Source organism: Melanerpes formicivorus, unplaced genomic scaffold (genome assembly GCF_026170545.1).
Source record: "Melanerpes formicivorus ecotype bairdi unplaced genomic scaffold, bMelFor1.0.p_v2 SCAF_5, whole genome shotgun sequence".
Lineage (NCBI taxonomy): Eukaryota > Metazoa > Chordata > Aves > Piciformes > Picidae > Melanerpes > Melanerpes formicivorus.
In genome coordinates this window covers 20,565,796-20,809,588 of record NW_027142357.1, presented here as the reverse complement: position 1 = coordinate 20,809,588, position 243,793 = coordinate 20,565,796, and the positions used below count along the sequence as shown (strand labels likewise).

General features: G+C 38.8%; 2 protein-coding genes across 21 annotated transcripts; both read left to right on the top strand.

Moving 5' to 3' along the window:
- The first annotated feature begins 432 nt into the window (after window positions 1-432).
- MYO3B (myosin IIIB) lies at window positions 433-202,622 on the top strand. 20 transcript variants are annotated; one of them, XM_068138617.1, is made up of 38 exons: window positions 673-922; window positions 5,386-5,449; window positions 5,657-5,696; window positions 32,243-32,426; window positions 33,738-33,872; window positions 35,939-36,043; window positions 36,306-36,405; window positions 39,977-40,053; window positions 52,516-52,661; window positions 76,548-76,613; window positions 90,325-90,480; window positions 98,337-98,433; window positions 99,325-99,441; window positions 100,378-100,482; window positions 103,120-103,203; window positions 103,804-104,006; window positions 104,371-104,469; window positions 105,051-105,165; window positions 105,508-105,634; window positions 105,806-106,016; window positions 107,016-107,163; window positions 107,396-107,549; window positions 109,516-109,604; window positions 111,062-111,191; window positions 124,329-124,408; window positions 127,483-127,503; window positions 128,497-128,574; window positions 130,888-131,093; window positions 136,740-136,851; window positions 137,755-137,917; window positions 138,635-138,715; window positions 147,979-148,099; window positions 155,612-155,675; window positions 156,530-156,677; window positions 199,437-199,543; window positions 199,918-199,964; window positions 201,180-201,292; window positions 202,540-202,622. In XM_068138617.1, the coding sequence occupies exons 2-38, from the start codon at window positions 5,443-5,445 to the stop codon at window positions 202,563-202,565; spliced, it is 4,062 nt and encodes a 1,353-aa protein (XP_067994718.1). In that variant the 5' UTR covers window positions 673-922; window positions 5,386-5,442; the 3' UTR covers window positions 202,566-202,622. The 20 variants fall into 20 exon arrangements, with proteins under 20 accessions (XP_067994715.1, XP_067994718.1, XP_067994716.1 ...); XM_068138614.1 differs by lacking the exons at window positions 673-922; window positions 202,540-202,622 and adding an exon at window positions 433-488 and having other exon boundaries at window positions 201,180-202,384; XM_068138615.1 differs by lacking the exon at window positions 202,540-202,622 and having other exon boundaries at window positions 107,019-107,163; window positions 201,180-202,384.
- Window positions 202,623-224,047: 21,425 nt separating this feature from the next.
- SP5 (Sp5 transcription factor) lies at window positions 224,048-226,483 on the top strand. The gene is made up of 2 exons (XM_068137802.1): window positions 224,048-224,317; window positions 224,768-226,483. Exons 1-2 carry the CDS (start codon window positions 224,267-224,269, stop codon window positions 225,818-225,820), a joined length of 1,104 nt encoding a protein of 367 aa, XP_067993903.1. The 5' UTR covers window positions 224,048-224,266; the 3' UTR covers window positions 225,821-226,483.
- The last annotated feature ends 17,310 nt before the right edge of the window (window positions 226,484-243,793 follow it).

The following is a 243,793-nucleotide window of genomic DNA, read 5'->3' as shown; positions in this document are numbered from 1 at the left end:
ATGGAACCGCGTTTGCAATTCCTTGTTCTGGACAAAGGACTGAATAAAAACGAGAAGATTAGTCTCGGCGAAAGCTACTTATTACAGACTACGTGCACACACGCATTTATTTTACTTCTTGTTCCTAACTATTTCTTTAGAAGCTCACTCAATGTGACGCTTCGCCTACCTTCCCACGGCGCCTGCCCCGCCGCCCTCAGGTGACCGCGCGCGCCGCTAGGGCTTGGCGCCTCCCCCACCGCCCGCTAAACGCGGGGTCGCTCACGCGGCGGCGGGGTCGGCCGTGGTAGGTGCTGCGCAGGTTCTCACTGTGCTTCGTAGCACAGCGTCTCGGCCTGCCCCGTAGGGGTAAGGGTCCGCTTCTCACAGGACCCGGGCCGTGCGGGGCTGCTCTGCCGCCGTGTGGGAGTGAGGGTCCTGCCTCATCGAAAAAGGCTTCGAAATGGCGGGCGGCATTTGCGTTGCGGTCCGATGGCGCTCAGAAGCAGGTAGAGGCTGTCACCTCCCTGAGGCGGTCGGTGCTGGCAGGACTCGTCACTATTGTCGGGAGCGTGTCTTTCTCTCGCGACCGTGATAAGTGTTCTCTCAGCGCCAGGAGGTGCGACGGGGCGGGGAAGTGAGGTCTGTCCCGCTGGCGGGCCGCGCTGCCCGCTACGTTGGGGTGACGATGCGGGGCTGCCTGACGCCCGCTTGTAGCGCCCTGCACGTTGTGCTGATGAGGCTGTAGCGGTACCCTGCCTCTGCAGGTGCCCACAGCTGTACCTGTTTTTCCAAAATCTATAGATACGCAATAGTCAAACAGAAAAAAATATAATATCCATGATTAAAAATGGCAGAGGATACTACAAGGCAAGAAGCAAGTAGGCGTGACACAGGATTCAGGCACATCGGGACAAAGCCATAAGTAACTGAAGAAAAGTCTGTAAGTTCCCTAAATACCAAAAATAGACCTATCTTTAGCATATAGTACTTCTTTAAGCAACCTACTAGTAACTAGTAAACCATAATATACGGTGCAAGTGCTATAATACTTCATGACAGTTATGGAGGCGTTCAAGAGGAGATTGGACGTGGCACTTGGTGCCATGGTCTAGTCATGGGGTCTGTGTTGATAGGTTGGGCTCGATGATCCTCGAGGTCCTTTCCAACCTAAGTTAGACTGTGATACTGTGAAGGCGAAGGTACTGATAACTGTAGATGATACTGTGAACAAATCGGGAAAAGGCTAACTAAAAACATCTCTCTAGTAGTTTCCCTGAAGCAATGCATTCAATTCTGTGTAAATGTGTTTTTTAATTTTGGTGTTTAAAAGCTAGGTTTTCCCCTTTCATTCTCCTCTTCAAAACCTGCACTCTGGAATTCCAGCTTCATTGCTCTGTGAAAAACAAGTCAGTGTTTTGAGATATTTGAAATTTAAGTGGGAAACTGTTAATGTACAAACGTTTCTGTTTGTATGAAGATATATAATAATATTGGTTCAACATCAGCAAATCAGTAGTTACTGAGGCGTTTTCTGGCAAAAGCAATTAGTTGATTATATCATCACCTACTCTGTAGTCTTGTGGAATGTGTTCTGAAAACACATTTAATGTCTTTCTTAGATCTTTTTTGCATTCTCAAATTGAAGTTCAGCTCGGTTCTTAATGTGTAATTTCAAGCTATAATGCATTTTTCCCCTAACATTGTAGTCTTATACTAAAGTGTTTATCTAAGTTGGTGTAAATCACTGACACTGTAATACATAAAGTAAAAATAAAAGAGTTCACACAAGTTTTATTCCAAAATTTAAAATGTGACTTAAACCAAACAAAGATGGTTTTCTCCTGGGCTAAGATTTTTGTATGGTAGTGTGGCTAGAAGCCAAGGTGAGTATAGACATCTGAAAGCCATCTCAGACCCTTTTGAATTAGGTAGTCAGATTAAGTGCAGATGGTTCGCTTTGGAAGCAGGAAAAAGAGGAAGTTATGTACATTATCTGCACCAATACTTCTGTGCATATTTGAGTGTGAGGGCCATTGTGTGACTCCCTCAGAATTACCTGCTGCCCTGTTGATGTAGGTGCAGAGTAAGTGATTTATCCAGTACTATCCAAAAAGTGTCATTGGAAGAAATTCTATATCTGTATTACTGACTTCAGAACTTCAGGGAAGAGAGATTTAGTGAGCAGTGCAGTGGCTGTTCAGTTGCTGTAAAAGCGGCCAGGATGGGTTTGCAGTTTTTGCCAAATGCATTCAGAACTAAAAGTTCATTGGACAAAGACAATGATTGTTGCTGTTCTAGTGCCTGGAGAGACTAATTAACAAGGGGCTGCAGTGTGCTGTCTTGTCTGAGGAAGAGAACTATTTTGTGTGGCAAACCCAGGAGATGCAGTTTTTACCAGCCTTCTGCTGCTGAGAAAGTGGAGAAGGGAATGATGAAATGCTGATACATTGTGCAGTACTGTGAGGGTAGTCAAAGGAAGCTTGTGTTTAGGAAAGTGTTTTGAAGTATGGAAAAATATTGGCTTGGTTTTGTTCTGCTTTAAAAATTGGTCAGTGGCTTTTTTCTATTGTATTTTTTCCCTAGCTCTGGTTTTAAATTGCCATCTGAGCAAACTTAGTGTGTCTGTGTCTTGTATTTCATTAATTCTTACAACCTTCCCTTCTGTAGAGGTGAATTTTAGTGATCTAACCCAAGGAAATGCAAGAGAGGAGCAAGGGACATGAAAGCCTGTGGATCAGTAACAGAAAAGAAGTGGGGAGAAAAAGCCTTATACAAGCCCTGAGCCTAACTGGCCAGGTGAGCACTAAACCTTTTACAATCTGTTCTGCAGCTGAACTTCGGTAATGTAGAGCCAGAGAGCAGAAAGATACCTTTGGCTTGTTTTTTCAGGAAAGTTGGGAATGCTCTGCAGCTGCAGGAACACTCAGCACTTCAATCAGTAGGAATTTTTCTGTTGTTACTGTTTGTTTTCATGAGATTGAACTGAGCTGTACTACAGCAGAATAAGCAAGCTCTAATGTGTCTTGCAATCATCCAGGACACAAGTTCAGGATGGATGTTTTTAGTGAAAACTGATGTACTACAGACTAACATATGGAACCACATTCCTCACAGTGCTAACAGGAGGAATAAATACATGGATTATCACTGTGATGTTTGATAGAGCCATATAGTTTCTAAAATGGGAAGAGGCGATAGGAAAAAGGTAAGGGAGCTGCAGCAGGAGAATCTGATGAAGGAAGAAGAGTGTGCAATGATGGCACATGGTGAGGGAAGATGAAGTACGTTCATTCTTTGTAGGGAGCAAAGTGTGTTGTAGCCTCTTGCTGGCTGGTCCTCTTTTTCTCTACTGCTCCTCCAGTTGTTCCTTAGGCACTCCCTGCTCTATGGAAGATATTTGCAGAACTATACCAGTTGAAAAGACTGCACTGAGTTAAATTTTACAGTGCTTCTTAAGTAGATGAGGTTTCAGGAGAATAAATGCATCTCCTAATATAGTATGATATGAATTAATGAAAGGAGTGGGTTTAGCAATAGGGCACATATGAGATACAAATATCTCAGAATAAGGGAAGAGTTGAAACTAGCACATGTCCTTGTGCATCTTTCACTGATCCTCTGACCCTGTAGCCACTATTTCCTTGGGCAGAATATCAGTGGAATGTATAAGGCCGCAAAAGATGGATCTTTGTCTTCTACCCCTGCCTGCATTTTGACTGATGACAATTAAAGTAGCTGGAGTAATTTTTTTTTTCCTTCTTCCTGTGCTGATGGTAGCATATTGACTATGGAGAGAGAAGCATGTGGTACACAGGTGAATGAGTTCAGGCCACTCAGGATAATAACGTAATTACTGCTATCACTATCCAGGCAACTGTCTAGTGTTCTGTATAGACACTGTATTCTTTAGTTTTGCACAGACCTTTCTCACCTTACGCGCGGTTGCCATAATTCACTAGAAAATTCCATCTCCCTCAGTGTCCTGATCAGGTCACTACTGCAGCAGAGAAAACAGAATCATTTACCCCTCCAATTCACAGAGCAATGCTTGTACTAACCCCCCCGAGGTTTCTGTGGTAAGCAACCTGAAACACTTAAAAGGGATGTAACTTCCAGAGGGTCAGTGTTCATGGCTGAAAGCTTCAACAGCAGTATTTAATCTGTGTTAATATTCTCGCATTGTGTACAATGACTGAATGTAATTAATTCAATAGCAAGGTCAACTCTAAATCAGATTGCACCTCTGTTAATAAATACATGCTTACTGCCTTTTGTTTAACTGGGTTTTATTCATAGAACACAGGAACTAATTGTCCATCTAACTTGACTTTTGGCTGCCTTAGATTCAGACCTGGAGGGAGTTCAGAGCAAGGTGTAAGAAAGAAAAGTGAATTCCAGTGGGGAATAAGCAAGTTAAGGCTCTCAGTCCTAGTATCACAGAGCCACCATGCAAAGAGTGATGCCTCTCTCCTGGCCCCATATGTTGGTGCTACTTTCTCATTCTTGTGGGTGTAATTTTAAATGTCCACCTTCCAAGGGGATTTCACATTTGAATACTTAAGATTCTACCCCTAGAATTATGAACCTAACATTTAGATGGAGCGGTGTAAAACATCTGAAGAGATAATGTTGTTTTCTGAGTGCTATCCTAATCATTAGTGTCTGCTGCATGGCATTGCAAGTAATAATAAGAATTCCACAGAACAGAATACAGAGGAACTAGAAAATTATCTCTTTAAGAGGAGAAATTTATGTCAATCTTTCCTTTTCCTGGCAAGTTTTCTTACATTGGTTAGTACTTTCTAATTGCTATCAGTAGAATCAAAAGACACACATATATGTGAAATAAGTACCAGCCTTTGCCCAGAAATCTGGAGGTTTCATTCCTGCTGTGCTACATTCAAAGTTAATTGGATGACCCAGTTTTAAACGTGAAATACTATATGAACTTAGGGACTGTATCAGTGCAATTATAAGTTGCTTGAGGAGCTCATCTATGTTCTTAGGAACAAAAAGCTGGAAGTCCAAAGCATAGTTTTGGAGGCACTTTATCAGTGAATGACTGAAAAGAGAGGTGAACAGTGGAATGGGAATGTATGCAATGGCTATATGATAAAAGCCACACATTTCCATTGTAGTCAAATTCTACTTTGTAAGAGACTGGTATTGACACTGTTTAAAGGACTGTTCATCATTCAGCTGCGTTGCAATAAAGTGTCATCTTGCTCCTTTCCACATGCCATTTGACATTTGAAATAGATCAATTGAGCAAGAGTTCAGGAAACTCTCTAAGTTCCCTTTACAAACTAAATCAGACTAAGTTTTGAATTTCTGTTTCATTCATCATGTGCTTTTGAGACCTCCTCATGTTCTTGTTAATAATTCAGTCTTTACCTATTCTAGGTTTGTTGCTCAGAGACGGTAGCTTTTGCTGAGTCCAGTGTATGGCCAACAGGAGCTATGTCAGGTACGGAATGCAGCCATCATTTTTTCACCTTACTGTCTTTTGTTGTTAATCAGCTTTAGAACAGAACTATAATACATGCAGTCAGGTTTATGTATGTCAACAACTGTTAGCTTGGGTAGCTTGTTACTTTGAAACAACTGGAGAAATGCCAAAGATTTCAAATGTCTTGAAGACTGTCAAGCTTTTGCTTTTTGTTTGTTATTGCAGTAGCTGAGAAAACAGCAAGTCCTGAAGAGAAATGGATTAGGTAAGAAAGGTGTTGTTTTTTTAAACATCATCTTCTATGGAACTCTGGAGAAAAATGAATATATTGTGTTTTCTGACTCCCTTCCCACAAAGTAGATAAGTTCTTGTCTCGTTCTGCTAATGTCATAATGACACCTTGCAGCTGCATTTCTTAACCTTTTTCTTTCTCAAGTCATGAAACTGAAACTATCAAGATAGGCAAAATAGCCGACTGCTGCTTTTATCATAACACCTAGAACATTGTGGAAGAAAGTTATTCACTGAGAACATATTAAAAATAACAGGTATTGACTGGTGTTTGTCAGAGTGGCCTTCATACATTCGTAGTAGCATGGCTGTATTTCATGCACCTTGCACTAGAAGTGTTAATTCCGTTCACAAATATTACCTGAGGGTAGAACTAACTGCCTTTGTGATTGTGGGCTGGTTCAGCCACTTCTCTTTCTGCTGCTGTTCAGAAGCTACTTGCTAGAAAGAGACCTTTGAACTGAGCGGTGTGTGACGTAGTGAAATACAGATGTCCCTGCTGAAATTCTTAGTTATATTTATTAGGGAATTCCTCAGCCTCACCTCTGACAGAAAATGCAGTGCTTAATTTTTACAGGTCTTACCTGTTGGCTTCCTTCAAAAGAGTGATTGTTATAAACCGTACCTTAAAAGCTGCTAGTCTTGAGTTACAAGTTTGTAGTGTTGATGGTTTTGATGATGGTCAGTGTCTATAGTACTGGATGAGAAACATGCTTTTACAATCTTAATGCTATAAGAAGAAATGGATTATGAAGAGCGCAGCCTATACTGCTTTCATTGTAACTCCTGTCTGAAGAATTGACTTGTGGTATGCTTTTTCTGGATGGGGTTCTGTGCAAGTATTAAAAAAAAAAAAGAAAAAGGGGGAGCCCTCTCTCTCATCAGGATTCATGGCCCTGTCAGTGTCAACCTACTGCCAGATGAAACCCAGGGATCTTATCAAAAATTGTAAAACAAAGAATCTGTTCACTGAGAATATCAATGCTGTAAGCGACACCGTTTCCAGCTGAGGGTTTGCATACCTAAGTGTTAGCTCTTTCAAAAAAATAATAATAAAAATCTCTTGGATGGGGTTCTCAGGTATTGGTACAGTAACAGAGAGCGACTCTTTTTCAGTCATTGTGGTAGTGGAGCTAATGACAAGACAGTTGGCACAGTCGCACTAAGGTGGTCTTCATTCTTGCAAGGCAACGTATAGTTAGCTTAGCACAGTTGTGCAGAGATAGGCAGTTATCCATGTGTATGAAACATTTGACCCATATTAGCCAGGTATTGCCTTTGTCCTTGACAATGATGCTTTTTAAGAAGATACCTATGGAAAGCTCAGTGGTCTGTACTATACACCATGGTTTCTTTTCCGAAATGCTTTGTGACTTGCAAATATATGAACGTTTCAGGGACTCTGTGTGTGTATCTTAGAGTGTTGCAATGATACCTACTCTGGTAAGGCCACCCTAAGGCCCAAGTGTATCAGGCTGCCATAGTACCAAGTAAACCCTCCAGTCAGTGCTTGACACAGTTCCAGCTCTACTGTGGGGCTGTACTAAACTCAAGGTCTGCAATTGCACCTGATCTTTGCTGCCATCTCAGCCTTCCCTCTTTGTTGACATTTTTGCAGAAAAAATATTTTGCAGGACTCTGCTACTAATAAGAAGCATACTGTAAAGGCTATGGTAAAGGCTTTATAATAGCCTGCAGTGGAGGAAGTATCCTGCAAAAGGGGGGGGGGGGGGGGGGGGGGCGGCACTCATTTTACCGTGGGCTACTTGAGTCCAGCTGCAAGACTGACACTTAAGTACAGTGTTGGGATTCATAAGGAAATTGAGTGTTGCATACAAAGATAGACTGGGCTCTTATTCAGGTATAAGAAAGTAAAAGTATCTTTGTTGGGGTTTTTTGTTTGTTTGTTTGTTTATAATAAAGCAATTGTTAGAAATCCATAAGGAAAAACTTCTTCCTGGCATGGAAATCTAAAATAACTGGAAGTACTGCTTAAAACTGTTTGTAAGAGTGTTGTCTCTTCTCTTTTTAATTTCCTGGGTAAGCATCAGCTAATCACAAGGGGCATCTTGTCTTTCTATTTGACTACTACTTGGAAAAATAAAAATACCCATCCATTGTTTTGTAAATATTTCCCCACACATGCAGAATTTTACTGAACTCTGCCAGGTGGAGAGTTTCCTTATTGAGTGTTATCTGCCACTTCTTAGCTTAGGGACTGAGCAAATGTCAAGAGAAAAGAGAAATTGTTTCTGATAGTTCTACAAAAGAATAATTTCTTTTGCTATTCTTTGGTGACCAACACTGTTACTGGATCTCATCTCTTCCACAATCTCCTTGTTTCTACTTTTCTGTTATCCAGCCTAGCGTGAACTGAAGGCTAGAAGGGAGCTGTTGATAAACTGAGTCTGAAAGACAGGCAAGGCTAGAGGTTTCAGAAATGCAAATACACCCAAAAATCTCTAATTTGCATTAAGTTTTAACACAAAGAAAGACATACCATGAACAGAAAATGGAAATGGAGAAATAGCTTAATCTGGTGATGATTTCCAGAGAAAGGTTTGCCCTGTAGGATTATGAAGGCCTAAGAGGCAGTCCACTGAACACACCAAAACTGTGGAAAGTGGTTTGCTTTCAAATATTCAGCAGCTTACCCTAGATTTTGCCAGATCTGTCATCAAGGCATTTGTTTTTAAAACCATTTTTAACAGTTGTTCTCCAGTATAGTTGCTGTTTGATATAAAAAAATGAGAAATGTTTGTAGAGTTCCTCATGCCACTTATTGCATACTTTTAAGTATATCACCTTTGAGACTAACCAAAAAAACCTGGAGGTGTGAACAGAGGAGAAGCTATTCTCTTTCAGTCCAGATGCCACCTATATAACCAGTATCCGGTAACTTCACTTTTGCTGTGGGACAATCCTGTTGAGTTTGTAGCATGTCAAAAACAACCCATCCTTCAGCTATTTTTTACATCATTGCATTTGCTCTAAGGAACTGGTATAAAACCTGTTCTAAAAGGAAAAGAAAAAATACCAAAAGCTCCATTTCTCTTATTAAAATGGCAGTTTTCCTTGGTGCATGGGGAGTATGCATGCATTAAGCAGGAAGAGTAGTAAAAAAGCAGACTGTGATGGGAGTTTTGATGTCTTGTATGTTTTTACACTGTATTTTACACTTACTATAGGGTTGAGTGATAGATGTGATTAATTCCATCTCTCTTGTAAGAAGAGGTCATGTTTGGTGCACATCTTGTCTTCACTTGTTCTCTTATCATTTCTGTCAATAGTTACATGGATGATCTTTATACTTTTTGTGTAGCCTGTGAAGTGGATATAAAGACCTATCACACTACCTTTTTTTTAAGACATTTTCTTCTGAGGAAACAAAGCTGATGTAAATGTCACCTGCAGTATGAGCCACTGTAGCAGATGGAGCATTGAATTAATGCCTCTCAGAGTCAAGCCAGAAAAGATTATGTGATGAGATAAATATAGTAGATGAGTTACATGATTAAAAACATTTCCTGTGATTAAAAATTATTTCAAGAAAGAAGAATGTATCTTCAAAAAGTTGCAGAGTATTTAAAAATTACCTATAGTTTGTACTTTTGGAAAAGTGTTAAAAAATAATTTACAATTATGTTTATAGGGGAAATCCCCCACTAATTTATTTTTTCCCCACTGTGGGTCTTCCATTCTTTTGTAACAAATATTTTTGAATATGCAAAAAGGTAAGGAATTTGTTTATAAAATGTATCTGGGATGATACATAATGTTTTCTGGCAAGACCACTGTCTCAATGCAAAGAAATTATAAAACTAAACTAATACCTGTATTGAAAATCATGTATACTGGCATCAAGTGTAGAGGAAGGCCTGAAGTTAATCAAAGAAAGTGATTTGAGGTTATCAGCTGATAATAAATAGGAAGGTTATCATAGAATCATTAAGGCTGGAAAACACCTGTAAGATCATCAAGTCCAACCATCAACCTAACACTGTCATGCCCACTGAACCATGTCTCAAAGTGCCATGTCTTCATGTTTGTTTCTTTTTTTTAACTCCACCACCTGCCTGGGCAAAAAATAATGGGAGCTTTGGAAGTTGGGTGGGGGTTATAGCCTGAGGGTCCTCCGAGGATGAGTGAGGAATGCCTTAGGGCCTGCTGTGTGCTATGCTGGTGCTGCAGGAGGTACCCTGGTGGGCTGGGCAGCAGCATCTGATGAGGCTGCCATCAGTTGTTAGTTCAGTTCCCTTTCTGTTCCTTTCATAGATTCAGGGACAAGAAGCAATTTATATGCTAGTAGCAGGTTTGGAGGGTTTGCAGAAGTCAGTTAACGGTAAACTAAAGGAGTATGTCAGTGAGTCATGTAAGTAGGTTAAATTGCTTCTCACTAGTAGTAGCTTGGCCTCTTTCCAGTTTTAAGACTGAAGGATTAGCATGACTGACTGTAATAATGTATATGTTGTAATACAGAGAAACTAACTGGTTTAATACGTGGGGAAAAAGGTGGTGGCATGGTGATTTATAATGGCATAAGGTTACTCATCTGAGAACTTCACATGTGGAGTTCCAACAACATTACTGAGAAAATGTGCTTAGAGTCACACTCCCTTACAGCAGCAAACTGGCTGCTGTGATATGAACACCTTCTTTTGGCACCTTCTGTGAAAAGGCATTTGGAACAGAAAATTCATCCACTCTGAGCTGCGAGGCAAGTGATCTTTGTGACAGGATGAAAAGGCTAGGTGTGCATCATGTTCAAGTGTAGCAGTTTGGGCTGGGTGCCCTCTGCTGTGTTTACTTCCTGTGTCCAGAAGTCCAGCCCAGAGGGGTGGACACAGGAAATACCTAATTTCCTACCATAATTCTCTGCACCACTATAAGGTCCAGCATGGGGTCTGGCACTTCCTCCACTTCCTCTTTTCTTCCCTCTCTGTCACCCGGTAACTGGGGGAGATGTCTCCCGGCCATGGGCCGGGCTAGGCCCAAGGCCACGGGGGGATGGGCAGTCTCAAATCTGGCCAGTTGAGACTAGCCTAGCAGTGGGGGGTGGGGAGAAGGAGCCCTGGGGGTCTTGGATGTACCCCCAGGTGGGGATGGGATGTTTCTGGGTCTGCTTCGGGATTTTTCGTGTCACTGCGCTTCTGGCTCTGTAAACATTCACTACTTTCCATTTAAACTTTCCATCGCTTTTGCAATCTGTTTGTCTGAGTTGTTATTTCTGCCCGTGGTGGGGAGGGGGTCTGCCTCAACCCATTACATCAAGGAACATCTAAGGACATTTATAGTGTTTGTTAAGTCAGATAATGTAATTTCAGTGATACACAGTTGTGGTGAGTCCACACCCCACTCACTGATTCATAAATTAGGGTGAGCTTTCCATATGTAGAAGGCTGTGTACCCAGGGGCACATCTTTTGCAAACTGATGAGCTTCACAAGAATCAAAATGGGAAAACCATTTTGAAAGCTAAAGCCTTCAGGGCTATACTGTCGACAATGCTTCTGCTTCCTCGCATTATGGTTCTTGGTACAGTTATCATAAGGTTTCCTAATATTTGCCTTCACATGCTGCAGTCATTCCTTGTGATTCCTGGCAAGGTGTTCCTAAGGTGGGAAGTCATGGGGTGGCTGTAGCTGTCAAAATACTACTAGATTCCAGTTTTCAGTGGGGTCTGTGGAGATGCTTAATCTGAGTTTTCTCTCTGCTCACTCTAGCATCTGACTAACCTGTACTTTCTGCTGATAATGCTTGCACATACTCAAGTGTTGCAGCAGTTTCTGTTCAACTCTGCATTTTCATTTTACTGTGAGCTGACTGAAACAGAATAAAGGGAATATTAAGCACTTAGTAAGGAAGGACTAAAACAGATCTTCAGGGAGCAATAGCAGAAGCACTTGAGGCAGGAAACTAGTAGTATTCTTTTAAACCAAAGTTTCTGTAAACCAAACCCTAGGGACCAAGAGACAGCAATCAGCACTGCACAGTAAAGCAACATAAAGGCCACAAATGAGGTGTTTGAAATGGGCAGCGGGAGCTGCAGAAGCAGCTGAAGAGGGACTCAGCAATCAGTACCACAGTGCTGCAAGGGTTCAATACAATTTTATTTTTTAAAATTTTTTTTTAACTTGGGCTCTGATGGAGGTTTTTGTCTTAATTACTGTAGTCCCTCTGATGCACAGAGGAAGACTTGACTCTTCACAATTGTATTTCTGGATCTGTAAAAAGTCATGCTGTGCTTTTCTTCTGAAAGAGATTTATTGCTTCCTCCCTCTCCTCTGCAGTAACAAGCTTACAAAACATGGCTGTTCCTGGGGCTTTCACTATTCTTTTAATCTTCAGTTGGTTATGATCTCCATGCTTGCAAACTTTCACAAGAGTAATCTTGTTCCTTGGTGTGTTGGTGTGTGTGTCCCCCCGTTACCTACATGCTCATTGTACTTTTTAAGTGGGTTGGAGAGCAAGTTTTGTCTTTTCCTCTAAGAACTCAGCTTTTCTGTCTATTTTGAATGCAGTCAGTTACAGATACATAGTCTGCTTGTCCTAAACAAGTAATTAAGGGTCAGAACATTAATGGAAAATTGACAATTGTAGTCTGCAGAGAAGAAGAGAAGGTCATAGTAGTAATGGAAACTTTAATGATTAAAACTTCTCAAAAATGTTGATGATGTAAATACATAAACTTTATTTGTCTACCTGAAATATGGAATCATCTTTCTAAGAAAATTTTAATTAATAGTTGTACAGGAAACTGAAATTATTGGCAGTGTTTCAGGAGGCAAAATTCAAAATTAAATGAAGGAAAGATCTTTGCCAGTTCTTTACTGAAAAAAAGTGAAAAGGCTTCATTCCTACTGATTGAAGTCTTGATGACAAATGGCTATGAATATTTCATCAACCAGAATGCTTTTTTACTGTTCAAACTTAGCCTTATGCTTTCATGAACTCCAGAGACTTGTAAATCAGAATAATTGCATAATCTGTGCCAAAGACTAATTTTGTTAAATATACTAGATTGCCAGAATTTTGCAGGAGCTGTTTATTTAATAGAAGGAAGAAAATAATTAAATTTGAAAATAGGTTTTGGGAGAGAAGATTTTTTAAAAGCAGGTCTTGAAATTTGGTTGTGCTTTACACATTCTTCTTTTGTGCAATTAAATATTGGTTGTCTTAATGATTAGTTAATTAAGAACAGTATGTCTTTATGGTTTCAAATATTTGCTTACTTTGTGTGAAGGAAGAAAATCAAAAGACAGAAAAGAGTTTGTTTACCTTAAAATATTTGCCTTATAGATTTCATACCGCACTCCTTTTGATTTCAATGAGCACTCTCTATGTAAACAGTATGTAACATAAGATATGGACATTAAAGTTTAGTCTAGGAGACTGTAGCTCCTAGAAGTTGTCACCAGGCAATACTGTAGTGTGCATATCTTCAACAAGTGAAAACAGTGACTGTGAGGCATGTATCTGCCTCACCTGTTAAATAGGTCTTCTTGGATCTCACTCATTTTGCCTCTTGATAGGCACTTGATCTATAGATCTACTTTTCAGTTTGAAAAATGTGCAAGTTTGGTTTTGTTCTGAGGGGAGGTAGCATGAAAAAAGGCTTGAGTGAAGTGACAGTAGGCACCGTGTAGCAAGGGCTAGGCTACCCTGTGAGGGCAGATGAGCTGGGAGCTGTAGGTGCTAGTGAGGCAGTAGGGGCAAGTGCCTCACTGACCATGGGGCATCCTGGCAGGACCCCAGCCAGGAAAGAGGGCAAGCCCAGGGATTGCATCCAGTGTTGACTGACATCCAATGACTGCCACGTGAGTGTAGCCACAAGACAGACTCAAGATCTATCTGGGAGATCAAGGCCATGTGTTAGGATTTGGGTCTGGATGAATGGGATATATGCTAAGTCAGAGAGGTCTGGCTGTAGGGTAGCACAGGAAGGGACTGAGGGTAATAGCCTTGGGTTAAATGCAACTCATGAGAGAAACAGATGCCCTGACATTGCAAAGCAAAACTAGATCATCTGTCATGCTGTTTATGTTGCTTTGCATGGTCTGGGCATTATTCCATGCTGGTTGTTGCAGTTGATAAGCAGTATTACATGTGGAGTCAGAGCTCACATGCCTATCTTCTGCAGGTCTGTTTTCTTCTAATACTTTGGATTCCTGAATTGTTATGTTTGCATACAGCCCACTGAAGATAAGAGTCATTCATATATGGATGACTTCAGTTGCTGACACAATCTAATTGCCTTGTCAAGGATTAATTCTGGATTTTGTGGTAGTTTCCTTTTGAGGCATGATAAAATCTTATATCGGACTTATTTAACTCATAAACTTGCAAGATTGTTTCTTCATCTCGACAGCCACATTTTTAAAGTGTTTTCTTTGTACACATAGCAAAACTCAAACCTTTAATAGATTCCATTTTCACATGGAGTACTGTATTCCTTTTGGTTTTGTGACATTGCACTGCACTTCTGTTCTACATAGAAATTAGCAAATACATCAACTGCTTCAGAATCTGACTATCATCTGAAATTTTTTCTTCATTTTTCACTGGCATCCAGCAGCAGAATGTTCAGAATGAACTGTTGGTTTACAGCTCCTTATTTTTCCTTGGTTTATATTCCTGCAGCCCAGGAGGCAAGTGCATAACTTCTGAAATCACTTTAGATCTGAGGTGCTTGAAAGCGAAGAGTTATTGTTCAGAGAACAAGTCCAACAGGACATGTCTGTCTCTTACCTGTCCTTGTCAGATGGGTTTTTCCCTGGAAGCTGAGAGAGATGAGTTTGTAATTTTGAAATCACTAGTCTTTGTACCTTGTGGCATTTTTCTGGGTGACCTTTCTCAGTAGTGATCAGAGGCAAGCAGTGCTCATAGTCTGTAATGTTATTTCCTACTGCTTGCAATAGTACCTCTGCTTTTAGACTTGGGAGTGCCAAGTACCAAGACTTTCAGACTTGAGAGCAGTGTTCTGGACTGAATTAGAGACGGGATTTGTAGCCTTACCTTGGAAATTCTTTGCTACAGCATCCCTCAAAAATAGGATTGCATGCTACACCAGTATCTAATTCCAGAAACATTCATTATTATTACATGCAATCTCTATTTAAAAAGTCAGTTAAATAAGACACATGCCTTGATCACATTTATGTATCTGCATAAAATATTGCTGTTGATTTGTAACGTAACTATATAAAAATCTGTATGTTAACGTGTAGAGAAGCTTTGTCTCTGAGGTTTGACCATTTTCCAGATAATGTTATTCTTCTTGGTGGTCTAACAAATTGTGAAAATTTGAGCCAAATGTGAATAATCACCAGAGTGTGTTGTGGGGCAAGTGAAACACTTCACTTCAAGCCTAAAGACATCAGCCTCTACAGAAAGTGTCAAGCAATAGATGGAGGAACAGATTACTCCCATCTTAGATAAATAGCTAGTTTGTGGTTTGGGGCAGTGAACAAAAGCAAATTACCCTGGAGATGGGAATAGATTATAAAGCAAAAATGTTTGTCAAAGTAGGATTCCCTTCTGTGAGGGATATATGAGCTGGAAGAGAGCTGTGAGTTTAGTAAATGCGAAGACTTTTCAGGGATGATCTGAATCTGGATGGATGTAGACTAGATTGTTTTCATTGCCGTGTGACATTATAAACCTTGGTAAACTGCATTGTCTGTTGTGGATGTAGTAAATAAGAAAATCCTGTTTAAAAGCTTTTTATGTTTATCTGGTTTGAGTAAGAGAGGATATCAGTACAGCCAGCTAACTTCAACATAACATGTGCTTATGGGCTCTTGCAGTCCATGGATGGTATTGGACTATTCTCAGGCAGCCAGCAGCTAAAAACATTTCTGTAAAGGATGTAAAGGATGGTGGAATTGCATAGGCCAATCACAGGCCAATAATTCAGTGCCTAAGAAGACAAGGTATTTCCATTGCTGAGGAGGAAGTCTTTCTGGAAGGCTAGTGAGAAGCTCGAGAATTGCAAAGGAGTATAAGGGTTGAGGCTGTTACTGTGAATTTTATAAATTGGGAAATTTGAGACAGGTAATGTGAGCCAATAGTTCTAGGGTGCACACAAAATTCTTCTGTCCAGGTACTTTATCCAATTCCTATACCACACTTTCAAGATCATGTTTCCTCAGCTCCTTAGTTGTTTCCCATATGGTGGTTGCCATCGATAATGTAAAAGTTGAGAGCACTGTGTTAGGTTAGCATGCCTCTGAGATAACATCCCATTTTTAGAATTAGTTCAGTTTTCATTAGTGAATTAACTCGACATATAAATATTTATAACTATCTCAGATGTCTGATTACAACAAGAAATAAATAATTCATTATAGAAAATTGCCATTGTACAATTGATACCACAAGGATATAAATCAGATATGGCAATTTCCAAAAAGGCAGCACAGTATGCTTTTGCTGGAGCACCCTCAGTTGAGTGTCTTTTTAGTGTTACCATTGCTGTTTTAAGCTGGGTAGCAGTAGTGAATAGTAGTCTTATGAGAGAGGCTGTTTACAGAAATGAGACAATTTAGGGAATCTATATAAAATATATTATTTCTGTTTGATACTGGGAGGTTTCTTCCATACTGGGAGGTATGGAAGAAACATGGATTCAGGAAGGGCAGATCCTGCCTCTCCAACCTGATCTCTTTCTATGATCAGGTGACCCGCCTGGTGGATGTGGGGAGGCCTGTGGATGTGGTCTACCTGGACTTCAGCAAGGCCTTTGACACCGTCCCCCACAGCAAACTGCTGACTAAGCTGTCAGCCTGTGGATTGGACCACTACACTCTGTGCTGGGTTAGGAACTGGCTGGAGGGCCGGGCCCAGAGAGTGGTCGTGAACGGTGCCGCATCCAGCTGGAGGCCAGTCACCAGTGGTGTCCCCCAGGGATCAGTGCTGGGCCCTGTCCTCTTCAACATATTCGTTGATGATCTGGATGAAGGGGTAGAGTCAGTCATCAGCAAGTTTGCAGATGACACAAAGTTAGGGGCAGATGTTAGTCAGTTAGAGGGTAGAAAGGCTCTGCAGAGGGACCTCGACCGACTGGAAAGATGGGCAGAGTCCAATGGGATGGCTTTCAACAAGTCCAAGTGCCAAGTGCTGCACTTTGGCTATGGCAATCCCATGCAGAGGTATAGGCTGGGGTCGGAGTGGCTGGAGAGCTCCCAGACAGAGAGGGACCTGGGTGTGCTGATCGACAGCCACCTGAATATGAGCCAGCAGTGTGCTCAGGTGGCCAGGAGGGCCAATAGCATTCTGGCCTGCATTAGGAATAGTGTGGCCAGCAGGAGCAGGGAGGTCATAGTGCCCCTGTACTCTGCTCTGGTTAGGCCGCACCTTGAGTACTGTGTCCAGTTCTGGGCTCCTCAGTTTAAGAAGGACATTGAGACACTTGAGCGTGTCCAGAGAAGGGCAACAAGGCTGGTGAGAGGCCTTGAACACAAGCCCTATGAGGAGAGGCTGAGGGAGCTGGGATTGTTTAGCCTGGAGAAGAGGAGGCTCAGGGGTGACCTTATTGCCCTCTACAACTACCTGAAGGGTGGTTGCAGCCAGGAGGGAGTTGGCCTCTTCTCCCAGGCAACCAGCACCAGAACAAGGGGACACAGTCTCAAGCTGCGCCAGGGGAGGTTCAGACTCGAGGTGAGGAGGAAGTTCTTCACCGAGCGAGTCATTCGGCATTGGAATGGGTTGCCCGGGGAGGTGGTTGAGTCATCGACCCTGGAGGCGTTCAAGGGGAGATTGGACGTGGCACTTGGTGCCATGGTCTAGTCATGGGGTCTGCGGTGTCAGGTTGGACTCGATGATCCTCGAGGTCCTTTCCAACCTAAGTGATACTGTGATACTGTGATACTGTTTCTGTGTCTATCAGACTACAAGGATTATTTTGTATTGGGGGGGTATTTGGCTCCTCTGTTGTATTTATGCCTCTGTAAGTTGTTTGAAATAAACTCTACCCCTGCCAAAAGCTAGCAAAGAGAAAAGATTAAATTTTGATGAGTGAATGACATTAAATAAAGTATCAAATACTCTGTGTGACAAGCCAGTTATCAAGCTTTAAACTTAGACAGGGACACTAGATTTCAGCAGGAGGTTGTGGTCCCACAGTGAGTTTGAAAAGGAATCGCCTAACAAGGAAGGCCAGAAGATTGAAAGAAAGGGACTCCTACCAGCCATTTTAAGAAAAATCAGCTTCTCTTTACATGAAAAGGGTGCTTGATGCAAAGATCAGGAGAAATGCCTAAGAAAAGAAGAACAACTGTGTTTCAGAGCAAATGGCATAAGCTTGAATAGTGAGATTGAGGACTCCTGGTTATAGTGAGTTAGACGCTGAAAGAGTTTGAGATGTTAGGGGAAGCTGAGACAGTGAGGTCTTGAAACTTTTGACTATTTATGTTTCTTGTATTAGCTAAAGTAAAGGGATTTTCAAAAACCCTGTCCAGTCTGTGCATAGATCTATTTCACCTCACATCTTTGTTGTGAAACTCTGAGAGAGGGTTTCAAGGCACTGGAGAATCAGCTGCCAGCATACCTCTGTGACTAGCTGAGCTGGTCCACAAAGTCGTGTGTGATGAGATTCCAAAATGCATGTGCTCTGAGCCTCAAGGGACACTTAGAAACATAGCTGTCTGTGGGGTTGCCTTTGCACTGACACCTGGGAACAGCTGATGAGACTCATGGGAGTGCTAGAGCAACAGAATATTTCTGTAATGTGTAGAGATGTAGCTTGGAATGCCTGTGTAGGAGACACCTTTCAATATAGAGTAGTGCTATTGAAAGGTAGTCGTTTGTTCAATGTGTAAACAGAGGACTTGAAGCATGTATTTCTGTAGTACAGCAAGTGTCTTACAGTCAGATGTATCTCTTGAGTTCTCCTACATCCTAGGATTGTATTAGAAATATAAACTGTCTTTATAATGCTGTCTAAAAAAAGGAGCATTGTAAAATAAGACAGTAAAATCCTAATGCCACATCACTTACTCCATATGAAGATAGCTTTCTTAAATGGATGATATCAATTGCTGTTTTATTTTACTTCAAGTTTTGTTCATTTAGTAGGTACCCACTGCTTAAACTAAGAGGTAAGAAGTGGAGTTATTTGCAGAGTGTGTCCTCACTGAGGAAAAATGATTGATATATGATTTTGTAGAATATAATGTCTGTAGGTTAAAGCATTGCTAAAAACCTGATGCAAATATAGTGCTGTAGATACTGCTTCACGTGGTGTGTACAATCTAATTTACTTTTACACTGAAAGCCCTAACTGATTTTTCACTTCAGTGCTGCTTGTCGTGACATACAGGTATGTTATCTGTGCTCTTTTTTTTTGGTTTGTTGGATGGTATCACAAAATATTTTCCTCTTTCAAGTTCTGAAAGCCTACAGTATTGAAGACAGAGCTGGTTCATGAACTGGGCAATGTGTAAAAGAAAACTGAATAGCTGCTAATGAACTGCTAAAGGCTGATTATTCCAAGTCATAGTTACTGTACCAGTGCATGCTACAGCATCCTTAACTGTCGTGTTTTCTCTTTGTAAATTAAGCTCAGGTACTCTCTTAACTTTCTTCAGGAGTGTCTGCAGCAGCCCAAGACTGGGCTCTGGGAAAAGAGGCAGAGTTTTTCCAGCCTGGGAAAAGAGACTAGTTTGTTACTTTGTTCTGTGTTTAAATTCTACCCTGAAAGTTCATGGACGATTTTATTGTTGTTACTAAATTGTTCTCTCTGCAAGATCACAGCTATTGGAGGTGTTAATCTCCCACAAATCCCCTGAATCAGTAGGATTGAAATTCATTCGTTCTTCTCAGTGTGAAATACTTGGCAGGAGCAAGCTCTGAGAATTTTTGCTGTGTCCATATTAGTATCTGTTGTTTCTCCTGGGCACTTGTGCTGTTTCCCTCAATGGGATGGCCAAGTACTTTGGTAGCATTCTTGTACATAGTGGACATCAGGCCTAAATGTAGATCGTGCAAACTTTCAGGCATCTTCCTTTGTCCCATAAAGATGAATCAAATCTTTCTTACTGATGACCATATCACAATATACAGTGAAGCATACCAAAGTCTAAATTACACTCTGAAGTCGCAAAGACTTTTTACTGGATGAATATCTGAGAATTCACAGTAGTGCAGCTATGTTGTTTGCTGTACAAGTCACACTATACAAATGCAGAATTCATGAAGATAAGAAAAGTTTAACAGTTACTAGATTATACTGTGGAAAGTTATTTTCAATCTCTTTTTTTCATGAAACTAGCTTCCAGCAGAGTTTGCTAACACATTAATAGTTCTGCTTGCCTTAAATATTAACAAATGATAAGGTCTTTTTGGGGTTCAGATAAGCAAAAAACAAAGTTGTTTTTGTTCTTCTCTGTAGATTATGGCAATATTTAATAAAGTGTGTAGCACCTCTGGGTTGCCTCTATATGTATCACTCTCTGTCTCTGGTTTGGTTTGGTTTTGGGTTTAGGTTTTGGTTTGGTTTTGTTCTCTATTGTTCTGTTTTGTTATAATCTGTACCCCCAGTCCCTGACTGATTTTCAGGTTCAGTAATCAGTTGTGAGCAGCAGTGGGTATTGGTATTGTCCTGACACTTTTTGTCAGTCTTTTCAGCTGGGAAGACGTCAAGCCAATTGCCTGTGGATTTGCCTTGGTCTTTGTAACTGAACTCAACTCAGATGGTTTTAGGCCCAGATAGCATAACCTGAATAATACATTTATAATTTATTAGACTTAATTCTTTAAAGGTTCTTTTGATAACTGCTCCATGAAGATAGCTGCTGAAGGAAGTTTAAAATTAATGGATTCTATCTCATATGCCTATTATTATTTTTGAAGCCTGTTAGAGAAGAGAAATTATGCAAATTGGTGTCACGCTAGGCTACTGCACACATGCTGGTAATGCATAACAACTAGCTCACTGATGAAAATACTTCATCTTAAGCAAGAGTCCTTGTCAGCACTAAGAGATATTCTTTGTAGCATTGTTAACAGTTTATTATTATTTTTCTTATGGATGAAGGAGAGTATTCTTATAGAAAGTCTTCATTAGAATAATGCTGTAGAAATAATACCGGAGAACTATGGTGATGAATTATGATTGATTGCATTATACAATTAAGGTATATTGCAAAACAATAGGAAGATCTGTTCAGAAAAATTAAGCAGTTGCTGCTCACCCTCTGTGAATGACTAAGTGGTTTTAATTCTTCAGCTCCTGCATGTAAAGGGCTTGATAAATAGATCAAGTTCAGGATCAATTAGTGTCACAATGATCTTCAGTATTAATGAAGCAAAGCTACTAGGATTGAACCAGTTTATCTGTACCCTTCATGACAGTGTCTTGGACTGCATTGTCTATCCATTGTGTACCTAGCAGTGGACATAGAAACTGGTATGTAGAACACAGTTCTGTGCAGCACTGGCTGTGAGTGCTCCCTGTGAGGGAAGTTCTTAGTCATGAAGAATTCCAATATCCTTAACAGGAGCAAATCCAATGTAGGATAAGCTGGTTTGAGAAAATAGGTCACTAGTATAAGTTTGCAGTTATTTTCTTCCCAGGTTTATCCTAAATCTGTGTTGATTTCTTTTTCCTCATATGTATACAAAACATACCAGGCTTTTCTGGTTAGCCTACAATGAAGAGCCTGGTTTCAGTGTAAGGATTGTAGCCCTTCATCCTTTCATTTCAACGCTAACACATGCATTTTGTTTGCCCTGTTAAATTGCTGCCAAAGAAGGCAGAGAAAACCTTCTCAGGTATTGATTTTTCACACATGTGGACTGTAGCTCATAGCCACTTAATTTACCACATGCAGTTTATAACTCATGGAATCATAAACTTGGTTTTAGTGCTGAGTTCCTAGACTGAAGGAAAATTGATGTGTTACCTGCTAGTAATTTGTAACTGCTTTAAAGTATTTTGCTTGTTGGATTCTATTTAGGTGGCTAATACATATAGCATTTCTGCAATAGAAATGCCAGTGGTCAGAACTTCCTGTTTGAGCTGCTGATCTCAGCTGGCTTTCAGATACTTTGCTTCACTTTTCGTGGATAATTGTTTCTACTCTATTTTTAGGGTCTTTCTGGTTTTCATTGTTATGTTTATAATATAATAATTACAAAATATAATAATTGTCTAGGTACTTAATTTTATTTAACATTTCATTCTCAGGGTTGCAGATGTGGAACTAATCAATTAGCTGCCAAACAAATGAAATATGTTATAGTTCCTCATGAATGACCAGAGGCTTTATTTTCAGTGATACTCAGAACTTCCCTAAAAATTTCTGTTAGTTTCTGTGTTAGTAGCAAGGTACCTTTTACAGCACAGGGTAAGACAATTCTGCAAAAATACTTCATTTACCATGTGTAGGAAGTGACTTTTTTAATTTTTCTTTTTGGCAATAATTTGAATCCCAGTAAAGCATTCAGTCTTTTATCGTGGAATACAATGTTCTGTTAGCTCCAGTTTCTGTTATAGGTTTTCTGAAATATAAAGTACCTCTCCAAAACCTTGGAAGTGTTATTTTTTCACTCATAATAAATTTTGCTAACTTTGTGCAAAGAAAAATTTATTTCTTGCATGTTAGTGAGAAGAGCAGGTTTGCTTTAATGGTAATCTCTGAGAATTATACAATCTTTATATGCCTCCTCTAGACCATTTATTTTCTTAACTTTCAATATCAACACTGGTCTTGGGATTTTTTTTTTTTTGAGTCTTGAGGTGGGTTGAAGTTTCCTCCCCACCCCCCCCCAGCATCAACTTTGCCAGACCGACTCAGTTAGAAGCAAATGAAGCTGTATTTACAAGCAAAATCTACTCTACAATGGAATGCAATGGATATGTACAAAATATACAGTGTTTACAGTATTTTACAGATATTTGCAATTAGCAAACAACATGAAGACCCCCCTGGTCAAGAGACCAGGGAAGCCATTCCACTGCACCCCCCATTCCCCCTGTCCCAAGGGAGAAAGGAGCAGAGAGGGAAGCAGTGGGTTAGACTCAGCCAAGGCCAGCCAAAGCATGCAGATTCTTTCTCCTGAGTGAAGCAAAACCAGCCAAGATCAGAAGAGAAAAGGGAACCATAGGATTCATTTTGTAGGAAAGGAGATCATCAAGTCCAACCTATCACCCAACACCTCATGACTAACTAAACCATGGCTTCAAGTGCCATATCCAATTTTTCCTGCATCTGGTGCATTAGTAGGGACTGTGGAATATCCACTTGATGCTGTGCTCTTTGGCCCAGTTTTTTACAGGATTATTTTTGAATGAGTTCCATTGTGTGATTGAATTCTCTCTGGAGTTCCGTGTCTCCACAGGAGGACCAAGAATGGTGGTGTGTGCAGTTGCATGTGGAACTGGGTAAGTTTCCAACCATCCAGTATTCACCTCTACCATAGTAAGCACGTATTGCTTACCAGATCAAGAACGAGGTAGAGTGATGTAGTCAATCTGCCAGGCCTCACCATACTTGTACTTGGACCATCGGTCACCTTACCACAAGGGCTTAATTCGCTTTGCCTGCTTAATAGCAGCACAAATGTCACAGTCATGGATGACTTGTGTGATAGCATCCATGGCAATGTCTATGGATCTCTCAAGAGCCCACTGGTAGGTTGCATCTCTGCCTTGATGTCCTGACAAATCGTGAGCCCACCGAGCTAAGAATGTCTCACCTCGGTGTTTCCAGCCAAGATCGAGATCAGAGTTTGTGTTGAGAAACACAACTTGAGAAACTCTTTCAGCTAGATCTGCCTGATGGTTGTGTTGCTGTTCCTCAGTAGCTTTGCTCTTAGGAATGTGAGCATCAATGTGTCTCACTTTCACTGGAATTCTCTCGATTCAAGCAGCAATGTCCTGCCACAGGTCAGCTGCCCAAACAGACTTTCCTTTTCTCTGCCAACCATTCTTTTTCCAGTCCTTTAGCCATCCCCGCAGAGCATTGGCTACCCTTCATGAGTCAGTGTAGAGATAAAGCTTTGGCCATCTTTTGCGTTCAGCTACATCAAGAGCTAGCTGGACAACTTTTACCTCTGCAAATTGACTGGATTCTCCTTTTCCATCCTTTGCCTCTGCAACTTGATGTGTTGGACTTCACACTGCAGACTTCCATCTCTGCTTGTTTCCAACAAGATGGCAAGTACTGTCTGTGAACAAAGCACATTTCTTTTCATCGTCAGAAAGGTCATTGTTAGGAGGAGCTTCCTCAGCATGAGTTACTCTCTCTTCTGGAGGTTTTGTACAGTTAGTGCCTTCAGGCCAGTTTGTGATCACCTCCACCAGACCGGGTCTTTCAAGATTTACCATTCAAGCTCTCTGCATTATCAGAGCCATCCACTTAGACCATGTGGCATCTGTGGTATGATGTGGAGTAGAGCCTTTGCCTTTGAACGTCCAATTTAAAACTGGCAATCTAGGAGCTAGAAGAAGCTGTGACTCGGTTCCAATTGCTTCAGATGCAGCTTTTACTCTTTCATAGGCAGCTAGGATCTCTTTCTCTGTTGGCGTATAATTTGCCTCCGAGCCTCTGTAGCCTCAACTCCAGAAACCAAGAGGATGTCCATGTGTCTCACCTGGAGCTCTCTGCCATAAGCACCAGGTTGGAACCATTGTCATTTGCAGCCATGTACAAAATGTTTTTAATGGCTGGACCAGCTTGGACAGGTCCCAGACCCGTTGCATGGACTACTGCTTGTTTTATCTGGTCAAAGGCTGCTTGTCGGTCAGGACCCCACTGGAAACTGTTTCTCTTTCGAGTTACATCATACAGAAGTTTCACAATCTGTATCCAGGAATGTGCAGTCTCCAGAATCCCACTATACCCATATATACAAAATATACAGTATTTACAGTATTATACAGATATTTGCAATTAGCAAACAGCATGAAAACCCCCCGGTCAAGAGACTCCCTCCCCATTTCCCCTGTCCCAAGGGAGAAAGGAGTGGAGAGGGAAGCAGTGGGTTAGACTCAGCCAAGGCCAGCCAAAGCACGCAGATTTCTCTCTTCTGAGTGAAGCAAAAACAGCCGAGATCAGAAGAGAAGAGAAAAGGGAGGGGTTGTTATGGTACAGCTCCTCTTACTATAGATATTTACCCAAAGAATTTGGTTAGAATAATGTTTTGGTTTCCTTTTTACACCCAATAGTGATTTATTTATATTTTTCTACTTTTCTGCTCAAGACCTGTAACTAAATTTTAAAGGCATAGCCTAAAACCACCACAAGCCTTAATGAAACAATTTTTTAAAGTTTTGTGAGAAAATCCTTTCTCGCAGAAGGCTGCATTCAGATTCAAGAGAGAAGTAGTAATCCCCCAAATAAATAAGTTCTGACAGTCTTCATAAAGATCTGTGTCAGGCTAGAGGAATGAACCATAAACAGCATTCCCTTTGAGGGTGACACAGGTTGAATTTCATTCTTAATGCATTCTGCTTTGGTTGTTCCACCCATGTGCTAACAATTCCAGCTTAGCTACAGCAGATGTTGTTCTTTGGGGGTATCGGCATAAAAAAGAATGGTTATTGTTATGATGGTAGAAAAGTAAAGAGACACGGGTTACCAAATACATTGGTTTCACAGCTCCTGAAATAAGTTACTTCGTGGCTTTCTTGGTTTTGCAAATACCAAATACTAATTCTTTTCATTCTAGCTATGTTTCAGCATGTTCAATTAAAGAATTTCAGCTATGGTAGACCAAACTAAAGTCTGCTGTACCTATGAAAATCAGTGTGATTGGATGATTCTAACACAAAGAACGTGATTACTAGTATAATGCCATTTACATCAATGAAGATTAGGTAGGAAAGCACCTAGAAACTTTCTGAAGTACTAGTGATTTTGTTTTATTAAAAAAGGTGGAGTGGCTTGAGTTCATACTCATGTTTAAGACTTTCCTACTGTAGAAAACCCTAGTGGTTGCTTGTTCCATTCTTGACTATGCAGTAGATTGAGGCAGTATTTAACTTAAAGTCCATGGCTGCATTCTGTGCATGCTAAGCAGGTCTCTTTAAAGCGAATATTACCACGTTTGCAAGTTCCATTCAACTAGGAAGTGGCTTGAGGTGAGTCAAACTGGTACGTTTGTACATCTGAGAGAAGCAGCTTTAGAATGAATTCCTGGGAAGCAAAAGAAACCTCATTTTTGAAGGAGATGCAGTTATGAAGGAACTAGACTCATGTACCTGGAACCCATGGAAAATAGAAGTTTAATGAATATTGTGGCTCTTGCTGGCACTTGCTTGGGAGTTGCAGGGTGAGAGGTGCTAGATACTTCTGAAGTGAAGTAACTTCTTTATGTCCCAGCAACGGAGTCAGCAGTGCCTACTGCTCTGACTCTGGCCTTCAGGAAAGACTGCAAATGTAAACCCAGTAAGAGGAGCATTAGATTGGCAGAGGAGCTGGTCAGGGGCAAGCTGTACTTCAGCTTTGCCTACAGGCATCCTAGATCTGTTTATGAAACTACCGATCATGAGGATGTATTGCCCACCCAGACTAGGCATCTGTTTGATTTATATGAACAGTGCAGAAATGATCAATCATTATCAGACAAAGATTAGTGCTTTACTCATGAAGGTTCAGTAAGAATTTACTTACAAAGCTTAATGAAAATGTGCAACTGGACTGTCTGGACTAGGCACATATATCTTCCCTGCTGTGCATTTTCCAGGATATTAATGGATAGTTTTCTGGTTTAAACTCAAACATTTGATCCAAGAACTTGAATTAAGATTATAATCTTACAAACATTTGTGGTTCAGAACTGTTTTAGGAGTGCTGGTATTAAATTTTCACTATTTGACTAAAGCATTCAGAAATCAAGTGGGTTTTTTTTTTTGGTGGTTTGGTTTGGTTTGGTTTTTTCTCTTTATATCTAGATAAGGTGATATTTAGATTGCTCTGCATGGTGCCAGTAGCTATTTTGTGGGTGGTTTATCCTAGGAATGGGATTGTTTCATGCTGTGGTGAACTGGAAGTGTGGACAAGAAAGAAAACATTCACAAAGCTTTCCTCAGAACTAGCATCCAAACACTATCCTTTGCTACTGGTTATCACTCTATTCTCTCCCTGTGATTGATATTGCAAGCCTAAAAGCTTAAGTTATCTAATCCGTCTACATAAAGGAAGCAGAAGGAAATAAAGTAACAAAGATGTTCCTGAATTTAAAGTACTTTATGTAAAGAAAGAGAGTGTATGTGAGCACAATTAGTAAAAGGTTTTAAGATGAACTACGTGGAAAGGGAAAGTGCTTCTCAGTTACATCCTCTCCATCTCCATTTTGAGCATCCACAGCATCAGTTTCATGGTTTGCAAATTCAAGACGTATGTGTTCTATGAACTGAATTTAGTAGGAGTATTTTCAGGGATCTACCTTTCATCTATAAATAATAGCAACGCTATTCCTCATTGTCCAGTTTTTCCATTATGCTGCCCTAGTGAAACGGTCAGTTAAAGCACATTTCCTTTTGTTTGCAAGTTGTATAGCATCAATAACAGTCTTGGCACATACTTTTGTCTTCTTCCTTCATCTCCTTCTATCACTGGACCTTAATCTCAGAAAGAACTCTGCAGGTTGTATTTTTCAGTATCTCTGAGACCAATTTGGAACAGTTATAGGAGGGTGTGTTGATGGATTCTTTTGTATGCTTTATTTCAAGATATTGACATCCTCTTTGTTTTAACCTGGTCATTGAGAAACAGCAGAGGAGACTAGCAGAGGAAGCTATTCTGACTATTGATTTTTCTTGTGCCTTTTGATGGTTCATTAATTCTTCTATCAATTGCTTCTTGGGTAGCTGTCTGGATGTGACCATTACTAGCCAGAGGAACAGGGGCTGCCATGGCTGGGTGAAGCTGTAGCTGATAATGTCAGATTTACCTTCTGAATTCTTCCATTTACTAGTTATTCATGTAGTTTGGAAGCAATATTCATCCCCCTACAAATAGTGAAATACCTGCATTTTGAATATGACATTCTTCTATTCTTTCTTCCACAGTATGTGTAGATGCCGGAAGACTGTAAGCCTTCTGGTTTCACCAGAGAGACAAGAAGAGTTAGACAAACAAAACATTGCAATAATTAGTCCTGTGCATGGATTGTTCATATAAGAACAGTATGTTCAATTTTGTTTCAGTAGCATCGACTGGTATTGCTGTTATGTTCATGTCAGCTATATTACAACTCAAAACTGTCTGGTAATGTATGCTATGGCTGTTTGAAAGCACTGGGTTCAAGTGAGGCTCCTAGTATGTAAAAACCTCTATGGAAGTCCCATTTTACTGTGACCTAGGAGAAGTTGCATGTTGGAAGACAGTAGGCAAATCACTATTGTGTAGAAGTTGAGTGAGGCAGTACTGAAAATAGAACAGTAATTGTAAACCTACTGTGTTTCTTGCTTACAAGTCACTCTTGTCCCAGTACTTTCTGAGAAGGATAGCTGTGATAATAAATTTGAAAGAAAAAGCTGCTGATTTTATTTCAGAAGTAATTATATCACACAATCTGTGTGTAGTTACTATATGCAAGGTTTAGGGGTTTTTGTTTCATTTTTACTGTGCAGGTTAAGATCACAGTAGAACTGTGACACCACATAATTTTTCAGATGGCTGTTCTGAGGCTGTTTAGAGCCATGGAATGCAATTGGAAACCTGTAGTTCACAGAGAGAAAAATTATTTGTGCCCTGTACATGACCCATATTTCTTTTACACAAAATACATATGTGTACTCTGTCTAAAGGATACTGTTAAGGAGTGATAATATGCAATAATTGATTCTAATATTGATCTTACAGAGATCAATACTTAATCTACTTAATGTAGATAAATGTTATTTGTGTATTTGCCTGACTGCCGTCTAAGTTGGTCTGTTGTGCCTGGTCTTTTGTTCTGACTGTTAAAAGTTTTCTAAATAGAAAAATCCATGTGTTGCAAAGAAACCCATGAAAATCACTTTATTGATGGAGAATATTTCTGTTCATGGATAAATAAAAGAAACCCTGTCAATGCCTGAAGCAATATGACTAGACTCCTGTCAGGATGTCCTTAATTTTGCTCTCAGTTCTGCCTCTTCCCAAGTATGCAAAACAGGGTTTGGTAGAGTGCTATGGTGGCATGTAGTCATTCTTCAAATAGTGTGTGTGCAGTCCTAAATAGCTTTGTGTAAGATGTTCCCCATCCAGTAAAGTTAATTGCTGGAGTGTAATTTTTTAGCATCTGGTATGGGCTATTTTGCTTGCCTGCATGGAACAGATTTAAACACTGGGAAGTTTTCTCCAGCTGGTGGCACAAATAATGAAATCCTTGTAATCAGTAGGTCTCTAATACATTGAGCTTCCCCCTGGGGAGGGCTTTGCTAAGTTTTTCACAGCTAGAAGCCACTCTCTGTACATAATTTCAAAGCCCAGAGAGGTGTGAGGCCTGATGTGGGGGAAGTGAAAGGAGAAATTTTTTCCTAAAGGAATTTCAGCATCAGCATTTTAGTGTTAAGGTCATCTGGAGTTGTAGCAAAAGTGGTTGCATTCACATGTAACTTTTCGCCATAGAAATAGAAAGTAAATGGCAGCCCTTCTTAAAAGAAGAGCAAATAGCAAAGCACAAATTCACTTTACAGTTTCAGCATTTTCCTTTAATGTTTATATTTTGCATTAAAAAAAAAATACCTAGATTTAACAGTGTCAAAGATATGGCAGATACTCTGGGTTTTGTTTTGTTTTCTTGTGTGTTTTTGTTGGTTTGGGTGTGGGGTTTTTGTGGGGTTTTGTTTGTTTTGGTTTTTTTATGGCATTTGATCCATCACAGGAACATCATAAGGGTTACTATGTTGTGTGCAATTAACACTTTCACTGATGGCAGATGTAGAACCTATTTAGATAATATTGTTAGAGGTCAAGAAGGTGCTGGTTTAGTTTAAGCAAAAGAGGTTTATGATATATATATACTTGGCAAATCTGATTCCATGAAATGCATAAACGTGCTGCCTGTCAACATAACCTTATGGTATAAATAAATGTTAATGTATTTTGAAAATTTGGAAATACCATTTTCAGAGTTACTTATGAATCAAAACAAAAGCAGGCAATGACACTGTATTGGTGTGGTGGATTTTGTTTGTGGATTTGGGGGTTTTATTGTTGCTGTTTTAAGAAAAAACATGTTTATTCAGGACAGCTGGCATCATAATAAATTCAGGGAGGCATCATAATAAATACCACATCACTAAAAAGAGTGGCATGCATAATTTTCTGAATCTGTGTGATAGTGTAGTTGTTGAAGTGGCAGTGAAATAAACGTATCAGTGGGGTTTTTTCTAATTTTTTTTTGTTTTTTTTGTTTGCATCAAAGCTATTTGCAATCTATTCTTCTCTGTTTCTTTTAATCTGAAGGTCTGTAGCATTTCTTCTAAAGCATTAATATCACATGTGTTCAATATGGTTGTTTTAGCCTGAGATGCAACTGTTCCAATTCGTGTTTGTATTCACCACCACTCCCCACCCTGCAAGCAAACCTTGTTTTTAAGGTTGACTTATCAGGAGCTACATGTCTGTGGCTGCTGTCTTCAGAGCATGTAGTACAGTCAGCGAAGTCTTTCACCTGACCTGCTTCTCTGTTGAGGTGCTAGTTGTATGTGTTCAGAATACTGTTCTGTATTTGCAGCACACTCTATTGGATCCAAAGAGAGAGAGATGCTGTCCTAGTAACTTTATATGATTGACCCACAACAGATGAATGACATTGATCCTACCTTTTTTTTCTTTTTTCTTCTTTCTTTGTCTTTTTTTTTCTTTCCAGACAAGAGACCAAAGCACCATCTTTGGTGCAAACACAGTTTTAACCAAGGAGGGAAATAGAGGTTTTCTCTAATTGTGCTTGCCATTGGTTAAGAAAAGACCATACTACTTCTAACCTGACTTCGGTAACAGCCCTGGTTTGTGTCTGCTATATGGTAAATTACTTTAACAACATATAAACATTTTGTCTTCAGGTCTATCACAATTTAAAATTTTCTTCTGAAAAGGAACAAGGCATGCAAATGAGTGTGTGTACATGTTTCCATTTTGAGCGTTGCTATACAGGCATGCAGTGCATGAGAATTTGTACACAGATTATTTTCTTTGTTATCACTAACAGAAAGCACAGTTATTTCTTTAACTAGATTGAAGATGTGCTGCTTCGTTCCTTACTAACTTATCATTTTCCCGAGCCAGGCTCACATTTCTTTCTCACTAAATTTCTCATGCCAGATAGTTGTCACTGATCCCAGATACATTAAAGAGATAAGAAGCAAATTTTAAATACTATTTTTTTCAAGCAAATTTGCCTATATCAGGCATGCTTAGAAAGAAGTGGCTCCAGCCTTAAAATTTGAGGGTGTATTTGAAGTATCCAAAATTCAAGAGATTTTTGCAGTCAGTGATGGTGGTGTCTTCAGTTGGTTTTGCAAGATCACTTTCTTATTTTTCTCCTTCTCCAGTTTGTTTTGTGGATCTTCTAGTTAAGTGTATGCATAGCTGAGGTGGTCTACTACCACCAAATGAGCAAATAATGTTTTTTTAGAGAAACCATAAACTAATCAGCTTCCCTAATGATGAGTTATATAAGAAGGTTAAATTAATCTCATCTTAAATTTCATTTATGTTCTCACTACTTCGTATCCTATGATTGTATTGTAATTTTCCTAATCGCCAGAACTTAGCATTTGTGTAATTTCAGGAGTGGGAATGAGCCCTTTGCCTAGGCTGCAGTGATCCCTCCATCACTCAGAAGTGTTTGGGAAAGCAACTCTGCTGACTGGGAGGTCTCCTGAAAGTGGAGGTTCAGTCAGATAGTGTGGCATACCATAGCACACTTTGGCTGAAATACAGAGATAGGGACAAGTGCAATTGTTGACAAACATCTCCAGTGATGAATGTCACCTCAGTGGTGTAGCTGTTTCTTATTATCGTGTTGGTTTGTATTTTATGGTACCAGCCACCCCTGTCTTAACTTTTATTAAACTAGTTATACATAGCATCATTGTAGATATATTAAACATGTGGAGGTGTTATACCTACTGAATGCCTGTCTGGCAAATATCAAGGGAGCATTAGACAAAAATATGTTAAAAGCATTACATTAATTTTTACTGCACAAAAAACAGGGCCTCAGTTAATGACTCATACCAGTTGTGTAAAATGTCCATTAAAAGAGTGTGCAGTAGAAGGAGGGGTCAGATTTTGTTAAAGTGTGTTCAGAATGATGTGGCATGTGTGACAATGTTTGGAGCAAATAATAGCTTCAAAAAAGTAAGTTAAGAGAAGTGGTCCTTAAAATTTCCTTTCTATTCCTTCGTTTAATGATTTTATCTTTCTGTTTGGTTTTAATTTGTGATTCTAACTATATTTCTCCTCAAATTAAGACAATGTTGGCTTTTGGTTGGTTTGTTTCTCATCTCTTCATCATGAGACACCTTCTTTGGTAGTTACTTGGGGTTTTCAACTGTATGTGTGTCTGTTTTGTTTTCCAGGAAGCCGTTGTATGGATTATTTCAATACAATTCCAGTATGATTGGACTAGAATCATTAGCTGACCCCTCAGATACCTGGGAAATTATAGAAACTATTGGAAAAGGCACTTATGGTAAAGTCTATAAGGTTGCAAATAAGAAAGATGGGAGTCTGGCAGCAGTAAAGATTCTGGATCCTATCAGTGTAAGTTAAAAAATATTAAACTAACTTCATTGTTAATTTAAAAGAATTCTCAAACAGAGTTGAAATGTAAATCCAATATGTGAAAGGGGTGAAAGGGTCCTGATGGAAACAATTTTGAACAATGCATTGCCAAAAGGAGTTTGGTACCAGCATGTGAAAGATGCAGTCTACAACTTCAGCATCTTGTATGCTATTTGAAGACATTATTTGCTTAGTTTATCATTTAAGTCTCCATAATTCTTCTGGTACAAATGTAGATATCTGTGCTTGGAGCGTGCAAATGGTAAGAAAGCACAGGGGCATGCCTCTTAGGGGCCTCCTATAGTAGGGAAAACACAAGATACTCTTAATGTTCTTACTTTATTCTGTGTACTACCTGAAACAACTACTTTTGCCCTCACAGAAGTACTGTGAACTCTAGCATATTTTATAGTTGTCTTCTATAAGTGGATAATATTGTGAGGCAGTAGCTAAGATAAAAACAGAAGAAGAGCACAGCTCAAAGTCTCAAAGGTAGTTTTCTGCCAGCTCCAATTTTAGTGGGTATTAAATGCTTAGCTTCCCTTGAGAACCAAGGCCCTGATTTTCAGTGGATGATTTAATTGGTAGCTGCTCAGGTTAGATCAAGTTGGAGATTTGATCATGGCAGCTGCACTGAAAAATTTGCTGAAAAATGTTGCCTTTCTGTCATCAACCACTATGAAACTCATTTTGCTTTTCTCTTGTTTAAACCCGAAGAAGATAATAATTAAGATGATATCCGTTTTTAGAAAAATGTTTTAAAAAGGGAAAGTACATGTAAGAGCTTACCTTTTTTAAATGCAGAAACAAGGAAATAGTGCTTTAGGGCTGTTCTGAGCTGTGGCTGCTGTGCTGATATTAAACAGTATTTTGTGGTTGTCACAGAATTCTTTCATGAGCAGATACGCTTTTTTCATTGATTTTGTTTTGTCTCTCTTTAATTGTTTCCTCATAAGAATGTCTTTGTTTTTATTGATGTCCCGTTTGTGGTTTTTCTGATACTGTTTCCTGTTTTTTCCCATCCGATGACCATAGAAAAAAAGAACGAAACAAAGGTTCATGCATTTACATTTATCTTACGCATTAAAACCATCTGTGTTTCAAAACAGGTTTAAATGCCACCCATACAATTTCAGCATGCATGTGTAAGTTTCTTATTTAGGCAACTGAGTGAAGTTAAGTGTGATTTTTATTTTTCTGGTTTCTTTTAATCCATGAGACTTTATTCTTGGTTTGTACAAACTTACTGTGTTTATATGTACTGTATGTTTGTGTTTTTTTTTAATTTAGGATGTAGATGAAGAAATTGAAGCAGAATACAATATTTTGCAGTTTCTTCCCAATCATCCTAATGTTGTTAGATTTTATGGGATGTTTTACAAAGCAGATCAGTATGTGGGAGGACAGCTCTGGCTAGTACTTGAGGTAAAACCATTTTGATTATATTACATCTTAACTAGCAAATGTTGTTTGGTTTCTGTTTTGGATGGTGGGAAGAATCACAGGCTTTCATGATTTTCTGACTGGGGTCATTAATCAAAGGATTGGTGATAGATGATGTGTGGTATCCTACTGTTGAAGATAACATCCAAACTCAGGGAATGCCCTTGCATTTTATTTCTATTCAAGTTGTTATTTTTATGATTATGCAATTTTAGGATAGGTGTAGCAGAGCCAGCTATATAGCAAGCTTCCCTGCTTTCCCACCATCAGTGTCCTTTTTAAAGTATTACTGTCAGGTGTGAATTGGTCATGAGTTTACAACTTCATTTTGTCCCAGATCTTTCCTGACTGTCAAGAACATTGTGACTGACAGCTGCAGGAGTGTTTGTGGGATGTATTTATTTTCAGACTCAGTCCTTCATTTAACATATGCTACCAAACAGCTGTCAGCCTGTATCATTTTTCAGTCACAGCAGGCTTGCATTGTTTTGAAGTGAGGACATACTTTTTATTACAGTTGCTGGCTAGAGATAAGTTTAGTAGAGCCTGTCTCAATAACACATTTAGTGCAATGAAAGCAAGAAACAAAAAGCTTTTACTTAATGGTTTGTCAGCAAATGGTTAATCATGTATTTTCTCTTCTTAGATGATGATCTCCTGTAAATACATTTAATGACTGATATTGAGCTAAATATAAAATTATCTTCTTATGAATTGAAAGGACAAATTCCTGCAGAACTCACCAGTGTTTCAGATAACTAAATGTTTCTTCAGGAACTTATTTATAGATTCATGGAATTATAGAATGCTTGGAGTTGTAAGGGACCTTAAAGAATTGTTTATTTCTAACTATCCTGCAATGGGTAGAGGCAGCTCCTACTAGACCATGTTGCTATTTATATAAAGTGTGTCTTGTTTATCACATGATCTCACCCCTTCTATGAACTATAACTTGGAGTCTACTGAAATTATCTGATGCAAGGGGGAGTTAGTAATACACAAAGGAAAAGATTAGCCTATTGTAAAAATTAGTGATTGAACCAATATACATTTGAGAGATACAAAACTTGAGTTTGTAGAACTTTTTCTACCATTCTCTTGATCTATGCTGTTGTATTTTAAATTTCATACTGATAATGTGAGATGAACTTGTGTTGAACTGCCTGTGATGTCTGTGTGGCTGAAGCATTGTTAAAGACACTGGCTACAAAACGAGATATAGAGGAGAGAATTCAATGAAAGAAAGGCAATCAATCCTCCCCTATTTTATTTTTTTTTACTGAACAATTATGAATATTAACGTAAGAAAAAGAAGAGAAAGGAAAGAGGTGAATAGCTGCTTAAGAGGGCATGGACAGTAAACTAATGGTGTGAGTTAAAAATATATTTCAAAATACTCTTATTTTACTTTCTCTCCTCTTCTTTTGATGTATGGCAGCACATTAGTGGGAAATGCTTGCAGGAAGATGATTTTCTGGATCAGAATGTTTCATCTCAGTTGTTTGGAGCACATGCCATCAAATCTCAGTATAGAGATATGGCTTCTGTCTACTTTATATCGCCTGCCAGCAGGAGCATTGATGGAGTGAAAGTTTAAAATGACTGTAATTTGTTGCCTTCCAGTTATCAAGAGCATCAATCTTTTCTGTCTGGCCTTTTCTTTGCAGCTTTTCAAAAAGGAAATGCACATATTTTTGTGAAAAACTGAAATAATGTAAATTTTATATAGAATTCCTCTTTTAACAACAAAATAGACTCCTGATAATTCATTTTTTTTAGTTATGTTTTATAAATTACACTTTATAATCTTTGGTTTTCACTTTCCTCCCCCTACCCAGACTGCTGTGATATATTATTAACATTGCTAATAAAATATGTTCTAAGGTGAGGTAACAATGTAAATAACTGCAAGGTAAAAATCTAGCTGGTCCCAGACTTGTCTTGTAGTGCTGTGTTGCATAGTAGGTGTTTACCGCCTAAACAAGTATATTAACTTAGGATATTGTCTTTTTTTTTTAACCCCCACCTCACAACTCCCCCATTCACAGCTGTGCAATGGAGGTTCTGTCACAGAGCTTGTCAAAAGCCTGCTGAAGTGTGGCCAACGGTTGGATGAAGCTATAATTTCATACATCTTATATGGTGCTCTCTTGGTAAGGATGTTCACTGGGCTTGTTATGACAGCAGAGGGTGCAGTTTACTCATCTCATACATACACTTTCCATTTATAAAGTATGGTAATATTGACAAAATTATGTGGGCTATTATAGCAGCAGGGGTTGTATCAGGCATGTAATCTGGTAGACAGATGTTTCTATAGAGTATGTGCAGATTGTCTTCATTACATTCCCTAATAGTAGGGTAATTGTTTTTAAATAAGGAAGTAAACTTATTTTTGTTACTGCTGGTATATAGGGCCTTCAACATTTACACAATAACCGGATCATTCATCGAGATGTGAAAGGGAACAACATTCTCCTGACAACAGAAGGTGGAGTCAAGCTCGTTGACTTTGGTAATGACCACTTCCCATTTATTTTCCTGATACATGCAGTTTAGCCAAAGGCATCTGTTTACTTTCCCCTGGGAAGGCAGAATGCCATAGTGAGAGACTTTTTCAGAAGGGTACTCAGAATTGTATAAGGAAGGAATAGTGGAAAAGAGTCTTGATACAGCAAGAATAAAAATTCTAACCAAAAATCAGTAATAGACTTTTAAGTTAAAAGCTTAAGCATTATAATTTAGTAATTAAAAATAATTCTGAAGGTACCATTTTATTTACAAAGCTCTTTTGCATTTCACAAGGAATGTCAGTTTCAGGGCAGTTGTCCTCCTAATTTAAATTTAGATACTCTGTATTTTGCATATGAAAAGGAAATATTCTCCTCTCTGAAATGGTTTTTCTAGCCTTAAGCATACTTTTTGCCTCTGAGCAGAAGGTAAAACGGTCCCTTGGGTCCAGAACCTAATATCCATTTAATTTGTGATTATTGCTATTAGGTTTGAGCATTGTCAGTCTAGAAACAAATCTTAAGAAATGTGTGGTAGAGAAAGATATATAGATAGAAAGGCAGTAGAATTTGACTCAGTTCAGCAATTAGGATTTTTTTCTCTCTTTAAGCATGAACTTAAAAAAATAAGGAAATGCTTTAGTCCCTCAGATAGGTATGCAATAGTATGGAAAATTTTATCAAAGGTAACAGATTATTACAGAATTTATTAATAAAACCATATAATACAAAAGGTAATTGGTAATCATCATTGAGAATACTCTTGTATGAATAACAGATGTTTGTTTAGCGGTGCATGAAGGTAAAGAAAAAAAACACAAAATGAGATTAGTGTAAAATGGCATGCTAAAAAATTCTGCAAATGGTAGTATTTTTTTTCAAAATATCCAAATTTATTAAATGTATGCAGTGGAAATGAAATTTAATATTGGTATTGTCATGATGTTACAAAGTTAATGTAAAAATCTATTGAAGATGATGAAGTGAGTTGGGAAACAGGAGACTCTTTAGTGTCTTTTAGGGACAGAAATTCATTATGTTGAATGGTAAAGGCAACAATTAAAATAGTGCTGGAAGAAACATGTAGCCTTAGCAAAACATGAAGTCTCTGACCTAGTACAAGGGAAGAACCCCTTCTTGTTTGGGAGAATTTTGGCACTATGATCTTTGTTGGTAACTATCCAATCTGGGAAGAGTTGGCTTTTCTCCCTAGAGCAAAAGGTTTTCATGAGGTATATCAAAGGCCTTAGATGCAGCAGAAGCTCAGCTTGGAGCTTTGACTTCCGAAGGCAGATCAGTGTGCTGCAACTGCAAGTGGCACATTCAAGGAAACTGAGAATCTCACCCTTTCTGTTGTCCTATGGGTGTCTCTGATCTCGTAATTTGGTTTTAATTTTTTGTTTTGGTTTTCCTACTTTTGAAGTTACAACAGTAACTGTAGAAAATTTTGACAAATATGACTACCTCAGGAAAAGACATGACTGAAATCTTGAGTCTTTCCTGACACTTAATAGCAAGAGAATGCCAAGTAATGCCCACCTATCTGTGGGTTTCAGATGGGAAGCATCAAGTACCAAGCTTTCATTAAGTTGCTCATCTAGCCCATTGCCATAGTCACAAAAGGGACTCTGGGAACAAATTGGGACTGACTCACAGGTGATACTGTTTATAGAAATGTCTAACTTGTTACAGAAAGTAGAAACTATGTAATGAAAAATGCATGTTGTTCAGGAAGAGAAAGGACTTGCAGTTCAGACAATTGAGTGGCATAAAATTGGAGCCTGTTCTTGCCTCTGACAGTGTTTCTGTGTGGTGCTGGCAGGTCACTTGCATCAAACTTTGTAGAAGTGACTGTTTTGTTCCTCACTTTCCTGGTAGCCAGTTTGAAACATCTTGTCCTCCTTTGCAGGAGAGCTTAGTGTTCTTGAACTGCAGCTGAGATCTATTACAGGTCTTTTTGAGGCATATGGAGTGCCTGAAAATTGAAAGATCTCAGATTAACTACCCAAAACCAGTGGATGCTTTGCATATTTTTAAGTAATCCCTGGAACTAATAATCCTCTTCCATTTTGCAGGAATGTTAAGGAGATTTATTGTTTGATCAGGAGAGAAGAAAACATGTTAAAAGGAAAATTAATTTTAAATTTAATATAGGATTGGATACCCTAAACGAGTAACTAAAACACAAATCAACAGGGGTAAAAAAAATCAATGACTGCCTATTGAGTGAATGCTACCATTCTGTCCACAGAATGAGACAGAATCTTGGGGAGGGAGGGAAAGTTACTTCCTATTAAAGGCTGTGTATGTGGATATTAGGTCACAGAGACGATTACACAGATAGTCTTAATTAGGACTTTTTTTTTTTCCTTTACTGCATGACTTTGCAGCTTGCTCTTTCAGTGTCACACATTTCTTGCCTTTACTGCTCTACACAGCATGATATATTTGAAATAATAATGTCAACCCAAAATGTCTGCAGCTTACCATTCATTTATGCTCATGCTCACTCACTCTGTCCTGCCTTCTATCTCTCAGCAGTTTGGTATTCTGTGCTGTTTTGGAGTGTCCTGGGCAGCAGCTGCAAATTAACCTAGCTGAAAAGAGAGCAGAGTTAAATGTACAGAGGCTTGCTGTAGGTCGTAGGCATTGTTTCACAGCAGTACTCAGGAAATAACTGAAGACTTGCCATAATACTGAAAAAGAAATACAGAATTAAGTGTTGGAGCCAGCAATCAAATGATTTAATTTATGAGTCTCAATTTCTTACTTTGGCATCAAGCAATCTGTATTGGATGTGGTTTTTATCTGATTTTTGTGTCTGGGTAATGGAGCAGGCATCAGGCTACTGTGTTTTTAGGTAATCTTAAGGTGAAATATGTTTTTAATTGATGCTGGGTTTATGACAATTCATTGGAATGGTTCTGAACTCTCAATTGTATGCTGACCAAGGCACAGAAGATGATTTGCTGTTAATGTTTGTTCTGAGTTGCAAATGTTTTTTGATTTCACTCTGGTTTGTGTTTTTTTCATCTGTGTTTCTGCAGTCCAGCTCCAGTCAGCAAAGCGCTGAAGCACAGTCTTTAAGCATGTGCTTAACTCCTTAAGTACAATCTTTGGTGTGAACTTGGGCTTCTGTACTTTTCTCATTAGGAAAAGATTGAAGCGAGTGCGGAAGCCTCTCCAGATACTCTAGTGAACAATTTTCCTGCCAGCAGTGTTGAGGGAATAAATTTCTGAAACAGAAGTTTTAAAGTCAAATTGTAATTTTAATTGTTCTTGTTTATACTCATAGAAACAGCAGAAAAAAGTCTGTGATATTCAGGTGCCAATTGAATTTTTGAATTTGAATCAAAGTGCTTTAAACTGAGTCATTCAGAAAAAAATCTCTGAGTAATTCTGAATGAAACCAGCAAGCTGAAATTAATCAAAGAATTCAGTTCAAATGGTGCACTTACTTTGGCAAGGCACTCTGCAGCTGTACTCCCAGGCTTGGGGTTTGTTTTCCAGATACTTGAAATAAATTGACTGAAATTACAGAAACTTGAAGCAAGGTTTTGATCTGTTTTCTTGCAGGTGTTTCAGCCCAGCTCACCAGCACACGGCTGCGCAGAAACACTTCAGTGGGAACCCCGTTTTGGATGGCACCTGAGGTAGGCAAAGACTCTATTGGCAAAGTTGTCTCCATTCATTGCAATGCACACTTTCTTGTGAGTACCACATAGCCCTCTGTTCAGTACAATGAGTATACTATTAGAATGTACAAAATGGATCTCTAGTGATCTTTGTTATTTTCTTCTCTGTAACATTTCCCAAAAAATACAGATAACCTGCAAATTACTGAGGGTCTCCTTGAAAATTTTTGTACTTTCCAGGCAACAATCTGTTTTGGTGTGCTTAACTGTGCCTCTAAATACAGACTGGGAGAAGGAGGAATTCTGGTGTTCCTGTCTTGCTATAGGACTCTGCAAAACCTGGACTCAATCATGTGTCCTTTAACCTTAATCTTATTGGCTGAGGATCTACGCATCTAGACACAGGGACTAGCATAGACTGAAAATGGAGAAAAACAATCTACAGGCAGCCTACCCAAATATCATAGACCATATTTTTACATACTACTGCCTAGACATAAGTCTTCCTATTTTACAAAGCTCTAGAAAGCTTTGACACATAGTTGAACAGAAGTGCCCTATATACTTTCCCTAAATTTGTTATGAAAGAAGTTATCCTTTGCCCTCCCCATTTTAAGAAAGAAAAAATCTTTTTGCAAGGTATAGGCTATCAAATTAAAAAATAGGGAATGGAAAAAGAGTGAACTATTTATTTTTAAGTTGTTAAACCTTCATAAACAGTAGTAGCCCTATTTCTGTTAAAGACTACTAGACTTATTTGAATTTTGGGGAATTTGCATGTGTTATAAATGAGAGCACATGCATTATATATGAAAGCACACATCTATTTCTGTATGTCAAACAGTGTAAGCATTGTGCAAACATTCATTTTAAAACATTTTATACTTTGTATACATCTGTTTCAGTTTCTAAGGAAGAGTGATTATAGCTGAGCAGAGAAAAGAAGCTGCTGTAACAGATCCAAAATTGATCTTGCACAGTCTCACAAAGAATGGTTGATATTGTACCATCTCCATAACAACCAGCTTACGTCACAAAAGAGACACAAGATACCTTAGAAACCACTGTGCAAGCATTGTTTATGGAATCACCTTGGTTGGAGACATTCTGAAACCTTTATAAAATAATCCTCCAGTCAATACTGGCCCTATTCTGAAATATTTTATTGCTCCTGGATTATTAGAAGTTATTTTTACAGTACTGTTTTGCTTGAATAATGACCATCAAAGGCAGTAATCATGCCACATACGTTTTCCCATCCTGCTTGAAAATAATAATTCTTGAGATAAAAAGTCAAATAAGCATAAATCTTGATCTGAAAATGTGTGTAACCAAGGTATGTTATGTGCGTAACCAAGGTATGTTATGTGCATAGCACATCAAAACAGGACCAGAAGTAGCTTTGAATGCCTCCTATTTTGAAGATTTGTCAAAAGAACCAGCCCAGTGCCATACACAGAGTAACTTGATTCGCATTTGCATGCCTTTCTTATGCTTTTAAATGACAAGTTGCATTAATACTTGTGCTCAGGTTACTATGGTTGCTTTCTTTGTGTTCATATGAATGATGTGCAAGATGAAGTTTACCTTACTGTTGGGGAGGTCTTTGGTATTTTTAAAATGTGCAGCCAGATATTTATGTGAAAGATGAAATGTTAGGACTGCAATGAACTGAAAACTCTTCTTGGATAACAGCTTCTTAGGAACAGTATTTTCTAGAGACTGTGGTGAGATAAGCTAAATCTAGAAAAGCACTTAAGAGTTGCAAAAATCTTGCTGCCTAGAAGTTTTGACATAGTACATAATATATATCAGTCCCCGAAGTACTATAAAGTAATTGGGCAGGAAGGAAGTGTTACTAATCAGTGAAATAGAAAGCATGAAGACAGAATTAAGTTTTTTGTAATGGGACTTCCACTGTCTGTGAAACATACAAGCCTTAGTCAATGTATAAGGCAGGCATAGGATCTAAACTGGGAGAAAGATGGATTTAGTCTGAAAGGGGAGGAGGGGTGAAAAAGCTTTTCCTTGGAGTAAGAGACTACAGGAGTATTTCAGAAATGTGCAGTGAAGCTGACAGGGAATGTTTTCCAGGGTAAACCCCAGGAAAATAAAACCCAGAGAAAAGTGATGCAAGATTATTCAAGATGGCAGATGGGAATAACTGGATATAGGCAGGGGACCAATATGTTAGGGGCTGGAAGGGACCTTGAGAGATCATCTAGTCCAACACCCCTGCTAAAGCAGGATCATCTATACCAGATCATACAGGAACTAATCCAGGCAGGTAATGAGAAACACTAGATCAGCCTGAATCAGGAACAGTCTGTATAATGAGGAAAACCATCATATTTGAAGAGGAAGCTTGCAAAATATATCAAAGGGCATGGTATTTGCAATAGTAAAAGGTCATAGGCAAATAACAGTCACTGAGGGTATTGTAAGGTGTTCTGTTCAGTATTCTTGCTGGCAATACAAAAAGCAGCTGCTTAACAGTTTGAGTGACTCAAACATCTTAGAGGGCTCTTTTCTTCTGATGATGACTGAGAGGCATGTTTAGCACCAGCAGGACAAATCATGATTTGTCCTTGAGCATTTGTTTAGAGCAGAGCATTTGATTAACAAAAATTTTGCTGAAAAAGGAAAATACAGGGGAAGCAACAGAGAAACTTGGCAAGGATGAGTCAGTTTGGGAGCAGCTTTAAAGGAGACTCACTGAAAATCAGTCATTGCTGTTTAACCTACTTAGGGTTGTCTCACACTTACATAGACATGCAGAAACTGAAACGCTAGATACAGGTATGCCAAGAAAACAAGGCAGGATAGGTTAAGTATGGCAGATTTTTAAAGCTACTTATTGCCAAGCACTTAAATCACAGGAAGACTCTCATTACACTTAAATTGTGTTGAATGCTAGCAGGAAAAATCAGATTTGAAACTTTTCAACTGAACTGCCTTTATGTCTCTTAACATACAACTTAGCATGTCTTGTTTTCAACCTCCACTGCAGAACTGAACAAAATCTAGATCAAACAGAATTGCAGTTTTCCATTTTCACAAACATAATAATCTAATTTTAAGAACAGAAATAGAAAAAGATATCTGAAGCCAGGAAGAACTGGAGAGATGCTGAAGGTGATTCGAGGTCACAAGGAGTATAACTTTTATATTTTACTGGTAACTACTGAAAAATGACAATGAAGCATTCATATTTGTATTTTAAAAGGAACATAATTAAAACATAGTTGATCCTTTGAAGAATTTTGTTTTGAAATGTGGTACATGACACTTGGAAAGGCTGAAACATTAGTAAAGGTATATGAATTCTGTAATAGTAAGTTAACCAGAGGTAAAATCTTGATTCTGTTTTCCTGTTGATTTCAGATGTCACAGTATTATTTTAAGCTGTGATCAACTATGTATTTTGGATATTTGTTACCATTTTGCCAACATAAGGTAATTATCAGTAAGACTGCCTCAAGGCAATAAATTTAACCTTGAAACAATAATATTTGCATAATATTTGCATTGTTTTGATACAAAGATGTGTCTCTGATTGATCTGAAGAAAACTCAACCAAACTGGTAAAAAAAATGAATCCATAAAGTTGTTTTCATTAATCTATTTGAAAAATATATAAAGGAAAAATATAATTTTGCAAAGACTCACAGCAGTTACTCCACTGAAGTCAATATTCATAAGAGCTGTATTCAGCTTTTGAATTTGGTCCATCCCCACCAAAAAAAAAATCATCCTTTTGGTAGATTAGGTCTGATTTCTCTTATTTACCTATTGTAGGAGAAATTAAGAATTTACCCAATAGTCCATTTAAGAGTAAATACATTTTGCATATAGTTGAATACTGCATTGGAAAAGCAGCAGAAACAATGCTAGAAAAATTACCAGAAAAGATAACTCCATCACTAACCTGGGCTTATGTTTTTAATTATCTCTAAACAAGTACAGCGGTACATTTCCCTGAAACTATTGAATGTATTATCATTTTGTCACACTTCAGCCAAGCTTATTTGCTAGCATCGCAGGACTCAGGGTCAGCACCCTGTTAATACCTCTAGATCTCTTCACTTTAATTCCTTATTAGCTAAAATTAGCTCTTTGGTATGCATATATTCACCACACTTTTGAATTCCAACTAAGCATGGGACCTTGTAAATAATATTTATAATGAACTGTAGGAATCCACCGCTTAGGAAAACAGGATATAGATTTCAAGAATATATATACACTTCTCTTTCTGCTTCCACACCATTTGAAAACAGTTTTCCAGTGAAGTGGTATGCATATTTTATGATAAGCATAGGGAACTCCTTCCTGCTCTAAAAAAAGAAAATTTTGAAAATATTTCTGCATAAGATCTTCCATGAAGGTGTAATAACTATTCCTACAGCTAAATGATAAGATAGATCATTGAATTAGCTCTTACTACAGTGTTTGGTTGTGTTGTTCTTTTGTTTGTTTGGGTTTTTTTCTAATGATTTATAGTAAATAAGATTGAAAACATAATTTACAAAAAATTACTGATTGTTCTTAGGAAGAAACTTCTGAAATGGGAATAGGGCAAACTGATGCTGCTACTGCTTTTACAGAACTTGTATTTGCCTGGCATCATGATTAATTAATGGTGAAACACTTGAAAATCTCACATTTAGTAGGTAAAAATAATGAATGTGAGATCTAGTAAAGGTAAAGAATGACAGCATTAACTCATTCATAACATGGGCTTTTGTTACACTGTGATTGGAACAATTACTTGTTGTTTAACTTTACTATATTTGTGATAGACACGTTCAAGTGTCTCGATGTCCTTCTTAAACTGAGGGGCCTAGAACTGGACACAGTACTCAAGTTGTGGCCTAATCAATGCATAGTACAGGGGCACAATGGCTTCCCTGCTCTTGCTGGCCACACTATTCCTAATGCAGGCCAGGATGCCATTGGCCTTCTTGGCCACCTGGGCACACTGCTGGCTCATGTTTAGGCAGCTGTCAATCAGTACCCCCAGGTCCCTCTCTGTTTGGGAGCTCTCCAGCCACTCTGACCCCAGCCTGTAGCTCTGCATGGGGTTGTTGTGGCCAAAGTGCAGCACTCAGCACTTGGACGTGTTCAGTGACATCCCATTGGATTCTGCCCATCTGTCCAGTCAGTCGAGGTCCTTCTGCAGAGCCCTTCTACCCTGTAACTGACCAACATCTGCTCCTAACTTGGTGTCATCTGCAAGTTTGCTGATGACTGACTCAGTCCCCTCATCCAGATCATCAGTGAAAATATTAAAGAGGATGGGGCCCAGTACTGATCCCTGGGGGATGCCACTGGTGACTGGCTGCCAGCTGGATGTCCAGAGAAGGGCAACAAGGCTGGTGAGAGGCCTTGAGCCACAAGCTGTATGAAGAGAGGCTGAGGGAGCTGGGATTGTTTAGCCTGGAAAAGAGGAGGCTCAAGGGTGACCTCATTGCTCTCTACAACTACCTGAAAGGTGGTTGTAGCCAGGAAGGGCTTGGTCTCTTCTCCCAGGCAACCAGCACCAGAACAAGAGGACACAATCTCAAGCTGTGCCAGGGGAAGTTTAGGCTCGAGGTGAGGAGAAAGTTCTTCACCGAGAGAGTGATTCGTCATTGGAGTGTGCTGCCCAGGGAGGTGGTGAAGTCACCGTCCCTGGAGGTATTCAAGAGGGGATTGGACGTGGCACTTGGTGCCATAGTCTAGTCATGAGGTCTGTGGTGACAGGTTGGACTCGATGATCTTTGAGGTCTCTTCCAACCTTTGTGATACTGTGACTTGCTTAAGGACTTGGAGCAGTTTGCTGGCAGAATGAGGGATAGAATCAGGTCTCTAAATGGCCACATATGACTAAAATGCCTCTGTCTCTGAGATGCCACCTTCTGAGGGCTGTCTGGCCTGATTTAAATGAAGTTATCCTTTTGGAAACACAGTTCAGGAATTTAATAAATAAACGTAAGAAACAGTAGTTTCTGCCCTGTTGGTTTTTTCTTCCTGCTTTCTTACAAGATTTTCTGTGGTTCTCAAACCCAAGCTTTAGCAAGCAGCAGTAGTAAGGAGCTGCATTCAAGTTGCGTAAGGTCCAGAAGGAAAGCAGTGGAGTTCAAAAAGATGAATTGGAATAAAGAGGTGCCTGTAAAGGAGGTGGCCTGTTAGAGAGGCAGAGAGCACAACAGGACAGCACCAGCAAGCTCTAGCTGCAAAGCAGAGTCTGGCAGATGCCTTTAGGGGAGCTGACCCTCCTCACAGGCTGCCTGGCAAGAGTGGCTTGAAAAGGATGTGGCAGCTGGAGGAAACTTCAGGGAACCTTTGCCAATAACCTTGATAGCATGGCCATAATCTTGTGAAGAGATGTGAAGACATGCAGATGCTTGTTTTGTTCTAAACAGCAGCTGTGGAGAGGTTATAAAAGTTTCATGTAGAGTGTTTAAAGATTTTTTAAAACCAAACCAATAGAGAAAATAATTCCAGTACCACACTGCCTTGCACATTTCCCTACATGAAATGTGTTTGCTTGTGGGGCTGGAGCTGCCTGAATTCTCCACTTCATTGTAAAATGCCATTTACAAATCTGAGATATGTAGTGTATGTCCTTACTGCTCAGGAATAGATCTGTGGGTCAGTAACAAAATGTCAATGACACTGTTATTAGTAGTGTTGAAGTTGTGATGGTCTTGTGGTAACAAGCAAAACAGATTTGTTTGCTCAGGAACTTGTCTGGTTTTCCTCACGGTATCATTTGATCTAGTAAGTATTATGTTTCCTTGCAAGTGTAGCTTACTGCCAAGTGCAATGTAATGGTCTCAGGAATATTTCATTTGAGTGAGTTAAAAATTGATTACTTGACATACAATTTATTTTCAGTGAATCAACATGAATTGTTAGAATTGCTCTTAAGAATTGCTTAGATTACTATGTTGTTTGTTTGTTTTGGTAACATTTCTAACAACATAATAGTTTTTTGGTATATGATGAAACAATTTCTGTTGTGATAATAAATAAGGAACTGAAATGTAAAGAAGAAAATGAGGGAATATGGAATCAGTTTCCATTACAAATTTGCTCTTTTTTAAATTATATGACTGTGATTGAGGGAAGGAAGCGAGGAAAATAGGAAGCGAGGGAGGGATAGAGCTAGATAAGGGATCACATTGGTCTGGATTACTCAGTATCCCCAGTACTGCTACATGCTGTCATGAAAGAGGTTTTTTCCCACCAGTGTGTAGAAATTGTACTTAATATTGTATTTTCTATGTAGATAAATTGTTAGGTTATGTAGTGTCAGGTGGAGCATAGAAGTCCAGTTGGTTTATTTCATCTGGCTTACATAGCTAGCTGTTCTGCTCTCCTTGCAGCAAGGGTAACAGTTCTGTGCCACATTCATTTTACATACACAGTGCTTTTCAGCATTGTGCTCACACACCTCATAAGCTGCTTAGTTAGCTACGTCAGCTAAGTACAGCACTGCCTTTCTTCAGTATCAACCTTTTTGACTCCAGACTTCTTTCTTCAGGCAGGTCACCAGCACTAATTGGGTAGCAATCATCTCCAGGTAGCAGATCTGCACTGCTATTTTTGGTATTGTGTGTGCTTGCAGCTATACTTTGTACATGCACGGTGTGTACTAAGGAGAAATGAAAGTAAGGCCACAGCTAATAATTTGGGGTGAACTTACAAGGATTTGATACATTTTGCTTCAGCTAAATATGCATATAGCTGTTTCTCTGCCCACAAATCAGTATGACCACTGTACAAGTAACAGCTAGTTCTTTGTATTACCCATTTTCCTTCTTTTAAATCTCCCTGTGATCTCCTTAAGGGATTGCTGAAGTTCAAAGAAATATTTTCATTGATTACAGAACAAGTGGAATTATATCCTTGAATATGAAGTCTTATTGTCAGGGTGTGAATCATCTTGCTTATCTCTGTGAAGTTTTGGGTTTCTGTAGAAGTAATGAATCACAAAGAATGCCTAATCATTGGCTACTCTAGATTCCTTCTACTTAGTGTCCCTGATTTGTTTATGTGCTTTGTTACGGCAGTGAATTCCCCCCCACCTCACTTTGTCCCAGTGTGACCCTCAGCACAATTAGTGTTGACACCTGCCGTCATGTTGTCTGTTTCTCTGTGTAGTGTTTAGGTGCTTTTCATCCTGCAGAAGTATGGCTGGGCATGAAATCACAGCAAGTGTAGAAGGTGGTAGCCTGTCTCCTTAGCAACCTGGGCCACAGTGTGCAGGTAACCAGCCCATGCCTAAGTGAAAGACTTGGTGCTTATTCCCATGGTGTTTAGTGGCAAATCTCAAGATTAGCTACATCACCTCTTGAAGATTGGGCATGAACATGGTGTTTGCAGCAAAGCAAACTACCTCTTTCTATTTGCTTGTGCAAGCAGGGAAGGATTTTGCTCGATATAAAATAGGTGCAGATAGGTACAGAAGCAAGTAGCATTTTCTTCTGGGCTCTCTTCATGCCCCACTAGGCCAGCAGGCATCAGCAGTGCTGATAAGCACTCTTAGTTCCAGAGCTCCAACTGAAAAGGACAGATGTTTGAAACAAACAAGTCAGTGGCATTTTTCCTTTTTGTGTTTGGCTTTTAGAGGTTTTTTGCAGGGAATTGCAATAGTTTTCAAGGCAAAACAGGAATCGGGCATTCCCAAGCACTCATCTTGTGAGCTAGGGCTAAGAGAACTCTTTCTTCCTTCAATTTCAAAGTAGCATGTTGTCTGCTAGCCAGCATATAAACTGCCAGCAGGCATCTTTCATTAAGGAAAAATAAGCAATTTGTGTTTCTCAAGTGGTGCATAAATGGGTAAGATTCTAACAATAACATCCACAGAATTTGAATTTTTTTTTTTTCAAATAAAAATGATCATTAAATTTCTATATATGCTGCATATTCTATGCCAGAAGAGCAATTAATTTTGTGTGTTTTCTGTGAGGCTGATCTCATTATAGTTAAATTAACTGTCTAAAAGATACTGGCTGATATTTTTTTTTGTAAACCAAGAAAATGCAGATTAAGGGGAATATTTTTCTGAAAGAAGCACTGCAGGCTCTGATATTAGAATAGAGGAGAATCTAATAGTGTTTAATTTTCCTTACTTAGAATGTCAGTGTTTTCCCATTGTGTCATTTTACTGCCTTGTACCATATTTACTGGAGCTGTGGAGTAGTAAATGAAGATGCATTATGTATGCCTTTCTCTCGATGATCTCAAAGGTCTTTTCCAACCTGGTTAATTCTAATTCTCTCTTTTTATTGCTTTCTGCAACTGCCTGAAGGGAGGTTGTAGCTAGGTGGGGGTTGGTCTCTTCTCCCAGGCAACCTGTGTCAGAATGAGAGGACACTGTCTCAAGCTGCACCAGGGGAGGTTTGGGCTGGATGATAGGAAGAAGTTCTTCACAGAAGGAGTGATTGGCCATTGGAATGGGTTGCCCAGGGAGGTGGTGGAGTCCCCATCACTGGAAGTGTTTAAGAAGAGAGTGGATGAGGCACTTGGTGCCATGGTTTAATTGGTTAGATGGTATTGGGTGATAGGTTGGACTTGATGATCTCAAAGGTCTTTTCCAACCTGGTCTGTTTTCTATTCTAATACACTGTGAAGCTGAGTAAAGCTCCAGGAGTTTTTTTATTTTTTAAAAACAGCAGTTGCAGTATGCCTTCTTTACCCCATTCATTGTGAGTGCAGAGCCTTCTGATTTTCACAGAATTTCAGTGTTGCTTGTTAAACTTTCTTAAAGTGTGGTACATAGCATGTTTTGCCATTGGTCTCTGGCTAGAAGCAATTGTGGTGCTTATATTGTGGTGTGGTGTCTTTGAATGTGGGAGACCAGCTATGTTTGTGGCACTGCTGATGAAGTCAGATGTGACCTTGAGCAGGTCCTTGTTTTCCTTCCCTTGAAAATGATAATATATTCCTCTGCACCATAAAGTTTGAGAACAAATAGGAAAGTACTTCAAAAGAGCAAGCACACTGATGAGAGCAAGGCAACTTCTGAGGTAGTCACCTCCAGGAGATGGGCTCTAGCAGAATTTTAAATGAGTAGAGAAATATTTTTCACATGTTTAAAATGGAGGGAGACCCCAGTGTGCTTATTTAGGCACATATGGATAAGCTACTGAATTTCTGAGTCATGGCTTTGGAAGTTTGCTTGCATTATTGTTTTTTGGGGTGAGGGGGTGTTTGGAGTGCTGGGGTTTTAGGTTGTGATTTGAGGGGTTTTGTTTGGTTTTGTCTTTTGGAGGAAGTGTCATTGAGTATACAGATGATTTGGGGAACTGCTTCAAGAAGCAAAAATAATCAAGAAATACAAGCTTCCCTTTCAATTTCTGAGCAAAACTGCAATGAAGAAAACTCCAGCCAATACCAAATATGGCCTCTTTATATTATTGAAGTATCTGTGATGTATTTCCCCATTGACATTCTTACAAGTTTTTACATGAAATTTCATTTCTTTTCTCTCTTGTAAAGCATGGTATAAGGAAATGAAATTATCCCGTAGGCCTCTGAAGTAAGGGCGGTGGTTTAAATCTCTCTGCTTGAGTTGCATTGTTATCTACTGCACAGTAAAAAGCATCTTTTTGAAGATACAGAGGGATCTCTGGGATGTGATCAACAAACTCTTTGAAGAGCTAAGAAATATTTCATAGCTTTCACTTAAGACATTCTGTCAAAGAGAAAGTGAGACAGGAAAACAGTCTTCATCGACAACTTTGAAAACCCCCACATTAGCTTACAAAACTGCCTCTTCAAGTTAAAGAAAAGAAAATCCCTGAACCTTCTTTGAAGTGCTTCCTTCCTTTTTTTTTCTTTTTTTTTGTATTCTGTTTATTTGATAGTTGATACATAGGGGAATATGTATGTATGTTTTTTCTCAGATGGTTTGCAGACATTTTGCTGACTACTTATTGTATCTCACAGATCACTGGTGTTCTTCAGACAGTAGCTGAGAAACACTGGTCTAATACTCTGTCCGAAGATTCTTTGACATTACAGCAATAAAGGGGAAGTACCACAGTCAGTAGGGTGTGAGAGGAAATACTGACCTGGAAGAACTGAGGAGGAAGAAAGAGAGATCATCTTGTCAAAACATTGATAGAAAACTCAGGATAGATCTTAAATTTTTGCATTGATTCACTCTAGGAAAAGAACTGATTAGTACATAGCAAAGAAATTAACTAATGGCAATGTTACTGCCAATAAATAAATAAGTAACCCTTTTGGTATTACTTTAGTTAGTATGTTCAGCACCTGATTTCTGGTAAAAATGAATGTTGAGTGCTGTATGATGGTGTCATGAGCCCCTGAGTAAGAGATGGACAGGCCCTATGAGCCTGTTGGATAGAACCTCTGCAGGAGGCCAGAATGCCTCACTCAAGTACAGCTTATTGAGGAAAGTAACCAAGAGGTTAAGATGGCAGCAGCAGCTTCTCCAGGAAAGGTTTCCTTACAGCAGGCTGTGAGTGACTCTCTGCCAGCACCTCCCTGTGCTGCTGACTTGCACATTGACATCTCTGCAAAGCATTGTCCCAAATTGAAGCCCTAGCACAAGAAATCAAAAGTAATAGAGAAGTTAAAAAAAATAATTAAAAATTCTCATCTAGATCATAGATATGGACACCCTTAAGACACGCTGTTGGAAGTCCTGTTTATCTTAAGTACAAACTAGTAACAATATTGTATTGGAAGCTGATGTTACCAGTATGGGGGGAGCTGACATTTTCAAAGGAATTGGTCTAATTGATGAGATTTTGGAAGATAAACATGAGACGGGATTCCTAATAGAATCCTAATAGATTCCTGATAGAATAAAAGGCAGAGAAACTGTGGGGTTTGTCTTAATCCTTTCCAAAGATTATGGGTAAGTACAGTCTTCAGTTTGAATCTCATGTTTATAGATGTAGCATTGTTTCCAGCTTATGTTAACTTCAGTTTTTCTTAGACAAAGTACATGATATGATTTTTTTTAAAACAAATATGTTAGAGACAAACTAAACAAATGAGGGGGAAAAACTGGCAGAAAAGAATGGTGGAATATTCTTATCTAAAAACCAGCTGTGCAAATCAGTCTATCCTCATGAATAGTCATGGAAATTAATAACATCAATGGGGCTCTCTTCTCAGCTCTTGTAATAGGTTTTTGCAAGAAACAGAATGTAATGCTGATGCCCTTTGTAGAGATACTTGAAGCACCTGTGAAGTTAAATGTATAGAAGGGAGAGATTATTTTTAAAGAAAACAAAGCTAAGAGAAGTTCTGATTGACTGGGGGGTGTTTTTTTGTTTGTTTTGCTTGGTTGGTTGGTTGTTTTCCAAATCTGGGGTCTACAGGCGAAGATACTGATTTGAAAGCTATGTAGGATTTTAGACACGGTTCAAAAAAGTACTTTTCATGCCACGCTCAGATAGCATGGATTGTATGTTAGGTTAAAGCGTTGTTTTCTCTGCTTTGTTCTGATAGGTCATTGCTTGTGAACAACAGTACGATTACTCATATGATGCTCGATGTGACGTATGGTCCTTGGGAATAACAGCTATTGAACTGGGGGATGGAGACCCTCCTTTATTTGACATGCATCCGGTGAAAACCCTTTTTAAAATTCCAAGGTATGGCACTAGATGGCTCTCTTCACTCACTGGTTTGTTCACAGGCGATCTAGTCAAAGGAGAACAACATTTGCTAAGCGTTTGTGTTGCAGATCCTAAGAATCTCTCATAGGAAAGGACATTAAAAAGCTGTAGTATTAAAGACTTAATTTTTTCCCCCGCTTGACTAATTAATTAATTTATATTTTGAATGTGTTGAAATGTTAAAGACTTACATTTTTAGTTTATTCTTAGAATATAAAATCATATAATATCAGGTAACCTCCCTTCAAAAGTACTTTTCTTAGCTGCTGTTGATGAAAACGTTTGGTTCAAAAGAGGAAGAAGCCATCATTTATAACTCTTGAATAATATTTTAAAAATTTTAAATGTTATTCCCCTAGAGTTTTTTGCTTGTTTTACTGTGGAAGAAAACCATACCATTTTGACAATGCTATCAAGCAGGCAGTTTCAGCAAACTATGGTTAGAATATGAAGATTTGGATTGTCACACGTGGGTATAAAAAAGGGCTAGAAATTCCCTCTGTGCATAGCAATGTAAATTAGCTGTATCATTTCATGCTATTTTTGTTTCCATTTTGTTTTAATTTCACTGAGTCTTCCTGAATAAGTTAAGATGAGATTGACAGTGTGAAATAGAGTTTAGCAACAAAGCAGTTGTAATAATAGAAGAAATATAGAAATAATTTGTTCATCATTGATTAGGCTGGCATATACTTGTCTTTTCCACATTTTACTCATAAAGAAAGAATTGTCACTGACTGATAACAGTTTTAAACCTTCAGCATTACAAGCGTTTGACCTTTTGTTATCTGCACATTTATCATAGGCTTTTAAAATTTCTTCTGATTGCAATTTGCATTTCTGATTAAGTCTATTTATATGCAGATGCAGTTGTGCTGGGTTCTGCGTCATATAGTTATCTCCTTCTACCCAGCTCAGACGTGAACTGCCACCACTCTTTCAAAATTATTCAGTGCAGTGCTTCACCATGTTGCCTTTGCACAAGTGTAAATCAGGTCCTAGCAATTAAGGCAGCAAAGGAGGTTTCAGATTGCTAAAGCAATATCTATAAATTAATGCTTTAAACAGTTTAAAAGGATAGAAATCATACCAAAAGTAACAGCAAGCAATAGGAAGATATTTAGAATAAGGCATGCAGAGGCCTTGATTTCTATCTGTAGTTTACCTCTTTTCCTGTTCGCTGTTGCCTTTCTGTGTGACTTAACAAAACAGAGGTGAAGAAGTATCTGTCTGATGAATTAAATGAGTGCAGTTACTAAATTGAATGGTAGGAATTTTAAGTTGAAAGATTTCCCTGTGCTTTGCATTTAATGAGGTATAATGCTGCTGGTGGTAGCTAAGCATTCATATTAGATAAAGTGGCCTATAATACGTGCTGAGTGGCATAAGGGTCTGGGGTATAGGAGATAACAGCTTCTCTCCTGGTACTTGTTTGAAGTCCATTCAGAAGGTTAGTAAATATGACCAAAAGATGAATTTCCCTCTTACAGTAGTTTGGCAGTTTGGAGGTAATGTTAGTAAAGTTCCTGATATCTGTGTTGAAATTCACACATTTTTATGTGTGAGTTTATTTTCAACATGAGCATTGAGGGTTATTCTCAGGTTGAAAGTTGTTCTTCAAAACACTGGCTGTTGATTGCTCAAGCAGTGATGTGTGGAAGCATAGTTGGTCATCTTCTAAGCCTGTTCAAAGCAAAATCTTCTGAGCTCAGGGATCTTGCATCTTTACACCTTTTGCTTTCTTGATAATATCCGTCTGAAAGTATTGATGCAACTGTTAAGTCATCTGGTCATTTTTAGGTAGTTGCTATCCTTGAAGAAGTTATCCTTGTCTGAAGTTATCTAGTACAATTTCTCACCTACTGCAACATCTAGTAGCAAAAAACCCAACAGGGTAGCTGTTCTCCTTCTGTGTCCTGCTCATCCAGCTTAATTTGGTAGTCCTTAGCTGCATTGTGAAAAGGCCCTATTTACCCTCTCCACATGACTTCATCTCATTGTAAGTTCCAATCAAAAGAAAAGGAACACTGCTGGGGTTTTTCTTTGCTTTGCTTTTTCTTTCCTTTCTTTTTTTTTTTTTTGGTTACTGCTTCCCAGCTTCTTGTCCCAAGACTTTTTCTGCATCCATTGTCCATTTGAGCCAAAGTTCTCAAACCCAGTTTTCTGGATCGGTGAGACCGCAGTTAGACTTTAAACTCAGCAAGTTTTTTAACTGAGACTAGCATTTGTCACATCTCCAGAGGCATTTATGCTGTGCATGTGGATCTTCATGTCTTAAAATTGCTCTGCTTTTATCCGCAAACACCTTAAGTTACAGGGGCATGGATAAGAGGCAGCATATTCACACACCTCAGACTTTTGTCTCGGCAGAGGCGTGGTAAACACAAGCGCCTGATGTTTCCTGCTTTCTGTAGGAGGCTGCCTTCTTGAGCTTTTTCCCTGCAGGGGGCTCTGCTCCACCCATCGATTAAATCAAGATGTAATCTGTACATCTGGTGAGATGGAGGAAGGGTTCCTGCAGCTGACTGCCCTCAGTTCACAAATGGTAACAGTTCACAAATGCTCTGAAGTGAAATCTGAAGCTTACTGCTCTTGAGGGATATATAGAAAAAGAACTTACTCAGCTAGGTTTTTGCTTTCACCTGCAAAATAACCACTAGCAGGAAGTTAGCATTTTCCAAAATAGTCTCACAACTGTAACTTGTGATTCAAACTGCATTAATATTGGAGTACAATGGAGCTGAATACTAAAGTTCATATTTCTAATTCTGGGATTCTATTGGTAGTTTCAAGACTTGGGCTGGGAAGCACTATAACCTTAGAGATGTTCAGTCATGTGTATGTACTTATACTGTAATTTCTGACAGATACACATAATTGAATTTGTTGATAACAATTCCTCTTTCATCTGTGATTTCTTGTGGTTATGTGTGAAACTGGTAAATCAGGTTTCAACTGTTGTTAAATATGCACTAATGCCGAGTGACACCAAAGCATGTTGCACAGGTATGGGATAACTGTGGTACTCTACAGTGTAAAAGTGGAAGTGTAAAAAGCTACTGCAAATAAGCAATAAGTATAATGGGCTATTGATTTACTGCATATATCTAATTTCTGTATGTGTTCTCACAGGATAATTTTTGTAAGTTGGGCTGATTACACTTTAGTTTGGTGAGAAGATGAAATTGCTTTTCCCAGTATATGATACTTAAATGTCACTTAGGCAAAGAGTTATCAGGAATTATTTCTTTGTTCCTTTGCATTCCTGACTACAGTTCATCCACATTCTTCTATTTACACTGCCTTCGGTATAGTAGAAGGGTCTGGTTTGTGTGGTGCTGATTTCTTTGTTAGCAGAAAACTGCAATAATTTTCGAGTTTCCTTACCAAACACTGAATAATCAGTTTTCATTAATTTTCTTCAACATACTAATAATGGCAAAATTGGCAAAGCTAGATACAGAAACTTCTCTCTATGTGTATGTGTTTACACATAGGCAATAAAGTAGTTAAGTTTCTATGTCAGTGTAGTCATTGGCTTTTGTCCTAGAGACATCTCGTAATTGTGCTGCTACCCTTGACTGTGCTGCCAGTTAGTGAGATGAGGAGCTAGGCCTTATTCTTAAACAAATACTATTGAAATCAGTCAGTGTTTACTTTGACTTTTTAAGGCTTGAATCAACCACTGAATAAATTATTTTGTACTGACAGGCACAGCAGTTGCATATCCCCTAGCTACTTTGTCTTTTTGTGCAGAACTCAAGTCAAGGAGTTGGCTTTTACTGTTTCCGTGTGCTAACTTAAGCAGGAAAATGGGGAAAGCTAACAGGAGCCAAGCATCCTACACTGTTTTCTCTAAACAATAAGTAAATAAGATACTAAATTCAGATGGTATTAGTTGCAAAGCCTAAAGGTTCTTCTAGAAAGAAAGAAATTATACTTCTCTGTACTTTATATAGAACACTTATAGCCATGGAGGGGAAGGTCAGAGTGACACTGCTGTAGAAAAGCATGGTCAGAATTCCACTTCCAGGAAGCTATGGTGGAATGGAAACTTTATTACCAAACTTAAGAGTTCTGTTGGATTTATCATCTCTAGCTGACATAGGCGCATGTCTGCATTATATAACTTGAACCAGGGATAGACTAAGCTCTGGGTTGAATGGCTCAGAGGTCTTAAAATAAGCATATCCATGGATACATATCTGGGTCATATGGCATTGCTGGAAGAGGAGGTCCCTTACGCTCATTTAAATCCAGGTCTGCCTTCTTCATTTCTGTATGAAAAATTTTACATTCTCCTCTTTGGAGGATATTAACAGAAAACAATATATCTCACAATAAAATGTTCCATTTGCCATGAAGATTCTCTATGCCACCCTAGGTATGTATCTCACTGTAAGACTGTTGAAATTAGGATTTTCCCAGTCATACTTCTCTGTGCAGGCTAGTATTTATATAGAGGTGACAGAAATTTTGATAGCCCTGTAAGCTGGTAAATTAAGACCAAAGGCTAGTCCATACACAGAACTTTATAGTATGGAATGTTCCAATGGCACTAAAATCTTTTGCATTTGCCATTAGTTCTCTAATGTTCCTAGCTCTGTGTTTTTAGAACTGTTTTTATTTTACAGTTTTCACATGTCTGTCGTTCCAGCATTGCTGGAAGAAGATTCAAATACTTGTCAGGATCCTGCCTGCTGAAAGTATTTTATTTGAAGGTAGTTCTTAACAGGACATTGTAGATAACAAAGTGTCAGTCATGTCTCTTTGTCTTCTCCATCTCCTCAGCATGAGCAGCAACACTCTCATCTGATTACTGTGCCTTTCTAGATAAAGAACATGAGTTATCTTTTTTGTTTGCACTTCTCTTGCTCCATCTTATTGAGGGCAAGGATTTTACTAGAAAGATTTTAGTGAAAGGCCCATAAATGTTTTGATTAGGTAAATTGTATTAGTTAAAAGACTTCAGACAGATGAGTCCATATTTTTAGTGTGTTTTTAACTCTGCTGGTTTAACACAAGCTACTCTCACATGCAAGCCCCACACAAAGTTTGGGAGGGAAAGTAACACAAAAATTCCTGGGTTGAGATAAAGAGTTTAATAGAAATGATACAATGTACAATAACCATAGCTATTTCACAGAAAAGCACAGCAAAAGCAGTAGCAGAAGCTGGCCATAAAATTACTCCCCCACCCCCAAGCCCACAGCCAGCCCAACCCCCCAAAACTGGAAGCCAGAAGCAGCAATCAGAAAGCAGACAGGAAGTCCCTCAGGAGGCTTTTGGAAACATTGTAGGTTTTAAGGTTTGTAAGTGTTGACTTGGTACTTTTGATAATACAGCCTGAGCTGTGGGCCCAGTGTGTAAGCATCTTCCAGTTGTTAACCTCTTCTCTTGTCCATCAGAAAATGCAGTGTCTACAGCAAATATCTGATAGCAAAAGTGAAGAAGAAAATGCCATTTATACGTTAGGTCAGGTGTTTCATCAGACACTAGCCTTTTGGACCTTTTGCCTGCGTGTTACATAGATTTGAAAGAGGTCAGGATACAAACTCATCGACTAATGCAGATTTCATTCATGAACATTTTATTGTAAGAATGTGCAGTATGATTGTGATATGCATGAGACATGCATGAGACTTGTTCTTAAAATTGCTAATGAGAAGGAAGCATTATCTTAGAGTAAATGTGAATGTTCTGGTTTGCAATGGTGCACAAATTCTCCACCATCAAAATAAATTCCTGGATCTAACTCATAAATCTCCTGAAAAGGGACCTCCAGTGCCTAGAGATAGGGATAAATCATACTGTGAAGACACTGGACCATGAAATGATTCTGTTAACATGTCATCTGTCTAGAATATATTTTCAAATCTCCAACAGAAGGGTCTAAATTATAAAAGGACGGTGGCCTAGCAAACTTGGTAATTTGGCAGCTGATAATTCTAACCTCTTCCATCTGCTGCTGCTACTTAGGTGTGTCTGTTTGGGCACAATATTACAAAGGAAGAGATACTCAGATACCATTACACCTAAGCTTTTAAAAGTAAAATAGATTAATAAATTCTTCAGGGGATATGTGAGAAATATTGCATTGTATCAGCACTGTGTTTTAAGGTAGCAGTGATCTGAAATTTTGAAAAGTAATGGCTATAATAAATAATGTGGGAAAGAAGAGATAAAGACAGTACATTGTAGTCTGGAAAGGATGGTTCTATATGCTGGTGTAAAGTGAGAATTTCAGATCGTGTTGCAAAGATCCCACATTTCAGGATCTGTTTCTTTACAGTCCTGGGAGGTAGTAAATTAAGAGCAATTTTCTAAGTTACACTGATATCTGACACTAGCAGAAACTGAACCAAATTCTTCTGTCATGTCTATATTGGTCAAGGGTTACTCTTCTGAAAGCAGTAGAAGGCACCTGTTTTAAAAATGGTTGGCGATAAGAACTGCTTATTTAATTTTCTAACCCACAAAACCTGAGAATTAAATGAAATGTCATTAAAAATTCTTATGCTTCATTTATTTTTTAAATAACCAGAACTGGGATGGAGTTGAGCATTTGAGTATTTATTTAATGGTGTAGTTCTTCACCTGTGTTGTACTGTGTTGAGACGGCAAGCTCTTGGGAGTGCTTTTTATTTCAAATTAAGTAATGCTTGGCTGCTTCAGAAGCTGACCTCACTCTAGCAGAACCAAACCTGATGTCTCTAACTCCTACCTCATCATGGCTTCAACTTACCGGTATAGGTAAGTCAGTATAATTATCTTTGTATTTTCTGTGCAAGCATACAGTTCATCTTTAATGTTGGTAATGATCTCTGAAGAAGGTCTTTAAGAGTACTCGGTTTGTTATTTTTAAGGTATCGAGAGAGAGTAAACCTTTTTCACGTCAGTAGATAGTGTCACTGTGGGCCAGTCACATGAGGTAGACGAGCCAAAATCTTTGCGCCTTTCACCTTGCAAGATGCCTTCCAGCATATACTGGTACACAACTTTGCACTTAACTTTGCTAAACTTCATGAAGTTCCCATAGGCCCATTTCTTCAGCCTGTTGAGGTTCCATTGCTCTGGGTGGCATCACAACCCTCTGGTGTCTCAGCTGCTCCTCCCAGGTTGGAACATGAGCAGAGTTATGGTGGATGCGCTCTGCTGCATCATCCACATCATTAATGAAGATGTTGAATGGGACTGCACGATTTTGACCCCAGGGTACACTGCTAATGGTGATTTAATGTCCTGGACTTTTGTTTGTATAACAATCTGACATTATACAATATATCTGGAATTAATTCCATGGGGAAGTTTTTTGTGTTTTGAGGACAAGTTATCTTAACATTGTTACTATCACGTTGTTTCAGGGTTTGCAATGGTGTTCAAATATGCTAGGGCAGGGATTCTGCCCTTATAAAAATATATAGGAGTTATTAATTACTAATTAATTTCTGACAGCTATATGAACTGCTAAAAGTCAAGGGTTTCAATATCAGACTTAAATAGATTTGTGCCAGGGCTGGACTGAGTAATGAGTGACTGGTAGTAGTGCTACCTTCATTACATCATCTGTGTCCAAAAATCAGAGAGCTATTTATGTCTACAGCTGTACCATACGTGTAGATAACCACTCTTCTAAGTCTGGCAGTAGATCTAAAAATTGAAGTACATGCAGTTAGCAGCCATATCATTGCAAAATGGGGGCAGTTCCCCATTACCTTACAACATTTTAATATATTTTAGAAAGTGGTAAAATACTATAAATACTATAAATTTTGCTATACTACATAATACAGTAGAGAATCAGCCCTAAAGTCATTTTGGTGCAATTTCCCTCCTCTGCTTCCTTAGCTATTCAGTTATCACATAATTTATGTACAACTATATAACTCTTTCTCATTGATTTGTCTTTCTATTCCTTTTCATAAGTTGTGTGCAGATAGAATTTGATTCTGCAGATGCATTCTTTGTTCAAATATATTAATAACCTAATTTCAGCATGTGATTCCTGCTCTGTGGCTTCTTGTTGAATAGCCTGTTGTAAGCATTTACTATTTCAGATGTGTAGAGAAGACTTTGCCTGCATAGGGTGTTGCTGGTTTCGATCCCTTGAGTGCCTCCCTCAACCGAAAGCATGCAATTACAAATAGAAGGGTATTGTTTTATAGGTATATTCTTCAGCGCTTATTTAAAGTAGCCTGTTTCACTAAACGTTCCTGCCAATATATTTGTTGCTAGAACATTAATGGAAATTTAACATAGAAGAGTTAAAATGTATGCTGCTGAAATTAAATAATTGAGAAACTCAAATGAGTAATCATGAAAATAAACATGCTTATCTCTTGCCCATTTTCTGAGAAAATTAAAAAGAATCACCACTGATATTCTGCTTTATTCTCTGTACTGCACACTAACCCTCCCTGAACTCTAGGTGGTAGCTGAGATGCCTGACAGATGTTTGCCATGATCCATATGCAGTTCTTTTCATGCATTAAACACACACACATTATTTTAGTCAACCAGTTTCTAAAGTAAATTATTACTTCTCAAAATCCGTTGCGTAAGTAATAACAGACTGCTAAGATACAGTAAGTGCCATTTTGTTTTGCTCTAGTGGAAAATTTCCTGCTGACAAGGTCAAGCCCTGCAGTCTGAGAGCAGTCAAGTGATGAAAGGCTCATCCAGCAGGAGGAGAGGTGGTAGACGGACATCTACTAACTTGTCTCCTTCAGAAATGAGGATTTGAAATGTGGCTTAGTTAGATTTAGAGGGCAGGGATGAACTACAAAGTCTTGCTTCCATTATTATACACTAAAAATAGATTATTTTTAGTGTTTTCAGAATTGCTCCCATTTCTTGACACTACAGTAGTTAACAGCACTGTCTATAGTTGTCTTCAGGCAGTAATACTGTAAGGGTAGCAGAGTAATCCTTACATCTGGTAGGCACTGATTTTTTGGGAGATTCTTGCTATGACACATGTTAAACTGTAGATTTTAATGGAGAAGATGTAGCATGGCTGAATTTTTTTTTTAGTGCAGCAATATGCTCTGCATTTAAAATTAGTTGGAAGATGGTGGAAAAATCAGTCAGTTATAAATAGTTAACAGCCAATTTTCCACTATTCAACCAAGAGAACAGCTTCCTTACAGGTGGATAATTCACATGTAATACTGCTTCACGGTGGGACATTTAGTGTTCAGATATTTTTATATGATTGATTAATATACTTTGTTATGGAAGTAGTCTTAAGATAAAAATAATTCAGATAATCCAGGAGTCAAATTGCTCAGGAAAGCACAAGGTAGCTGCATTTTCAGTATATAATTCCACATCATTACTGGGGGTTGCTGAGAGGCTGTTGATGCCTTATTAGATAAGGTTTAGATAGATTACCTGCAGTACTAAACAATTTACTGAGAACAGAAAATAGGCTTCCAATACAGTCTAGAAATGAAACATCACAGTTATTTGAGGTAGTCTGTAACCTTGGAAACAATTGGAAGCAGTGACATCAGCAACAATTATGTGCAATTTTTGTCTTTATCACCAAGGTAACCAGAGCAGGTTTCCCTGTCTGAAGTTCTAAGGATTGTCTTGGTTCAGTATTAAGTGAGTGTGCATGAAGCAGACTATTTGAAGTCTGTTAAAATTATATTCTACTTCCCTTTTAAAATAGTCCTTCAGGATTTAAACTGCAAATTCATAGGGTTGGTTTGGTTGAGGTCTTTTTTCTTTTTCCTTTCTCTCTCTGAAACAGCTGCAGGCAAATGAAGGCTTAGTACTGTGTTAAATTCTCTGAATACTAGAAAGAAGGAAAACTAAATTTCTCATTGAATGAATTTTGCTGTCTCCAAATACAAAATATTGCAACTGCATATAGAAGCTGCAGATTGCACTAGTTGGTTTTTTTGGAGAGATGGGACTTGCCCACTCTTGAGGACACATGATGTTCCCATGTCTGACTTCCTTGAGAGAAGCTTTGCATTGAAGCTAGGTTTGCAAGAGACTCGCAGTCAGTGTTGCCTGAGGAGTACACTGGATGAGTGATTCCCTTGGACTTCCTGGCTATGAAGCATGCTTAGTCAGCCTACCTGACCTTGTGGTTGTGCGAGTCAAGAATGGCCTAGCAGGATATCCATCTTCATGTTTAATCTGTAGAGAGTTGGATTTTTTTCTGTAATGGGTTTTGGGGAAGGTAATGTTTTAATTAAAGCCTTGTTTCATCTAGTCCCCTTCATAATTGCTCTGTACAGATGAGAAGGTTATGTGAGGTTGGACCCATAATGCTGGCAGGAAGGATACACAGTCTCTCATCTATGTGTGACTCAATTTTAGAGAGTGGTATTTGTCTGTGAAGTAGCAATATTGCTTATCTGTCATTCATGGATGTAAACGGTGGGGGCAGGCAGCAAAAAAGTTTTTTTATGTAGGTCTGAAACACCATCTCAAGTTAAAGCCACTCCACTTGGTAACTTGGAAATGCATGTATAAATTTACTTTCCTAAAACCTGCATATTTTATCTGTGATGTCTTCTTTGTCAAACTCTTCCTTTTTTTTTAACATGTGTTTTCACCCGTAGGTGCTGCACGTGCAAAATACATTCTTGTGTTCTGTTGAGTTACTGTGCATTCAGCAGTTGGTGTGCAGGCAGCTTGCCACACATGTGCCTTACAGGTGCAAGTCAAAACTTGCTGTTTAAAGGAAAATAATAAAATTCTGTTCTTGTTTGGAGTGCAGTCCTGGAGAAGGGTAACTGCATTTCAAAACATTAGCCCTGTGGGTTTCCAAAACATGCTTTATAGCCTGTGGTTAATGTTGCAGCTCAGTAGCCCATATAATTTATAATGAATTGAGCTGAGTAAATTAAATTAGATTTTTGCATTGAAAAAGGTAATCCCTTCACATAGTTTGGTATTGCAGAGAGAATAGTGTACCTCAAATATTTCACAGTACCAGAGACTTTTCATGGGATGTAATTGAAAAACAGATACCTTTCTCAGAAATAGTATATTGATGTTCACATTTGTAAAAGAATTAATTCACTGACTGATAGAAGCAGAAGAAAAAGACAAGACAAACCTTTTAGCTGTTAGTCACATTCTTGCAAGATTGTAATGATCCTTAGGACTGCAATGAATGTACCTTGGTTATTTTATTTTTGTAATAAAAAGTAACCAAATGCCTTAGTGCTTTGCCATCTGAAGAAATTTCCAGATATATGCAATAAGAAGTAATCACACTATTGCAAACAGATTTGGTGAAAAGGAGCTGTGCTTTTAAAGGTATTGATTTGCTTGTTATAATTACCAGTTTGATTAATGTTAAAATTCTGTGCAGGATATTTAATCATTAGTCATGATTAGTGCAGTAATAGTGCAGTACATTTATCTATACATTTACTATTAACAATTAGTGTCTTATATTTCTTTCCTAACACAGGTGTAATTCTAAGTTAGAACTCATAAAAATTTTAAAGAAATATTTATTGGAGTAGACATTGGTTATAAATCTTTATAACTACAGTATTCAGAGAGTTAATTTTGGTGAGTTTATTTTATCACAATAAAAGGCCATTTAGATTTCAGTTGTATTACATCTTCTCTCAAGAGTTCCTCCAGGAGGTGCAACTTTTCATCACTATAGTGAGGATAGAGAAAAACTCTTCAAACAAGACACCACACACTTGTATTCTGTGGAGAGAGACCACATTTAACATATGAACAAACTGAAATGTAGATTAAAATACTGTGAGATGCTGGATTCACAAAGGTTACAGCAGTGTTGTTTGAAGAAATAGCAGGGAATGCAAAAGAAAATGAAAGAAAAAGATGAGGACAAAAAGTGGTAAATAGTGATGAAGTGAGATGGTTTGTTAGTCAGTTCCGTGGTAGCATCACTATATGGCACTAAATGGGATGTTAGGCATGTAGGGATGCAAAGCAAAGGCCACATTCAAGGGCTGGGTTTTAAAGTGCTGACTTTGATAACCTAAGAATCCTTGTGAAAATTGACTGAAAATAAATTTGCAGGGTGAAAGTCTGAATGGATAAAGCCCTGAGAAACCTGACCTGAACTCATAGCTGCCCTTGCATTGAGCAGGGGGTTGTAGTAGATACCTCCTGAGGTCCTTTCCAGCCTGCTTTGGTGTGTGCTGTGATAAAAGGTTTCACTTCATCCATGCAGGTGTATAAGCAGGAATTTACACAGTAAACAGGAAAATTCACTTACTTCCCTGAACAAGATAATTGTTGGACTTGTTGTTAGTAAGCCTTCAAAAATAGCACTGAAATCATACAAAAGGTATAAAGCTAGGTTAGAAGACTGAAAAAAGATGCTGGTAAAACTGATCAGATTAATTTTTCAGGAGAGTTATAACTATTTTTAAGTAGAACTATGTTTCTTTTATTGAAAAACTGTAAATTTTTTTATAGTATATCCAATAAAAAGAGGAAACTTGAGCATAACCCTGGTTATCTCTGAAAATATAAGGTCTTTACGACTGGCATTCTAATCTACTTGAGTTGCAAGATCAAATGACTGAAATTTGTATTTAAAAACAATAAAAAAACCCACAAACCCCCAAAACCAAACCAAACCAAAAAGATAGGTCTATGGGAGCAGAGGAAGCAACTCTTGTGCTTTTGGATTAGGGAGAAAAATGGTCCTAACCAGTTCTGGGCCCCTCAGTTTAGGAAGGATGTTGACTTGCTGGAACGTGTCCAGAGAAGGGCAACAAAGCTGCTGAGAGGTCTGGAGCACAAGCCCTATGAGGAGAGGCTGAGGGAGCTGGGGTTGCTTAGCCTGGAGAAGAGGAGGCTCAGAGGAGACCTTATTGCTGTCTACAAGTACCTGAAGGGAGATTGTAGCCAGGTGGGGGTTGGTCTCTTCTCCCAGGCAACCAGCACCAGAACAAGATGACGCAGTCTCCAGCTGCACCAGGGGAGGTTTAGGCTGGATATTAGGAAGAAATTCTTCCCAGAAGTGATTTGCCATTGGAAAGGGCTACCCAGTGTGGTGGTGGAGTCACCATTACTGAAAGTGTTTGAGACTGTATGGGGCACTTAATGCCATGGTTTGGTTGATAAGATGGTGTTGGGTGATAGGTTGGACTTGATGATCTCAAAGGTCTTTTCCAACCTGGTCTGGTCTGGTCTGGTCTGGTCTATTCTATTCTATTCTATTCTATTCTATTCTATTCTATTCTATTCTATTCTATTCTATTCTATTCTATTCTATTCTATTCTATTCTATTCTAGCAGCTTTCATCTTTCTACCTGGATGACTGAAGTGATTTGACTTCGTGCACTTTAATTTGGTTAAATTAGCCAAAATAATTTCTCGGTTTCTTCATTCACGGTGTAGATTATATCACATTCCCTCTTATCAAACTGTTCATATATTAGAACAAGTGCTGGGTAAAGATGTTCTGAATTACAAAAAGATAGCTTTATTAGGCAATTTCATGATACAAGGTCTGTTGCCAGCATGCAAACATGTCAGACTTTCACAGGCAGCATCTGCTTGAACTGTCTGGAGAAACAAAAAGAACAGGAAACATCTTACACTAGAACAAAACAGAGATCTGAGTTGATGAAAGTGTTAATTTTCTTCTGTGTTTAGCCTTTCTACATGTTATTTAAAATTGAGTGCTTGTGTCAACATGTACATAATCACCCCTTAGTGCTTTGTAATGAATTACTGAGAGGAAATTCAAGAAGCAAGGAAGAATTCTCTTCCATATTACATGCATCTTTATCGATGTAAATACATTTTACTTTTCAGCTGATTTTTTTTAAAGTTTTGATTGTATTTTGGGGGGGGGGAGGGGTGTTGTTGGTTGATTGGTTTGGGTTAATTTAATTTGTTTGTTGTATTGGATATTCCATACAGAACCTGTTAGCACTTTTCAGATATTCCACATTTGCACATAGTTCCTACCCAACTCAATATACAGTAAATGCTCTTTGTGAGAGCTCCCTCTGTGGAGAAGTCAACTTTTTGCTCTGTTCAGTTGCAAGGATCTCATTAGAGCTGTGTCAGTTCTGTACTGCAGAAAAAGCAGGGAAGGCACAAATGTATAGTTTTATTGTTGTTAGGAGGCATACATTTTCAGTCTTCACAAAAGAAGATAATGCAGTATTTCCCAGATTGAGGAAACGGATTGCTTTCTCATGTTTTTGGTTTATGATTCAGATTCTCATTCTGTGTCTTTAATATTTACTATAGAAAAATACAACTAAAAGAAATTTGTGTATCCTTGGCACTTATTACCATAGAGTCATAGAATCATTAAGGTTGGAAAAGACCTTTAAGATCAAGTCCAACTGTAACCCAACTACTTTGACCACTATATCCTGAAGTGCCACATCTTCTTGAACACCTCCAGGGATGATGACTGTTCTAGTGCCTCACCACTCTCTCAGTAAGTTAGTTTTTCCTAATGTCCAATCTAAACCTCCCCTGGCACAACTTAAATCCATTTCTTCTCATCTTATTGCTGGTTACTTGACAGAAGAGACCAGTACCAGTCTCACTATAACCTTCTTTCAGGTCATTGTAGAAAGCAATAAGATCTCCGCTCTTCTCCAGAGTAAACAATCCCAGCTTTCTCAGTATGACATGCCCTGCAAACCCCTGACAAGCCTCCTTGCTCTTCTCTGGACATGCTCTAGAACCTCGATGTCTTTCTATTCCGTGGTGCCTGGAACTGAACGCAGTACTCAAGCTGTGGCCACAGCACAAAAAAATGTAAAACTTGTGGGTTGACATAACAGTCTAATAACTACAATTAAAAATACAGTCATAATTGAATATAGGAAAAAGAGAGAAATAAAATCTAAGAAAGACAAATGGTGCATAATGCAGTTGCTCACCACCCTTTGACCAATGCCTGAACAGAGATCCATCGCTCCTGGCTGGCTCCCCTAGTTTATATACTGAGCTTTTGTCATGACCTGGTATCCTGAGCCAATCCTGGGCAGCAGGGGAGGTTGTGCTAAGAGTCAGAAATTTCCTTGAGAGTAAATTAAAGCAAACCATCAGCAAATGGCTGAAGAGTTGGGTTTATTGGAGCCAATGAAAACTCTCTGTAATGAACTGGAGCAGAGGGAAAGTGAGAAGAAAAGGAAGAGGGGAAAAGAGTTAAGGAGTCTGAGAAAAAGAAAGATATCACCACTCCTTAGATCCAGCAGCGTTTTCACAGGCATAGTTTGAGGCCTTCAGTGGTAGGTGTACATTGCATCAGTGTCTTCTGTGGTAAATGCAGTGTGTGGGCCCCAGAAGCTGTGGTCCTTTTATACACTGTCTCTCCAAATCACAAAGAGAGGTGTGCATGAGTGGGGCATGCACAGAGGGGTGTCATTGGCCTTTCAGTGGCACTATTGCAGAGGTTTTAAAGAGGGAATTCCCGGCTCTGCAGAAATTACATCATCCCCCAGCCAGCAGCTCTCCTCCAGATCTATTAAGGCCATCAAAACCACCACATTTGTGTATTCAAACCAGGTAATGTCACACCTTGTTTGAGACAATAGAGTCATTATGGGCTGTCACATGCATTGTTTTGCGACAATAGAGCTATATAATAAGGCTATCACAGCATGGTACAGAATATCCCTTTGGCTAGTTTGGGTCAGCTGTTCTGGCTGTGCTCCCTCCCAGCTTCTTGAGTACCTGCTCACTGCAGAGCATGGGAAATGGAAAAATCCTTGACTTAGCAACAACTAAAACATCAGTGTGTTGTCAACGTTATTCCCACACTAAATCCAAAACACAGTACTGTACCAGCTACGGGGAAGAAAACTAACTCTATCCCAGCCAAACCCAGAACAAAGAGAATAGGAGAGGGAACAAATCAGCTCCATTCCACATACAATCCTAATGCTCAGAAAGCATGTTATCTTAAATAATAGTTCCTTTTTGATAACCTTACATGTCTTGTGCATTTCTTTATGCTTTAGCATTTTTCAGTCTATTTCTTCTTCAATTTTTTTTAAAGATGCCACCATTAACTAATATAGTCCCTCTACAAGTATTCATTTCTAAACCCAACTGCTAGGGCTATCATAATACCGGTTCTTACGGTGCTATGAACCAGACTAAACTGAAAACAGTAAGCAAGGTTTGAGTCATAGAGTAGCAAATGGTGGAAATGCAGAGTTTTAAGTGCTTGCTTTTTTTCAGGCATAATGATTGAATTCCATGTTCGGTACAAGCCATATCAAGCATGTGGTAATAAAATTATTTTATGGGGTGACTGGTATTTATTTGTATTTCTGTAGAGCATTAGCTAAGGAAAGGCTCTCTTCCATGGAATGGAAGAATAAGGTATTTTTGTTTTTGAAGATAAGAGTTAAGCATGTCAGACAACAAAATGAATGTAAAGCACACTGCACAAAACTGCTTCTGTGGTTCTGTGAAGCAATTGGCCCTTTTCATGGGAGTAATGTAGTGAAAACATTTTAGTTGTGATGGAAAGAAGGCTCCTCGAAAGTGTATTTCAGCCAGTTAGAAAGTCACAGGTACCTTGTGGTACCTTGTGTTACCTTGTGCCTTTTAGCAGACTGACCATGGTATGACAGGGCCTTTGCTACCATGCTTGTGTCCTTGGCAGAGACAGCCCCTGGCAGTCTTCCTCCACTTCCTAAAAGAAACTATGGCACCCCTTTAAGTCTTCTTCTGAAGCCAACATTTAGCTTTCCAAAAATGGATCTGCTCTGCTGGGCGATGTCTTCAAGACAGGTGGCCTACTCAGGTCTTTTAAACTGGATGATGTACAGTGGAAGTTTGAAACATAGATGATTTGGGACTTGCCCTTAGACATTTTTCTGTGGGATTTTGACTTTCAGATGCTAGCAAATATTTTTCTTTCCCATATAATTCTGCAAATATTTACTGTAGTCAGAGTACTTTAATATTCCAGCTACAGAAGTTGTCGTGTCTAGAAAACAGCACATGTATTTCCCATTTTTATTTCTTTGGCAACTGACTATCTCCTGCTTTGCAGATTCACAGAGCAATGGTTTCAATAAAAAAGTAAAATACTACATTGCAGTAAAGATGTGAACTGGTTATAAAGGAAAATCTCTATTATTACTTCCTCTATTTCATTGCTGTTAATTTGCTAGTGCCTCTTTAGCTCTCTGAAACTTTAGTGAATAAACGAGATGACAAAGTACAATTGCAATTCAGTTATGCTAGATATTTATTTTGAAGCTTGCCCATTGGAATGGAAAACTGTGTGTTTTCACCTTCGTCCAATAGAATTTTTCTGAAATAAAATATTTGTCTCTGTTTTACTGGAGCCAAAACTGAAAGTGGAAACTGAAAAGTAAATGACAGAAATAAATGATGTCTTGTCAAGTCCTGGAAAAGGCTAATGAAACCTTGCAGCTGCCAAATGTGACCGAAAGCAGTGGCCTGTGAACTGCAGTGTTCAAGGGAAAAAGTCAAAGATAATCCAGATGTTCCCAAGCAGAACACTTTGCAATACTTTTCCATCCATTTTCTTTCTCTTTGTATGAACTAAAAAATAATTATATAACTGAGAATGGTTGTAATACATTTTCTGAAGGTTATTATCTGGCCTTCAAAATAATTTGATGTGCTTAGCAGGTTATTTCTGTCCGTACTCATTACTTTAAAGGTGACTTCTAATTTGTCAGATATGTATGATTTTGAAACACAGGATTGTTCATGTGAAGGAGGTTTCTCAGAAGGTTTCTTTTGACAGCCTCTTTATATTCTTCTTGAAGTGCTCTTCTTTTGGCAATGCATATAGTGAATCTTGAAAATCAAAAGGACATTTGTGCATAATTCTGCAACTGACTACTATTTATTTTTGCTCATTACTATGCTGGCTGATTAAATACTCTAAGCTGGAGACTTGTGAATAAATTTTAAGATTTAAGTGTGTTTTAAAGACGTAGGTGACAGTCTGTTGATTTGTGGATTTGTATTCATTTTGCAGTGGAGCCCATATCTCATTGTTAATCTGTTAAATCACCTACTTAGTGGTGGCAAAATAAATCAATAGTCATGTAAAATCACAGACAAAAGGGTGCAAATATGTGTTTATGTTGTACAAGATATATAGCCATTTTCTGAGAAAGTGAAAACAGATACCAGTTTGTATTTTACTAGATCAGGACCTGGTATTACCAAAAAAAAAAATCTTAAAAAGTGGATTGATACCTTTGACCCTTTCAAGTAATTAGGAACATACAGCCTCTTAGTTATTTGTCTGTTTAACTTTCAATTTAATATGAATTTATCATATGCTGTTACGTTCAGTCCAGACTTCTGTAGCTGTGTGTGACCTATGGAAAAGAAAGAGCATCCATTCCAGTAAAGAGGGCAATATCAGATAACTCTGTGAACATAATCAAATATTTCAGCAAGAAGAATATTTTTGTTTCAGCAGTCAAGCAATAATGTCTTGTGTTCTGCTTCCTCTTAACTGGTTCTTTTCTCTTGATAGGTTTTGAGCAGATCCTTGTTAGAATTAAGGCCCTTACATGTTATTTGAATAGTTATATGCCTTTGATGTTTTAGAACATAAAAAATGGAAGTTGTATGTTAACAATTTTGAATTAGATATTTACACAAGGAAACCAGTAATTTCAGAGGAAAGGGAGGGGGAATAGAAAAGAGAAATTATTTAGAAGTGAAGCAATGACTAGTTAGAAAATAACTGAATTGGACAGAAGCATTCTTTCGCTTCCCTCAAATCTTTTCCGAGGATGTACTGTACCCTTTGTTCTGGCATAATAAGTGTAATTTTGCTGATGTCCCTTAATTGTATAGTTGGAGTACTATGATCTGGCATTAGTCTGTTACCTTGCCTGAGAAAGGTTTATGTAACTGTACTGAGCCCTAAAAAGCTAGAGATTATGAGAGAAGAGGAGCTACTGCCTTTCCCTGCTGTCTCAAATGCTGTGATTAGGTCCATACAGTCTCAACATACAGTTTATGCCTTGGAGGCTGCATAGGCATGGGAATGCCATGCTTACAGATCTGGTTAAGAAGACTTAAGGGAGACTGTTGCTCAGTATGGTTGAGACTTGTACAATTCTGGGCATTTTGAGGAAAGGGTGTTCAGTTGTCTTTGGAGCCCTCTGGATAACTCAGTGGGCGGACAATTGCTGTAGACGTGGAGCTATTTTGTTCTTATTCCATGCTTCTGACATTGCTTGTTCCTGATCTCTTGAGTCAATGTGCTGCTGAGGTTCCCAACTATAGAGGCTTCATGCAGCAGCATTCAGACTGATGACAGCTTTCTACTGACCTAAAATGTGATTTCAAAGGCGTGCCTCCATGTATGCAAAATTTTGTGCTGGTTCTCCACTTCTGTAGGCACCAAAACTCCACAGTTTCTGTCTTAATCTGACAAAGCTGAACATAGTACCTGCTGAGTGGACTTTGGTAAAATGTATTTCTTGAAATTGAATTTGAGTAGCCTTTAGTAGGAGCCATATAAATGGGAGAGTGTTCAGGATCTGAATTTTTTACTCTGATCAGTAGAAGCATCTTATTAATTTGCATCAGCCACAAAACAAATGTGCTAGAAAACCCTCTGAGCCCTGTCAAGAATTGTCTGGGATTTTTTGGGATATTACCCAAGGCAGGGATACTCCATTGTGACAGGATTTGAATTAATGAATTAATGTCAGTTTGAAATACTGTTTGAAAAACTAGACAGGAGAGAGAATCTTCCCCTCAATGGACCTGTGTTAAAGCCATTAGGAGAAGACCCTTACCTACAAGACCATCTAAACAGGAACTGTGAGCAACTTATTGGACCAAGTAGATGGGCCTCAGATCCAAATGTGAATAGGGGAATGAAAACGTAATGCGTGTAGTCTACACAAATCCTGTGAACTATGTAAACCCTGTGAACCAGGTAAACCACAAGAACCTTGGAAACTACACATGCCTAGCTGCCAATGGTGGATGGCAATACCCCTTGCAGGGGCTTTGTTAAGGGTAGGTAAGCTACTTAATGAGTGATAGATACTCTCTACCAGCTAGGGGCTGCCCTCTCTCTTCCCAAAGAGAAGAGAAAAGGATTAAGGGAGAGAGAATTATTGTTTGTAAAACTAGAATTGCTTTAAAGAAAATAATAAAATGAAACATATACAAATACATACAAAACCAAAATCAAACTGAACCTGCCTGATAGCAATTAGTCACCACTGGTGCTCTGGCAGAAGTCCCAGGCTGGACTCAATGGCAGGCGAGAACCAAGTTCAGGAACATGCGGATCAAGATCAAGAGCAGAACAGAGTCCTCCTTGGACACTGGCCACTGAAGAAGAAGAGATCTTGACCTTCCTGATCTCTCAGCTTTGCATTGAATATGCATATGGAATGGAATACCTTGCTTGCCAATTTAGGGTCACCTGTCCTGTCCACTTCTCCACTGGCCTTTTACAGTGCATCTCAAAGCAGTACAGGATTTTGCAGCAACCTTGGCCCACACACGAATCCTTGGTACTGCCTGGAGATACTGAGAGGTATCACTGCTAGAAGTAGACACTGTCTGTGAAAACATGTCACTAGTTTCAGAAAGTACAGTTATTTAGAAGATACTAAGGTGAAAAGTAAAATCACCAAACAGAATTCATTCTGTTCTAACTCAGAGTAGGACAATGTCTTTTAATAGAAGCCATTCGTTTTATATCACCTTTTGTAGAGAAATCTTCTTGTTATGTATGGTTGACTTAGTGCTTTTCCTATGGCTGTTTCACTTAGGTTTTTTTTGAATGGTTTAATTTCATGTAATAACTGTCTATGAATAAACCCAGGCAACTGTCAACAGCTCTGTTGTCTCTTAAATCTCCTAGAAAAATAATTCAGAACTTGCATCTATGACGCTGTGATTGCCACAGCCTGTTCATGGTGACAGGTGTTGGATGTTCCTCTGCTAATGTCTCATTAGAAGCAATGTGGTAGGCTGATGATGCAGTTTGTTCCTTGGAGGCCCTGTCTTGATTTCTGATTGTAAAATGTATGGCTTTGCTTACTGAAATAGTTTTAAAAAATAGTCATAACATTTTCAAATTTCATGAATTTGTCAAAGACTTATTTTAAGATGAAAGTATTTGTTTCCTCGTTGTCAACAAATATTTATTATCTGTGATATGTAATTAGGCTCACAGCTTGATGTAAAGGCCGAGTGGTGGTCACTGAGCTGCATCATTGGTCTTATTGTGGTTAAATGACTGATTTTGTTTTACCAGCTGTGACGTTGGAGGCAGGCTGAATGACAGGGAACACATAAAGCTCAATAGATTAAAATATTTGGAGCACATAACTGTGTTTGTATCATTCAGAATTCAGCAGCACTTCTTCCTTGATAAGGTTGCTGAAGTCTTTGTGTTCTAAGGAGCACTGTGCACCTGTATGGGGTGCCTTGTACTAGCTCGGTCTACAGTCCTCATTGAAGCAAAACTCCCAGTGAAAAGCAGTATCAGTATGACCATGATGGGGCACTGAAGAAAAGGGTAGAAAAATTCCTCACAAGAGCAATGTGTATGCCTAAGGAAATAGAGCATGTAGTTCTGTGACTAATTATGAATTATAGAACAAACTAAAGAAAGAAGACGGAAAGTTAGGAAATTAATGGTTGGTTCCTCATACTGTATCCAAAGAGGACATTTTCAAAAGACAAGCCTAATTATACCCACTTTTTGCAGTAATATATCTACTTGCAATTTTCATCACTTAGAGCAGAAAATAAGGCTGTATTGTCCTTCAGCTTCCTGTATATGTCATGCTGTGGAATGTGGCCCCGATATAAAGGTGATTCGTGATACAATCTGAAGTATCAGTGCTTCTCTTGTAGGATAAGTCTTACTGTGATTTTTTTTTTCCCTCCTGAGTTCAGTAACCCTTTGCATTGAGCCCTCAAATGCAGCAAAAGACAAACCGTTAAGGTTTCATAAAACGCAAACTTAATCTCAAGACTGCTAAATGTATTCCAGTGCTTATCACATCTTAAGTTGTAGAAGAAAACTGTGGAAGAGAATATAGTGTAATATAGTATATTATTAATGAATACTTCCTGCTATAGTTTGCTCCACTTAAATTTGGTCCACTTAAAATTTGGTCCACTTAATATGATCTATAGACCTTACTCTGTATATTAGGATAGGATAGACTAGACTAGACTAGAATAGAGTTAACCAGGTTGAATAAGACCTTCACGATCATTGAGTCCAACCTATCACCCAACACCTTCTAATCAACTAAAGCATGGCACCAAGTGCCCCATCCAGTCTCTTCCTAAACGCCTCCAGTAATGGTGACCTGACCACCTCCCCGGGCAGCCCATTCCAATGGGCAATCACCCTCTCTGTGTAGAACTTCTTCCTAACATCCAGCCTAAATCACCCCTGGTGCAGCTTGAGATGGTGTTCTCTTGTTCTGGTGCTGGTTGCCTGGGAGAAGAGACTAACTCCCACCTGGCTACACCCTCCCTTCAGGTAGCTGTAGACAGGAATAAGGTCTCCTCTGAGCCTCCTCTTCTCCAGGATAAGCAACCCTAGCTCTCTCAGCCTCTCCTCATAGGGCTTGTGCTCCAAACCCCTCACCAGCTTTGTTGCCTTCTCTGGATATGTTCCAGCAGCTCAACATCTTTCCTAAACTGAGGGGCCTAGAACTGGACACAGTACTGAAGGTGTGGCCTAACCAGTGCTGAGTACAGGGGCAGAATGACCTCCCTGCTCCTACTGGCCGCACTATTCCTGATACAGGCCAGGGTGCCATTGTTCTTCTTGGCCACCTGGGCACACTGCTGGCTCATGTTCAGCCTACTATCAACCAGTACGCCCAGGTCCCTTTCTGCCTGGCTGCTCTCCAGCCACTCTGACCCCAGCCTGTAGCACTGCATGGGGTTGTTGTGGCCAATGTGTAGAATTTGGCACTTAGATGTGTTAGATCTTATGCCGTTGGACTGTGCCCATCTGTCCAGCCTGTCAAGGTGCCTCTGCAGAGCTCTCCTGCCCTCTAACAGATCAACTCCTGCCCCCAGTTTGGTGTTATCTGCAGTTCTACTGATGATGGACTCAATTCCCTCATCCAGATCATCAATAAAGATATTGAACAGGATGGGGCCCAGCACTGATCCCTGGGGGACATTACTAGTGACTGGCTGCCAGCTGGATGTGGTGCCATTCACCACCACTCTCTGGGCTCAGCCCTCCAGCCAGTAACAATCAGACAGGAAAGTGATTGTGTGCCAACTAACATAAAATCCAGTAGGTTTTAAAAGAGTTTTTTTTTGGAAGGCCATCTTACTATATAATCAAAAAATACTGTCCACTAAATGCAATATTAAAAACAAAATCTGTTTTTTTTTCAGTTTTAGGGTTTGCAGTGTCATCCAAACTGAATATAGGTTGAAATCTGGACTGAAAATCCTACAGATTGTTGATAGTTTGGTAGTTCTTATGAAGATATCCATGCTGAAAGTTTTATTCAGAGTCAGTGATCTGGGGTAAAGGTCTAAAGTGGTGTGATGCTAGGTTAATATTCCAGTTTCAGTTGATCCTTCCTGAGTCAGGCTGAATTGAAAGGGAAGTGTTGGGAAGCACACTGTGATCTGTACTGACTACCAACTTCAAAGGTATTGACATAAAAGGAGAAGGACATGAAAAGAGAACTACTGTCAGTGAATAAGCAGCAGCAAGGAAAACTCAGCAGGCAGGGGACACATTTTGAGCATATTTTCAGGTACACAATTTGAGCATTACTTCCTTGATCATGATTTTCTCCTTTGTGGAACTAGTACATCTTCGTTGACTATCTATGCAATAATTCCAGTGAGCATTAAAATTTTAAATGACAAACTTTGTATTTTTTCAGAAATCCTCCTCCTACTTTGCTACATCCTGAAAAATGGTGCAGAGGCTTCAACCATTTCATTTCACAGTGAGTTTTACTTTCTTATAAAAAACAACTTATTCAGTGAGGCCTGTTGTGGCTTTTGCAGGTTTTTACCTTCTCTTTTTGAAAGCTATACGGTACAATTTGATCTTCTTGTAATTTGCTTCACATCTTCTCTAAATTCTTCGGTTGATTTGTTTCTTGACTCTTACGAGCATAGGGCAGGTTTATAAGTACACCTGATTTCCTTGATGATTTTGCAGTGCAATACTGTGTCAAGGAGAAAAAAAGGATTAGTGCAAATGACTGCTGGTCAATTTAAAATAATTTAAAAGACAAGAAAGAAAACAGGTGCCTTTTTCCACTTTACTAGTGTTCAGTAGTACCCAATATGTATAATTGAGCACCAGTTAACACCAAGAGTGTTGTAACCCGTTGTAGCCAACATTACCTAGATGGTACCAACTTTTTGAATATGGCTGTCACTGAACTAAAATGTGCTCTTGCTTTACTTTTTTTCTTTTTACAGTGAAACTAAGAAATCACAGGTTAGTAGTTGCTAGCATTATACTAAAACTGTACATCCACTGTAGTGAGTGAATTTTAAGGTTCTTCAGGATTTTATTGTGACATATTACAGCCTAAACTGTGTTACATGCAGGATAGTATTATCAAATCAAAGTTTACACTGATCAAATAACCAAATACCTGGAACACTGTTCCCCAGTACTAGCTTTTCAAAATAGGTTTGAAGGTATGCACATCTACATTTAAATCTGTTCTGTTCCTTAATGTGTCTAGTTACTTCTGGAGGCGTACAATATCCCTTTGTAATACCTTTTACAGTCAGTAGTGTCATAGTGTCTTCCCATTTTATGAGAAGTTAAAAGTAGAAAGACTAATGCAAATTTTATTAATAATCCATGAAAAAAATATTTACTACACTGATCCTTAATCAGGCAGGAAGATGAGGTACTCTGTAATGATAGCCTGCAGAGGAAGGACATTACTGTCATTACTGCAGAAGAAGGTACATTCCTCCAGAGCAGACTTACTCAGGTTCTATTTCTCCATAATGCATTTCCTTGTTTACATAGCAGTGTACATTGTAATCTATGGTGGAATCAGTGTTTAATTATAAAAGTTAATAGATGGTGGATGAATTCCATTCTCTTATAGAGAAACATTGTTTTTACTGTTTTATCACAGAACTGTCAGGGTTGGAAGGGACCACAAAGATCATCCAGTTCCAACCCCCCTGCCAGGGGCAGGGACAGCTCACATTAGATCAGGTTGCTCAGAGCCCCATACAGCCTGGCCTTGAAAACTTCAGGGATGGGGCTTCTACGACCTCCCTGGGCAACCTGTTCCAGTGTCCCACACTCTCATGGTCAGATGTTTATGTACATTTGCTTTTGATCTTGTCCCTTGGGTTTTTGGTATCTTCAAGCTTGTTTTTTTTAAATCACATCAACCTTTAATTACCTTTGCTTAATTACTTTCTCTCACCAGCAATAACTTGGAGCTTAAACTGGCCTCTACTGTGAAGGACAACAAAAAGTCCTTCTATAAATACATTAATAGTAAGAGGAAGGGAAAGGACAACCTCCACTCCTTGGTGGACACGGAGGGGAACATTGTAACAAAGGACGAGGAAAAGGCAGAGATACTTAACACCTTCTTTGCCTCAATTTTTACTAGAAGGACAGAACGTCTTCCTGACAGCTGGCCTGCAGAGCTGGCAGAAGGAGCCAGGGAGCTGCACAGTTTCCCTATGTTCCATGAGGAGGTGGTTGGAACTCTCCTTAGCAGCTTGGATCCCCACAAGTCCATGGGACCAGATGGGATTCATCCTAGGGTGCTGAGAGAGCTGGCAGACGAGCTGGCCAAGCCACTCTCCATAATTTTCCAGCAGTCCTGGCTCACTGGCAAGGTCCCAGAGGACTGGAAGCTGGCCAATGTGGTGCCCATCCATAAGAAGGGCCGGTTGGACGAGCCAGGGAATTATAGGCCTGTCAGCCTGACCTCAGTGCCAGGCAAGATCATGGAACAGGTCATCCTGAGTGCAATAACACAACACTTACAGGATGGCCAAGGGATCAGGCCTAGCCAGCATGGATTTAGGAAGGGCAGGTCCTGCCTGACCAACCAGATCTCCTTCTACGAGCAGGTGACCCGCCTAGTGGATGTGGGGAGGCCTGTGGATGTAGTCTACCTGGACCTTAGCAAGGCCTTTGACACCGTCCCCCATAGCAAACTGCTGGCCAAGCTGTCAGCCCATGGCTTGGACAGCAGCACTCTGTGCTGGGTTAGGAACTGGCTGGAGGGCCAAACCCAGAGAGTGGTGGTGAATGATGCCACATCCAGCTGGCGGCCAGTCACTAGTGGTGTGCCCCAAGGATCAGTGCTGGGCCCTGTGCTCTTTAACATCTTTATTGATGATCTGGATGAGGGCATTGAGTCCATCAGCAGTAAATTTGCTGACGACACCAAGCTGGGCGCAAGAGTTGATCTGCTGGAGGGTAGAGAGGCTCTGCAGAGGGACCTCAACAGGCTGGACAGATGGGCAGAATCCAACGGCATGAGATTTAACACATCCAAGTGCCGGGTTCTGCACATTGGCCACAACAACCCCATGCAGTGCTACAGGCTGGGGTCAGAGTGGCTGGAGAGCAGCCAGGCAGAGAGGGACCTGGGGGTACTGGTCGATGGTAGGATGAACATGAGCCTGCAGTGTGCCCAGGTGGCCAAGAGGGCCAATGGCATCCTGGCCTGCATCAGGAACAGTGTGGCCAGCAGGAGCAGGGAGGTCATTCTGCCCCTGTACACTGCACTTGTTAGGCCACACCTCGAGTACTGTGTCCAGTTCTGGGCCCCTCAGTTTAGGGAGGATGTTGACTTGCTGGAACATATCCAGAGAAGAGCAACAAAGTTGGTGAGGGGTTTGGAACACAAGCCCTATGAGGAGAGGCTGAGGGAGCTGGGGTTGCTCAGCCTGGAGAAGAGGAGACTCAGGGTGACCTTATCACTCTCTACAACTACCTGAAGGGAGGTTGTAGACAGGCGGATGATGGTCTCTTCTCCCAGGCACCCAGTACCAGAACAGGAGGACACAGTCTCAGGCTGCACCAGGGGAGGTTCAGGTTGGATGTTAGGAAGAAGTTCTATACAGAAAGAGTGATTGCGCTATGGAATGGGCTGCCCGGGGAGGTGGTGGAGTCACCGTCATTGAAGGTGTTCAGGAGGAGACTTGATGGGGTGCTTGGTGCCATGGGTTAGCTGTTTGGGTGGGTTGGATTGGTTGATGGGTTGGACACGATGATCTTGAAGGTCTCTTCCAACCTGGTTTGGTTTATTCTAAAGGTTTGTTTTTTTTTTTTTTTTTTTATCTGCATGTTCTCTTCATGTTTTTTTTTTTTTGTAGTAATGCACACAATGAAGTAAGGAAGTATGCTCATATTCAGTCTTAACATGAAGAAATGCAATCGTTGTAATAATTATAGCTACCCTGAAGAGAACACTGAAATGGAATTCTCTGTGACATTGCATGGGCAATGTGTCAGTGAAGTTGTTATAATGCAGAGATTATAAGATGTTCTTATGGAGGCTTGGATTTACATTAGTGAATTTTCTGGGGGGGGTGGGAGAAAAGAAACATTACATCATACAATTGCAAAGCTTTTAGCCATTACTGATAATTGGCTCATTTATATGTGCTAGATAGGCATTTGTCGATGCCCACCTTGTGACAGCTTAGTTATGATAAATTAAAAGCAGTGATTGTATAAATTCCATTCTGTCTTTTATCCATGTGTTAGGACCTTGCCTGATGTTTCTGTCACTCTTGTGATGAGTGGTTAGCCTTTGAATAATTTCATTATCTGCCTCCTTCCTGATAGCTAACTTCATTTGCATAACAAACTTATCTGGGTCATGATGTGGGCCAGACCTGTGTGCTGGCAAAAACCAAGAGAGCAGCTTTGCCTAAGCATACTTTTGACTTCAGTTATGTTTACACAGTAATTTTATATATGCCAAGATTGCCAAACCTGCTCATTGTAGCTTTTTTCCACCCCAAATTCTCATCCCTTGAAATGACACTGTCTCAAGGCATTTTTATTATAAGTGTTCTCTTGCTTATTATAGTGATTTGCAACATGTCTGAGCTGGAAGTTTCAATGTACTTCTGTAGGTAACTCTTTAAACTGTTAAAATAGTAATCACATTTTTCAGAAATGTATTTTTAGTTTTGATTCTGTTGCCCCAGGAGATGTGGTTTTGCAGCAGCATTTTAGAGTCAGATGCATTATTTAAAAGATCTGAATGGAGGGAGGGTCAAAGTTCTTATCTTGGTGAATTTATGTTTCTGTTCCCACCATTACTGACCTTGACTTGAGATGAAGACTGGAATATGTTGTCCTCAAAACAATATTTACAATGAGCTAGATAATCTGAGTTAGATATTTTGTTATAAAAAACACAGACATGACACAATTTCAGCTAAGTCACCTCTGGCATCAGGCTGATTTTGTATTTGGCATCTGCTGAGATATATGGAGCACATATATACTTTTAAAACATCAGTAAAATTCTCTGTAGACCTACATCTGTACTGCTGTGATTGTGCATGAAGAATTTGGCTGCTCATAATGTGAGAGCGAATTAATTAAGTTTATTTTATCTACATGGTAATAAGGTTTACTGTTCCTATAAGGCCATGTAAAATAATCACATCGGTTGAACAGCCCTTTCAAAATAGAAATAAGCATAGGTAAAGTATATTATGTTGAAATAAAATACCTGTTTTGAAGAGTTTATTCAATTCACTGCCCTTGAAATTTTACAGAGTTTGGGGGGGAATTGATAACTATAGGATAAGATGACATTACTCTCTTAAGATAAAAGTTTCTGGCCACCACCATTTTAGACATTCAGTACTTCAGAATTTGTTCATAAAATAGTGCAGGCAATATGTTAAAATGAATTAAACTCTCTTAGTCACTAAAATTATCTCACACGCCACAAATACTTTTCTTGACAGTTTAAACCTTGACCGGTATCTAGGGGTAGAAAGAAGAGTTAATATGTTCTTGGAGCAGAAGGATACAATAACCTTTATGTACATTACATCACAAAATGGTAATTTTAATTAAAATGAGCAATGGTATCTCCAGGGACAGACATTCTCCTTTTAAATTTATTTAACCAATGATTAGTTATTATGGTTCTTTGAATTAATTAGTCATTCTTGAGCTGGAGGGAATTAAAGAATTAAACTGAGGAAGTACTAAAGTAAAAATGTGAAGTTACAAGATATAAACTCACATTTAACATCAGAATATAACTTTTATTTTAGCTATTGCAAATAAAATTTGAATAGAAATTTTAGTCTTGATAAACTCTTAATTTTTGTACTCAATTTAAATGGTTCACAAGCTGCATTTCATATTGATGAATCTACATTAAGAGTCGTTCAATAAATAGATCATATGGATTGTATAGCTTTTAAGTGCCCCATTTAGTTTGAACTTCTCTGAATGCAGAGCAAATGTTTTCACAATCTAAGCAATTGTTTAGTGATATTCTGTCTATATTACATAAAGAATATTTTACTCTTTCTGTCACTGAGAACATGATACATGTCTAACGTAACTCATTAATTTCTATGATTCCTGGTGTCTAAAAAGACAAAAGTTTGGCAGTGTCAGAAAGATACAGATTGCAATGTGTAAGGTTACCACCAAATCTATATGTTTTCACACTTTATTCATTTATGTAGCCTCTGAGAATCAGTCTGCAGATGAACCTGAAGTAGTAAATTGTGGTAATATTTGGTAAAAGACTGACCATAGTAAAAGACTAAGGACAGTAATGCACAAGTGGTGGGCAGAACACTAAGGTGCAGGGTAGGAAGGAAGATGACAGGAGTCAAATGAAATGTCTGTTCTAATTTTGTAGTAGTTTGTTTTTAGGTATGGATTTACTCCAGTCAACTTATTCTACTTGTCAAAGAAAGGACACGTTGTAGACAATCCAGATTTGTTTGGAATGTATTTTTGGTGGTGTGAATGGCAGAAGTACAGGAATAGGGAAACAGTTAAAATTGGAGTTGCAAAAAAATACAAAACTAATAATAATCCACCATTTCTGCCCGATGATGGTATGCTTTCATTGGACTGATGAAGAAACATTAGAACTTTATTCCTGCTTCATTTCCGTCAGTAGATTTTTAAGTGATTTTTAAGAGTTCAATTTCTTCTTTTACAACTGAAAAAGCTTGACACAAAGGTCATCATGCTCAAAGTCACTCTATAATCAACAGCAGAGCTAGGAATGAAGCAGGGCAGCATATTTTTAGATTAAGGGAAGCTCCAGGAAACACAGATGTGCCTGCTGTCCTCTTTGAGCCATGGAGTACAGGTTAGGTCTGGCACAGAGTCATAGGAAGAATGTTACTGCATGTAGACTCCCAACTAGTAGAGCTAACCTGATCTCATCTGCTCAGGTGTCTGTGAATTAGTTCCAAATGAAGGCATCACAGCGTTGATGGATATGGGATTTCACAGCAGAGAGCATCAGGCAGACAGCTTAATAGTATATAAGTGAGAAACTTTTTCCAGCTGTTCTGGGATTATGACATGGTGGATCTACAGTTGGCTTTGTAGTAGGTGTTCTTATTTACTGGAAGATAGAAAAGAATGCACTAAATGCCAGAGGACAGAAAAATGTCCCTGTCCTTAGCTGCCTTTCCAGCTATGACATAAGATGTGAAAGTAAACTGTCAGACTGTGCTTTCCTTTTCCTTATCTCCTGCCTTCTCTATGCTCCAACTGCCTCAAATCCCCTGCATACTGTAGTGTCAAAGGGGGATAGATACATACTGTTTCTAATAAAAAGCTTCAGCTGTAAAAGTTTCTGAAGGTTCTTTATGTCACTAGGTCTTCAAGGGCAGCCCAAAGAAACACAACAGACTCATTCCTGATATGAAAGGCTAGAAATCTCTCCCACAATATAATCATACAATAAATAAATGTATTTGGTCATCTTGAGACACTCTCTAAAACTGGTCTGACTGAATTTCTGTTGTCTCTGGTAAAATTATAAAGGTGAAGCCTGCCCCATTCTAAGTGTTGCAAAAGGTGCTGCTCCTCAGTTTCCATGGTTTGTTTTCTAAACTTTGTGTAAGCCAGAATAAATTGTTGTGTCTACTCAACTTAAAAGAGGCTGGGAAATGTGTTGTAAGTTTCAATACTATTTTACTGTACCTAACTTTACTATTTCAGTGTGAGCAAACCTTAGTTATCTTTCAAGTGTGTGCTCTAACTTACGCTATGGTGCTTCATGTTAAAATTAAACTGAAGGAAGAGTTACGAAGAAAGAGGTGCTGGTGGCACTTCAGTATTTCTCTCATTGTTAGGGAAGTTCAGTAATTTACAGCATTTGCTACCAACAGGCAGATCCATAAAGATATAAATGTGTTCTGACCATCAGAATTTATATTATGCATGTGATGATTGAGTACCGTGTCATAAATTCAGTTTTTCATCCTGATATCTGATTGTAGCAGAAGAAACAGTAAAAATCCTTGTTATTTATCACAGGAGACTGGTTCCAAAGAGGCAACCTGTTTAACCTATATACATACCCTAGTGCTCAGCATTTGCTTTTTCCAAAGGGGCAACTATATATAGTTCTGAAGATAAGGTTATTTGTGTCCCGAATGTCCTCTTGAATTAGGACTGAAAATATAAATGCTCTTGGCAAAGCTGTCACAGTTTTCTAGTTCATTTTTGCAAACGAAGGATTTGCAGTAGTGGGGGATGGGCAGGCCTGGAAATAGGAAGCAGGGAGGCTTCAAGGAAGCAGGCACATTCCTGCATCATCATTACAATTGTAATTCATGAAATGTCTTTTCTTCCCTACCTCTGTTCTGCATGCAGCTAAACAATCTCTGCCACAGATACATGTGGTACAGAAGTAGGAGGAGCAGTCAGGGTGATGTATAGGAACTGAGCATTTTAACCAGTTGAAAACAACTTTAGAAGATTTTTATTTTTCCTTTTATTGATTGGAAAGTTTCTGACCTAATGTACCTGGCCTAGGTGATCTTTGTCAGTGTCTGTCTTCCTATTTCTCTCCCAGCTGGGGTCATACTCTTGATTTCATTGATCTTCCACTGTGAAACAACCTTCTGGTGGAAGTAGCTGGAAAAAAAAGGGAAAGGAAAAAAAAGTTTGAGAACCTAGAGATCTCCTTCTTACTACTTAGGGAGAGGATCAGGAGAATATGATCCTACTCCTTCTCCTCTTCTTCCAGGAAATCTCCATTCTAGATCCCCAGCTGAGTCACCTCTGTCTTTGGGGCAACCTGGTAAATGTTCTTCTGGAATTGTGAGGGAAGGATCTCAGCACTTCAACATTGACCTGAAGTCTTGTTTAAGACCCTGGAAAGCTCTTCTATCTGTGTATATATGAATATTTAAAAAATAGATTATTATATCTGTCTCACCCAAAGGCTGTATTGTGCATTCCCCAGCTCTACTACAGAGTCTGATATACAGTCATAATTTCTTCCAAGTAATAACCTATGCATCTTCTGTGCAAGTAGATGATAAGCAGTGACTAGAGGTCTGGTCCAATATTTGATTTCTAGGCTTCAGCAATTCACTGCCATCAGAAAATGGAGCACTCACAGGATGTAATAATTGAGGAAAACAAAATACTGAAGATAAACATAATGTAACTAAGTTATAAGGGTTGGAGCTGCTTGGTTTCTTTAAGGAAAGTACTTGTGGCCAAATAGGTCATAGTAGATCTGATAAAAGAAATTAAAAAAAAACACAAAAAAACCTGCTGCTGCTCTGCTTAGGTTTGGCTGCAACAGTGAATGACATTAGTAACTGTTTTCTATTTCTGAACACACAGGAGACTGAGAGCAGTCACCATTGCAGTTCTATTTCTTTCCATTTACTGATTAGTAAATATTAGCTCATGAGTGCTGATAAATCTCTCTGCTTTTCAGTCATCTGATTCACTACTTGGAAAATGGCAGATTACATTGTTGAGACACAGCGATTCCAACAATGTTATCATCCAAGTGCAAGCAGACAGTGAATTTTTAGAGGCTGTCTCAGACAGGTCTGTGTGCTCTTATCCCCTGCTAATAAATGCTTCATCTTTGCCTGTAATTGTGGCAGAATGGAAATGGTGCTTAGGAGCCTGGCGGTGAGATTGAGGCAAATCGCTGCAACCTATGTTTAATGTAGTGACACTAATGAATTCTGAGAATTAATTTTCAGCTAAGAAAGCATGATGGAAGATGGAAGATAGAATTTCAAATTAGATAATGGGTTGACTTTCATCAAGGCAAACATGTACAATGTTTATTTCCCTTTCAATCTCTTCTCACTTGGCCTTCCTATTATTTTAGATCAAAACAGTAGCAGACCAAATATTTTCACCATATCTTACAGGAAAACTATTGTCAAGGCTTAGGGCTGGGCCAGCTACTAAATGAGTAATGGATTCTGTCTATTAACCCCATTCCCTTCCCAAAGGGGGAAGAGGGAAGAAATGTGAGAGGGAGGCTAAAACTACTTAAATGAAAATAATAGCAATAAATCAAAATTTATACAAATATGTACAAAACCAATATCAAACCTGACCAACCACCTTGATGGCAGTTACATTGCCATCACCATTGTTGGTGTAGCAGAAATCCTAGGCTGGACTCAGTGGCAGATGAGAACCAGGTTCAGGAACTAGGCTCTGGAACTGGATTAAGGAAGGCAGAACAAGGAGTCCTCCCTGAACATATCTTGGTGCACCCCAGAGCATCATGCAATATTTAGCAGTGGCCCTGGTCTGCACACCAGATCTTGGTACTAACTAGAGACATTGAGTGTTATCACTACTAGAAGCACACAATGTCTGTCAAAACATGCTGTTAATTTCGGAAAGTAAAGTCATTTAGAAGAGACTGAGCTGAAAAGTAAAATCAGCAAAAAGATTTAATTCTGTTCTCACTCAAACCAGGACACCCATCTTGCAGCCAGTTTGCTCACTGCAAGACAAAATGCAAGACAATCTCACTATTAAAATGTAGGTTTTGATTTTTTAAAAGTTATTTCTGTGGGCTAAATAAATCTGCTTAATTTGTAGGTGCAGCATATTTGTTGTTTTAGAATTACTTCTGGCATGGTTGATATTTGACAGTGCCCAAGCTAACTTTCCCAGTGGACCTTAAACAAATGCTCAGATGAGCACTTGAAGATACTTTAGTTTTCTCCTTTCTTCAGAAGAAAATCCTTCAGTGATATGAATATTGTTTTTCACTTGCACAACACACACACTGATTTTTGCTGGCTGAATTGAACAAGAATGTTTTTTGATAAGTGACATTATGAAAGCTGCTTTCTTACTGCACTCTTTCTCTTTCAAATGTTAATGTTGCTGGATTTTTGTGTATTACTTCCTGATTTATTTTTTTCTAGTCTTTACATGGAATACATATCCTGACTAAATGGTGGAACTTTGGACTTGGGCACCCATATGATTAACCTTTTCACACATTATAGTGCTATTTCAGGCTGACAATATTCATCTTCATGCAGGTTTTAGCATCATACAAGCTTATATTCTATATTAAATATTTCTTCTCTGAAGACTAGTTTAATGTCAGTACTGCTCACAGTGTAGGAGATGATACTTACTGAACACCTGCAGTGATACTAGCAATCTAATGCATCATTTTTCACTAGCTCATAGGTGGTGGCCCAAGATCTGTTGTTTTACAGGTAATGTTGACAGAACAGCAGTAGCATGCATTCAGTGTGGCAACACAGTTGAAACTGTGTGTAGATTTAGATCACATAAACACACCTCAGGATATGAATAGGTCTTACCTTCATAGAGGGGAATTAGGACAAAGGCATATGTGCCAAGAGGAGAAATGTAAGGACTATCTTTTCACTGTCTCATCCTGCTCTCCATCCTGCACTCCATCGCAGCAGGCCTGGTGATATACTAAATTGGCACTGAAAATCTAAGTATGCACTGAGCCTACATTATCTACTGTGACTAAGCTGCAATCTAGTTACTGGCACTTGAAACCTAATAAAGAGTAATTTCCAGAAGTGACTGTGTCAACACTTCTGCTGTTTCAGTGCAAAAGGAGGATGTATATGTCATAAATGCTTCAGTTCCCTATGGACTGCCTGTTCTTTCTGATGCTGTGTTCTTAATGGTCTAGGAACTTACCATTTAACTTGATGAATTAAACCAAATTCAGTGGAGATTTGTGTTCTGCTGCAAGACTCTCTTTTCCTTCAGTCTCTTGTTTGGCTTCCTTAATGAATACAATATCCTAGACATTTGGATGTTTCACCCAGGGGCCATCTGTATGGAAAAATGTCTCTTTCATCTTCTGGAATTTGTTTGCAGAGGAGGTGCATAGTTCTGGAGCTCAGAATAGAATTCATATTAATAACAGTGTGTCACCAGCTAAAATATTTGTATGTTCCTCAAGCATTTAGTAAACACAAGGTATTCTGTCAGGAACTGTCATTTCTTGAAGAGAATCCGTTTAAACTCATTATCGAGAAAGCAACTGCCATCACTTCAGCACCTGTAGTGATAGGACAAGAGGTAATGGTTTTAAACTAGAAGAAGGTAGATTCAGACTAGGTATAGGGAAGAAATTTTTACACTGAAAGAGGTTGCCCAGAGGAATTATAGATGCCCCATCTCTAGAAGCATTATAGGTCAGTTGAACAAGGCTCTGAGCAGCCTGCTCTAGTTGAAGATGTCCCTGCTTACTGCAAGGTAGTTGGACTAGATGACCTTTAAAGGTCCCTTCCCACCTATACTAGTCTATGATTCTGTGACATAGTGTCACCCAGACTCAGTAATATTACTGAAAAATTATTTATGTAATCAAATTTATCAAGCAAATTTATGTATTAACAATACAACATAAATACAGATCTGTAATTATAGTTAGAATGGTAAATATCGTGAATGCATGAGCTTTTCAGACTGAAATCTCCACTTTAGATACTTGCCCGTATGTGACTTGGTATACCACGCAGCTTTTTTGTTGGTTTGGGTTTTATAACTCTGCCTTCCTGATTAATGTTACCTTTCTTTTCAAATGCTTTTTTCCTTTTTCTCAGGAAACATATAAATTAACTGGGATTGGCATGGACAGGATTGTCTGTGTGGGTGTATTGACTTTTAAAAGCCATGGATCACAAAAGGGAAAGTGTTGGGGGGGAGACTTGTCAGAACCTGTTGAAGGCTAATGATGGATCTCTTCATGGCAGGGAAGGACTAGTATTTATAGCTGTGCACTCAGAGGGATGGAGCTAAGGCACGTTCTGTTACTTTAGTCTATCAGGAGGCTACAAGAAGAGGTTGGGAAAATGGTTTTCAAGAGCCCAAAGTATTAAAGTTATATTGAAAGATGTTGCAAGATCATTTTAAGATTGGACTTTAAACTTCAGTAAAGTTTTTGAGGTGAGGCTAAGCTTTAATCCCTTTCTAATCTGTTTGGTCGTATTTGAAATTAATAGATGTAATTTAAATTTTTCAAATTGTTACTGATACTGGTACCATATAAATAATTATAAAAATTATGACATTTTCATTTAGCTTTTGGCTAAAAAAGATAATTTTTATTTGTGATACTCAGTTCTGCTTAGTTCTTTAGGTGTATCCCTTAGTACCAGCAAATGTGAGATGTAATTGTGAAATATATAATAAAAATGCATCTCATCAAAACAACTCACCCTGGGCTGTAATTTTCTGAAATGGTATGTGCTAGAAGGGAGAGAGATACTGAACTGCAGCATTTCTTTCTCACTTTCTCAAATAATGTCAATATTATTATTTGAACAACATAAGCAGAATAAAGATTTGAAATGTACTTCAAAGCAATCTAATGCTCTTAGATTATTCGTGTTTGGACTGTATCATTTCAGCTTTATTGTACTGAAAATAATTCAACTTTAATGGTGGCGTCTTCAATTTTGAATCTTGATTACATGAATTAACATGATGCTCTGTTTTATGCTGATGTAATAAGACCTATCTTTTTACTCATGACTAGATCACCTGTTCTTATTACAGACAGAGCCTTAGTACCATGGCTAGCATTTACTTCTGATTCATTCATTTCTTATCTGGTCTGAATTGTGTAGGTTTGCAAAAATTTCTGAGATTCTTACTCTTAACATTAATCATTGGAGTACAGAACATCTACCTGAAATACTCATTCTAAAAACAAAACAAAGCTCTGTATCAAAATTTCTGACTAATGTTGCAATACAGCTTTCACTTGCAGTTTTTAATTGACGCTCTTACAGTTCTTATTCAAACTCTTATTGGAGAAGAGGTAAAATGAAGTAAATGAAGAATTGCCTATACATTTTAATTTATATTTAATATATATTGACTGTAGAGCACTTACAAGTTACAATGTCTTTTTTTCACAATAAACTAGTTACAGATTAAAAGAAAGATTAAATAAGCTCAAAATCATAGCCTTTATACTAGCATACTCCTAGGGTGAATTCACATAGTTAAGTATTTTATGCCAAATTTATTCCAGTGTAGAGGAAGAGGGGTTTTGTATACAGAGGAATTCAAATTTGTGGAGGAAGAAATTACTGTACAATACCAGCCACTCAGTGAGCTGACACAAATCATGGTCTACTGAAATAACATCATTGCCTGAGATGAGTATTTCTCTGTCACAGGTGCCTTATCAAGGATTTTGAAAAGCGTCCTTCAGTCACCCATCTTTTGGAGCATCCATTTATTAAACAAGTACATGGTAAAGATATGTCTCTGCAGAAGCAGCTGGCTGAGCTCATCCAAGAACAACAGCAGCTAGGTTCCATTGCCAAAACAAGGTACTGTACAACATGCATGTTGCAGACCACCTTCCCCACCAATCCTGGAAGCACAAGCTGAAACTTTGAATGACCAGACATTTACTGTTTCAAATGGCCATATTAATCCATTGACTGGCAGTATTATTACCAATAATTGCTACATGCATTGTGAATGCAAGAGAGACACTTCTCATTGATACTTTTTAAAGCTAATTTGACCAGGTCCAATGCAACCTTCTCCTTAACCTTCTTTCTCCCATTGAACTCTGTGTTCATTGTGGCTCAGTCGTACTAACAATTGCAGAACATTCTGATTTGTGGACGTACATATTGGTGTTGTGAAAATTTATGTCATATTTTGTCAGCAAATCTTTACAAATACAGCTGTGAAGAATGAAATGGCTACTAGAAAAGGTTAAGAACAAAACACCTCAAAGTCTGCTGTTTGATTAGATGTTGTTACTAAGGTTATTCAATACATAAAGTAATTGTTTTGTCTGTAGTTTAACAGTAAATGATATTTTTTTCATTCAGCCTAGTAATGAATTATAAAATATACTTTAAAAGCAATGAATATGTATCAGAAGCAGTGGAATTTTTTCCCATGGAGGCCGATTGTAAATGTATCTCAGTTTAGTTGTTGTCCAGAGGGTGGCAGAATTTCACTATTTCAAAAGAGAATTGAATGCAAATAAAAAGACCTTCCCAAGCTTAGCAATCATTCTGTGTAATGAAATTTGTCTAGAGTGAGATAAGCTCTGGCCCATTACTATAAAGAAACCACCTGCTAATGTCATGATTCATAAGTCATAAATGTATATACTTATATGCTTAAACACTAATATCTCATGCAAAACCACAGGAGTTAAAATAAACAAATAGCTTTAAGTACAGTTTCAAGGTGAAGTTGAATTCTGTAGGCTTTGGGGGTTATTTTTGGCTGGTTTGGCTTTTGGTGATTTCCTTTTGTTTTATTGTTGGGGTTTTTCGTTTGGTTTGTTTTGTTACGGAACTGCTTACTGTGGGTGAGGGAGCTATGCCAGTGCTACACTAGAGGTCTCTGTGAGGAATTTCTTCCTAACATCCAGTCTGAACCTCCCCAGCACAGTTTGAGACTGTGTCCTCTTGTTCTGGTGCTGGTTGCCTGGGAGATGATACCAGCCCACACTTGTCTATAAGGTCTCTAAGCCTTCTCTTCCCCAGGCTAAGCAACCCCAGCTCCCTCAGCCTCTCCTCGTAGGGCTTGTGCTCCTATGCAAACAAGTGGTTTCAGTTTCAGAAAACCCAGCCAGGAGAGTCCTCTTTCCACAATAGTAATGAGGAAGAATATTCTTTGTTCAACTGTTTTAGATTGAAATCCTTGGATTTTACCATGGTCATGAGTGAAGCTGAAATTTCACTGTCAGCACTCAACTCCTGCATTGCCTATTTCTTACATTCTCATGCAGAAAAACTTTCTAAGTGCAGTGTCATGGCTGCATAAGGATGAGCTCTGGCTATTGTATTCATCTCCTTCTCCATATGTCTTTTATAAGCTATCAGTTAACTACGTATGTGTTTTGTCAGGTTTCTAACAATAATAGAGCATAACTGCTAATTAACAGCAATATACTTTTCATTAACAGCTATGCCACAGAGCAGGTATGTGAAATTTAATTTCAAGAAATATATTTAGTGTTAAATAGTTTACTAGTTCTATTTTTATAAAAGTTCATTAATTCTTAAAACATAGAGGTTAGTACATCAAAATGTTGTTTCACATATATTCAGTCCAGCAATGCTGAATTTTTCCCCCCATCTATTCTACAGTCTAATACTTCATTACTTTTTTAACACATGGGTACTGATTTATGGTTCATCTTGGAAGCCAGTGCAGTCTTACTTCCATCACTATATAGCTGCCTCTAGGCAGGAAGTATTTCTTAAAATCAGAGAGCATGCTGTCATAGAGTCTCACTCAAGCTTTTTTATTGATTTTTTCGGTGTGCTTTTTTACATTCCTCAATCCTGTACTCACACAAGAACTAAAAAATGCTTTCAGGTTATTCAAATACTGTCCTTGTGTGTAATAACAACACAAGAACAAGAAATGTAATTAATTCCTAAAGACTTGTACTTCATGTAGCATTAAATTGCAGAACTGCAAAAAATTAGGAATCTAAGTTACAGTAAAGCATGGTGATAGAATATGCAAGCATTGATAAGGAATTATAAAAATGCTTTTGGTACAGTAATAACTCAGTGTTTGTGAAGACTTTGTGGCTAATTATGTGTTCTCTAAGAAGGTTACACAAGTCAAGCTGATAGTAATCTTGCCTTATTTCAGGGATAAGTTCTTCAACATCAAGAGTCATGTAATTGTATTTTAATAAAATCCCAAGAAACTTAGGCATCCTCTGAATTACAGTGCAAAAACGCAGTAGAGGTTTATGTTTTATTCCTCATTCTCTGTGAATTACTATGTAACTCCTGATATCACTTACCTTCAAAATTTCTGTTTCTCCAATTATAAAATGGCTATTAATAGCTTTACTTAATACATTATACCTACAAGAAACAGAGAGCTGTTTGTCTGAGGCAAGAATTTTGTCTTTTACTTGTTCTATGAAGCCTTTGGTCACTGTAAACCAGTTAATGAAGAGAATCATGCATAATACCTAAAGTTCTAGTAATATTTTTTTTTCTTTCATTCCCTATTCCCAAGAGTCTGGGAGAACTCTAGACAACGTTAGATTAGACATTATAGATATTTCCATTCTCGCTTAACAGTAAAAATTTGTTCTGTTTGTGTAGAATATGTTTTTGTTAAATGATGTTTAAGTGTGTTCAATAATCTGTTAAAGGAGATGAGAAGAGAAAGCTGCTCAGCTTCCAAACAGGTCTTTTGATCTCTTGAACTCATTCAAGTGGTCAGTTGCTTTTTTGATTCATAGTATAAGAGATTCCAACATCCGGGCTGATTGCCAGCCTGCTGCAGGAAGACATAAGAAGGGATTTATTCTGTTTCCTAATATTCCTCAATGTTAAATGACTTGTTGTGCTGCTTACCTTGGCAAAATGGACTGCAAAAAGTGGACATGTTCTCTAGAATTTGTTTGTAAACACTAAACATCATTCCCATTTTTTTTGTCCACATCAGGACTTAATCTAAACCTGGCAAAGCTGGCAGCTGGTTGCGTTGAAAAGGATGAGAAACATATCTCAAAACTTCTGAAGTCATTTAGGCAGGCAGTATTTCAGATTCCTTAAATAATGTTTAAAAATGCCATGAAGCTTATAAGGGAAACTCAAATTCAGAACCCAAATATTCTATCAGTTGTCCCAGCACTTTCTTGCATAATTTTTGATGATGAAATCTTCTATCATTTAGGAAGACTTTCTCAAAAAAGTAAACTTTCCATTTTATTCCATAAAAATACACAATATACTGATGCTTTGACCTCATGATCTTACAGGTCTTTTTCAACTGAAACAATTCTATGATTCTAAAAATACTTAATAATTACCCTTGCCATCTACATTTATTTTGTTAGCCATGTCTATTAAATGTTACAGCAGCTGAAGCTGAGCAACACCATGGTCTTCTATAATTACTCAAGTGATTAATAACTCTTGGCCTGAAAATTTCTGTAATTGATTTGATGTTTGGGAGTTAATGTTGATTGAGTATCAGATGGGTTTTTTCACATGGTGGCAGTTTCCCAGTTATCAGCAGCTTTGAAGAGGCCAACTCCAGATGTAGCTTATTCTTCTCTTGAGTGTTTTTACACACAGTAGATAGTTTGTGTTGCTCTCTATAAATGGACTTCTTCATAGGAGTTAACAACCTGCAGGTTCAATTTTTAAATTAATGAAATAACTTCAGCATCTGTATGGATAAGGTTTTAAACAAGTTTCCTGTAGACAGTAAAAGGTTCTGTTTGCTGGTTTTGGGTCATGCTGGGAGCATGCCACTGCTGGTCACAATTTAGCTTTTTTTTTTTGGTAATGGGGAACAGACAGTTATGATTATGGAAGTTTGCATTTTGAAGGATAAAGTGCAAATCTGTGCATGAGACATAAAGGACAAAATGCAAAACCAAATAGAAGTATTTAATAGTTTGGAAAGGGCAGATATGTTCAGGCTACCTTGTCACATACTGGGATGAGGCTACAGTGGCTTGGCAGCATCCCCCTTCTTGTTAGCCAGCAGGATTACAGCAGCAGTCCATCCAAGAAAGTGATTCTTACAACTAGATATCTGGCTTCCACAAGTTAGCCCATGCTGAAACTTGATGTACAGGAACAAAATTCACTCTTTGCAATGAATAGGGAATAGGCTGTGTTTCTCTGTGTGGCAGCAGTGCACTCTCTCTTCTTTCTTTCTTGTGTTATTTTTCTTGTAAATCTCAGTCCAAGTGCCATACATTCTTAAGTTGGCAATAATGTCAAGAGGAACAAGTACAGAAACAGGTTTTCCTATGTCAATCCTAGAAAAAGAACAACAAACCAGTAAACATAAATCATAATCACAGAATGGTCTGAGTTGGAAGATCTTCAAAGGTCATCTAGTCCAACCTCTTCTGCAGTAAGCAGGGGCATCCTCAACTAGATCAAGTTACCCAGTGCTCTGTCAAACCTCAACTTGAGTATCTCAAGGGATGGGGCACCAACCACCTCCCCAGGCAACTGAAATGCTTAACTGCACCAAGAGGCCAAAGTAAATGCATTCATAAAAGAATATTAGGGGTGGAGAGGAGAGAGATCAGAGAGGAAGCTTCCTAATGAGCATAAAAATTCTTGGTCTATGTGGATTTCTTCCTCAGCTTCAGTTTGCTGGAAAGATGACTTTTTGGTCTGAAAATCCATGTGTTCCATCCAGCTTTTTGTTCCCTGTCATCACCTTGATAGTGGGGTTGTATAAGCATTCTATTACTGATATCTACTACTGAAAAAAATATGTTCTTTTCTTTCAAACTGTTTCATCCCCACATGTAGAACAAGCAAATGCTTCTCACTTTCTTTATTAAATTATTCTCCCAAGGGCAAGATGTGTCTTGCCTTTGCTCTTTCAAAAGTCTGTCCCTTCCACCTAGTCCTGCCTGACAAAAAGGCAAAAGGAAGGTATTTGGGAGGATAGAATGTTTTTCAACGGACAGTGCCCATCACTAGAGTTTCTGAATTAATCTAATGCTGCTCTTCGGGTTTGGTGAGGTTAGGAACCTTGTATGTCTGGCTCTTTATGCTACTTCTTTTGTCACTGAAGAGACTAGATCCTCTAGCTATAAGGCAAATTACCTCACACTTTTGGTTTTTCTTTTGCTTAGAATTTGTAGATTTTTATATGTCATCAGAAAGGAAGGGTTATTGAAAAAAATGGCTGAAATTCTGTTTTTTATGCAAAAAATATAGTGACTGTTGTTTTCCCAGTTAAGAGTGTTTCCTTCTGCTATTTAGACTTATTTTTGTTTAATACTTTAAAACCAAATTGTATTTCCGTTATAAAATTGTGGAAATAATTAAAGGTTATGTTTTGTATTCTTCCTTCCCACTCTGACACTGTATTTGTAGGACATAGACTAAGTAGAAAACTGATGAGGACAGCAGGAGATCTGAAGCTAATCATGTACTTAGGGAAATGAGTTAAGCACAAGGAAATATATGGACAAAAGTATATATGTTTTACCTATATTTGACTAAGACTAGTTTCCTTAGTTATCTGTTTACAGTGTTACAAACAAAAAAAAAATTAAAACATTTTGATTCATTTATCAGCTATCACTTAAGGAGAACAAACAGCAGGAGTTTAATACACAATCAGATAACAGATTAATTTACAAATCCATTCAGCAATTAGAGATGCTTGAGTTTGAATGTGCCTGCTTCCTCTTCTCCCTGCACATTTGGCGCATACATCCATACTTGCAGCTTCTTGCAGTTTAATGTTGTGGCTATGATGGTTTGCTGGAGGAAGAAAAAGCTTCACAGATGAGTTATGTTAGCTACATTATGAAGTAAAGCAGCTGTTAATGCTTCATTTGTAGACTGAGAAGTGTTCCCATCTCTAAAAGATTTACATTATATCCAACAGTGTTTTTCTCTGCAGTGAAGAGGTTGAATTCTAGTCTGAAAGGGAAACAGTTAGGAAAAACAGTAGTATGTAAGGCCACTTAATTGCATTCCCAGTTGTTTGAGGAGCTAACTCGTCAGTGAAGTGTAATGTTCTTGAACATAGCATTTAAAAAAGCCCAAGCAAAACAAAAAGAACCGACAGCTCACACCCTAGTCAAAGATTTAAAATTGGAAAGTTTAATTGCATGGAACTTGGAACAAATTCACACAATCACCATGCTGCCCACTGGAAGTAATATTCATTGTAACATTTTTTCTTGTATAGCTTCTTACTTCTGTTTTCCTTCTTTCATTGATGATGTACATACGTACAACATCAAGCAAACTACCAGCCCCAGGAATGTAGTATGTAGAATGTAAGTGGGACTATCAGCAAAACTTTCTATGTTCCCACTGTTCAATTTCCTCGCTGACAAGCCAGTTTGCACAGGTTTGTTTTCTTTAGTTCCAATTCAAATAAACTATCACAAAAAGGCTTCCAGAACTCATCAGGCAGCCAAATGTAACATGAATAAAGATAGACATTAAAAATTAGGATCTTTAAATGTGATTCACATCTATCACTCTTCTCTTTCCTCTTTGTTAGAGGCTTTCCATGCAATAATTCTTCTGGTGATACAATAGCTCTTGAATATGAAAACATACTCCTTACTAAATGAAAACTGACTAGCTCCAAATGTAGATGCATATATAAAGGGGGAGTAAAACGCAAAAGCCTCAATGCTCATTTTTGAGACAGGATTCCATGAGTATATGGAGATATGATTAAAGAGAAAAAAGACCTGCTACATCTTCCTATTAACCTTCAACATTACAGATAGTGTTTCCTGCCAAATACAGCCCCACTCTGTAAGTGCTTGGTACGATACTTAGTGTTGTTTTGGAATGTGTGGTCACATGATTCCTACTTTCTACATGGCAACCAATGCAGAAACAATCTGTCAAGGGCTGTCATTGAGGATCAATGCTAAATGTTACTCAGCAGGATGCAGACTGTATCTCGGTGGGTGTCCTCCTACTGTGCTTTGATTATGTTGTAAAGAAAAGCTTAGTTGTGCTTACAGCATTCATATTTCACCGCCTCTGTGGAAGACATATTACATCCTCTTGATTTGTCCCTGTTTCAACAAGATGTGTTGCTTAAAAACATACACACAGCATTTTCAAAGATTCCTTCAGTATAATCTGATTATGAAGGGGTTATGTGACAGTTTGTCTCTGCTGCTTATTGTGTGGCTTAAATCTCTGAGGACAAGCTGACTGAACATCCATACAATTTAGAGTCTGATGGCAGCTGTGGCTCAAAACTGTTGTTTTGGGCCAGATCTAGGGTCATCTGAGGAGACACCTTGGCATACACCAAGGTAACAGGAGGATTTTTATACTAATTATTGTTCATTAGATGACAATATTATAGACTGGGTAAGTGGGGGAGAGGTTTAATTAAACAGAGTGGGGGAAGGGAAGGGGAAGGAAAGGGAAGGGAAGGGGACTAGTAGTATGTGGTAGCAAGTCTGCAGATAAATCCTCTGAGCATTGATAAATAGGAGTTTATGCTGTGAAAGGGACAACAGATATTGCACTGGACAGCAGTCTGAGCAACTGATTTTATAAAAGGCTATCTCAAGTGAAAATAGGTATTTCAGGGACTGGGTCCCTAATTTCCATATGACAAAACACTCGCCCATGACTTCCCATCACTCTCAATGTTTACTGTCTTTGATAGTTTTATAACACTGATGTTCTACTTAAAAAACTTCTAGGCATGAACGAATACATACAAGAAGACCTTACCATGTGGATGGAGCTGACAAGTACTCTCTAGATGATGATCTGGTGAATCTAGAAGTTCTAGATGAGGTACTGTACTGTCCAAGTAGCAATTTCTGACAATTCTGCCTAACATTTTGACACTTTCCACTTTTTGGGCTTATTTTAATTGAATAAGAAGAGTTTCTTCTTACAAGATTTTGTCTCACCACGACAAAGGAATTGTCATATGACTGATCTGTTATCATCACTTTGTTAGAATTGTACTTAGTAACATAAAAACAGTAGCAGGGAATTCTATTTTGCGGAAGAATTTCGTTATGAGTGATAGTATTTTTAATTACTTTGTGAATTTCCTAAAATGAGATGTTTATTCATGAAGATTTACATGATTTTTCCTAACACTGATGAATTTGTATACAGTAGCATGGTGTCTACAGCTTCTGAATAAAGAGTGATTAAACAATATCAGTTGCATATCTCACTATATCACCTATACTCAGAGTAGCTGTAAGTTTTTGTTTTGGTGATCCTTAAATTGCATGCCAGCAAAAAAGAGACATGATAATAAACTGTGCTAGTGGCCTGTTTAAAACGGTCTCTTACTGCCACTTAAAGTTTAGTCTTTGAAAAATTATTATTCTTCTTTCATGATAAAATAAAAATATTAATGAAAATTTATGAAAAGTGCAGCAATAGTATGCATGGTCATTTTCTCTTCAGAAGGTTTGCTTCTCAGGATGGTATAACAAAATATGTACGGATCCAGAAACAGAAATTGCCATTTAACTTAGTTTTATGACATTTGCAAAAATCTTGAAAATATTTGCTTGGTTTTGTGATGTTGGCCTTTAAAAATAATTAGTAACACTTGTAGTAAGTGTTTCTTAATCAGTGTTTCAGTGTTCTCACTACATTTAGAAAAATGTTCCCAACTAGGAAAATGCTGTTTAACTATCAAACTTTTTGTGATCTTCTCAGGATACAATTATTCATCAGCTGCAGAAACGCTATGCTGACTTGCAAATTTATACTTATGTTGGAGACATTTTAATAGCCTTAAACCCCTTTCAGAATCTCAGCATTTATTCTCCCCAGGTAAGAATGGTTCCAGCCCATGGACAATACTCACATTACATTCATATTAACACCATACACTAAAATGCTTAAGTGATGTTGTAAGCACAGACTAAACTTCAGCCTTTTCTTCTTCCAGAAAAGCGTGGCTGCACATTTTATTTAATTTGGGTTTGTTTTGTTGGGTTTTTTGCTGTTGTTGTTTTGGATTTGTTGGGGGTTTTTGTTTTGGTTGGGTTTTTTTGTGGTGTTCTGTTTTGGTTTTATATTGTCTCATTTTATTTAATTCCTTTCTGCATAGTGGCACAAATTTCACAGGAGGGATAAAGATTGCCACAGCTGTGTTCCTTGACTGGCATTTAGGGCTTTCTTCTCAGAAACACAAGATGGTTACATGAATCTCCTTATATTGAGGCTGTTGCTTCTTGAAGAATTGCAGTTAGGTTATTATGTGTCCTGTGCCACCAGCTACTGCTTAAAAGAAAGTGAATCAAATGCTGTAAAGTTAAGAGGCAGCTTAATTCCATACGAATCTGCAACAGAGGGGGAGCCATAAATCTCAGCCGTAAATCGTGGGTGCCTACATCAGGGTTGCTTGCAGGTAGAGGTCCCAGATTTCAGGTTCACTGTTACCTTTGAAGTGTCTGATGTATAGGTTGAATATTTCCTTGATGGAATGCTTGTGTTTGAAATTCTGTTCCTTGTGATACATTTCTCTCCTCTGTCTTATTTGGGAAACATTGGAGTGCATTTTAGGTATAATTTATATTCTGGAAGTTGGTCAGTGCCAAGAATTACCACTTTTCTTCCAGGTGATTCAGGGGAAATTCTGTGATAAAAAAGGCAACTACCTTCTGCTGAAGTGGCAGAAGAAAATTACTGTCCTCTTTTCAGTTGTTAATTATGCAACTAAGTTGTGTAATTTGACTGCTGTGTGTTCTCTTTTTTTTAATTTAGTTCTCCAAGCTTTACCATGGTGTGAAGCGGTCATCAAATCCCCCTCACATATTTGCATCAGCAGATGCTGCCTACCAAAGTATGGTTACATTCAGCAAAGATCAGGTAAGAATCTGTTCCTATTAATCATACTGCCACTAGTCTGTGTGGCTGTGGCTGATGTTCTGTTACGTTCTCCTTTGTCAAATCTTTTCTTTAAGCGTTTTATTCCTACATCAGGAAAAATGGGGCAGAAACCTAGTAAGGCTAGGCAATTCTGAACAGGACACAGTGAACTAAAAGAGACTAATGGATCAAATAAGATGATAGGGTTACCTGACCAATATACTATCCTGGACACCCATGAAGTACTGGCAGTTGACACCAGCTGGAGTGTTGCAAACACTGATCCTAGCCTGTCTTGCATTAGCTCTTGCAATAATTTACACCAGTGTAAAATGGAAAGGTCTTAATGCCATAGCAAATTGGCAGGGTTTGAACCACATTTCCTCTGCATAATGACAGTATTAAGAGATGGGTAATCGATTCTTTATGTATGTCACAAAAAAATAGGAACCATAAACTGATTCTTTTAGTAAAATATGTGAACAATAGTTCTAATATAAATGTAGTAAGGACACAAATCCAATTATATAGCAATTATTTTAATGATAATGAAAGACCATGATGCAGAAGTTATATTTCTTTTTATTGCAGCCTTGTGATTGTAATTTTGTACTTTCTAATTTTGTACACTTTCCAATTTGATGTGCTATATGTACATTAATATTGAGAGCTAATAACTATATTTATTTATAAAATCCTCCTGATTTTACCCTTCACATCACATAATTATTCATACAAAATGCTTTTTTAAAATCACAAAATCAGAATAAAATAATAAAAAACTTTCAGTCAGAAAATGCTAAACAAAGAAGAGAAATGAAAGTGACATTGAAGACAAAGAAAAAAAGGCATTCTGTTGAGTATATGACAGCACACTGTCTTGAGAGATGGGTAGTTTTTCTTTAAGGACATGCATGCTCTTTGATGGAAGCATTAAAGAAAACAAATACTATGAACAATAAGTTATATGGGGGAAAAATTTGGTTTCAACATCCACCCATCAGGCTAACTTTGCACATCTTTTATTTATGTTTCATTCCCGTTTAAGATGTTCCTGTTTTCTGTTTGCAGAGGATTACAGGTGCATGTTCATCTCCATTAGCTGGCAGATGTTATGTTGGTTCTTCAGACACTGATGCATTTGATAAACACTGTAGCCAGATCGGAAGTGGATTGGTTCTGTTTGTTTTATTTGTTGAGCTTTTCCTTGTTTTCCTGTGATGCCTGTAAATTGAATCCAGGTCTGTCATTTCTCCTGAAGATAAAGTTCAGGCCAATTCTACAAGAGTTTTTAGTTCTACAAGAACTCATGGGCTTTACATGTCTGAACTGTTGGACATGACTTCTCTGGTCACACAAAGACAAGTTAGGTATAGTAACTGAACCATTGTGTTATCTGTTTCAAGGAATAAAAATACTCAAGATGCAAAAAGATGAGCTTCAGATGTCATATTGCATATATTATTTAGAGTCAATCCTTGAACCTGCTGTCATACATCAAAAGACACCACCCAGAAATGGCTACATATTTCAGACCTTTTTAATGAAGCTCAGTTCTCTACGAAGTGGCATTGCATCAAGTGTTTTAGGACCTTGTACCTTCTCACAGCCAAGAATCTTGTTTGTTCACAGTCTGGTGCAAAGAATTTTCAGGTGTTAGCATAAAAATATGCAAATATATGCAACTGCTCAATGTTAACATTTTAAATTATATGTCAGTTGATACTATACCTCAGGTAGTACTGATGATCTCCAGAACACATGAAAAAATGGAAAAATTATAAATGCCATTAGAATTCTAACTTGGTAAGAACTGAAGTGTTCACCCTTCAGTGTTCAGGTATGAACTGGCCTTCAGGGTGCACTGGCCTTCTACTTCTACCTCATCCATGAAGTATAACAGCAGAGAGGAGGGTACCAAGTTATTTAGACCATTCTAGCTAATCAGTGAGTCCGGAAGCCACTTGGAGAGCCTAAAAAATACTGTGTGTTAAGGAATGCTGACTCAGGAGGAAGATGGATATGTTCTCCTAGAATCATCCAATGAGCAGATGGTTATTTTTCCGAAATTCTTATCTGCTATTTTGCTGTTCTAGCTTGAGAGTATCATTCACCTACAGGATAATCTCTTTACGCAGCAGCAATTATTTAAGACTATTTTTAAAGCCAGGAGCAGACTTTTGCTCAGTGTATTAGATACAGCTGTACCCTGTGTTTCATGTTAATTTATGTTAAGTCAGTGCAATGAGTTTGGAAGCACTGTTGCACTGCACCACATCAACAGAAATGTGGCAGTTTTTTGAGCTATAAGCATTTGAAACAAGAAACAAGCTGCATATGTTCATAGCATGTGTTAGCCTGTAGACATGGTCGCTTTTTAATACCTTAGCTCTTAGAAATTCAGTCACTGCTTCGCACCTTGCTGTCAGGTGTTTTGAGACATGTTGTAGCAATCTAGGGAATAAATCATTACACTGAGCCCTTGCTGATCTTTCCTCTCTGAAAGTAGTTGAGGGAATTGACTCAAGGAATTTTGTAGTCTTGGTGCTAAATAGTAAACAACAGATTGGGGCAGTAATAGTTGTGATCAACCATGTGGTGAGCTGTGCCTTTAACTGTTTTATCATGTTTGTTCAGTGCATTATCATCAGTGGGGAAAGTGGTGCTGGAAAGACAGAAAGTGCCCATCTGATCGTCCAACATTTGACCTTCTTGGGAAAGGTACTTCTTACCCAATCATATAAAACTATGAACAAATCCTCCCAACCCCATCCTCAGTTTCCTCTTTATTTATCTTTAATACTTAAAGCTGTTTGTTTGAATTGTCCTACTTGAGTTAGGGACAGAGTAATCATGCATATGAGAGTATTGAATTAAGCTACTAGAGTACAATCCACACCAAGTCATTCTGCATTTTTTTAAGAGAAGGTCCCAGATCCTGAGTTCAGTGCCTATAGTTACCTAGAATGTTTATCACATATGCTGTTGTTCATTTATGCAATAAAGAACAACACATCTTGTTGTGGATTTAATCTTAGGAACTCTTACACATTTAAATGTTATGAGTAATGGTATTAGTGCAAAATTATGATAAAATCAAGTGTGTAAGGCTAACTTTAAGTAGATGTGTTTAGGTTTTGATGGTTTTCCTATCTGGGGGAGACTTCCTCATCAATTTGTTGGCCTTATTGTTGTATAACTGGAATGGTTAACACATTATCTAAGTCCACAGAAGAACAAGAAAGAGATGCTATGCTTCTGAAGCAAGAACTGGATTGTGTTACTTTAATGATCTTTCTGATCTGTATCTGTCCTGTCAAGGCCAATAACCGTGCTTTGCGTGAGAAAATTCTTCAGGTGAATCCTCTGGTTGAAGCATTTGGGAATGCCTGCACTGCCATCAACGACAACTCAAGTCGCTTTGGAAAATACCTGGAAATGATGTTTACGCCCACAGGAGCTGTAATGGGGGCAAAGATTTCTGAATATCTACTTGAAAAATCAAGAGTTATAAAACAGGCTGTGTAGGTATATTAATTGTCTGTAATTTCACATTTGTATGATGTTTGGATTCTGGTTTATTCTCCTAATTTGTTTCTTTTCAATGCCTTTGTGCCTTCTGCTAAAGCAGCAAACCTTTGTACAGTGCTAAATCAACACTTAGGTTCTTTTGGAGCAAAAGGCAGAATTGCTTCATTCTTGGAGAAGCATTGTGGTTGACTGTGTGTTCAGAGTTCCACAGTTGCTAATCCTACACTTTTAAAACAAGTCCAAGATTTGTGCCTGCTTCGGTGAGCTCCTGATAAGAACCTCTACTTTTACAAAGTGCAAGATGCCACAAGAATAAACACATATGCTTTAAAAGGATACTTTTTCTTTTTTTCCCAGGGGAGAGAAAAATTTCCATATATTTTATTATATTTATGCTGGCCTTTATCATCAGAAGAAACTTTCTGAATATAGACTTCCTGATAAAAAGCCTCCTAGGTAACTATCACTCATTTGTTTTAACTGCTCATTGTAATTAGCTATTGATCAGCTCTTGCTTTCAGTATGATGCCTTAAAATCTCTCTTAATCCTTCTCCATCCCTTAAGGATCTTTCTTAATCTTCCCAAGCAAAGAAGAGGATGGACAATAAGGCATTAGATTATTTGTATTTACTTGAGAACTTGAACTATTTAAAGAGGAGGAGGAACAATGGAAATTACTATTCTGTCATACTTTGAATTCAAGACAATCATCTTATTTCTTACTATAATACTCAAGAACCCACAAAATGCTCTAGAGTTCTGATTTTTAATTGCTATTTGTACTTTGGGTGTCTCTGATCTGTAGTGGGTGAGGGAATGTGTGTGAAATGTTGCTGACACCATAACAGATATTAACAAAGAATGAGCAAAAGTGCAACAAAAATAAGATTTTTTTATGAATTAGCACCAAAGTGGGTAATTTGAAAATGTTGAAATTAAAGTTCTTTCCAGTTACTGAGGTAGTTGCATTGAAGTCACTGGAGGCTGTACAGGCATATCTGCTAGTGTGATGCCTTCTTTCTTCCATTTTATCTAGATATATAGATAATGAAACTGGAAAAGTAATGCAGGATATTGTTACTAAAGATTCTTATGGAAGACAATTTGAAGCAATTCAGCATTGCTTTAGAATTATAGGATTCACTGATGAGGTAAGAAATCCAGCTGTTAAATCATTACTTTCTTTATAGCAAACACCTCTGTGCTTCCCATGCACAGGCTCCCATTTGGTTTTGTGGGTACACACCAGTGTCACAAAATCTCTCTTATCACAGAAGTGAACCGTGAAAATTTACACTTGGAAACAAAGACCAGTCTGAGGTCTTACTTGGTACTCAGGCAAGTCCATTCACATTGCTACATCACACTGGTTTCTGTATCTTACTTTCTTCAGTTTGTAGAACTTAATCTCAGAACAAACTACCACCTTTAGTAGCCATTCCAGTGTCCCCCTAATCAGCTTCCTTAAAAATGCCTCTTGTCATCTTTTACAGGAAGTATACTCAGTGTACAGAATTCTGACTGGAATCTTAAATACTGGAAATATTGAGTTTGCTGCCATTTCTTCACAACACCAAACAGATAAAAGTGAGGTTCCCAACCCAGAAGCCTTAGATAACGGTAAATACATTTTCACATTGTCAATTCTGTAAATATGTTTTTACATAGCCTGTTCTATAAATACAATCTGACTGTGTTTGTAAGAATCTCTAACTTGGGATAACAGTTGGACAGTGCTGGTGATTTCTGCTGCATATCACAGTCATGTATCATTTTCCCACTGCTTTTTAGCCGCTGCACTACTAAGTATTGGGTCAGAAGAACTTCAAGAGGCCCTGACCTCCCACTGTGTTGTAACACGAGGGGAGACTATTATCCGAACAAACACCGTGGACAAAGCAGCTGACGTGCGAGATGCCATGTCGAAAGCACTTTATGGCCGGCTCTTCAGCTGGATCGTAAATCGTATTAATACGCTGCTTCAGCCAGATAAAAATATATGGCAAGTTACACATCACTGAATCGTGTATTTACTGTGCACATGTCTTTGATGGGTTCATCCATTTGTATATTTTTGATTTTGCAGAAAGGGTGCTGTGTTTATTTTGGCTAAGGCTTCAAAATTGCTTTCATGCTGTGATACGGAATTCTGTTTCCAGGACATTAACCCAAATATTTTCGGAGGGCTGAGAGGAATTTAGCTACTGAAGTCAATGGAAACTGGGTCATTAAAGTGCTCCACAATTCTCTAAAAGGATGTTTTCTATGTAGTGAATGTTAAAAACATACCAAAGTTTGGTAAATAATTGTAGTTCACCAAAAAACTTTGCTATGTATTCACAGTCCTAAGAGTCCTTCTGCTTTTCTAAGCAAGCAAGAAATACAGAATATTATTTTGCTGCTGCTTAAAGCATGCTGATTTTTAAATTTTTTGTTTTCATAATTACAGAAGTGTTCACATTGTGCATCCATATGATTCCATTCCCAGATACTGATCTGGCTGCTTTGGTCTTGCAAGCAGCTGTAGAGATTTTTAGAAAGAAGAAAACCCCTTAGGTGATGTGAAAATGCTTCTCATCTGACACCTCTACTTGGCAATTCACTCTCTCACATGAACATGCCCTCCTTAGGGTTGCAGAAGTGACTATGTATGACTATGAGTGTACTTGAGGATACATGGGATCTTAACAGTGCAGCTTGTAGCAGCAGCAGACTTGGTAGAGATCTACCTATTAAAACTACTTATTTTAATATGACTGCTAAGTGTCTGTTACCATATACCTATGATTCTCATACCTTCTTCAGAGAAATTTGCAAGAAGCAAGTGGAAAACACAAATATTCATGGTACTGAACAAATGCATAAATTGTCAGGTTCAAACACACTTTTTTCTGCTCTATTTTTGCAACCGATTGAATCAGTTATGTGGTCTCAGTTACCACAGTTATTTTTATTTGAATTTGATGTTGCCCATAATGAAGTTTGCTATCTTTACATGCAGCAGTGCTGAAAATGGGATGAATGTTGGGATACTAGACATATTTGGATTTGAGAACTTTGCAAGAAATTCCTTTGAACAGCTGTGCATAAATATTGCTAATGAACAGATCCAGTTTTACTTCAATCAACATATCTTTGCACTTGAGCAGGTAAGATTAACTCTAATGAGGTCTAGTTGAATCAGCTATCCTGAACCACAGCAGGTACATTATAAGCTGTAAAATAGGTATACGATTTAAATGCAAGATAGTGACATCTTTTAACTGAAGTTTTACAAATCGTGTTGTTGGGGCCTTTAGAGTATTGCTGTGTATCATAAATGTTGTAATGATGATGATGTATTTACTGCTTAAAATTAAAATTGTGCTGGTGACTCTGTAGATGGAATATCAGAATGAGGGAATTGATGCTACTACAGTGGAGTATGAGGACAACCGTCCACTTCTAGATATGTTCCTTCAGAAACCCATGGGTCTCCTATCTCTACTAGATGAAGAAAGCCGATTTCCTCAGGCAACAGACCTAACTTTAGTTGGTATGTGCAAAGAAATGAAAAAATAAAAAAATTAAGAAACAACAAATGTGTTTACAGGGGGCAGGATGACATCTTTACTCAAGTTCTACTAGCCTAGTTATCCTGCTGATGCTGTGCCATCTTATTTGACATTTATAGTATGTTTTTCATTGCACTTCATAATTTTTCTCACTTTACATATTTTCTGTTCTTTTTATATTGCAACAGTTATATCATATAACAGGTGTCAAGGACTTACTGTCTTTCCAGTGTTACAAGGAAATAATCTGTGTCATCTTGATATGTGTGAGGTACATCAAGCAGCATTTGTCTTCATTTACTGAAGGAAAGGCTGAGACATAGTAGAATCTTGTGTCTAGGACCACCCTGTGAGGAGCATTAGTGCCGAGAGTATAGTTTAGATCTCCCAGGCTCCCAGGCCCATGTTTATCCAATTAGAAAATACTGCTTCACTCCAGATTATCTCATCATAAATAGAAAGTGTGTGTTATTTCTGGTGTGCCATCTGGCTGAATATTTCCCTTCCTTCATGCATATTTTACATCTGTTTTAACAAATCTTCATGCCAACTTTTAAAACGTGTGGTGCATGCCATGTTTAAAACTGTTCTCTTGCTTTTATTTCCTAGAGCTCCATCCTTCCCTGTCATATGAAAGGGAAAGTTCCAGTTCCTTCAATGGAATGTGCAGCAGAGACTCCAACTGTTAGTCAGAGAAAAATAACAACTGCCTGTTAAAATTGCACAATATATGTGCAAGATTTTTCATTTCTGCTAGGCTGTGTTGAAACTTGAATTTAGGTCACAGCTAGAATGAATGCTATAGTTTCCTTCCAGTCATCATTTGTATACTAAAGCTGTGTACCTCCTTGTGGATCCTATAAAACCAGTTAATACTGAATATTGAACTTAAACTTCAACTGAGGCACTTTCCTTAGTCCAGTGCCTATCAGTCTTACTCCTCATCTGTACACAGTATAGCAGGATGCCTCAAGGAGAGAGCAAAGTGGGGTATTTGGCACTCTCCAGATGTGATAATCATTATTCCACCACCCTCCCTCATACCCCACTGAAATTCCAAACATAGTTCTTTTTGCTTTAAATACAAGTTTGATTAAATGTTAATAGAAAGAATAACCTAACAAAAATTATTAATGGATTCTAACATTAGAAAAATCATTTAGGTAATATTTTTCTGACCAGCACAGCTTGACAGAGAATTTTATCAATTGATTCTGTCCTCAGGCCTCTCGTTGCTCGTTCAGATAAAGAAATACTATAGCAAGTTTTGCAATATCAGCACTAATTTCATTACAAAAGATTAAAGAGCATACAAAATAGCGCAGGGCATAAAAGACATTTTTCTTAGAAGGTGGTGTTTCTTTTTCTGTCAGCTCTTTAGAGGTAGTTGCAGGTAACGGGAAGCCTTGTTAGAAGAGCTTTTGGGCAGAAGCCTCTCTTTCTGTAGAGCCAAAGTTAGATGAGACCGTTCCAGCCTGAAGGTGTTAACATATACTTGAAACATGATGCATAAAGCTAAACGAATGGAGAAAGGAAGATATAGAAAACATAAATAATAGGCCTGTAAGCAACTGAAATCTATGCACAGCTTTGAGTGTTAAAATAAGTACATCCCAAACCTTGTATACACAAATAAGCGTATTCATAGCAAAATATGAGAAGTCATCACACCTCATTTTCCTCTCTTATTTGATAGGTCTTCACGCAGAAAACAATCCACAGTGATATCTGAAAGACAGTCTTACTAGGCTATTTTAGAAAGAGCTGTTCCATTCAGAAGTGGAAGCTTGGAAGAAAGCGTGGAGAAGATGGCACGCAGCTGTTGTTAAGCAGTCTGCTAACATATGTGTTTATAGTAGTTAGGGCTTCTTGAGTAGCAAACTGTCCTTAATTGGTATGAAGATTTTACTTAAGTTACTTACACCAGTGTCTCTTCCCAATGTCTAGATAAGTTTGAAGATAACTTACGATGCAAATACTTTTGGAGACCAAAAGGAGTAGAACTGTCATTTGGTATTCAGCACTATGCTGGAAAGGTAAGACCATGTGATTTTTATCTATTTCAAATAACAGTAGTATGGTCATTATTTGTTTTGTCCAATCTTTCTGCTTCCTGATTTTTTTTTCTCATGAGACAGAATGATAAAGTTTACAGTAACAAGAATCCAAAATAAAAGTTTCATGTGAGAGTAGCCCATTTTAGAACCTATCCTTAAAGGCTTTTTCACAAATTGTGTACACAGTGATCAGCTTTTACTCTGAAAGAAATTTGGCACCAGAAACACCACTAATACAGTCCTTTCAAAGGAGCAACTGTTTGGAGCTAGAATAGGTTATGTGATTGTTAACACCATGTGAATGCCACAAGTTCTCTGTGTGAGTGTAAGTATATGAATAAAATGCTGTGTAAAGCAATGTCTGCAACAGAACTTAAAATCTTATACAGAGAATTGGAAAAATTGGAGCTAGCTAGCACAGGTGTTTTCTTGTAGTCTGTAGTACCTAACTTCTTTTGTTTTCAGCGGGTTCGCTTATTATTTTATGTGTAGTTGTTTCACACAAGTCAGCTTTGCTTGTGATTTAAAGTCCAAGACTTTGTCTATAAACAAAAGCAAAATGAAAAGGCCATGGTTTATAAAACTATCAATGAAACCTCCTCTCTGGCTCATTAGAAATCCCATTAGAAAATTGACATTTTAAGATATATTCTACTAAATGTTATACAGCTTTATGACTTGTTAAGAATAACTGTAACATTTCACACAGGTTTTAGTAAATTTTTTGTACCCAAATGACCAAGTCATAAACCCACTACTAGCCAGTTCTCTGTTGCAGGAGAATGTTCAGTTTCTGTGTGAACTAATGGACTCAGTGGAATTAGGCTAGAGAGGAGTATCACTGGCGATAATAAATCACTAGCGATTTAAAAAGAAGTAATAAAAAAATTAAGCAAAATTAACTGATTCATTTATGAATACTTATAGGCAGGCAGTAATTTCTAATAAAAACAATTGCAATGATTGAAATGGATGTTTTGTTTTGAATCAGTGCAAATCCTATTTTAACATATCTAGAAGTGCAGCTTCCAACAGGTCTGGTTATAGATCACAAGTTTGGTGTAGACAATGATGACCACTGAAGAACCATTTCTTACTTCACATGAAAACTGTCAGTTTATGCTTTAATCTCTGTTGTGTTACATCATGGATGCCACAATTTGATGTGAGAAAGCATAATACAACGTGATTTAAGCTATTTAACCCAGTTTGATGTGCCATTACGTGCTATGAATATAGGTGCTGGTTGTATCTATTTCACATTCTGAAGAAACTGCTGTTGATGTACACTTCGAAGTCCTTTGCATAATTTATTGGCTTGTCAGAACGAAACTGACTGCTCTACATGGTCATCTTGACTGCTAACATTTTAAAGAACATAGCAGGTTTTGGGTAGCCCTTTTTGACAACTTTTCTGATTTTGTTTCCCATGCTAGGTATTATATGATGCCTCTGCATTCCTTGAGAAAAACAGAGACACTCTTCCTGCTGATATAGTGGTGGTGCTGCGCACTTCAGAGAACAGACTTCTTCAGCAGCTGTTCTCCAGCCCGTTAACAAAAACAGGTATTTTCTGCACAGCTTTGCTAACATTGCAACCTCTTCAGCTACATTAAAACTCTAGTTGTTACTGGATATTTTTTTTCTTCTTTTTCAGCTTGGCCATTTAAAGTTTCATAGATATATAAGATGGTGCACTTTTTTTTTTTTAATAATACATGGACATGAATTCTTCTCAAAGCCCAGGTAGCAGGATCCATCCCTTGCTCCAGATAAAAGGAGACTGACATGCAGGGCAAGGATGAGAATATGGGAGTTTCTTGGTTCTTAGACCTTTACTAAGGTCAGTTCTGTGTTGATAGATTGTTGTGTACTATGTCTTATAGTTCATAAATCAGGTAATGTACATCAAGTTGGTTTGGAGTTAATATCTGTTCAAACACACTGATGCAATACATAAATTTTCTTAAAATTATAAAAAAAACCCACATCCTAATATGCTAGAATTAATTACTTTAGTTGATTTAAAGCTTTTTGACACTGACTTACATAAAAGTGCACAGCAACATGAGGTTTGATGACTCCATGGATAGATGCCAGAATGCTGGTAAGTTATGCAAAAGGTTGTTCTGCAGTGTACATACAAACAAGCCAACAAATGTACACATCTCTCAATACTTCCTACGGTTTTAAAGTATCTTTTTCATCAAAGGGTAAGAAAAAATATGTGATACTTAGGAATGATCTGAGTATGGTGGATTGTATTAGATTGCAAAATTCTTGTGATCTGATATGACATTTGCAAATGAGATTATTGTACTTTTAGGTAGAAATAAGTGTACATGCTTGAGGTAGTGTTGTTTAATCTTATTTTACATGGGTTATCAATGCAATTCTGTGTCTGGGATGTCTGGACCCTTAGTAGCCCAGTCATAGCCTCTAGTGAGGCCCTTAAGCTCTCTTGAGATTTCTGTGTAGAAAAAGAACGTATGGAGAAAAATTTATTTTGGACATGTAGAACTAATAGCAAAATATCTGTTTATATGCTACTTAAATTCTTCTTACAATGTCTCTGTTCTTGTCCTGGAATTAGAAGGCTGTGGATTAACCCCCTTCAATTTATGCTTTTAGAGGTCACTGAGAGGTGAGAATCTGATGGGGAAGTATCTATGTTTCCTTTCAGTTAGGGCAAGCTTATGTGGAGTGCTATATTCTTTAAAATGGGGTAGGATTGGTTTGTGCCCAAGTGTAGAACAAAGAATCTTTGTGACTACTTCTGACATTTGAGTCCACGTTAATGTGGTAAAAGAGATTCTTTTACTCAGGCTGGATCATGCAAAGCAAAAAAGAAAGCTCGCATCTGGTCGGATGTGTCTCCAACACCTCTCTTTACCAGCTATTTATACCTTGGAACTATTGTCAGAATGAAACAGATTAGGTTCTTTGTCCCAGTTATCAGTACCTATTACTGTAAATATTATACTACTGATTTTACTGCTATTTTAAAATCAGAGTGCTGCTCTTTTCCTGCAAACTGATCTTCCTGTGGCTTTTTAGAGGTATTTTCAGTGACAGCAGCACTGAAAATGAGCTTTCTGCACATTTACCTTTCTGTGAAGACTGCACAGCTAGTCGACTGTTGTCTGTTTCTGTCAAGCTGGTACAGGACATCCTGTTAAAAAAACCCAACTGTGTATATGCTCCTGTGCATAGTGTTTTAAGAATAGCTGAAAACCTTTGCCATTTTTATTTTTTAAAAGTCCTAGTGATTTTGCTCTTTTTTTTCCGGTCTCTCTAATACAATTGGCATTCACAACCTGTGTTGGGGCTTCTGTGTTCTAAAATCACATTGTTGCCAGGTTTGGTTTTGGCAGCTTGCAAGATAAATGAAAGGTTTGGCTGAGAACAGAAGGTAGTTCTGGCAATGCTGCTTCATATCTGCTCAATGAAGAAAAATAATGCTATTCTTTTAACTTTCTACAAAAAAGCTTTTGTAAACAAAAGAATAGTGACTGTTTCAATGTCCCATCATATTCTCTCCTTACCTCTTAGCCCTTTTTCCTCCAGTCAACATATGCTTCATTCCTAAAGCAAACAGAAAAAAAACAGAGATTAAATTGAAAGTCATTATACAGTTTTCTCCATTTTTTTTGCAGATTACTGACTGATGTTAAAGTTAGTCATTTATATATAAGCCATATTGCATCTTTTCAGGTAATTCTGACTTGAAATGAGCCTGCTGCCAGTATGAGTTTTGTTTGAAGATGAGTGACAGCACATTCTCACGTCTGCTTACAACGAGCTCTGGAATTTGCAGTGTAGGTGGTTTTTGCCAAGCAGCAATCTCCAGTATGTGTAATAGCCACTAGGTGGTGCTATCCCAGAAGGAAGAGGGAATTTGAGACTGGTAACATGGGTCTGGCAACTGCTGAAAATGTAGTTCTTAAATACCAGTAACAACAAAAAGATGCCTTTCCCATACTGAGAATATCCTCTGTTTGAAGTCTATTTATATAACTGTCATGTCTTCTGCTGTCAAAAACTGAGCAGCAGCAAGAAAATAAATATTAAAAAGACTAAATTTTTTCACTAATTTAAGATCATGTTAATCCCTCTAATTTATCACATATACTTATCCCCTCTTAACAAATGCTTCTATTTCACACTAGCAGACTGAGTGGCTTAAAGAGCCAGAAATTAACAGCAGGACATTAAATATACATTTGTAATAGTAATTTATGTTTAAGAGGTTGTACAATTACTAATACAAGACACCAGAATTTAAACATTCTGTTACCAATTTTATAGTGTGTGCAGTGTGTTTTGATGTTTGCTTCAATGGAAGCTCAGGCATGTTTGGCACATTTTGGAATATGTTTCTACTTTCTTGAGACTCCTAACCTCAAAACTGAGTGAATGTATTCTGGTTTAACCTACCAGTTATCCCAATTGCTTGTCCATTTGTCACTTTTTTTCAGCAGACACAGTGTCTTTTGCTAAGAATTCTGCCTATTCTGGAATTAAAATTGAATTTATTCCAAATACATGAGAGAAGTAAAGTGCTTGGAAAAAAAAAAGTTGCCACTACTCCAGTTGAAAATGCATATTCCCATTCAGATGTAATGCATTCCCATTTGTCTCTAGTTTTGGTTTATAGCTGTTGAACCTAAAGCATCAGAGAGAAAAGGAATCATGATCTAGAAAATAGAATCCTCTTGTAAGAGAAGAGGGCTTTAACTGGAAAAATCAAGGAGAGCTTTGATTTATTCACTAGTGGTGTCAATAAGGAGTTAGACCATTTGACTCACCATCCTGATATTCAGAACTTTCAAATTCTTGACCACTTTGAAGCGGTGGTACCATCTGACTGCTTAGGCAAAGCACTAGTGGTGCTTTTTGAGACTGCAGTTCCCTCTTCTAATTTTTCTTCTTCTTACCTTATATTCTCCAGCTGACTAAATCATGCTGGCAGGACAGGGAGATGTGCCAGAGGACCTTAATCTTCTCTGGAAAGCTGCAGTACAACATGATTCTCTGCTCTTGAAATACAATCTTTTCAGACTTTTTCCTGTTCTGTAACTCAACAGATTTTTAGAGTTTTTAGCAAGATTTATTTGCCTCTACCTTGAATTTCTACCGTGACGTCCTTCCCAGAGAGAGCAGGGAGAGTTGCCACCTGGAGGGAGGAAAGAAATCCTCCAATCTTCCAGTCACAAGCGTAGAGACACTATGAAACATCACTGTCCTAGCTTTGAGGATCTGTAGGGACCAGGATTGACTGTGTAAAATAAATACAGAGCTGAGTACCATTACCACTACAGCAACATCAAGTCTAATAATTTAAACACCACTGGGTATTGCTCACACATTCAGAGTGATACAGTATCAATATATCATCCACTTCTTGTTCATGGTGCCTGAGCATAATCTATCAATGAGAACTGGGTTAAAAATTTTTACAGCCTTCACTGAAGGGTCAGGACAATGATGTTTTAACAAGGAAATATTTTTGTCCAAAATACAGAAAATGGAATTTTTTTTCAAAACTGATTTAATTATAATTAGCCTGCCTAAAGGTCATTTTGCCTCCTCAGGATTGATTTTTATTCTGTGTCCTTTGTGCTGTTGAGTCTCCAGCCCTCAGAGAAATAATTAAAACCAATATATGTCTCATAAAAAAACCCGAAACAGCTAGCTGACCATGTGCTGAGAGAGAATGTGAAAAAAAATGTTTCAGGGTTTCTTTATGCATAGTAAAGAACACAAGAACTAGGCCTTTTTGCAAAATCACTTTAATGCAATGCTTTTCACCAGTCCTTGATGACAAGACTACGATCTCAATTTTACTTTCTTTGTAGCTTTGATAGCTACCTTTCCTCAGAAGGGTCAAAAACTGAGAGAAACAAACGGGTTTCCTTGCATTGCAGTCCCATGAACAGATACTGTTGGGCACAGAGTGACGTCTTGACCAGTTGAAATAGTAGATGCATTACCATTGTTTTCAGAGCCATGATTTGAACTTTCCTGTGTGTCACTCTGCATTCCTACTGAGTACAAGCCCTTCCTCTAGCAGTAAATGGGAGGTCTCTTGGCTTGGTGTATGTCATACTTGTGCACTGACATATAGCATGCTGCCATTTGGGCTTAGAGGATTTTGTCTCTTAATTCCACCCATCACGATAGAGCAAAGGACTCAAATACGTCTTAATTTTGCTAATTTATCCTACAATTAAATCTTTTTATAATGGTACTTTTATGTTACTATTTTCACCTCTAAGAGATAACTGCAGGCACTCCAAATTGATCGGAAAGAAAGCCATTGTAATGATAATCTCTCTATTTAAAGATTAATCAGAATTTATATTCTGTAAGAATTTGGGTCAACTTAATGGTGACTATATCTTTTTACTCAGGACACAGAGGCTTTCCTAATTCTAACTGGTCCCTATGCTAAAGTCGTATAAAAGTTAATGGTTTCTGCTTTGCTGCCAGTGTGTTGTGTGCAAGGCAAGGCTTTAAACCACAGCTATGCAGTGTAACAACTGTGGAGTTTACTGGTTGCAGATGTGGGACTTCACTAAACTAAATTAAATGTAGCTTAACTGAGTTTGAGAGGAAGAGTGTTGGATTAGTTTTTATTTTGTTTTTCAGTTTGGTTTTCTTCATATCCTAAGGTTTTGTGTGATAGGACAAATGCAGTACACATTAGCAGTAGGGCAGTAGGATGCAAAAGTGGAAATCCTCTAGAAATAGAACCATTATCAGTTAAAAGTTAGTCTCAGTCCTGCTGAAGCTTTGTATAAAGACATAACAATTATTTACTGTTGAGAATAACTTCCTCTAAGTAAAGAGTATCATTGAATCTCTGAAACTGTGCATAGCAGCAAGCACAACAGCTGAGAATGGTCAAGTTTGATTTATCATGTTTATGTTTGGTATAGGGTATTGCCCAAGCAGAAGTCCACTGTTTTCAATATTAAACTTCACAGATTACATTGTACTGCAAATGAGCAAAGGGTAAATTGAACCCTAAAAAAATACAAGTGGGCAAGTTTAGGAACAAATCTTGATGAGCTTAGTGACTGATTCGTAATAGGCCATTCTTTGTAGAACAAATCTTAATAATTTTTCTTCACTTTTCTGTCAGAAGAGAGGAGATACCTTCTCAGTTTTCATGTTTCTGTCCTAACTTCTCAATTTGATAATGACAGTACTGAACAACAATCAATCTTAACAGTTCCTTGTACACTAATTGAATTTAAAATGTGTTGACATTGAGGAAGCAAAAGATATATTACACAGGTGATGTTACTGGGTTTAATACTAACTAGTAGACTATGGGATCTCTCTGTGAAACATATACAGAATTTATATAGAGGAGCAATCAGAGAACATTATACAGTAGGCAGTTTCTACAAGCACTCTGCACTATGAGGTCCAACTGTGTCAGTGGTGCTCTGTATGTCATTGGAAACATTCAGTAGCTTTCACTATCAAATCCTGGGAGAGCAATTCTTTTTAAATTCGCTAGTGATTTTGTAGAGCAGATAAACTTGTGGAATATTCAGATAACCTTACTGACTTGGATATCCATAATGTCTCTTGATGTGTCCTTCACAAAAAACCGTGCTTATGTTTCCCACTCTTTTTCTGTGTGTCTTAGGATCTTAACCACTGGGAAGACTCACAGTCATAGTGAGGTCAGAGAAAAAAGTAAACTTCCATAAAGTTTTGTAACTATGTTTAATCTTAAATTAAGACTTTTAAAAGACAGCTCTTCTCCTGAAGTGTCAAAACCTGGGGTTTTATCTGTGTAGCTTAAGATCTTAACCAATGGGAAGACTGATAGTGAAGTCAGAGAAAATGTTTCTCCATTTTATTCCATGTGCTTTCAGTGACATTTTTATACCTAGATTTTTACCACTGAATTCTTTGAAATCTTCTCTGGTTCTATTAAGATTTTAATCAGACTGCATACATACGGAGCAGTTTCAGCATCAAGTCCTGAGTGATGGTATACAATAAAATGTTTTATACATTGTATAGCAAGGGAACATACTATGGAAATGCAGTGAGCTGAAAATCACAGTTCTTGACTTCTGGTGGGATTCCTGTTTATTCACTGTTCTTGTACAAAATTATTTTGGCTTCAGGTTAAACTGAGTACTCTGAAGCTTAATTAGGGTTGGAAGACAATCTTGAGATTGTCAGAGGCAAGATGCTGAGGTGTGAGCTATGAGACTGCTTACTTTTGGTTCATATTGACGAGGGAACATAGATGAAATACTGAGATAACTGGCATGTTCTTTTCAATCAAACTTTTACTTTTCTAGATAAAGCATAGATGATTTTGAAGGGGAAAAAAACCCCTTACATAACATGCAAGAGAAAGGATGCCAATTGCATAAAACAATGAGGGAGACTATGCTGAATCAGCATATGTGGTAACCATGTTTTCAATCTGTGTATCTTTTTAGAAGTGTTCTTCCATGTACCTCTGGAAGAAGAAATAAACTTGCTGTCTGTCCTGAATAGAGGTTATAAGAATAAAGGGGTTTTGGCTAATGCTGAAAGTTATTGGAAAATTCCTCAACAATGAAATCTTACAGAAAATACACCTCTGTAGTTTTCTTCTAATCTCACTTACTGACACGATACAGAAACCAAGATAGTCTGCTGGGGAAACAGAAAGCCTCATGGTGATGGTGAGGTACTTAGCAGATGATACAGACTGCAACATTCTATACTGTCTGCTGCACCCAGAGATTTCAAGGTTTATTGTCCTGAGTTGATTGCATATGACATCATTGAATCATCCATACCAAAGATGAGGATAGAAGTTGCAAAGGACCATATCTGGAAGAAGTGGCCCATATCTTCTGACAGTGTATAAATAATAAGAAGCTGAGATGCTTTGGTCTGTAATGCAGCAACTGCAAGACTGACCAGATCAGGCTGTGGCTAGCCCATCAGTCAGCCTCCTGCCTATTAGTCAGGTCTCCAGCTACTCAGGCTATGGACCTAACTAAAGAAAACAGTAGGTGTTTCTGCAGTAGAAAACTCCAGCATTTTTTATATTATATCTTCCAACTACTTTTTTCCTAAACAACTGGGGGGTTGTGTGTTGTTGGTTTTTTTTCTTTCCATTTTTAGTTAGATGCAGCCTCAGATAATCAACCCTTATTTGTATTTAGTGTGCTCCTGTCATTAGTTATGTTTGGACAGAGGTGCCCAACCTGTGCCCACCTGGTTGTGGCCAAATAGAAGAGTTTGTCCAGCAGGCAATCCACTCCCCCTTGGACACCTTCTTTTCCAGAACCCTGTGACCTTCTCTTGTTCTTTGCTTGGGAACATGTCTGCCACGTGATCAGTCTATAGCATAGGTACTTTGCCTGCTGTCTGTAAAGTTGATTGTGTTGAGGGACTATGATGTTCTGAGAATTTGTTTCTGAGGTTTGCTTGTGTATCCTATGTTCATGTATATGCCTGTGATATTTCAGGAAATGTCTGCATTTCAGAGAGCATACTCCCAGTCAAGTAGATGGCCACATATCTGATTGAGTTTGTCTGGACAATTGGGCAGTGTTTAAAGCAGCCATTCACACTGGAGGTTGTATTTTAAAATACCATGAGCGCTGCCACTAAATAATTATATACCACAATCTGTTCTTCTTTACTAGGTAGGGGTCAAAGTTAAGATGTTCCTTACTGAGACCACACATTTACATATCTTGGAATATAGTAGGTAGTTTGACCTTTATTTCATCTCAGCTGTTACCAGTATCTTTCTTCCCTTGCAATCTACAAGAAGTCAACTAAACTACTGTGTTAAAACAATATTTAAACATAGCAGGATGGTGCTTCCAAGTAAAGTTTTATTTGTTGATGTAAACATCATTCTATGTGCTTTCCAGAGTGTGCCTTACTAATGTGGGAAGTGACCACTGAAGTTTCTGCAATGTATGCAGTAGAAAGCATAGCAGCACTGAATTTACAGTCCGATTCTCTAATCCCAGTGTAGCAACGGAAAGCTTTTAAGTATTTGTAAATATGATCCATGTCTACTTCATATTACTAAGAGAAACTTTTAATCTAATTGATAATCAGGATCAGAATTTGTCAGTTCACTGTGGCATGGATTTTTTTCTTTCAAATAATCAGAGGCAGAAGCTGTATCTTTTTAGCTCCTGAAGTGATTACTCATGATTAATTTATTCCCACGGGGGCCTAAATATTACTAAGTTTTCATGATTATTAGATTCTATTTTGTAATATGGATCTGATTTTGGAAAAACTATTTCTCATTTTTAAATTATTTATTCTGAACAGGAAGTAAAGAGATACTCTTTTCAGAATAAGCAGCAGTGGCAGTGTGTCGGTATTGATCGTGTATTCTGCAGACAGTACTTTTATAAACATATTCTTGTGTAAAAAGTGTAGTATATGAGAAAATTGGATTCTTAGCTTTTTACTGCACAAGATTTGACAGTCAGTGACCAGACTCAAATTAGTACCCAATAAAAAAAAAGTTCACGTACTCATTTATAGTCAAGTTAAGAAAAGCTTCGTCTTACAGTAGCAGAAGATGAAAATACTTAATGGAGATAAGCAGTCGACTTCCTTAGGCTAGATAAAATGTACTGAAATCAAAGACAGAGAAGAAGCTATGTGTATCAGAGACTGTGTGGCTCTGTACCTCTTCTGGAGTGCGAGTGCTTAGCTGTGATTAGAAGTAGTGTCAATGAAATATGAATGCATTCTAGCATTTCTGACCATATTATACTATATCTACATGGTGTTTCGAGTAACTCCTCTTTATCGGAACCAGAAGCATGAAAGGAATTAATAAAATATATGAAGATAAGAAAAGAGCTTGTACTGTGCCCTCTATATAATAGCAATATCCCTGGTATAGCTTATACTGTAAGGTGACATTGTCATTAGGCTCTTTCTCTGTAAGTCATTTGCACTTCACAAACTAAATGTTGTGTCAAAGTTTAATGTAATTCTTACCTGGCATGCTCTGTTGCAGACATAACCAAAATGAGGTTATAAATACAGTGCTAATGTAACTAATTTTTGCATGATACTACATATAGAGTCCTTAACCTAAGAAGAATGAAGCTCTGACAAATGGTAAGTAACATCAGAACATCCAGCCAGAGAGTGTCCTTTTCCTAATTAGTTTGGAAAGTCAGTTGTTGGACAAATCGTAAATTCAGCCATATCACACAGTGAGTGATTGCCAGGGCTGCAGGTGAGAAGCTGGGAATGCTGACTAGTCCTTTCTGAGACCTAGACAGCTCTTCCAAAGTCCAGCCTGAAAAAAGAAAACTCATTTCTTCTTTCTGTGCTCTGTAAATACTTGAAATACTTTCAAAATTTCTGCTTGGCTTTGCGTAATAGAAGAGAGAGGGTACTTTGACAACATGGTCTTTCTGACAAAACTGAAATGAGACATCAGTGGAGAGTATGTTTGCAAAGATAGGAGATTTCCTAGGCAGCTTCAAGAAAAAAAGTTTGTCACAGCTAGTTTAGCCAGTAAGCACATAGATTTTTGTGCTGCTACTTCCCTTTCAGTTGGAAAGTCTGAGAGCATTCCACAAACTTTAATGACTGAAACTTCTCAAAGCATTAATGACATTCCTAACTTTATTGAACAGAGGGGAAAAAAGTGAAACATTGGCAGTGACTGGCTCATCCACTGACACAAATGAATCCCAGAGACCTTAGTCTCTGATCTGGAAGACAGATTAATGTTTCAGATGAACAGTCCCGTTTAACTGAAAGGAAAATGCACATTAATAAAATTAAACATGTTTAAAAGATCTATTCTAGTTTTAGCCAGTAACTTGTCTACCCTCCCTCATGTATGCCTTTTCCAAAAAGGACTATGAAAATTTTGAGAGGATTTTGAATTGCTTAATTGGGCCTTTTACTGGGGTTTTACTTAATATAAGTAGCATTTTGTTGAAGTCTACATGGATGTCACTTGTATTTTCTCTGGAGGGCTGACCACATGAGAGGTGTGAAGCTAGACTTCTGAAAGGCACAGTGCAGTCTTTTAACCTTTAACCAGTTTAACCTTTCAAGGAACCCGTAGCAGTTTTAACTGGGCTGTGTTATTATCTAAGAACATTTGTTCTTCAAATATTGATGTTCTTCACAAAGTGGAATAACATCTAATTATTTTTGGTGTGTAAAGTAATAAGTGACCTTGTAAATGACAATCAAATACAGGCACAGTAAACCAAATGTTTACTGACTATAAACACCATGCTGTGGGTGAAACATTTCTGATTACGTAGACTAATTTTAAACCCACATTTGTTCTGTTTATTAGCTTTAAATGGCTAGACATGTTAAAGATAGGTTGTTCTTTTCCTCATTAAAGCATAATTTTGTGGTTGATAGGGAAAAGAAAATCCTAATATTTTTTTCTCTAGAGTTCATCTGATGCTACAATTCAGTAGTTAGTAATTACATAGGAATTCATTTGACACATGAAATATGCACTGATTAGAATCCATTCCTAGGAGGAAGTAACTAATGAACAAAAAGCTTTTCTTCTTTTAAGTAGGAACTGACCACTTTTGGGGTTCATTTATAAAGTCATTAAAGATTTTTGATAAAAAGGGTTTATCTGTTGGCTTGGTTTGCCAGATCATAAATGTTTCATTTTAGTTTTGCATGAGTAATTAAGGGAGGGCTCAGGAATATTAGTTATGAACCCTAGAAGCCTAATGCCAACAGTGAGTGTGGTGATTCCTCAGCAACGAACTTGTTACAAAATACAACAAAATGTTAGTAATTTTAAACAACCTAATTCAAATCTGTTTCTTCTCCCAACTCCCCTCTTTTATCCCATGCTGTGTCATCAGTTCCTTAGTGCAAAACTTTCAAACTTTAGACTTGCTAGTCTGAAGCCTAGCCAAAACCAACCTTTCTATGTTGTCTAGCCAAAAAAAAAAAAAAAAAAAAAGGTATTTTTAACACAGAAAAATACCAAAAACACATCCGAGAGAAAAACAAATTCACTAACTATTTGTTTGTTGAAGTCCTGACTTTAAGCATATACCATATGTATCATGTGTGTATATACATACACAAAATTTTCAAACCAGACTAAATTTAAGTCCTCTCTAATTTACCCAGTCTAGCCTAATGCCTTTTCCAAAACCATGAAAATGCCTTGTGTTCTGCACTGGGATGTAGACTGTCATGTAACATAGGCTGTTAGATCTGGAAACAACAGGCTAGTTTTCCAGCATTGTGTCAATCTTAGCACCAGCAGCTTAGTAGATAAATACTTCTAAAAATGAATGCAGAATGTTTGAATCGCTCCGAAGAATGTCATTGCTGTGTTTGAGTGCTGGCCCCCACATTGTTTTCAGGGCATTGGTATTTTTCTTATTAGGAAGAAAGTAAGAGCAGAAGTTTGTTTCAATGTTTTGTGGACACTGGGCTTGCTCTGGTCTCTTGTGAAATAATTACCAGTGATCAAGTGTTCTTGACTTTGTTTTTCCCTTCCTGCCTCCTTTTTACCAGTTATGTAATACATAGTTTAGCAAAACTCTGAAGACTGTTTAGAGTTACTGCCTTTCTGTAAAGCAAACAGCTAAACACAGAAGTTGATGCAAACAAGGCACTTAGCATCTGAAAGAAGTGTTAACACTTTATTTACATTTAAATTAAAATGGACACTTATTTATGTGTTCTGGTTCTGAAAGGTGTGTGGTACATCTGCAGAGGCCTATTGTTTATTCATGCTGTAAATCCTTTGAAATGTGTTAAAATGCTTCCCACTCATTATAAAAATCCTGCCACCCATGGATTAGGGCTTTGATGTCACCAATCCTGCTTCAAAGGGTTCTTTCAATGCTATTAATCACAGTTTAGCCTCTGAAGATATAGCCAGAGAAAACATTTGGACATCTTGTGCTAGACTTGCTAAAACTTTGAAATATACAGAGTGTCTTGCATATGCACAGTCCCATATCACTTCCTCCCTCTTCTCTGAGCCTTTACTTAAAAAAAAAATCCCAAACTATTTTGTGATGACTTTGGCTTTCTACAAGTACAGTAGAAAAAGTTTAGGACACGTCATATTGTACATTTAAAGAGATGCTTGTCTTCCAGGTGACACCACAATGTTTTTGTCTGAGGAATTGAGTCAGTCTTTAAAAACCCCAAGGGACAATAAGATTGAGGATTAAGCAGGCCTATGTGTCAAAAGGTCAAAAAAAGATACCATCTTATCATTTTCTCATCTCTTTCATTAGTTTGTGAGCTTAAGGTGCTGTCTAAACACTTCAGGATCTACATGATTTCGTAGAAACTAGGTTGTTTCTACTGTCTTTTCCTCTTCTAAATCTCTCAATGAGTCACAGAGAAATTGATTACTAGTGATTGAGCTGTATGCCTGTGTGCTGTCATTGTTTTTGTCGTCTCAGTAGCTAAGGTCAGTGACATACCACCTTATCACTGACTTTTTCCTCCCTTTTAAATCAACACTGCACTCTGTCATGCCCTTGCTGAATGCTCTGCAGGCACAATTGTTAATGAGTGGGGTGTGGGAAAAGTGTGGTGGTGTCTGCTATTTTTAGTACAATTGTACAAACTGATTTTCCGCCATACCATTTTTTTTCCTAGCTAAGCTTCTCCAACTGTTTTTGCAGTGTATGTTTCTTTCTTTTTGAACAGGTAACTTGGCACAAGCAAGAGCCAGAGTGACAGCAGCATCTAGGTCTTTGCCTCCACAACTTAGTGCTGGGCGTATCAAGGTTAGTAGTGTTTATTTGGAAGGCAGGCAATTGTTCATAAAATGCTATGGTGAGATTATGGACATAATGCTTAGTTGATATATATATGGTGAGGTCCTTAGCAAGTGAAAATCTGCTATAATTATTAGCCGGGAGCACTATTTTCAGTTTTAGAGATGACCCTGCTGCAGAATACCATGAAGAATTAATTTACTTCTAGTTAATCTTGAAAGTATTGGAGAAAAATCTCAGTTACATTGGTATTGATATGAATATACCTCTTTATTTCAATGGGGTCAAGGTTTTCTTCTGGCAATTTTGACCTAGAAAGAGTTTTAATTCAGTAAAATGTAAATAGTCTATTTAACAGTGTGAAAGACAAAATAAATTTAAAAAATAACCTGTTCCTTTTTTGTTCAGTTTACAAGTGAAAAAATGGGACATTTGTAATTGATAGATGTCCAGAAAAGAGTAGCTTGGCAAACCTCCTATTCTTTAAGAAAAAGAACTGTAGAATTTAAATAGTGCTGAATTTTGCAGTAAAAGTATGTCACACAATTGTAAATGGATGGGATAATTTTATGTCAGTTAATAGGATGTTTTGCCAGCTGAGAATATTTAATTTGTGAGGAAAACTCTTGTGCCTGAAGCTGATAGTATGTACACACCCTTTCTGCTTCCTAAGAGGTTCTGTTTGTTAGCTTTGTTCGAGGTTTGGGGGTTTTTGCCTTCAAACCAAACAGCAATATTTTGTTTAAACAAATGTGGTAACAGTGACTGTTCAAAAGTCTACAGAATTTTGTGTTCTGGGTTTTCTATTTCTTTTTGCTCTCTCCTATTATTTTGTTCTCTCCTGCTCATGCTCAGATACTGATACAGTAATTCATGTCATTCAGACATCTATATCCTTCACTGTACCTGCAATTACAGATGTGGATTTCAGAGATTTATTTCCTCTCTGATGCAGGTACTTCCAATGCTGAAGGACAAATAATGGCCTTACCAGTTTTCCTGTATTACACAAATGTTGTCTTCTACATTCAGCTATATTCAGCATAAGCTTTCTAAGCATGCATTTTATTTATACAGCTGGAATGGAATAGAGCAGTTGTCTTTTACAGCTTTAATAAACAGAAACAGTTACTAAGTAGTGCTTAAGTGCTTTTACTTAGCCTTCAAATTGTAAAAGAAGGGTCTAAAAGACTATTCAGAAAATGTTACTTGAAATAGTTTTTAGCTGAAGAAAACAATCCCTTTCTTATAATTTCATAAACCTTGAAACAGCTTCAGGAAAAATATTTTAGATTACTATTTTACACTTTGCAAGAGATATCCAAGTGTAACAATTCTGTTTGGAAGTTTGAAAATTTTCATTTATTATTTAATTTCCTTTTTAAAGCAACTTAATATGGTGGGTTGGTTTTTTTTTTCAGTTTTACAGTATTTCATACCATGCCAGCAACAGGTGTGGTCAATATGTGAAAGTAGTAATTTCCAGTAACTTAATCAAGTGACATGATACCATAAATCATACTTCTAATATTGCACATTCTGTCTTTTGTAGGTCAAGCTGTTTCCCATTTTAATTGTATAAACACATATTGTGCGTCACTACTACTGTCGTGTAAAAACATGACTTTACAGTTGAAATAGTCTTCATTTTCATTTAAAAATAGTAGCTAGTGATTTAAAGCACAAGATTATGCCATGACATTGTTATTATGTTCTATCATTTTCAACCAAGCCAGTTGTGATAAAACCTGTTGCATGTGATTATTGCCCTCCCCTAAAACTGCATGACTTCATAGACATGCAATGTTATAACTGAACCAGAGACAGAACTTCTAAAAAATTTTACAGTAAAATCTCCTTAACTTCAGGATCTATCAGAATTTTTCTAATGAGAATTTCAAACATTTCCTGTCAAAAGATGTGGAAATATATGCTAGTCCTTACAGACTGCACAGATCTGAATGTACAACTACATCCATAGAAAAGGGAATCTCGTGATACTGATATATTCTCATTTTCTAGGAAAAAGTGTATTACATCTCTTCTGTGAGTGTTTCTGACTATCTGTTCACTCCTTCCCTCCTCCCCCTCCCCCCCCCCCCCAAAAAAAAAAGCAACCCACAAGAAAAACACCACCAACAACCAAACCACAAAACAAACCTGTTTTGGACCCAGTAGGTTGTAGTAAGCTGTATTTGGCAGAATGGCAGTCTCAAAGATCTTTGGGTTCTACAGGTTTTGTGAAAATTGGCAGCTGTGTGAAGATCTTACAGTATCCTACTGCCCAAAAGGTAGAGCATAAACTCTCCTTTATTGGTCAACAGGTACTCTAAATATGACTGAGAGATCATGAGTGATGAACCTTTAACAACAGTATCACTAGGAGTCTCTGCTTTTCTAGACAGACAAGAATCCAATTTAGAAGCTCAAATTCTTGAGCATTTGGGTTTCAGTGCAGCCCTCAAACTACTTTGCTTTTGCTCTTGTTTTGGTGCTCTTTATAATTAAATTGTCTGTCTTTTAACATTAATTATTACCAGTTATTCTAAACTTACTGTCAATATTCACCGGTATGGCTTTTGTCTTCCACCTCACCTTTACTAGACATTTAGATATCAATTCTCAAAATGCAGTTGTCTTGCCAATATAGTTTTAAAACATTCAGATATCCTTTCCATTGGATGTGCCTGCTGTTCTAATTAGGTAATTGATATTTACTTTGTCAGGTGACCTCTTGTTTGATGTTATCTGGGCTGATAGGGTATTTTTCCTGGAACACGTGACAGAGTTTTCTGCCAGCACCCTTAAAACTGAAATCAAATGGCATCTTTAAACAATTTTTCTTACGTGTTATTTTGAAATGCTTACTAATTCCTGTGTACTGCTCTGGACTAGAACAGCACAAATTACAAATACATACTGAAATTTTTATGGTCACCCTTATGGAAATCTGGCTCCCTTTGCATCAGCTGTATTATGAATTCTGTCTTCGCAAGTTTTCTTTTGATTTCTTCCCCAACACAAAATCCATTTTTTGATCTGTTACTACTCAGTGCTTCATTTCCTTTATATTTTGCATGCAGTCTCCTAAATATCTCCTGAAGGTAAGAGGCACAGTTACTTTCTTGAGAACTGTCATCTTTCAGCAATTGCTTTTAGTGTTCGGAAGAGTGGTCTTAAGTCAGTGAGTGTTACAAGTGATTGTATGGAGCAAGGTCCAGGAAGTGTAGCACAGGTGCTGACAACAACATTATCTGGTTTATACAAATGCCACCTGGTCAGAACAGATGGTGAACTGCCACAAAGCAAGTGAATGCTAAAATGTTGTTAATGCTCCATGCAAACAGGATGCTTGTTGATTTTCTTTAATTTTGTTGAGTTGTAATACAGCAACATAATCTGCTTGTGATTGGTAACCATAGTTATACTCATTCATAAAATCTGGTTTCATTTTGATAAGAGCAGCTGTACTGACAATATAAGTAAAATATAACAGAAGCAGTATGTTTACTTTCCATGTATACCCTCTAAAAATAACTCTTTTGAAATGCTGAAGAAGCGTTTGAAGCTATGGCAGTTCAGCAAAGTAAGGTTGCTGAAATTCTTGGCATCAAAATGGCAATTTAAAGAAATTAATAGTAACCACAACAGTAGAAAGGAGAATACTTATATAGCTTACTTTGTTTGCCACTTACTATCCAGCAGCAGCATTTTTTCTATACATGAACAAAATGATGCAGCTCGCTTTACTTCCTGGTCATTACAAAAGTGGTAATGGAGTTCATTGTAGTGATGTTAAGAGGAATGATTTGTCAAAATCAGTTCCTAAGGTGTTGCCTCTTGACAGCGGCCTCACTGGCTGAGTGTTACACTATCGTAACAAAAGTGAAATCATATGGCACACCCAGTGCACTCTCTGAAGTCAGCATGCAACCTGCATCTATTTGAAGCTGGCCTTCCTACCTCTGATGAAGTACACTGAAGCACTCACAGCTGAAGGAATGACGTAACAAAAATTAAACTCAGCTTTCATGGGCTGGGCGGGGGGGCAGTAGCGTTTCTGGAGCAGCTCTTAACATTTGAGTTTTGTCTTCCAGGTTGACACAATGGAGGTTATGCGACACCCCGAGGAGACAACTAACATGAAGCGGCAAACTATGGCTTCCTATTTTAGGGTACAAAAGTTAAATTGTAAACAAACATTTTGGTGATAAGAATGCTCGATTTGTCTAAAATATTTGTGGGATTATGAGATCAAAAGAGAATAGTAAGAATGTTTTATTCTGTTGTAAGGCTGTTGTAAAGCTGTAACGCTGTAGATTAAAATTGTCTTTTGCTCCTTTTGTTTCTGTTTTCTCATACTTCTCATACATTGATAATAGAATCTAGAGTCTAGACTATTTCCATCTAAAATATTGGAGGTCTCCTTATGAACAGAAAAGTGATTTTATGCAAATAAAACAGCTGTCATTTCTAAAGCCTTCATATATTTTCACAAGTTCAGACATACCTGCTTTTAAAGATTAGGATGGGTGAGTAGGTGAGTAGGTGTGAAAGTACACTAAAAAATGGATGCAGCCCTCAGTAGTGACCATAGTCCATTTGGAACTGTACATGATTTAGAGATTGAGTTATTTGTGACAAATACTTCTTGTACAGTAGGTAAATGAGGTGAGGCTGGAGCAGAAATGTCAGTATTCAGAGGAATCATTAGAAAAGCATATATCTGATCTGATCTGATCACACTTGTTTAATTTTGGTGTAAAATGCCATGGAATAAACTGTTTTCCATGTTCAGGGTGAATCCAACAAAAGTAATAGACCTACATTTCAGCAGGAAGATTTAGATTATATTAAGAACACTACATAGTCATGATAAAGTATCGCTTCAGTAGATCGTCCAGGGAGACTGCAATCTATACGCTTCATAATTCTGGAAAATGTGTTAAACAGAGGTATGCCTGGAATGGTGCAGATACACCTAGTGTCCTCTGTGGCCAGTATGCTGAATTGGTGGCATCTTGTAACCCTTCCCCATGATTTTCTGTGAATTTCTGTGATTGGTTCAAAGTAAAGTTTCACAGAATGCAAGGTTGGAAGAGACCCCAACCTTTCTAGGTGATAGTGTAGATTAAGTGAGATGGCACAGCATCTTTGGCCAGTTCCAGTTCAAGCTGAACATCTCTGCATACCCTTCAATAAATAACTTCCTATTTCTGATACATTTCCCTTTTGGTTCTGAGCAGACCCAAAAGCTCAGAGTTAAGGTAAGAGGGTCTCTTGCTCTGCCTACTTCACTTGCCTTTACAGGGATTGAACCATTTTCTTGTGTGTGTCTAGGAGAATGTTCTTCAAAAACGCCCAGCACTCACTAGCTCCTTTGTCCTCCATGGAAGCTTCCCATGGGATCCCTTCCAAATGGGCCCTGAGTTTCCTCTTCTAAAATACAAAACCTTTGTCTTGGAACTAACCTTAAGCATGCTCAGCAGTATACCAAATTCCACAAGGTTGTGATCACTGCAGCTGAGGCTGTGAATAACCAAGATCTTACAAAGTAGGTTTTCTTGGTTAGTGCACAGCAAGTTCAGCAGTGTTTCTTTCCTGGTTGGCACATTTTGGATGACAAAGGAGTCCTCTGTGCATTCCAGAAACTTGATGTGTGCCAGGTGAACTGCTTTGTTTCCTTACAGCAAATGTCTGGGTCATTGAAGTCTCCCATAGAACCAGGTCTTGTTGGCCCAAAGCTTGCTTAAGTGACTCCAGAATTCCCTCATTCATTGTGTTGTCTTGCTTTGGGGGTTATTAACAGATGCCTACTGTAATGTCTGCCTTGGAGACAATCCCTCTGATTTTCACCCAGAGGCATTTGATAGGGCTTCCACAATTACTTCAGTACTTTCGATGTTCATTCTAATATAGAGTAAAAGTTCACCACCTCTTCTACCCTGTCTGTGTTTATGAAACAGCCTATAGCCATCTATCATGGTCCTTCTGTGCTGTGAGAGTTGTCCCACCAAGTTTCAGTTATTCCTACAGTATCATAACTTCCTGACTGTGCACATCGCTCCAATTTCTCTTGTTTATTTCTCAGACTTTGTGTGTTAGTATGTATGCACTTCAGGTGTTTTGGTTGTTTTTTTTCTCATTTAGGGAAACAACTGAGGCACATTTTACACTGCTCTGGTTGGCTTGGTTAATTCTGTGATTGGTTGTAGTGGTGATGATGGCTTGAACATTGCCTTTTTGGACCATTCTCCCAAAGTCCTTCAGTTTAAAACCCACCCCACCAGGTTGGCCAGCTTGCTGCCGAAGATTCCCCTGCCTCTTTTAGACAATTGGATTCCATCCTTTCCTAGCAGGTTGTGGCCCTCATAGAAAGTCCCATGATCATAAAAACCAAAACCCTTGCAGTGACATCAGCCACGCAGACAGAATTTGATCTGTATTATTTTGTCAAGCATGTACATCTTTTTGATTTTCTTCACTAGTATTCCCTCATGGATCTTTTATCCAAAATGGTTATTGGACAGCCTCACTTTATCCGCTGCATTAAACCCAATGACAATCGAGAAGCACTGACATTTTCTCACGAGAGAGTTCTGCTGCAGCTACGATACACTGGAATTCTGGAAACTGTCAAAATACGTCAAAAAGGATATTCTCATCGCATCCTCTTTGAAGAGTTTGTGAAAAGGTAAGACTTCTATGACATGGCTGCTGTTTTAAAGCTCCCTTGAGTAAAATATGTTCTGTGTTTAAGTACAGAACATTCTAAAAACATTGGTCTGTACAGTTGTGGTCTGATACTTGAAGAGCAGTGACAATCAGAGAGAAAGACTACAAGTGATATCTGAGGTCTAACAGGGAAAAGTCAATGTGAGACCTGTCAGAGTACATAGTATACAGAGCAAGCCTATCCCCTTAGTTCCCTCAATGGAAGCAACACAAATGGAAGTTACACAATATGTTCAGATAATATAAGGATTTGAAGGATTTGGTAGGTCAGTGCCTTTCAGCCATCATATGAAGAATCTGAACATGCTTAAGAATGAAGTGATATAAAAGCTTTAAATTTGGAACTATTCATTGTGATAGCTTCGTAGCCTCATAATCTTTTGCCTTGGAGATACATAACCCTTGTCATGGCTGTTCAGGAAATGCTATTGTCTTTATGATGACATGATGACAATATGTTTATATCGTCATTATGGTTTCCTCTAGATTTAAAATAAGGTTTTGTGTAGTATTTACCACTTTCCAGTCTGCAGGATTGATAATTCAATAATAAAACAGAAGCAGTACTGTTAAGCAATCAACTACTCAATATTTGACCAAGTATTGAATGGCTAAATCAAGCATTTAGTGATATTTTCCCAACTGGAGTTTGCTCATCCAGCCAATACAGAGTGAATGAATTCACTCAAAGCAAGTTAGTCATATGATGTTAGAGGAAAAGAACTGATTATAATTTTGAGAAAGAGACAATTCCACAGGCCTTTCTAAAACCCAGGGATGGAATGATTTTATGTGTGTAAATCAGTCTTCTGGGATTGAAAATCCATGGTAATTGCATTGAAAGATGTTGAACGATAAACCATGGCTTAATCAAGTAATTCTGAAAAATTATGGAGTTTTCTGATTTATAATACCTTAGTATACCAAATGAATATGTAATAGTAAAACACTTGAGATATACATCCCAGGAGGGATAATTTAAGTGGTCATTTGTCCATCAAAGTAATTTCATTTTCAGATGTCTCCCAGCTTTTTTTGTTGCATGACTGATTTTGGTAAGATCACAGAATTCTGATGCAAGTTTAACACAGAAATAAATTTTTGTGATCACTAACATGTCTTTTAAACATCCTGAAGCGGCTGAAGGCAGAATTACTAACCTAAACTTTCATTCAGGTTGCACGTAAGTGAACTCAGATTTAACTCCACTGAAATTAGTGTAAACTGAGAGGAAATTAGGCCTTCTCTTATCAGTAGAATATTTTAATTCAAAAGTGCACCAAATTTGAGTACAGCCTTGAAAAGTAGTGGTAATAAAAGCAGCACTGACTGTAGCTTTTGATTCCTGCAGATAAGGGCAAGTCGTGTTTAACATCTTGTCAATACTTTCTAAGTTTTTAGTCCAACTTGATTTAACTCTTCCACAAAAGAAAGTCAGCACAGCAAGAGGGAAGATGTAATAATTTGCCCAAAAACACAGAAGGCTTCTTGAGTTCAGAATATAAACGAAAGGCAGGAGAGGAAATGTTCTTGCTCCCTTTTTCAGTTCATCCTTTATTTTTCAACAAACTGTATTCTGCTTTGCTCTGGGGGGTGGGGGGGGGGAGGGGAAAGAAAATAACAGAAAAAAGAAAAAAAAAACAATACTTTTGAAAGCTATCAATGGAGCAAGAAACATTTTTCAACTTACATCTATGAGTAGTCAAGTGTTTTTAGGAACTAAGTAGTTGAATACATAAAAATGTTTGAGAAAACAGGTCAAATGCTAAACAGATTGGCACTTCTTTGTTCATAATCAAAAAGACATTAGGCAAGTATGAACAAGAGTTTCAAAATGTCAGTAAATGTGAGGATATCAAAGATTTTCTAAGCCAGCAAGTTAATTGGTATTTTGATCCTTTTGAGTAACTGAACAACAAAATGAATGAGCCAGCACTTTTTCTCCCTTGATGTTATTAAACAAATAGGTGTGCTTCTTATCTGGCTGTTCAATAATGCTGTTTTGTAAACTCTTAGCAGGAAATATGAGGACAAAACAATCAAAGGCAGGGAACAGAACCATTCAGGGTTTATCAGGTGGGAGGTAAACACAAGATAAAGCTCTGTCTAATGTTACTCTTCACTGTCTTCTGTTTTCACATAGAACAGATTATTTCACTGTTGCAGACCTGGAGATAGTTTATTGGGTGAAAAAACAGATGAGGAGAGGAGGACTTAATTGTAACTTACACAGAGTCTCTTTAGCCAAGTATACAACCATCTGGTTTATGTATGTAAATTTACATATTCTTTTACTTAAGTAGGAAAATTCAATCTGCAGCCCCTGTAAATACTGCAGACTTGTCAAGTTTTAGGCATTTTGTCTCCGTTGGCCTTGTCTCACACCCTATTCCATCTTGTGTCTGTGTTATGTGTTTGCTGTGAAGCAGCTTGGCCCCTTTCTAAGGCTGGAATCCCAGGTTTCAGGTGCAAGTTATTAACCTGATCATGCAGTCAGGTCTGCCTGGATTGTATGGAATTGATGCTGCCTTTAGGTCTGGAATGTGAAGGGAACTTGAGTAAGATACACTGGGATAGTAGTTAATGGTGTTTTTTAAATGCTATTTATTGAACAGTTCCACACTTCACCCTTTTAAGGAGGGAAGAGAAATTGAACCATTTGTTGACAATTAGTTTATCTCATCAGACCCCACCAACATTAAAATGCCTTGGCCATAATCAGACAGCTAAGAGATAGCATCATTATAAAGTTCTCCCTATCAGCATGCATGCATGTCTTTAATGTTTAACTTTAACTCTTCATGCCCTAGCTTTGCAGTTGTTGATCTAGAGATAAATTCAACTTTTAAAATATCTTGGTTTATGCCTAATGACTTCCAAGTAGCTAATTCCATTTTAATGCATGTTTTGTCTGGAATACTGTTGACATCCATGAAGCATGTAGTGCAGTATAAGAACCACTGGTTAGTAAATACATAATTCCAGTGTTTCATCAGCTCTGATAAATCAGGTGTTCTACTTTTCTCTTACTTAATCTTACTGCCACTCAATGTGATTAGTTGAGTACTTTTAGGAAACATGTAGATGAATTTGTATCATATGTAGGAAATTTTGAAGCAGCAAATATAACCCAAGAAAATAAGGTCCTTTTGCACAAGTATGTGTATCTTTATGAAGCAACACATGAAGAACCATGAACTTTGTTTTTAAATAGAAATAGAAATACTGGCTTAACATAGGAGAGCACTTTCCAGACTGCTGCATTTTCTGGTTATATAACAAATGTAAATGAAAGTAAAGTTGTGACATTGTCATCTCATCTGGAAGCAAATGTGATTTCTAGTTCTGCTTTTATGAAATAAAGTCTCTTGATTTCTTCTGAAATTAAGTATCTGATTTTTTCCCCTTGGTGGAATGGTCACTCTGGGATCTCTTTACAGTAGATTTACATAAGTATGATAGAGTAAATAAGGCAGGTAAGTCAAAATGAACAGTTGTAGTTGCATATACCCTGAAGTTTTGGGATGCATTCTGAGACCATCTCTACCTTTTACCTATGTATCATATTTATATGCTTTTACCAAATACATTAAGATGAAATATTTTACTGTTCACCAAAACATTCCATATGATCCATTGCAAAGATTTTGGATTAGGTAAAATAATTGGATGGCCCTATGTGGCACATGCCATGCTGCCATACAGTTATGCAGGGCACATTGAGTCAGACTACTTGTGCATCATTAGTTATGTGATTCAGTGATGCAAATGAGCGCCAGATAGAGAACAAAGTCTTTGCTTTAAAAAAGATATGAATTTCATCTTTGGAACACTAATCTAGAGACCTACTGTGCAGACTGCAAACTCCAGAATCAGTTCTGTAAAAGAAATTGCCAGTCTTGTATTGTTAGGCTTTATTTTTAATGAGTAACTTCTGCCATATGTTTAATATGAATATTAACAGGAAAATCTTATGCTGAAAATCTGACATCCCAGTGTGTTTGCCCAGTTACAGGCATCTTCTGGAAAGGGATTAGATCAGTCAAAACATTGGGAAAAACACCTTTTAGAGGAAGCTTTTGTGAAATATTGGGAAACTACATTTACATACAGAAACTGAAGTTAACTCCCATGGTTTGTAAAATCGCTGTCGTTCTGAATGGCTTAATTTCTTAAAAGACAGATATATTTAAATTTATAAGAGCATTTGTTAAAACAAGATTTTATAAGAAAAATAGGCATTGTTTTATTTGGGGTGTTTCTTGCATACTCATCATCCTCATGGCCCTGCATTGGACTCTCTCCAGTAGTTTTCTGTCCCTCCTGAACTGGGGAGCCCAGAACTGGACACAATACTCCAGGTTCAGCCTCACCAGGGCAGAATAGAGGGGGAGGAGAACCTCCCTTAACCTTCTGGCCATACTCTTCTTAATGCACCATGGAATACTGTTTGCCTTCTTGGCCACAAGGACACATTGCTGACTCAAAAAGTGATAGTTAATGGCTCAGTGTCTAGGTGCAGACAAGTGATGAGTGGCATTTTCAGGGGGCACTAGGACTGATGCAGTTTAATATCTTTGTCATGCATAGCTTAGTTCTGGTGTCTTTCTTTAGTGCTAGTATTCGACTTCTCTCCCACTCAGAACAGGTCCAGTGAACACATCAAGGAGCTCCAGCTAATTCATCAGAACTTGCAGTGAGATGCAGCTGTACCAAAGTATATTATGCAGCTCTGTAGATGATTTACTTACTTTACACAATATGCAAAAAGTTTTATTTTTTCCTTCCCTTCTATTACTCTGATGGCTAGCACTTTTCCTCCTTCTCCCTTTGTCATGGGTTAAGTTAAATATTTCCTGCTGTTACTCAAAACCATCCTGCCTCATGCCAGCTTCAAAATGAAAGTGCTGGCTGGAGCAAAGGATTACGGAGCTTGAAGTTCAGATTGCAGCATGAGAGGTTTCCTGTTCCTGGTGCTGCTTTTGGATTCCGGGGTTTTGTATGTTAGCTCTTTTCTGCTGATAATGGGGGTGTAGCTGTCTGCCTTTGGTTTCTAGCTTGCTTGCTTCTGCTTGCTGCTGATTTCTGTTGTGCTTTTTCTGAAAATAGGCTAAGATAATTGTACATGTATGTTGTCTCCTTTACATTGAGTTCTTACCTCACTCACTTTGTCTCAAGCCAGAGTTTTTTTGTTTGTTGCATTTCCCTCACTTCTGTGTTGAGGGAAATAGACAGGTTAACTGGTTGGTTTGCTTTAACCTGTTCTACCCTGTCATTCATTCATTCACTTGTTCACCTGAAAAAATTCAGAGCAGCCTTGGGTGTTTCGTAAGTCACACTGATTTGTGAAAGACTTTTATGGATGATTATACCAAGTGGGGATTTCTAGAACACAGCAGATTCTTCTCACCATTGTGGTACCACTTATTTTCTTTCATATATACTCAAATGTTCATGACACTTGTGTCATGATTTATGAAGAGAACTGAGTATAAAGGGGAATTTCACCTATGAGTTGTAAAGATGCTGTTCTGAGCTAGAGAAGAGCAGTGAGAGTACATATTGATTGTCAAGTCAATACTTTCTCTACCATTTGGTTTTGCAGGTATTACTACCTTGCATTCAAGGCGCACGAGACTCCCCTTGGCAGCAGAGAAAACTGTCTTGCCATTTTGGAGAAATCTAAACTAGACAACTGGATTCTTGGGAAAACCAAGGTAGAGGGTGCCAACATTTTCTCAAATATATACTTTTAGCAGAACATGTGTAATAGTAGCTTGAAAAGTAGTGCATGAATGAACAAGAGAGTAAAGAATTTGCTCCAGTTAGCCTCACAGGTTATGAAGGTGCCCTGCCAAGCCAGCTGAGTTAGTGCTGCAAGAGGAGGTGAGCTTTTGGGTGCCCCACAAAGCACATTCTGCACATGGCTGCCTCAGTGAGGACAGTACATCTATCAGTGCCTGCCGTAGTAGTGCCTCCCTGAAGATGCTCCTGCTTTTAATCATGGCATAACTGAAACTTCACACTCTGGCCCATCCTGTGAGCCTCATTAGTACATTATCTATTTGTGGAATTTCCAGTAAGATACTTCTGGCTCCATCAGGAGCCTTTGTTCATGGTTTAAAATGGAATGGATAACTTCCATTTATACAGTTACACAGTATCCTCAGTTGTTTACAGTGCACAAACTAAAAACAAGGAGAATTTTTCTGCTTAAGACCCAGAGAAAGTATATGTTGCCTTCTGAAGCAGAATGATGTTGGCCAATGTTATGTCTAAAATCAAATTCAACCCAAGACTTACCTTCCCACTGTCAAGAAAGGTTGTATTTCAGAATTATTCAAAATATCACCCTGGCCAATTTACTTTGTAAATGGGATTTATATGTGGTTTGTCTTGCAATGGGGTAATTACAATCAGTGGAATGATTAAATTCCATAAGGATACTGAGAGCAAGTATTTGATTCACAGGACTGCTATGATATCAGCAATCAGTACTTTACCAGTTATCTCAGCAATGATGCCGTAAAATAAGCTAACGGAAGACTAATGAAAAGGTAGAATATGAGAGCTTATTTATTGCCTGCATGTAATACTCTTTTGTTGTTGTTCTGTTTCAGGTTTTTCTGAAGTATTACCATATAGAGCAGTTAAATTTGTTCCTGCGAGAAGTTGTAGGGCGCGTGGTTGTCATGCAAGCCTATATCAAGGGATGGCTTGGAGCAAGGAGGTACAAGAAAGTAAAAGAGAAAAGAGAAAATAGTGCTGTTACCATACAGTCAGGTAAATGTTCACATTCCCTATTTCACTGAGTGTCTTTGCATTCCAAGCTGTTAAATTTCATATACATTATTTATTCCTCTGTAATAGTTTATTGTGAAATCAAAATAACCAGAGGTGCTTTTCTCTCCAGCTAATTGAGGCAAATATTACAGCTTTGCTTCTAAGCTGTCATTTTAGTATTGTATAATGTCTTTCTTTAAGTATTTTAGTACTTTGAATGTGATACCTGTGTACAAAATTAAAGCACTGTGAGGTGTGTCTATGCTAGTGTGCAGCACATAAATAAAATGCAGTAGCCTCCTCTGCCCACCATGTATACCAGTATACCAGATAATATATGTTGTGGAGTGGACCTGAGAGGCTAATTATCTTTAATTTAGCAGGTTTCCTTATATCAGATTTGGGGAGCTGTGAGGAGGAGAGTTCTTGTGCTGGCATGATCATATGCCTTTGCCTTTTGGGTCAGGACATCAGTGAGCACATGGTGACAATTAAAATTTGGAAGAGTGAAACAGTGTTTGAAGTTGTGGGTATGTGAATACTGCAGTCGTGAACCCAGAGTTCAGCATGTGGGTGGGTGGGGAAGAGATACTGGGCGTGGGGGCTGGAGCAGTTATGGCAGGAGGGATGAAAGTTTCAGCACATCTCTGACTCTGTAGACTCTGTAGCATTTCCTTAAATAAATGTAATTTCCAGCACATGGGCTTGTATTTTTAGCCTGGAGAGGATATGAAACTCGCAGGAAGTACAAGGAAATAAGGAACAGAAGAACTGATGCTGCTGTACGTATTCAAGCAGGTAATTAAAACATTATTTCAGTTGCCAGCACTTCTTTTGCTGAGGGTGATTTCGTGTGTCAGTGTTTATAGCTAAGAGAAATACATACGGACCAAACAAAAACTACCAAAAACATTACTTCTGATCGTTTGTTCTCCAGTGTCAAATGACATCAGTGACAGGTACCAGGCACTTTAGGCTTTTTGCAAGTACTTCTCTGGCAGCAAAACATCCTGATTAAAAGCTGTTCATTCTTTAAGATTCTTCTGAGCACAGTCAGTATGAAGCACTGCATTGATTTGACTGAAAATGTGGATGAGAGGCACTGGACATTCATTTCTCTGTCTTTGTGAGCCCTGATCCTGGCAGGTTGCCAGCTTTTTGTTTTGACTGCTTGCTGAGTTTGCCAGGTTTGGCCAATCTTTTGACTCTCTGCCAGACTCCTATGCAGCCATATCAATATGAATTTGAATAAACTTTAAAGAGATTATTGGAAGAACAGGCCCATAGGGCTATGTAGGTCTCTAGTAGAGAGCAGGGTACCATACGGCCCAGAAATCTAAGAACCAGTGCAGTGAACTCAATGGTGTCTTCAGATGCTGCCAATATGAAGCAGCTTCCATATGGTAAAGTGTAGTACACCTTCCACATCCAATCCCAGGCTGAAAAGACTGTTGCCGATCAAAAATAAGTTGTAGCAAATGTTTTTACGGGTAAACTAAGGTACCACCCTTATTCTGCCAGCTTTGTCACCTCTCTACTCTGTATCATATAGTCTAAAGTCAGTCTGAAAAAGATGTGTTTAAAATATCCTTTAACTTGGTTGTCAAGCCATTTCCAGTAAATTAATTTGTTTTTCTATTGTCTAAGTTTGCTATTCTGAAATGAAACATCACTGTGATTTTCAGCAGAAAACAGAATGCCAGTCTAGTTAAAGAATGGCACAGAGTATTATTAGGATGAAGTAAAAATTTATGGCTTTGCATGCATGTAGAATCATAAACTGTAGCTGTAGGGTTGAATGCAGAATATTCTACTAAATGGAGAACTGTTGTGTTCGTTTCTCACATTACAACAAGCACTGAAGGTCTGCATAAGAACTCTTTCCCCTTCTTTCTTTCCTTTGTGTTGTTATTTACTGTTGTTTTCACATGATAACACAGAGAGAGTAGCTCTTAAAAGTACCCTCAACTATTTTCTGGAGTATTTGCTACATTTCCACTTGGACTTACTTTTACCTGGATATCGGTTTGCTGACAGAGGACAGCCTTTTGCCATAAAAAGTGTAATGGTTGACCCATCACTGCCCCACTATTACCAGTTCCTTAAAGTGAGAGTTATCTCAGGTTCAGTAAGAAGCTGGTGCATAGCAATATCACCTGGAGATCATAGGGGACATTTTGCCTTAGAGTTTTTATCCTTAAGTGTGTAAGAGTTGATGGTCTTTACTAGCTCTGTAGAGAAAACAATTCACCTATTCTGCAGTTTGCACACGTGGAAGAGGTTCAGAGATGTGTTTCTTACTGCAGTCTCCTAGAGGACGTGCTGAACATGGCAGAGTAGAGAGGCACTGTTACTGTGTGCATACCCTTGAATTTGGACACTTCTGCGGAGCCCTCTGGACCTAATGCTGGAGGAATGCTATTAGCACCCTTCCCACCAGCACACGCACTGTCTTCCTGCATAAACCAGCCCTTGACAGTTTCAGTGCTCAGTCTGGGTGAATAAGCATTAGAACTATAGGGTGAAGAGTGACACAGTGCACCTTTGTATTCATTAGGCTGTCTGCTCCTCCTATCTTTGGTGCTGCATTCAAAGGAGTATAATAATAATAATCCACAACACATTTCTGTCTGCCATTGGAAACCTAGATCTGGGAGCCCTTGTTTGAAAATTCCTGTGCACATTTTCTCTTCTCTGTGTTTTAAATCAAAGCCCATGCTTGCTAATGGTGGCCATTTTCAAGATTTTAAAATACACTGACAGTCTTTCTGTCATTTACGTTACGCTGCCCAAGTGCCTAGTGACATGGAGACAAAAACAACTCCAAATCTCTCCCTTCCCTGAGTATCTTCTAATGTGAGTATGTAGCTCAAGGCAGTTTTTCAGTAAAATGGAGTATGATCACCTTTATATGTTTTTTTAAATGAGCCATTTCAGTCAGTGAGATCATTTGCATTTGTCACCCAGACATTAGCAAAACCATGTAATTAAAATATATGTACTTCCTCTGCTTTCCCTCCCTCCTCCCCCCACTCTCCACCCTACCTCAAGCAGGCCTTGAAATTTAGGAAGCATTTGGCTTACATGTTTCTACAGAACAGCGCATATTGAAATTTGTTTTCCTTTCATCTCTTTCCCAATAAAAGCAGCCGCTCGGCTTATCCCTTTAGCTTCCTCAGAACTTCCTTTCAGAATTCCCGATCTATTACAGCACATTCACATACCAGAAACAAGATGCCTTTTCATGCTGTCAACCTTTTTCATCTGAAATGTAAATTAATTCTTGCTGGTACGCTTTGACAGAGATCAAAGTAGGGGTATTAACCTTATTGGGCCTTCTCTTCATCAGAATCAGTTCCAAAGACTGCAAGGGTAGTGTTAGGAGGCCAGTCTTCACTGTTATCTATGGCCCTCCTCCAGGCAGTCCTCTGTCTACAAGTCAGCATTTCAAAGGCGCTGATTTCTTTTGTAAATGACCTTATCATTACTTTAAACTGTGTGAAAAATGATTTGCCTGAATAATTCTTGCAGGATTATCCTGCTCATTTTAATTGTGGGGGGACTTCATTCAGATTCCAGGATATTGTTTAAGTGGTTTTGACAGCAAGTGATCATAGCGTGATATAAAGGAGGAACACAGCTCCTGATTGGAAACCTCTTGACTTGTTCAGATTGTTCATTTCTTGCAAGTCAGTCTTTGAGGTAGGCTGCATTTGCATTTTAAAAATAAACAGATGCCTTTCAAATACATGAGCTGGTGGTCTGGAGATCTCTACGGGCCCAGCAGTTCACTACCCGTTGAAGAAACATTGGAAGAAAAAACAAACTTAAGAAAAAAGCAACCTTCACAATGTACATGAGGATACAATTCCTGAGTGTATTATATTACACACAAAAAAAAAGTCATTATTTCACATGGGGGAAAACACTCTTGCCAGGATGTAAAATAATTGTGAATTTAAATTAAGTGGGAAGAAAAAGCTACCCTACTTCAGCATATCTACATCACAGGTCCTCATAATACACAGATATTATTAGACTTATGGCTAAAATGGTAGAAATTATACACAAAGTATTTTCTACCTCTTCCAGTCACACTTTCCCAAACTGTGAGGGTTAGAAAATGCTAATTTTTAACTTAGAGAGGAATTGCAAAGAATGCTTTTGGGTAAAGTGTTTCAGCTAACAATACTTTACCCTTTTATTTCTTTGTAACTGGGATTTTATTGCTTTGATTTATGTCTACTTGAAAGGAAAAATATTTTGTTAAAATAAATAATATTTTTAAATTTTGTTGCCAGATTCACAGCTGGTTTAAATCAGTGTATATCCACTGAATCATCTGACTGAAATGTTGCTGCACTGATCAACCTCATATGCAAGCCTCATTTAACGTTTCTTTGTATTAGAATAATGAATTAATTAAAATTTAAAACAAGAGATAATACAATTATGAAAGTACATTTTCTAGCTGTGGTAGCATGTATTTCCATGCAGTGTGACTGTTGTCCTGAAAGACTTAAGGGAGGGTTTTAATCTGGTTATTTCATTTGTGAGCTAACATTGCCAAAATGCCAAATGAGTGGTGCATGCAGTTCACTTAGATCTGAGGTGACATCACTGAATTCATTTTAATTAGGCCCACTTTAGCCATCTGGAATATACTGTGCAGCTCTGGTCAGGACTGAGTTTAACTATGCTTCCAGAGGTGAAAGGCAAATGACTAATCCATTGAGCCACCATCTCCTCCTCCAACACGTGCTCACACACTCACCATATGTCACATTGTATTGGAAAATTCTGTATCAAGAACTCAAGATTTGGGCTTTTTGTTCTTGTCTTTTCTCTTTTTCTTTTCTTTTTTCTTTTCTTTTCTTTTCTCTTTTCTCTTTTCTTTTCTTTTCTTTTCTTTTCTTTTCTTTTCTTTTCTTTTCTTTTCTTTTCTTTTCTTTTCTTTTCTTTTCTTTTCTTTTCTTTTCTTTTCTTTTCTTTTCTTTTTTTTCTTTTCTTCTTTTCTTTTCTTTTCTTTTCTTTTCTTTTCTTTTCTTTTCTTTTCTTTTCTTTTCTTTTCTTTTCTTTTCTTTTCTTTTCTTTTCTTTTCTTTTCTTTTCTTTTCTTTTCTTTTCTTTTCCTTTCTCTTCTCTTCTCTTCTCTTCTCTTCTCTTCTCTTCTCTTCTCTTCTCTTCTCTTCTCTTCTCTTCTCTTCTCTTCTCTTCTCTTCTCTTCTCTTCTCTTCTTTTTTCTTTTCTTTTTTAAAATTGACATATTTTCAAAAGGAAACAAGCATGCTTTTTCTAAATATTTTTTAAAAATTTTTCTTTCTTTCCTTAACTTCTGACCATGAAATGCTGCTCACTATTTAGATATCTCTAACGTGCTTCTGGCAACATTTTCTCTGTTATGATAATAAAAACAGAGGACCTGAGAATAGCTGTAATTTGCTATTTTAATGTTGTCTTCAACAGAAGACAAAGAAGTATTTCTTGAAAACTCTGTATGTATCTATTTATATCACTATGTACATGTACTATGTACATGTGTGTACATGCATTTGGCTAATACTGTTGTATAGATCTAAGAATTACATGAGTAAAATGTTCCCAAAACTTGAAAGCACTTTATCTCTAAATTTTTTTTTTCCATTTTCCTGGAAATAACAACCACTATGTATCAGACCCAGTTTTACTCTTTTGTATCTTTAGTTTTCTTCCTTTTAACTACATTGTCAGTGTAAAAACCATTGAAGAGATGTATGTTTCCCTTAAAGGCTGCTGAACTGACTGACTGTATTACCTTGAATTCACATTCAGGATAAACCAGACTGGTTTGTATAGGTTGCACAACTTTGGTTAACTTCATTTTCCATCTCCTTGTGTTCTGTAGTATCTTAGGACATCTATTAATTCTTCACTTTTATTCTCTGTGTCTAGTAACCATTAGAAGCCTGATGGTCTTGTGCAGGGAACATGTTAAAAAGTCTGAGAAGGCCTTATCATGTTGAATTGTGAGGTCCTATATTCTATCCCCATCTTTGAGCTGAGCTGTCGATGTGAATATGTTTGCATTTCTGTTTGGTTTTCTCTCCTGTTTTTGAGGAGATCGTTCTTCCTGAAGTTCATAGCCTTGCTTTAAAATTGGGAAGAAGCAGAAGCATACATCATCCAATGATACATTGGAAAATCTATTCCTTTCTCTTCCTGATACTGACAAAAATTTTCACAGTCATCTTCTTTTGACCAGATCTCAATGTCAGAGACTTTATTGCATGGTAATTAAAAACCGTATGTCCAAGAGGAGATGTTCCTCAGTAGCACTAGTCCCAGTGGCAGCCTTGGTGCTTCCTAATAGTTGCTGCTTGTCGCTAGCGGGTCATCACTGTTCGCATGTGAAAACTCATTATTTGCTTTCTCATAATGCTTCTGCCAGAGAACTTGAGGCAAGAGTTGTTTTTTAACTTCTGTTGAACAGCATCACCCAATATTCTTCCAGAGTGAGAGGTGAAAGAAGTATTCATGGGACTTAGCAAAGGATGTGACTCTCTGGCCTTTTTACTGCTCATTAAGATTAATTTGACATGGATTGAAGAATAAGATTCATGGGCTCCAAATCCTGTCAGATGTTGTTAGTTAAGTGGTAGAATGCTCTTTTAACTAGGCAAATTAAGAAAATTCACAGCAAATCAACTTCTGATTATAAACTACCTTATCTTCTCTTCATCAAGCATGAGCTTTCATTTCTAAGTTGCTGCTTTATGCTATTTAAGGTGATATTACAGATAGAAAATGTATGATTAACATGATTCTTGTAACTGAGAATGAATCTTTCTGCTGTTTTAAAATACTACTTCATCTCCTTTCTTCATACCTCTCATGTAGACCTGTGATTGTTTTGCTTTGATCTTTCTACATTGTGCTTCATAATTTGCTCTGTAACTATATATTTCCTGTGGGAATCAGAGGGAAAATTCCTGGGGTTTTCCTATCTAGAATTGTGCAACATTGCGTCCAATGTATGCGCCTTGGTACTTCAAATAAAGGTTTTTAAGTGCAAGACATTTAATTTCAAACTCTGAGCTATATATTTTCTTAGTTTACTAGATGTTGGTGCTGATAAAAAAACTCACTTTGTGTGTGAATTAATCAGTACAAGAAGTGAAAATACACGTCCTAAATGATGGCACATAAAACATTTAACAGCAAGTTACTAACAGAAGTGCTAAAATTAAGTTCAGTTCCTATGTTGCTTTTCAGATCTGTCATGTTTGGCTTGGTGAAGATCAGGGTTAAAGATACTGTTACTGGAAAGTTTGGAATATAGACTGGATAAGGTGAAAATGAGGTGACAGCTGGTAATCATTCTTCTTCAATGATGCAGTGATTGTTCATGGAGCAGTAGCAACATGAGTCTGCTAATTTCACACTCTTTGAGCCAAGTGCTTAGTGTCAAAACCAGCACCAGTCAGTAATGCAAATTGCTGTGATGGAGCAGCTTCCCAGCCTCTCAGACTCCCCAGAAGAATTCTCTGCATATGCATTTCTTTTGAAACATTATAGATCCAGTTAATAAATGTTGAAAAGATGCAGTTCTACTAATGCTCAATGAAGCTTTTGAGAGAGAGAGAGGGGAGTTTGTTTATCCTGCTGCTTTAGTTATCCTATGAGTCAAAGGGAAAGGAGGAAAAATACAGCCATTTACCTGTCAAATTCAAGGTATTCTAGAAGAATGTTAGAAACAACCTTGCAGAAAGGTTAAGTTGAAGAGGAGTAGATGTTTAAAATAATTATGAAAACACAATACAAGCTAAAAATTGTGCTTATTAAATCAGATATAGCAGGTTTTATGTAGTTGTTGAGGAAAGGATCCAAACAGTTATTCTGACATTAGTAAGAGTCTCGGAGCGGGGCAGGGGGGAGTAAATAAAACCACAGTAGGTATCAGTATTGATTTTTATAGACATACGTACACACAAAGAACTACTAAAAGCTGAGAAATTACTGAGGATGAAACTGAAGTTCTATCTAATTTGTTTCAGTGCTTCTTTACAGTAGCAAATCATCTGACTGATACTTAGCATGTTTCAGCTGCAGAGAGGGGGCTGCTCACCAGCTGTCTCTGTTGCCATTATCAGAGTAGGCTCCTTGTTTGGTCAGTAGGGGATATTAAGCATTGGAAGCCTGATCACATGGGGCAAGCAAATGCTTGCTTCATCTCCATCAGACAGGCAGGTTTTTTTCTCATTTTTAAAGGCAGGAAGTTCTTCAGCCTCAGGGTACCTGAGCTCTGTTTTTGGTACATCACCTCAGCAGACTCAACTTCTGTCATGCCTTCAGTAAAGTGAATGATTATTTATTTTAGTAACATCTCATGAAAAGGCAGGTTTTGCATCTTGTTACCCTTGAAACCTCAGTAGCATTGAAATGCTTAGGTTGTTATGGTGACATTGCATACCACAGCTTGAACCGTTCAAATGGTTTGCCTTTCTTTGTATTGCTCAAGTAAGTGCAACACCATGTATTTTCTGGAGGTGGGTGGCTGAAAAAAACATTAACGCTCTGCAGCAGTTAAAATAGAGAAGGGATTACTTACAGCCCTTTCCTAAGGGAAAGCATAGATACTATCATGGTATCTCTGTTTTGTTTCCTCCACCATCTTTTCATTACACAAAAACTCTCATGAATGGGGAGCTAAATTTATAAGAGCAATTAAATGGAAGACAAAGGAAATCAATCCATTATCTCATAATTTGGTAGTAATTGAGGAACTGCAAATTCTGCAGAGTTGTTATTCTCTGTTGTGTAGGTAATGCCTACTAGTTTTGTAAAATTAGAGGCGTGAGATACAGGCAACACTTGTTAATCTTCTGATCAACTTCTCTGTTCTCGATTTATTCTATATTCTATATCTTTTCTACCTCCTGGTTTCCCTTTGTAATATGCAACATTATCTTGACCCTGCTCTTACGTGAGGTTACCCTAAACCCTGTGTCTATCCTACATCACACTGTGGTATTTTACCTTGAGGTAAATGGGAGGGCTCTTCACTTTCTCCTCTGGGTAATCAATCTACAGGCTGACTCTGCTTCTGCATGTTTAGTGTTCTTAAAAGCTTTTCCTGAACAGGGATTTTTTTTTTTCCCTTCAAAATCATATTTCCTGATCTTAGTTCTTTTTTTACATATTACTTCACTGCTTAAGTTGCATTCCTCCTAGACTAATGAACAGCTCCATTCCCTCACAACCTTCAGCCTTCTTATTCAGCAGCTGTTTGTTGTGCATTTCAGCACTGGCACTGATGATGTACTTAATTCCTTCACTGTTCAGCTCTTTCTCCCCTTTTATCAAAGTACTTCTGCTTTAAATAATGCTTGAAATAAACCCTACAAAATATAAACCTTAAAAATTTGGGGATTTAAGTGTACATCACAACACTTTTTTAGTATTTTAAGTGCAGGGGTTTGTGCTGGAACATTATTACTAACTGCTGACAGGTGTCAAGAATTCAAGCAAATTCATGTCAGATAAAGCTGCAGAAGTAATGTTACTTCATTTTGTATTTCTAGTGTTATTAATAATGATGATGATGGTTGCAGTTAATTGAAAAATAGGACAATATAGTATTAATTTTTTTAGTTTTAACTGAATATATCCGTCCCTGGCTCCTCAACCCCTTCCCCACAATAAAAGCAGCTAAAACGTCTGATTCTGTAAAATTCTGACTAGTTCAAATTGTGGAAGTTGTAATTAAAGACAGCGTTTTATGAGTGCTATGTATTTTAATACATTCTATGCTGGATTCCCATTTAAATTAGACATTTCTCATTTCAAGGCCTGTTTTCCTTGCCTAGGCTGTACCAAGTGGTCACTGTAACAGTGAATATAAATCCCTGGATAATTTCCAGCTGTTGTTAACATTGCAAACATTGAAGCCATTCCTGTAAGGTGCTAAGCGTTCTTTCTATCTGATGGTTCAGTAAAAGTTGAAGGCAGAGCCTGCAGAGCCAGGTACCAGTCTATGTTTTAGGCTCTGCAGTTTTTTCTTTGATTCATAATAATGTTTTTTAGCTTTCAGGGGATATATTGTTCGTAAAAACTGCTCAAGATTGAAAAACAGCACTGCCTCTGTAGCAAGTTCTCGGCTCGTGAACAGCTGCTCTGCTTCTAATTTTGGCTGCGAAGAGCACTGGTGAGTTGAATCCTTTGCTGTCTGTTACCTGCCTGAAGTCAATTTCCACACAGTGAGAACTGAAAGGAGCAGGAGTGTCATCATGGCACCCAGCTCTTAGGGAGTCTTCCACTTTATGAGCATGATCACCTCTAGTTTAGCCAGTCCCTCCACCAGCTTAGACATCTCAGTGTTTGCCCCCTTAGCAGAGTTAGGTGCTGTTTGCCCTAGGTTGCTGTCCTGATTCTGTGCACTTCTCAGAAATACACAGAAAACCTTAGACTGCAAACAGGATTGCATGTGCTCAGTATTTCAGAACTGAATCCAGTGTGTATTATTAAAGTCTTAAGAATAGGAAGTTACCCTTCTGTGCCTGTAAAGCTCCATGCAGACCACCTGGAGCTGTAAAAGGCAGATGGACAAGTCACTGACAGCCTAGGAATACTGTAAATTGTAGTAAAAGTGCCCTCCACTTTGTTGAGGAAGGGTATTTTAACTTTCATTACCAATGGAGTCACTCTAGACAAATGATCCCCTGACAGGGATCAAGGATCCCCTCTTTAGCTGTTGTCAAGTCTGTCTCCCCAGCAGTGTTCTAGGAGAGGTGGTTGCATTTGCTGGGTTAATCCCTTTGATTAGCAAGTTTCAGTGACTAAGAGGCGATCTCTCCTGTTGTGGCTTGGGCATGAGGACGTCTCAGTGATTCCTCCAGTTCTTATCGATTTTGTATGCTTCCTACATAGCATATAAATGCAGGTTCTGTTGCATCTGTCAAGAATTCACTGAAGAAATCAGTGACTTGTTTGACTGTAACTAGATGCTATTATTCTATTAAGAAGGTGGGTTTTTTAAGTGACTGTTAACTTCTCCAAAATGGTATTTCTTTGTGTACGCTTATAATATTCAGTTATGTTTACTTTCATGATAACTTCCATTGATAACTATGTCTGCTACATGCTCTGGTACATTATTATAGAATTTTGTTCAGGTATTACCATTCTTCTAGGTTAATAGAGCTCCACGATCTCTTCCTTGCAGTATTCTGTTTTCAGCAAGAAAAGGGATTAGGCCATTAGACAAGGACTAATAAATAAATAAATAGATTTTGTAATGATTCTCAGGGCAAAGAATGAGCCCACTGCAATTTACCATGATGGCTTTGTCTTTGGGTTGCCTCACTGCTCACTGGGGCAATGAGTTTCCTAATTTATGATTCCTTTCATGTGCATGCAACTCCTTCTGTCTTTTCAATACCTAGGGTCTGTGTATCTTGTGATCTCTTTAAAACTATTGATGAGCACATGGTCATTTGTTCTCCAGTACTCATTGGTGATTAAAAGCAAATAATCACTGTATTACCAGTTTTCTTTGGTATCCCAAACTATAATTATTTACAATGGAAATAGTTTTTTCTTTTTAATGATCTAGAGCTTTCACTTGGATTTGCTTGGACACACAGTGCCTCTTTAAACTTTTTCCTTCATCTGTTTTATGTGTAGTTAGCCAGGAATGATTTTCTTCCCTTTTCCCATTAGACAATTTCTGAAATTCTTTGTTGCTCGCCAAACAAATGATTTTTTCTGGATTAGGCACAGCTTTCTCAATGGTACATCCCTTGAGACTCAAGAAAAATTTATGACTCAATAATTGTTGAGGTGAGTTTGGGTTCTATGAAACACAAATATACAGACCTTTAAAGATATTGCTTAGCCACCAAGCCTACATAGAAATAAATGTCTAAATGCGTTTAGATACCTGGCTTGAAGGTACTCATCTGGAATACATTGGTCATTCAGGTCTTGTACCCAGTACTGATAGCTATGAGAAATCAGACATAAATAAAATCATACCGTCTTTTGCCTGGAGTTGCTGAACTGCCATTACTGCAGTTTTCAAGTTTAACCTCAACAAGTATTGCAGATTATTTGCCTAATCCTATGAATTTTTCAGCAATGTCCTCAGGTTCCAGTGATTTCAGTGAGACTCGAAAATGTTCAGCATTTCACAGGTGATGTTCAGAATTTTAGGACTAAATCTGATAACTTCCCATATATCATATTTCACTTCTACATGTAAGATTTTACCATGCCGTTGTGTTTTAAGCATATGGCTGTTCAGTCATACAGGAAACTGGTAGGAAACAGGAAAGCTGCTGAGTAATAGTGCAGATGTTTAACACAGTAGCTGGTAATCTGTCCCTAGGGAAGACAGCCTCTCTGTGGCTTCACATGCTGTGAAAATAAAAAATAGAATCATAAAATATGGTTTTCTCTTAATGTGATTTATTTTTAATTTTTTCTTAATTTCTTTTAATTTATTTTATTTCTGTTTCATTTTTTCTAAATGGTAGTTCTGGTAAATGAAAAATGAGCTTAAAAGTACTCGGGATCAAAAGGCAAAATCATACACTGCTCTGTTGTATGCACAGGAATATAGCTATAGATTTAAATGTACAACCACCTGCTGCTTTCTCAGATTTGTTATTAAAAAAAAAAGAAGTTACAGTATTCTAATAATATAACTGAGTGCTTCATATATATATAAGTAATGAATTCCAAAGCATTCAGGAGAGATGGGCACTTAAAAAAAAAAATATATTAAATTCCTTCGAGGAAATTGAATCTCTACACCTAGTTCACACTTTCCAGTCAATGAATGCAGGACATAAGCAAACTCAAGCTAATAAATGACATAAGATGCTAATTAAATGCACCCATAGTTCATTTAACATTGCATGTTAAGTGTTTCCTGTATTTATATGCTTGACTTGAAAACTAGCGTTAACTGCGTTCAAATACAGAAGTCTTTCCTGTATGAAACTGATTTCATAAGTAACTAAAGATACATTGAGAATTGGCCAATATCTCTGATAGGAATAGAAGCAGGTGTAGGGAAAAAATGTAAATGTTAGTGGGAAAGCGAGTAGCTTTGTCTCATTGGGGAAAAAAAAAAATCCATTCAGTTCTACAGAGCTGTGGAGTTGCCTATGACTCTTTCTACCAAAAAAGGGTCCTGGGATTAATGGTACACCTGGGAGACTGACACTAAGTTTGAATTCCTCCCTCAAAGGGAATAAAGTGTATGCAATACTTGCCAAGTCTTTTCTTAAGAAGGACTTTTGAAGAGCTAAACATGGTCAAGACTAAATTCAAATGAGGCAAGTGAAAAACTTTCAGATCCTGGTTTACAGCCCTGCTGAATAGCATATTTACCCTTCTGTGGAGACCGGACTAGGCAGCAGAGAAGGGAGAAGTCTGACAGGGTCTCTTCTCTGAGGAGGCCAGCACAGACAACAGCCTTGCCTCATTTTTGCCTCCATTTTACAAATGGTCACCACATGAAAAAGATGCTGCATTTTGCAAAGGCATAGCTACAATTCCAAGTTAACATTAGAGATCTCTTGAGCTAATTAGGAATAATCTGCGGAGAAGGGAGACGTGATTTTCTAAAATGTCCTGTGATTTTTAACTTACTACATTAACAGATCTCTAGTGGATATGTTTTTAATAAATGTTCTTGTTCTTCGCAGGATAATCTACACTTAGTGACTAACATCCTTAATCTATGCTGTGTTGCTCCTTTTCTTGTTCAGACAGAACTGTCATCCTCAAATATCTTTAAATCCCTTTAGAATCTTGTCAAAGAATCTGTAATCTGCATGTTTCACCACCTTTTTATACATTTCCTTCCCAAATCAAATTTGTATTAAATAATATTGATCCAGTAGTTACTGTGGAAAATAATTCCTGAATTGTTCTTTTCATTTCCTTCAGCCCACTGAACTGTAGCCAACCTACTGCTTAATAACACAATGTAAATAAACAATATAAGTTAGCCATATATATATATGATCAGTGGTCTTACATTATTTAATACAGCAGAAAGCCTTGCTTCCACATAGTGACTTTGTTACACGTTGGTTATGTATGTAACTATAACTGTGTCAGTGAGTATCCTGGTGATTCCTGGTGAAGCTCTGTATGTGAAGGACACATATTAGAAGATAACTGACACCAACAGTAATTTATACTCTTGAGTTGAATTCATTGTGATTTTTCTCTTTACATCTTTCTCTTTTTAGCTAGTTGCTATCATGCTCACTCTTTAGACAGCATAGGTTCTCAGAAACCATTTGTTTTAGTATAATTCATGACATCTGAGTGCTGTGTCCAGTTCTGGGCCTCTCAGTTTAGGAAAGATGTTGACTTGCTGGAACGTGTCCAGGGAAGGGCAACAAAGCTGGTGAGGGGTTTGGAGCACAAGCCCTATGAGAGAGGCTGAGGGAGCTGGGGTTGCTTAGCCTGGAGAAGGGAAGGTTCAGAGGAGACCTTATTGCTCTCTACAACTACCTGAAGGGAGATTGTAGCCAGGTGGGGGTTGGTCTCTTCTCCCAGGCAACCAGCATCAGAACAAGATGACACCGTGTCAAGCTTCACCAGGGGAGGTTTAGGCTGGATGTTAGGAAGAAGTTCTTCACAGAAGGAGTGATCGGCCATTGGAATGTGCTGCCCAGGGAGGTGGTGGAGTCAGCATTGCTGCATCAGTGTAGGCAATTAAGTATAAAAATTGTTCTAGAGAAATTCTTCTTGGGTCAGCTTTACTTGCATCAGCATTACTAATGTGCCTGAAAAAATGTATGAAGTTTATTTCTGAATGTGTATTTACCTTCATGGAGACTGGTGAGTTAGCACATAAACAAAATAGCCTGTGTGTCACTGGGAGTAGAGAATAAATATTATTTCATAGTTTCATAGTTTCATTCAGGGTTGGAAGGGACCACAAGGATCATCTAGTTCCAACCCCCCTGCCACGGGCAGGGACACCCCACACTAGATCAGGCTGGCCAGAGCCTCATCCAGCCTGCTCTTAAACACCCCCAGGGACGGGGCCTCGACCACCTCCCTGGACAACGCATTCCAGGGTTTCACCACTCATGGTGAAGAACCTCCTCCTCACATCTAGCCTGAATCTCCCCACCTCCAGTTTCAGTCATACTAGCACAGATCATTTCCAAAATTGGCTTAATATTAATTAATCTGTTCATATGTAACCTCTTCTGTCTTCTGGTATGCTTTCTTTTATCTGCAACTTGCCTTTCACTAAAGTAAATTTCACTCACTCAGTCAATAACAAAACCTTCCTTAGATAATTTTGATAAAAAAGAAAAGAAAAAAGTCACTATGGTAGTGTGTTTCTTTTCTTCATGGATAGCTGCATGAAGTGGTCCCATCTCTACACTTTAAACTTTTTTGGTTTTTTTTTCCCCAGAACCTTCAGAAGGCAAGTTGTTGAGCTTTACCTTTATGCTTTAAACTTTTGGACAGTGTTCTAGCCTTGGCAAAATTAATGTGCTGTGAAAACCATACTTAATTCCTAATATTGTTTTAAATCAAAGGTAGAGATTAGATTAACCTGCAGATTTATATCCAGATCCAAACCACTCCAAAATCAGAATATTTAAAGGTAGACGATGATTCAGTCCAGTTTGGCACTGTAGGTTGTCTGTGACATACTTATCCAACAGCAGATAATGATTTTTAAATTCACCACAGTGATATTTGAGGATTATTCATTATTTTTTGCTCATATTTGGTTTATTTTCTGCAGTACTGGGGTTGGGGGAATGAATAAATGCTTGTGTAATTTTAGGGAGAAGTGACAAATTAACTAATCCCATTAAATAAAAGGTTATATAAATAATATATGTACCAGATAAATAATAATAATTAACTTTTCAGGTAACATGATACATGCACAAGTGCAATGTCAAATACAGATCTGGATATATTTTATACTTTCCTGTACAAGAATTGTGCCATTACAAAATGAGAATGCATTTTTTAAATAGATTTCTCCTTTTCTTCCAAAGAAAACACCGTTTTAAATTACAGTTTAGGCAGATTCATAGATTTCCAGTTGTTCTCCTTCTCTTTCTCAGGATCAAAGAATAAAGGAGAATTAAAATTCCTCAAACTTGACAAGCAAATCCAAATTTGATTCACAAAATTGCAACATTACAGAAAAGTTGAATGTTTACCATGTTCATGAAGGCTTCATTTTCTTCCCACACTCTGAAGTGGTATATATCTTTAAACCAAATTCTGGGACTGAAACTTAGGTGTTTTCATCTGTCTGTAGAAATATAATTGTCCTTGTATTTTCAGAAAGGTTGTGAGGGGGCTGGAAAGTAACAAAGCCAGTGGCTGAGGCATATTTCGACAATCAAAATCTTGCTTTTAATCTCAGTTTTTCAGATCATGAACTTATCAAATAATATTAAATCATAGAAACATAGATTTGTTAGGGTTGGAAGGGACCTCAAGGATAACCTAGTTCCAACCCCCCTGCCATGAGCAGGAACCCCTCACACTACATTAAATTGCTCAGAGCCACATCCAGCCTGGCCTTAAAAGCCTCCAGGGATGGGGCTTCTACCACCTCCCTGGGCAACCTGTTCCTGTGTCTCACCACCCTCATGGTGAATTTCTTCCTAACATCCAATCTGAATCTACACATTTCTATTTTCCCTCCATTCCTCCTAGCCCTATCACTACCTGACATCCTAAAATGTCCCTTGCCAGCTTTCTTTAGGCCCCCTTAAGATACTGGAAGGCCACAATAAGGTCTCCTCAGAGCCTTCTGTTCTCCAGCCTGAATAACCCCAACTTTCTCAGTCTGTCTCCATAGGAGAGGTGCTCCAGCCCTCTAATCATCCTCATGGTCCTTCTCTGGACACGTTCCAGCATGTCCATATCCTTCTTGTAATAGGAGCTCCAGAACTATGAACCTCAGGTTTATATTCATCAAATTAAATTGGTAGCATGTTTTTTGTTGTTGTTTTACATAATTAAAAATTCTGGAGTAAGTTATGTCTGGGTGGACTTTGCTGTTGAAGAGATCCATTGACTTCAAAGGCCTGTCAACAGGAATTGGGGCCTGCAGAAAGGTTTTTGTGGTACTTTAATTAGCATTAATGAGAGCAGGACTTGGCTTTTAATGTTTTTATGGTGACATAATTGTAACAGATATAGACAATAAATCTAAGAACTCTTACTCCTTGCTCTGTGCTTAACCCAAATGGCTTTAGGAGAACACAAAGCCATGCATTTCACTTCTGCCTCATCTGTCAAATTTTGAGGGTCTAAGTTTGAATTCTATGAAAACAGATTTTCATAGCACTGATGGGAAAAAAAAAGGTTTCATGTAAAATTCTGTCAAAATAATTTGAATACATGACTTCAATTTCATAGAATTCTCATAAACTCATTTTACACATATGGATGTATCCACAAATGTTTAATGGTGAATTCATTGCTCATAGTCTGTTACTGTGCTTAATAACATGCACTTCCTTTTCAGAGGAAATGGAACTCATCTGTATTTTCTTTGAATTCATTGTATGTGCATATTTAGAAACAGAGGGAGGAGGGAAAAGGGAAAATAAACCAAAAGAAATCTATGTCAGTAAACCTTTTCTGAGAATGAAGAAACTACAATGTTTAAATGACATATTTTATTTTTCTTTGCTTTTAGGCAGCAAACTAGTAACCAGTCTTCTCCTGCAGTGCCCGATTTTCTTGACAAACAAACAAAAAAGGTACCACTAAGATTATATTCCAAAATAACATCACATCATAACTTCAAATTCCTGAGTCCACAGTTCTGTTATGTGTTCGTGGCTGCTTGGCATAGCCATCTGAACATGAAACCCTTGCTGATGTTTTGAAGTCTTTGAGACAAAAGCCTGCTTGCTAAGAACTTTAGTTCTGTAGAAAGACAGGGAGGTACAGTGAATAAGAGAATCAAAAGGCTGGAAATTTGCTGCTGAGAATAAATGCTAGCTGCTCCCTGAGGTGATTTGTCTGTGCACTTCACTTTCTACAGATGTTAGAGACTCTTTTTTAGTAAGGACCTGAGGTTCTTTGGTAACACTTTGATATCCTGCTCGAATTCAATATGTGAAATGGAGGAGTCGCTCTGTGACTTGGAGCACAGCATAGTCTTTGAAGTCTGATCCAATTTTTGCTGCTTACCATTTGATGTTGAAAGGATGAAATGGAGAAAATGTACAGTTTTTGCCAGTAACTCTGCTGAGCATATGTAAGATTAAAAAAACAAAATCCCTTGGATGATGTACTTAGAAATGTTAAGCAGATTAATACCTTCCTATAGCTTTTTTCTAAAGATACAAACTAACTATGAGAGGAAATCAGCATACAGTGCATGCTATAATTTAACTGTATGAGGACATAGGATAAATAAGTTAAATGGAAAAAGTAAACAAATGTTTGTGACATGGGTGCTAAGTCGGTGTTGCTGAAAGCCACAAGATTCTTGTGTAACTTAAAAATAAGAAGTTGCGCTCTCAGATCACAGCTCTCAAGTTATTGTGGCAGAATGGTCTCAATACATTTCTTATGTGCCTAAACCTTTATTTCTTTATTCCTGAAGGATTTCGATGAGATTTCTGTTTCCCCTTTTATTCGAAAACATTCATTTGAAATGAGTGATTCACAATCAATTATCAAATCCCAGTCAACTGCAGACTATCAGTTGTCAAGTCCCTTGAGAGCCCATAGAAAAGGAGGTAAGAAATATAGTAAGTAGCAGAGATCTTTCATTTACTATTTATAAGCTATGTTGTCAGCTTGTAATTTGTTTTATATATTGATGAGATCTTTTAACAATCCCTTGGAAGGCAGGAAACATAAAAGAACTATCTTCAACACATTTTCAACTTGGAAATATTAAAAAGCTCTTCAAGTACCTGAATTGTAGAGGTGTAAAGATTTTTAAAATAATGTTTTCTGCTAAAAATATGGTTAATAATCTCAAAATACCCTTTTAATGAAATCAAACTGACTTTCAAGAGCTTCAGCTTTTCTTTGTGTCCTAGCCTCAGAACTGGAAGGCAGTAATGAAATCTCTCATGTTTGTGGAATGAAGAACAACTTGTTTGTTCACATAAAGATTCAGTCAGCAACACAGGAAAGTCTGCAGTAATTGTAGAAAATATACAATGTAAGGTTTTATTTTTCTCGTGGTCAATAGCAGTTTAAAAACGTCATGAAAAGCATTATGACATTTGTGGAGTTTTAACTGACTTATCTTTGAATATTCCAGGAAATCATTACCTGTCAGAATGTGTTCCTCTGATACTGTAGTCATTGTGTCCTTGCAAATCTGTGAATAGAATACCTTCAACAGTATAAGAGGAAGTAGGTTGATCATGTGGTATCTGTAACTAGAACCAAAATATATGATAATACCTTAATTTCCAGGTTATTACTGAAAACTATTTGTTTATAATTTTGTAGCATACATTTAATTTACTGTTTATATTTTTAATGGAACACAAATATCTATCTGCATAATTGAGCATTGATAAAAACAAGTTTTGTTTTTAAAGTACGAAGTTCAGATAAAGAATTTACAATGTAAAAGTAAGACAATAGGTATTTATAGAGAGATCCTTCTGTTACAGGAAATAATGTAAATTCAATATTTTTAGTCTTCTACACAACTTAATATGCTTTCCATGCTAAAAGCAGGATAGTATGTAAACACAGCAGGTTGAGAAATCCATTATTCTCTCTTCATGCATTTCTGTCCATATGGTTTTGAATCTATAGTGTGGGACTGCAGGGGATGTGTGCATTACTATTTTAAATTATTACATGTTAAACAATAAACCTGTCAAACAGAAATACATTCATTACAACAAATCCTCTTGAGGAAAGCAGTCAGAGGCCAATTCTGTCATCCTTACTCTGACTGGATATAGTATGTTACCCTGCAACTAGTCTCCTTGAAATCAAAGACGTTGTATCTGAGGTAAAGCAATTAGAGAGTAAAAGTGGCAGAATTACACTCTTTGCAAGCATGTGATTCAGAGAGCCATTACCCAGTAATTTTGAGAGACTTAAAAAAAATGTGAAGTGGTAAAAGAATATAATTTGAGTAAGACATAAATGCAGCTCTGATCAGAACTATTTAAGAAATAAATATGTATATGTAAATGAATAAGCATGCAAATACAGAGACGTAAGGAATTTACTAGTTAAGCATGAAGATATTCATACAGATGATCATATGAATCACACTTCAATGAATAACTGCTAAGGAAGTAAACCTGCCAAAGAATAACTTCTTTGTGTGTTTTTAAAAGCGCAGCCTGAATTCAGAAATTCAGATGCTTTCACACACTGTATTCAGCCTTATTGTGTGAAGTACACCTTTAAGAAGAGAATATTCTATTTTATTCTATTATATTCAAGTTGGTAATGTGTTAAGTTATTGCTTGATGGGGACAAAGACTTCTCCCCTCCTCAGATGGTGCTGTGGACAGGTTTTAGTGAGGGCATTTTGGACATGAGAGACATTATTCCCAAAAAGTTACTCTGTGGTTGTCATCACGTAGAGGATTCATTATCTTAAACAGGAAATTTAAAATAATTATGATTTCATGAGTCTTTAGAATTTAACTCCACTTTTGAAGAAGTGATCTAACCTTAATTGTCAGGACCATATTCCTGTTAAAACACCCAAGCCACAGAGAATATACTTAAATGATGAAAGGTTGATCTTTGCTTCAAAATAGAGTTTTTGTGGAGTCAGACTTTGTTATTGAAAATATTCTGTTATCTCAGTCCTAAAGTACAGTCTTGATTTGATGTCTTGTATTTGCACGTGAAAGGTGCTTAACTACAGTGAACCATAGTACTCTAGTAAGTGGTAGTTCAGCTTCGTAGGATAATTTTGACTCTCATTCAATTCTGTTTGTACATTGTTTTAAAGAAGGTAACAACCGTGGCAAAGCAATAACCATTAGTAGTTTGGAAATTAGAGCACTTCTTATTCTTTGATTCAAAGAAAGTCAATATCGTAGCTTGACTGTAATAGATGTTATGGTAATGAACATGCAGTATGCCACACAAGATACAGTATCAAGGCCTGGATGTCTTGTAACCAAAGATGTTACTTCACTTTCTGCCAGAGAGATGAATCCAAGGCATTCAGGTATCTTTCTCTGTAACTCTGCTTCCAGTTTGGTTCCATTGTATCAAACCCTCCTTTCTAAATTAAAAACAAAACTATTGCTACATAGTATAGTGTAAAATGCTGTGTGGACTTTCAACTGGTTATCATTAGCAGATGGGATGATGCACATGAATGTTATTAATTTCAGAATCCTGTCATTCAGCATTTAAGTGAAAAGGTTTGTAATCTATTTAGAGTTATTTTTGTTTGTTTAGTCAGGAGTTAAATTTCATTAGCCCCTCACTGAAATTAATTTTAAATTTTATAATTTAAATAATGTAAAATGTGACTGTAGTCAGTAGAATTGCATCAATGAGCAGAACTGGGTTTCTTGGTCATAAAAAAAAAATACATGAAAAATTGCCTACATGTCTGGGCTTTAGGGATTTGGGGGCAGAGGATTTGGGTTTGAGGATTTTTGAATGGGTCAGATTTGATTTGGTCATTCTTGTGCAAATAAAATGCAAATCAAATAGCATCTGAATGTTGCAGGAAACACTGAAAAAGCAAAGTTATTTTTACATAGTGTGATCTGATTATACTGATAATGCTGTAGCTGTGTGTGAGGCCTGTGAGATCTCAATAGTATTCTCCTACAATACACTACACTAGAGCAGAGGAATTACTCTTAGCTGTGTTGCAGTTGGAGCCTCAGGCAGAGGAGTTGCTGATGTGTAGTGTTGTATAATGAACTTCCATCGAAAGGATCCTTCTGCAGTGATGCTCTGGCTTTTGAGCCAAAATTCCACTAGGCATGAGCAGGAGAAAAAGTAGCTTCTTTTTTTTACCTTAAGAGTATCACCAGGTTACTGACTTCCTCACACCTGCTATAAATGCTGGGCTTTGGGCTTAGTAAACAGAAATCATAGAATCAAGAAGGTTGGAAAAGACCTCAGAGATCATCCAAGTCCAACCTATTACCTAATACCTAACACCTCATGACTAACTAAACCATGGCTTTAAGTGCCATGTTCAATCCTTTTTTGAAAGCCTCCAGGGACAGTGACTCTACCACATGCCTAGGCAGCCCATTCCAATGGCCAATAACTCTTTCTCTGAAGAACTTTCTCCTCACCTCGAGCCTAAACTTCCCCTGGTGCAGCTTGAGACTGTGTCCTCTTGTTCTGGTGCTGGTTGCCTGGGAGTTTTGAAATCATTCAGATGTCTAAGTAGAAACCATAGGAAGGAGAAGATAACTTTTAGGATGTATCTTGAGAAAATAAGCTCAAAATAAAACAATGTCTCGAAACAGTAATTATTGTTTCTATCATTATAAGAAAGGATAATCACCTTTCCAGAGTTGTGAGGCTGCATGATGGATTTTGTTGGTACAAGTATTACTGTGCATTGCACTGCATGTGGTGGAACTCTGCAGGAGGCCCCAGGAAGGACCATCACTCTCATTCCATTTAAAGTCTTGAGTTTCTGTTTTCTGGATCTGTAGTGGGCAGAAACACATTAGCTTTACTAGCCAAGAGAATGAGAAACACAGTACCTCAGTTTCAGTATTTCAGGTCTTCACTTAATAATTCCAGTGTGGCTTCAGAAAATCTTTCTGCAAACATAAGTGATGTCAATTGAACTTCTCTCAGCTTTGTGTAAAGTTTTCAGATGAGACTTGTACTGATTAAGTTTGTGTTCTGAACTGGTTCACCTAAAGATGCTTTCTGTCAAACCTTTTGCTGCTCCATGAGTAGCAACCTAGCATGAATTGCAAACTGCATTTTGCCAAAGTAGCAGACCAACAAATTTTAAAATAAATTGGACTGTTCTTAAGTTTTTCTTTACTGATCAGCTTCTTAATTGTTTTTCCCCCTCCAACAGACAAAGACACAAACAGTGACAAGTGGTAAATACAAGCTTTGATTTGTTAAACACGTGTTTTCTCTATGTTTAGCCCTAGGCAGTGAATTTCATTACATGCTGGTTTACTTCTGGGTTGGTTATTGTGATTGCTTCCAATGCAGAAGGGTTTGACCTGCAGCCATGACTACTTAGTATCAAAGGTGAGCAATAAAATTAGATGAAAGTAAACTGTGCAGATCAACTGCAATAGAGTTGTCCAATACTTGTTCTGTATAAAACAAGTTGAAATTCAGCTCATAATGGCTACATTGCAATAAAACAAGACTACAGATCTCTCTTTGAAGTATCAAAAAATAATAGTGAGAAATCAGAGAAATTTTGTAAAGTTGAATATTATATACACAATATTGCCGTGGCCAAAAAAAACAGTAATAGGGATTCAGTTTCGCAACACACAATGTGTACTACTGTCTTTCTGATCCAAGCTGGAGTTAACCTGCTCTTTCTGTTTTCATTTCCTATTCATGACAGAGAGTTCTGTCTGAACACATCTTTTCACCCTTTCTTTGATGGTGCTTAAGCTTTTTATCCCATACTACTTCACTGTTCTGTTGTTATTGCTTGAAATATCTCTAACTGTTCTCTATCAGCCTTTTATTACTATTGTTATTATTTTGCTGCAGTTCATGGTGCCACAAACCAGTAGTGAATCTCAGATGACTGATCCACTCAACCAAATAGTGTAGTTCGTAATTCATTGCTCTTCTGTTTCTAAAATATGACACCATTTTATCTAAGTAAACCATCTTAAAGCACAGTTACGTGCAGGTCTTTCAAGGCACACATAAAGTTCTGTCCTAAGAGAGTAACTATAATAATATTTTCACACATTATCATTTGTACCTTGCAAAGAAAGAGACAATTCAGAGTTTTTTAACTTTTCCTTACTCGCAAAAAAAATTACGATAGTGTCTTTATTTCAAGGGTTTTTTTAAGAAAAATGGCTGACAGTTAGTCATTGGCTTTGAAAGAGCTATGATTTCATCTGCTAGCTGTACATTACCAAATAATTTCTGGTTCTTTGCTGATACTTAAAACTATGAATTCACTCTGCTGAATTTCCCATGGCTTAAGCAGTAATAGTGGAACTTCAGAACTCTGTCACCACAGACCTTAGGAGTAGACCATGGCACCAAGTGCCACATCCAATCCCCTCTTGAACACCTTCAGGGACAGTGACTCCACCACCTCCCTGGGCAGCCCATTCCAATGGCAAATGAGTCCCTCAGTGAAGAACTTTCTCCTCACCTCGAGTCTGAACTTCCTCTGGCACAGCTTGAGACTGCGTCCTCTTGTTCTGGTGCTGGTTGCTAGAGAGAAGAGACCAACCCCTTCCTGGCTACAACCACCCTTCCAGTAGTTGTAGAGAGCAATGAGGTCTCCCCTGAGCCTCCCCCTCTCCAGGCTGAACAATCCCAGCTCCCTCAGACTCTCCTCATAGGGCTTGTGCTCAAGGCCTCTCACCAGCCTTGTTGCCTGTCACTGGTTGGGGCTGTCCCCTTAAGAAAGGGAATATGGTGGACGGAAGTTGGTAAATGAAAAGAACAATCTAAACTAATTTCATTGGTGAAGTGGGAGGAAGCACCTTCTGAACTGGGAGTGCAGGAAGGTATACTGGGCATTCCAGCACTTTTCTGCAGTCTTGCTTCCGTTTTTCCTTCGGGCAGCAGCTTTCTGTGCTGGGCTTTCTGCCAAGGCTTCGGCCTTGAGAACTGATAAAGGCCTGTATTAACTCCTTTCCAATTAACACAAACTGCTTCTAACTTTTTTTTCTCTTTCTCTCTCTTTTCTAACCCACTCTGGGGAATAGGGGGAGAGAGGGGGAGAGCGGAGGTGGGGAACCCCCTCAGCAAGGGGGGGGGGGGAACTCTCATTTCTGTGCTACTCTATTGTATATCTTTGTATATATTGTAAATATTGTAAATTTGTATATATTCCCCTGCATATCCTACATTGCTTTGTAAATATACAGCTCCACTGCTTTGCTAATTCAGCTGTGAGGTTTTTTTTCCTTTCCCTCCAATTTTCTTTCCCTTTACTTTACAGGGGGGAGGGAAGAGGCTTCTTGGCCTTACCCTTCCAACCCCACCACATTGCCCTTCTCTGGACACGTTCAAGTGTCTCGATGTCCTTCTTAAACTGAGAGGCCCAGAACTGGACACAGTACTCAAGGTGTGGCCTAACCAATGCATAGTACAGGGGCACAATGACTTCCCTGCTCCTGCTGGCCACACCATTCTTAATGCAGGCCAGGATGCCATTGGCCTTCTTGGCCACCTGGGCACACTGCTGGCTCATGTTTAGGTGGCAGTCAATTTTAGAAGACACTGTGTGTTTTTCTAGATTATTTACTTTTTTTACATTTCACCACAGGTACTATGAAGAGAAAACAGTGGTAAAAGCAGTAACGTAATTAATGCGACGGTAACAGGATGGTACCTGAGGTGTGGAATAGCTCAGAAAGTACCATAACAAATTAACTTCTCAACGATTTTAGATTTCAAAATCTTCCTTAGCATCTGTTCAGAGTTTTTTCTGTGTTGTAGTTGGAGTAATTATTCTAGCAGATTGTGATTGACTTCCAAAAATCATATGCAGCTTAATAGAAACCCAACCTATGGTATATATTCTGCATAATTAGCAATGTAAATTAATTTTAAAAGTCTCTGACAAGTAAAGGATAGACACTCAGGACAAACTACATGAAGCCACAATATTTGCAACCAGGTATGTGAAGATCTAGGTATTACAAGCTATGCATAGATACAGTTTGATAAATAGGTATTCCATTCAGTAAATCATGAACCATCTGTGAAGTATTTAGGAGGGAAAAAATTTCCTTGCATTGGATATTCATTAACTCTGTCCAGTGTCACTCTTCATTCACCATTGGCCTTTTGCACTGGCCTTATGGGGCTGTTGAATGGTGAGTGAGCTTTAGTGATCACCTCTTGAGAGTCTCTCCAGTTGTTGAATTAATTTATAAGTAGCATCAGGGAATCCTGACTGGTGTGATATTGCCACCAGCGCACCACTGCAGTGGGAATTGGCACCTGCTGGTCTTTAACATTTAGCAGCCTCACTGCAAAAGGGTCATCTGAGAGACCAAACAAAGCACTCAGCCATTTTCTTTCCTTTGCTCTCAAGGTGGCTATGCCGAATACCCACCACTGTCCTTTTGGATATTTGAAATACCCTCTCCTAAGGTAGTCTATACCAAAGATATATAGGGTTCCCGGGCCAGTCACAGTGGGGTGTTTGTGCCGTTGACTCCCAGTTAGGCTCACCTCATCCCATGCTGGGTGCCAAATATGAATTGTCCTGGGTTAACACAGCCCACACTCACAAATCCCATTGCAAACCACAAATGTAAAAATGAAAGCAGAACCAAAAAGGGATGAACCCCAGCCCAGAAGCTGGGGAAGAAATGCAAAAAAAATCCATAACAGGAATCTTTACAAACTATAGAATATATTACAAGTCCCATAAACCCCAGCCAACCCCTTTCCTGTCATACAGTGAGCATGACGTTCAGCATGGTGTGGAATATACAATCCAGCTTGCTCTGCTGCTCTGTGCCACTGGCGGGGGGAAAGGGGTAGCCCCATTCCCTCATCCCTACTAGTGGGGCCAGTCATCTTGAACCAGTACACTCTGCGTATGACAATGATTAGATTCCTTGGCTCTCCATCATTACTTCTCTCTACTCACCAATAGTATTTTATATCTCAGTTCTGTTATGGGTAACCTTAGCTGATTATAATGGTTAAATTGTATGCAGCAATAGCAAATACTGGCTTGTAGCAGTAATTATGAGCTTGCAGAGCTCCTTTCTGTCCCCAGGCAAGGATAATCTTTCTTGAGGATCTTCTTTGCATATGAAGAGAATTATTGGGAGCCAGCTGTGCTCATGTGTTGGCTGACATTGGCAGTGCACCAGAAAAATAATGCCACACTCCCAGTTTCCCTGCCTATACCACCTTTCCCCCAAGGGAGAATAAGAGTATCAAAATCACAGGAAGTAATTGTTATTGCTGCCAATGGGAGAGAGATTTCCTATGTGTGCTTAGGCAGGCAACAAGTGTACCTTAGCCATAACACAACATATATGAAAGAACAGTGTTATGAATTCATGTTTCTTTTCCTAAAAATATCCTAGTACCTGTTCTTTGTCTTAATGGTTTATTCTGCTTTGTACAAATGAGTGTTTTATGTAGAACCACGAGCAATTAACTGTGAGAAGGCAGGAAACACATCTGTGTAATTGCTAATAGAATAGAATCATCACCTCGTGATTTGTTGGTCTGCCCTAGCAGCTAGGCTAAGTCTAAGGGAGAGAATAGAGACAGCTAACAAGCTGAACAATGTCAAGAGTACTCATGGAAGACTTGGTTATCTTTAATATGTCCTTCTTCATCTGACTCTCTTACATTTGGTAATGAGTCAAATATAGAGAATATGCATGATTATCTGGTATTTAGGTTGGAGAGCTTTTCAACTCTTCGCCTTCAGCTGCAGATAGTTGTTTTCTCTATAGGCTAGGAAGTATGTCTTTGGTTCTTACTCTGTGGGTTTGAGTGTTGTGATATTCTTAGGACTCCCTCTCACCAGTGTGCTTATGTTTGCCTCATGCACACACACAAAAGTCATACTCAGTAGGAAGGAAAAAATAGTACATTGTTCTAGCCTCTTTTGTAGTGCTGCAATTTGCAAAAACCAAAAACGCCCTCCAGCAAAGCGGTGCAATTGTTTTTTCTACATTCTTCTAATGCTGTTCTTTACTTGCATATTCTTAGTTATGGTAAAGAGCATGACTATCAAATGAATAACAGTAAGTTTGTGGGTTTCAAAAAGGCTGATTTGCAAAAAAAGAGTCTGCTACATCTCTTAAAAAAACTCTGTGAGCTAATTTGAATAGGAGCATATGTGAGTGTAGTTTTAAAAATTTAGAAAACCCAACTGCTGCAATTAAAAATCAGTAAAATAAAATCTTCAAGCTGTTGTTTTATTTTCAGAGACAGGTGAATATATAGGAAGTTCTGATCTGTGTCCCGTCTCCCCTGATGTCCTAAAAAGGGCACAGGTGTAAGATTACGTTTTGGGCTCAGCTCCCTATGTTTTGGTCATCAGACTTAGAAATGAAGTGATACCACATTCCTCCTTCTCTTCTTCTTCATGTGCTTACAATTAATTTTTCATTCATAAGAAACCGACAAATTTGAAGTACTACTCTTAATCTCCGCCTAAGGACCTACTCCTTGCAGTGGTGTTCAGAACAGCTGTTAGGTTAAGTCTATAGTGTGCAGCACTTTTCTGTCTGCTGTATCACAGCTCATGCTCTGTGCCTTTTGATCATTGATTCAGGGCCTAAGAAGGGTGAATTCCTCATCTTCATACCCAAAAGAGCTTAACTGCTTTAGAAAAAAATGGAATTTTACATGCGTAGATCTGATATTTTTCTTTGCAAACTGTAGTCTATTTTAAAACATTCTCTGGGTAGAACATAGTCATCACAGCCACAGGCAGAGATGTCTCAGGGCATTGCAAATGAAGCAGGATTATCATTATCATATTTCATCATCCTAAGCAACTTATGTATCACAGTATCGCTTAGGTTGGAAAGGACCTCGAGGATCATCGAGTCCAACCTACCAACACAGACCCCATGCCTAGACCATGGCACCAAGTGCCACGTCCAATCTCCCCTTGAACGCCTCCAGGGTCGATGACTCAACCACCTCCCTGGGCAACCCGTTCCAATGACGAATGACTCGCTCGGTGAAGAACTTTCTCCTCACCTCGAGTCTAAACCTCCCCTGGCGCAGCTTGAGACTGTGTCCCCTTGTTCTGGTGCTGGTTGCCTGGGAGAAGAGGCCAACCCCTTCCTGGCTACAACCACCCTTCCGGTAGTTGTAGAGGGCAATGAGGTCACCCCTGAGCCTCCTCTTCTCCAGGCTAAACAATCCCAGCTCCCTCAGCCTCTCCTCATAGGGCTTGTGTTCAAGTGCTCTCACCAGCCTTGTTGCCCTTAAACTTAACCGTCTTTAAACTTTTTAATTTAAAGATTGTCTGCATGGAAGTACCACAAAGCACATGCCAATCATTGACATATGTTGAAGAAAATCATTAATTCACAAAACTCCCTCTTCCCACGTCACAAAATAAATATGCAGTCAGAAAAGCAGTATCACTCATTCTGTAATGTAAGTTCTGTAACTTGCCTGTAGAATTGTAGTGGCTTGTGGTATGACTTGCAAAGATGGACAGTTGACCTTTAGCTTACTACAAACTGATTGTTTAATAGTTGTGGGGGTTTAAATTTTTTTTTTTTTTAAAAAAAGGTGTGTAAGAAAAAAGCAAAAGAACCAACCTAACTTTTTCTTAGAGTGAGTATATCAGCAGGGCAGAAAATACTGTCCATGACAGATGAAACAGTGTAGAACTTCACATACAGGGAAACCAGGTGAGAGATGCAGACAGATGACATTGAGTCAACAAAAAAGCTAGAAGTGGAGTGGAGAAGGAATATGCTGTCAAATAAGATAACCCATGCAGAGAAACAGGATAGAGAAAGGAAAATTAAGAACAGGAGATGAAAAAGTGATGGGGGGGAAAGTTTCCTTTCAGTAATGACAGAATGCTTGGTAGCTTTAGCAGTGAAACGTACTGTTGCTTTCTGTAGCATTGCTTTTCTCATGTCTAGTTGTTGAAGTTTTTCAGGGAAAAGTTTAATTCTTGCTTTAGAGCATTTGAAAGGAGCACATCTCCTCTGTAGGAGAGGTATGCTTCATGCTCCATTTTGGAAGGCAAAATCTTTTTGAAGGATGAGTAGTGCTAATCAAACTATGTCCTTTGCAGTTGTGCGCATATCAATGCATCATTAGCTTGCAACATTTTACATCATTGTTTGTAATGCAGTTTTTTGTTTTACTTAAGAAATGTGTATTCTTTGAAAGGGTGGAGCATTACGTGGTCCAAAATCTTTGAAGATAAAAAACAGAACAGATAAGGGAAAATTTCCCATGTGTAATATGACCTTTTCATCAGAGACTCTTTTCTATTTCTAATTTTAGAAGCTATCCAAAACAAAAAGAGCAAAGTATGTCCATACATAATGTCACATCAGGAGAAGAAACAAGGTAAAACACAAGACTCCAAATAGGACAGTCAGTCAAGGAATTCTCTCAGCTTTAGAATAATATTCCAGAAATTAACCGAGAGGAGAAACTGAGGTTACCCTCACTGGACATTTGGTTGTTCACCATGCCACCCACTGCAGCCACACAACTATAATGCTCCCTACCTTTTGGAGGTCACCTCATCTCAATGAGATCTAAATAAATCACTCTGCAACTGCACACTGGTTTAAATTCTGATGTAAGTTTTTCTTTGAAGAAACGGATTGGAAATTTTTTCCATTTTATTTTCTAACAATTTTTATTCATTAGTTTGCCTTCATCTTTTTATTCAATATTGGACCTAAGAGCTTAACATTTTTTAATTTAGGGGTGTTTGGAGTTAGGCCTGAATTCACTAACCTATGCATTTCTGCATCTTACCTACCTTTCCAAATGCACTGGACTTTTGGTAAAAGTTCAAAGTCGAGCTCTTCTAGGGTTTCTTGTGATGGCTAGGTATCTCCTCTTGAGGTCCTATGAGTGTGCATGGTCATCTAAAGCAGAACAAGATACGCCTTGCTTTCTGGACATGATTCTTTAAAACTAACAGCTTTCAGATGAATCCATAGCTGCTTCTGAGAAAAAGGCCCAGATTTACTCTTTGAGTTGGCAGACAATTTAAGATCAACATTTAAGGTCATTCTTTATCAGTGGGTTATCAAAATCTTTTCACCTTTGTTACTGAAACAGGAGTTGTGTCCCAGATTGGTATCTTGTTAGAGCATGTGGATAATGAAGAAATAACACAAGAAGGTATTGTGATAAACCATATTTTTGTGTTCTTGCTTATGCTCTGTTAAAAAATAAGTGGTAGGTGACATGCATATTCTCTCAATATTGTTGAATAAATTCTCCAAATAAGCATTTCCATGTTCCTTCACTGTAATTAGAAATAGCCAAATTGAGAAGAAAATGCTTAAAGGAGTGATGAAAAGGATAAAACTGAGCCAAATAAAGCTTGAAGGCATTCTCTAACAAGGAAATACTCAATTTTTACTGAAAATTAAAGACCTCTAAATTTTAGTTGACTGGAGGAACATTACTACCAGCAAAGTAATAAACAAACAATACAGGATGCATTTTTAGTAGAACTTTAGGCCAGCTTATTAAGAGTTTACTAAAGTCAGTTTGGGGCAGAAAAATAGTGCTGCAATTTCCAAAGCATTTGATAAAAGCATTCAGTAACTCCCTAAGTGACCATCATTCCTTGTGAGTGTTTCCAATTTTACCAGGGAAACCTGGCTACTAAGTTTGATGCTCAAGGGGTAGATGAGTTCTTCTGAATAATGTCACTGGTACGTATGATCTGTCAGAGAGTTGAGTCTTAATTGCAAAAGAGATTGTGTCTACTTTTGCCTTTGCGATCCAACTGGAAGATTTCAAATGCAGGGCCAGTGCTGAGCATGGTGAACAACCAACCTCTGAAAAGGTGTGGCAGGGGAAGTTGTCCCCATATCTGCAGAAGAATCTGTATTTTAGAATAGAATAGAATAAACCAGATTGGAAGAGACCTTCAAGATCATCATGCTGCTGGATTCTGCCCATCTGTCCAGCCTGTTGAGGTCCCTCTGCAGAGCCTCTCTACCCTCCAGCCGATCAACTCCTGCCCCCAGCTTGGTGTCATCCGCAAATTTACTGATGATGGACTCAATGCCTTCATCCAGATCATCAGTAAAGATGTTAAAGAGCACAGGGCCCAGCACTGATGCCTGGGGCACACCACTAGGGCCTGGCTGCCAGCTGGATGCGGCACCATTCACCACCACTCTCTGGGCTCGGCCCTCCAGCCAGTTCCTAACCCAATGCAGTGTGCTCCTGTCCAAGCCATGGGCTGACAGCTTGGCCAGGAGTTTGCTGTGGGGGACAGTGTCAAAGGCATTGCTGAGGTCCAGGTAGACTACATCCACAGGCCTCCCCACATCCACCAGGCGGGTCACCTGATCATAGAAGGAGATCAGGTTGGTCAGGCAGGGCCTGCCCTTCCTAAATCCATGCTGGCTGGGCCTGATCCCTTGGCCATCCTGTAGTTCAGCATAAGTAACTGAAAATGAGAAAGAGAATAGAGAAGAGAGAAGGCAAGGTTACCTGAAGGACTGCAGCCTTTTATTTTAGTGGCTTTTGCTCAGGTTTATGCTGCTCTGCCTTAGAATGTTGGCTGTCCTGGGATGAGTAGGAACAAAGACATAAAGTTAGCTTTGCATGCAGAAAACTTCTGTGCTAGGGATGTTCTCTGAAGAGACCTCAAGGCAACTGTAAATCGGACCTATTATGCTCAACTCTGTCATGCATTCTCATGCTACACCATGAATAAGCATGGATAGTCTGTACATCTAGCCCATTGTATCTGGATTAAATTTATTAAACTAGTGCTCGGGGTTTTATCTGGTTTTATTCATACCAACATCAGAACATTGAGTAAGAACAACAAATCAGAAACAAAAAACATAACTATTTAAAAATACTGCTCCCACAGATTGGAGCCCAAGTGTGTTTTATATAAACAAGTTTGAATTGTGGATGGATTTTTGACCACATTCTTTCCCCTGAAGGACCTTTTGAAACAAAAACAGTCTGAGCAAAACAAGTTTTGGTGGGATGAGCCTATGCCTGTTTTCATGTAAGCTGATGACAAAGCTTGGAGCAGGAAGGCAGCAGTGTGCTGTAATCTGGTGTACATTGTGTCCTGCATGTTCCCAGCTGAGTTGCCAGGAGTGATCTAGAACTGGAAGAAGGCCCCCTTTTCACTAGGACACAGGAAGTCATCACTAATCTAAAGCAGTTTAGTGGTTGAAAACAACAGACTTTATTAATATGGTATCCTGATTGTGTGTTGTTCTCATGTGAATGTGTTGCCTGTGTTGCTGGATCAGGAGGATGAGAGCTTTTGAGGTCTATCCTTTCTCTGATGTGGCCCATGAAAGTAGCCTACCACTATACCCTCTATTTATTTCAGTGTGTCACAGAGAAAATAAAGAAGTAGTTTGCTTTAGTGCTTGTCTACCAGGAAAACTGACCAACCATAGGAGTCTGGAATAAGGTATAGCCCACCCAGTATGACTCCATCATCACACCAAGCCTACAGAGTTCAGCTGTCACTTGCAGAGGTGCTTACTAGGCTGTTTCCATTGGGATAGTCCTGTGAATCTATGTGTAGTCGGGGAATTGCAGGGATGGGGGCAGGAGATTTCCACATCCTAGTGGGAAGAAGAAAAAAAAAACCTGAAGAGAAAGCGAAGTTTTGATTGTAATAGCTGCTTGACTTTATTTTAATAGGGTCATTTTCATTAAATACTCTGATGCGGTTTCTACAGGTGCTATGTCATAGAACAAAGCAAATCTCCTACCTGGAGCAGGAGTGAAAGTGAAGGTGAATCCCACTGTGGAGTGTTGTACTCAAGTTCCAGAAAGGGAGACTGGGTAAAAGTGATACAATTTATTAATGGATTTGCTTGTCAGGCTTTTTGTTTAGCTTTAAATTTGAAAGCTACTCCTTTATTTCTAAGCTTTCACATTTGCATCTGTTTGACGTGAAATAATTGTGAACAAAGAGAACAGAGCTGTGAGCTCAGTAGCCAAGAGATGCTTGATTTATTAAAACAGAGCTCTACAGGTTTGTATGCAATGTAGAATCATAGAATGCACTGGGTTGGAAGGGACCTCTAGAGGTCATCTAGTCCACCTACCCTGCAGTGAGCTGGGACATTCCCAACTATATCAGGTTGCTCAGAGTCCCATCAAGCCTGACCTTGAATGTCTTCAGAGATAGGGCCTCCACAAGCTCCCTGGAAAAATTGTTCTAGTTTTTCACCACCTTTATAGTAAAGAACTTCTTCATAGTGTCCTATTTAAACCTACCCTTTTCTGATTTAAAACCATTGTCCCTTACTCCATAGTTCCTCTCCAGCTTTCTTGCAGGCCCCCTTCAGGTACTCAAAGGCTGCTATAAGGTTTTCCTGGAGCCTTCTCTTCTCCAGGCTAAAAAACTCAGCTCTCTCAGCCTGTCTCTGCAGGAGAGATGCTCCAGCCTTCTTATCTTTGTGGCCCTCCTCTGGACCCTCTCCACCTAGGTGACTGCTTAGAATTAGCAGTTTATAGCATGACTTGAAAAGTAAGTTGTGTTGAACAGTATAGGCAACTGCATGGCTGTGAACCCGCAGTCTGGTATGTTTCATATTTAAGACAAAGATAATATGTAATATCTCTGTTGTGAAACAGTAATGAGCAATAATTGTAAGTGCATAAAACATTTCAGTTGCAATAACTAAAAGCTGCATTGTCCCATACCATGTCATTAAGACACTTAAAAGGGAAATTTAAATTACTTCTAAGACATTCTGTCACCTAGCTATCTAAACACAGTTCTGGATGTACAATTGCTGCTTAGATAAGTACTAACATGCCTTTTCAAATAAATATGGGAAATCATTTTATTTGCATTTCAGAATAATATCTGTGGTGTTTATCAAATTGCTGGAAGTTTAAGGGCACTGATACCTTCCTTTTTCATGTACATGTATGACTAAAACCTGCAGATTTCTGTGAAACAAATATATTGTTAGTATAGTCTTAGGCAGGAGGGTGTCTGGAAAAAATCCTGCTTTAATTCAGTAGTAACAGGCCTAGCTACAAATACATTATTGTATATTACAGGAAGATCACATGACATAATTGGATAGGCTTTCATTTTTTAGACTAACACATTCATGAGCCTTGTTTATTCAACACTAAATTCAAATGCTTCCCATGTCATTGAAGATTACAGTGTGAACAGAGAGGTCAGTCCCATGTGTCCTCTTTGCCTGTTGTTTGTATTGATGAGTCTTATAAGTTTCTCATCTCTGTTTAACCATAGTATTCAGAGAAACTGAAATACATGCCTATGCAATAGTGCTGGAAAAACAACAGATTAAGTTAACAGTATCTTCTGTAAGCTTGAAAACAAATCATTATAGTTTTAAAGTTTGGGATTAAAGGTCAGGTTTTCAAACAAGTCCAGTATTTTTCTGAGGCACTGCATCTGGAATTGACTCAACTGGTAAAAACATCCTTCTTCCAGAAATTAACTTAGTTGATCCTTTTTAAATACTTGTTCTGTAATAGTCTTTAACCACTTTTAACATCATTTTTAGGTACAGGTGAATCTAAAGAACTAAAGTTTATTTGGTTATGATATAATTAATTTAGTTTAATATCTGATTTTTCAAGATTTCCTCACAATTCTGGAATTTTAGCAATGCAGATATTTTCCTATTGCCCAAGGCAATAATAGATGTGGTGTGCAAACACTGCTTTAAAGAGGTTGTCTGTCTGCTGATTTACATATTTTAAAAGTATTAAGATCAAAAGTAATGAGAATTTAATCCATATGGCATGTAGAAGATAAATAGGAATATTAATACTGTATCAAATACTAATTAAAGGAAACACCAGTCCTATTTTTAAAATCTTGCATGCAGAGGAAAAGGAACTCGTTGCAAAGTTAAGATCTGATTCTTAAAGAAATTAAGAATTAACAGTTTTCATCCATAGATTTTTGACCATGAGACTTGAGTTCATATGTCAGGCCAAGTTATGGTTTCATAGTGCTTTGCAGTATCACTGCAGTAGCCCCTTCTGCTGAACCATCTCAGGCAATTCTAAAACTGAAAACTACCACCAGCTTCACTACCACCTTTTAAGATGAAAGTTCCTTTTCATTGTCCAAGATGCTGAAATACAGATGGTTTCAGCTTGCATAAGCATACATACCTGCCACAGTGCTAGATGTTAAGATACGTCAGTCTGTGGGAGCCCTGTTGGATTTTGATCAACTCTCATATGCAGACTGCAAAAATGAGTGAAGAAAATGTTGTCATCTGCTTCACAGAGAACTTTTTACAAGAGTGATCTAGTTGAGCCATGAATTTGTTATGTCTTCAGGGTAGTCTAGATTTCTGTATTTCACTGCTACAGAATTTATAGGTGAAAGTAGGGCGCAAGGTAGGGTCAGTTGAGAAGTCAGGAACCCAGCTGCGATGCGTGTACACCAATGCACGCAGCCTGGGCAACAAGCAAGAGGAGTTGGAGGTCCTAATCCATCAGGGCGACTATGATGTAGTCGCCATCTCAGAAACTTGGTGGGACAGCACCCACGATTGGAGTGCTACAGTGGGGGGTTACAGGCTCTTTAGGAGAGACAGGCGAGGGAGAAGAGGAGGAGGGGTGGCTCTGTATATTAGAGAGTCAATCTCATGCCACACAACTTGTGGTGGAAGATGAGGTAGTTGAGAGCCTGTGGGTCAAAATCAGAGGACAACCTAACAAGTCTGACATCCTGATTGGAATCTGTTACAGACCACCCAACCAGGATGAGGCGGCTGATGAGTTGTTCTACAAGCAACTGGAGGCTGTCTCAAGATCATCAGATCTTGTCCTTGTTGGTGACTTCAACCTCCCAGATATCTGCTGGGAACTTAATTCAGCAGGGAGGAGGCAGTCCAGAAGATTCCTGGAGCGAATGGAGGACTGCTTCCTGACACAGCTGTTAAGCGAGCCTACCAGGGGACAGGCTCTGCTTGACCTGCTGTTCTGCAATAGGGAAGGGCTGGTGGGAGATGTGATCGTGGGAGGCTGCCTAGGGTGCAGTGACCACGAGATAGTGAAGTTTTCAATATGCAGGGAGATTGGGAGGAGCACCAACAGAACCTCCACCTTGGACTTCCGAAGGGCGAACTTCAGCCTATTTAAAAAACTTGTCTGCAAAGTCCCCTGGGTACCAGCCCTCATGAACCAAGGGGTTCAGGAGGGTTGGACCTACTTCAAACAGGAGCTCTTGAAGGCACAGGAATTGGCGGTTCCCACGTGCCGGAAGGCAAGCCGGCGGGGAAGGCGACCGGCCTGGATGAGCAAGCAGCTCCTGGAGGATTTAAGGGGGAAGAGGAGGCTGTATCACCTTTGGAAGGAGGGGAAGGCTTCTCGAGGAAAAGGCCCAGCTGGAACTGAAGCTGGCCACCACAGTCAAAGATAATAAAAAGCATTTTTATAAATATATTAACAATAAGAAGAGGGGCAGGAAGAACCTGAACTCCCTAGTGGACCTGGAGGGGAACACAGTTACTGAGGATGAGGATAAAGCTGAGGTCCTGAACACCTTCTTTGCCTCAATGTTTAACAGCAAGGCAGGAGTTCAGGACGAGTGGTCTCCGGAGCTGGGCGTTGGGGTCGGGGAGCAGAGTAATACCCTGGAAATCCATGAGGAGTTAGTTCGGGACCTGCTGAGCCACTTGGATATCCACAAGTCCATGGGACCAGATGGGATCCATCCTAGGGTGCTGAGAGAGCTGGCGGATGTGCTAGCTAGGCCACTCTCCATCATTTTCCTCCAGTCCTGGCTCACTGGTGAGGTCCCAGATGACTGGAAACTGGCCAACGTGGTCCCCATCCACAAGAAGTGTCGGATGGAGGAACCTGGAAACTACAGGCCAGTCAGCCTGACCTCAGTGCCAGGGAAAGTGATGGAGCAGATTATCCTGGGGGCAATAACTGCGCACCTGAAGGATGGCCAAGGGCTCAGGTCCAGCCAACATGGATTCAGGAAGGGCAGATCCTGCCTCTCCAACCTGATCTCTTTCTATGATCAGGTGACCCACCTGGTGGATGTGGGGAGGCCTGTGGATGTGGTCTACCTAGACTTCAGCAAGGCCTTTGACACCGTCCCCCACAGCAAACTGCTGACTAAGCTGTCAGCCCATGGATTGGACCATTACACTCTGTGCTGGGTTAGGAACTGGCTGGAGGGCCGGGCCCAGAGAGTGGTGGTGAACGGTGCCGCATCCAGCTGGAGGCCAGTCACCAGTGGTGTCCCCCAGGGATCGGTGCTGGGCCCTGTCCTCTTCAACATATTCGTTGATGATCTGGATGAAGGGGTAGAGTCAGTCATCAGCAAGTTTGCAGATGACACAAAGTTAGGGGCAGATGTTAGTCAGTTAGAGGGTAGAAAGGCTCTGCAGAGGGACCTCGACCGACTGGACAGATGGGCAGAGTCCAATGGGATGGCTTTCAACAAGTCCAAGTGCCGAGTGCTGCACTTTGGCTATGGCAATCCCATGCAGAGCTATAGGCTGGGGTCGGAGTGGCTGGAGAGCTCCCAAACAGAGAGGGACCTGGGGGTGCTGATCGACAGCCACCTGAATATGAGCCAGCAGTGTGCCCAGGTGGCCAGGAGGGCCAATAGCATTCTGGCCTGCATTAGGAATAGTGTGGCCAGCAGGAGCAGGGAGGTCATAGTGCCCCTGTACTCTGCTTTGGTTAGGCCGCACCTTGAGTACTGTGTCCAGTTCTGGGCTCCTCAGTTTAAGAAGGACATTGAAACACTTGAGCGTGTCCAGAGAAGGGCAACAAGGCTGGTGAGAGGCCTTGAACACAAGCCCTATGAGGAGAGGCTGAGGGAGCTGGGATTGTTTAGCCTGGAGAAGAGGAGGCTCAGGGGTGACCTCATTGCCCTCTACAACTACCTGAAAGGTGGTTGTAGCCAGGAGGGAGTTGGCCTCTTCTCCCAGGCAACCAGCACCAGAACAAGGGGACACAGTCTCAAGCTGCGCCAGGGGAGGTTCAGACTCGAGGTGAGGAGGAAGTTCTTCACCGAGCGAGTCATTCGTCATGGGAACGGGTTGCCCAGGGAGGTGGTTGAGTCATCGACCCTGGAGGCGTTCAAGGGGAGATTGGACGTGGCACTTGGTGCCATGGTCTAGTCATGTCTGTGGGGTCGGTGTTGATAGGTTGGACTCGATGATCCTCGAGGTCCTTTCCAACCTAAGTGATACTGTGATACTGTGAAGTACCTTGAGATATCTGCTGCTGGCAGGGTAAGGAGTACCTGAGAAACTGGCTCTCGATGCTCTGGAACTAGAAGCTTTAGTGAAGCATCAGCCTAACGCTCGACGTAGTCTAATTAGCCCCAGCAAGACGTACAAGATGATGCATTTAGTGCATTGTCACCTCTATGACTGTAGGCCTTCAATTCTCCATTAAGTCTTGGTTATAAATACTAAAGGGTAAGGGATACACATTTAGCAAAGGAGGAGCGAGCTTTCAGTGAAGAGTTACTTTTGAAATATGAGAAAAATAAGCAGGGAGAGTTTAAACAAGTTTTGCTAGCACTGCCAAGTATTATAAGTGAAGGAATAACTGGCATCATTTGCTGCAGCAGACTGCAGAAGACCTGAGAAAGAATGATTTTTTTTTTTTTTTTCTTCCTTTGTCCCTTGAAGGGTGTGTATACATCAAAGTTTGAGGCTCAACTGAACCTACCAGACTGGAGAGGAGAGGCTAAGATGTTGTACCTTGTTCAGTCTTGCGTGCTACTCCAATTCTTTCCTGTAGTTCCTAACATGTTTCTATAATAACTACAGCACCTAGTTACCACTATACAGCAAATCTTGCCATCCAGAGGTTGAGAAAACAGACTCTGATCAGTGGGCTGTCTTCCAGCTTAACGTGGTAGTGATTCCATTGCAGAATGCAGGAAAGCATTCTGAAGATTGAATAAGCCTCCACTTGTGCCGTGTTCCTTTCTGCCAGATCATAGTGGTCAGGACAAAATTGTTTTGTCAATGGATCAACAAATCTCAATTATTCTGCAACTCTCCATCCACTTGTAAAGGGCTACTCCATCACAGAGCAAATGATGTAGCAACATATCAAAGAGATTCCAGTTGTTCCACACATACATGGAGCCACAGTTATCCAGAAACTGCCTTGTCAGTGGAAGAGGTGATTTGATGTAAGAGGGAAAACACAGTCGCTAGGCAATGAATGTGAAGCAGAGTGCAGTAAAACTTTCCTAGTTGCATGTTTGTAAAGCAAATCAGCCAGATGATGAGCAGGGATATAGTCCTATCTGCTTCTTGTCCTCTTCCAGGAAATACTAGGTAGATGTAGTAATGCACATTGTACCCATTCTTTACAATCACTCTAAGAATGGTTTCACACAAGTATCAGCTCCAGTCCCTCTAGAAGAAGCTGAGCTTTGTTCTGGATGAATTGATGGTAATTTGTTCCCAACTATGATTTCAAATATCTGGCAAGAGTGCATTGGTTTTGTGCTTTCTGTGGGGAACGTCCTCCTTGGGAAGGAAGGATGTGGCTATGCACACTAAAGTTGTTTTGTGGACTGCTGAGTAGCTACAGGGCTGTGTATTCCAGGCATGTTTGTTTCTGTTTGCTTTCCTGCAGAATAGCCCAGGTAGTGCTTTTAATAGTTCTGTGTGTTTTGTAAAAGAGCTTTTAAATATTAAACAGAGTTGCATTTTCCAGCTAGAAAATTAAAACAGAAGTATTTCATCAAATCCTTCATCCAGTCTTGAAGTAATTTTGAAGTGTTAACTGAAAAAATCTATCTGCCTTGGAGCATTTTTTTACATCAAACATTCAATGAAAATATTTTCCTCAAACTCTTTAAGTATTTCCAAACATTAAATGAGAAAAAAAGATCACTGATCACTTTTCCAAGTACTGATGATGGTCTAATGCAGCTAGTGTCAAATATGTAAATATTACAGTAGGGAGATACTGGCAGGCGTCACTCTTCTCACCAGCATAGTTGCCACACTACTGATGCGCATTCTGATAGAGATGTCATAGACATCAAATAAACAGAGAGTGTCTTTTGGTAAGCATTCTGACCCATAAAGACAGAACCAAAGAGAGGCAAACAACTAACAGTGAGTAGTTTTTGAGATAAATACACAGGAGTTATCATTCCTTCCCTCACCATACTGTTCCTTTCTCAGACCCGCCTTGCTTTAGCTTTTGAAATGGTTTCTAGTAGGCATGGAAAAGCTTTCTTTGACCTTTTCAGAGGCCTGTTCAACACAGGATGATTTCCCAAAGAGAAAGACTTCTCATTCCCATAGCATAGTGAATATAGTATCTGTGTGGATGTGTTTAGGATATGCTGTTGGATGTGTATCTATCAGATATAAAATTCAGCTTGGATCAACAGTAAAGTAGCTTTGTGTCTTCTAGAAACATAATGGGCGGAAGTTTGTTCTGGGAGTCTATTGGGGTTCTGGGACTAAATACTTCCTTGCATCCTTCTTTGTCTTTTGTAGTTTTTGTCTGGATAATTCTTATCCCTAACTTCCAGCTGGAGAAGCAAAGTCAAGTACTTCTTAACTGCTGCCTGTGGGCTCAAAAGATCTATGCTGCTTTTAGTGGGGGAATCAGAGATTTAAACCCCTTATCCCCATCATATCTATCTTTGAGTTTATGACAGGTTTATAACTTAGAGGAGAAAAAGCAAAAGTGTTCTGGTGGACTTCTATTTAGAGCTGAACCCAAATGAGTAGAGCTGGATTGTGAAGATTCTCATCCTAGGGTACACACTACTTCCCTAGGAGAATACCTGTTTTAGGGTTATGGTTTCCAGTCTGGTTGCAGGATAAGGTCAGTCTCCCAACAGTTCCATCTTTGTCTGAAGAGACATCTCTGCAGTAGAATTTCCTTCTGAAACCTTGGGTTGTGCAACACTTCATATTTAGAGGTCTGCATGCTGGGCTTTTCTGTATATTAGCATTGTTGGAACAACACTATTGAGCTGAGTCAGCTAGGCACCTAACCTAGCAAAGCATAATCTCAGAGTCAACTCAATACTCAAGAACAAAAACTCATTCAAAGCAATTGCATGACACAACTATCTTGTCCATACTCAGCCAGATCTCTGCAGCACACTATGTCATTTTGTTGACCATTTTTGCACCTTTCCTGAAGTCAGGTTGCTTATTACAGGCACATCTGATTTTTTTTCTGCCTTTTGGGAAACAAACGTCCAGAAGTCTGTGACAACTTGCTGATAACTACGTGTGTGATACGAGTGTTACTGACCATTTGTAGAAGTCAGTGTGTGCAAGCCATGTGAGAGTTTTCACAAATATCTGAGCATAAAAGAAGGGTTTGAATCATAAAATTTTAGAATCAATGTTAGTCTTGAAGGGCCCTTGAGGTTCAGTCACTGTCCTGCCACATGCAGAAGATACTGTAGCTGATGCCTTTCCCAGATGTTGCATGCTGCCACCTTCCAGACTAGCAGCTCGGATACATGTTCTGCAGTGTCTCCAGACTCCTCATCTTGTGCCTGGGCGCTGCAGGATGCCACTGTGTATGTTTAGGTTTATTGATTTGTGGAGGATGAAATGCTTGAGAATGCCAGTTCCCCAGGAACTTCTCTTAATGCAAACTTTGATGTAAAAAGTAAAGAACAAAGGTATGTTTCAGGAATGCAGGAAATAATGAGCCTGTGCTTTATTTAGTCACAGCTAAGGGAAAACAAACAAACAACAACAAAAACAACCTAGAAACTTTGGTATGATTTCAGAATATTGCCTTAGTTCCTTCAACATACCAAAAAGGGGACAAATCTTTACTGCCTTTATTCCCATTTCACAACAGGATTTCTGCCAAACAAACTTTTTTTAGTGAGTTGATCAATTCCATTTCATATCTGCTACCCTTTTTCAGACGCCAGTCATTAACTTACTCTTGAATCCCCTTCCCTGTTGATGGACTTCTGAGCTGAAGAATCTAAACATCATCTCAGAGGTCATTTTTCAGTGGATGTACCAGTACTGCAGTGTTATTCCCTCCAATGTTCACAGGTCCTTTTTGTTACTAAACCAACACATCTGCCTAAACCACAAAATCATCCTCTGAGTTATGTATTAGCCAGCTCAGTTGCATGATCTGGTCAAATCAGAATAAAGATACTCAGCAGCAGAGGACAGAGATTAGCTCAATGAATGCAGCTAATTACTGTTTCCTGCAGCAGGTTAGAGATGATGATAAATAAGCAAATGAAAAAACAAATCACCTATAAAATGGCCACTGAGCTGCACTTTAATGACCAAGTGAACTGCAGTATGTGCCATCTTTGGAGCATCTGAAGTTTGGAATATTCCAATAATAATAGTGCAAGAATAAGGATTGTGAGAAAAATTTCATGTGTGAGCAGAGGTATTGCTGTATAATGGTATATCCATAAAGGTCAGTGATGAAAAATCCAAGTCTGTACCTTAGCTCTAGGTAGCCTGGCTTTCCACAGCTGTTAGGATTCAGCAGCACTGTAGCCACTTCAGTATCTTCTGTTATTTGCTGACATAGGCAGTTGCTTGTGCCTTGAGTTGATCCTTTGTGGAAACACAGAATTTTAGAAATTGGAAGAGACCTTGAAAGATCACCGAGTCCAACCCCCTGCCAAAGAAGAATTGCCTAGAGCAGGTCACACAGGAGCACATCCAGGGAGGTTTTAAATGTTTCAAGAGTAGGAGATTCCACAACCCCTCCAGGCAGCCTGCTCCAGTGTTCTGTCAGGCTTACAGTGAAAAAATTTTTCCTTATGTTTACATGAAACCTTTTACGCTCCAGATTGCACCTGTTGCCCCTTGTCCTACCATTGGACATCACTGAAAAGAGCCTGGTTCCATCCTCCCAGCACTCACCCTTCACATATTTGTAAACATGAATGAGGTCACCCCTCAGTCTCCTCCAAGCTAAAAAGACCCAGCTCCCTCAGCCTTTTCTCCTAAGGGAGTTGTTCCATTCCCTTAATCATTTTTTGTGGCTGTGCGCTGGACTATTTCAAGCAGTTCCCTGTAATGCAGCCACTCAAAATGTGCTAAAATTATAATAATTACTGTTATATCACAATTTAGTTCAGGGGATTTAGGCATTAGACACTTTCATTGCTTGTATTCAGCACACTTAAAAAATCTGCTCTGTAAAAGCATTGGAACTACTGCTAGATTTTGCAGTCCTTCTCCTCATCTCATTTCCTTATCCCAGGACTGGTGAACTACATAAGACCAGGAATTACGAGTGGAAATTATGTCTCTCAAGTAACTAAGGGTTGTAGAACCATCTCCTAAAACTGCTGTAAATATAATTGCCCTGGGCACACCTTATGAGCACCAACATACAGCTTTCTACACATCAAGCTTATAAAGTGACTCCAACTATTCTGCTGTCCTGCAATGATTCAGAAAGCTGAGCATATGCCCACTTTACTTTGGTGCACCCTACAGGCAAAGCATTCCCTGAGCAGACTTGGCCAGGAAGAAGAGATGAGGAGAAGCCTGTGAATCAGCAATTATATTCAGAAATGGACCAAATAGGTTACCAGTGCTGCTCCAATCCAGTGGTAAAAGACAAACACACAGAGTTTTCTTCATAGCCATGTCTCTTGTCTCTGTATGGAGAACAGCTTCTATTTCCTCCTTTAGTCCTCACAGGCAAATCCCACTTACTTGGAATTTCTTCAGGAGAAGGGTGATTTTTTTCCCTGAAAGAATTAGGAAGCATTATAGATTCAACATATGGGACCATATGTCATTGTGTTGTTTCCAAATGTTTCTCTTTAGTTTTTTTTCCCCCTCCATTGTAGACATCTTATTTTACCACACATTGTCTAGAGAAGAGAGAGTTTCATATTCCCACTTCTTTCCTTAAGCCACTATTAAATCTATATCAATTTCATAATACTATTTGTCAACATTATTTCATCTTTTGTTTCAAACTTGCATACAGTAAGTGTGGTTTGAGGCAAGTGCTTTGAATAGGTTGATTAGGCACTGTGAAAGTCAATGGCAGAAATAGAGAATACAAGCAGAGATGGTCCTAAACCATCCGTAACCCAAAATACTCTACATAGTTATAAGTCTCTTGACAATCAAACCAAGCATTTTGCTAGAGCCTTAACAGAGGGGGAAACAGCACTAATGTTTGATTATGAATAATCAGTCCTTTTGCTCTGATTTTCTGCTGCAGCCCTGGAGAAGAGCTCTGGTGTCCAGTGGTATGTGTTCTAAATCATGTTTTGGAAAAAATTCAAATACAGACAACTTGAGGTCAGGCCCAAACAAAGCACTGGGCTAGCTCCCAAAGACTTTCTGCATCTGGGATTGTTTGATGTCAGGAAGGCCCTCCGCAATAAGAGCCATCAGTGATAGTAGCAAAAGGTTACCCCTTCACATAAGGCTTTCCATGGATTTGTTAAAAGGCATTGTAAGTATTAAAGTCTATTGCTGAGGTCTTTATCTATAAGAATCTGTGGCTGGCTGGGTGCTGGCTTCCTCTGAAAAGGAGAATGTGCTGGACTGGGGAGTACAGAGGCTTCACCCTGTCCAAATGAGTGGAGATGGGTCTTCCATGACTGTTACAGAAGTGTTGGGAGAGATGGCTCTGGCTTCATCTGCTCCCACAGTCATCATGGTTTTTATTAGTTTTCATTTGTGTCTTAATTCTGACAGTATTGGACTATCTTGTCTGCACAGACCCATATATTTGGTTGTATTTGATGATCCCAAGGATCTTTTCCAACCTGAATGATTCTGTGATTTTCTAGTCCTTTCATTTCTCAGATTTGCCTGATTTGACTCTTAGCAAAATTTTGCTGAGCAGTGACACCTTCACATTGGACTTTGCAAAAGCTAGCACTAAAGGCTGCGTTGGTAAAGGAGTTGAGGCACCTGAGAGAGTCCACTGAAATGTGTGCAGCTGGCACTAGCAGACCTTAGGTTGACAGGTTCATGAGAAAATCACCCAAGACACAGGATAGCTAACTTCTTAGTCTCCATAAGCTCAACAGAGCTGCTTTTAGTTTTCTTACTCAGGGGCCCAGCATCTTTTGGCACCACTCTAGGCATTATTGTTTCCCTAGGACCAATAACCATTGGAAAAGCAACTGGGAAGCAGAGACATCTTAACTAGAAACCAGTTTTAAAATGTGGAGTTGGCATACATTTTACATTTTTATTGAGCGTGTATTTACCAATTAGGCAGCAGCCTGAGCCAGTAGATTTAATGAACTTTGTGTGATTTATGCAGAGCTTTTATTAATTGTGCCAATAGGGATAAACACTGGATACAAATAGATGCAGATGTCTCACTTCTTTCCCTTTTAAATAATACTATTTCTTGTCATTAATCTAGTTGTTGGGGTTTTTTTTTGGTTACTCTACATGTTGGAAAGTGATTGTTTCTCACCTTCCATACCACTGTCCTTCCAAAGGTAAAGTTCAGAACTTTCACCCATCCATATTTTCACCAGCCTGGGCTATGCCCAAGGCAGATAGAGAAGTTCAGAGAAGAAAGCATTTTCTCCATCTCCCCTTTCTCCCATCAGTGGAATGTACATTAAATAGTAAGTAGGCCACAGAAACAGAGAGCATGTGAATGATTTGAGATCCTGGTAATTTGAGCAGTTAGAGGAAAAGGGGGACAGCACCTGACTTTCAATCTTTGTCTCGATGAATATTTAACTACTTTATGCAAAGTGGGATACTTTCAACAAATGAGGCTGAGAGAAGCCTACCTAAGAATATTTTCTAGCCCAGCAGTTAGGTTACTCTCCTGAGAAACATGATGTTTGAGTTCAAGTCCCTGTACCAAATCAGTTGAAGGAGGTGTTTGAAGCTACATCTTTCACAACCTAAGAACATGGCCTAATCACTAAGTTTTTGGATATCAGAGGTGGCAGCATTACCTCCTCTGTTTTGGGAAAGGAGTCCCCTTGTGACAAAATCAAAATGTTTTGTTTTTGAGATGCCAGAATGAATTGTTTCAACATGTCTGAAGTTTTTTCATGTTATTTCAGCAGAAACTGTTAGCTAATGTGACCTGAATTCACACAAAAAAAGTTTCTGTTGCCCTAAAATTCTAGTATTACTGAAGAAATAATTGAATAAAAAAGAAGCCTGACTAACTCCTAACTCTGGTGCAGTTACAGTTTTCTAGTCATGGCACTTCCTGGAGAGGACCCATTGGTGGCTGTGCTTCATAGTTTTTATTGGAATGCTTCTCTTCCACATGGGTGGAAATCTCTCCCTTTTAGAAATAAGGAGGGCTGTTACCTTGAGTACGCAGAATGGAAAGCAAGTTTAAATTACCCTGGCATGGCATGCTAATGGCCAAGTAGGAACACCTTTCAGAAATCTTTAAGCATTTTCACCCATTAAATGCAATTTGGAGCTTATATAACTAAATACTATGCACTTTTAAAGATAAAACCACTTACGCATTGGCAAGCCAGTCTAGTGAGATTGGTTTATTGGCTCTGTGTGTGCTGCTTTAGTAGTTTGTCGTGTTCAGATGCCAATAATCTAGAAGGTGGTTTTTAACACCATATAAAAAAAAAGGCATTTCTTTTGATGGCATTGACTGATGGATACTAAGTTAAATTCTGGTTTTACTAGATGCTAGAAATATGTCTGGATGCCATGTTAGTTATACTTGACAGCTGCAGAGCACTTCTTATCTACAGGCTTACTATGAGTTCTTTAAAAAGACAAGAAAACTGCAGTTGCAGGTGGGATTACTGGTTTTGTCTCATTGGTTCTTCATGAAATACAAATGTTGCCTGCACTTCAGTGATGCAACACATGACAGAATCAAGAATCATAGGACATGAAACATTTGCTTCTATTTTCATAATCCACAAGTAAAACCAAAAAATATTATTAGGTGTGCTCTCTTAGCTCCCTGGCCCCTTGAACTCTCTCCTACTATGGTGTTTCATTGCAATAATGAGCTCAGCTTCCTTTCTGTGGGCCTAGGTTCACAGCTAGTGTTTGGGGTCTCAACTCTTCCTTGAATACTGGCACAAGCTACTGTTGTTTCTTTTGTATAAGGAGCAATACATCATGTAGCTCTTCATACTATGACTATCTTTCCCCCCTGTGTGTGTGGATCTCCAGTGAAATAAATAATGATGTTTAGAATGTCAATCATTAGACATCTGAATGTAACATTTTAACAAAGATGACTGGGAAATTCATCCCTTACAAGGCCAATGTTTCAAATTCTCTATGTTCAAACAGTTATCAAAGTCCTGGCTTTCTGCAGCTGTGGAGGAAAGAGAAAGAGGGATGACTATAATAAGGACACTAGCACACTGCTGGCACTGTCAGGTGGTACAGGCACTTTCTCATCACCTGTGTAGTCTGCTTGCTCACATTCTACCTACAAGGCTTTGTAACTAAAGCCCTCTTTTTCTAAAAAAGGAATATATAAACCACAAAAAGCTAAGATTTCATATGCCAGAACAGTTACCTAAGGTATTTTGTATCTTTGCACAAGCTTTGCAGATCGAGTCCTAATAGTGGAGATACATGCAGAATATTTTAGAAATAAAAATGAGGGTTTGCGGTTCTGAATATATAATTATGCCCTTTAGTTGTTCTGAACAAAATTATGTCAACATTATGGTACAAGAACATAAATGTGTTTTGAACAAATACATGTTATTGGTTGGCAATAATAAAAAGGGATAAATCACTAAACACTATATATTTTGTAAAATATTGGCTCTGTACTACAAGACCTCACATGATCCTTTATTATGCAGTGGCATAACGCATTGACTTCATGTAGATTGCTGATACGAGTTCTGTGTTTGTTGTTGTATGAGGTTTTGTATGTGTTATGAGTTTGTTTTGCTGAATGTGGTGTAGGAAGTTTTCTTCAAGAAAATTGCATGTTCAAAGAAGAAAAAATATATTGGGCACCTCGTAGTCTTGTGAAGTTACAAATAATGCGAAATCACCTAATCAAAAATTAAATGTATGACAAGATGATAATTTCCTGCCACTCTACCTTGTGAAAGCAAACAGTGAACTCTAACTTATGGTCCACGAGTCATATTTCTTTGCTTTTAGCTATATGATGATTTTGTGGGTTTTTAAAGCAATAATTTTATGGGCCTCTTTGAAGTTATTTATGTGGTTTTTTACATTATTTGAAAATATAAATTTTGCCAATTACATTGTTTCTTTCCACCCACCAGTTTTTTATTAATTTAATTTAGACAATGTTGAGCAGCTACATGTGGAATTGATACTCTCCATGAAAACAAAAGTTATTCTTGTGCTTATTTTATTGAAGATCGTAACATAAGAATTTTTCATCAAATATTAGCTTAAGTACTCCTAAATATTATTGTGTGTTTGGTTTGAAAGGGTATGGTTCTCAGTTATCTCTGAGTTAAAACTGCTCATGAACTAATGCAACTATTATGTAGATAGAGTACTGTAGAAGATATAATACATTTTAAAATATGGGGAGGTTTAGACTGGATGTTAGAAAGAAATTCTTCATAGAGAGAGTGATTGCCCATTGGAATGTGCTGCCCAGGGAAGTGGTGGAGTCGCCATCACTGGAGGTGTTTAGGAGGAGACTTGATGGGGTGCTTGGTGTTGAGGAATGGCTTGAATTAATGATAGAGCAGACAAGTTGGTAGCCCTGACCATAGGTGCCTCTTTGGTCAGGGCTACCAACTTGTCTGCTCTATCATTTCCTTCCCCTAGGCCTATATCCCATTGATGACTCCTAATGTGAAGGACAGCATATCGAGCATTGGTGCCATGGCTTAGTTGATTAGATGGTGTTGGATGATGGGTTGGACGTGATGATCTTTGAGGTCTTTTCCAACCTGGTCTATTCAATTCTATTCCATTCTATTCTATTCTGTCTTCTACAGATGAAGAGCAAAGGCCTATTTCTGCCCATAGCATTTTTCTTCACAGGGCCTTTTAATAATCAAAATAATTAAGAAAGTCCTTTCTAAAGGGAGGCATTTAAACTTCTGTTATACATTTCCATTTTAAAAATATTTCTCTAAACTATATTACTATCTGATATTTTCCATTTTTTTCCCTTGTAGTCATATGCTTAGTGTTGGAGCTGGATTCAGAGGAACTCACTCTAGTAGTGAAGGTGTGTATTAGTGTTTTCAGGATATGAGCCTTTCTGCTAGGAACAGGATATTGTCATTACTATTACTGTGCCATTACTTCAACAGGAATCTTTGATGAATCTGTTCACAGTGGTAGAACTGATTCTTAGGTTTTGTCTCCAAGTTAGTGTAGAATAAGCCACAATATGAATTTATGATAGAGGAACTCAGTGCATGCCAGTGAGCTGATGTACTAATGCAAGCTGTGCACTGTCAAGAAAGGTGATTGCAGAATGAAACTATGTACTGTTGTGTAACCAAGCCACTAATATTGGAAAGCCAAGTCACTTCATTTGAATATGTGCACATATACATATGTCTTCCTCAACTCCCATGAGCTGAAGTCCTTGCCAAATTTTTCTTTGAACACTTTTAGGAAGGGACTGGATGAAAAATGTACATGCTCTATATGTTCTGCACTCCTCAAACTCTTACTGCAGGTGGTGTGGTTGGGTGTCATGAAATACATACCCTAAAACTGCATCATTAAGATTGAGATACCAGTATTGAAATTCTTTGCAGACCTGCCTCAGTTTTCTTTAAACATCTTTTCCACATTTTCTGAATATACTTTGCAACTACTTGAAGCTCCCATCTACCTTTCCAGGATGAAAGTTAATGTACTACACCTCTGGAAATAATAACCCCTTATTTTTGTATGTCTAGTATTCTATCATCAGATCCACAGTGTAAGCTGTTAATAGAAGGTTTGTGATCTGCATCTGGAAGGAGGAAAAAAAAATTAGGTATTCTTTTAAAGGCTACAGACATCTTTAAAGCTTGAAGGTCCTATTTATTTTTACTAATTCTGTCATTGACTGAATAGTTCATTCATGCTTCTTCAGTTTCTCTTGCAAAATCCTCCCCTGGAATTTACTAGCCTGAGTTCGATTTGTAGGCCATTTGTGAACCATCACTAATTCTAGGTCTAATGCTAGGAATCTCAGTAGCAATTAACAACCCCTTAAAGGAATGCATCACTGAAACACATAGGTCAGCAGCATTAGTTTCCTTTATCCACCCAAGATACTTCTTTACTTCCAACATTTACAAATGTCAGAACAAATCACTGTAGTAACACTGGGAAGCAAATACCTAACTAGTGGCATTTTTGTAGGCTTCAGTCAAGTTTTCTTTAATACTTCCTTTAAAAGTTGTTGATGCCAACTACCTTGAATTCAGGGAAAAAAACCCTTCCTTCTTAATGAAGAAATCTATTGAGAGTTTTATGTTGGGCTTCTACCATTTATTCTTTGAAATATATGCTGAATCTGCTACACTCAAATTTGAGATACTTGTATCAATATGGACCCATGGTTTCAAGCCTTTAGATATGCAAATTGTGTTTCTGTAATGAACAAAACCTTAGAGACCATGCTGTTGTGGTTCCACAGAGCCTTTATTATGCCTCATCATTATGCTAAATTAATACAAATTTCCTGTGTGTCCAGAATTCAAAGTCAATCAAGTGGCTTAATCTCTGAGGGCATGGGATAAAAATGCTATTATCACAGTGTGGAAGAAGGTGAGGGATTACCTTTAAAAGCATCAAGGCTATGTGCTAAGACACCAACTCTGAAACACAGGCCCATTATGAACCACATCTTAACTGAGCATGAACTTACAGAATGCCTCCTGCCCTGCTTCTGATTGCACAAACTCCCCATATTTGTATGACGCATTTTTGGCAGCTTCAGAGGCTGGCTCTGTAGAGAAGCAGTATTAGAAGGTTATTTGTTATTTGTTAGTGTTCTCTAATGCACTGAATGTTTTGACTTTCTATTTTTCAAAGTTAATCATAGTGTTTACTTTTTATGTTTGTTTTATCTTTTTTTCCCCACATGCTTTGATTTTCTTAGATAGAATCCACAAGATGAATCAGTGCCAAATGTCCAGTGAGTTTTCTGAGGCACATGTTATGCAGCTCTTGAGATCCACAATCTGCAGTTTAAAAACTTGTGCATTAGCAGATCCAAATGTACTTTGGGGAATATCTTTAAAAATTACGACACTGTCATGATATTTATAAAGTTGCCAAAACTATTTAATAAATCAAACTCTAATTCTAATCACCCTAATTCTTCTTTGAAGAAATAGCTGTCATCTTATTGTGCAGAATTAATAATGAGTGGCTTGTTGATGCTATGTTTGTGAGGATTTTTTTGATATCCTTTGTTTCTGGACAATTCTGAAAATTTCTCATTCCTCCAACATGAGATGTGTTTTTACTTTGGATGGCAAGGAAGGACACAATAGTCACTAGAGTTTCTTTCTAATTTTGTTTTCTTTAACTTCACTCAATAAACAAACTGCACCAACAGGCTGAGGCCCAACCACGACACAATGCTGCTGGGACAAGCTTGCACCCTAACAAGTCTCTGTGTGCACTATGCCTGTGTAGATGTATCAGTATTTCTACTTCAAGACTAGTACCCCATATGAATGCTTAGTGAAAACTGAGGACTGCTAGCTTTCCTTTGTACTTCTCTTTGTGTGGGATTTCTTCTTCTACCTTCTAGAAGTCAGGCTGGTCTGCTGCAGTGCTAACAAAAAGGCAAGTGTAGCATGACCATCCTTAGTTGTTAAAGTTGGCCTTGAAATGGTCTTTGCGCTGAAGATTCTGATACGCACCTTGTGAGGAGTTACCTCAGGTGTCTTTTGGGGATTTGGTCTGCTTGAATTTATTCTAAGTGGTTTTCTTTCTTGATTGTTCGAATGTTAGCAACCTCACAGCTCCCCCCAATACACCCTGGAAAAAAGACAAAAAAAAAAAAAAAGCCACAACAGAGAGCATTTCTAGTCCAGTACAGGTCTATTTAGCCTAATTTCTTCTTTCTCACAGTAGCCAAGAGCAAAAACCTAGGGTGTAGTACTAAAGTAGTGCAAGCAAAGCTATGTGCCCAGAACACAGAACACTCTCCAGCCTAACGTGGTTTGTGACTCAGGGATTTCCTGATCTGGAAGTTATCTCTTTGTATTTATAACTGCTCTCAGTAGATTATTTTTTTTCCCCTACAAAATTCTTCATTCACTTGTATTGATTACACAGCATTGCTCAAACAGGAAGAGACAGATCACCTACCTCACATAGCAATGTAAGGTAGCTATTTCTTACCACATGGTGGCTATTGGATTAAGCAAGTCTTCTAAATCCAGGAAATATCATAGAATCATAGAATCAATAAGGTTGGAAGAGATGTCAAAGATCATCAAGTCCAACCTGTCACCCAAGACCTCGTGACTGCTAAACCATGGCACCAAGTGCCACATCCAATCCCCTCTTGAGCACCTCCAGGAATGGTGACTCCACCACCTCCCTGGGCAGCCCATTCCAAAGGCCAGCAACTCTCTCTGTGAAGAACTTTCTCCTCACCTCCAGCCTGAACTTCCCCTGGCACATCTTGCTATGTCAGAATTCCAGCATACCTGAAATATCCTGGTTTTCATCAGTAACTCTTTCTTCTGAAAAGATCACAGTAACTGACCAAAAAGCAGCTTCCACAGCCACCTTGGGTCAAGTTTAAGAACTGGAAGAAAATTAATAATCAATTACATTTTCTTCATTGTCCAGAAGTAATTTCTGCTATTCAGTATGGTTTGACTTTTTTTTTTTTTCCCCTGAAGTTAAAATTGTATCTGTGTAAACCTCTTGGGCTTTGGACTGGTTAGTTGACTTGTTGCCACACCTCTGGAGCCCACTATTAGATGTTATTACATGCAGGGGTTGTGTATATTTGACATGTATAGGAAGACATGTCTTCGGGACTGTACTTGTAGAAGCATGCTGTTTGATGACAGATTTGAATCTTACTCGTGTTAGTCACTGACAGTTTAGTTCTTTGGTGTGCTTTGTTTAATCATTCTTTTCCTCTCTGCAGTTAAATCACCCACAATAGAAACTGAAAGAACTGACAAATACTGAAGGATCAGAATGGTGTTGGATGGGGGGAAAAGCAACAAAAACAAACATTCTAACTATGGATCTTGTTTCCCAGCAAAGTCTATCGAAAAGTAATTGTCTCAGGGTTCAGAGACAGATAAATGATTGATTTCATGTAAAATATTTGTTGGTCTAATTACAGTATCATCTGGGTCGTTGGCAACAAACAGATGCAAAAACCAGCCTTTACACACCATCTTGAAAAAGTTACGATTTCCTTAGTGTGCTTTGTAATCTAAAGCATATGGCTGTGCATAGAACTGCACTATCCAAATTGAAGCCATTAAGTAATGAATCACTGGGTGGAAGAAAATGGATTGCTTCTGTTACAAGTTCTTTCAGTGTGTGTATTCAAATAATTCTGGTTATGGTTATAAACAAAAGGCTATGCTCACAGTTTTAGCAGTATGTTACAGATTCTGGTATGCACATGACATCAAAGAAGCTACACCAGTTTCCCTAGCAGTCCCAGCCGTATGAGCACACTCCATCTGAGTAAACAGAATTCTAGTTTACCACAGTTGCGGGTGATCATGATCTGAGGTGGTCATGAAACTTGGTTTTATTCTGAATCTTTATATTATAGGACTTTTTGCCCCCTCCAGATTCTGTGTTTTCAGTGAATTTGGTAATTACATTTGGAGCTATAGACTTGACAAAGTGGTTGACACTGAAAGTAATTAAATCTAAATTATTATTCTTGCCTACCAAATCCAAGGAAGACCTTTGAGTGCACTGGGTTGCAGGATTTGCTAAGGATTAATCACTTTTTCTAAGCATTTATACAGAGTTTTTAAAGTAGTTAATGTCCTTTTCTTTAGCAACACTTACATGAAGCTCCAATAAGGTGTTTTATGAGAGTGAACAACGGCTGAGGTCTTGTAACTCCTCAAAGGATGTCTGATTTATTGTTCTGTCCATGCTTGCTTGTCACCTCCGGCCTGTGAACACTAGCCATTATTAATATTCTTGGACACTCTTCTGTAGAGTAAGGGACTGAAGGAATTTGATGGCAAGAATGGTTCCCATCATACTATATCTCACTACATCAACAGAATGGAAGGTCTTGAACATTTTCAGAGCTCTGAAGCTACTGCTAGGTAAGAGTGAAGTATCCTGGAGAGAATTACTATATTTAATGCTGTTAAATATGACAGTATGCCTCCAGGCTCCTGATGGTACTAATTTAATCAGATCTTCTGGCACCAGAACTTAGGTTCTACTGCTTTACCATTAATGGTTGTTTATTCCCTTTTCTTCCCTTCCATAATGTCTGAGTATCTTACTTGACTGATTCACTTTTTGGTATTTTTTTCCTGTCCATTTCTCTTCCCTGAGGTTTTTTTTTCCCCCTTTCATCAACCTCAGAAGGGAAAGAGACAATACCTTATTACCTAAGTCACTAAGTATTCTTGTTCTTTATTCTTGCCTACCATGTGTTGCTGTCGCTTAATGTGGTTTTGCCTGTACTGAGACTAAAATCTCTCAGAGACAATGTGTCTATCTTCTATCAGCCTCCAGCATTTTTGCACAACTATCATAACAGAATTACATTTATAGTATATAGCACAGACCTGATAACTTCATTACTCCCAAATGCAGCTACAGATTATTCTACAGTACTTGTTCCATGAAACTTAGTATACCTATTACCCTGTCCCCATTTCTGGTGTATTTATGGTTGGTAGCATTTAGCAGGCAGTGTACAAATACCCTGTGATGAGGCCCTGGTGTTCCTGAGCGTGTGCTTGTACTGAAGTCACACTGGCTGCAGCTTAGTATGGGGGTGTGTGAGATATTTTCATGTTAACTGGCCTAAGTGTGGCAGGCGGGCAGGCACAGCAGGAGTTCAGTGGGGGTAACTGCCTGAGCATTCACTCTGCTTCCCAGGCAAGGTTTTATTTTCTGCTTATGGTGTATGCAAATTTGTGCAAATGATGGAGAATCATGGGAATGAGAAAGGGAGGAAAAATCTCTCTTTTTTTTAAATAAAGCTGAAATGATTAAAACTATAAAGCCTAGTTAACTTACAACATTTTTTACTGCTTAAGTAACATGCAGTCACTCCTATTTAACATTGATATGAGTGGACCAGAATCACTAGTCCCTTGTGTCCTCTGCTTGAACAGACTTGTATGACACAGAAGAAGATGCAGCCGTTCCTTGAAATCAACATGCTGCACACAACGATCCGTTTAGCATCCAGTCCAGTAGGAGTATATATGTTATCATTGTCTGTGAGGTCATTTCTGCATTTGCCTAAGACTTCAAGAGAAAAAATGAAGTTAACTTGCTGCCTTGAAAAATGATTCAAAACTGGAAAAGCTTGAAAACATCAAAATACATATAAACTATCAAAGGAGAACAAAGACAAGTTTTTCCACAAAAGTCTTCTCCCTAGGCTATAACAATGCTTTACATAAGCATGATCAATATATCCAGGCTTGAGAACCAGAGACTTTAGAATAAATTAGACTGGCAGGAAAAGAAACAAACAAAGAACAAATTAACATGATTTTAAACATTGCTTAAATTTTCATGAATGTAGACCTTGAGATGTTATGATGAGATCCCATGAGTCTGTGCTAATATTTGCTTATAATTAAGGATTGCACTTTCATGTTTCATCTGATATTATAGACTGGAAATCAGTCACATGCTTACTGTTTTTCTTGGTCATACTGATTTATCTGCTTTATTTACTTACTTTGTAAATAATATATATGATCCTCTAAATGGCCCCATTGTCTTTCCTTTAGCAGCCTGCCCCTTTTTGTACTCTGAATCTCCCCATCTGAGTACTTAGACTACCCTTCCTGTGAAACAAGGTTTGTGTTCTCCTATAACAGAAAAAGAGACAAGACTAACCCCTTCCAAGCCAGTAAATGGCTTCAGCAGGAAAATGAGAGTACTCGGCTCCACCCTTCAGTATGCATCGTACTTGATGGAGTCCCTTTAGCAAGGGAATTGGCTACGCAATCTGCTTTGTGGCACTCACACATTGGCAAAGATGCCTTCTGTGTATTCCTCGCTTTTAAAAGTAAGATGTCATCCAGAGCTTAGAGGCCCCTCTGTGCTGCACCAACCTTAAAACAGTCTGGCTCATGTCAGTGGATTACACAAGTTCCAAATACAGCTGTTTCTGCTTCATCAGCATTTTGTCTGTGGAATTCTCTATATAGGAAAAATTAACAATGTGTGGCAAGATTATCAGCAGCAAGAGGTTTTTGAAGCAAGTGTTTAGTCATGAACAGGTTGTGAAGACCCTAGTTTAATTTCAGGGAGCAAAATCTGATGATTCTCAGTTCCTCTGAAAAGTGCACCCAGTGTCTAGACCTCAAATTTTCAATACCAAGATAAGCAGGACTAAAAGGACATCTAAGATGAGATCTCCACTGAATATCAAATGAAGTCATCTGCCTAATGGGAAGTCATTGGAAAAAAGTTTTGCAGGGACTGTTTTGAAAGTATTGGTCAGAGCCCAAATCTTAGATGCAAAACTCCTTGTGTCAGAGCATTTTGAAATCTTGTTAAATCTTACTGTGGCAGTTTGTCCTTTTCCAAAAGAGTCCATTTCAGCTTGTGGCAAGGATGGATTTTTAAACAGTAAAAATCATCTAAATAAGAAATGTGCTAATCATCTCCAAGTCAAAAGATGTAATAAAAAGTGTCAGTATGATGGATGTGATATCTAATTGAAGAAAAATATTTCCTTTTCAGTCATAAGAAACCAAAAAAAGGAATATCACATGAAAATTCAGAAGTGAAAAATATATCCCAGATATCAAAAGATCAATACAAAATCATCTGCAGATTGAAACTCATTATAAAATAAAAATTTTAAAAAGATAAATTAATTCATATCAAGCTGGAAATTATCTACATCATATGTTGAATAGTTTTTAACTTTTGTTTGAGTCAAAATACACCTTTTCTGAAAGCTTTCAATCTCAACATGATATTCCATCATACTGCTAAATATTTTTTTTCTCCTGACTGAGTGCTTTCACTGTATGCTGTATTTCTGGTCTGAAATTTTCTTCCACATCTGACCATTAGACAGTTCAGACTTCTCTTTCAGAAGGTGACAAACCCTCTACTTTCTACACTGGGGTTTACACTTGCTTCAAATCACCCCTTAAGCTTCTTGTGGAAAAAAGAAAATAGAAGTCTTACATTTCTCACTACATGAAGGATTTCTAGATTTCACATAGTTCTTGTTCTTAAAGCATTCTACAGTTTACAGCACCCACTTAATAATCCTGTACTCTATGATAAAAGTATTGCCCTATTTCTGTTGAGTAGTCATCTGCTTTGTACCCATTCTACTTCATATTCAGTAGAACATCTTAACATCTCATATGATTCCCAAGTCACTCCTGGAGACACTGCTTTCCAGCTATGCCATTCCCAGTTCTTAGAAGTGTAACTCAGTTGTTTGATTTTGCATTTAGTTGAAAACACATGTCTTTTGAATCTCTCTGAGCATTAAGGTCTGGGTCTACTAGTTTGGGCTCTTACGTATCAGAAAAATAGAAAGGATAACCAATGGTGGTAATAGAGAATTAAACAGAAACACCACCAGACTTTGTTCACTTACGAATACTTTATTCTCCAACAGATATAACCATTTGCCAGTTTCTCATTTGCTTTTTGCAAGGAGCAGCGATTTTGTAGTAGCTTTAGGGAAACATCCATGTGAGCCTTCTCACCTGTGTGTATCAGCATCTCTGGGTCTGAGCAAGGAAAGGAGGAGGATGCCCAGAACCTCAGCTACCCTCTATCAGCTGAAATTGTGTGCTTGGCAGAAGGCATTTTGCGTACTCTTACGTTATTTCTGCACTGCAGCAAGGAATTTACTAGTAAATAAATTGTAACCTAAGGCATTTCTGCATTTAGATTTTGAAATGAAAGGTTTTCTTCTAGACAAAAGAGGGGCAGAACTCTTACTTAAAACATGGTGCTAAAGGACAACCTGGAGGAAAGACATGTGCTCACTCTCTCATCTGGTCTCTAAATTTGTAGCAAGCTCAGGAGCCTGGATGTGCCAGAGGCACTTGGCACAAATTGGGCACAGTGTAGACAATACTCTCTAATGATACCAATGCTGCTGCCATTGCTATTGAAATGACAAGTGTTTTTTTTCTTATTGGTGGCTTTAAGTTTGTCCTGAAAGCAAAATATTTTGGAACAGCATATAAAATGTCTATTCAATTGCTGAGTGTTGAGCACATGTTAATACCATTTTCTCCAGATATGGTAGTTTATGATAAATGTTTCCAGATTTTGTACTGTTCATGTAGTGTGCTACTAAACACTAAGACAAATGGGCCCTCTGAAAGGGTATTTCCTTTGGAGGACGTAAGCTGCAGACCACCCATAGAACACACAGAAATAATTAAATGTCAGGATTCAAAACTAGAGCAAAATATTAGTGTCTCAGAATCCTAATGAATGAAAGATATTTTTAAAATAAAGATGATACATACAGGTATTTTGAAAATAATAACAACAACATGAAGGTTACAATAGCATTGGGGGGAAAGAAATAAGAATGCCTCCCATGTTTGCTTGAAATTATGCAGAACCATCTTCATTCATTCCAGCCACTTAGAACCATCTTCATTCATACCAGCCACTTACTACAATTTTATATACACACACACACACATATATATATATATATAAATAATGTGGAGAGGTATTTGAGAGTTACATTCCTATAAAAAGGAATTCATATGGCCTTTTGTCTGAAAACATAGCTTGCAAAATTTTCAGACCCTAATGTCCTGAGACAGAAAGCTCTAAAATCAATTTGACTAACTTTCTGATTTTCCATGCAGAGAGAGAGCAGAATGTAGTTATGGCAGGTCTTCCACAAAACTTCCAAAACTTCCACAAAACTTCAGAAAGAGCAAAACTACACCTATATCCTATCTGAATATTAGACAGAAACTTCCCAAAGGTACAGATATTACCTGGGCACACAATTTCCTCAGAAGTATTTTCTGGAGCAGGTTCTACCTTGTCTGGTTATGTACAGTACAGGTAAGTAGCAAAGGTTTAGGCTCAACCATTACAATATCTTTAGCAAAAACGTAAAGGTTTACAGAACTTGGAAGCATAAAGCATTGAAGCTTTGGGTATTAAATCAGCAAGCAACATAAGGGTATTCTTTTTAAACATATTCTGTGTTACTAGAGAGATGTAAACTTTTTCTACAAAATTGTTTTTAAATTTTATACCCAACTCTGCAGTCAGTTCCCTGGTGGCCATTTAACCCACATCCCTCCCAGGTTGCTCTGAGGGAACATGACAGTTGGCATGAAACAAGTGCTCCACTCCCACACAGGCATTGCAGTCCCATGCTGAGAGGAAACTAATATCTTTCAAATTTTACTGTTGAGAGGGAGAAGGATAGTGAAAGAGATAAAATCTCCCAGAACAGTCAGTCATTTTTCTGGAAGTTCAACCACCTCCTCCACCTCACTCCATGATTACAGAAAATACAATAGTTGCAAACTATAAACCTATTTAATAAACTTCCTTCAAAATATTATCTGCTCCTTTGGGCCAGATCTTACATGTGGATTTGTGAGGTTAGAGCCCTACATCTGCACAAGCCATACGCACTGGTCTCTTGTATTGGAGCATGTTTCCCATGCACTATGGAATGCAAATGTGATAAGATATGTATTTTACCTTCAGTGCCACCAAAACATGATTTTATTGAGAAGTCAAAGGCATTGGGGCAATTATTTTGAAAAGTGAATGACCTTTCCGTAGCTTCCACAATGCCTTTTAGTAACCTAGTGATTTTGGTTTATAATGAAAATAGTTTTCTAGGTAATCTAGAGGATGTGCCACAGAAAATGCCTCGTAAACTAGAATGCAGCAGACCATAATGTCTTTTTTAATCTTAATTTTAAAAGAGAGATAATAAGAATGCCGTTTCTTTTCAAAATCCACCCCTTCTGAAATATTTCCTTCATCTTCAAACTCTGTTTTCCAGATGACTTTAAGCAACTGTTACTTTATAGCACGCCACAAATTATATTAAGAGAGCCTAAGTCCAAAACAGTCTGATTGCTCTGATTAAACAGAGAGCCGTGTCAAGAAGGTATCCTTTTTATATAACAAAAATGATGATAATAGACTAAGACTCATCAGTCAAAAGGCTTTGTTACTGTCTCCTGTAGAAAAATGGGCTTGCTGCTGCTGAATGATACATCCCTAGCTAGTCACAATATACCTAATTTCCTGGTTAGATAACAGAAGATACTAGGATAAAAGTGTGAAAGGAATAAGGAGCTGTGCAATACAGATATATGGAAGAATGAAAAATGTTCTAAAGGTAAAAATTAGGTTCTGCTCAAAAACTTGTGTTTGAACTAAGTTTCAAAAAAGAAAACAAAGATCTCCAAATTTCTGTGTTCTTACTTTGGATAGGACAGACTTTCTACTAAGTCCAAGACCAAATAGGACAGAAGAAAAGACTGTTTACAGACTAAAATACGCTAAGGCGTTCACAGCACCTGGCACAGCTTAAAACTAAATTGTGTTATCTTACTGTAGATTCAGAAAACTCTCTTGAACAGAAGCTGAGAACACCTCGTCGACGATGTCAGCAGCCCAAAATGCTGAATAGCCCTGAGGACAACATGTACTATAACCAGTTAAACGTGAGTTCAAAGTGGCAATAAAGCTGTTTTACTGGCTTTGTTTCCAGTTAATAATTCTGTTATTAATACCTGTTTCAGACCCTCCAGCCCCACCCCCACGTTCTTCTGCTCTCGTCTTGAACATGTGCTTATGCTCTTTATCTGTTGCTTTCATGTCAGGATGTCTGCCTTCACGGTGAATAATTGATGTGGTTTATCAAAGACGAGCAAGATGCATGCTTCATCAGGCTCACTTGAGCCCTTTGATCAAAAAAATTATGCTGTGACTTCTGATATTATCAGCATCTGCTTGCATTCAACACAAAATCACTTTGAATTAAAAATTAACGACTTGCTGCTTTGCTTTGACTGTGTGTTCTTGGCCCTCTCCACAGGGAACTCTAGAATATCAAGGGAGCAAGAGGAAGCCAAGAAAACTTGGGTAAATATCTGTCTTCTTAGTTCTAAGCAACTGTAAACAGAAGAAGTCCTTTGTGATATTACAGAATATGCAAAACTTTCTAGAGAGGTTTCTAAAAATAAACAGCATATTTCTGTACATTGACACTGGACATTTTCTACAGAAGCAAATGTAAAACTTGCATGTACTGCTGACTGCAGACACTAGAACTGATTCTTACAAAAGGCTCTCCAGCTCTCTCTGAGTACTACTATGGCAATGTTTTTAAGTGCATTAGCACTTAGGAAAGGTGCCAGATGAAGGGTGTGGAAACACGTTCTGTGACCTAGAACACGGACTGCCAATTTTGCAGCAGCACACTCAATTTTGAGGCTTCTTAACCCTCCTGGAGAAGTACTTCTTAAGAACTGACAGAGAGGCCACTAAGCCCAAAAGGCATTGCTCCTTTTGCATGGAACTGAATCAGTTCTCATTGTCACATGAGCAGTTACCACCTGGTAATAGGTAGAAATCACTGAAATCAATTTATAAAACCCAGGCTGGCTACTATACAATTGCCAGAATATTTCATGGACTTAGTCTTGCAATACTCCAAAAATACACAATAACTTTCTGTATTGTTTCCTCTGTATTTAATTAATCTTCTGTATGAATAGGAGGTCTTTGAGTCAAGGCTAAAGCCAAAAATTTTGCATGACTGCGCAAGATTTGGTTTATTTTACCTCCCCTAGTTTAAAAAGGTCTGTATTCCTCTTCAGGGTACAGAAACACTAATACAGGACTGCAGTACTCATCATGCATCATAGGAAACTTAAAGCCCCTTGATGTCAGTAGGGCTTTCCCCAAAACTTGGCCATGTGATATATGGCTTGTATTCACAGCAAACCATCAGCTGAAATACAATACCAAAATCATACCCTACTTGTGGAACATGGACAAAAAAGCCACATTGCCCATTTGACACAAAAAGTCGGTCTATCATTCTATACACCCAAAATGAAACACTATATTGCATTTCACTGATCCTCAGAAGCATTCAGAGCATAGTCATAAAGAAGTAATAAAGTAAAAATATATGTGAAAACTATCTTTCTCATAAAATCATCCCATCTTTTCTTTTATTCCTTTCTTGTATTAGAACTGCTCATTTTCACATCCACAGAGAAGTTTCTGTTTCTGAAGACATTGACAGAATTAACGTTTTAACTTATTAAATGTTGTTTGTTTTCTTTCAAGCCAAATCAAAGTGCTGGATGGAGAGGATGAATACTACAAATCATTGTCAGCTGTTGAATCTACCTCTGAAGATGACAGCTTTCTCAGTTCCCCCTCTCCTCCTTCTTCAAGAGGTGTGTCTTTTGCTCAAGCTGAATCTCACTCTATTAACTAATGTTGGTAAGAGTATCTTCATGCTGGTGATCTCTTCCAATCAACTTCGAGTGTGTGTTTATATAAGATATTAAAAAAGCACAATTTCAGCTAGTAACTTTCTTTCACTAATGTAGACCTGGGTGTGCAGCTATTGGTTGTCCCATTTAGCTATATTTCTATAGCAATTCCAGTAAGGGTGCAGCACTACCTGAATGTATTGATGTTGGCAACAAATACCTTTCTTTAGTAGCAAGGTTGGTTTGTACAGTTCTGACCCCTTGATTCCTACTTTCCCCTGGCTGCTGTTCCCACCCTGTGCCATCCCTTCTGTTGTGCTGGCACAACTGCTGGTAGAGCTGTGTGAAAAATAAGATCAAGGAACTGAACTGGATTAAAAGAATACTGTATTAACAATTTTCATTTGGGGTCATGGTGGAAATGTTTTGTATTTCAGTAGACTGGTATTAAACGTTATCCTTTATAACTTTCTGTACTGTGTATGGCTTTTAACACTACAAAAATGAACAGAGTAAAATAATCTAAAATAATAGTTGTGTCTCATTTTACCTTGTAAATATTTTTTCTTATGAAGTACTGGTTTACCATAAACTTAACTTAGACATTTATGCTTCAAATATAACAGGCAAAGCAGTTTTAAAGCTAATGTTTCAAACACTGTTTCATATAACCCTTGTAACTGAATTATTGTTGTTATCCATGCAAGTATTTAATTTCTTTCTTAACCTGTATCTCTGGGCTCCAGTGATTCCTACAATTCCACAGCCCTCTTTCATGTAGCAAGGTAAAAAATGGCACCTGCAAATTTTTATACTTGCTTTTCACTTTGTTTCCAAATCCTTGATGAAACTGTGTAACTTTATCTGGAACCCTGAGATGGTTTCCTGGTTAATGTTTTGTGGCAGAAGCTGACTATTTCATATTACTTTATACTTTCTGTTTCTGAGACACAGTTTTGATCTGTGACAATTCTTTGTGTTTTGTTTTGGGGTTGTTTTTTTTTTTATTTCAATGCAAGCTCTTGTGAAAAACTTTTGGAAATAAAAGTATGTACTGCCTTATAAATTTGCTCCCAATTATTCTTTCTGTTTGGTTGTTTTTTGTTTGGGAGAAGCCATGCTGCTTAAATCTGACTTTGTGTTGTATAGACCTAATTATGATCCTTATTTTTATCTCCCCTTCAATGGATTTACCTTCTTCCTTGTAGAGATGCAGTTCACACCTGTTCCTTAAGCTACAGAATTTCTTACTACCGGGATTCACCGGCACCATCTTTTTGACCACAGGATGAGGAAAGACGGTGTGAGAAATAACACCCATGTGCAGTAAGGGCATTCCTAATCCAGAAAAATAATTCAGGGTTTCAAAGGAGAAAAGGTAATGAAATATTTCAGCATAGGCTTTAAACTTTAAAAAGACATTGTCAGGGAGGGCAGATTAGGGGAGAGAAGGATTCGGCTGTTCCAGGAAGAGCAATCCTCTACTCATTCTTCACCCAAAATGTGGCAGAAGGTTGAAATGGAAAGTTCAAATCTTGCCAGAGATCGAAATCCTTCAGTTTTACTCCTCAGTCTCCTCTGCTGTGTATCTGGGTAGACACACTTTAAAGGCACGCTAGAGCCTTTAAAGTGTAGAAACTCCTTAACCAACAGAGAATTAGTGAGCAGGTGCAGATGAATAAATGATATTCAAAAATGCAGTGCAGATGTGAATGACACCTAATATTAATGCACTTGTGCAAGTGAGTTTCTTTATGTTTTGTCAAAATGTAACAAGAATGGCATTTAACTTGTCTTTTCTTGCACAATGTATAAATTCACCATTTATTTGTAACATCTGGATGGAAAACATTATTTTTAAAGATTCAAATGAGTTGTTGTGTTCTTGTAATATTGGCAGATATCACATGGCGTTCCAGCAATATTGATGCTTTGTGTTTCTGTCCTTCCTTCCTTTTTGAAAACTACTTGGGAAAATGAAGGTTTATTATTACTGCAATTCACATCATTGTTATGCACAGTTAGAGTTATTTATCAGTTGTTTTAGTTTAAGGGTAGTGAGTTTTCCAGTTAGGTATTATGTTACCTGTCTAAAAACCAACAGTTTACCTTCCACTGGGTGAAGCATTATTCTGAGTAGTGCTATTAATTTCATAAAGAAGTAAGGAAAAGTGAAAAACAATATATAATTCAGTGAAGCACTAAAGCCAAAGCCTATGCCCCACTGAAATCAATGACATTTCAGCATGTGATTGAGTGCTTTGCTCAATGTGGGGGCCGGAGTTAACAAGAGCAGCTTCAGGACATTAAATGGTAAAGCACAAGGAAAATGCAAACACTTGCTAAGTACATTCCTTAGGTTTCTTCTTTTTTCTTCTTCCCAATTGTTAAGCTTGTATCACTCTCAGCTACCAGAAATTGACTTCAAAGAGGATTTGAAGCAGTCTTTAACTGTGTGAAAAGGGTAAGATGCAGTCCTTTCCTTGCAATGTGCAATGCTACTATTTACAACTCCCTTTTTCAAATTAGTTTTATATCACTAATATTTTTATACTGCAGTTACTATCTGTAAGTCATTCTTGCTACTTCTCGGCTAAAAACTGTATGCAAAATTGGTCTTTGCAATATTTAATAACTTAGCCCCTTTCTTCATTTGTTTTTGGTCAATTTACTTTGCCCTCAGCAGGTAACCCCTGTGAGGTGGCTTTCTCATCCTCATTTTAGAGTACATATATGCCTTTAGATATTAAAGGCCAGATTCTCAGCTGTCTGTAGGGCCATGCAGTTGCACTAAATCTAGCCAAAGAGTTCAGCTTCTGTTGCCACAGTGGCAGATGTGTGTGTGTTTAGGTGATTGATTTCCACATGAAAAGGAGTACAGGAGATGTGTCCGTGTGGTGACTGTGGTCAGTGGGAGCATATCAATGTGGATTGCTTTGATTTTCTCATTTAGTTTTGATACTGTTGAAGCATTGTTCTAATTTATTTCCTTTCAAGTGTATTATCCTGAAATATTAATGTTTTTTTCTTAATAGTTCATAACATATCCTATTATTAATATTTCATAAAAGTAAAGAATTTAAATCCTGTTAGGAAGAAGAAAATTTCTTAGTATGTAATATATTAACCAGTTTCCAGAGGTGGGGGAGAAAAGGGTGAAGTTCAACGAGGGGTTTTTGCAGATTTCTCCTGCGGATCTTAGTGGCACTAGAAACCGATTCTTGCAAAGGACAATTTCTGCCGTTCAATTACGGCAGCTTAAAAACTTCTCTCTGTGCTAACAAAAATTGGGCAGGGGTCTTTGGGAGATTAGCCTCTTTCATTTGGTAATTTTAAACGTACTTCACACTTAAACATTTACATCACTTTAGTAACATAAAGGGACCTTAGAATAGGAGTAAATTGCAGCCATCTTAAATTTGCCCCCACTGTGACCTCCCTCACCCATACACTGTAAGAGTGGTGGAAAGGGCTTTTGTGCACTGAAGGTCTTTTAAGTGGCCCACATCAGACCATCCAAGGAATCGTTGTTACTTAGAAGTTTATAAAATATTGCTATAAATAATATAAAGCTGAAGACTTTGCTAAATCAAATCAGACCAAAAGTTGATATTCCCTTTGGTGGTAACAATCAAAACCAAAATTTTTAGTGGGAGGCACAGAAAATAACCCACATTGGACAATTACAAAGTCAACTTCCTGAAAGGAAAATTTCTTCCTAATAGTAAGCAACTCCAGTTATGTCATTTAGCATAGTTGCTAATATAAGCATAATGCTTATATAACTGCATATTTATGTGATATTTTCCTGTATTTTATATAACTCTAAATGTTTATACTTCCAAGAAATAGTCTCATTGTGTTCTAAGTCCACTAAGTTCCTGAATTCTGGTACACTGTGGTCCTAAAACACTATACAGGGCACACACATGCACACAAACACAAAGTGAATTGATTGTTTCAGCTTTAAACAAAAGGAATGTGTTTAAACATGGTTCTTTTTGAAACCTTCTGACTTGTGCTGTCAGAAGGTAAAGGAAGCTACCAGTTTACATTCCTTGTATTACTTTTTACATACCCTCAGTGCACTCCTCGTTCAATAAAGATGGTTGTGCACGCTGAAGATTTGTAAGGAATCTTCCAGTGGTCCTTTCAATTTTTGCTATAGTTTATCTAGCAAGTTTTGCTATAGTTTATCTAAAGATAGTCTTGTCTGGATAATGTCTAACCTTCATTGTCATAGCCAACATCCATTATTGTTATTTTCTTATTTATATCTTCTATCATAATGAAAAACGTATACTTCTGAACATAGAGGATATTAAAACATATACTTCTGAACACAGAGGATATTAAAAACAATTAATTAGAAAATTAAGATATGTAGTGTCTTTAGGTCTACTCTTAATTTATGTCAAATTCAATAAAGAGCAGGAAAACAAGATGACTTCCATATACTCCATTATGTGTTTGATAATTTCATGACGTGTATGCTTAAAGCCTGCAGGTTTAAACTCCCTTTTCAGTGCCTGTTGGTCTTTGCTTGATTTCATGTGTATGAGGAGATATGATCACATCTCACACTTCAGAACTCAGTTCCAGCAGAGTTTCTTCACAGTTTCTTCTTTATTGAAAATTAGGAAATAAATAACTAGGGAGAAAGTTCCATGATTTCATGGAAGGGCTGCAAGAACGTAGTTTTGTGGTAGAAGCAAATGGCTGGAGGTCAAAATGATGGTTCTACTGTCTGTTTTACACTAACTTTAAATTGATGTAAAATGGGATTTAAGTCCCAATTTTGCCTTAAAATGTTATTTATTTTTTTTCCTCATTTTGTAAGAATTGTAATTGTATAGGGGTATTACTTTCTTATCATAAAATAGTTAGGAATGAGATCAGTAACTGAAGTCTACCTTTTCTACCAAGTCTATTTATTTCTCTTTTGTGTTTTGTTTTATTTTTTCCTCAAAATGGAAGGAGAGTTTTGAGGGACAACCACACTCTGGCATTTAATATTTTTTTTTTCTGGTTAACCAGATACATACAGTACGTACAATTAAAAATAAAACCATATGTCACAAAAAGCTTTATCCTACAAGAAATAGCTAAGTAGTTTTAGTACTGATCTATGCAGAAGACATGGCATGTAATAAACTTATCCATCCTGCTTTAAACTGTGACAGCAAAGTATGAGAAATTCTGTCAGTTTTGTTGTTAACACTAGAAATATGTTTTGTTAATGGGCCTCTTCTTTAAGACTGTTCACTCTGGCAGGAGTTGTAGCAGAATGCTTAGCTAACAGAAAATGTTTCTGCTTGACAACAAAGCAGGACTTCTAGACTGATAAAAGTAGTGGAGCATGCTATGAAAACAAAAATCTCAGGATCAGTCCTCAGGGCTAGAGCTAAAGGTTACAGATCTCAGTGAGAGGCTTTGTGTCTTCATGCTGGGTATTAGAAATGGTAAGGGAGAAGGCCAACAGTTCATAATAATAGTGCGCTGTGTCTTTAAACACAGGCTTAATGGATTTGTCAAGAACTATTGGAAATTATTTTATTACATGTATAAATCCAGTATTAATCAGAACAGTAAATACATATATTGTATTATCAGGGAAGTGTTTATTGTAGTACTCACATGCTGTGATGATAAAGGATATAGGAGCAGATAAGCAAAAAAGACATCTTGGAATATTGTTTCCAGAAAACAGATTACATGTTATTGATCAGGCCAGTAATAGATTAAATTCCTTGCTTTTGTTTGGCAGGCCTATTATTTTAATTAAATTGCAGAGATTTATTTTTTTTTTCAATAATTTAAATAATATTTTATGAGATAGTTGCCAAATGGAGATGGCAAATAGGTAGGTCAACATGTTTGTATTTTTCTGCAAAAGACCCAAGTCCCAGTTTCTGGCCCATTACTAGTGAAAAGTAGACTTGAAAGTCCTGCCTTGATCTCTCAGTGAGAGTAGGATCATCACAACAAAGACTAAGTGCTTATGTTGGTGTGGGAGGGAGGGAGGCAAGCCTGTCAGAGCTGTTTGTGAAAATTGTGCTGCTGATCATGGCAAGACTCTGATAAGACCTATCTACAACTGGAACACCAGAACTGAGGCACTGTGAGGTATAGTGCATCAATAGAGATGGATGGAGGCCAGGACAGGAGTAGCAGGGCCTTGTAGTTTCAGTGGAAGTGATCTTGAGAAAGATGAATGCTGGAGTAGGGTGTTGCTGTGTAACTGGGAGATGACAACATAGAGGTGCTACACTGGCATCCTTAGTGAAGGGAGAGAAATGAAGAAGAGGTACATCTACAAAATTGTGTGACAGTGGATTTTTACTCTTGATACTGTTCCCTGTTAGAAGCAACCAATTAACAGTTAATATAACGCAGAGATTAGGCTTCCATGGCAGAGCAGCTCTTACTGAGACAGCAAAAGCTTTGAAACATAAACTTTTCGTTTTGTCATTCCCACTCGTCAATGCTATTGCAGGAAAAATAATTATAAACAATTACTTAATTTGATAAAATCATCAGTAGTCTAAGATACCAAATTCCCATACACATTTCTAAGACTGCTGTATGCTGTAGATAAAACAAGTGAAACAGTTCATCAATCTGTACAGCTGAAATTTGGGACAAGACAATATATTTACTCTAGTGTTCTTAGCTTACCTTTATGCTGCAGGATGAAAGTAAACTATAACATTATGAGCGTAACCACTGTTCTTAATATTCTTGTTCTGTAGGATTTAGTGTGATGGAAACGTACATCCAAATTCAAAGGTAAGTACTGGACTTAAGGCAGGCACAGACTTAATTTATTTGGTTAAATTGATCTGCTAGAAATTAAGTTTTGAAAGAAAACCAAAATGGGAGGTTTCATAAAACTGTATCTTTTGCTAACTTGTATTACAGTCTCCAGCACTTTTAGGTCAGTGCAGATTTACAGCTGAATTCCTACTGGAAATTGGTATTGATTGATAATGTTGCTCATTTAACATTCCAATATGCTGCAACAATAATGTAACAGACTGTGATAAAATGGGATATGATCTAACAGGACATGACCGATGGCATGAGAGCAAAATGCTTGGTCTGCTGGTAGTGCTGTGCAGTAGTTCAGATTGGCATCTTATGTGCTTTGATTGTTCATTTCATTTTACTGTCATCCTACTGAGTTGAACATTTTAAAAGACACAGCGTTTTTCCATCTGTAAGTCATGGAAAGACAGATGGATATGGAGAAACTCCACCTACAGCACTTGACTGAATGCCATTGCCCACTTAGTGGTATAGAAATCTCTTCTGGAAAATTACAATGTCCTTAAATATATTGTATTGTGAAAGGGTCTTTCGTATAGGAAATTACTGATATTTGTAATTCTTTTTTAATGAGTAAAAGTAAAACTTTTATCAACAGAGCTGCTATATTACAAACACCACTTCTGTTACACTGAAGTTAATCCCCAGTCCTGTTACAAGAAACTCATCCTTATTAAAATAACATTAAGAGCTTCTTTTTATTGATCTCCTCCTTTCACTTAATGATAGGAACTTACTGATGTTTTAATAATAACCTTGCAAGCTTTATCTCATTTTACTTCAATGTGTGTTACAGAAAGATGCTATGGAAACTAACTTAGCATAAACATTTTGCAGATGTCTTTAAAGGTTAGGGAGAAAACAAGATTTAGTTGCACTGCATGTTAACAAAGATGGCTGAAAAACTACAAGATAAAAGACAGCCTCTAGTATGAACATCAAAGAATTGTTAATGACAAGAAATACCATTAGGGTTAGCATCCCTTTTGTTTCAGCCCCCTCACACCTGCAGTGTGTTGCGGATTCTGTCTTTGTTTGCACATCTGAATTACTTCCATTAGCATTTATAGAAAAGTGGCTGCAAAACAACAGAAATGTACCCCCGGTTTTCTCTGTTGCTCCAAAAAGTCGGATATTAGGTTCTCTGTGGGCTTCCTTCAAGGTACAGTATCTTTTTGTAAAGGAGACTATAGACCCAGGATTCTGTTTATTGCAAATGAGCTAGGTTGAAAGGAGAGGGGAGCTTTTGTTACTGCTAGAGAACTAATATAAGCAACTACAAGAAGCACACATAAGAAGCTCAGACATTAGCAATAGCAAAATCAGAGCGTGAAATTCAGATTAGCCCTCCACAGGCTGTGAGAGGGAGGGGGTATTGGAAGTCTTGGCATGGCTAAAGGTGTAACCTGTTTCATTTGGCCCCTGAAAATTTTTAACAGATGGTGGGACCAGCTGTCTTTTTCAGCCATTTAATAAACTCTTCGGTGGTAACAGTTTGGGAAGTGGGGGGTTTTGAGTTTTAAGCCAGAGGAAAAAATAAAGAAATCTGTCCCAATTGTCTTTGCCAAATAGTGAAGTCTGGAAACATTATGGAAAGTTAAAGTGATAAATCTAATTGATGATACTGTTCTGATTACCCATTTCAATGGCAGAGGGGGAAAAGATAAATTCTTGTGCCCAAGTGGACCAGTGCATGGGGAAAAAAAAAAAAAAGCCTATTATGCTGTTATCTTTATCTGTCATTTTAATTTCAGCTCTTAGAGAAGAAGCACATAATGAGAAATTTTAAATGAGCTGTAGAATGGGAAAATGTCTTACTTTTTGAGACATATACTATGTCAAAGAAACAATGATCTCATATTTAAAACAACCCCAAAAATATGTCTTGGATAAGATCAAGTTTACATGGGCCTGCCCAGGTGAATACAGCAACCCATGAACTTACCCTGGCTTGCATAACAAGGTGTTATAAAATTACAGTGAGATGCAGTTTTAGAAACTGGGCTCTAATAAAAATCTTAACCATATGTAAGACTTTGTTCATTATGAGAGTTTACAAAAAAATACACTGCAATTCTGTTTCTCCCGTTAAATTAATTTTTATTTTTTAAATTAACATTTCCAACATAACACTTAAATGGCAGCTCTCAATTATATGAGATGTTTTATTTAAAAAGCATGTCTGGTGTCTTTGAACAGAACAGTTCTTTCTGCACATTTACATGCTACCCAGCTGAGCAACCAACCCTTCCATTTGACAAGGGCTTTGTTCTGCCTACAGGCCTATTATAAGCCCTAGATTGTTTGCCCTTAATAAATTGCAACAATAAGAGAGAAACCTCTTTCAAGTTAAGAGAAATAAAACACATAGCCTACATAGCAAAACATGCAAAGTTTAATAATGACAACAGAAACATATCTACCAAATCTCATTTGCTTTGCTCCCAGATCACTGCGGTTAAGATAGCACAAAAAGGTTAGCATCTTTCCATGCATCGAACAAAAGATTAAAGAAAACGACAGAGGAACAAAACAACTCTAGCTACAGCGATTTTTTTTCTTCACAATGTCAAATCATACTGGGTGCTATGTAAAGAGACTAGTGAGAGCCAAACTGGAAAATGCAAAGTTGATTAAATGTAGAGAAGAAAAATGTTTTGAACTGAGACAAAACATGGCTTCATATGAGTGAGAGGAAGAAAAAAGAGTGGAAATTACTCAAACTGAAGCATTTATACTACTTTGCAGTGTGTTGCTGGGTGTCTGCTTCTGTGAGCTTTTCAGGCCCTCTGCTGTGTCACAAAGCCCTACCAATTTTGCTTTTATAGCAGCTAATGGACATTCTTCTGTGGCTCAAGTGTTAGTTGGGAACTTGTGATCTTAAGCAAAATTGTTAAGCTCTGTCTCTGAGGCCCCGTTTGTAACATTCAGCTGTCAGCTGTGTTGTGTTTGCTAGAGATTGTTAGAAATGGCTACCTTTGTTGAACTTAGATCTGCATGTTTCTTCACTTAAGATGGAAATTCCCTATAATTTTTAGAGTATATCTGAAACTTACGAAGAAAATAGGAGGTAAAATGAGGAAGTGACAATATTACTAGGTATAAGTCATTGGAAAGACTTTTCTCAATTAGAAACTCATTAGTAACTCAATACAGTGTTTTCAGAAAGAAATTCTGGTGAGTGTTTCATTTATATTTTACATTTTAGATTTTACTTTATTAATTTTCAGATGGAAGTTCTGAGGATGTAAGTATTTCTTTGATAATAAAAGAAGTACTCTCAGTACTTGGAAATGTTGCTGACAAGCTAAAAGTACTGTGATGCAAACTTTCAAAGGAAATTTAGTGTTTATGATGGGTATTGATTTGACTGCGTTAAAGGCTTCTTTTATTTCTTTTAAGATATTTTTCAGTTATGAGTGGTACTTTGAGGACTATCAGGTATTTTCTTGGGAATGTTCAGTATTTCAGATACCCCTGGCATTTCTTCTGGTCAGCCACAACATGGAGGAAACATCACTGTCATCCTGCTCTCACAGGAAGGAGGAACTGAAGAGAGGAGTATTAATGGTCTTCAATGAAGGGAAAAAATAATGGGTTTGGGAACAGTAGAGAGCTATGGGGAGCAAGACTTAGAAGAAAGGAAGCTGCTTAAGAGCGGGGTGGGGAATGACATGAACCATTAGATTTCATAGGAGAGGCAACCTGTGGTAAATTTTTAAGATTGACCTCATCATGTACCATAATAGAGCATTAAATCATCTTGCAGAGTGTCATAAAATACATGTAACCGCTACAGTAGAAAAGCACTTTGAGATGTTTTGAAAGTTTCTGGAGAAGGCAGGCATAAAGTTCATAGGTCTTCTACAATAAGAAATTGCCATGATACTGAAATTGGTATATTTGGATCTGTTTCTCCTTTCAGAAATCACAAAACATCTTCACTTTTTGATGATTCAAAGTAAATTACCTTTTTTTTTTTCCCCCTAGTCCTGCAGTACTTCAAGGAATCAGGTTTTTAAACCAGTGAACTCATTATCTTTCATAAAGCTACTATAAGCTTCAAAAATAATCTTTCTTGTCACAAGTTTACAGAAAATACCAGCACAAGAATAGGGGGGAAAAACTCTGAGATTATTAATTTTTAAAAAATAGTAGTTGTTCAGTATACTAGAAATTTAGTAGCTGGAACTACAGAAAGATAGCCTACTGGGTGGGTGATAAAAATCATAGCTAGGTGATAAACAGTATGTTTATTAGCAAATGCATCTCCAAAGAAACCTCCATAAATATGCTATTAGATGGCTTGATGCAAACAGTTTTGCTGTGATTTGTCCTTCATACTTATAAGCATATTGTAACAAAAATAATTGTAATCCTTCATCTGAGGAGGTGGTTTTCTTCTGCATGAATGATATTTTTTTTAAAAAACCCTTATTTTCCCCTTATTTTTCTGGGATTCATTATGTTGCAAGAAATTACTTACTTTTTCAGACAGATTGCACAAAGGTAGATATCTGTGATATACATTTGTGGTTTCACCTTCAGATTAAGTGGATTGTGAGATATCAGAAAAATACCCAAAGACAGAAACTACATAATTTTGATTTTTTCCAGCTGAATCCTGTGAAAACCCATGCTTTACTCAATTATCTAAATGAAGGTGCTATTTTCTCCATACGTAAAGAGCTCAGATGTTTATTTGCAATTAAATACATGATCTCTATGCTCAGATAGCCTAAATATGGGTACATTTATTAAAATCACACTGGTTTTGGTTTTTATAATTAATTAGCAGCTGGGAAAATGTGTTTAACAATAGCTCTGAAGGTTGCAGCTTTGTTCTAAATATCCTATGAATCTTCATCAAGTTCTTTGCTTATCAAGGTAAATAACAACAAAACCTGGGTTGAAACTTAGGACACGCAGGAACAGTGCTGAACAAGGGGTAGAACTAATTTTTTGGAGCCTCTGAATTATTCTGAATGGCCAAGAATGAGAAGTACCCCAAACTTTTATTCCTCTTTTGAACTCTCCAAGACTTTCATGATGTGAATGTGCCAGTTGCCTCATAAATAATGCCTGTAAGACTGCCAAACTTGGATCAACAACGAGCTGGTAAGGTAAAAAACTGTTTCAAAACAAGGCTGATCCAGCAGTATGGTTGTGTGTCAGTGCCTCATGCCTTGGTAGAGCATCTGATTCTTGGTAGCCAGAAAACAGAGTGATGGCCACAAAACTAGTCATGTTTTTCAAATTAAACCCTGCCATTTGTATTACATACAGTGCTACCATAGCTCAGCTGTTCTGCAAACAGTGGTAGCTGCTGGAGATAACTATAGGTCATAGATCTACATTCACTGTATTGGATCTTACACAGTGGTGGAAGGATTCACTGGAAAAGGCTGATGGAACATTGACTGAGGTGAGAACAACACTGACACAGAGGATTTACCTGAGATGGAGTAAAATTAGCTTTTCTGATTGCTCCCATGTGTGAGATCAAAGAGATATAGATGGTAGCATTACTGAATTCCCGAAGTTGAGTCAGTAACAAAGTTTGCAGGTCTTTCTGCAGGGGAAGCTGTCACCGCTGAGAGTGGTTGTTTTGGTGATTGGCAAGTGAAACTAGAACCTTGGACAGAATCTTGTAGTGAAGAGTTTACTAAAGCAGAGAAATGATGGGCTATAAATGTAGGAAGCATCGAGTTATTTCTGCTCAGTATGTTTAGTATTTGAGTTAGCAAGGCACAGTGCACTGCAGTACATCCCACCTAATATGTATTTTGGTGTTGCAAAGCAAAGGTATTAGGCTCTGCTTTTTTTTCTTACCATATGCTCTAATAATCATTGTCTACCAGGAAGAGTAGAAATACATTGTGGGCACGTTGGCTTGTTGCTCTACTTGCCTAGGCTGCATGTTTGTCTCCTAACTGCCTCTGCACAGTGTTGTTGCTGCCTCTCTGCCTACCTCTGGGCTTTACTCCGCAGATGTCTTTCTTACAGAAATATCAATATCTTCTCATAATTCAAAGCTGCTGAGAGAGTGTACAAATGTCAGAAGAGGCTGACATGAAATCAGAGGGTGAGAGCGATTCAGAAAAGAGTTTGGATTTTGCAAGAGGAATGAAGTGGAACTTCATACCATCTGGTCCCAAGTTGTGTGCCTCTGCTCTTCAGTAGGACTATTCAGTCCAACTTTCTGCTCTGCAGTAGGGTTAATATGTGACATAGGACATGTGGTATCCTTGTGTTTCCTTTGGTAAGAATAGAATAATAACATACTACTTTTTTATAGATGAATTGTGAAGATAAATTATTTAAAGATGATGTGCTCATACTGACTAAGGCCCTTCCCAATACACTCAGTGCACAAATTTGACCACCTTCTTCTTACTCAGGACTGTCCCAAGATTTTGTTCATTGATTCAATTCCCCCATTTTCCTCCAGCTCTATAGATATACTTCTGACTACTCAGAAAAATACCCTGAATATGCCCCACATACTTAGGTGGTGTGCTCATTCCCTACATACCTTGTCACTGGTAAACTTGGCAAGTTTACAAAAAGAAGAAAGGTGAGCTGTGAAAAATAATTGCATTGCTGGCTGGTGGCAGGAGAGAACAGGGAAGTGGAGACATAAAGTTTCCACCCCTTATCTAGGTTAAACATATATATATATATGGGCTGAGTGTCAGAGGAAGCTGTATATGCCTATGTAGGTGACTTCTGAGTGAAATGTTATTTTAGCCAAAAAAAGAACACCCCACAGAGATGAAAACAGCTTCAATCAATTACTCAGAGCAGAGTGAAATGCTCTTTTCATCTTGGTATCCTCATTACCAGTGACCCCAGCATGGGCATGTGTGAGTCCATGCTCATTCTTAGCTTCTCTAGCCTGTCTCAGCACTAATGTTGTGCCTGCTCAGAGGTTATTTTTTCAGCTTCTCCACCTAGAGGGTTGGCCTTTTTCTTCTGACCCCTCCCCAAATGCTGGCCTGCACAGGAAAAGGAGGCCAAACATATCCACCCTATAATACACATAAATAGGAGCTCAGATCCTGGACGATGAAGGGATCTCAGGAATGTCAGCAGAAATAGAGCTCTACAGTAACATAACAAAAAAATCCTGGTCTCCAGTCTACTGCCTCCCAGTTCCAGACATCTGACCAGCAGTGTTAGTTCTGAGTCTGTGTAGCTCTATGTCCTTTTTCTTACAGCCTCCCTCTGGTGCTTTCCAGGTTTTGATACTTTACTTTGAGCACTGCAAGTAGTGTATGAATGATAGTGGAGCAGCACATATCAAAGGAAAGAAAAAATCTGACGAGATTGTACTGTTTGTAAGTATGTCTAAGAAAATGCTGGTCAGCTGGGGCTTCTCTGACTGATAGAGCAACAGTAAACAGAGGGAGTGATCAATTTTATAGATAGTGTGATCAAAATCCCTGCAAGGGCTATAAAATAGACAGCAGCAACTGAATTAACGACCAATGAAGCATATGGTATCCAAATTAACAGAGAGCATATGATCTCCCAGAAGGACGTCATCAGGGTATCCGAAAGCTGAGGCAGGAAGTTCCTTTTGTCTCTTCCCACATTAAATTCCTGAGATGAGGGAATGCTGTACTAATACAGAAAGCCAGATAAAACTGTAAATGTAATGCTTTCTCATGAGTCTTCCCACTAGATTTTAATGGACAAGGCTTTCCACATTGCTAAAACTACCTCTTACTTCAACATGCACATATCTAAAACTTAAGAGGGATTTTGATTATTCAGTTCCAGTCTAAACACTGTTTTACTTCTAGAATGAAAATTATTCTTAGTTTAGAGCTAAGTAAATGAGAACAGGCAGGAGAAATTCATAAATCAACTGATAATTATATCTCATTACAGAGAATCGTTGGCACTATATAGGAACTTCTTTCTGCATCATTCCATGTGCCAAGTACACGCACCATGTGTGGTCATGGAAGTGAAAAAGAGTAGCAGATTAGGAACCTGAATCACTTTTTATAGACAACTCTTCCCCTGACTTTTGTAAGAATTTTGACAGGAAAAAAATATTTTTTTACTGCATACTTTAGTGCATCAATAAAGATGACAGCATTGTATAAAGTTATTTGATGACACTGAAGAAATTGCATGTCTTTGCACTTGTGGGATTTTTCTCCAGACTTTCATTTTAAGATGACAGATCTGGAAAATGGTTCTTGGTGGTTTAGTGTGAGCTTCTAAGTAGTTGTTGGTTGTCACTCACAAAGTTCTCCTGAATCCATGTACTTGGCATGTATGGCACAGCTGTATAATTTGGGCATTGGAGTCCCAGCACTGCAGCATCATAGTCTTGCTCTCTCTCATTCCTCAGCATAAGGAATAGGTAATTTTTAGACTAAGAATCTCTTTCCATTTCATTGCATTATCTGCCCTTCACCGTGGGCCATTCTGTCATTCATATGTAATATATGATTCAGTACAATTCTTGTAGAATTTGGGGGCTTCCTGCATGTAGTAGGAAAAGTAGGAATTACTGAGGGAGAGAAGCTAAAAGGTGGCTCCATTTGTAGGTCTTGCTCCCCTCCATCTCAGAGGTTCCAGAAGTGCGAGAAAAATGACACTATTCATTAGACTGGAGCAGGAGTCACTGCCATGCTGACACTCTTGTCTTTGAGAGAAATATCCTTTCTCTGCTTCTTGTTCTGGGTTCTCAAACAGCTTGTTGAACTGTTTGCCCCTGAGCCATAGGGGCTGATTGAAGAGTGAAATGAAATGTGATTTATTCCCAGACTATGATGGTTTGGCATGGCCAGCCAGCCAGCAGGAGGTACATGCCTAAAGCACTGCTCCTTAGGTTTGAGCTGATCTGGAGTAATTTGTTTAAGTGTTTGGTGAGGAGCAGTCTGGTAATCTGTGTGCAGGACAGAGACAAGGAGCTCCTCTTACAAAGTCTGGAGCAGTTGTGTGCATAGCCAGGGCTGTCCCCTTTGTAAAAAAGGGGATTGAAGCCAACTCTACTGCATAACAGTATGGTGAGAATTATTTCACATTTCTATAGCTCTGTGAGGATGGAAAACATAATATAGGCTTAGTATGCATTTGAAATAATGTTACAAAATTGGAAGGGGGCAAAATTATATATGAATGGTTCACATAATTTATGCATTTAAATATTTATGTATTGTTCTGCATTTCTTAAGGCATCAAGGTATGTAGTGACCCAGAAACATACCATGGACTGCATTCCTAAAAAGACTCTAGTGTTTGTCTATGAGGGCAATGTTTTTGAAGTCTGTATGTTCAGCTAAGGAGAAATAAGTCATTTGAAAATTGTAGTTGCAGGTTTCTCCAGTCTTCCTTTGGGATCCTGGGCTGTGGTGGCAGGCTTTTTTTTTATTTTTTTAATCCTCCTTCTATTTAAAAAATTGGGTTTTTTAGGTCCCTCTCAAAAATTCTCCCCATATTAGGGGACACTTCCCTATGCCACAGTTGACTGACACAAGAAGCATTGACTGCCTTTCACTAATATTATGCACTACTGGAACAAGCTACCTTAGAAGCATTATACAGGGAGGATCTGGAGAGGTCTTCAGATTATTTCCCTTGGTGTGAAGACAATACCTCTTACTCAACCCACCTGCAATGCCATAGTCATGTCTATATCTGTGTCCCTGTTTTGAGTCTCACAATCCCACTGCTGAGTTATTTCCCATGTCTCTTTCCCCCTCCTTCCCCTCTTCCCCCCCCCCCCCCAGTTAACATGAAATTGTTAAAGCCTTTGTATAGAGCCCTTGCATTTTGTAAGAAAGATTATTTTTTTATGCACTACTCTTTAGCAGTTCTTGCACAATGGGTTATTTCAAAACTGATTCTTGAGATATTGAAAAATACTACCTTTAGAAATTACTTCATCTTTTATGCACCAAAATGTTCAACAATTATGACACAAGTTCATTAAGTAACAGGTATGTTTTTTACAGTGTTGGATTAATGCATTCACCAAACCAACAGCAATATGGCAGCCATAGAATCATCCAATATTTGTGCAGGTTGAACAATGATCCTTTTGGCTAAGCTTTGTGCTGTTTCCAGTTTTAACACAGTATAGATACAGCTGTTTAATCTGTCAATAAATATAGTGAGTAACTAAAGTTAATTGCCAAGAGGCACAGGTTTTATATAATATACTACAGTTAAAAGGAGGCAAATAACAGTCCAACTACCTTTTTTATTTAATATTGAATAATTACTAGGCAGGAAAATAGTATCTGTACTCATAAAAAATTCCCATCAAGTCTTCCCCAGGCAAATACATTCCACCAAAATGCAAAAGCTTTTTTTTTTTACCTAATATTTCCCAAAATGAGAGGACAAGCATGGTGCACACAGCAGATCCTTTTCGGCTGCTCACCAGAGTTTTGGAGTGGTGGGGAAAATGCAGACATGCATGCCAGAGGCAGAAAAGCATTTCCATTGAGTATGAAATTACCATTTTGAACTGAAAGGTGTCCCAGGCATTCCAAGTGGAGCCAAGAATAACACTTTCAATATTGATATAGGTAAGAGTCTGACTCCTTTTTAAACTATGGAAGCAAGGGGGGGAAGTATATCCAAAAATGTTCACCTATGTTCCTTAAGGAAGGAGGAGGAGTCAGAAAGAGCCAGACAAGGAAGGAGAAGATTAATACATTAAGATATTTAAACCTTTAAATACAGACAGTAAAAATGTAGTGAGGCATAAAATTTGTTCTACTTAAAGGGCAGATCAGTTTTCAGAAGTTTGGGTAACACTTTATTAACCTTTGTGAAATCCACACCTAGACTGGGAAATGTTGAGGCAAGCTTTTAAATCCTAAATATGCCTTTGCATGTGCTGATACTGTCTAATGTTGTCTGGTTTTCCTTTATGCCCAGAAGAGTGCAGGAGATGACTTAGCAGTTTTTTAATTTTTGTTTTTATCTATTGATGTTCAGATTAAGCCCTGTTAGAACTTAGGAACTATAATTGTGTTAAAACTCTTTGTTGGTAATCTGAAGCCAAATCATACACAGTACTATGCCAGTCATGCTGCCTGCCTAAGAATGCTGAATAATAATATTAATGGCAGGTAACTCAGAGCTATTGGCAGTACATCTGTGTGGTAGTTTTAGGCTATGCCTTTAAAATTTACTTACAGATTTTGAGCAGAAAAGTAGAAAAATATAAATCACTATTGGGTGTAAAAAGGAAAACAAAAGATTATTCTAAACAAATTCATTGGATAAATATCTAGAATAAGACGGAGCTGTACCATAACAATTCTGTCTCTTCTCTTCTGATCTCAGCTGTTTGCTTCGCTCGAGAGAAATAATCTGCTTGTTGGCCAGCCTTGGCTAAGTCAAACCCACTGCTTTTTGCTCTGCACTCCTCTTTCTGTCTTAGAATGGGTGGGTGTGTGGGTGGGGGTGGGGGTGTGTGTGAAGTGGAACAGCTTCCCTGGTCTCTGACCAGGGGGTTTTTGTGTTGTTTGCTAATTGTAAATACTGTCTATGTTGTACATATTCATTGCATTCCATTGTAGAATGTAGATTTTGCTTATAAATACAGCTTCATTTTCTTCTAACTGAGTTGGTCTGGCAAAGTTAATGCTGAGGGGAAACTTCAACCCACCACAATCTGTACATGCTGTACACAATTTAATCTACCGTTTGGTGAAACTTCTTGCTGTTAGGTTTCTTTTTGTAAGGCTTTAAACCAGACAGAATGAAGGATGGTGTGAAGACACTGCCTTTTGGAGGAAGTTTATATTTAAAGCCTGTTCAGGTTTAAAGCCTGCCACGTTCTCATGAAGAACTTGACTAGGAAGCTTGGCTGAATGTTAATGCAGCTGTTCACTTAAAAATGTTTCTGATTCTTTGTCACAATTACTAAAGGGTATTGCTTTTAAGGCAGCTTGAGACCCTCATGCTGAGGGCAGACAGACAGCCAGAGCCCATCCAGGCTCCCAGGGTCATTCATGACTGTGCTAGAGGAGCTTTGGAACTGGGAGATCACAGGAAGGGCTAAGAGGTTCATGACAGGAGACCCTGAAGGTCTTGGAAGGTACTAGGAGTGTCATGAGAGGACCTGGGTAGGAAGTTAATGGAGGGCTGTGGCAGTGTAAGCCATTACTGAGCAGGCTCTGCGGTAGGCTCTGATTGGGGTGCTTGGGTCCCAGGAGGCAGAGGCACAGCAGGGACCATGGTGCGGGCCACTGGCATCCAGGCTGCTGATATTCCCAAATATTTTTTTTCTCTGCTGCCTGTATTGAAACTAGAGTCCACAGAACAGAATGGGACAGTCACTCTAGACCTGAATGTGAAAAATTCTAATTTTGAAGACAGCTGTCTATGGCAACAGTGATTCATGGTTTATGTCCACTGGCTTTAAACCACCATTTACCATCCAGCCCACCACAGCCTGAACCCCTCTGGCCCTGTGGCTGGTTTCCATGGTAGAGCTCGCAGTCTTTGGCCTGCCAGGCAGGAGTCCTGGAGGCAGCAGGGCTGCAAGATACAGCTCCTCTTGGCTTCTCAGGGCTGTGGCTGGAGCTCCCTCAGTCTCAGTTCTTCTTGTATCAAGGCTGCTGTGTGCCCTGCTGGGACCAGCCATGGATTGGCCCTGGCTGGGCTGGAGCAGCCTCAGTCCTGGCCCCAGCAGTGCTGCTGCTGTCTCCCCATTGGGCCCAAGCAACACTTCAGCCCCTGCAACCCCACTGGCTGTATTATGGGGTCCCTGACGGGAGCTTGTCCACACTGCTCTCCAAATATGCCATGGACCCGGACATGCCATCAGGATCTCTTCCACCAGGCACCATGCTGCTCTCCTGCTCTGGCATTGCTCTGCTTCACACAAGGGTATAGCCACAGCCCATTTCTCAAGGAAATGGTGCTTTGTGTAACTGAATTGACATTTGGCCTTGATACCTGTATCTCCTGATAACTGAAACAAATTTCTAAAATAAATATTGTACTTTGATCTTCCAGCCCTGCATTTTTAATGACAGCTCTGAACATCACTTCATTAAGAATACATTTCAGGAGACTGAAATGCTCCGAGTTTGAACACTAATTATTTGTACAGAAAATTAGGACTGCAACGTTTCATTATTCAGCCCATTGGTTTCTGCCAGAAATGAGAAATTATTCTCAGGTTTTAAATAATGTGCTTTCCTGGATGCAGATTTATGGCATTTGTAGTGTGGCATCTGTATAGAAACTTACACAACTTTCAACTAACTGCTTTGTAACATGACAAATTATTTTGGTTCAGTTCATCGAGATATCTGGGGGAATAACATACCTTGAAGGTTGGGGGTAACCCTGGGATGTCAGTGTCTCCTGAACATCCAGTCTATCGACTGCCATCTCATTTATAAATATTGTTCAGACTATTGTCCTGAAAAATTACGTGATAAAATGAATTAACAAAAAAAAAGGAGGTAGGAATTAAATTAGGCACATTATAGGAGTTCAAGATCGGCTGAAGTTGGGGGATGTTGAAGTTTGGGGATGACGCAAGAGTGAATATTGCTGTTTTGCTTGTCTGGCCGGTTATTGGTCCTCCAAAGAGCAGAGATGCAGGTCAGGATACCCCCACTGAAGTCATCCCTCAGCCCCTCTGCCCCGGCTGCACACGAGAGGAAGGCAAATGTGCTTGTGCCCTGGTGCAGCTCCAGAGGCACAGCTGTAACTGGGTGGTGGGCGGATGTTCTCCCCACAGTCGGGGATCACTGCTGTGCCCCATCTCCCGCCATGTCGCGTGTGGACGTGGCGCGGCCTCCGGCAGATCTCCCACCGGCGGTGCTGGTGTGGTCTTTGTATGCGGTGAGTGGAGGTGCTGGACCCTGCAGGTGGATGTGGAACCGCACCACCCTGCGCCCTCGCAGACAGGTGGGGAACTCCGTCGCCCTCACACTTGGGGGCCCTGCGGCAGTGGCGAGCCCTGCCTCAATGCGTCAGTGTGCGGTGTGCGGGGACTTAGGTCCCTGTAACCGACCTGAAGCGGTTACCTGGCATAGACCTTGAAGTGGCTGCTGCGTAGGGGATCCATGTTACACGAGGTCGAGCTTTTACTTCTCCCCAGGACTCAATATGGAGCCGTGGGAGAGGACTTGGCACTTTAATCCCTTCAAAGAAACCGGTCTAATTCAAGCCCTACGACTCTTGAAAGTCTGAGCTGACAGTGATTGTTTCCACAGGAAAACCAGATAAAGATCTCTGTGTGCTGGCGTTTAAAGAGACTTCAGTGGCGGTGTGAATACAATTGAACCCACCGACTGCTGGGAGGATCGAGTTACCTGGGCATACAGCTCCGGAGGATCAGAGCCAGCCGGCATCTGCCCGAAAGGGCACCCCCCCTGCCCCACCCCCCACCCCCAAGATATTGCTGAACGTCCTCATTTGGTACCTGGCCAAACAGGCCGGCTTACATTTTTGAGGTGGCCTCGGAACAGATGGCGAAGTGACAAGGAGAGGAGCACGCTTCCAGGGCCCCCGGCGGAGCGCGGTGCTGAGCTGCCCCGCGGAGGGGCGCGGGGCCCCGCCTGCCTTTTGCTGGCCGTCGTGGTGCGAGGGGTCCCGCCAGCTCTGCAGAACAGCGAGCGCAGCAGCAGGCTGTGGAGTTAAGCTGAGACCCAGATGGGCCTGGTGTTGGTTACGGGGGAAATGGCCTCGCGCATGGTTTTGAGAAAAACGGGTTATATTCTTCGTGCGCACACGCACACATGTACATACATATATGCATACCGAGGCCGAAAGGTGAGGGGTGAGGGGGTAGAGCCCTCGAGGCCGAGCTTGGCATTTTGGCAAGAGGCAGGTGAGAGGATGGAGGCAGAGACCCGGACTCCCAAGGAGTCCTCTTGACTTGCCCTCGACCCAGGCGAGCCCGGCTCCGCACAGCCGCCGAGCAGAGTCCGCCTGCCGCCGGCACCCATCCAGCTTCCAGAAACAGTATCAAGAGAGTCTCCTATCTGCATTTAAAGAAATCACGTCTTTTACAGCCGAGTCCCGCCAGGAAAGGAGAAACTTTTCCGTTCGGTTTCTCAGCCGGGCGGTTTGTCGATGTGTGTGTCTACGGGAGGAGTGCTTGCTGCCGATGCCGCCCCGCCGTCCCTCCTCCGAGCCTCTCTAGGCTGCTAGCCTGGCCCCGCGCCAGCCGGGGTCTCCAGATAACGTAGGTTTAGTGTTAGTCGGCTGAGCCAAGCGAAACCAGCCCGGCTACCGGGGGGGAAAATGTGCGGTTGTTTGCGGAGTCATACCGAGGGCATCTCCCTCAGCCTCGGGGGAAGGGCGGGCGGAAGGAGGGAGCGGGGAGGAACCACCGACAATTACTCTAGGGAAGTTTTACGACTGGGATCGACCAGCCCCGATCAGGTGAACTCGCTGTGCTCCTGTTACTTTGAGTCATTAAACACTATCAGCGGAATCCGGAGACAGATTTCTCGGGCGATAACAAAGACGCATTGTCACTTGAGGGTTCTGCCACAAATCCTTAATTGCAGAAGGAAAATGAAGGGAAGGGGGAAAAAAAAAAAAAAAAAAAAAGACGGAGGGTGGGATCCAGTGTCTTGCACATCCAATGCGAGGGTCTCCAGGCGGTAAGGGGTCCTTTGATCAAGAAAATCCAATTATTTGTGTATATACATTTCCCACATAGTGATTACTTCATTAATTGTCCCGCCTTTATCTCCTCCCTTCCCATCCCCCCTAATAATCAGTTCTTTTATCCAGACCAACAAACACACCATAGGAGCTTTGTGGATTCAAAGGATTTGCTTTCGCTTCTGAAAGAGCCGCTATTCTTTGATGATTGGGTAGCGGCAAACTTCAAAGCCATAAATCTTCCCTCTGACTGGCTGGCGGCCCAGCAAAGTCCTTATCAAATTCTTGGAGGTGATCCTGGTGCAGTCAGACAGTCCGCGGAGATCGCGCAGCGCGGGGGGGTGGGACAGACACGGAGGCGAAGAGATCAGAGAGGAGAGGGGGAGAGAGAGAGAGAGAAAGAAACTGGGCAGCTCCTCGTCTTCCCCTCGGCGTCCCCATGCTTCAGCGGTGCCCCGGCGCCTTCGCTTCTTCCCGGGCGCAGTAGCCATGGCCGCGGTGGCCGTCCTCCGGAACGACTCCCTCCAAGCTTTCCTCCAGGTCAGTACCCGCGGCGGGGGCCGGGGCTAACCGTGCCGCGTCCCACGGGTGTGACCCACGTTGCACGGGGCAGCCGGCCCCTGCTGCCTCCCTCCCGGGAGAGTTAGGCAGGGACCTCCATAGGGTTGAAGAGGCCAGGCTCCTTGGGCCGGCAACTTCCCCATCCCGCCGGCAGCCCTGCAGTTACCACAGGCAGCGTCCCGGGATTGTGGGGCTGGAGGGGGAGGCGCGGGAGCGGCAGCGGGACCAGAGGCAGCGGCCGCAGTCGGGGAGGGGGAGTCCTGCGCACTGGGCGCGCGCTGTTTTGGGGAAGTTTTGCGGGCCGTGTGGGAGCGGCAGGGCACCTCCGGCAGCGCGCGGGCAGAGGTGCAGGAAGTTTCCCGCGGGGCGGCGGCGGCGCGCGGCGAGTAACGCGTTCTCCATCCTCCCTCCCTTCCCTCTCCCGCGCAGGACCGCACCCCCAGCGCCTCCCCAGACTTGGCCAAGCACTCTCCCCTCGCTCTTCTGGCCGCCACCTGTAGCCGGATCGGACAGCCCGGCGCAGCGCCCTCGGATTTCCTGCAGGTGTCCTACGACCCGACGCTGGGATCCCCATCCAGGATCTTCCACCCGTGGAGCGGCGAGATGCCGGCGCACTCCCCGGGGGGGCTACCGCCGCCGCACCCCAGCCTAGGGCTGACCCCTCAGAAGAACCACCTGCAGCCCTCCTTCGGGGGAGCGCACGAACTTCCCCTCACGCCCCCGGCAGACCCCTCCTACCCCTACGAGTTTTCTCCTGTCAAGATGCTGCCCTCCTCCATGGCCGCCCTGCCGTCCAGCTGCCCCCCTGCCTACGTCCCCTACGCCACTCAGGCCGCCCTGCCGCCCGGCTACTCCAACCTGCTGCCACCCACTCAACCCTGCCGGCAGCTGTCGCCCAACCCACAACCCGAGGACATCCCCTGGTGGAGCATCCAGCAGGCCGGTACCCCAGGCGGCTGTGGCCACCGCTTCCCCGCGGGCGCGGCCCTGCCACGGAGCCTGGTACTGGGCCACTCGGACTTCGCCCAGTATCAGACGCAGATCGCCGCCCTGCTGCAGACCAAGTCTCCCCTGGCGGCCACGGCCAGGAGGTGCCGCCGCTGCCGCTGCCCCAACTGCCAGTCGGCCGCAGGCAGCGCCCCGGAGGCGGAGCCGGGCAAGAAGAAGCAGCACATCTGCCACATCCCCGGCTGCGGCAAAGTGTACGGCAAGACCTCGCACCTAAAGGCACACCTGCGCTGGCACACGGGCGAACGGCCCTTCGTCTGCAACTGGCTCTTCTGCGGGAAGAGCTTCACCCGCTCCGACGAGCTGCAGCGGCACCTGCGGACTCACACAGGCGAGAAGCGGTTCGTCTGCCCCGAGTGCGGGAAGCGCTTCATGCGCAGCGACCACCTGGCCAAGCACGTCAAGACCCACCAGAACAAGAAGCTGAAGGCGGCGGCGGAAGGCGTCAAGCGGGAGGACGGCCGCGACCTGTGACCGCCGGGACGGGACCCGCCGCGGCCAGGCAGCGGCCGGTGCACCTGCGGGGCCGAGCTGAACCGCGCCGCGGCCCCAGGATTAGGGCGCTCCGCAGCCGGGGGCAGGGCGGCCGGCTGGCTCTCGGACTCTCGACACACCTGGCGAGCGGGAGCTCGTCTAGAGGCGGCTCCGGGAGCAGGCGCGGGCAGGACTGGATGCTCTCAGGACGCTGGGGCTGCTGCCGCGCGTCGTCGTCCCGGGACAGGCTCTTTCCCCGCCCTTGCCATCCTTGAGAGCGTCTGAGGGGAGGCCGCGGCCCTTGGGGCGGGACAAGGCTGCCGCCGCCTTAGGGGTCCGGGCTTATGGGTGCGCGAAGGTGGGGTGGCAGAGTCGGTCCGGCCGTGCCGAGGCCCGGCCCTCGGTGGTTTCAGGGGGAAAGACGGACGGTTTGTGTACAGGTTATTTAATAGTTCTGTTTGAATACAAGTGTTCCTCTCCTCGTTCTCGGCCCTTTGCGGGGCTCCAGCATGAGATGTTTCTGTAATGCGACACGCGACTGCAGCGTGAAATAAACACGTTAACACTGGGTCACGCAGGGACGGTCCCGCTGCGTCGGTTTCATTCACTGGTGCCCCGGGCTTTCCCCCTGCCGGAGAGCGCCTGCTGAGGCGGCGGCGGGCCCGACCCAGCTTCATCGCCGTGATCAAGCGAGGCTCGGCACATGGGGACATGGGAGCTGCTCATGGTAAACACCTTTAAAATCCTTAGCTTCTTCGGACTGCTGCAGGCCTATTGGTTTGGTGGTGGTGGTTTGGTTTGGTTTGGTTTTTTAAGAATTCTTTTAATTATTTTATTTTCTACACGTGAATGAGAGAAAAGAGAAACACATGGTGCCAATACAGGGAGTGGACATACAGGTCAAATGCCCCTTCTTGGAGAGATCCAGGTCACAAGCTCTGCAATGCCCAGCTGTTCCTGGTCTGAAGTTGTCTGTGGCATGGCACAGCCAAAACGTGTTTTCCATATGTTAAGTTTATGTAAAATCACATAATTTAAGGGTGAGATGCTTGTTATCCTCCCAGTGTGACAGAGCAGTCACTCTCCAGCACAGGGGAAGATGTTTGGCACAAAACTATGTTTAAAAGTAGACAGTAGGCAGTGACAGCTTTTAGGGTTCCTTATGTCTCACTAAGCATCACATAATAGGCCTACATTCATTTTGGAAAATTTCTTCTAAAATAATGGTCCTTTTTACTGTAGCAACTTCTCTCTTTTTTTAAACTGAAATTTATGGAGAGCAAACAAATGAGGAACCTGAAAAGTAATTTATTAAATTTTAGATTTTAACATAGAGAGTATGTTATTAGCTCCTTATATTTTTGCCCAGTCAGCTTTCCTTTTTGGTTACCTAATGAGACAACAAAGTAAGAAGTGCCATGGAAACTTCACTGGGACAAATCAGTAACCATTCAATCTCAGATGAGTTCCTCTGGTGGCGGTTGTCAAACAAGCTTTGGCACAACCATAATGATAGGCATATGCTTTGCTGTGGGCTTCTGAAAGCAGCAGAGCTAGATAAGTGTTTGTAATGACACAACTTGTAAAACTGATGTGTTTCTATGTGTGTCAAATACTGCAAGGAATCCTTTCTCTCAGGAATAATGAGATAAGACAATACCACCAGAACCCTCACATCTGAAATAATGAGAAGTTAATGGGCAGTTACTGTGGTACAACTCCTCAACAATATTATAATGTTTATGATTCTGAATTAATTTTCCACATGATATTCTTAGGGTCAACTTATCAAATTAATAACTAAACAGTTACCTTTGCTACTGAAGAATCTTCCATAACCTGTCCTTGTGAGAAATATGTTTAGCTTCATCAGTTAGCATTCTTTTGCAAAAGGTTTAGACTCTAGAAGCATGTTGTTGAAGGATATCAGTTGAGAAATGCTTTTAGTGTTACAAAATGAGCAATGGCAATGCAGGAAATAACTGATGGACCTGATCCAGAAGAACTTAGTCAAAAAATATTTGAGACAAAAGCGCATCCGTTTACTACTGACATACAATTTAAATATGTCATCAGGAATAGCATAATGTTTCTGCTTTTTAAAATGTTTCATGGCATATAGTGCCCATGTACTTCCTTTCTTTGATACTAAGTTACACTAAGAATTTAGTGTTACACAGGATTGCTCTAAAAAGGGTTTTTCACTAGTCTTTCATGTTTGTGTTCAGATCAGACCTACTTAAAAGAGTAATGGAAGGTGTGCTTGTTGGTAGCAGAAGAGGGGAAATGACAGTATCAGAAGGTCCACTTGAGAGGATAGAATAAAGGACATGGATGTTGCCACAGAGTAATGGCCTTTCACTGCCAAGTAAGTGCCAAGATCAAGAAGTATTAATGTGAGAAGAAGCCATGTATTTGACTGTTTCTGGCACAAGCTTAGCTTGACCAAGAACTAGAGAACTGCTCCTGTTACAGCAGATAACCTAGCAGAAAACAGCTTGACATCCATGGACATAATGATTTATAAGTTGGTACATTATGGGTAGATTATGGATGATAAAATTAACTAACCCAGTATCTATGTTATTTGGTTTACCCAGACTATTTTGGGTTCTTACTCATTCCTCAAGACACAGCTTGCACTGAAATCCTGCAATTAAGGTTTTAAGCAAAAGACCATAGCCTGGGCAGTGCCAGCAGCCTGTCAAGGCGACAGTGGCATCTGATGAAAAAAGCAGTGGCATTTTGTAGTCTCTGCACCTTATATAATATTTATATAGTGACTACATTTAAAGGATGAAAGTGCACAGGTTAAAAATATGCACAGTCAAAATGAGTTAAATGCCTGACCTTAGAGGTAGATATATTTAAGTGAAAACCCATGGTATCAAATGCTAGTGAAAATCTTAAATCTGTGAGAATAGTACAAAAAAACAAAAGGGGGGAGGGGCAAAACATCAGGGATTTATGACACAAGGAACGTAGCAGTTTAGAATATAAAAAGTGCTTCCATGAAACTATTTATCTCTAAAGCTTTTAAACAGTTAATTGGAAAAAGAGGGCATGTCCATCATAGCTGCTTCGTATTCATCTCCAAAGAGCTAAATCATATGATAGCTTTTCAATTGAAATAGTTTCACTTTTATAGCAATATGGTATTTAAATATACACATGACCTTTCTGATGTATGGGTAGAGTGTTACAAAAATACATTGCTTACATCTCAAGAATTTATTTCTAGTTGGCAAATTATACTCTGTAATAAAATTAACTTTTAATTTTGCATTCACAAAATGCATTTTACACTTTTAGCTGTTTCCAATCAACTAGAACATCTGTTCATTTTATAAAATTAAATGATTAATATTCTTTTTAATTATACATTTGAGTACATATGCTGCTCAAGGTCAATTCATTTCTGAATTTTGAATCTTAAATGTCATTGGTATAATAGACATATAAACTAATTCATCTTGTAGTTAAATTAATTGATTTTTACAAAAAAAAAAACAAAAACCCAAAAGTAAAACCAGGATATGGTCTAAAAACCTGAGATTTGGCATGTTTCATGTGTTGAAAAGTGACTTTCACCCTTGGACAGGCTTAAAGCAGAGAACAATTTAAACAAGGAAATAAACAAACCACCAACATTGTTCTTCAGATAGTTTTGTTGTTTGGCTGTTTTTTTAAACACATGTTAATCAAATTATTTTTCATTAAGAGCCAAACAGAATAAGACTTTCACCCACAAGAATGTCGCATAATGCAGCTTTTGGTCCTGACTGGCCAGATTCTTACTGCAATAATCCAACAAATTTGTAAAATTGTGTTTCATACCTTGTTAGCTACTATTGCAGATAAAGTAGGATAAAGAGGGTTTTAAACTGCATTGGGAGACATCTGTCCTAAATCCATTGCCATATAATTCTTCATTCCATAGTAAATTATAGACGTGATTTTTTTATATAAATATCTTATCTTAAATTATTTACAGATTTTGAGACATTGCATTAACTCCTGAAGTAACTACAACTTTAATTCTTTCAGTTTGTAAATTCTCACCTATACTGAATATTAGTCTTGAACAGCAAAGAAATAAGGACTATAAATGCTGGTGTCTTAAAACTTTTCGATGAAAGATGCATTTTACTGTTCAGTGATAACTGAAGGATTTTAGCAGCTCACTCAAAAGTTTCTGCATAAGGTGAATTCATATCTCTGTGCAAGTATTGGGGCACTTTTAAATGAGCCTTGTAATGTTTAGTAGATCTTATCAGCTTATCTTCCATACTGAATTGTAAGAAACAAAAAATGTAATGTCTAACTTATTGTCAGATCTTAGGGTTTGCTATTGATTTTTTTCCCCCTTTTTGGTTTCTCCAATTATTTTACACTTGATATAAGATTCTTGTGAATTGTCTGGTAAAGACATGGGGTCTCCTGCTCTGGCACATGATGGAATCAACTCAAAGTTCTCTTAGACTTTCCTGCCAAACTTAAAAATAATTACCAAACAGACTCCCTAAGTCTTTGAGTCTACTGGCTACTGAAAACAAAGCTTTCCTCCAAAGGTATTGCCTACAGGTGTCTTTGATAACTTTGCATTTAAACAGCATCCAAGGCACCAAGGACCTGGAACTGTTCAGCAACCAGCAAGGCTGACAATTGCCAGGTAAGTGTTAATGTACAGCATAGAGAAGAAGGATCCAAGGCCCTGGGCTAATTGAAAGAGTGGTAGAGTGGTCTTCATCAGAGAAAATCAGCAGGGGAGCATATAATTCAAAGAATCTTTTAAATAAGTTAATATTCCCAACTGATGCAAAGTCATATAGATGTTTCATTGTGGGCAATAACAAGCAAAGAAAACATGTATTTTGACCTTGTGACTGTGACAAGTAAGTAGGATATTATGCGTAGTCAGATTTGGCCTTTAGCCTGGAGGACATTGATCCTGGTTTTATTCTCATCATCTCTTAATTTTTTTTGGTGGTACACAGTTACTTAAGTACACACAAAATCCCAGTATGTCCCTGGCCCAGGGCTACATCACTGCTTAGCCATGTTAGCAGGAGCCCAGCCTGAGCCTGTGCACAAATCCTGTGTGCTCACAGAAAAAATGTCATGTAGGTGCATAACAGGAGTCCATCTCCTTTGAAGGTGGCTATGCTGTGAATCCCATGCTGCGATGTACTGAAATTGGTGGCCAGGAACTCTTGAAGAAGTGGCAAGTTTGTACTGAAATGCTATTTGCTGAACAATTCTAAGTACACTCTTTATTCATACAGAGGCCTTGTACAGAGTCTCTGTACAGGTTCAAATTTTTGCATTAGTGGTAGTAAGGCTAGAATTTCCTTTCATTTAATTAAACTGCCAAAGAAAGCTTAATAATCTTGTTCGTGATATCTGATTTCCTTTAGCTTTGCCTTAGCAAGGAACAGTTTATCAGGTAGCAATATTGTGTACTAAAAGCCATTTTAATGTGTGTATCATTGTATTGACCCTTCCTCTCCTGCACTTTTCCCTTCCCTCCTCCAGAGTGAAAAAGAAGCTGTATTAACAAAAGTGCTGTCTTGTCTGTCTGCTGCATCTACAGAAGAGTCTTCTGCTGGTGCTGATGTCTCAGTTAAGGGTTATGTTTTTTACTCCCCCATGACTGGCACAATTTTGCTTGCAGCAGCATGTGGTTAAAATCTTGTTCACCTCATCCTCAAGTGAGCACAGACTTTTTTTATTTTGGATTTATCTGTTCTCTCTAGCCTAACAACATAAAGTAATCTTTGCCTTAATGTAGGAACCTTCATCCAGCTCATGTTAATATTATTTCTCTAGGGCATCGGTCACTAATTTTTGGTGGCCATTGATGTCAATAATGAGCAAGTAAATCACTTTAGGCAACATAATTTTCCCTTCTTGTCCACCTGCCCCATTATAAAAGGCAATATTTTTTCACATTTGCAATTTCTTGTTGCCACTGGATTGCAGACTTTTGCTGTTATGGTGACTGAGATGTCTTGAACTATTATATCGCTATTACTGTGGTAGAAAAATGAACCATAGGGGGGAAAAATGAAAAATAAGAAATCCACTTATTTTGAGGGAAAACTGTTTTGAAAAATAATTATTTTGAATTATTTTGAAAAATAATATCAAATTCTATAAATTATTATATTTTTCAGAAGTTAAATGTTTGTGAATACCTGTGCATCAGGTATCAGGTGGTGTTGGATGATACTTAGGAGGTGTTGAATGATAGGTTGGATGCGATGATCTTGAGGGTCTCTTCCAACCTGGTCTGGTCTGGTCTGGTCTGGTCTATTCTATTCTATTCTGTTCTATTCTATTCTATTCTACTCTATTCTATTCATCACCAACTTCATCAGAAGCAACAGTGTGTGCCTGTGGTTTTGTATTTTTAAAAGGAAGGGTTGTTTACAAAAACAATTTATTTCTTTTGTCTGTAAGTCCCTGTTCTTATGACAGTACAGAGCTGTTTAAACAAAGTTCCAATGCTTACCTATATAACACTCAAAACATGTTTTATTTTCCTTTTTAAGATGAGACACAGCATGCTTTCAAAACAGGCTTTAGTTACAAAGCAGGTTAAAAGAAACTTTATTAGACTGAAGCCCGTATCTTCATTTGGGGTCGTATCCCACATGCTTTATTCAGGATCACATGTGGTACCTGTGATCTCAACATGTATGATCTTTCAGCTGTATGGAAAGGAGATGTCAGTCATAGTCATGCTGCCACATTCCCCCTTATTTGAGACAGCTCTCCACAAGTCTACGATGCACATGTGAAGAGAAAGGAAAATGTGCACTATTTACTCATTTATAAAGATTGGACAGGAAAGATAACACAGCCTGAGAATATCAGGAGGTCTCAGCTACTGTACATTAATCTCAAAGGAGTGTGAAAATAGCTTCACTTCTTCACTCACATCTAAATAATTTGTTTTCCTTTTGTGGAATAGTGGTAGTGCTTTGCTTTTGTTGAACCATGAAAAAAAACAGCCAAACACTTGGTGTCTGCTTGCTTTAGATGTTATAAAACTGTTTTTTCACTTTAGGTGCTCCATATAGGAGGCCCATTTTTCTCAGCATTACTTGATCCTTCTGCAGTGTGGCTCCACCAACTTCTTTCTGTTAATTTGCTCTGAAAGAACTGAAAGAAATAGTTTTAAGCAGGCCAAGATTACACTTTTATATTTTTCAAAATATTAACCAAATCTTCTTATATGCCTACATGAGACCTAAGGCTATGTCTGAGCTTCTTAATAAAATGCTTGGATAAATTGTATAATGATGCTAAGAAGCTATTTGCAAAGTACTGTAATCAAGGCTATGTTCAGTGCTTGAATAGTTAGGAAAGTAGGTTCTCTATAACACTGTTTAAAACTGGCCAAAGCAGCTTAGTTAATGCATGTGAACACTCGAACTGCAACTCTGCTACCCCAATGGGATCTTGAATACAGACAAAGCAACACCAAACATGCTCAGAGCATCCTGTCAGTCTACAGGGAAGTGTGGATTTTTTCTTCTCATTGGAGGAGGAGCCTGTAAAAGTTTTTTTCACAAGAGGGGAAAAAAAAGAGGTTCATGGATCATTACTCTTCTATCAATCAGGAGGATGAGACAGAAGTCAAAAGCAGCTAGAGAACCTTTCCTTTTCATGGGCCACATTTGCTTATACTGACAAATATCAGCACTAAGAAAGAATTCTAGTTCCCTTCTCTACCCTTTGAATGTAGGGGGGGCACACAAGCCCCAAGAATTTTTAGAAGCCATTAGCTGACTCAGTTCCCCCAGTTTCACCACACAGCTCTTGAGTTTGTGGTGTAGCTCCAAAATTCTCAGTTGGATGTTCCATTATTCAGCTGTTGTGTTGCTTTCAAGAGATTTGCTCTCTCACCTGTCCCCCAAAAAACCAAATCATTGTGTACAATTTGCTATTTCAATATAGTATACATAAAGAAGAACATTTCCTAAGCTAAAGATAGTGATCACAGAATACTGAAACCACTGAGACTTAAATGTGGGAATTACCTTATAGTTTTACCATTCAATTATTTTTCTCATTAGAACCACAGTTTTAATCAGCTAAGAAATATTAAATATTAAACAGCCAGTAAAGTAGAATAATATGTTACATTAAAATAATTCTTTATGAAGTGCCCAAGTACATTAGAACCTCATTTGTCTTTTTATTATAGGCATACATTCATCCTAGACTTAATTTAAAATAGGTGTCAGGTGTCAGCTATAATACTCAGATCTGGGTTCTGATCTAGATACTAGAACCTTTGCCACTTACTGAGCATATTCAAGAAAGGGGAAGGAGGAGGGTAAGTTTAGGCCTGTTTTTATAAGCTACAGCAATTAGATATTTTGAATACTCAGAAGGATGTATTAGAATCATACAATTATTTGGTTTGTTCAGTTGCTTTTCAATACACTTGAGAACCAGCTCCTAATTAAGATACACACACTATCAAAGATGAAAAACTTAGATGGTGGTAAAAACAATTAACTTAGATTCCCCTTGGTTTTTGTACAGATCTGCGAGACAGTGTGGGGTGTGGGCATGTGGAATTTATCTTCTCAGCACAAGGTCCACAAACAGCTGCACTGCTTGTGTACACTATAGGGATATGAGCCACCCTGGAGCAAGCAGGATGCTCTGGGACATGGCTATGTGTTCTCTGAGCTGGCTGAGTACTCTGACAAGAGCTTTACTCATTGGGAAATGGCTGCAATTTTCCATTGCCTCTGGATAAGGAATCATTCCTCTCTACACAGCTGCTTCTGGGGAGCAATAGTCTAGGGTTGCTGCTGTCCTCATCCTTCTCCCATGGCCAGACTATCAAATCACAGCAGAGCTTCTACCTGTGGATCATATGTTATTTCCATATAGAAAGCATTCCTTCTTATTCAAAAGGTATGAGGAAAGCACAGCATATAACAAAGCATATTTTATAAAACAGAGCAAGATAAATGGTCCATCTAAGATTACCTCCAATTATAGGCATACCTCACCCCTTTAAAACTAATAGAGTATGTAATATACCATCCTTAATATGTCCTGAATGTATTGCTCTTGATCTCAAAAGCCATAGGAGCAGTCTCTCTCATGAAATCTTGCTGCAGAAATGACTGAGTTCCTACCATCTCAATGCCACATGAAAAACCTTAATCAAAGCAACCAAACTGCTTGACTTGCTGCTGATTCCACAGCAGTTTTTACAGTGCTATCACTTTTATCTATCATCATTTATTCAAAAAGGTAAATCAAAAGCATGAAATAGTCTCATCTGATCTTTTGCCTGCAGGAGATGCCCTTCTCATTGGTTAAGCCATGAAGTCTTACATCTGTCAGAGCAAACTAAGTAGCTGGCCTGTCTATCTCTTCTCCTCTTCCATGTATGGAAGACTTACATGCATGGTTCAGCATAAAAATAAGAAATTTTTAAAGATATTTGTCTTCAGCAGCTTGGTTGAAGACACTTTGACACTAGGCTTACTTTGAATTAGACTACCATAAGTAATATTTCAGCTGAAGAGGTTCACAAAAACATTTGGTCAACTCTAAAGATCTGGCCAGATGGGTGTGCCAGCTAAGACCGCTAATGCCTGTTATATTTTTGAGTCCTGTGGCAACAGAACAGTGCAGTGAGGATCACATTTTGCCACCTCCAGTTCTCAGGCCTTGATGATTAGATTTTTATTAACACTTCTCCACGAAGGTGCAGCTTTTTCTGACTTCTTAGGAGGGTTCTGATTCATGCTTCTGGAGTCCGAATATCCACGCCACTGTGATACTTTCAGGAAAGACCTAACAGTATCCCAGCTGCATCTGCTTACAATAATTTCAGTGCCTTTGGAGGCATGTGGGTGTAAGACCTTAAGAGAGCTGTAGAACTGCACATGCCCTGGGAGTGAACTGAATAACCATTACAGAGTCCCAGAATGCAGGAAGAGTCCTCGCTACACATGGCTTCCTTCTTTGGCAAGCAGAAACAAAGAAGGTTGAAATGGTTTTCTCAAGGGAAATGGCAAACATAATGGAGATGCATAACTATCATAAGCTAGATCAAAGGTCTGTTTAACCTAGAATCCTGTTTTCCAGTGACAGATACTTAAGTGAATTAAAAACAAGGCATATATAACACAGACATTCCCCTTGGAGTGGCCTCTTGGTTTCTGGGGAATGGTGCTTCTTCAGAAACTTCCTGAGCTGGAATCCCGCTTCATTTGTTGTGTTTAATAGTTGCAGATAGGCCAAACCATCACCCTTTATGACTGGATGTGTGCTCTGTGGGTCCACAATATCTTTTGATAGTTGTTTATGCATCTGGATTATATCTTCTCTGGAAAGAAGAAGTATGATGACTCTATATCCATTTCAGTTTTCCCTAGATGATCCTCAGTTCTGAGGAACTGCACAGAGCGGTGCCTCTTCCCACTCTCCAGGCCATTCCAAACCACATGTTCTCATACTGCAGTCCTCAGGCACACAGCAGCTCTCATGCCTTGCCCTTGCCCTCAGCCCAGCCCTTCCCACTGCAGGAGGTCTCTGCCCTTGGCGGCAGGTTCTGGCCTGCAGTGTGGTCCGTGGCTCCCCAGCCACCAAGCCCTGTGTCTAGGGTGGCCACACACTCTCCTCTGGGGCCTGGGCCTCCTTGGCATGGTCATGCCTTTCTCTGCAAGTAAGAGGCCGATGCCACCTGCCCTGCCACCTTTGTGTCCATGACAGAGTGGTTTCCTCAGGTGGGCTCACCGTGTTCTGCTGGCATCATTCTGCTCTGGGACGGATGGTAGCAGTGGGGACTTGAGAAAATAAACTTGATGGGAACATTAGGCTTCTTTCAGACCTTTTTGCAGCAAATTGAGACTTGTTTCACAGAACCATAGGTCTGAGTCTCTCCACATTTTTTTTTAAAAAAAGGCACTTGATATCAAGATTCCTGGAGGCTTTAATTTCCCTGGTGTGGTTTCTTCTTCTTACACTGCAGTGCTGAAGCACTGTTGTTTCCGAAGGTCAGACATGTGCCAGCAGTTCCATTCAGATCTGTGTTCCTCACAGCATGTCCCTGGGTTGTAAAGTGTCCCTGCAGACTGAGGCATGGTGCACCAAGTACAGAGAAGCTCTTCTCCCAGTAATGGAAAACTTCAGAGTTAGAGGAGTAAGTTAAAATACGTGGGTTTACTGCTTTCCAAACATTTTTGTGTGCTTATATAGCATGAAAGTTGATTTAACATAAAGAATAAAATGTGATTTGGCAAACAGATAGTCCTGGCTTTTATCTTGTTCCTTTATCACACCATAGAAAGAGAAGAAAATTATAAGAAGTTAAAATCTAAAAGGTAAGCCCTTCTGATACTTTATTTCTCTTGGGATAAATTTTCTAGTGCACTTTTACTGTCAAAATACAAGTTCTCATGAGTTTCATGTATGCTTCAGTTGATGGATATTTAACCCAAGAAACATGGTTCAGCGTTTAGAGCCTGTGGTACTTAGGCCACGTTAAGTAGTTACTGCTGTCTCTCTTTCTCCTTCTACTTGAACTGTTCATTCCTACTTTTGAAGCAACTCCTGCAATGTGTCTTTGAACCAAATCCAGCTGGAATGAGTCAACTGAAAAGTAAGCTACTGCAGGATACTGGGTCTCATCAGTTCCCAGGCTATGAAAAGTAACAGCAGGTGAGAATGAGGCAAGATAAGTGTGGCAGCTGTGTGGTGGTGCTGCTGGCTTTCTTGGGTCTCTGGGAGAGGCTTTGTAGTATGTGGAGCACCTCTTAAGTATATGCATAGCTACATAGGGAAATTTACTAATGACCTATGCTGTGCTGCCATGGCTATTTCAGTGACCTTTTCCATCTATTGTCAGAAAAATGAGTAGGATTGTATCTGGGATATTGAGATATCTGAATTTCAGCCACTTCCTTAGATGTTAGCACTGTTTTCTGCCTGTCACTTTACTCCTTTGAAATACATTACTGAAGAAACTTGATATTCAAGAGCTCTTTCTGCTACTAATTAAATCAAAGGAAAAACTTTCTCTGACTTTTGAGGGAGCAGGTTCTGGCCACGCAATGGAATTCAAACATAAAACACTGTGCTTCCCTGACAGCTGTGTGCCTTCTGTGCGGGGAGGCCAAAATCCAGAAACAAAATTCAGTTTGCTTGGGCTGCTTCAAAGTGGGATAGTGGCAAGAGAAAAACGTTTAGAAATGCCAGTGCTGGGAAGGAAAGCAGAGATACTTTGGTCTACTGCTTTAAAGGATGCACAGAGTGCATGTTGAGGAATTCTGCTTTTTGTTATTGAGCTTCTGAGATGTATGCTATAGGAAAAAGTATGTGTCCTTAAGACTCACTACAAAATAACTTTATTTTTGACCCAGAGAAACTGCAGATCTTTTTGTTCAATGTTCTTAATTTCTTTGGGGGTTTTTTGGTGGTTTTTTTTTTTTGTTGTTGTTTGTTTGTTTTGTTTTTGTTTTTCTATATGGCTACTGTATCATAGGCCCTTCAGCCTAAGATTAAAGGAAAACCAGCTAATTCTGCTTAAAGGAGCCTTCAGATAACTCTACTATATTTTGTAAGTTGATATGGCCATCAAACTTGTTTCAAATTATTTCTTTATGCCTTATTTTATTTTGGGGGGTTTTAGAATGACAGCAATGACTCATGCAGTTGCATTTTCTTATGAGCTATCTGTAGCTACAGATATTGCGGATGGCTCTGGTGTTTTTTTTAAGAGCTAATTTCCAAGTATTTTCTTAGGACACTGGAAAGTGTGGTGAGCTAATAATGAGAGCATAAGTAGCATATTTTGTCATCTAACATTTTTATTTTGAAATTTTCTGTGGCCAGGAAGACCCCATTGAAACTAATAATGTTATTGTAGCGTAGTCTCTTGGGTTTATGATGTAGACTATGTAGCTGGCACTTTCACTTTCTGAAAAATTACTCTGACAGGAGTACCCTGCTTGAGATCTCTATCATGAGAACATGCCTCTTTCCCATGTTAAATGTATAACTATAAATGCTATATGCCAGACATTAAAATTATTTTGCACTATTTTTTCATGTTAACCTATGAAGTTGTATATATAATGCGTAGTTTAAAATAGTTTCTCTCTGTTTCTGAAATTAAATAGGTTTTAATTAAGAAAAGTATCCTTATGACTACAAAAGGATATTTTTGGAAAGAAAAAAACACCCATCTCAGAAGCAGTGCATATAATTTGTCCTCTATACAGTTGTCACATGCAGAAAACTGTTCAATATTAGAGACTCCAGCTAACAAACAATACCATTTAAATTCTGTTTAAATTGCCTTTTACTGTCTTTGCATAAAAACAGCATGAGCATATACTCTCAGAATTAGATAACACCAGACTTTTAAGCTCCTGCAAGTTTTATTTTCCAACCTTAGTTTGTAGAAATATGTGTACAAACACATACATATATGTAACTTCTAAACATTTTGAACATAAGATTTTGTATTGGCAATGTGCAGCAGATCTTTACAGAACATGTAATCCTGTTAAGAATAAAATCATACATTAATGTTTCCAATACATCTTATAGGATAATGTCTTAGCACATGGGTACTGGGGTGGTAGTTAGGGTTTTTTTTTTTACCACTTTTTTGTTTGTCTTACAAAATATTGTCTAATGTCATCATGAGTCATCTCATATACAACTATCTTTGTGAAAATATCTATGTGAAAACATTAACAATGTAAGCTAACTTTATTGAGGTAAACTATTAAAAATGAAAAATACAAATTACAAAGTAAATTTAAAAGAAAACATTAACATGTAAAATGTTATGTACAAATTGTGCTAAATATACTATGCCTGCTCTTTAGATGAACTTAGTCTAGACATATCTGTAATTGACAAGAAATCATCTTTGTAGCCCTCTTCTGGTAATCTCTCAGGCAGGTCCCTGTCCTTCTTGAACTGGGAAGCCCAGAACTGGACATAGTACTACACATGAGATCTCACCAGGGCAGAGTAGAGTGAGAGGAGAACCTTCCTCTTCTTGATACATTCCAGGATACCACTATCCTTCCTAGTCACAAGGGCACATTGCTGGCTCATAGTGAAATTCTTATCCACCAGGACTCTCAGAGCTGCTTTCCATCAGGGCCGCCCCCAACTTGTATTGACACCTGGGATTACTCTTCCCTAGGTGCATTACCCCACACTTGCCCTTGTTGAGATTCATAAGGTTACTCTCTGCCCAACTCTCATGCCTGTCCAGGTGCAGGAACACTTTCAGTCAGTTTTCAGTGTGCCCTGTTGTCCACTCATCTAACACACATTTCTTAAGCTTGCCTTATGAGGATACTGTAGAAGATGGTATCAAAAGCCTTGCTGAAGTCAAGGTAGACAGTGTCCACTGCTCTCTCCTCATCTATCCATCCAGTCATGCCCCTGTAGAAGATTATCACATTAGTCAGATAGGACTTCTGCTTGGGAAACTCATGCTGACTACTTCTGATAACCTTCTTTTCCTCCACATGCTTTGAGGTGATGTCTAGAATGAGCCATACCATCATCTTTTCAGGGATGATGATGAGGCTGACTGGCCTGTAGTTGCCTGGGTCTTTCCTCTTGCTCTTTTTGCAGGCTGGAATGACATTGCTTTCCTCCAGTCCTCAGGAACTTTGCCTGTTCTCCAGGACCTTTTAATGATGGAGAGCAGCCCAGCAACGAGTTCTGCAAGCTCCCTCAGCACTCATAGGTACATCCCACCAGGATCCATAGACTTGTTCATGTCCAGTTTATTGAACTGATCTATAACTTGATCCTCCTCAGTCAAGGGAAAAATCTTCCTTCCTCCAGGCTTTTTCTGTTATCTCCAAAACCAGGGACTCCAAGAGCTGACTTGAGCAAGAAAGACTGAAGCAAAGAAGGCATTTGGTAAGTCAGCCTTCTCTGCATCCTCTGTCACTGTGGCTCCTCATTCAACAGAGGGCCCATATTTTCTCTAGAAATCAGTTTTACCAATCTGGGAAAGTCTGGTGGTGGATGAAGGGGATTTAGTAGTGGGCACTACAACTGCTATTTATTTGTAAATGTTTTTCTACTTATTGTATGTTATTTACATTAGTTTTTCATATAGTAGTATGCAGCAATATATTACATTTGAAGTAAAAATGCTCCTCCTTTAAGTTTTGGTAATTTATATCTAATACCCAAAGCATATAAAGTGAATTGTTTCATTTGTTTACTGTGATTTGCAGGGATATTACTCCATGACAAGGTTACATTGACCTAACACTTCGTGCATCAGCAGTTCTTCTATTTCACTGATTTGATCAAGCCTAGTGGATAAAAGAGGAGCAATCCACCCAGCGGACCAAATTAGAATTATAATAAAAAGTGCATGTTCTGAAGGGCAAAGTAGTTCAGTATGATACCTGCTGCACTTGGCATAATTTCTTGTGGTGTATCAAACTTTACACTTTTTTCATAAACATTTGTTCAAACTTCTACATTCAAATTTTGTGTTTTGATTTTATGCAGTTATGTAAGCAGTTGAGGAAAAAGAAAAGGTTTTGTAGCTGCCAGAGGTTTTTATAGGTTAGGCACTTTTGAAAGTGCAATAAATCTTTTCCATTTTGAAGTCAGTAATTTCTGGGTATCTCTTTGCTATACAACTCTAATTAGTATGTGCTGTTGCTCCTCATGCTGAAAAATGTCGCTATTTTAGAGTAATAAAACATCAAACAATCCTTCCTAGTTTGGGATCTGCTCACCAGAGTAAAAAGGGCTTCATGGCCTACAACTTTACTCTGTTTGTAGAGCTATTTTGTTGCCACTTGCTCTCCTTGAATGCCAACAATAGGTCTGTGAGCCAGGAGTACATCAGTGCTTTGCTGGAAAGATCACTTCTAATAGAGATGGAGATGCTGGGGAAGACGCACACCTCAAGAAAACCCTGCAAAGATCCTGGTTAGTTTTCTTTGGTTTGTTGGGATTTTTTCTTTGTTTTGAGCTAGATGTTAAATTTGCAGGAATTAATTGCTTCAGTAACTGATGCTAAGTAAAAACATATTGTCCCAAGTTTTGAAAGTAAAACTCAAATGTTCAATTTGTATTCAATTTGTATTGTTGTTGCATGTCTATTTGGACAAATTCTGCTCCATACACAGTTGGGGGGGGGTTATTTTTTGTTTTCTACTCAGTACAGTTATTTTAAAAAGATAAAGACTGAGAAGCATTCTCTTGCTCCAGAACTTAAGTTAATTAGTTTAATGTCTTGTTTAGACAGTCTATTGATTGATAGTTTAAATTTCATTGCTGTGAATATTCATGCAGTAGCCAGAGTTTTAATTTGTGAGTTTGTGTAGATTTGTGTTGAAATTGCTGAAATTTTTCACTGCCTCAGGAATTTAATGGTATAATGAATAGAAAATCAATGCTTTAAAAGTAAAACAAAAAGAAAAAAGTGTATTTTCAGTCCTAAAGGTAAGTTGTTTAACAATTGCTAACTTTAAAAACAGTACTTGCTTTAACATGCGTCTTACTTAATTGGGGAAATCTAAGTAAGCATGGGGTTGAGCAATTTGGTAGTGCATATTTGAAGTGGAACCTTTTAAAAGATACAGTTTCAAATTAAACAAATCTTAGAGTTGAGGAACAATTTGCATAAGGTGAACCAAAATGTGAAACAGCTGTTTTTGTATTTGTTTTTCAGAAGTGGCTGTTGAATCAATTCAAGCAGGACCATGATAAGATGTTTTGCAGCTGATCTATTACATGCTTTTTTAAGCAATTAGAGCTCGATAATGCAATCATTTGTCACCCAATTAATTTTGAAAGACTGGAAATACATGGATGAACTCTTCAAACTGTGATTCACTTGGTACCATTGCTACTCAGATCAAAATATATAAATAATATTAACATTGGGTAAACTACATCACGGGAACTCAGCAACTTCATGTTCTGTGACTTGTAATTTAATTTTTAAATCTTTTAGCTGTTACTATAGATGAACATAGATAAATAAATGTAACATGGGTTTGATTGATGTAGAAACTGTAAATTCATTACAATTGGGAACAATAGTTGAAAAAAATACTATGAAAATGCTTCTCCAGGGCTGACTCTGCACGCCAACACCAAGAGAAACTTTATCAAGGGTATTAATGGGTGCAGGCTTCTACCCTGTATTGTCCTCACAGTTTTGAGGACCTTAAGCACTGAAGCTAAAGCTCTTATAAGGCTAAGGAAAAGGTATATGCATGCCAAAGCAAACTGTATCCTATGCTTCTTTTTATATTTCTGATCTCAAAGACACAATGCTATTTCAGTGCATGGGAATGATGCTTCACAACAAGACTCAGCTCCTCCCTGGGAGAGGCAGTATAAAGGTAGTTTCTGCATGGAAAGTATACTGAGGCCTAGTTTCTAGAATGTCTGTGCTGAACTTGTACACATAGCAACTACTGACTCAGATTTTCTAATCTTGAAATAGGTGTTTGTATTTTGGAATAATATATGTTGCACGATAATTTTGGAGGTCATCTGGTCCAATGCCCTACTCAAAGCAGAGCCATCTTATGCTGCTCAGGGCTTCATCCAGTGGACAACCAAGTGTCTCCAAGGATGGAGATTTCACAGCCTGACTGGGAAGCTTATTAGAGTGTTTTACTACCCTCATAATGAAGCAGTGTGGGGTTGTTTGGGTTTTTTTTCCTTGATATCTAACTTAAAAATCTTAAAAACTGAAACATATGTCTTCTTGAAAACTTGGTATTTTTCACCTTCTTGGTCTGTGACTCTTTTAAAAATTGTACTTTACCTTTAGAAGTTGCATTGATAAACTCATCTTGAGTTGCCAGACTAGCAGCTTATTTTGTACAGATGTAAACTTGGGATAATGCTAAGGACTTCAAGGACATACATCTAGAATGATTCATGTATAATGCTAAACAGGAATGTGAT

Excerpts from the sequence above, each read along its gene's own strand:
- MYO3B (XM_068138614.1), top strand. Across the intron at positions 103,204-103,803 it reads ATTTGACCTTCTTGGGAAAG|GCCAATAACCGTGCTTTGCG; the intron begins GTACTTCTTACC and ends TGTCCTGTCAAG. Across the intron at positions 148,100-155,611 it reads TTTGGCTGCGAAGAGCACTG|GCAGCAAACTAGTAACCAGT; the intron begins GTGAGTTGAATC and ends CTTTGCTTTTAG.
- SP5 (XM_068137802.1), top strand. The coding sequence starts at position 224,267 with ATGGCCGCGGTGGCCGTCCTCCGGAACGACTCCCTCCAAGCTTTCCTC. Across the intron at positions 224,318-224,767 it reads CCCTCCAAGCTTTCCTCCAG|GACCGCACCCCCAGCGCCTC; the intron begins GTCAGTACCCGC and ends TCTCCCGCGCAG.